The sequence below is a fragment of the Emydura macquarii genome, unplaced genomic scaffold, assembly GCF_026122565.2.
Source record: "Emydura macquarii macquarii isolate MOO-44397 ecotype Brisbane River unplaced genomic scaffold, CSIRO-AGI_Emac_v2 contig_670, whole genome shotgun sequence".
NCBI classification, from domain to species: domain Eukaryota; kingdom Metazoa; phylum Chordata; order Testudines; family Chelidae; genus Emydura; species Emydura macquarii.
In genome coordinates, this window is record NW_027130807.1 from 732,583 (window position 1) to 945,341 (window position 212,759).

The following is a 212,759-nucleotide window of genomic DNA, read 5'->3' on the forward strand; positions in this document are numbered from 1 at the left end:
AGGGAGGGCTGGGCTCAGATGAGGGAGTCTTCAGGGCACTTCTTTCAGATCCCCCCCGCCCCCCCACTTGTGCCTGTCCCTCCTCCTGGCTGCGGCGCTGGGCTGTCATTTCCCACTGCCAGCCTGCCCCATCTCTTGCTGTTCCAGGGCTCTGCCTGCCCTTCCTCTGCCTGCAGGGCCTTGCAGTTCCTGCAGCAGGGAGACTGTGTGGCTGCCGTTTCCTGACCCGAGCGATTTGCCATCGCCCAGCGTGGGTGGACAATAGACTCATCCTCTTCCTTTGCTCCAGGCCCGTTTCCTTCTCAGCGCTAGGAGGAAGATGAAAGGGTCAGACAGTGGGGGGAAAAGGGGATGAGTCAGTAGCGAGAAGGAAGCAGGAGAGGCACAAAGAGCCTAAGGAAGGAGGGGAGTGGGAGAGCAATGGGGAAGCTGCTGCCTCCAGCCCACTCTGGCCTTTCAATGACAGTCGCCTCCGGAGCCCAGGGGAACACAGGGAACTCAGGAGCACAAGGCATTAGGCATGTTGTCTTGCTACCCTGAATGAAAGGTCCTCCTGCCCTTCCCAACGTGTTGCAGGCAGCACTGACTGCAAACCCCCCTGGCCAGCCTGAGGGGGAGCCTTCTCCAAGCTTGACTCAAGCAGCAGCTGGTTCCCATTCCAGGAGTCCCCCCCTTGCCACTCTCCCAGCTATAACAGTCACCCACTGACGCAAATCCTCCCGCCCCCCAGGAGTGAGGAGCCGGATTTAGAATGGCTTTGGTGACGGTGTCAGAAATCAGACGCCCCCAGATGCGGGAGATGGGCTGCTGTCTCACTCCGGCAGTTCCCTCCCCACTCCCTAGTTAACACTGAGGGAGGGTGGCACTCCCGGAGACACAGCCATCCAGGACCCAGTGCTGCAGGGGGCGAATTCCCCCAGCAGGCTGCCAGGGAGGAGACCAGAGCACAAGGGGACAGTGCTCTGTGCTGGGCAGTGCCAGGGGGCTGCTGCCTGGGGCGTGAGACTGCGCCATAAGGCTCCCTAGGGGGCAGCACTGAGGCATTGTAACCCTGCTCTCCTGGGTGCTGCATAGGGCGGTGGAGATCTGTGCCCCGTCCCCTGCGGGTGTGGCCGTGCTGGAGGTCGCTCTGCAGGGCGTAGTGCCGGATTTGGCACTGGCTGGGTTTTTCCTTTCACACTTTTTTTCTTTAATGTGTTTCCCGCAATCCGGGGAGGCCGGTGCTGCAGGAGGCAGGATGGTGTGAGCCAGGGTGAGGTGAGCCCTCGGCCTAAGGTCAGCGTCTTCCTGTAAGAAGGTATCTCGCAGCCCCCTCCTCCCACAGGCCGGCGTTCTAGGATGACGTGCTGCCGGTCTGCACAGCCCAGCAGTCAGAGCAGTCGAGTGATAACAGGTTATTAAAGCTCTCTGAAGTGTCCCATTTCCCATCATTGCTCCAAGTGCAGAGTCATTACCATTTAATCATCACTAATCCCCTCATTACCAGTTATCTCCGCTCACTAGCTACTCAGTGCCAGTGCCCAGAGTTGTGCCCTCCCTCCTGCTGCCCAAGGGCTGCTGGCAAAAAGCTGGCCCATGGCCCATGGAATAACTCCATTTCCCAGGCACAAGATCTCAAGAGCTACGGGACAGGAGAAGAACTAAGCCTCTGCTGCTATCTGCCCAGACTAGGTGCTCCCGCCCCCTCCGCCATTTCCTCCACTTGCTGCTTCCCCCCCCAGTTTGTCTCTGTGCTGCTCTCCAGCTGATGGCCTCACACTTCCAGTTCTGATCACTCCAGCTCCCTTGGCCATTGGCTTCCTTTGTCCCCTGAATATGCTAATCCCCGCTTGGGCATCATCTGCAAATCTGTGTGGGGTTGCATTTCACCTCCCTTGAGTTTGTCAAGGGACATATTAAGAGATGGGGGTTGTGCATCCATCCCTGAGGTCACCCCACCCAGCCCTGCTCCCTTTCAATGGTCTCCCATTAAGGATCACTCCCTGCTCCTCAACCAGTTGCTTATACATGCAACGGCATTTTTATCTGCTTGGTATTGGTCCAATTTGTTAATGTTTATGACGTGGCACTAGAGTGACTGACTGAAATGCACATAGACTCTCTGTCCTGCAGTCCCTTTATCTGCTCCATCAGTGATTCCATTTAAGGAGGCTATTAGCTGGATTGGCACGTCCTCTTTCTCATAAACCCATATTGCTCAGTGGCTATTAGAAACCTTTCTCCCAAATGTTTACATTATTGACTATGCTTTTTTCGCTTGGGCTAGATGTTTGGCTAATTGGGGCCCAGCTAATTTCCTAGTGTGGCCTTCTTCTGGCATGGAGATCACTTTGATCTCTTCCCTCTACTACTCCCACCCCTTTCCATATCTGCTGCTCACATGCTCCCAAGATTTATTGCAGATTATTTTCATTTCCATGCCAGAGGCTGGAGATTTCCTCCACTAAATTCTTTATAATCTCTCAAGTAGACGCTTCCATCCAGGCCTCCAGATTCGCATGTATTATGCTGCATCCAGTTCTTTACTGTCTCTTTGTAACATGCGTTCAGATACCACGGTGATGAGGGCCACACAGGTACCTTGGTGGATGCCATGTGGCAGTGATAGTGTCTGCTAACTGCTGGCAGATAGACAGAATAAGAGATGTATCACCACTGGTAGGTGTTCTCCTTTAGATCTAGCAGTTATGGCTTGTGTTACTGGGGCAGAGTTCTAATCCTGTCTCTGTTTAGGGGGGTCAGTTAGACAGTAAGCAGTCCCGTGTCAGCAGTGCAGGGGTCTCTTCTGCTCTGTCAGTGGACTCTCCACCTTGCCCTGTCTCCCCTCCAAGGTTATCTGAATTCCTGGATTAGCCTTTTGAGCTGAAAAGAGAATCCGCTGTCTAGAATGCTCCCTCCCCACTGAGCCCTCCTCCTCTCTCAACTGCCACCCCCTCCAACTCCCCCAAATTGCCCCCCTGCAGGATGTGTTTATCCAGCTTCCTTTGTTCTCTTTGTCTCATCTCCCCTGCATTGTCTTATTTGCCTCCCCCTGATTTTGTCTGCACCTTTGAATGGCAGCATCTCGCTGTTCCTTCCCATCCCCCACCCCACCCCCGTGCCTGTTTCCTACACAATCTTTGCCTGGGTCTCAGCTCATTCGCTGTGCTTCCTTGTGGGCATGTGGGCTTTTTAATCTCCCTTGTATGTAATTTGTACTTAACCTTTAGGCTTCCTGGATTGTCTTCTCAGAAACATTCCCCTCCTGGCACTTTGGCTTATTTCATGCTGCCTCTGCTTTTCTCCCGGATAACAAAGTTTGTGGAGGCAAACTGGGGGGTGCTGGGCCCGCTCTCTCAGCACCGACTCATGGGAATAGTTCCAAGGAAGTCATTGGAAATGTTATTAATTATTACACTCCCCACCTGGACATACATACACTATCTTGCACCAAAGAGCTTCCAATCCAGATAGACAAGAGAGGCACAGATGTCTGGGGTTTTAGGCCCTCTGACTAATTGCACAGTCTTTGACACACAACCTCCTGGCTGGGCAAACAACAATAATCTGCAGCTCCGGTCCTCTGGGCGGGACAGAGCAAGCAAACAGTCTACAGCTCTCAGCTTCCTGGCTGGGGCAAGCGACAACAGTGTGCTGCAAGCCTTCTTACCAAAGGTGAGTATGCAGCCAGCCCCAGGTGTGGGGTAGTGGCAGAGGGACCCGGGTCCACTCTATTCCACCAGGTCCCATGGCAATCACACCACTGGGTCAGCAGGGAAACATAAGATTGCTGCCTTGCATCCTGGCAGCACCGCTGGACCATCTGATTTCCCTGGGCTACTTCCTACCTGACTGTGCTGGTGTTGTTCCATTGGCGACGGGCTCTGGCTCGCAGTCAGGCGGCGCTTCCTTTGGTATCTCCCCACAGCCTTCTGTCTCCTGGGTCAATAGGGCACCGGTCTGCTTCACGGCAGGTCCTAGGCCTTGCAGAGAGCTCAGTTCTCCGGTGGGGACATCAGCCTCCTTCCCTGGTCTGCCCACAACTGAGCTGCAGGGCCCTACACTGATACTTTCTGCCCTGCACCTGCACTTCCTGCAAGGGGGTCGGAGCAGAGCTCGCTGCGCCACCGGCTTGGGTCTGAAGGGAGGCCACTCTGCCTCACTACACTTACGAAATCAGTTCTCTGCCATTGCAGGGGCCTCAGGCATTGGTGCACTTTGGCCCTTCCTGTTCTCTGCCTGGGGCAGACAATACTATAGTCTAATGCAGGGGTAACTGGGGGGGTGCTGGTGGCCTGTGACATACAGGCGGTCAGACTAGATGATCTGGTGGTGCCTTCTGGCCTTAAACTCTTTGTCTCTGTAATTATCCCTTTCTCTCCATTTTGCCCAAAGTCATAGCAGCAAGATTCACCCTGAAGACAAGGTCCTTGGGTTGCCGGCTGGCCCCACTTGCAGAGGGCACCTAGTGACACAGCCAGGAGCTAGTGGTTGCCATCTGTTGAAGTGGAGTTGGTACATCACTTAGAGGAAGTTCTTGTCATGTACACAGTAGGTTGCAGGGCTTGGACTTGCCCCAGAGCTTCCTTCTCAGAGAGAAACACACCAAATGTGTCTTCCATAAGATCCTTTACTGATCTTCATGGATGAGGTTTAGGATTTCTCCTCACATTTTGTTTGGAATGACTATGCAATCGCCCTTTAATCTTTAGCCCATTTGACTCACTTAATTGTCCATGTACCGCAAAGCAGCATCTTGTCACTTCCTTAGTGTCCTTCAGATGCTCTGTCTGAGAAGAAACCTCCATAGCTAGTCCATATCTGGTACAGAAGCTGGGTCTGGTAGTAGCAGCTCGGCAACCTACCATGTACAAGGTGTATGTGACAGTTCTAGGATTCAGGAGTGAGACAAAGACAAAGTCCGTGTGAGGCAGCTTGGAGGAAGAGCCTGGGGCAGGGGTGAGGTGAGAGGAAGAGTCTACTTGTCACTGAATCCAGGCTCCTTTCAGCTGTAATCCACCCCAGGGGAGAGTGAGACTCACATTAGAGCTGTTTAGCACCACAGCAGAGAAAATCCTGTTACTGAATGGAGCAAAACTCACCAGCTTCCAGTGGTTTGATCAAAACATCCAGCTCAGGTCAGGTTTGTTGAGAATTTGTGACTCTTTGGCAGGAACTCAGGCTGAATTCTGAGTAATGCCCTCCCCACAGCTTCAGCAGGGGGGAGATTTAGAGATCCAGGATCCAAATCTTGCTGAAATTTGTGGGATGGGGGGTGCAACATCCCCTGCCCAATTCAAAACAAACATTTGACGTTCCCCTGCCCTGGTAACCCAAAATTCCCAAGTCTGGCCCAAATCACATGAGTCAACATCCTGAGTCTGAAGCAGGAAATCTTCTGGTTGGAAAACCCCTTCATGGATTCACCTTCCCACAGCTGGTCTTGGCTAAATCCTGGAGAAATGAAAATGAGCACAGATGAAAACAAATGGGGAAAGAGAAATGTGTTACCTAACGTCGGTAAAGTGCATGGAGGTTCCGAATCAGCTCCACATGGGGGGTTTGGCTACATTTTGTTAGTCATGTTTTAACATGTGTGAACTCCATTATAACCTCTAATGTAGACAGACTTGACAGTTTATTCCTCGTCCCATTTAACACTAGACCACAGCAAAATGGGTGTATCTGCTACATTAGAATTTACAATCTGTTTAGTTAATACATCACTAAAATTCAAGTGTAGACAAACTGTTGGGCAAACGTCAGGGCTGGCTCTTGTTTTATCCAAACCAATTGCCCAATTTGAGTCCTAATATGACTCCTCCTTTCTAACACCCTTCCTTGTGACACAAATGGGGTTGAATAGTGGTTACTTGTCCAGTAGATTTCCTCCCACCTTTCACTCTTTTTCAGTTCTTCATATGAACTCCAAGGTCACACTTTTCCTTGTTCTTTCCCCCACTGTTTGCATGAAGACACTATCTGCCACCAGGTCTAAGGGCATGTCTACACTGCATTATAAACCCAAGTTCAGACTCAGGTTTGAACCCAACTCCCTGCTCCCGTCCGGACACAAATCTGTTTGACTGCAGTCAGCAAGCACTCAGGACCTGGGTCCTAGGATGCACCCAGGAATGTGGGTCTGCATCCAAGTCCTGCTGAGACTCATGGTCCAAGCCTTGTCATTTTGCAGTGTGAACACAGAGCAAGCTCCAGACCCAAGTCAGAAGGTCTGCGTAGTGCAGTATGGACACATTAGCATGGCTGAGAAACCTGGGTCCATCAGTTGTAAACCCAGGTTTACAATGCAGTGTAGACGTTCAAGCACAGGCTTGAAAGCACAGTCCACAAGCCCGGGTCCCACAGACCTGGGTTTACAGTACAGTTTAGACACACCCTAAGTTTCTTCAGTCACTAAGTAAGGTTGCCATTTGTATTTTCCAGCAGAACTCTAGCTACAATGATTGAAGTCATCTATTATTGTAACTTCTTTCATTTTTTGACATTCTTGATATTTGCTTCATAACTGCACAAGCGTCCCCTATTCCCTGCTTAGGAATCTGGAATAATAATGTAATATCCCACGCAAAAGCTAAACATCAGTGCGCTGTTGCAGATAAGAAATCAAGTGCCCAAAAGTCAGGAAATGCAAAGTTAAGGTTGAAAGCTCAAGATTAACTCAGGCCCAGCCTTGCTGCTAAATGCCATAAAAACAGATCTGTCTTCATGTCACTGAAAATGATTTGTCATGTAGCACAATACATGATACAAACTTGAATTCCTTAAAGGCAGCAACTTAGAGAAGATACAAGATTCAGATTTAGCTTGATTTTTGTCTCAGCAAGTTTCACAGAATAAGCCAGAGAATATCAGTGTTGTAGCTGTCCTGCAGGACTGACACCCCCTCACACACACACACACACACACACACATACACGCTGTTTCCCTGGCCAAGTTTTCTTCAATCAGTCAGAAAGCTTGTTGGTCTGATTCCATGCTGCACCTCCAGGAGCCAGAGCTCTCCATATCCTGGGCAGCTCCAGGGGCTGAAATGGCCCTCCGCATACGTGAGAGCAGCCCCCCAAATGCTCTGATGTATGCTTGTCCTGGGCTGCAGTGCTATTGAGAATCTCCCTCGTGCCCAGCCCATCTCTGGTCTAGCTTTGTACACACACATTCCAGGGCTTGCGGGGGGAGGTGGGAGGTAACATAGGGCAGCTTACATCGTCTCTATGCTGCATCTACCCCCAGACGAAAGATAGTGCCACTCCCCAGGCTGGCACTGCTGGGGTTGCTGGCGTCCAGCACTGCTGCAAATAGCAGGCAGGCTAATCTGACTCAGGCTGCCCTCTGCCAGCACTTTGCCAGCTCCGTGGGAGGGGAGGTTAATGGCAATTGACAGTCTTCTGACTGGCTGTATTTTGATTGTTTCATCTGTTGTCAGGGCCCATAATAATGATTAAGGACTTTAACATTTAAAATGTGTGTGTGTGTGTGTGCGCGCGTGTGTGTTCCATCCCGCTGTGGGAGAGAAAGATAGGAAAGCTCCTTATGAGTTCAAGTATTAAGTATAATAAAGATTTTTATCTCCACTCCTCTTTTATTCTCTATTAGATTTCCTACATCTCTTAGGCACCCAATAAAATGTTTGCTAAAGCAGCGCCGTCTTCTCTGCTCAGTTGATAAACACAGCGCCCGTGCCGTGCTCCTATTAACCAAACACTGGCTCGGGAGGGAGGGCGGCTTCCAGAGAGGGACCGCCAGGGTCTGAGAGCGCGGGGTATTCCTGGCAGTAGGACAACACTGGTGATCTTGCTGCGGGAGTAGGGGACAGATGAGACGGAGGGAAGGAAGAGGGCTGGGCGTAGTACGCAGGATGTGATGAAGGAAGAATCACTGATGTTAAGGGTCTGAGCATCTGATGCAAACTCCATTAGAGTCTGTGGGAGTTTTTCCATTGAGGCTTTGGAGCTGGCCCTGAGTGAAGCTGGTGGGAGTCAATGCCACACCCCTGGCGAGCAGTTCCTATGGAAGCCAGGACTGCCTCGCGCTGCGGGCCAAGGAGCACTGCATGCCTTGCTATCTCCCTTTGCCTTGGATGCTTCTCATGCTAAATAAAATTCTCTAAGGGTTTTGTTTTTCTTCTCCATCAGCTTCTCATCCTCTTCCTGCAGATCCTTCTCACCCCAAAGTGTATGCTGCTTCTCCAATTTCCACACATCCATGGAAACGTTGGAGCCCTGAGTCCCTCCTCATCTCCTGGTGCAACTTAAGGAAGATCTCATTCTTTAACATCCTCCTTTTCTCTCTCCAGCTGCTCTGTGTCTGTTCTCTGCTGCCCTCCAGAGGCCTCTGCAGAGCAGTGGCAAGTATCTTGGCCTGGTTTTCCCAGTACCTCAGCCTTCTTGTTCTCACTAGCCAACTCGGGTGTGGCTGCCAGACCTGGGAAAGAAAAAAGACATCTGATGGGAAAGTGTTTGTGTGTGCCCCCTGTGTTCCAAACCTCACAAACACACCCTGCTCCCATCGACAATACCTGCAATAAATAGGGGATGCAACAGAACTAACACATCCACCGAGGGTATCTTCTCCCAGGGTAATAGAACTTAGGGGTGGGAGGGAGGAGAAGGAGCAAATAATGCAGCTAGACAAAAAATGGGGGATAATGGAGTCCAGGATTTGTGTGAGCACTATCACAATGTGCCACTGTATGTGCAGGTAAACTGAGGCAACCTGCAGCCTCAACAGAGTCCAGCAGAGGCATCCCCTGCCCCCAGGGACTCCTGTAAATCTACAGCTATCCTGTATTCCCAGGGCTTCTCCCTACCCTCAGTTCAGAATGCTGGCAGAGCGCTGTCTCTTTACAGGCAACTTACCAGCTTCGCAGAGAGTCCACATTCAACCTATGGTTTCAGCTGCTGCTTAAGGTCTGCTCCTGCAGTAGGTCCTGTGAACTTCAGAAAGTCCACAGGGTGCAAAGCTGAGAAGAGGCAGCAGGAATGAAGATGTGGAGCAGGGCAGACGGTGGAACTGTGGGAAGCTGACTCATTGGGTGGAGAAGCCAGGGACCATGTGGGACTCCCAAGCCCCCCAGTTACCTGTTCCTGCGCTTACCTGGTCCCATTAACCTGCAGAATTTAGGGGCAACACATGCCACCTCTTGCTTGCCTACCTTGCTTCTTATGCACACCAAAGGTTTCAAACTATAAAAAAATAAGGAAATTCTCATCCATAAATCTTTGCTGTGCTGGGTTAAACTTGAGAGCACGTATCAGTAACTAAAGAGTAAAAAAATACTTACAATGACGTAATAAAAACCCAGAAAAAAAAAATCCAACATCCCTCAAACAAATGCAGGCAATAGCAATGCAGGAAGTTCAGACTGAAAGTTAAACTTAAAAGAAAGCTTAACATTTAAAGGATAAAAAGGCACAGTTAAAGCATTCAAACAACCTTAATTCTGCCCTTGCCGTATTAACTTGATTAAAGATGAGAACAGAAAGAAATTCTGAGGCACCCTTATCCATCCATAATAAACAGTTTAAAATAATCATTGACTCCAGCCACTGAAATGATTTAGTCTTAATTGTACAGTGGCTCTGCAAAACCCGACTGACTGCCTTTATGTCCACGAAGATAAAAAATGAAAAAAAAAGATGTAGTATACAAAATTCCCACTGAAACGAATAGCATAGTGGAGGTCATCATTCATTAAGACTTCATGTACCACACATTATACAAGCATCAAGAAATTAAGAGCTATTTTTTCCATGTATATTAAACTCCTAGGCCCAAATCACAATAGCTATAGCACTTACAGGAAAAGAGCAAAGGCTAGTGCGGTTACAAAGCACCACACTTACAGCTTGTACTATATGGCAGGTCTGCACAAGGGCAGCATTCTTTTCAAACTCAGTATTATTATTTCTGCAGCCGTCAACCGCAAACTTCTTAACACCCTTAGGGAAAAAGATCACTTAGGACCAGACCCAAAATAAACTGAGATCCATGGATAAGCTTCTAGTGATTTCAACAGGCTTTGGATGAGCTCCAAAGGGAAGACGGAAGGTTGCCAGGGGTGCAGTCACCGGTATATCTACTTTTCCAAACTATGTGCACTCGCAGGTGTAGAACGTCACAGCTCCATTGACTTCAGCTGAGCAACAAGTTGAAGCTCTTAGAAAATGCCATGGATCCAGAAATAACAGTCTTACGTCTACCCAGCCTTATTTGTGTGAGTAATGGTTTGCAGCGTCAGGATATGCCTACACAGCAAAAGAGAACCCACGGCTGGCCTGTGTCTGTTTCATTGCTGTGTAGAATTCTGGGCTTGGGTCTACACAGTAAAAAAACAGCCCCGCAGCCCGAGCCCTGCGAGCCTAGTCGGCTGGCACATGCCAGCTGTGGGTGTTTTGTTGCTGTATAGACACACCCTCATGCTCCTTGTGTGAAAGGGACAAAGACCAAAAGATTGGCAACTGGTGCCACCAAAAGAGCAGAGTTAAGGTTATCTGGGAGCTGTCATTGTGTAGCATCAGACTTCCAGATGTTAGGTGCTCTCTGCTATAACCTCAGCTTTGAATTTCGAATGGGTGGGATATTTTTTTAATATAGCTACGACATTGTTTTAACACACGCGACCTTTTAGTCACTGATGCGAGCTCTAAACCTGAACAAAGAATTATGCCTTACTTAGCAGTTATATAGCACTTTTCATCTATAAGTCTCAAAGGACTTTATGAAGGAAGTCAGTCTCATTAGCTCCATTTTAAAGATGAGGAAACAGAGGCGCTAAGATGAAGTGACTTGCTCAAGATCACCTAGCAGATCAGGACACACACAGGTCTCCTGACTCCCAGTCCAGATCTCTAACTCTTGGACCTCTCTGACCTCATTCCCCCTTCTGGCTCAGTCAATTCTTCAAGGATTTGAATTTCAAGGATTCCAAAGAATCTAAACCACTAAATCTACAACAACATATCCCTCCTCATCATATATCCTTACACTTGTGTCCTGTATTCTAACCTCTCTCTTTTCCCCTTCCATCCCTCTGCCCTTCACTATTTAAATAGATATTGTTATGCTGGGAGGTGTTAATGGTGACCATCAATCCCAGACCTGATAAAAGTGGCTGGGTGTACTAAAAAGTTCCAGAGGGGTAGCCGTATTAGTCTGTATATAACAAAAACAACGAGAGTCCTGTAGCACTTTAAAGACTAACACATTTAATTTCTGTAGGCATTACCTGAGGAGAGAGTCTACATAGCCTGCAGAAATTAAATGTGTTAGTCTTTAAAGTGCTACAGGACTCTCGTCGTTTTTGGGTATATGAAGCATCCTTCATTTCAGGCTAAATGATGGAGCAATTAAGTATACTTTGTTTAGTGATAGCTAAAACCACAGAAGCCACCTTCCAAGTCATGACCAGCCAGGCCTGACCAGGAAGCAAAGCCATTTGGCCTGCGGGGTTTCCCTGGAGACTGATTGCAAATGTAAGGGTTGGGCCATTGGTTTAGTTGCATCTGTCTCTCTGCAGAAGGGACCAGAAAGCAGGGAGAAAGTGAGCAGAGAGGCAGTGCAAGCGTGGACCTAGGAGGAAGCCAAGAGAGATCTTTTGGGGAGAGAACTCACTGAGAAGGCAGGCTTGGATTTCTGAGCCAGGAAAATGCCTCCTCTTTATGTCTAATGTGTTCAGGGGAACAGGACTTTGTGTACATTCATTGCAAATAAACAAGATTTCACCAAGGAAACACCTGACTCATTTCATCCATTTCTCCTCCTAATAGAAAGGCCCCAGAAGGTCTACGAATACTGGCTAACCGCTTGGAATAAAAGGGGTTAACAATGTTTTTAATAACACCAGTGACTTATCACCTCTCTCAGTCTTCTCTAAGAATGCCCTGATTTAATTATACATTGGATCCGTCTCTATCAGCATCCTGGTCATGTGCCTCACCCCACCAGGTCTTTGCAATACCAACTAGATGGTAATTGTCTTCATGCATGAGAAACTTGACTGCCTCTTGCTTATTTCCCTTGATTCTAGCATCAGCATGGTCACATCTCAGCCAGTTTTCACCCCCTTCTTTCTTAATCCTGGCTCAGCATTTCCTTTATTAGTCATAGGGCTGCTCCTCCCCTTTCCTTAGAGACGTAGTTCTATGCATTATATGCTTCCATAATTGCATTCCCTTCTCACTGCTTAGCTTAAAGCCCTTCCCACCAGCCTTGCTAACCCACCCCCCAGGAGGATTGAAAGTGGAGAATCCATCAATACAGTAAAAAAGCCAATGCTGCATGAATCCAAATCCTCCCGCCTCCATGCCAACTCCTAAGACACCATTTTACCAGCAGGATCACCCCTCTTTCTTCTTCACTGGCACTTGTTACAGGTAAGCTTGTTGGCAAGATCACCTGAGAAGTTCTTTTCTTCTGTTACTGCCTAGCCATTATCTTCTACATACTGGACCATGCTACCATGGGATCTTTACTGCACTGCCTTCAGCTTTCCTCCATGACCCTGCCTTGGAAGATCTGAACAGCTGTTGAATGCTCAATGTCATTAGCACATTAGCATCCATTTCAAACAGAACCCAAGCTGCAGAGGAGGGGGATGATGGATCCGTTAAATGCAGTATTTATTTCTTCAGAGCCACAGCTGCAGATCCAAGAGAAAATTAAGCCAGCTCCTCAGCTCACGTCAATCAGCATAACTCCACTGAAGGCAATGAATCCATGCTGATTTACACAAGCCAAGGGTCTCAGATGTGAGAGGCATAGAGTCTAAAACCAGTACACGGCTGGACTGTGGGAGAAAAAAGCTGCTGTGTGGACACAATCCAATGATGTTTAGCTGGGACAGATGACAGCATCATGAATTGTTATCAAAACACAACTGTCCTTATGGTATAGATGGGGCCTGAAGTCAAGCATCCAGCCCAGAACAGCAAGTAGAGATCATTGGCAGGCAGTTGCACAATCATTTTATGCCTTTTCCAGAGCCTTTGTTCTACTTTAACTGTATTCCAACATTTCCTTGTTTTCATGTTCCACGTCCTACTTCCAGGGACAGTACAGGTGGAACTGGGAGGTGAGACGGGAGGACACGGGAAAGGAACATTCCCTATGTCTCTAATTCTGAGTACAGTGGAAGCAACTGCCCTGCTACCTCACAGCTCTAGTGCATGCAGGAAGGTTGTTTCCTGAGGATATTAGCTTTTATGCTGCAGTTATTTGAGGCAGTTTCATGGGGGCAAGCCACAAATGCAGAGAAAGATGATCTGTGAAGCCAAGGCATGGACGTGCAGGGAGATTTGCAAACTATATGTTTCCCTTTTAGGCAGCTGAATAGGAAAGGAAGTTCTGGCGTTCTGGACCCTGATGTTCAGTGGCAAAATTCCTCACCCCAGCGAGTACCCAGCATGAGGATGAATGTCGTGTTAGTGACTGAGTGAAGCAATCATGTGCACAAACCATTAGCCATCTATCTGCTCCATTGCCCATCCAGGATCCCAGTTGCCTGCACTCATCCAGCACTCGAGTCCGAATCAGACACCTGATTGGAATTGTAGGGAAAATGGCACGTACCAATAATCTTCAACTCCTAACTGTCTTAGAGGAGCTTGAGCCTGCTCAGTCAGGCTAGACTGACGCTTGGATAATGCGGCTGCACAAGGGAATAAGAACCTCCTGAGGCCCCTACACAGACTAACTGGATCTTGGGCTCAGCCAGGATCACTGGGGCAAGTGGGACCAACTCATCCACTTGCACCTGGAGCATGTGGGTAGGGCCTTGGCTCCAGGCCCCCTTACATGCTGGACAGAACAGCTGAGACAGCATGCAGGGGTAACAATTTATTGTGATACAGGTGTCCCCAAGCAAGGGGGAAATAGAGGAGGAACTGGTGTCTCCCAGAGGTGTCTCAGCATCACAACACCTCCAGGGCTGCTCCTGGGCCTGGGCAGTTTATGCACCACCCCTTGTTCAAAGCTGTACCCAAAGGCACAACGTAGCCCAATAGCTTTTTTAAGGCACTAGATAAAACCACATGAAGACCTAATCCCATGTGGGGGTGAAGGATGACGAGAGGAGCCTCTAAGGCCAGCATTTTCAAACACAGGTGCCTAAAATAAGGCACCAAAAATCTGTATCTGGGCAACTGAACCAAAGTGGGCTGACCCTCGATTCAGGTGCCCAAATATGGATTTTGGTGCCTTATTTTAGGCACCTGTCTGAAAATGCTGGCCTATGCCTCAGTTTCCCCATCTGTGTAATGAAATCTGCCTCTGAGATTGACAGAGCAGTCTAAAGTGGGCGGGGGGGGGGGGAGTGTGTGAATGAAAGGACGGTGGTCCTGCAGGGGGTACCACGTGAGGGGACAGAAGCGAGTGGAAGGGAGACAGATATTGTTTCACATTTCAATCTCCTTTAGACCTGCTGCTAAGATCTGGGGAAGGCTGCCGTCTGCGGGAAAGCAGAGATCTCAGCAATAAATATTTTTAGCTAAAATTACTCCCAGAGGGACAAGAATGTTTGTTGGCCTGAGAGCAAAGGTGTATAAACACTTAGAACAGGGAGTGAGTGGAAAATGAGGAGAGGAGAAGACAGAGGAGGAGGGTATGGCAGATAAATAAGGCAGAGGGAAAGAGAGATAGGGAGGAAACTGGAAGGATAGGGATGAAATAGACTGAAGGCTCCATCCCAGGAGCTGCTGAGCACCTGAGTGGCATCAATGGGTGTTGAGGGTGCTTAGCTCACAGGATCAGGCCCTGGGGAGAGCCAGTCTCCGTCCATATTCCGGAGCAGAAATTATTTCAGACACCCCACTCACCTCGATGGCAGCAGCTGAGTAGGGCTCACAGTCATCTGCTGACTCCTGCCCTCGGCTAGTGAATATCTGCCTCTGGGCTCATGGGTTTAAGCTTTGCTTGGATGGGATCTTAGACTGGGGCAGAGCTTGAGGCCCAGAGAGAGATGGGGCTCCTAGGCTGGCTAACAAGTGGGCAGGGGAAGTGGCACTGATGGTGCAGACAGGCCGAGAGTGGGAAAATGGCTCTTTGATTGACCATAATTCATCTCTCTGCTTCTGCCCCCCGTCTCCCATTTTCATGTTCCTGGTTGGGTTTCTTATGTTCATTTAATAATATCGGCTGCCTGGGAGAGGAGAAATAATGAATTTTTATGAAACATAGAACCTGGACTGAGTGGGAACCCAGCAGAAAGGCCCTGGAGCTCTTTTTTTAATGCCCCACTCAGCTTGGCTGAGCAGCGGAGAGGCTGGGCTCCTCAGGATACACAAGAGGGGTATTTGTGGGAGGCATATCAACTCCACGGGAGGAATATGAAAATCTTTCCTCTCTAGCTCAGGCCTGTTTGGCTCTGCAGATGGCTTCAGCTTCCAAAGAATCTGAGATGGACTCATCTGGATCCTGGTCTGAGGAACTTTGCTCCCCCACTGCCAAGGAGTGTAAACCTGGGGGGATTCTCCAAGGCCTAAAAGCTTCCTGTAACTGGGTGGCTCCTCTAATTTCAGGAGAAGTCAGGGGAGGCCTCCAAACAGAGTCCCCTCAGATGATACCAGCTGCTGCTCTTGATTTGTGGCTTTTTCTCCTGGTAATTTCTGAGCAGCACACTCTCTACACTACCTTTGGTTCTCCACACTGACCATCACTCCACAGCTTCTGTCCCTTGTCAAGGGACAAAGGAGGGCACTGCTGAATTGGAAGTAGCTGATCCGTCACTGTGGAGTGGACCCAATGCGGGCAATCTACTGTCTGGAGGAGGAGGAGGATGGAGGACATTATTTTTATTGGTGTTCACTGTGAGACCTACGAGAGGCCTCCAACATTCCTCACTCTCAGGTCTCCATCCAACTCCCTCTTCAGAGGGTAAATCGCCCTCAGTGGCTCTCCTCTTGTTTGTTTCCTCAAAGGGCTCTCTTTCTGTTTCTCCTCTTTCTGCTGCTCCTATCTCTGTCTCTACCACTTGTCCCCTTAAGACCAGCTCTTAGAACTGAGAGATGGGTAGCTGAATGCTGAGCTCTGAGTTCAGTGCAGAAGCTGGAGGATGAGGAGGGCAATGGGGATGGTGAAATGCTATCCTGCTGCAATGGAGGTGATTGTCCTATTAGGGATGGCAGAGGGAAGATTATGATGATGCGATTTCTACTGCTCTGATGAAGGTAAAAAAGATGAGGGCACTACTGCTAATAGACATCATTACCAGACTGTGAAGAGTGCAAATCAGACTGTCATGATGAAACTGGTTATAATTATGATGAAGTTGAGAATTAAGATGCCTGTGAATATTACAGAGGACAATATTGTGATTCCATGAGGGCAACCCCATCCTGATTCCTGAGATGAACCACAAGAAAATACTGCTTCAGAAACTCCATCCCAGATTTTACACAGAGCATTGGTCAGACGGGACTCTGGGAGTTTAGTCAGTGCACATGTTAGCTGTGCGTGCAATGCAGACAGGATCAAAGCACTTCTATTTACATACCTCCCTACTGAGTCCTGGTGTCTTGATTTGAGGAACAGCCCAGTAACCTGGATGTGACCCTAAGAACTGCTCAGTGCCATCTGGGATTACAAGAATATCCTGATCCTGGTGTGTACATGCTAGTTGACCAAAGAATATCATGTGAGGTCTTAAATGAAAGCCGGACTCATGCTGGTCATTAATAGCATGGTGAAGTATATGTACAGATAAGTCAGGAGCTATGTACGCATACTGAGAATATGTTCCTAAAGCCTGTATCAAGGCAGAGCTGACAAAAAGATGTGTATTCATCTGTCTCTTTGACAACATGTAACTCAACCATTGTAAGCCAAAACAGTGGAAGCCCTATTTACATACAAATCAACTGAAGGCGGTAAGGGGGAGTGAAATCAATTGAAAGGCAGCACACCAAAGAATAAATCACAGAAGGTTATCCTATCTCTGGATACAAACAGTGAACTTTCAGGAATACATGGAGAAGGCAAGGAAGACACCCTTTATCCTGCACCTAGAAGTGATGGGGCAGTGTGGGATCACAGCCTGCCCTGACTGAAACGTTGCAAAGGACATGTGGGGTGAGAAACTTCTTTAGACAGAAGGTTAGACTGTTCTGTTTAGTCTCTAGAAAATGTGCTGTGATTTTGTTTTATACGTAACTCTCTTGTTCCCATTATCTTTACTCACTATCTCTTGAATCTCTGATAATAAACTTATCATTGTTTCCATGATAAATATATCTCAGTGCTGTGGTATTATACCAGGAGCTGATCCTGAGCTGAATCAAGCTGGTGTGTGCGCTGGTCCCATGGGGACTGCAGAGGTGGTATTACTGTGGGTGTTCGATGAAGAAGGGGCTGGACACTTTAGAGGAACACTTCAAAGGAGTTCGGGGATGGGGGTTCACTGGTTGTTAATCTGCATGGCAAAGTGAGGGCTGGCCTAGCTCAGCGGAGATTGTTTGGGTGGCTAACAGGCTGGCGGTATCAAGGAGCTGATGCTCAGGTAAGCACAAGCAAGGCTACCTCTGGCTGAAAGCAGGGGTGTAACAAGGTGACTCACTTTAGAGGTGAGGGTGAGAGTACAATATCAGCACTTTGATGAAGATGATTGCGATAGGTAGATATATCGGCTCTTGTGGTTCCAGCCTTCACCATCCACTTGTTACATTTTCGAACAAGCACCTTTGTGCTTTCTCCCAAGTTGCTCCTCACGCTTGCGTAGAGCTCCCTGTAACCATCCACAAAGCCACCTCACTGTCCTCGTTCAGATCCCTCCTCACAACTTTCTTTTGCTGGGATACCTACAGAAAACTTGACAACAGTTAGGCTGCTGGTGCGCTGAGACCACTGCCTGTCAGGCTGACCAATTTTGCTTTGTTGTTCCCTTGCGCTCCCTATCTGCCTGTATCCATCTGTTAGTTATCTCTTGTAATAAACTTAGCTGGTAAGCTTTTTGGGGCAGTGACCATCTTCTTGTTCTGTGTTTATACAGCATCTGGCAGAACGGGGTCCTGATCCATAATTGGGGCTCCTTGGTGCTGCTACAATACAGAGAATTAATAATAATTATGCCCTTTCATGAGGATGATTGTGACTGTGGTGATGAAGATGAGGCTCAATGATGGAAATGATGGGAAGCAAACGGCTTATTATGAGGATACCCCTAAGATCAGACTCAACTGCGCCATAGTGCTGATAAATTGGAGCAAGATGCTGAAATCAATTAAAAGAGATGCAGTGAGAACAAACACAACAGGATTTATAGGAGGAGGGCTAATCAAATGCACACATAGAAAAGGGGACTTAGTGGTGAGGCAGCTGGGCCAGCAGAGAAGGGACAGGATGACAAATGGAAAAGTCAACAATCTGATGCTCTTGCATAAGAGGCAAGGGTGTTGGGGTGTCACACAAAAGAGATGCTCATTCCATTCGGTGCTGGGCTGGCTGCTGTCAGGAGCCTGCGTTCAGTTTTTAATTCCACATTTGAGGAACTGGAAGCAGACCAGAGGAGAGTATAAAAAGTCAGAGAAGTGAGTAGGAAAAAGGTCCCCTGGTGCAAGGCTAAGAGAAAGTGGCACATTGAGTGGGCAGGAAATGAGGCAGAGGAGAGACCTGAGAGCTGACTACAGATACATGAAAGGAGTAATTCTCGCCCGCTGAGGGCGGAACAAGAAATAACCAGCTCAAGGTCCAGCAGGGCATGTTTAGGTTAAACAGCAAAAAGAACTTTCTGATTTTGAGATGAGTTCAGTCTGGAAACAATTTATGTGGGGAGCCCCCTCCAGAAGTGGCCCCAGCCTTGCAGTGGCAGGGGAGCAAAGGGAAGGCACGTGGGCAATTGGCTCAGCTCGACCTAGTGTAGAGAGATGCATTCAGCCAGCCGTGTGCGCCTGCATAGGATGCAAGGGACAGTGGTGGGAGCATCTGCAGGACAGTGTGGGGACAAGGCTGGGTAGCTTGGAGGGGCACAGGTGAAACATCCCCCAAACCACTGACATTTATGGAACACAAAAGAGGTGTGACAATCACCCCAGCCAGGTGACAAAACCAGGATCCTATGACAGGGTGAGGGGCAGGGGTGGGTTTTGGCAGGATTCCTGGTGGTGGGCACAAGAAGGCTCAGGGACACGGAAGGGAGAGAGCAAAGGGTGCCCACCCCTGCCAATCCATTCCTCAGCCAAGCAACAGCCCCTCCCTCTGCTCTCAGAATCAAACCAGGAACTGAAACCTCAGCTGAGCCCCAGAGCTCTGCTTGGTCCTCACAAGGGGGAGTAGGAACAAGCCCCTTCTTTCCCCACATTCTGCACCCAATCACACGAGCTAAAGCAGCCCCAGAGCCCAAATGGCTCCCGAGGGGCCATCATGCTGGTTGCACTCCAGCCAGACCCCCTCCGATCCACTAATACTCCTGACATCAGGGGGCTGGAAGGGGGTGGCCAACTCACTGGGGGAATCTTCAGTCACCCCAGGCAGCAGAAAGGGGATTTAATGTTTGGAATTCCTTTCTATAAAGGGTAAAGTGGGAGCAAATAGCATTTACCTGTCTGGTATCTCCACTGCCCCAGTCAGCATGTCCCACATACCTACAAGACTAGCTCCTTTCTCATCTACCTCTCATGTGCTGAGTGCTACTTTATTTCTTGCTCATCTCTGTTCTCTTCCACTCCGCCCTCTCACCTCTCTCCATGAAGGGTAAATCTAGCTCAAGGATTTTTGCCAAGGGGGCCTGGTGCCTAGGGGGAAAGCAGGGTAGCAACATGATAAGGCTAGGAAGATGTGGACCTGGTAGCACAGTCACCCAGCCAGTGATGCCTTCAGGTGGCCATTTTGTTGCAACTTAAAAAATTGGGGTGAATCTGTGTTCTGTAAAACCAACAGGGGCTCTGGGATGGGCCCCACAATCAGGGCCATTGCCAGCTTTCACAGTTATTCAGCCCCCCTACTCACCTTGCACCCAGAGACTGCATCAATTACATAATACCCTGATGCAGGTAATCCCAAGTGTTCAAAAAGCATGAGATGCTTTAAAAATAATACATCTGTGGGATGAAGGGTTGTTTGCATTCTGAGCCTTTAGGATACACTTAGCTTATGTCTGTAGGCTTTTCTCTGCAACCACAAAGGCTAGAAACCACTTTCTACTTTTTCTTTAAAATAAAAGCTCAGATTTCCCCCCCAAAGCCCTCAGACAGAATGACAAGAACAAACAGCCCCCCCAATGGTAGGCCTTATGGTTCTGTCTTAATATGGCTGGAATTGTCCAAAACCACATTCTGATTGGTTGGGTGGACCATTTTGAAGTTGTCACAGCTGCATGCCATCTCCCAATAACATACAGCTGGGACCTCACCAGTGGATGGCTGCACCCACATGTTAAGTGGGGGTGGTAGCAGTGGGAGCTAAAGTGGCTGGAGATAAAGATAATCCAGGCCTCTTGGGGCTTGTTCCAAATTTCACTAGGAACTATTTTTCACAGTGGCAGGGTATATGTGTTGTCTCCTCACCACCACGTTCGCTTGCAGGACCAGGAGTTATAGAGTTCCATCCTGGTCGTGACTTCTGTTCCGCAAGCCTGTTCTAGGCCTGGTTTCCATGGGAACCCTGGCCGATAGCTGGGGAGGGTGCTGAGTTCCTTCCTTCTCTACAGCCTGTGGGGATGCTGGGTTTTAATAGAGAAACTAAGGATGGAGGGGGTAGGGGATCTGTTTCCCTTCACAGGGAGGAGGGTATGAGAGCCTAGCCCTACAGGAGTGGCTGTTCTGCTGCTAAGTCTCAGCCGGAGGGCTGAGGCCACAATCCTACAAGGGGTCTGCATGCACAGATCCTTGTTCCCAATGGGACTCTGTGTGGCAGTATGGCCCCTGTAGGACTGGGGCCACAGTAAGAGACAGGAGTGATCATTCATGTTTCAGTGCTTGAGCCAAGCTGAGGACTTTCACACTTTATGTCCTGTTTCCTATTGAACAGAGGTTCATGGACATTTGTATTGTTCTTATTGTAACAAACCCAAGGGCTTCCTGTTTGTTGCCCTACTGCCCCTTGTGTCTGTTCAGAACTTCACAGTGACAGCAGGGGCAGGACTCAGATCCTTCTGCTCCCAGAACTCCTATCACTTGAGTTAAAGGAGAATCCCTTTTAGGTGTTTAGCAGTATAGTATGTAGGGCATACAGAGGAGCAGTTCTGATTCCATCTAGCAGAAGGCAGTGGTATGCATGCCTGCGCAGGTGTGCATACACACAAATATAGCAGCTGTCTCACTGCGGTATCCTGAAGAAAAGCCATCGCATCCTGTCCCAGCACACGGTCGCATTACAATGCTTACATGCCATGCAAGCTCAGTAGTTTTATGGGTAGGTCAATGAGCTGAATTTGGGATGATCCTGCCAAATTCAAAACAGGTGGCAACCTGCTGGGGAAAGGAGAGAGAATGGATTTTGAGAGCATAAAAGTCAATTGCTGGATAAAATCCTATTGGAGTTGAACTCTGGTATGTTCAGCTGATTTGAGCAGGTTTGCGGAGATAACACTATTCCCAGAACAGATCTGCACAATCCTACCTCAGTTTTTTATTCCACGCTCCAGCCAGAGCACAGGAATAATACAGACACAGGAGTTCCTTGCTCTCCCTGTCCCAGCCTGCCTAGGGGCCCTAGGAAGGCTACAAGCTGAATCTCTCCTGGGGGATAGTTTCTTGGCCTTCGATAGGTTCCTTTAGAAGCCATGCCCTGCAGCCACCCTGACAACAGTACCCCCTAGAGGCTGCAACGTGCATTCCCTCTTAGTGGTGACTGACCTTTCTCGGAGGGCCCCATAGTGTGGGGCACAATAATTCCACAGCCTGATAAACACACGGGGCCTGAGTCTGCTCTCACTCACAGCAGTTTGAGCCTATAGGGCCCTGGGAGGAGAATCAGGCCACTGAGCGAGGAGCGAGAAGGGAGTTCAGAGATGGGCAGCATGGCCCAGTCATCCCCTCTGACACTTGCTCTGCTCCTTACCATCCCAGTTGGCCTGGTACATAATGGCCTGCTTCTGTTGCTCTGTGGCCCCTTTACATGCTGTGTTGGCATAAAGGGGTGGAAATGGCCTCTGGGGAATACCCATATCTAACAGGGCTCCCGTGCCAGCAGTGGTATGAATCTAAGCCAGCCCTGGTATAGAGGCCATGCTTGGGGGTGGCTGCAGTGCATTGCATTCTGGCTATTCCCTGCTTGCCACAGCTCACAGGGGGCCATGGGAAGAAAAGTGTAAGTTGGAGTAGCCCTGGGGCTACACTACTTTATACCAACTGCCAGGAAAACCCTCAGCTGGCCCCAGAATACAAGGGACTAAGGAGGCTTAAAATTACCTTTGTCCTATCCTTCTCCACAGTTCCTGTGCTGAGCATAGGAACAGCTCTGAACAGAGCCACGCCAACGTCCTCCCCCAGTCTGTTTCCTCCAGCTCCTTTCTGGTACTTGTCTCTTTTGGAAAGTTTCCTCTGCGCTAGTTACACCAAGGTTAGACTGGGGCTGGGACCAGGGTGTGGGAGTGGGGAAGTGGCAGGACTCAAAGCTCTGCCCATGATCCCCAGCTATACCTACTGCCTCTGAGCAGCTGGGTGTTTCTGTTAAAATGATCACCAGAGAACTAGCTAGTAACAGTGAGATTTAAATGGTCATCATTAGCCTTCAGAGTCAACATCCCATTGAGAAACAGAGGGCGGTGTACATCTTTGTGGGTCCATAGTTTCAGCATCATTAACAAAGTTCTGTGTCAGTTCAGAACAGAAGGTTTTCTTTGAAACACTAAGGGATAGAAATGTAATTATTTTTAGATACAAACCTATATTCTACAGAAACAGATAGAGGCGCCCCCTAGAGAAGTGGCACTGCTGAACACTGCCATGGACCGGCTCCATCCTAGGTGCTTGCAGGGCCCCCCTTACTGGGGTATTTCAGTACTTTGCAATTTTTAAAATGTATTTATCCCCTGTGAATTACTCTTATCCTTTTTTACAGAGAGGGAACTGAGATACAGAGACTCAATAACTGCCTCAGGAAGGCATGTGACAAAGTAGGGACTTGAACCCTACGCCCCTAAATGCTAAGCTAATACCCTAACCACTGGACCATCCTTCCTCTCTAATCAGCCTCTTGTGCGCTGGCTCCCAACATCCTGCTATGTACTAGCTCAATCCAGGCTGTGGCGTCACAGCATACTGTGAAACACAAGCATCATCCAGCCTCTATATTTATACTGGCCTGTTCTCTGTTCCAGCCATGTTCACAAGGGTGAAGAGACCTGAGAGCAGAATGCCTTGTGCAAACTCTGGCCTGGAAGATGTGATGGGAGCCAACAGCTGAGAGGCTGTCAATATAAATTATTCCCGTCTCCCCAGTAATCTGAGGGAGAGAGAGCAGCCTTGTTGAGCAGTGTGATTGCTGGAGCCTTTCAGTCACTCTGTCAGCCTGGAGCTGGGGCGAACTCGACTGATGTGTTCTTGCCTTTTGGAGACCTACAGTAAGGGGATCGGTCCTACTGCTGGTGACAAGGAAGGGAGAGCTCTTTCAGTTCCAGTGGCAGAGAGAAGCCTTCCCATCGGGGGGATGATGACCTTGAGTTCTGTCCCCCTTGCTGCATATGTGTGGGATGGCTAGGGGTCTCAGTGTCCATATGAGGCCAGGGACTCATTTACTGCAATTAATGTAAAGAAAGGTCAAAGTACAGCTGTGGTGAGCCAGCACAGTAAAACAAACACAGGCCATGTGGCGGGTATTTCCTGGCAGCGAGAAGGCACTATACAGGATGTAATGAAAAGCCCAGGGGCCTGATCCAAAGCCCATTGAAATCACAGAGGGGCTTTTCACAGATTTCAGCTCAGGGCTGAATCAAATGGGTAGCGAGCAATGGAATACCGACCTATCAGAAGCATAGCTTTGTTCTGCGTCTGTACAGTGCTGAGCACGACGGGCTTCAGATCCATAACGGGGGCCCCCAGAAGCTACAATAATATAAATAATAATAGCAGTGTGGGGCTTCCTACCCCAGGGCACAGCTTCAAATGTCCAACCGAGGGCTTCCCTGACACTTCTGTCTGTGGGATCCCCTTGTAAGAGACAGATTTTCTAATGGAGCCGCCACACCTTGCAACACTCCACTCCTTGGTCCTCAAAATCTCCCTAAGGGCTCTATTGTCAGAGGCCGAAGGCCCGGGCAAATGGTCCCATAAATTAAGGCACAGTCTCTCTGTTCAAGGCATGGCTGGCGTAACCGGGCCCCACTCTGTGGCAAAGCTGATGCAGGAGGAAGTGGGGTATCTTATATAAAGGGCTAGGATTATAGCACAAGCCATGCAAAGCAAACAGTCCGTGCAAACACCATAAGCTGGGAGGAAACACTTGAGCCAAACCCAAGCTAAAACTTTACAAACAGGTTCAGGTAAATATAGTGACAGAACAACTGCACCACAAGAGTCGTGCCATGGAAAGCATGATTGATGCCCCCTCTGTAATGAAAATACATGCAAGGCATTCAATCACCACCAGTCCCATTACTCATATGTGGGATGCTGTAGCCAAGGCAAACCCCCTTATTAATGGTTTGGGACTGCAGGATGTTTTCCTTCCATGTTCCTGTCAAGACTTTGGAGCAACAGAGAGCGTGCTGTTCCCCCAGGCTTTATGCTAAGCCCAGTGCATGCTGGGGCAAGATCTGAGGAGGGTGGCCATTGGTTAGCAGACAGCACAGCATCATCTCCCGCTGCCGAGGATTTATTTGCAGCCATAAAGGCTAGATTGTGTATGTGTTCTGCAGATGAAAGCTTAAAATTGCTGGAAGCATTGGGTCCATGTGAGACGAGATAGGCCAGTGTATCGGCTCCAATCTGACCACATTCCCCAATGGTCGGTCCCCTCAGTGACCAGGCCAGACCTCTGCTCTATTAAAGGACAGGCATTATTTTGTCCCCATCACTGTCAAACACTCAGGGAGGTCTGTGCACGGGGCCTGATCCAAAGCTCATAAGAGACAGCAAGTCTATCTACTGACTTTAATGGGCTTTGGGTCAAAGTCTCGGTGCTTATGTGAGTGCCTGTCTCTGCACAAGAGTGCAGCTGTGTGGGTAATTCTTCCAGCATCCCTGTTTGGAAATTGGGGCACTCAGTGGTGTAACCTACTGCCTTCCATATTCCCCCTTCCCCTCCGCCCCCCCCCCGTGTGCACGATCCACACAGGTCAGGAGTCTGTTACAGCTCCTAGCTACGGGTCCTTTAACTCAAGTTGTACAGACTTGCGCCCTTAGAGCTTGAGGAGTCTGGTACACAGCCCCCAGTCACCACCACGCTGGGGGTTATCACATGCAGTGTGCGACAATCAGTATAACTTTGGGTCCTGGTTACTTCAGAGTCTGTCTCTTCATGTGATCCCATGGCATTTGAGATCAGACAATACCCTCCAGCTGACAGACCTTCCAGGAACAGATAGCCATGGACTATTGGCAGGGCCTATTAAGTGCAAAGCCCTGAGCTCTGTAGCTTACTCTTTCTATCTTGGCCTGACAAAGCCAGGAGCTAATGATCTGCAGGGCTCATCTGGGGTATATGTAGAAGCTCTTGCTTGTGGGGCTGTGTGGGTGAGTTTCCAGCTGCCCTTCTTTGTTAGCTAGGTTGCTAGAGGCTGTTTACTGGGACTGTGGCAGTATGTATATGCGATTGAAGTGATGTGGTTTTAATTACACATAAGTTGAGAGACTTGTTGATTGCAGAATTTTATACCCTGAAATAACTAATTGGGTGGATGAGTGTGTTCCCAGGGGTGTAACACACCTGGCCTGTGCATTTCCCTGCACAAGCATGATATATCCTGAGATACACAACCCACATAATATCCAACACAGAATCCCAGCACCATGGGCAGCCTCGGCAGTGCTTTGACCAGCCTCCGTCCGCCCAAAACACACACACACACAGCTGCTCATACAAGTTAAATAATTCTTAATTCCATTTAGCCACTTGACCAGTTCTAACCTCAGCATAAAGTTTACACAGAAAGACAAACAGGAAGCTGTGTGGCCGAGCTACGATTCCACTTCTGTCAGCAGAGGAGAGCTGTCCAGGCAAGCTCTGCGCTCTGCTGTAGGACAGGGCTGCTGCCTTCAGAGTGTGACCTATCTAATCTCACACCATTTACATCCTGGGAAATGTGCCATTACACTGGACAGGTGGTGCACCAAGACATGGCAGGGATTAGTACAGGCAGCTAGGAACTGCCTGAGCGGAACAGCTCATTGGGCCATCAGACCTGGAATCCTGTCTCTAACACAGCTTGTGGGAAAGATGGTCTTGTGGTTAAAGCACTGGTGGAGGCCTTTGGAAATCTGGGTTCAGCCCTGCTATAGACTCCCTGTGTTGATCCTGGACAGGTCACTTAATCTCTCAGTACCCCCTCTGTAGCAGGAGGGGTAATAATGCTCCCTTTGCCTCTTTCCAGTCTAACTCTTCAGGGCAGGAGCTACTATGTGTATGTAGCGCGCCCAGTGTGCTGGGCTCTGATCTTGGGTGGGATCTCTGTGATGCAAGTGGGAATTTTCTGTAATATTTTTCTTGACATAGGATTGCTACCCAGTCAGTATGGAAGGGTTAAGATCCTGTCCTGGGGCAGACCAGGAGACATGAGGGGCTTGTGTCATAGAACTGTCTGTGGTGGTATGAATGGGGTGTTAAATACTGGCTGAAACCGACCGTATCAATGGAGGATCTTGAAAGACAAAGGGAACTTCAAGAACTAAACAACTGACACCTGTCAATGGGAAATTCTGGCAGGTGCAACATGTGAACTCAGCATGGTTCTGGAGGAGGAAGACAATAGAGTGGGAAGTGATAAGAGGCTAGGAGAAGCACTGGCCTTGACAGTGACACAGCCACTCTCACCTGCGACTGACACAGAAAGACAGAGCCAAAATGGATTTGACAGCAGCTTGGCTGGGTGGGGTCCTGATGCTGGCCAGTCTGAACTCTGTCTTCTTAACCTTTGCTTCTCTGTGCTGACCTAAGGACTTCCTGTCTCAGTGCTGGGTTCCAGCTGACACTGTTGCAAAAAGGTGGCCTGATGTGTTGAAGCCCAGAGGCTCAGTCTCCAAGGTGTTGAGGCCATGTGGCCTAACTTGAAGGAAAAGTGGGACCCTTTGGGAGTCTGGCACCCTGAAGCAGGAGCGTCGGAACCTATGTAGGAGTGGAGGGGCCCACCAGTCCTGGAACTGTGGCCCCGCCCACGGCCCATCTTTTTCCCCCTGAAGCCCCTCCCCCTGGCCAGTCCGGAAGCCGGAACCTGGCCAAGGTAAGAGCTACCCAGAGAGCCTGGGCCAGTATGAGGAGCCCCGGACCTTCTACCAGCCCTGGATGGGGGAGCCTGGGACCTGAAAGTAGCCCCTGGACTATGTCTCTGCCCCTTGGGGTGCACCACCCAGGGCAGGTGGTGGATTCGGGACTTCCCACAGTGGCCTAGGCTCCCTGGGCAGCTTTCACCGTGGTCTGGCTCCAGCTTTTGGACTGGCCAGCTCTGACACTGATTCTCTGTCTGCTCTTGGACAAGTCACCTGAGGCTGGATTTCCATAAGAATCCAACTCCTCTTTAGGCATCAAACTATCGGTCAGATTTTCCAAAGTGCTCAGCACCCAGCAGCTCCTGTAGAGACATTCCTGGGCAGATTTCCATCAGAGCTCAGCACCAATCCTGCTGACCTCTCTGGAAAATCTGGCCGCTTTTTTTGGTGCATAAATGGGAGCAGAGCTCTCGGGGTCTCAGTTCTCCATTGGTGAAACAGGTGTACTAATCCTTCCTTTCTGTCTATTTCCTCTATTTACATTGCAAGATGTTCAAGACGGGTTGTCTCTTACTGTGTGCATGCAGAGCTGAGCACACCTGTAGACCCGAATCTCCACCTTGTAGCATCATTGTCACCTGGGCATAGTGAGTGCATGACACTGTTCTGAGTCAGCAGTGTTTTACACCCACTTTGCACCAGTGAAAATGCCTATGCAGGGTGCAAAGCAGTGGAGTGCATTTGTGTGGGAGTTCAGGGTTATGTAGCTAACTGGAGCTTCTTTGCAGGGGGGGAGTGGCATTATATAGCTTGCTGGAGAGCATGTGGGAAGCAAGTTTAGAAAGTGGAATGGAGCAGCGATTTGTTGCCAAGAATTTAATTATAGGCTCTCACAGAAAGGTTCCCCCTCTGTCTTCAATCAACCCCATGTACCAGGGGCGTGTGAGCTCTCAAAGGAGAGGGTGCGGGACTTGTTTGCTTCCAAACCACTATCTCAGAGCCCCAGGAAAGTAGGTACAATCAATTGGCAAACAAACTTCACTGAGTGCACTTGCTGGAAATGTTTATACTTGCGTCATGAAAAATGGCCTGTTTACTGAGACTCCAGCCCAGTGTTTAACTTGTTACCTGAGATAGTGTATACATGTGGATGCAGAGGTGTCTAGAACAGCCCAGTTCCATTGTGCCTTCATATTGTCCTTTTCTGATACAGGAGAGAAAGGGCTCATCATTTAGGCCTGGGACCACTATAACTATTGCAGTTAGTGGAGTGATTTTTTGTTACAGATATTGTTATACCAGTATGGGCAGTTATACTGGTATAAGGGTGTCTTATCCAGGTATAGTTTATTCCCCTTCCATTGTAGGAATAAACTACACTGATATCAGGCTTCTTCGTACAGCTATAGCTGTCCATGCTAGGAGGTTTGTACTGGTATAGCTATACTGGGATGCTTAAAGTAGTACAGCTCTTTTATGGAGACAAGGCCTTGGTGAAGAGCCAGCACAAAGTCAAATCTCTTCAAAAAAATTATTGGTGTACAGCACAAATAAGGAAACAAAACAACAAGGGAATGGGGAGTAGTTTTCTCTACACAGCAGCAGCCCTGTCCATAGGAGACTGCCCTCTTTGTATCTGCTAATGAACACTTTGTCCCACCTCCTTTCTTGGTGGTCCAGAGGGCTCTCCTCCAAGTACCAGCTACTAACCTCCAGGAAGGTGTTGCCTTCTTTTGTCTGAGAAGCAGGGGAATGGAAACCCTTTTGTGTCCTGAAAGTACGCTGTGCATATGACATGCACAGGTGCTTGTACATGTTTGCATACATTCATGTGTATAGATAACACTGCATCCCCAGGTGTGTTGTTGGCAGTGGGGCCGAACGTGGGGCTTCTGGTTCTAAACGTATGAGCCTCCACTACTTGAGCTAAGAGACCCAGCTCAAGTCAAGGCTGGAATAGACTTATCAACCTTGGGACCCAGTCAACACTAGAGAGGGACGGAGTGACATGCTGAGTGGCTGGGATATGTTTGTGGGTGGGTACATGTGTGTTGATATGTGCATGTGCCTGCACCTATGAGCATGTGTGTAGGGCGGCCCTCTTAGGGCACCTTCCCCTGAGAATGTTTTTATGGCACTTGGTGTCATCTCCAATGCATTCCAAAGGCAACAATGAGATTTTCAGAGACACCCACCCAAGCCCCAAGGATGAGGCCTGTCTGGTGGGGGGGCGCAGAGCAGGGGTGAGCTCCAGCAGAGGTAGGCAGCCACCCCCAACCCTCCCATCAGTTTGGGGGCAGAATGTTAGCAAAGGCCACTGAGACCCCTAGCACCCATCATGGGCCTGGGGAGTGGGGTATGAGAGTTGACTATAGTGTGTGTGGAAAGACAAGGGAGGGTCAGTAGAGAACAGGCTTCTACAGTGGGCTGGAGAATGCATTTACACAGGGTGTGTATGTAATACTGATTGACCAAAGGGGGCAACTTCTCTACCTTTGCTCCTGCCCAGACACTCTTGGCTCTCCCTGGCAGGGTCACGGGTTAAGGAGCATGAAAGGCTGGGCTGGGGAGGAAAGGTTAGATCACTTCCTAGGGACAAGGAGTCCCTTGGCACTCTCACCTAGATCCGTGGGAGTGGGGGGTTCTTGGCTCTCAGGGGCTGTTTCCTGTGGCAGTCAGATTAGCCAGCATTGCCAATTTGCCAAACATCTTTCCTTTAATTTGCCATGTTTGTTTTTCCACTGGATGCCTTGAGCAAATGTTAAATATGCAATAAAAGCAGGGGACGTGAATTGTGTTTACCTGCTGCAGGGGAGTGGAAACGATCTGGAGATCGTCCTCTGCTCCCTGGCAGGTGGCACCAGCACTTCCAGCAGGGCACCGAAATCCAGCCCTGGATTTACCTGCGATAGTGGCGACTAAGAAAGTCGGTGCCAGTGTACAAGCCTACAAGAGGATGCCCTCTGTGAATTTACCAGCAGGAAAAAACCTGAACTGGATTTCTGTGCCCCCTGGAATAGATTCCGTGTGCCCTGGTATAGGAGAACCACTTTCACCGGCGATCTGTGCAAGGGGCGTCGGCTCTGGGTGCCTTCATGGGAGAAGACCAGGGTCTGGATTTCCGTGCCTACAGGGTGGGCTCTGGGTGCTCCCACCCCAGGGGGGCTGGAATAATGTGTACAGTGGGGGTGCTGAGAGATGCATATGATGGAAACCACTTCCAGCCAGGGGGGTGCAGCAGCATCTCCCCCTTCCCCCTCCTATGAGCCCAGCCAGGGAGAAGAACCCGGCGCGGGGAGGGCGTGCGCCGACCCGTGCAAGGCGCGTCGGGGGCGTCTGCAATCTCCTCCGCCGCCAGCAGCGAGCAGCAGCGGGCCGGGCCGCGCCGCCCAGCCGCGCGCGCGCTCACACACACACACACACAGAGTCGCGCGCCAAGGGGGTGGGGGGAGCGGCGCGCGCCGGAGCCTGGCATGCCCCAGCGTGTGTGGACGTGAGTCAGTCCGCGGAGGAGTCCCTCGCAGTCGCTGCCACCGGCCAGGCTCCCCTCCACATGCCGGCTCCCGGCCGCTCCGGGGCTCGGCTGCCCCACCTGCCTGACCGGCTCCCCGCCGCCTGCGGCTGCCCCCCGCTGCTCTGAGCCCGCCCGTGTGGACCGTACAAAGCCCGCAGCCCGCGCCGGGAGGAGCCCGCGGCAACCAGGAAGGGACCATGTACGTCGACCCGGAGGCTGCCGGCAAAGGTAGGAGCCAGCTCGGCCACCGGGCGCCCCCGTGGCCTTGCGCGCCTCTCCCTGGGGCCGTGCCTTGGGGCGCTGTACAGCGCCGAGCACCGCGGAGCAGCGCGGGGCGATTCCCTCCCTCCGCGCTCCGGCTGCTGCCGCCGCCGCCGCCCGCGGTTTGGGGCTTTGTGCGGGTGGAGGATGGGGGAAGGCGGCTGCGTCCCCTTCTCCCGGCCGGGGCCGTGCGAGCGGCGGGACTTGGGCGGGGAAAGCCCCCCAGCCCCAATTCGGGCCAGACTTTGGTTGGCAGCTGCTCTTCCTCCCCACCGGGCCCCGCGTTTGCCGAGCGCCCGCGCACCTGCTGCGCCCGACCAGCTGCTGCCAGCTTGGCACTGCTGGTGCTGCCCTTCCGGGGCTGGGGGAGCGAGCGGGCTTGGGCTGGGCTGCTCAGCGAACTTCTCTCTGCCCCGCTCCCACTGCGCTGGGAAATGGGGAGCGGAGAGCAGGGCACAGCCGCCGCGAGCAGCTTCTTCGCTTGCATCATTTCATCTCCTCTCTGCCCCATCCTTCTCCTTCCCCGCTGCTCCCTCTTCTCCTTCCTGTTCCCTCTCCTTCCCCCCTGCCTCATCTCGCCTTCTATCCTCCGTCCCATCTCCTTCCCCTCCATACCTTCCTTCCCTCTTTGCACCTCTCTCTCCTTCCCTCCTCTATCCCATCCCTTCTCTGCCCCATCCATCCTTCTTTTTCTTCCCAATGCTCCTCTCTTTGACTTTCTGCTCCCATTACATCCTTCCTGTTCTCTGCTTACAATTTACTCTACTTGATCTCTGCTGGCATTCTTCTTTTTCCTCATCTCCTTTTTTTTTTTCCCCTCTCCTTATTCTCCTTTTCCACCCACCAAGCTGCCTGCTTCTCCTCTTCTTCTCCATTCCTTCCCCTTCCCCCCCCCCCAAAATCGTGGGCTTTCTGGAGTTTCCCAGGCAGGAGTTACAGTAGTTTGTGGGGGAAAGTCACCGCCACTCATTTCAAATGAGTCACCACCCTGCAGAGCTGCCTGAGCAGTGGCACCTGCTATTCCTGGAAGAAATAAACACAACAAAAACAAAACATTCCTGAGCCACTGAGCTGGTTTGTCAGTCCAGAGTGAGGTGGAGGAGATGCTCACCATCCGGCTGGCTCTGGGGGTCCTGCCTAGGCACATCTTTCTGGCCTCACCTCTTTCCTCCCAGCCTCAGTCTTGCCCTATGAGGACAGAGATTTTGAGAGGTACTTTGGCTGGTGCTCTTTGCTGATCTCATCTTCACAGGGAGCAACTGGCCTACTACCCAGGAATCTGGGACACACTGGTGTTGGGGGATAGGACTTACAGCTCTCAGCAGTAGGATCTGTTGCCAGTGCAACAGGGCGGGAGGGGCTTGTCAAATGCAGTGTGGCTGGCTGGGTCTGGCAGGTCAGGGCTGGCGGGTGTTACCTGCAGAGTCTGGCTGCCAAGGTAGTTAGTAATGATGGACTCCCAGTCCCAGGGGCAGAAAGATGGGTTGTTTTCCTGAAACTTGGGGAGACGCCAGAGAGGGATGGCATTGAGGTGGATTTGTCTTCAGGAGATTCTTAGGAATGTAGGGTCAGATTTTTCAAGTAATCATGATTCCACTTGAAGTGATGCTCAGGCTTAGCTAATCAGGCCTGTAGGGACCGGCGGATTGGATCAGAACACAGGTCCATCTAGCCCAGTGTTCTGTATCTGACCATGGCTAGTACCAGATGATCCCTGAAGTGAGCAATTATTGAATAAACTGTCTTCCCCAAAGAAGTGTCACCCTGGTTACCTTAGGTACTTACTTGACCTCCACTACTATAGTATCTGAGCATCCCACAGTCTTTCATATATATGCGCTCCCAACACCCCTTTGAGGTCGATGTGGAGCTGAGGCACCAAGAGCAAGTGACTTGCCCAGGGTCACACAGGAAGTCTGTGGTAGAGCAGGCAATTGAACACAGGTTTCCCAAACCCTGGGCCAGTGTCCTAACCACTGGACCATTCTTCCTAAAACCCTCAGTTAATCTGACTTTGTCCTGAACAAGAAAGTTTATATCCCTTCCAAACTTCTGATGCTATTTTTAATAATCCCACCTAATGGTCTCATTAGCTGTGCAAACATGCAATTCCTTTGTGAATCCTGCTAATCGCTGGTCATAACGATACCTTGTGGTGAGGCATTCCACTGACTAATCATGCTTTGTGTGAAACAACATTTCCGTGTATCGTTTTAAAATTTGCTGCCCTTCTGTTTTGTTGGTTGGCCCCTAGTTCTTGTCCTGTGCGAGGGTAAATGGGAGTACCTGATCTACCTTCTCTGTGCCAGTCATTATTTTCTATACCTTGATCATCTCTCTTCTTATTCATCTCCTCTCCATAATAAACAGTCCCAGTCTTTTAAATCTCTCTTCATATGAAAGTTTCCTATGTCTCTAATCAATTCGGTCTCTGAACCCCAATGTTTCTGCTCTGTCCCTTTTGGAGGTAGGGTCCCTAGCACAGCACACAATATTCCATATGAGGGTGCCCCATTGTTTTACACGCTGGCCTTACATAGTCTCTGTATAATTCTCCATCACCTTCCTCGTGGACCTGAGCGTACTGTTTGCTTTTTCCACTCCTGCATACTAAGCAGATGTCTCCATTGCACTACCCACAATGATGCCTGTGTGTTTCCCCTAAGCTGATAATTAAAGTTGAGCACAGCAATGTGTATGAGTAGTTCTTGCTGCGGGCAACTCCATTATTGCAGCCCCCTGTTCCATTCTGTTCTCTCCTGGCCCCTTACCAGGAGATTGAGCCCCCAGGTCTATCATATCCAGCGCTTCGCCTACCTCTGCCCCACTGAGGAATCCCACTGCCACGGCTTGCCTATGGATCAGGCAGCTTCAGCCTGAACTGCTCTCATTTTGGCATCTGCCTAGCTGTGTGTGCAGCTCTCTCCCAGCCCCTGCAATGAGTCGCCCTCACCACATTATGTGGCTAACTCTCCTTGGGCCCCTCCCTGCACCACAAAATGCGTGTGACCCTATTCCAGTGCCCCCCAGCTGCACTAATGAGGCTGTAGCAACTTTCCTGTGATCCCTTCCTGTACCCCATGGCATTTGGGTGACCATGCCCTAGCCCTCCATCTGTATGCATGACTCCAGAACACTCCTGCTTTGAGCCCCTCCTCCCATCATGCTGAACAGGCAAAACCCCCTGTGCTCATGCACCTGACACAATCCCACTCTGAGCCCTGCTGTCACCATGATCCTGTCCCACCACCTTCCACTGCATTAATGACCCTGCCCTGACCCCTATTCCCCCCCCCCCCCCCAAATGATTTATGGATGACTGTCCCATGCCTCATAGCTGGGCTAATGACTCTGCCTGAGCCCCATGTCATCCCAGTGCACTCATCCGTACCTGCCTCTCCATGTCATAGGGACAGCCCCACCTGCGTCCTTCTCCCCTCCTATCCTTGGGCTCCCACACGGAGGGTAGAGTTCTAGGATGTAGAGATTCCATGCAGAATGGAATTGAATCGCTGCCTTAGAACTGGGGAAGCCAGGTAAAGGCAATGACAGGGCAGCACAAATTTCCCCTCTCAGGCCCTGGGCAAGTAAGTATGAGTTATTCTGAGTGGGCTTGATCCTGCCTGGAGCAACTCCTGGGGGTTGCTGAGCTTCCATCAAGGTTTCACTGAAGTCCGTGGGAGTTGAGGGCACCCAGCTCCTTGCAGGGTCCAGCTCCATGTGATGCGTCTCTCTATTGTGTGGCCTGAGAGCAGGCGAGACAAATATAGGCACTATGATCGCAGGTGTGACTTCCTCAGATGCAAGTTCAGCCAGAGCGCCAAGAAACCTAGCTCTGCATAGATTGTCAAGACAGGCCTTGCTGTGTGGGGAGACCAGCATGAGGGACGGTGGGTTGGCAGGGGAACTGTTTTAGTTCCTGTTCTGAAATCTCTAGTCCGAAAGCAATCACAAGGAGACACTCTGTGTAGCAGCCTTTGGAGTAGTGTGTCCTGAGGCAAGGACAGTAGCTACAACAGCAGCAGAGAAATAAATACCAATGCATCCACAGGACTGTGGCCTCAGATCTTGTTAGAGCTCACACATTATGCAAGGTGGGACTGGATTGGTATGCAGATAGGTTCCTCCCTGGAGACTGGGTGTGAGTACTTGTATGGGAGATGTCCAGGAAACATAAATGTACTGCAGGAAGTACTGTTGATGACTCAGTAGATGCCACATTTTCCTTGTTGTACTTGTTTCAGTGCCCCAGCATGGTGCTAGGGGCACTTTGCTGCAGGCAGCAGCATCTTTTGGCTGAGGTGTGATTAAACCAAGGCTCTTATCATTTGTGGGCATTAAAGATCCCCTGGCATGACCCCTATATCCTCATCAAATGCCCCCACAGGTGCTTACGTCTTGCCAAAATGAATTCCTATTCTACTTTCAATTGGAAACAATATTACCCTTCATCTTCTGATGTAAATTTGTATAGAGTTGCTGTTTGCTGTTAAACAGTAGTAGCATCTCACTCCAGAGGTGGTTGCATTTCAGTGGTGCAGAAAGCAATCAGCCTTGTGAAAGATTTGTGAAATGTAATTCATTATGACTTGTAAAATGCTTTGGGATCTTTGGCAGAAAGGTGCTTTATAGCTCAAGGTGGTGGTATTAATTATTTAATTGTAAATAATCCACAGTCTGGTTAAACAGTGGGAGGAGTTGGGAGCCATTATTAAGGGAAATAGTCTAGGGTGAAAAGAGACATTAAAGGTGTGATTCAAACTGAGAACAAATTGAAGTGGTTTCCAAAGAGCTTTTCAAGAGGCCGAGAGTGGTAGAGAAAGCTCTTGCTCTGTCTGATTGTGGCAAAGGATTGCAAGGAGGAAGCAGGGAGGAGGTCATGGTTGTGTGAGGTTTGGGGAATAGGTGGTGGGCTCCATGGCCCCTTTGCCACTTATGATACCCCACTGCCCTGGGGAGTTACACTTCCTGTAGCACATCAGAGGGCTTGATCTCTTGGAAAAAGCAGATCAGCCTTAATGTCAAAGATGCTCTCCTCGCCACAGAGTGAGGTTTCTTCCCACAATCCTGAGTCCTCTTCTGTGGAGTGAGATTTTTGCCCCCCACCTCCCCATCTCTTCCTCTCCCCTCTCTTCCCTCCTCATGTAATGAGGCTCTGTCTCTTTCCATCACAGCCCAGCCCGTGGAGTGAGATCCCTCCTGGTGCCTGGCAGCGTGAGAATTTCTGATGCCCCCAGCACTCCTGGGAGGGAAGGTGCGGGAGCAGTTTGATAGTGGCTGTCCCCCCTCATTGTATGAGTAAGCTCTTGGGGGATCAGCACCCCACACTTGTCCCTGCATGGCCTGTGTCCCTGGGGCAGCCCTTTCCACGGCTTCTTTTGTGCCTCTGCTCCTCTGATCACCAGCTGCACTGACAGAGCCAAGCAGCCTAAGTGATGGCCCCTCAGGATGTGGTGAATAAATAACCAAGCGCCTGCTGTTTTCTCAGGGGAGGGAGGAGCTCCTGGATTTGGGATTAAAAGGTCTGAGTATTTGAGCGGCAGGTGTCGGGATGGCAGAGCAGGAGAGTAGAAGGGAAGGTGAGTCCTGAGGGCTCGTGGTGCAGGGACAAAAGCTGGACTGGTTAAAAATAAGATGAAATAACATCAAAAAGATTGTAGCCTGGAGCCCAGGTACAGACAGCACAATGGCCCTGAACATACATGACTAGAACAGCCGGGAGGGGAGGGTGGCGTGTGAGCTGGGGAAAATCACCAGCAGAGAAGCAGACAAAGAGCAAGGAGCTCAACAAGGCCCATGGCAATTTGGCCGCCCAGCACAAGGAGGAGATGGGGAGTGCGGTGCAGGAGAGGCCAAAGAATCATTTCCACGAGCAAGCCACCTTCACTTCCCCCTAGGCCTCCCTGTGCAGCCCTGCTGACGTGCGTCTCAACCCCCTCCATCCTGCCCCACAGCACCCTCTTCATGCCACCCTGAGACCTCCAAAGCGGAGACCACACTGACTGTTGCCAGCTGCCACAGCAGGGGTGTGTAAGTGAATGAAAACAAAACCTGCGGCCTCATTTTTCCTGGGACCAAGGTCACGTTTGAACCCCAATCTGCTGGGCTCAAGGGCTCCTGTGTGAAACTGTTGCATCATGAGCTCCCTCCTTCCTCCTCCCACTGGCCTCCTGCTGGCTTTTCTTTCTCTTCATCCCTCCCTTCCCCGCCTACTAGCTGTAAAATTTCTACTCTCATGCTCCCAGGTGCTTGTGCCTCCCGGAATAGCTCCCATGCCAGGGACGGGGGGAGGTAAAGGGGGGAGAGAGACCCCCCCCACACACACCCCATCTCCACTCACCCACTGGTGACAGGTGAGATCAGGTTACTAAAATTAAATCTGTCTTGGCTGCAGCTGGAGGAAGTGGGGGTGGAGGCAAGGGGACCCTCCCCTGGGAACACGTGCTGGCCAGGCCCAGTTTTGATTCCAATGAAAGATGGGGCAGGGCGGGAGGATGCCCCCTCCCCAGCCAGAAGTAATAAGTGTGGAAGGAGCTTGGGGCTGATTTCCATGGTCTGATCTCTCAGCCTTCAGCCTGCCAGGGAGAGAGAGAAGGAAATGAAGACAGATGTAGATAATATCGCTGCCACCCCAAGCCCCTGGGGGCTCGGCTACAATATGTATTATGGATGAATTCAGCAGGGGAAGGGCTTTCCAAGAGCAGACAGCAGGGCTGGCAATAAGGGACTGTGTTCAAAAGGCAGAGAGCCAGGGAAAACTTAGAGCGGGGTAGCTTGAAAAGCCACCAACTGGCTCTGTAGGGCATGGCCCGTTCCCTAAGAGGCGGGGATTTAAAGGCAGGTGTCTGGATACCTATGGGGCAAACGTAACCCCCTTCTGCCATTGGGAGTGGATGGAGTCTGTGGGACCCTCACTTCCAAACAGTGGGATTCTAACATCCCTTCGACCTCCTCACGGGGTGAGTCCCTGTCCCACCCAGCCTACTCTTGGCTTCATAGATTTTAAGGCCATAGGGGACTATTATGACCACCTAATCTGAGCTCCAGAATCATAGTCAATGAAGTGTCACAGCCAAAGCTATAATCCACATGTCTGGTGCTTAGCCCACCGTCCCCGCAATTAGTCCATGACAGAGGTGGGGCTAGAACCCAGGAGTCTGATTGCTACGCCCCACCTTTACCACTAGAGAACTCTCTCTGCCGGGTCCGTGCTTAGCACCTGAGGGTCCTGGCCTCCAGCTTCACAGTTCACCGGCTTATCTGCCCTGCAGCTGTCCACTGAGTGGGCCTGAGTCTGTGTCATTTGACCATGGGCTGCAAAGCCCTCTGTCTGTGGGAATGCCCTGCTTTGCCCAGCAGGTGGATGAGGCAGGATTCGTTAGAGCATGGGATCCTGTAGTGTTCGGTCACTGCTGTTGGGTGTGGCTGTGTGTAGCTGTTTGTGTGTGTGGCCTTCAACCCCCCACCTCTGCCAAGGGAGCTCTGGGTATGGGCTGAAGACTTGGGGATTAGAAGAGGCCATGTGCTGACAGCAGCAGAGAGGGCCAGTGGGGCAAAGGGGGACAGGGAGAGTATTGACTGGCTCTTTCCTCAAAGTCTCCCGTAATACAAACTCACTCTTCCCTGTTCAGCTCTTCTCATCAATCCATTCTTCCTCTCTCTTCACCCCCATTGCCCAGTTGTCCTTATCCATCTCTCCACCAGCCTCTCATGTCTTTTCTCCTTTTCCCTCTTCCTGTCTTGTCCACTCTTTTCCCCACCTGCAGCTGGTTTTTCACACACCCCCCTTCTGTCTTCCCCTTCCTACCTGTCTCCTTCCCTGGCTATGGATCCTCATACCTCACTCGTCACCATGGTATCCAAGCACCTCTCTCCTATCTCTGATGTCTCTTTCACCCCCTTCCCCCCCCCCCCGCCCCCTATCCCATCTGTCTTGTTTTTCCCGGGACATCTGCGCGATTGGCTCGTTAAGGATAACGTCAGGAAGCCAGACAGACGGGCACCCAGGTGAGATGGCCACTGATGCTGCAGGATAAGAGGGAGCGGAGACAGGAAGGAGCGGGAGGGAGAGGTCACCTTGTATGGAGTTAATGAGGTTTAAAAGGGAAGTGGCAATTTCACAAGAGGAGAGAAAGCAGGGGCTGCTGAAGAGCTGCTGGAGGGGGTAATGGGAGCATGTACGGCCCCCTGCGCTCCCCATGAGTGAGCTGGAGAGTAGCGCTTCCATTTGGAGATGCCCAGGCTGCTCTGATGAGCCGGGTAGCTTGGTACCTCCTGCTGGCGCTATAATAAGCCGAGCATGCCAAGGGCATGTGAGGTGAAGGGCCAGGGAATGGAGCCCTGAGGGAATACTGGGGGAAACCCAGCCTGACCTTCACAAGAGGCCTGGGTCCTTCCCACCCTCTGAGAATTCTGGTATCATCTGGGGGGCTTGTGAAACTGAAACACCTTCATCAGGCGAAGGAGCAAAGTCCCCAGGCAACAGGGAGTCAGGGCATCCTGGATCAACCCCAGCTGCTCACCAGGAGCCCTTCTGTGTGCAGAAGGAGGGTGCTTCCAAGATGCGCCCCCGTCCTTCACTTATCCAGAAAAGGTCCCAGTTGACCACCTGCCCGGGGGCTCTCAGCACAGTCACCTCCTGTCCTGTGTCCGCAAGACTCCTTCAGGGGACAGTTAAAGGGCTGTGGGTTTCCCTGGGGCAGCACGAGGTGTCATCACCCATTCTGACATGTCATCATCACGATGGGATGTTGTACAGACGACGCATGACAGGACCCTGATTTTATGCAGTGGAACAAGGCCCTAGGGTGGTGTTCCTGATACAAGGAGTCAGGGGAGAGATGAGAGTAGGAAGAACTGGTGGCAACCAACTTTTCCATAGCAGAAAGGCAGGCCACTCTACTGGCCTAGGGTAAATGAGAGCCTTTATCTGGGACGGGGCCCATGGGGCAGGGAGTGGGGCTTTCATCCGGGTCAGGGGTGGGTGTCAAGTATTCCAGGAATGGAGGGTGGATGTGGCCAGGGCATTCCTGTGCTGTGGCTGTTCATTAATTGCCCCAAGACCCACTGGGATTTTGGGCAGCTGTGCACAAGTTAAGGCATCCATCAGGCCTTCCCAAATTAGTGCCACAGGCCGAACAGCCCCCTGGCACCCTGGGGATCAAGGGACACAAACCATCCTGCCTCTGCACCAGCTCAGGGATGGATGAATTCAGCCCCATAGCTTTACCTGAGGGTACAGACAAGCTGTGAAGCTGTGGGGAGGTGTAGGGCTAGAGGACTGGGCCCAGCCAGCCCTAGTTACTAAGGAAGGACACCTGAGCAGGGAGCAGCTGGTTCCCTATAAAGAGTAGCAGGAAGCTGCAAAGCGGGATGCACAGGCAGGCTGGAAATGAGTGACCTGATGCGTCTGGGCTCTAGTAGGCTCCAGCAGAGGAAACCACAGGCAGAAAAGGCCTGATGAGGACGAAAATGGAGGAACTTGAGAGCTTTAGTTAGAATATTTGTTAATGTAATAAACTAGAACCTGAGAAGGGCTGTGAATGGACGTAAGGGATTTGTAAGTTATTGAAGAAGCCCCTTGAAGGGGGAAACTGAAGCAGGAGTCACTTGCAAACCCTCAAGCCATGAAGGGGCACACAGGAGGTGGACTATCCAATAACGGGTGGCCCATATAGACAGTAATAAAGGAGAGATGCTGGTAATAGACCATTCTTTATTTTACATGACATGGATCAGTAGCCACTGACTTCAGTACCTACTCCTCCATGGACCAAGACTTCATTGTGGATGAGCTGTGTGTTACTGTGCGTGGCTTTAGCTGGGATTGGGTGCTGGAATGTTTGCCTGGATGTCCCTTTAACCTCCTGCCCAGACGGTGTAGCCAGAAGTTGGTGCCCAAATTCTTTGACCATTGGCAGCAGCTGGTGGGCAAGAATCTAATAACTGGGTTTGGCAGATGTTTTATTCCCATTCCCCTTGTCCATCTTTGCCTTCTCTCTCCTTCTCTGCTAGAGGGGGTTCCTCTTTGGATCATCTGCACGTACCTTGGAGTGTGTGTTTTATTCATGGCACAGTCCTGGTTTACCATGTGGCTGCAGTGTGGGGCTGTCTGGTGGCCTTTCCCTTCCCTGTGTCCTTGTGTCTGTGGGATTTTGGTGATATGCATGACTGAGTGGTGGCGATGTCGGAAGAGTCTCCCTCTTTCAAGTGCACTTTTGCACAGCCATTTCGGTGGCATGTTGTCTTGCAGTGGTGTGGATAGAAAATCACTCCAGAGTGGCTGGTGCTGGGAGGAGTGAATTGGGTGGGGACGGGCAGGTCTGGAGATACCCATGAGGCTGACTCTTTGCAGGGGAAGAAAGCCTTGAGGATGGCAGCAGTTCCTCCCTTTGGACTTCTTTAATAGCTCTTCTGGCTCCCATTGAGAAATACTCCTGGCCAAGGTGGTGCAAGGGTCCCAGATCCCCCAAGCCTATTTTGGAGAAAGCCACTGCTTTTCATGGTTCAGTGGGTGAGCGTCACCTGCGCCTGGGGAGTCACTGAGACCCAGTTGGATGTTGCTGCCAATCCATTTGCTTCTGACTGGGTCCTTGGTGATTCAGAACCTCATGCAGTGTCATCACAACATAGTAGTCACGAGTGAGACGGGCAGCGGAGCAGCGAAGTTTATTTGAGCTTCTGGCCTTGGCCAAGAACAAGCTACACAGTTCTCCTTTAGTTAATCCAACTCCCCAAGAGGCGGTAGCTAGGTCGATGGAAGAATTCTCCCACCTACCTAGCATTTTCTACACCAGGGGTTAGGTTAGCATAGTTACCCTCTCTCAGGTGTGGCATTTGCATGCCCTTGAGAGGCGGAGCTATACCAATGTAAACTCCCAGTGTAGACTAGCCCTTTGGTTATAACACCTCTGGAGAGGTACCATACCTGGGGAGCTTTGCATATGGTGGTTCAGATGGGATTCTCCAAAAACCAACAACCAAAGAAAGGACTTCTGGATAAGTAGCATAAGCTTATCTCACTTGAGACTTCATCCTGGTTCCTGGTCTACAGACTCATACGAACATGTAACCACAGGAAAAGCCCAGCTGTGAGGTTTGAAGGACTGACATGTACCGGTGCCCTGTGTTAGCTTTTTAGTATGTGTGTAGATTCTTTTATGGGTTTTGTGTGCTTTCTCTGCTTTTGCCTTCAGAATAAATGTGCTTGCTTAGAAGGAGCTGTGTGGTAATTTATAACTGCTGGCAATACACTGGCCATAGCCAATGGAGAGGAAGCAAGTGCAGACGCTGGCCTGTTTGGGCAGTCTGGCTTGCTGGGGACATCACAGTGTAGGCAGGGAACTGTGCAGCCTTAATGCTCCTTCTCAGGAGGAGTGCGACATGGGTCTCTGCCCAGGAGAGGTGATGACTGGGAGCCAGAAACCTTTAAGTGCGTTCCCTCAAGGGACCATGGAGGGGCAAAATACAGGTGCAGTTACCCTTAAAAATGGCATGCAGCAGCTCAATTCTCTGCTGTTGTTGCTGCTCTTGGACCCTTGCAGAGGATTGTCATTGGGGATTTCAGTAAGCATCTGCATACCAGCTCAGATGGGCTGGCACGTGCCTTCCTGGAAGCAGTGGATTCTCTGGGCTTTAATCAAGGCTCTAGAAGAACCCCCTTATCTGTAGCCATGAGCTTGTTCCTGTCTGTGGGCGAGCTCTGGATAGTTCAGCTTCTCCGGTCACCCAGTCAGGTGGTCCATCCATTACCTCATCCATGCCAGTGTCGGATCTGTTCCACACCTAAACCAGCAACACATCTAGTCTATGATCTTGGAGACTCCTGAGCCCTACAGGTTTCTGTGGTCCCATTGCTGGTGCTGAGGTATATCTGACCCTCATCCCCTTTATGCTGGAACTGATGGATAGCATTGGGGGTGAGAGGCATTTGACTCCTTGGGTCCTCCCTGTATCTTTATTTCTTGGGCCTGGAAGCTGCTGGGGGTTAACCCCTGCCCTTCTGAAGGTCACCCGTATAAATCATGTGTAGGGCGAATAAAATGCTTTTGAGATGAGAAACTCACTGGTGACCACCTCCTGGCCAAGTCTAAGGGGCTCTCCTCCATATTCAGCACCTTGACCCTCTCCTCCAGGGGTTTCCTGACTTTGTCTTTTCCTGATTCTTCTCTCCCCTCCTTCTCAGTACTGTTTCCCGGGAGTCTGCCATTCATCCAGTATCCTTTTCCTCTCTACACTCACCCCATCCTTTCTTGTCATAGCTGCACGGACCACTCTCAGATCTGTTTCTGGAGCTCTGTACTCTCTCCCTCTGCCTGGACCACATCTCTCTGTCTCTCCCCACGCATCCCCAAGGCTGACCTACTGGTTCTTCCAATGAAACTCTCCCATTTCTTCACCAGCACTGACCATTCTGCCCTCCTGCTCGTTGCTCAAGCCTGCACCCTCGGGAATATCCTTGACTCCTCCCTTTCCTTCTTTCCTTACTTCCAGGCTTTCCCCAAACCCTGCCACTCTCCCTCTAACATCACCCCCTTCCTGTCCCCACTGCTCGCTCCTCCTTTGTTCCCCCCACCTCTAGAGGCAGTTGGCTTGGTGGTGGGGAGCCAGTTAGCAAACACCTTTATTTACACGGTGACAGACTCAGCCACGGCATGTGCCCCTGGTAACTACAGTTCCCTCTTATTAGGGCTCTCGGCGTGGCTCCCTCGGCGCCTGCAGCAGCCTCTTGGTTTTGAGCTATTATGAGTCTCTTACTCCCACTCCATGCTCTTGATATTGGCTGGCTCAGAGTGGTGGATTGATTAGAAGCTGGTACTGTTCGTTTTAAAGAGCTTGCTGGCTCAGGCTCTGGCTGTCCTCCTGACCTGTTCCTCTTGGAGTCTCAGTGACCACCCTGTGCTTTCAGAGATCCTGCCATCTCGTCTTGGATCTGTTGTGGATCGTGCCTTTCCGGGGGGTGGGGTCTTGTGGGGGTATGTCTGCGCTGCATCTGTGGGACCCAGGCTTGTGAGTCTGATGTTTCCAAGCCTGTGCTTGAGTGTCTGCACTGCATTGTAAACCTGGGTTTGCAATTGCTGGACCTGAGTCTCGCAACTGTGCTAACGCATCCATGCTGCACTGTGCAGACCTTCTGACTCGGGTCTGCAGCTTGAGCAGTGTCCAGACTGAAAAATGACAGGACTTGGGCCCGAGTCTTAGTGGGACTCAAGCTCTGACCCTCCCCTATAGCAGGGTCTTAGGATCTGGGTTTTGAGTGCTTGCTGACCCGTTTCAGGATGGATGGATAGAAGGGGGGTTTGGGCTCCAACCTGAGTCACAGGCTGGGTTTAGTGTGCAGTGTAGACATACCCAGGGTATGCAACTTACTACCCTGCCAGGGCTGCAGACTGGGGACTGTGCCTTTCTCTAGGTTGGGGCATGCAGTAGGAGCTAAATTTTTAGCTAGGGTCATGGGGTATGCATGGATCCTATTTCTGGAACAGAGACCTGAGGCACAGACAGAGCAGGGTATCAGAGTGAAAACTAGGCTTTTATCTGGATGGGGATGCGAGGCACAGACCAGGCCTCGATCTGAGTTGGAGCTGGAGTAAGTCCTTCCCACAGATGGGGCTGTGGGGGCACGGAGCAGGCTGGCCATTCGGATTAGGAGAGGATGGAAGTGTGTGGCATTGATGGGTGAGAGATCACTAGTGGGAGGTGCACAGGATGATTTGCTTGGTGTGTGTGAATGAGGCTGGTGGCCATCAAATACATGGGAAACTCCCTATGATCAGAACTCAGCTGTAGTATTGTCACTGTGAAATTTATCGCAGTTTGGGAAACTCCCTGCCAGTTTGGTGAGCAGGACACTTAGCAGGCACTAGAAAAAGAGAGGGACGAGGAGATACAGGAGCCTGGTGAGAGCTCACAGAACTAGCCCCCCTTCACCATGTCCTACCGCGCCGCCTGCTGGGAGAGACTGAGACTAGGATACCTGTGAGCTCCCCACTCGCTCAGCGTCCTGACCCCATATCCTATAGCTCCCCCTGCTGGGAGAGGCTGGCACTGGAGTAGTCCTGGGGTTGGTTTCTCCCCTGGTGTCCTCTCCTGCTTGAGTCTAGAAGCATGTCACTTTCTGTCTTTCTTTCCCTGCCACTCGGTCACCCCAACTGTGTGTGAATAACAAACCTCTTGGGAGCCAGAGTAGAGAAGTGATTTTGGATGATGGTGCAGCTCCCTTCCCTCTCTCTCGGCCTTAAAACAGAAACAGCTCCAGGGAGGGGCTCCTGCTGCTGGAGGGCACCGACTGCCCCTGAAAAAATGCTGAAATGGCAATGCCAACTTGTGAATCCATAACATCAGGTGGCGCAAATATGCTACCCTGCTGCCAGCTGGGGCAGATGGAGGCTGCACCAAATGTTTAGCGGCAGCTTGGGCAAGTCAGCTGGGGAGCTGGGAGAATGGCAGGCGGTGGGAGCAGGGCTCGTGGCATGGGTCACTGATTCCACATGCCTCGCTCACTAGGTCCACACTGGCTCCAGCTCCCCTACCAGGGCCATACATGCAATGCATGCAGGGAACAGAGACAGAACAAGCTTCCCTGCTGGCTTCCAGCCTTGATGCACGCCTGCATGCAGAGACGATAATAGCGCGGCGCCCTGGCAGACCTCAGGGATTCCTCTCCCTTTGTTACGGGGGCATGCCAACCTGGGGAGAGCACCCCTTGCTACTTAGAGAGAGACAAGAGCCCCTGCTGTCAGGCCACTGGAGCTCCTCTCCCCCTGCACTAGTCAGCTGGGTGCAGCACCCCCTTGTTGACTCTAGGGTCTAATTTCCTTGTGCATTTTCAATAGCAGGAACTTCAGGAGTCACGTTGATTAGGTGAGGCTTTACGGCCTCGCTGGATGTAACGCCGCCCCCATGCACACCAAAGCTGGCAGGTGGGCAGGAGAGGAAATGGCAGGGTGGAGGGGTGAGTGGACAGATGTGTGTGAGCGAATCCATTCCAGGTGGAATCCATTTGCGCTGGTTGCTGTTTTCATCCAAGTCCGATCCTCTTTCTGTTTAAGACCAAAGCAACTCTCACCCAGGGCAAGAGGAAAAGTCAACAAAAATGATGCAGCTTCTACACTTTCTATTTGCAGCTTTGCTGCTGGAAGAATCTCAGGCAAAGCACCCAGTACACACCATCTTATTAGCTATGATGAGACCTGGCAGACTGTGACCAGGACTGGGCTAAAGGGTTTTGTATATCTAAGAAAAGGTGAGGAGAGGATTTGAAGTACCTACATGGGGAAGAGGTTTCTGATAGTAGATGGCTCTTTAATTCAGCCAAAAACAGCGTAACATGATCCAGTGGTTGGTAGCCAAAGCTAGACAAATTCATACTAGAAATAAGGCACAGATTTTGAACAGTGAGGGTAATTAACCATTGGAACAGCTTCCCTGGGGGGTTGTTGGATTGTCCATCATTTGAAGTCTTTAAGGCAAGACTGGATGTCTTTCTAAAAGATAAACTCTAGCTCAAACAAATGTTATGGACTTGATGCAGAAATTACTGGGTGAGGGTCCTACCCTCTTGTGTTATGCAGGAGATTGGACCAGATGACCAGAACGGTGCCTTCTGACTTAAACATCTATGAGTCTGTGAATATGTCCATGAATTCCCTCTCCTCACCTAGTCCGGCTAGGGCTCAGGATCAGGAGAACGGTTCAGTGATCCCAAGAGGTGATGGGGCCAGTAACAGGCATGATGGTGAGGAGCACTTTGTTTTTCCTCCTCCTGCAAGCTCCTTCCTGAAACAAGTAGCCAAATGCATCATTGTGGTATTATCCCAAAGTGCTGGCAACGTGGTGCCATCTGAATTACCCGATCAGAACACACCTCTGGTGGTTCCACTTGTGGATGCTTCCTTTTGCTTCAGTGCTGCCTGTTGTGTTGATGACTCTATGTCAGGGGCTCACCAGATCCCTGATCTGCATTCTTTCCATTTCCACACAGTCTTTTCTCTCCAATGTATGCTCTTTAACACAACATGTAGAGAGGTTCCTCAGCACCTTTAGTTACTTTCTGCCAGCTTCAGGCAATCCTGCCCAGGCTACGGGCTTTGACACAGCAGTGGTTTCCAAGCATTAAAACCAGCAGGACAGTTGGGGTCTATCTGGCAAAAGGCAGCTGTGAAAACTTTAGAAGCTCCTGAAAAGTAGGACGAAATGGTGGCCAGGGAATTCTGTGAGAGAAGCAGCAGAATAGCCCTCCACACACATCCACTGCAGACCCTGGCCCAGGGAGTGTGGCAGGGAAAGGGGGGCCATGGCTAGGCTGCTCATTGCATTCTGATTATTCTCACCTTCAAGAATGGCCTCTTGTGGACTGCTGTAGCCAAGTGTCAATTAGAGCAGCCCCAATACTGCTCTAGTTTTTGTGAGGTCTGAAGCAGGCTTGACCTCCCCTGTTCCTGTGCTGAGCGTAACTTAGCTGGAAAGGAAAATCTGGTGCCAAACCAGCATTTGGGGGGGTGGGAGGAGGCAAGAGTCCTAGGCCTACAGGAAGGTAGGAAAGGGCCATAGCTCACAACTCAAAAGGGAAGGTGCCCCTAAAATACTGAAACCATGCAGATGCTGTTACAGGCACTCCAGAGGAGTAGCCGTGTTAGTCCATATACAGCAAAAATGAGAGTTACAGGCACTGTTATGGCTAATAGAAATGTTGGACAGCACACACTTCTTGATGCAAACAGATGGATCGTGCAGCATTGGAAATCAATGCCTGGGCTGTATAGACCTTGCTGGCATGCCAGCTGAAATGAGCTGGCCAGCCTCAGAAGAGCAACGCATCAAGTAGAGAGAATCTCCTACTGTAGCCTGCTGATCCGGATCACCACTGTCTCCTACTGCATGTAATCAGAATTGCTCAGCTGTGTGTCATAGGCCCTTATACTGCTAACAACTATAGGAGAGTCTCCTTTAACTTAAGTGGCAGGGGCTTTGGAGCAGGAGTGGAGCTCTCGCCATGCTGTCTTTGTGTGTACAGTCCTAAGCCGCCATGGCAGCGTAGTGAGAGCTGTGAAATCCTAGCTCGACACAGCTTTATTAAAATAGCTTCTACTGTGTGTGTGTCCCTGGAGCCTGGCCATGTTGTTACAGCCTTTAGTGATAGTGTAACCCATTCAATATAGCACAGACCGTCATGAAGACTGTATGTATGTAGCACAACGAGTGTGTAATAATATTACCTAGCTCTTATCTCGCACATTTCACCGGTAGATCTCAAAGTGCTTTACAAAGGAAGGTCAGGGTCATTGGCCTCATTTTATAGCTGAGACAACTGAAGCATGGGGGGCAGGAAGTGGCTTGCCCAAGGTCACCCAGCTAGCCAGTGGCACAGCTGGGAATGGACCTGGGCTCTCCTGAGTCTGAATCCAGAGCTGTAGGCCACGCTGCGTGTGCTTTATGTCCCAGGTGTATTGCACCAACAACATCAGTCCCAGTGCAGTTATCTAGACCCAGAGACGTTCGGCTCTTATTTAGGTGTTTCAATGGGAGCTGAGTTGTTTGAAACCTTGGCCTCGCTTGCAGGTGCTGAGCCCTTGAAATCTGGCCTTGAGCTCTTTGTGAATCTGGCGCCATTGTCTGCAAAGTCTGTCTGCTTCCAAAACACGCTTATCGCTGTCCTCATGCTCCTGAGTGTGGGGACTGGTGACAATATTACCAGATGATTGCAGTCTGGTACCTTCCTTCCCGCTCCGTTCATGCTGCTGCAACCCCAGGGCTAGTAAGGGATGGGGGGAGAGGAAAGGGCAGCTTGGTCCCTGGGGTATGTGGGCAAAGGTGTGGGGGAGCGACTGCCTGGCAAGGCGCAATGGGGAGGAGACCAGCTGGCCTGGGATCTGTGAGTGAGAGGGCATAGGGAGTTGGCCTGTGATCCAGGGAGGAAGGTGGAGGGCTGTGTGTGGTCAGCAGAGGCTGTTTCCCAGCAGGAGGTGGGCATGGGATGTCTGGGAGTGCAGTGGGGCAGGAGCCCTGCACAGCGCAAGCTCAGCTGCTCGCAGTCAGGCCTACGAATCGGGCTGGGATCCTGGGGGGCCCATGTGCGTGTGGAAGGGAAGGGCTCTGGGCATGCAAGGGGAACGCGTGTCTGGGCAGCATCGCCTCCTCTGGCTGCCCGTTAATGAGCGCAGTGTCGCGGGATCACTGCCTCTCTCCTGCAATCAGTGCTGCTCCTGCCCAGCAGAAGCAGCAGCCACTGCCAGCCCAGCTGGGGGCTTGGCTGCTTGACTGCCCCTGCCGCCAGGCACTCGCTCCCGGACCAGGTTCCTTCCTCATTTTCTCTGCCCCCTGTGCCCAGGTGCTGCTTCACAGGGTGCAGAGTGAGGGCATCGATTCTTGACAGGTGGATGCTGCAGATGGTCGCCTGTGTTGGCTGAGCCCCTCTTCTTGGGAGAGGGGCTGTGACAATCATGAGTCTATGCCAGCCCCCGGCCAGCAGAGCTCTCAATCCCATGATCCCTTTGGGCCAGTGGAAACCAGACAATAGGGCATGGAGCACCCTATCTAACACCAGTGGAGGTTGCGGGGTGAGGACAGCCCCTAGCTGGAGCACAGGAGTGGGCTTCTGCTCCTGCTTTGTCCAGTAAGTCATTGTGTTTCCCCATCCAGTTAAAGAGGGATGCTACCACTGTAATAAAACTCCTATCACCCAGTGCTTCACAGATGTCCCTGTGCTGCACGTTGTGGCCATCCATTGTGTGACTTCCCTGTGCCAGCAGGGATACAACTTGGCTGTTCCAAAAGGCACAGGTGACTGGACCTACCCCATCGAACAAGAATCTCCATTTTCTGGCAGTGGCACGGTGACTTGAACATGTGGGGAGTCTTTCCACTTCCATCCAGAGGGGGCAGTGGTGCCAGCCTTCTTATTACCCCGTTTGCCTATCTCCCAAGGTTGCTGTGTGGCTTAATCCACAATGTGCTCAGAGATCCCTGGTGGGAAGGTGCTATCGGCTAGCAAAGTGTTGCTATGCACTAATAAAGGGGGTGCTGTGTGCCTGTGTTTGGGATCCACCCCCAGTGTGGGGTTGAGGGCAGCTGTTCCCATCTGAAGCCTTGCTACCCTGGAGAATTAATTCTGGACAACACTTTGGCTGTACAATGTAGGGGACAATTCCATGCTGGTCTCTGGAACTAGGTGGGCTCTGCTGGTTCTCTGTGGGCCTCTGTGAAGCCTAGGGTATTGCTGGGGCAGGCTTTCTTGGTCTCTTCCATCTCTCCCCGAAGACCTGGAGCTTTGGCTGTTTCTGACTGAGCGCTTGCAATGGTGCCGTGCACTAAGAACGGCTGCAGGCTGGCGAGGAAAGCACTTTAATAGGGAGAAAACTGGGGGAGCTGGCTGCTTGCTCAGCTGGGGCTGTGAGCGGCGGTCGTGTGGCTCACTTACTGTGTAGTGCCAGCTCCATGCCAGCTGCGGGAGCGGCACTGGGCACTGATTTCTCTGGGCTAAATGCTCCTCACCATTCCTGCTTGATTCCAGTGACATCAAAGCTTCCCTTGGCGCCTCCAAGTGAAGGTCAATAGGTTTGTTTCTCTGACTCAGCCTGGGCTCCCCAATCCCACTACCTGGCGTAGTGGGTCAGGGCTGATCAGAGACTCAGCAGTAACCCCTGAATCGGAACAGCGCTCTGAAAACCCTGCTGTGATTTGTTTAAGTGAAAACTAGAAGGCATCACAAAGCCGAGGTGGGGACTGTTAAGCCTGACGTCAGGCTCTCTCCCAATGGGCGGTGTGGCTGGGTCACAAGGTGTCCTTGTACTGTGACAAATATGCTCTCTGTACCCCAGACGCAGCAAAGGAGCATCATCCACAGCCAAAGCAGCTGGCTTGCATTATTCGAGCATGTCCGTGCAGCACGGCGAGTTTTGCATGGGCCATGGGGGGAAATCACAGGGCTGGCTCAAGGTGTAGGGCTGGCTTGTTAGTATCACTTGAGGCGGGGGGGCTTGCACACACCTGAGGGGCAGAGGAGAGAAATGGGTGTGTATGGAGATGGATAGACAGATGTGTATGGGGTGGATGGATAGGCAGATAGACAGGTTGACAAGTTCTTCAGGGTGACAAAGTAGGACACTTACTGCAGGACAGTGGGGTGCAGAGGGTGAGTGTTCTTGGGAACCTGGTGACAGAGGTGAGCCCCAGAGGTTTTGAGCAGCTGGGTGTAGGAGGCAGACAGAAAGGGTAGCAGCTGTTCCCTCTTCCTCCCCACACCCTCTTTTCTCCCAGCACCCTTGACTGCAATCATGACCCTTCTCTGTGCTCTCCTCTGTGTCTACGCTGGTCCCTCCCTTGTTTTTTTTTTTTCCTCTTCCTTTCAATTTTCAAGCGTGTCCTTCCTCTTCTGCTTGCTCCCCATCATTCAGTCTTCATCTCCTGTCCGTCTAGGATTTGATTCCATCCCCACCCAAGGGAAGGCCCATTCTAGTGCTCCTGCCTTCTCTGGTCCTCTCGATTGTGGGACAAGCGGGAAAGCCCCATCCCATCCCCAGGAGAACACCCCTTCTTGGCAGCCCCTGCAGGGGTCAGTCCTCTTGCAAGCCCCTCAAGCACACGTTTGTTAGTAGGGCACGTGTGTGGCATATCCCTCGTACAGCTGCTGTGTCCCTTCAGCCTTGGAATTGCCTTTGAAATTACCTGAGTGGCAGCAACTGGCCGTTTGAAGGGAGGAAGGGATGTGTGGGAGCTGATACCCGGCTTCCTGTGGGATTGCCAGCTGCCTTGTCAGCCTGCCTCTTTTCCTGTTGCTTCCTCAACAGGCACAGGGACCTGGGGGGACAGGGTGAGGGGGTCGCACATGTTTCCTGCAAAGATCCATGTCAGCAGTCAGTGCCTGCCTTTGGGGTCACTGCCCTGCCTGGAATCAAAGGAGAGTCCTACTGGGACTGGTCTGGGCTGTGCCAGCCTCCTGCAGGGGTCACTGCCTGGCCTGGCCTGGATCACAGCCGTCTACGGAGCCTCTCTTCAGCTCCCTTCAGGTGCATGGCAGCTAGTTAGCAGAATGGCATGTGCTGCAGCTACTAGCAGGAAGATCTGGGAGAAATGGCCCATGGCGTGGGAGGGGACATGTTGTGTCCTGGGTGATGATTGCTCTGGGTGCGGCTGGTTAAAAATGCTCTCCTGATCCCACTTGGTATGTGTGTGTATGTGAGCGTGCGTCAGACCGGGCTATTGCATAGGTGTCTTCCAGTGTACTCAGTGTGCAGGGTGGGGTTAGGTGTGTGTATGTGTTGCTTTGTGTGGGTGTGTATAGAGAGGAGTTGACTCTGCACGGATGTCTGTGTGCTATGCCCAGCTGTGTGCATAGATGAGTGTGGCTTTGAACAGGAGAAGATCAGTGTGGTCTGTGGGGTGAGAGTGGTCATTGTATGGGAGGGGGTGGGTGTTGGTTGGTATAGTCGTATGTGAGTTTGCTTTGTGGGGTATTAGTTGTGTAGCTATATATAAACATGCGCTGCATTGGCGCGTGTATTGCCCAGAGGTGTGTGAGGTTGTGTCAGGTGCATGTAGCTGTTTGAGTACTCAGTGTGTGTCTGTGTATTGTGTGAGGTTGTTTTGGTTTATGGAGGTATGGAATGAGTGCCCTCTGTGAATAGGTGTACTGTAAAGGGGTGTGTGGATTTTGTTAAGTGTCTCTATGTGGGTTGGTTTGTGTAGCTGTATGTGGTGACGAGTGTCTTGTATGGGTGTGTGTGGGGTGGTTGGTGTGCAATGAATCTGCTGTGTGGGGGTGTATTAGTGTCTTGGGTAGTGGGGCGTAGGGTTGTGTAATGAGTGTGCAGTGCATGGGTGTGTCTATTGGGTAGGGGTGCATATAGGCCAGATGTAAGTAAACATGGTGTGGCTGTGATCTCAGCGGAGCTATGGGATCTGCAAACACCGTCCTCTGATTAATTACCGAGACACCCAAAAATAAATTAAAGTCAACAGACAGCGACCTGGGGCTCGGCTCCCATTTCCTGGGCAGGCGGCTGTGTGTGGCAGGCAGGGAATGAAACCTGCTAGCTGCAGCTGTGTGTGTGCAGGGTTTCAATAATCTTTGCAAAACCAGGCACCCTGCCGGAGGGCGAATGTTTGGAAACCACCTGATGGCTGCCTTCTCTCCCTCGCTCTTCCTCCTCCTCTCCGCCCTGGTAACTCTCTGGAGGTGACTCAGCCTGCCACGGGTTATCTCTGGGCAGCGCTCACGTGCTGAGGAGACAGCAAGGCTGGAGGGGCCTCAGGCTCAAGGCATCGTTGGGGTAACAAGGGCAGAAAGGCCTCATCTTGGACATCTGGGCTGCCGGGGCATGTGCTGTTGCAGCCATCTCGGGAGGTTGTGAGGCGATGTGTACTGACAAGGCTGTGAGGAGGATGCTGAGAGACCCCCGGGCTGGCTGCTTCTCACGTCAATCGGGATTCGCTGCACTCAAGTCAGTGGAGCTAAGCGGTGCTGCAGCAGGAGAATCAGGCCCGGTGCTTGTAAGGATACAAAGACTTGGCGATGCACCAATCCTAGCAAGTTGGCTGCTTGCCCTGTGGGTTCTCAGCCGGGGGGGGGGAATCACCAACAGATGGGGGAAGGGACGGTTCCTGTCTCCAGCCGTGGTGAAGGGGATTTGCTTAGTCACTTGTAACCCCATCCCACTTGGAGCCCCATGCCCCATAAGCCACTGCATTGATTCCTAGGGCACCTTCTGCACAGCTCCATGGGGCCTAAAGCTGCCTCTGTCTCTCTGAGATGGCTTTCTGGCTCCTCTCACCATGGTACCTTTTCAGTAGGCCCCGCAGAATTCTGGGGCACACCTGCAGTGGATGGTGGCAGATTATGGGGACCGGGTACTAAGAGCTGGTGCCCGCGAGCTCTGGCGTTCCAATATTTACTCCCTACGGTGCTGCCTTGTTCTTTCAGCCTCGCTGCTGAGAGCTTCACAAAACTGTCCCCCTACCAGTGTCAGGCCGGGGCTCCTCTGTGTGTGTGCTCTCCTTGGGAACGTGTTCCCCTCCGAGCTTTTGGTAAGATTTCTCCTCATCTGCCAGCCTCTCTGCCTGTCAGTCTCTGAGCAGAGCCGAGCTACATTCAGTCCATTTGCAGAACTGCCCACTGGGAGCTCAGAGTTTGGGTGACCTCTATTTCAGCTTGCCAGACACTCACTCACTCACTCGTGCCTGCAGCTGTGTCACCTTGGGCTGTGATCTTGTCATCTCTCATAAGCTAAACAGGGTTAAGACTGGTCAGTGCTTGGATGGGAGAGCCCCGGGGAGAACCCAAGTGCTTGAGGCCGTGGTGTTGCTGGTTCCGTAGGTGGCATTCTTCCCCCAGAGTTGGTGCTGAGCCAGCAGTGCTCAGGGAGTCTTTGCTGCTGTCTTTCCAATGAGATGTAACAATGAGGATTTAACCCTTTGTGGTTCTTAAAGATACCATGCCCTGCTGTACTTTAACTCTGCTGTCCGGGCCAAATTCTGCAGAAGTTTCAGATCTGGAAGCTCTTAGCTCTTCACTCTCTTTCTTAAAGATGGATGCATGCTACTGTGCTCCACCCCAGAGGTGGCCGCATTGCAGTGCTCTGTGAATGACTCCTGGATTCATGGTCTGTGAAATGTTTTGGGTGCTCTCAGGTGGTGATTATTCCCTTCACCTCAGCTACATCCAGCTAGATAAGACAGCGAGGGGGAGATGCTGCCATCTGTGTGATGTTTGGTCTCCTTTCTCTGCAGGGAACTGGGATGTGTGAGTTGGGGTGAGGGAGGGAGAGTGAATTTTTTGCAAGACTTCGTGCATCATTTCCACACACCCACCTCCCAAAGCCAGGCTCTGTTCCTTAGGGTGAATTGCTCATTAGTGACAAGGACCCGGAATTTGACAGGGGCGGCACTGCAGATCATCTCTTTATTGATAGATCTGAGGTGGTGGGAACTAAAAACCCATCTCGGTGGGAGTATGCACTGCACAAGGAATCCTAGGAATGGGATCCCATTGGGGCATCTCTATGCACAGCCAGTCCGAAGAGAACAGAGACTGTCCAGGCTGCAAAGTGGCAAGAGGGGACCTAGGGGTTTGAGGATCTGATGCAGTTCTTGTGGAACTAACTGGAAGAGCCCCCAAAGAAGAGCAGGTCAATCCCCGACTATTGGGATATTAATCTGGGAGACCCATAAGATTTGAATCAGAAGCTCTGGCTTTAAATTCAGTCCCCTGGGAAAGGAATGCAGGGCCCAGGGTTCAGTCCCTAGTAACTGCCCCCATTCACCACAGAACATGGACCAGGGGCCCTGGCTCAGCCCCTGGCTGGGAGAGTCCACAGCCAGGAACTAGTTGTTGAGATGCCTCCCTGGCAGGTAGCCTGCCTCTGTACTCCCAGGGACAGACATCAGGGTGCCTGGGCTCAATCTCTGAATGGTGAATTCATTGGGATCATCACTGTGGGGCAGAGAGTCAATGCCCAGATGGTAAAGTACAGGAACCATCAGTCCTAGTTTCAGTCCCTGACTGGTGAAGTCCCAAGACAGCGAACAGGATACCTGGGTCCAGTCTCCAGCTGGGAACGCTGTCAGCACAGTGATCAGTCCTGGCAGGCAACCCCCGTCTCCCTTACTCTGTGTACTTCTGAACGTGGCAAAGCTCCTGGGGCGCCTGGGTGCAATGCCCAGTGGGGGAGCCCCCAGAATGCAAGCTGCACCGAGGGGATCTCAGCACTCAGCTAACCACTCCTCCTCTGCTCAGCAGATGGAGCCGCTATTTCACTCTGAGGCTGGTAGCAGGAAGGGATCCTGGGAAGGGAGCACGGGGAATAGACAGGGTGCGGGAGCCCAACAGCAACGGAAGGAGAGAGGGCGAAGGGGGCAGTGTGGGAGGCAGGGATAGGAAGCTTGTGTACACCCTAAGGGACTCAGTGTGCTTGGGTTATTAATGGAGAGACATTCTCTCTAAAGAAATTGTGCGTGTGCCTGTGCATGGGTGTGTTTGTCCCAGGGGGCCGATGGGGAGCGGTGGGTGTATAATAGCCCTTGCTGACGCTCGCTGCCTGACATGCAATGGGGGTAGGGCCATCTAGCCCCGAGCACCGAGAGAGCAGAGCAGAAGTACTGAGAGGAGTCGGCCCTGGGCCAGGTGTGCTCAGAGCTCGGGTTTGTTACAAACAGGCCGTGTACAAAGAGCTCTCTGACTTGTGGATGCAAGGCTCAACGCCAGGACTGGGCACTGCCCGAGCGTACAGACACTGAGCACCCGCTGGGTGTGCCAGAGCTGTTAATAAAGTCAGGGGACCTGGGTGTGTGCATGGGACAAGGGGTGCATGTGGAGGGGGCTGTTAATATAGACGGGGGGGTGCCAGGGTGAGGGGGGGTCGTACCGTTATTCGGTGCGGAGAGCACCTAGAGGAGGAGGTATTGTAAGCCAGGCACACTGATGCAGGGAGGTGACACAGGCAGGGGGTGCTCAGGTGGCAGAGATGCATGAAGGGAGCTGGCCTGTTCTGGTCTGGGGATACAGAGGAGAAATGGGGGGGGGGGGAAGAGATTTCCTTGTGCCCCTGAGGAAGGTGGGTGGAGAATCCCAGCTCATGGCAGGGAAGTAGGTTGGGCTGAGAGTCACTGGGGTGGGGGGTTGAGACTCTTGGGCCGTGGAGGGGCAGGAGCGTGAGATGAGTGTGTCTAGTGAAAGCCTTACCTCTGCTGCGCAGCCCCCCTGCGCGATCAGTCCCAGCAGAGGAGCAATAAACGAGCTCTGTCTAATTATCCCACTGGCAAACATGCATCAGTGGAGGGAGCAGGAGTGGGTGGTAGCTCCATTCAGCCCTGGCTCCGCTCGCCCAGCGTTTGACTGAGGCCGTGTAAAACATTCTGGCTCTGTTGCCTTCGGGGCTTTCCATCATCAGACAGGCTGGGGAGGAATGAAGATGTGAGTGAAGCTGCTTTGGCCTGCTCCAGGCTGATCTCTGGAGGGCTTCAGGCCCGAGCCCTCGCTGCTGTACATGGCCTTTCGCTGATGAGCTGACACAAGCCCTGATGTCCCTGTCACTCGAGCGCTCCTCCTGTGCTGTACCTGCTGCCTCCTCTGGGACCTGCTGTGGCTCATTGACCTGTATATAGCTGCCAGCAAACTGGAGAGCCCGTGCAGTGGTCGGAACAGGACAGCTGGCCCTTGTAAATGGATCCTAAATGCTTTGCTCCTTGCAGTCACCTCTCTCCCCTGCCTATTTAGGTGCCTTAGAAAGGCATAAATATATATGGTGGGTGGATATGTAGACCTACAGATGTGTATGGAGGCGGGAGGGAGGGATGGATGGATAGTCATGTCCCCTCTCTGTGCCTCAGTTTCCACTCCTCCCCTTTGTCCATCTGGTCTAGCAAGATTGTAAGTGCGGTAGGGGTCACCTAGCACTGTGTGGCCCTGATCTCAGTTGGAGCCTCTAGACACTAGCATAACAAATATAACTTGCATCAGCACAGCACCGCCTTGGTCTCGTGCAGGTGCACTGCTTCAGACCAGACTCATGCGGAAGAGTGCCCCTTGCAGAATCAAATGCTACCATTGTCTTAAGCCCATGGGTTTTCCTCGGAGGTTTCCCATCCAAGCACTGACCAGGCCAAGCCCTGCTTAGCTTGAGGCATGACAAGCTGATCATAATAATGAATAAATCATAATAACACTTAATGCTTGGTAGCACTTTCCCTTCTCAGCTCTCAGCGCACTATTAAATATTCTTCAGGCTGCATTTTGGTCACAGGCATCATGGATCCTGTGGCTGTTTTTTTAATTAACCCCTCTGTCTTCTGACATGGTGGGATTTATGTGGGCAGATGTGATGGTAAAAGCTGAACCAGTTTCACGAAGGGCTGCCCAGTTAGAGGGTGGGAGCTATTTAGGGCTAGTGCTGGGGAGCTGCAGGGGAAGCTAGGGAGAAGTAAGTGAGGACAAGTGGCTTAGCACCTTGTCATGGGGCAGGGGTGTCATCGATTTGGTGAGCTTTTGCTTTGGGGGATGCATAGATCGGATCTGCACAGCTGGCAGCGTCTGTGTGGCGCTGCTGCACCTGTTAGCTTTGTGGAGGCTGAGGGGGGATAGATAAGAGGCACCAGTGATCTCTCACTTCCTCCTGCGCGCAGTGTTAAATAGGCTTAAATCACCTCAGTTAAATGCTATTACATGGTTTTAAAAGCAGATTTTATTGCCAAATCCAGGGCGTGTGGATTCAAGGGAGGCAGCTCGGGATTCTTGACGTGCTTTGCTCTAGGTTTGTGACTCTCTCTCTCTCTCCTCCATTTACCATAAAAGCCACTAGCCCTAATAAGGGTCTTCCTCTCAAATGGGAAACCTGAGGCACACAGGGGCTACAGCCCACACATTCCTATTCAATGGGCTAAGGCGCCAGGTCCCTGACAAGTGGCCTGGTGTTCAAAGATGCTGAGCTCCCGGTACCTTCCATTCAAACCAGGGCTGCAGGGGTTTCAGCACTTCCCAAAATGAGGTCATTTCTTTAGGAGACTAAATACAGATTTAGGTGCCTGGCTTGAGCTGAAAAATGACACCCGCCGGGACTCGTCCAAGGTCTTCATCACAGGCTGTGACTGACTCAAGTGTTCAGAGGCTCTGGGGAGCTACTCATCACTTCGCAAGTTCCCTGTTCCTAGTTGCAGGGAGACCTGCTAAGGAAACAAATAGGCTGCTGACTACAACTGATCCCATCAGTAACTAGATAGACATGCCTGCATGTACCACCAGGACACGTAGACATGCAATGCACGCACACATGGGTGCATGTCCCTGGAATACACCACAGCCATGCAATTACCTTCAGGAATGTGCGCGCGCACACGCACGCATGTACGAATGCACAAACATATGCACACATTCAAACATAAAGCTACAGGCCCTTGTATATGAGCATCCCGACTCTGTCACAGACTCTCAGATGCACATGGCTATCTAAGTCCTAGCTTCCTGAGCACTTGTCCCCTGGCACCATGATGGCAATTAAGATCAGCCCTCAACTCCCCACCCTTGACCTAAACATCAGCAAAGGGCCTTCGACTTTGAAATCTGCTTCCCGGTTGATCTGACAAAGCTCAGGTCTGTTGACCTTCAAGGCACAGTGTAAAGACCATCTGTTTGTAGAAGCTTTTGCTAGAGGGGTGACGGGCATAGTTGCCTAGAACATGTTGCAGGTGTTGTCTCTGGATTTAGTTTGACGTCAGGCAGCTAATTTTGTATTGTTTTAAGTAATGTCTCTACATACATTAAAAAGTCCATGTAAAGGGTAGAGTTTAATACAACAAAAACAATCACCGGCCCATGCAGACACCCCTATGTACAGTCACACACGCATAGGTATTGTTATTACAGGCAGTCATCCAGGCTCTTAGGCGTGCATTCACACACCCCCATACACACAGTCACACACCTGAACCCACTGTGCCATGTGTACAGATTAGTGTTGTTCTAGTGTCGTTCCAGTCACACTCACATGTGAACCTGGTGCTGGCTGATATAATCGCTTGGTTTCATCATCGCCTCTACCCCACCTTTCTGTATTCCTCCAGCTCTCTAGCCTCATGCACGTTGGGTGAGTAAAGGCCGCTCTCTTGATGAGGAAGAGGAGGGACTCTGGGATGTTGTGGAAGCACTGATGGGTGACGGGTGTCTCTCATTGTCTCTTGAGTCCCCTTTCATGGTTATATCTCTGCCTGTCTGAGCCCAGTGGCCAGGGACTGTCCAGGAGTAGCCCTTCCCCAGTACATGACTAGGTGGAAGGTGAGCTGAGTGGGGTGGCAGTGAGCGGTGGTCCCCTGCTGGGTCCATGTGCAGCAGGGGATGTGTGAGCTGGGACTGTTGGCAGGATTTATTAGTAGAAAAGCTTTTGAAGTGTCTTTTGCACCCATCCAGTGGCTGATTCCTCTGGCACCTGATTTCAGCAGCTCTGACCCCCCTCATTGGCTGTTATGGCTGGGAAGGGAGACCAGGGCTGCCAATCAGAGGGGCCAGCTGGGTCGAGAGGATGGAACATTCCACCATCCCTAGTGTGATCACCATAGAGACCAGCAGGAGAAGACTGTGCTTTTGGTGTAGCAGGTGGTTGACACTTAACATCACAGGCAGTGACCAGAACCATCCGCCCATGCTGTTCAGTCACTGCTAAAGCCTCACCATCCAGGACTTCACCGTGGCCGACAGCTTCCAGCTCTAAGTCCTGGCTAGCCCTGTGCTGCACTGGCTTTCTCCGGTGTGGTGCTAGCTCCAGCAATGCACAAGGGAAAGCTGGAACAGAGGATGGGGTTGGGCTTTTCACACCGGAGTTCAAGTGTAGGAAGCATCCCATTCCAAAAGAGTGCATCAGCCCAGGGCTGAAATTCTTTCAGGGACCCTTAGGTTGTACAGAGAGCCCCAGTCTTCCCTGCAATGCCCACTTGCACTGGTTAAATTGTCCAGCCTTGAGTTACCATCGCATAATCTCTTGCTCTGGGCAAATCCCGTTTCCATGGAGATGGTGGCTCGGTATCTTCTGTGCTCTGACAACTATGGGATTGTCCCAGGTGGCTCCTGGCTTGAGACACAGAAGTGGCGTGACAGGGAGGTCAGCAATGAACTGCAAAGAGTGAAGGTGTAGGGAAGAAACCCATTGCCTGTTTAACAAACCCCAGCAAACAGAGTAAAGGAGAACAAAAAACCGGGACGCACAGCGGAGCTTAGTCCTGCAAAGTAGGTGGCATTAGTGCATGCACCCAGAGACTCGGCCATACTGAGCGCCTTCGCTGAACAGTTTGTTTTATGCTCTGGAGATAGTGCCTGTTATGCCGTACTCTGAAAGAGGCACTTGTTCCTTCTCGGGGCAAGCTCACACTGTCTTTCTCCCTGCAGATTCACTGCAGGTGGAGAGGATGGAATGGAAGCACCCCACACCACGTTTAACAGCCCACGAGGAAGCAGAAGAGTGAATATTGTGATATGGGGTAAACTTAAAGGGATAGGCCCCTATTCCACATTTAATCTGTCAGGGGAGTCACACAAGTGCATCAGATGCTCTGCATTCACTTCCATTAGGTACCATTGAAGGGGCTGAAGATTGTCTATAGAGCTCCTGCATGGCATGCTATAGGACTTAGTTTCTCTCGGAGACACCATGTTGTATCATTACTTCTTACAAAGCATTCTGAGAATGGGGAAGCCACACAGACCCTGCTGGGTTCCAGACACCCACGTTTACAATGATGCACACATCCGGCACCCTAGCTCCGTATGTACCCTGCTGCTCTGCTAGGTTCCGGTGCTTTCTGCAGTAGAAGGCAGGGAGGCCCAATTTATGTAACGGGATACTACCAAGTCCTACACGCTGCTCTGTCCTTGCACATGCTGACCTGTTGTTAGACCCCAAGGTTAACTCCATGGGGACCAGGGCACTCTCGGCAAACCCTAGCTTTCCACAGGGACTGAGAGAGTTCAGGACTGGCCAAGCTTCAGGTACCTTGCAAGGAACATCTCCCTGCTTTTCTGTTCTCCTGAAAGGCAGATGGATGGCCTAGGACTCGTTCTGTCTCTTGAAGCAAACCAGGTGCAGTCTATATTCGAAGGGTCCACGGCCCTGACTGCTCTTTAGTGTCAAGCATGGATGTGCCCCTTCTCTGTGCTAGCTGGAGTTTTGCAGTGCAGGGTGCTCTGTGCAGCAGGCCTTTCTCCTGTGTCTGTCGTGGACAGCGTTAGGAGTTTTCTGTAGTGGGGGGCCCTCTACTCACCCCACCGCTTTCTCTCCTGTGCCTAGGAGATTCTTCTCCTCCTCTGCCCATCCCCCATTGCTGGTTTGCCCCAGAGGGTAGCTTAGAAGGTCCCGGAGCTGTGCGGAGCCCTGAGGCAGCACTTCGTGCATGTCCCAGCCATGGTGGGCAGAATCTGGCTGACACACTCTGTTACTTGTGAGTTTGTACAGGTGTGAAAGCTGCACATTCACAGCTTTTCAACTGCAGCCTAAAAATAACAGCTTGGGGAGATGGCTGGCAAATGAGGAGGAGGAATTAGAGGCCCAGTACCAGGCAAACAGCATCTGTGAACCCTTCTCACTGAGACACAGCCACATCACTGCTGCTATAGCCCAGCACCTGGGAACCTCCTGCACTGAGACATGGCCCCATCTCCTCTGCTACATCCCAGCCCCCGGGAGCGCCCCACTGAGACACGGCCCCATCCCTGCTGCTATTTCCCAGCTCCCCAGGAACCCCCAGTGCTGTGGCATGGCCCTGTCCCCACTGCTATATTACAACTCCTGAGAGCCGCTGCACTGTGTCCTGTGTTACATTAAATCCCATGGAACTGGGGCTGGAGTGGCTGTAGTCTCTTCCATATGCTCTGCTCCTACCCTTTTCCCAGCAGTGCCTCTAGTTTATAGGGGCTGCAAGTGGGATTACTTTGTCCTCCTACATCCCTTGGATTCCTGCTCCATCCCCTACAGTGGCTCCTGCTAGGAGAGGTTGGCTCCTCTATTGAAAGCTGTACTACGCTTTTCCGCATAGTTGCTGTTTGGGTCTCTCTCTGTATATGTGCTTCTGTTTGTATGTGGGGAGGGTGGAGAAGTTGGGGTCTCACGCGAGCCTGCACATACTGGGGGTGGGGTCAGGTCTGAGTGTACACTGCCCTATCCTCGCAGGGGTGTGAATGAGACAGTGACCCACCCGGTCTGTCTCACTGAAGATGGAGCTCATATGCAGTAACATTTTGTACATGCAAAGTGCTCTGATTGACCCCACGTTCCCTGGATCCCAACAAGAGAAGAGGCCTTTGAATGAATGCAGCGAAAGGCTGATCAGCAGTGCCACCTCGGGCTGGGTGGAGCCCCTGGGCCACATGTTCAGGTGATGTAAGTCAACCTATTTCCTCTGACTTCACTAGCAGAGGATCTGACCCCCTCTTGGAGTGACCCAGCAGTTAGTTGTTCCTTGACAGGTGTCAGACTCTTGGCTTCACAGAGATAACTACATCACCTTCCCCTGCAGCAGGTCTCTCTGGTGGTAGCCATCCACATAGACTTTTAATTGCTAGATACTCCTTATGTTGCATTCCTTTGTCAGTAAGCAAGTGTCTGCATTGATGGTCTGGGAGTGAATGGGAACTGTGACACTGGGGCTGGTCATCCCTCCATAGTGCGAAGCAGCAGGGTGCAATGCACTACAATTCAAGTCAATAAACTTTATCCGCAACGTAAAGGATCTGAGAGTCACCAAATTTCTACACAACAGAGTTAAATATCTGCTCAGCATAGAGTCCTGCAGGGCACCTGCATCATATGTCCATGTGGTATCGTTGTCCATTTCTAAGCGGGTGACTGGTTGCCACACGTCAGTCTATTGCTGACGTCTTTGATGTCCCCCAGAATTAGACTCAGTTTTTCATCCTTGCGGCCTCGGGAGAGATTGCGCCCTTTGTCCGGTAATCTTTCCGGTATTTCTTGATCTTCAGAAAAGTAGACTAGGAAGTGCCATGCAGTTTCACTCTTCTCTGACATAGCGATTACATATTTCTTCTTCTCTTGATTTCCAGTGAGTCATGAGTCTCCTTGTTTCTAGTCCCACTTTGGGATTGCTGATTCTATAACCATGGAGGGCCAGCCTTTATTTTGCCCATTTCTTTGTAGAAAGTTAGATGGCATGGAGTGAAGTTTCTGTGTGTAGGTCTCTAGCATTCTAGCTTCGTGAAGGCTTTGATCGCTTCTTTCCCAGAACACACTCTACATGAAGCAATCTGCACATTTATAAATTTCCTCTGGGATTGTTTTTATTCGTGCGTCTTGCAGAGGTATTATTTCAGGTTGAGAGGCAGGCTACGTAGGAGTGGAGTGTATTTGCCTTGAGTTTCTGTGTTTGATTGTCTAGTGCTTTGTGATGGTAGGAGTGTGTGTTACTTGGATTGGGCTGGTAACAGAATACCAATCAGCTGAGGGGGTTGCCCTCATTCTGCTCTGCAGCCTGTGTAGGGAGAGCGCCTGTGTATGCTCAGTACTGGTTGGTGGAACTGCAAAGGGCTGGGTTTCACCGGGTTCTGCCTTGTAGGGAAAGTCTGGACACCAGCCATTGCTCCTGCAGAGCAGAATGAGTTAATTTATACTGCCAAAGAGTTTCCACAGTAGTTTTATCAGTGGGTTGTATTTACCCAGTGTTTTCTTTGCAGTGTAAAGCTTTTCTAGCCAGACTGACGCTCCTTGATGCATTCATTATGAAGCCCAGAAATATATCATTTGGAATGTGCTCAGTTTCCATGGCTCTCAAATTAAACTGTAGCATGGTTGGGGTTTTTCTCTGAACAGTCATGAGCTTGGCCTCTTCATGATTGACCCAGAGAACCCACATGTTCTGGTAGGTTTCTCCAGAGCAAGAGATTCTTTGGGAAGCCATCTGGGAAGGAGGAGAGTTTGACCAGGTCACCGGCACAGAGAAGGCATGTCAGGGCAGAACCACAGCTGGAGGAAATTGATGTCAATGGGGGCGATGGTAAATGAGGGGGGATTTGATGGTAAATGAGGGGGATTTGATAGCAGCCTTTAACTACCTAAAAGGGGGTTCCAGGGAGGATGGAACTAGGCTGTTCTCAGTGGTGGCAGATGACAGAACAAGGAGCAACAGTCTCAAGTTGCAGTGGGGGAGGTCTAGGTTGGACATTAGGAAAAAGCTTTTCACTAGGAGGGTGGTGAAGCACTGGAATGGGTTACCTAGGGAGGTGGTGGAATCTCCATCTTTAGAGGTTTTTAAGCTGCGGCTTGACAAAACCCTGGCTGGGATGATTTAGCTGAGGTTAGTCCTGCTCTGAGCAGGAGGTTGGACTAGATGACCTCATGAGGTCCCTTCCAACTCTGATTCTGTGATGGTGATTTGCCTGCTAAGGATCGGGCCTCTGGATTATTTAGTGGGAATTTGGGGTCTACTCTAGCCTGGTAGATCATTGATGAATATCTTGAGAAAAGGAGGGCTGTGATTCTATCCATTCTTTGCTCCTCTTTATTTCTTGAAGGCCTCTGTCTGTAGGACTAATTGCCCAGGTGTCAACATGCAGGGCAACAGGGAAGTCATCACAGAATTTCTCTATTCTGGTCTGGCAGTGTTTTATGCCCACTCTGCACTCATTCTTTCCCCAGCTCTCAGCGACAACACACGCTGCAGATCGACGGGGAATTAAATGTGGCACTGAATGTCTGTGTTTCCCTTCTGGTGGATGCATTGGTGCACAGGTCGTATGTTCCCTGTCCCCCTCCTCCTCCCCCACCCAGTTCAGTATTGTAGCAATTTACGATTCATTCCTCGGTGCAAGAGTGAACCAAAGGCCCATAAACCTGGCAACACATATCTTTCTGGATTTCTATTTGCTTTCCATGATGGTTAATAAACATCTGCGAGGCAAAGATGAGTTCGGGGGCTCATTTCTCAGGCAGGGCGCCAGTTAGACTCTCATGTGTTAAGCCATCATTGCTCAGACGTTGCATTGTTTTGTTTTTTATTGAGGCAGCTACACAATAACTTGCTGGTAGTACAGATGCTCATTTAGTTGTGGATCTCTGCTGCTGTGTATTTTATTATATGTATTACGGGTAGCACTCAAAGGTCCAACTGAGAAGAGGAACCCATGATGGCCTTCTACAAGCATGGAGTAAGAAGCAGGCACTGTTCTGGAGAGCTCAGCGTATAAACAGATAAAGGAAGGACTGTTATCTCCATGTTACAGATAGGGATCTGAAGCCTAGAAGTGAGGTGTCTGAAGTTACACAAGGAGTCTGTGGCAGAGCCAGGAATTGAGACCACATCTCTCATGTCCTGGTCTAGTGCTTTTAAATACAAGACCATTCTTCCCTCATATCTTAGGGAAATGTCCCAGGGAAGTATTAGGTTAAACAACATGAACAGGGCTTTCTAGGTGTTGGGTTTTAATAGCACACAGAATATATTATGATCACTGTTGCCAATCCCAAAGTTCAACTGTCAGCTCCCCCCAAAGTCATGAGATTTAAATAAAAATAATAAATGTGGGGGCCTTTTTCCTTTGCCTTCTGGGTTCTAAACTTTTAGGTCACACTCAGGTCATATTTTCAAGCTTTTCTCCACAACTACCAAGGCTAGAAACTTACTTACATTTTTAAATGGAAGCGGAGAGTCTCACCTGATCACATGCCTCCAGGAGCTGGGGCTTTAAGAAATGCATCAAAAACTGTGAAACACTCTACAAAATTGTGAGTGCAGGCAATGCTGCGTTATCTAACCCTCCTCTCTCCTTCAACCTGAGTTTCTGAAGGTCCCTGGAGTGTTTTAGGGTGCTCAGGTTTTGAATGACATTACTGTTTTCTCTAAGTATGGTGTTTTGTTCTTGAGTAAGTTTCCCAACCTGGATTCCTCTCCAGAACTGCCCAGGCTGCGTGGCAAGGTTGCCTTCCTTTGCACAGGGGATACAGTCTCACTAGGCCTGCCAGATGGAATTGATGTCTACTGCAATTTGATTTTCTGCTCTGCCCTGTGCCCGTGTGAGAGTTGGTTTGTAGTTCGACAGGGAGTTGAGAGAGGTGTAGAGCATTTGCATGTACCAAAGCACACACCTTACTCATGCACCTTGTGCTTGTGCACATCTCTGCAGAGCACGCTCATGGAAGCATATGTGTTGAGAAGAGCATGCAGATAGATACATACAGGTCTCTGCCAGTATCTTCGGAGGAGCACTGAAATGCTGAGAGAGGGCGTGCAAGGTAGGGGTGAGTACCTGGAGGTGGATATGCAAATTGGTATGAGTGCCCAGCAAGGGGCATGCCAGTGCCTGGAGTGGCACATGCAAGTGTGTGTGAGTACTTAGAGTGGGGTGTGCCAGTCTGCTTTGCGTATACCTGTAGTGATTATGTGCATTTGCATCATGCATCCGCAGAAAAGTATGTGTGCCAGCACTTGTTGATCAGTGCACAATTGTGTGTGCGCGCACGTGTGTGTGCAGACAGCACTCAGTTGTGTTTTGCTCATCAGGAGAATGGGAGCCCCCATTATATGAATGGAGACCCCCGTGCTGTGTGCATGTGCGCGGGGCTATGGAAGGCAGAGTGACTCCGGAAGTGCAGCTGGGTGGCGCCAGCTTGCGGCATGCCTTGCGAAGCTGGCCTTGAGCCTTTGCAGCGCTAACGAGGCAGGTTATCCAGCCATCAATAACAAGCTGTCAAAAAGGAATTATATTCCTTCAAAAAAACAAATCACACTGAATACTGGTGAAAGAGAAATAATGGCAAAGTCTCCCCCTGCTCAGCGCCCTGCCTCTGCCCTCCCTCCTCCATGCCTTCCACTCACTCTTCAGCTCTAGCTCCCTCTCCCGGCTTCTCGGGATGAAAATGGGGGCCTGTTAGGGGAGCTCGAGGAGGCTACTTGGGAGTCTGTGCCACAGGGACCTGTGCATGGAGACGGGGGCCTTGGGAGGAGGCCAGGGCACGAGGGTCTCGGCTGGGAGCAGGGTTCCCAAATCGATTTTAATTCCAGTGGGATGTGAGTGCCTCGTTCCTTTGGCTCCCCCTGGTTGCAGAGGTGAAACCCCAGGTCCTCTTCACTCTGAGCAGTGAGAGACAGCTCCCCCTTCACTCTTACACCACTGGGGCATCTCCTCGGGCCATCCCAAAGAAGAGATCCCGGTTTCCCATCGAAAGGGGCTGGTGTGCTTTGGAACTCAGAGGGGAAGAGAGTGCAGGCTTCTACGGAGCCATAGGGTCAGAAGCCTGGGTGATGGAGCAGGTAACTCAGGCCTTGGGGGAAACCAGGAGCTCTGTGAGCGGGACAGCTACTTCTCCCTGCACCTCTGGGATTTGCTCCTCTCCCACCCTCCTTTCTCCTGGGGCAGAGATGGCAGTGTGAGGAGGAGGTTCGGACAGCATGTAGCGCGAGCATCCCCAGGAGCGACCAGCCACTCAGCCAGCCCATGGGAGGCGACGGAGGCCTCTGCTCCCCCATCCCTGCTGCCCTTGTCATCTGTCAAGGCGGCCGTGGAGCCAGAGAGGGGTTGACATTACAATTCATTTCCCCTGACTGAGCGGACGCAGGGCCCTGTCAGAGCCAACTAACTTAAATTACATCAGACGACCGCTATGGAATCTGGTAGCCAGGCGAGTGGGGTCTCTGCGGGCCACGGGACTCGCCATCTCTCGCACGCGCGCCCAGCTCTGTCTGCACTGGCAGATAAAAGAGATTTATGGGGAGTCGGAGAAGGGAAGGGGCAGGGAGAACAAACAAGCACTGTATATATCATGTGCGCTCGTCTCTGTCCTCGTGCATGCTGCCTCCAGCCAGAAGCAATTACCAGCCGCCAGAAAAAGCCCAGGCTGATGAGAGGAGCAGCTTGGTAAATGAATCATGGCATCCGTCAGAGTCACTACTCCCGCTCTGCTAATAGACATGGCTCTGGCAAGGGAGTCCTGGGATCTTGCAAAGAAAAGGGGCAGCGAGCTGTGGGGGAGCCACTTACACCTGTGCCCAGTGGGAAAGCCACACCGACCTGCCACCCATCCTCCACTCCCACCAGCTTGCCATCCTCCCTCCTCCCCCCCTCAGTTTGATCCGGAGCCAAAGAAATGATTAAGAACTAAAGCTGACCCTGAGCTTCAAGATTCAGATCTGGACGCACAGCCCTGCATAACAAAACAAATAAACTGCGCCAGGTCACTTCAGGGATCTGCAGACATCAACTGGGATTGACATTCACATGTGGACACCACAGTCACCAGTTGGGCTTGAACCCTGGATCTTCGAGCACAGGCCTTTGCCACGTGAGCTAGGGGAGAGCTCTTCAGCCGTGGGGGTGTGGTGGTTGCTGGGCCTGTCGACTAGAGGGAGACACGGTCACATGCGCCATGCTCTGCCCAGGGGCATTGAGGGGCTGAGATGCACAGAGTGCAGCTGGCCATCTGGGCTGCTACCATGGTTGTCAGTGGGGATCAAAATGAGGACCCAGCTCAGACCTGTGCCAAGGGGCGCCAGTCTCAGCTGGGAGACGCAGAAGCTACAGTCGTGTCAGCACTATGCATCTACGTGTGCTCATTGTGGCCCATTCCCAGAGCAGCCTCAGCCGTGTGCTTGTGTAATTCTCACAGGGCCAGGCGTTCCTTTTCCCCATCCTGACTTTAACGTCTCCCTCTCCCAGCGAGGTTGTGCCACAGATGTATCTTGTCTCCCCCTTGCATTCTGTCTTGGACCCCTCACGTCGGCCCTCGTTCTTCCAGATGTTCCCTTCTCTCGGCTAGCACCGCCCCCTCTTGATGGCTTTGATGAGGGAATCAGGGGGCCCCGGCGGCGCTGGGCTCCCCGCGCAGCCTGTTGCTCTATTTATGGCCAGCAGGGGGAGCACTCACCTGGCTGGGGAGCAGGGCGCACTGGCGGCGCGGGGCCCTGCACTGAGCATAGGAAAGACAGGAGCGTCTCCCCGGCGGGGGAGGGGAGGAAGCTCTCTCCTGGGGAAAGTTGCGGGGTGGTCACTGTCATGGGACAGCCCAGCCATAGGGCTGAACTCAGTCCTAGCGTGAAGCGATGCTAACCGCATTGCAGTCGATTGGGCTGTGCCCTGGAGCCTTTCCCAGTCTGTGTGGGTCTCTCCCTTTCTCCTCCCCTGCCATCTGTCCCTCCCTCTGAGCCTGCCCCAGCACTCCCCTGCACCACCCTTTGTCTCTCCATCGCTCATCCCTTCTCTGTGTCTCCTACGCGCCCCCCTTTCTCCATGGCAGCCTGTCCCCTCCCTGCTCCCCACTCTGGCTGATGGCCACGGGCGGGAGGGGCAGCCCCAGATTTGCACTGGGGTGAGCAGTGGGTATTGAGAAGGGTGGGGAGATGCCATAGGGTGATCGCGCCATACCTGACACCATTATCCCCTGTCTCTCTCCCCGCTGAGCCTCCTGCCCTGCCTGGCTCTTCCCCAGGTGGTGAGCGAGGCTCTCAGCGCTGTTGGGCTGGGTTTCTGACGTGCGTTGCCCAGTGGCAGGCTCCGTCTCACTCCAGTTCACTCCTGATTTCCTCCCCACGGGTGCTGGGCCTCCTGTTAGGAGCCGATGGCTGTGTTCTCTTGGGCAGCCCTTGGAAGCGGCGTCTCTGCTGCCGGGTCAGCGGTGACTTGGTCCTGGTCACCTGGCCGGCAGCCGCTCAGCCGTGGTGTGGTCATGGCTGTGTGGCCCTTACATCCCAGCAGCCTGGTGGAGGAGGAAGAGGAGGGCTCTGGCCACCTCCAAGTTGTCCCCAGTTTCCTTGGGGCTCCAGTTACCCCAGGCCGGCTCTAGTCCGGCCCTTGGGCTCCTGTCCGTGCTTAGTGGAATGGTGACACTGCAGCCGCCGTGGACGGAATCTCAACCCAGGCAGCAGACGTGGTAGCAGAAGCCTGAACATCACAGTGCCGCGCAGGTCTGGGAATGTCAGAGTTCAGGCAGGGATGAGCCTATAGGGTTAGCAGCCTTCCTGGGGGCAAGGGCAGGCAGGGTTCTCCAGTGGGATATTGCTGTGCACCCTGTCCTGTTTGCCCATCTATCCCCAATGTGTCTGTTCACCCTCCCCCTGCCCTGTGCCAGGCAGGGCTGAGCCAGCCCCTGTCACTTCCCAGCCCCCTTCCCCCAATCCTGGGATCCCTTCTGTTCCCCCCCCCACACACACACACAGGGCAGTGTGGGGTGCTGGCTGCTGCCTGCCCTATGGGCTCCTCTGTCCTCCATCCCCTCCTTTCTCCCCTGTGCCTTTATTCTGCCTCTCAGGGCTGCTGCTCTACCCTCCATTCATTACCACTGCTGCCCTCAAGGGAACACAGGCCAGGGCATCTCTTCCAAGCTGCATTGGATGTCAGCCCCATATACTGGGCACCAGCAGCTTCTCTGGCTAATTAACAAGTGCTAATTGCCTGGAAAAATTCATTTAAAGAACCAGCCTGAAAAGTGTAACTGAGACCTTGCCTATGTCAAATGCAGTGAACTCGTGAAAGTAGGGCAGTGTCGAATGGGGCTGGGCTCTGGGCAGAGCTGCTGGGCTCAGAAGGGGGGTTAAATATGCCCAGATTGGGGCCAATGGGCAGGATGGCCTAGTGCAGAGGTTCCCAAACTGTGAGGTGCAGCCCCCTAAAGGTTCATGGAGGAATGGTGGGTGGGGGAAGCACCACACAGTTGCGCTATGCCCCTATCTCCCCTCTGGCCCCACCCTCAGCTGCAATTCCAGCCCCGGGGCTGCAGCTCCAGCTGTGGCCCTGGCTCTGGACCCTGGCCCAGGGGTCCCAGGCCCTAGGCTTCCTGGCCCTGGCCACAGCTTGGATCCCGGCTGCTGGCCCTGATTGGGGCCTCCAACCAGATCTGGCTCCTGTCCCAGCTCCTGACTGTGGCTTCTGGGGGGGCAAACCAGGTGAGGGGGGATGTGACTCAAAAAATTTGGGGACCTTTGGCTTAGTTGTGAAGGCAGTTGACTGGCTCCCAGGAAACCTGGGTTCAAATCCCAGGTCAGCCACAGGCTTCCTGTGCGAGTCGCTGCATCTCTCTGTTCCTCATCTGCGAAATGGGGGTACTAGCCCTGTCCGACCCCTCAGGGGTGGCCTTACTGACCTTGGGGTGCTCAGCTACCAGGGTGATAAGGGCCAGAGAAATGCCTGAAACTGGGCTACTCCCATCGGCTTGCCCTGTCTAGCATCCTCCCCCTGGGTGAGTGTGTGGTCTGAGGGCCCTCAGCTGTCCAAGGGAGGTGGGAGCTAGCGGCTGGACTATAGCCCAGTGAGAAGACACTCCTGGGTTTTGTTGCCCATATCTGTGTGGCCTTGGGCCCGAGCCATTTCCCCACCCTGTTCCTCAGTTTCCCCATCTGTGAAAGGGGGATGGTCATACTTTAGCAAACCCATAACTACCGGGGGCTTTGCCTCTATCACTGTAGCCCAGCCCCCTCAGAGCATCACGTGGAGAGAACCCTGCACCTCCAGATCTAAACACATAGGAGAAGGAGAATCCTTGTGAGATGACAGCAGTCTAGAGTCTATGACACAAAGTTGAGCAACTGTGATTGTGCCTACCAGAGGGTGACGATGCTAGCTTGCTTCTTACTCGCCACCCAACATGGCGTGGCTGGTGCCTATAAAGTGCTAAGCAGGGATGTTAGTGGGAGGCTGGCACCTAGGAGAACTCCAGGGAGCAAAATCCACCAATCAAATGCTTAAGCCAGGGCTCTCAACCTGTCTTTCCGGTATTGCTCAATGGGAGGGGTGTCCTGCCTAGATTGAGTGGGATCTTCATATAGAGAAGGCCAGAAATGCCAGCCTTAAGCATTAAGATCTTGGACCTGCTCCTGCGGGAATTCAGCTCTGGATTCCATCAGGAACAAGAGTGGGGCTGGACAGAACCCACATCCCCTCCTCCTCCACTGCAGGCAGTGACCTCTCTCCTGCCCCCTTCGCCCTGATGTCTCCTTGGCCCCATTCAGGTCCCAAGTGGCCCTCAGCAGGGCCCTTCTCGCTTCAGAACCTTTGCGTCCTTCGTGCCCTAGTTGATTTCTCTGCTAACGAGCATCCTGCCACAGCCCTCTGGACCCAGTCTGAAGCTGGCAGTGTGGTCAGGGAGCCAGGGTGCAAAGTGGGAGACGGGTCGGGGTCAATTAGCAGGGCCAGTGAGCAGCCTGCTGCTCCTGCTGGGTGGGAGGGAAAGGTGCATGCTCCCAGCACTAATTATAAGCCTGCTGGAGAGAGGGGTTTCTCAGTTGCCCAAGGTGCACTTTGGGCAGGAAGCACAGAAATCTGCCACATCTCTGTAGACCTCCAGGAAAAATAAGCAGGCTAGAATCCAAGCTAGTGTCTTTTCCCTTCCAAGGTGCCCAGCTGTGGGTATGGCATGGGCAAGTCGCATAATCTCCTTCCGGTGGGGGTGGGGCACCAAGAGGTGATGCTGAAACTCTTCAGTCTGTTGGTCTTTCTCTGAGCAGTATATAGATGGTCATCCTGAATCTCAAAGCGTGGGAACTGTCCCGATGGATAGGGTTTGACGGTCTCCCCATTCACCGCTGCCGCCTGGGCGTGCGCTCAGCTCAACGTGTCATCGTCCTGTGGCTCTTCCACAAAGTTGGAAGGGGAGTCCAAATCTGCAACCTGGGCAGCAGGAAGGGTTCCTCGCCTGGCTGGGAGTGGTCCTGGTCTGGCTGGGTTGGCCCTGAAGACTGGGATGTTCCCTCACCAGGGTCTGCAACCTCCCCCCCCAGCTGCAAGGGTGGCATCTTCAGGCCAACCTATGGCCAGAGATAGGGAGCCCTGGCCATTGGAAAGGGGGTCCCACCTTCTCAGTTAACAATCCCCGAAACAGCTCCACTCTCTGCCTAAAATAACTGGGCAGTCACCTCAGTGCAGAGGTAGGCCCTCATGTCCCCATTCACACACTATAACATGATGGTGCTGAGCTGGCTTTGGGTTAGGAACCACTGCACTTTGTACAAGGGTCTGGGCACACTTCAGATCTGCCACCCCCACCACTTCTCTCCCATTTACCCACACCGCGATGGTCAATTTTGCTGGGTTGCCTTGAAGTGCTTGGGTCCGCAGGGTTCAAAGCTGCATTCCATGTAAGGGCAGTCTCTGGATCAGTGCTCAGAACAGGCACACGTGAAACACCGGTCCTGATCTTGGGTGATGTGGGTGGTTTTCTGTCTGGGCATCCAGGTGGTCTCTTCCCCATGGCTTTCCCCACGTTTTGGGCTGAACAAGGCCCCTTTCTGAACCTCCAGTGGGCCAGTAGTTTCTTGAACTGGGGTGCAAATGAACAGCTCTGGGCCAGGGAACCCCAGGGCCTCTTCATCCTCAGGCCCTCTGGGGCTCTGGTAAGGAGGAAGCATGTTTACACTCCTCAGGGGTCTGGGGTCTGCAGATGATTCTGTCCTTTGGTGGCATGGGGCTCTTGGTCACTGGGGGGGGCATCATCATGAGGGACCTGGCGGCTAGGTAATTCTCAATGAGCCGAGTGGCATCCATCATGGTTTTGAGACAGTGCTACAACACCCACTCTCTTCCCCTCCGCCCCCTCCCAAGCGGGATGGGGGGGATTTAGATGAACTGCTCTAGCAGGACCAGCTTGGCGACATGCGCTCCTATCTTTGCATCTGGCTTGAGCCACCTCTGGCACAAATTCTGCAGTTTCTGGGTGACCAGATGGTGTTGGGCTCCCAGCGGGTACGGCTCTCCCCAGAAGCATTGTCAGAACATCTCCTCAGAGATGTCTAAGGTGTCAAGAATAGCGGCCTTAACCCAGACATATCCCTGGGGAGCAGTGGGGTCTAAAGTGTGATATGTAGTCTGTGTTACCTTGGTTAAGTATGGGGCCAGCTCTGCAGCCCATTGGTCCTGGGGCTACAGTGGTCACCTGCTCAATAGTTTCCAGGAAAGCTTTGGGGTCATAATCAGGCCCAATCTTGGTGAGCCTGATAGGGGCAGGGTTAGTTGACTCCGTTGGAGTGCTGGGTCATAATACTGTGGCCATCTGCTGGACCAGCTGCTGCTGCTACTCGGCCGCTAATTCACGGATTAACTCCTGCTGCAAAGCCATCTGCTGCAGAAGATGCTGCTGTTGCTGTTGCTGCTGGGTGTTTGGCTCGGCCATTCATTTTAGCACCTAGCCCATCTCCATTCAATTTTTTTTTTAATTCCCTTCATCAGGGACTAGTGCGTCTGCCCGCACTCTCCACCACTTGTGATAGGGTCTTCTGTGGCCATGCAACCTAGTGGCTAGATCACTGGTCTTTCAGTCTGTAAGGCGAGGGGGACCCGGGCCTTCTCTCACTACGGGGTCCCAGCCCAGGCCCTTGTGTTGGGCAGCCCCTAAAGAGGGGAGATAGGTATCCCTCCTGGCAGGGGTGACAAGATCTGCTTCCCTGGGCTACTTCCTACAAGTCTCTTTAGTTTGGGGCATGGCCCTGCTAATCCAGTTGCCCCATGGCTGGGGCTTATTTGCAGGCTCCCCTTGGTCAGGGAAGTCCTGACTTGCCTCAAGTGGCTGTGCTGACTGGCAGGTTACTGATCCGTCACATTGGGCAGGCAGACAAATAGCTCTTGCCTCTGTGCCAATCAGCCCCCAACTGAGCCAGGCTCCCTTCTTTTCTCCCCCGTCTAGGCCTGGCACTGGCTGCAGGTCTAGCGGGATGGGGCTAGCTGAACCCAAAGGTTTTCTTTAACCCCTCACTGTGCCAGATGTTAGTTTCTCTGCTCCCTCAGAACACCCCCAGGAATAATTCCCAGGCGTGCTATATACCTTCTCCCTCAGGCATGTGATGCAGGGCCTATGCTCCCCTTATCAGCATGGCCCATATGCATTGTTTTGAAGGCAAGGGGCATCAGTGACTGATTTGAAACGTGTGGCATAGGGGGAACGTTTGTGCTTCTCAGTGTGTGAGTGTGAGCGATCGGGTGTGGGTGCAGGCCATGTTAGCATGAATGAACGTGGGGACAGAGAAGGAATTAATGTGGGGGGAGCATTAAGGGATGTGTGAGGGAGAGAGAGAGAAGATGAATGCATTCCCTTCCTCAGTCACTAGGGTATAAGAGCCACGGAATTAACAAGCCGAGAACAGCAATAATCTGTTCTGTCATGCCAAGCCAATCCCCCCCATGAACTGTCAAACACGGCACGGCAGAGTGAAGGGTCTGCTCTCTGAAATGGCTTGACATAACTCTTCCTGCCTGACAGGTCGTTGTTGGGGGTGCTGTAACGGGGAGATGCATCTCTTTGTTCCAGTCTGTCCCCTCAGCAAGGCAGTGGTGTCGCAGCCGTGCTTTGTGTGCTGTATGCTGGAGATGGCTGAGGAGGGGGTTGGGAGAGGAACTAATTTGCTGCTTTGCTTCTGAACTTAGCGTTTAGGATGTAAGTCACGGTGCTTTGGCCTCTAGGGTCAATTGCTTGAGTGTCACTTGTAAAGTGTTATGTAGCTGTCTTTCCCTCCCCAAGCCCTAGCCCCCCTGGGCTCTGTTTTGCTCCGGGAGCTAGTGACTCATTTCTTGGATCACTACCCTGGATGGCTTCCCCGAGGCTGGGGATAGACAGGTGCTGATACTCCAGTTCTCCAACCCACATCCTGGGGGAATGAATGGCCCCTCGCTTAATGGGGAGAGCTGGTGACACCTAGAGGCCTCACCTGAGATCACGTGTGCTAGGCTGTGTACAGACACAGTGAGACTCAGTTCCTGCCCCCAAGAATTTAGGTCCAAATCCTCACAGGTATTTAGGTGCCTAAATCCCATGGGAGTTAGGCACCTAGATACCTTTGAGAATCTAGGTCTTGTAGTCTAAATAGACAGAGGATGGGCCAAAGGAAATATAATTATCACCCTTTTACAGATGGAGAACAGAGACATGAAATGACTTGCCAAGATCTGAACCCGCAACTGCTGATCCCCAGTGCCTTATTCGGGAGGCCAGCCTTATTCTGTAAGCAGCTAGATTGGCTCACTCCTCGTGCAGGGATAGGGGATAATTCCATTGCCTGGAGCTCATCTGTTGCTGACCCGCTTTGCCTCAGTTTCCCTTTTCATAAAATGGGTGTAAGGATCCCTCCCTTGTAAAGTACTAATCAGAGCTGAAACTGCCTAAGGTTTGGAATGGAAATGTCATGCACTACCCTTCCCCTGTTGGCCAGTGACTGTCCGTCCAGCCATCAAGAGACTGGACTTCATCTATTTCAGCACCACGATCAGGGCTAAGGGCTTGAGCCATCATTGAAGTCAATGGAACCATGCAGACTGAATAGCTATCAGCACCATGGAGAGCTCTTCTGGTGGTGCCTGTATTTATCTATGGCCATACATGTCGGGGCACTTTATGGACATATAATTCGGGGAGGCCCCCGCTTGACGAGCTTGCAGTCGAAGTGTGGTGGGGAGCTGGGCCTGGATTGGGTGAGAGCTACCGTGGGGCAGCAACGAGGGGTGATGAGATGGGCTTCGTGTCACTCCTGCATCTTGTTCCCAGTTGGTTCCCCTGTTGGTGAGCTGCTACACTAGGGTTTGTGACCTGGGTCCGGGGTGGGAGGAGGAGGCTGGAGCTGGACGGCACACAGAGTTCAGGGGGATGGTGGAGGGGTGCCTGGCTTGACAACCCCTGTGGGAGCTGATCCTGCTCCTGGCAGTCAATCGGAGCCTTCCTGCTGACATCAGTTCCTAAGCTGCTGTCAATAAGGCTGTTAGAAAGTTGTGATTTTTTTTGGCGCAAAAGTTGTGGCCACAATGTGTTAAAGTTGCGGTTTGGGCTGCAGGGGCATGTGGGCAGCCGGGGGGCTGCGGGGAGGGGCTGGGGAATGTAGGACCAGAACTCTTGTTTTGTAACTGAGTAGAACGATGTTGAGTCGACAGGAGGGTCTGCTCCCCAACAGGGGCTGGATGGCTTGGCTTATCCACCCCCCATTCCTCTACTCTCCAGGGTGGGGGCACCTCAGTCCCTGCACCCTAGAACCATCTCAGAGACCCCTGGAGGGCCCTGTCGGGGGGCTGACTCCACTAGGGCTCCCCATCTCAGCCCGGCATGAGGTACAAGCCCATCCCCCACACCCCCACTCGCTGGGGCCTCCCCAAACCCATTCCCTGGCATGTTTGGGCAGCTGTGGAAGGCGGAGTCCTCGAGGTTACACAGAAGCAGCAGATGCTCAGCACAGCTGGTCCATGCCACCTGGGCAAAGTGCAAGGCCAGCAGCAGCAGAGCTGAGTGCAGGTGCCAATGCTTGAGGTGGAGCCAGGGCAGCAAGTGGGGAAGCGCTGGCCAGGGAACCCAGCCCTGACCTGCACAGGTCCCTGAAACATCCGGCTCCACCCCCACCCTCACTGGCTCATGACATGAGTTGCGGAGAAGTGGCAGTGGATGTTGGCAATTGTGGTTTCTGTAACACAATTGTGGCCCAGAAATGTTCTTACCACCTTGGGCATTGTGGGCTAAGCAGAGAGCAGGTGACAGACTGGCTTAGTGCATGAGTGCCTGTTCACCGCTCGGGGCTGGTTCTGTTCATCCATAGCTCAAGGAGTCCTTGGCTCAAGAGGCAGGCGCATGCGCATGCGTTTTCATTGCGGAAGGGCCCAAGTTCAATCCCCACCACTGGCTGGGGTGGGTGTGTGTGTATGGTGGAGCTGCTGCTGACTGGCTGCATACGCATGGGTAGCTCTTCTGTTGTTGTTATTTACGGTGAGGTGCCGTGCCTAGAGCATCTGGGGCCTCACTCTGCCAGGCGCTGGACCAGTGTATGGTCTGTTTTTGAAGCCCAGTCCTGCAAATCTAGTTCATACTTGCAGCTATGATGAGAAGGCCCCTTGACTTCAGTGGGGCTCCACATGCGAATAAGAATATGCTTATGTTAGCAAGGGGCTCTGGATCAGGATTTTATAACGTTGTCCTCAAATTTCCTTGTAGCTGAAATGTGTCGCGCTTGGTCTGAGCCTGGAGATCAGTGATTCTGGCAAATTTCAAGGAAATCTGTTCAGACAGCTCTGAGTTAGCAGAGTGCAGAAAACTAGCCCTTCTCAACCACTCCAAATCATCACCCGGGATCTTTTCTGTGCTCAGGCGGTTTGGATTTCAGACATCAAGTGTGGCGTGGCTGTCATTGAGGACGTGTTTTGCCTCCTCGCAGGAAGACATTTGGTTTTCAAATTGAGTCCTGAGCATTTTCATAACGCGCAGAGAGGATGCACGTTCGTTGTCCCTCTTGCTGCGTTAAGCACTAGCCCAAGTGCAACACTCTGAACAGCTGCCGAGGCTGCATTTGAGATCGCAATTCTAGTCCAGCCTTGCAAAACTGGCATGAAAACGGACTGGCCCAGGTGCACACCTACTAGTTAGCCTTTAGGGTAATAGTATGGCCAGCACTGAGTCCAGAAACCTGGGGCCACTCACCGAGGGCTGGCCCGTAACCTTGCAGTGTAGCCCAATTAAGGGGCAGTGCAAAAATCAGACTGAGACTCTGAGCCACAGTCTGGACTTTGTATCCCCTCACTCCAAGGTGGGTGTCCTCTGTGCTTACATCTTCTGCTGGTCCAGCTGACTTTTCTCTCCTGCCCTGATTAGTGGGTTGGTGGTGGGGAAGGGGAAGGCGGCTCCACCCACTCCCCACCCACCTCAGTGGGAAGGAGAGTAGCAGTCTAGTGGTGGCTGTTCTGCCTTCTTAGGCAGACTAAGTGATGCTGTAAGCCCACCCAGGGGAGAAAGTGGATCCTGCAGGGGAATGCGGCGGGGCTCACGATTTAGCTTGAATCCATCTGTGCCTTTGATGTCCCATCTGTGAAAGGGGGGCGATGACCTTTCCCTCCACGCCCACCTTTTCTCTCTCTTGTCTGTTCAGATTGGATGCTCTCGAGGGCAGGGGAAGTAGTCTCACTGTGTGTCTGTCCTGCAGGGCCCTGATCTTGACTGGCACCCCTAGGCCTGCCCTGTCACTATGAGGAGGCAGATGCTTCCTGCCCAAATCATGAGGCTGCGATAAAAATCATGAGATTGAGTCCCAATGAACTCCGTGGTTTGTTTGTTTGTCCCTTGCTTTGGGATCTCACTCCACTCCCTCGAGCCATGAGATTCATAACCAAGCACCCAGGGCCAGACCCAGTTGTGTTGTCCCACAGCATCAGCCCAGCTCGCTGTGATTCGTGGCTCGCATGAATTGTGAGCGGCACAAAAAAAGCCGACTGCAAAATTCCACTCCGCAGCCCAGCTGACTCCTTGCCACAGGAGTGTGGGATTTGCCAGGCTGCTCCGGTCTCGCTGGATAACCAGGAGACCCGGGTGATTTGTCTGTGGCAGGCTTTAAGGCTCAGAAAAGGAATTGCACTGTCAGTATATCTCCTTGTTAAGGAACTAGAACCTTTGATTCCCAAACAAGCCCCACCCAGTGCCCTTTCTCTGCAGCCAGTAACGCTCTGTCATGTGACACCCCCATAGCAGTGGGGGCCATGCAAAAGTTTATGGTACGGCCTGTGGGTAAAACGCTGGGCTGGGAATTAGGAGATCTGAGTTAATGCCCTGCTCCGCCACTGACTACCTGAGTTGCCCTGGGCAAATTGCTTCAGTTCTCTGGACCTCAGTTCCCCATGTGTACAATAGGGATAATGCTTGTCTCATTAGATTGTAAACTTTTTGGGGCAACAGTGGCTGGCACAATGGGACCTGGCTGTGGGTTGGGAGTCTCCCGGTACCCTGGAACGCAACTAGTTATACCGAAGGTCTTGGCATGAAACAGTGGCAGGACTCATAGAAAGTCACAGGTGGTCACCGCCTGTTAGGAGCAAGCAGGGCCCTGGGGCTTGAGACCAGGGCTGAGCTCAGGTAGCTGGTGGGCATGGTCAATGCGCATGGTTGTAGAGCAGCCGGGTCTTGCTGGGAGATCAGGGAGGGATTGTTGCCTGAAGGGCAAACCAGCTGCCGTAGTCCAGGGTGTAGCCAAGTTCAGGTGATGGGATCTCAGTCTGTGGGAGGATGGCAATGGGTGGACAGGCCAGGCACAGGGTCAGTATGGGTAGTGGGCAGACCCAGGGACGGGCTGGGCAGGTTGGAGGACAGGCGTGGGTTTAGGAGTTTGCTCTCAGGGGTCTGGGCAGTAACAGGCTTAAAAGACTAGTTGTTCAGACAAGGGGTGGGGCAGGAACAGGAAGCTCTATACTAAGTGGTGTCCAGTCAGTAGTCTGCTGCAAGTCCCCTGGTCCCGCTGAGTAGGCAGGGGAGCCTCTGGTTGCGGGGTATTAGTGATGGTTCCCTTGTCTGACCTTGTGGGGCAGTGGCACGGAAGGTAAGGGTCTCACTCGGCAACCCCGCAGACCTGCGGTGCCTGAGGCAAGTGAAGAGCCAGTAACTTATTGCTTGAAAGCACGGAGCTGAGCCCGCCCGATCTTAGCTGGCTGGGAGCAGTCAGCATGTCGTGATTGGAGACCTAGGATACTATGTGACTGAAAACCTCAGGGAGGGCGGCTGATTGATTGAGAAGGCCAATACTCCTTCACTTTGGTGGGTAGCCCTAGAGATTTTTGGACGCAAAGGCCCTTGGCTTGATTTCATCCTGGAACGGCTTCTTCCTAAGCAGGAATAATCCTTCATTTGAGCTTTGCTGCTTGGATCCCTTTTCTTATTTTTCCTTTACTCTTGCCAGAATGCACTTAGGGTGAAATGACCCATGCAAGGGCGAGACATCATTTAAATCCTGCTTAAGCCACCATGCACAGTGATCAATGTCACCTTCATTCAATAGCTGGGTTGGGTTTGTATTATTAATTTAATTAAATTAATTAATTTGATTATTATTTTATTGCTATGGCTGTTGGCTGGTCCGGCACTTTGCAAAGGAGATAGGCTCATAAGCAAGCTGACAACTTTTCAAATCATTTTACCTCTCTAACCCGGCTTCTCTCTTCCTCCTTCTCAGTCCCAAGGGGACGTTATTATTTTCCATGTGGAAAAGTTGGAAGGAATACCCAGCCTGACTTTTTAAGGAGGTGACATTCCAGTCAGCGCAGGTCCCTTTTCACACTGGGGTCAGGATATTGCTTGACGCAGGATCTTTGCTCCCGCTCTTGCTCTTGAAATGTAAAGCAGGTCAAATTGATGCAAGCAGTGACATCGCGATGAACAAAGCTGAGATTGCCAGGCAGGAGACGGAGGGACATTGGAGTTAAAGAGAGGAATTTGGGGCCAGATTGCCGGCTGGCGTGAAAAGCTGTCGCTTCAGTGCTGATTTACCCCAGCTGAGGATCTGGCCCGTTGCCTCTCTTGAAATGACATTGGGTCCTTTTGTATTTTTTAATCTCTGAGGGATTCTGTGATGAACGTACTCGATTGATGAGTCAAAAGATAATATTTTCTACCTGTCAGCCCTACGGAGCTCAGCCCGGCATCTGAGCGCCTTTGTGCTTTTAGCATCAGTCGTAAGGACTCTGCAGTCAGAACTTCACTCACAAATGCCTGCTGCTTTGATGCTTGGCAAATGCAAAACAGATTGCAGCATGCTGTTCCATGACCCTGCTGTGGCCCTCAGTCGCACATGTCTTCGCTTGAAGACTATGGGACGATTCCTGTGGCGTGTGCGTAAAGGTTTGTGGGCTCGGTGTCCAAGGGACTACTTCAATGAAGTTTCTCCAGTTCTGTCAGTGGGCTGGGTCAGGCCCTTGCTCGTCGCCAAAGCTCCTTCGTGTCGGTGAAAAGATGTGCCCAGGCGTAAATTCTGCCCTTTCCTACCCTGGCATAAACGAGGAGTCATTCCTCTGAAGGCAGCCGGACACCTTCTGATAATTCACGTGGGTGTGAGTGAGGGCAGGATTCGTTCCCCGGAGAGTAGATGTGGCATGCCGTGAGGCGGGGATTAGCTAGGTTCTGATGGGGTGTGTTCTGTTCTGAAGACTGACTCTCTGTGTCTCAGTGGTTTCTAGCTCTAATGCACTTAATTTGCATGCAAAACTCTGACCTCACTGCCAGCTCCGCAAACTCACCCTGGGCTCTGACTGCTTTGGAACAAAGGTTTGGCTGGACAAATTAGGCCTCCATTGGCACCTGGGCCACCCTGTTGCCTTCTGGCTCTGCCCTCAGTAGATCCTGGGCCGCCTTGTTGTCATTGATGGTCTTGCACAGGAGTGCGTGACTGAGAACGAGGCCCTGCTCCTGCAGTGAGCACCATGTGCACAGAGCCCTGCACCCACGTGATGCCCCTTTGAACATAGTGGATCTCCATGCAGCTGCAGGGATCCGTCCCTGCCAAGCTCACTGCGGAATTGGGGCCTTCATTATCAGTTCTGCTGCTGCTGCGCAAGGCATAATTGAGTCCAGCTCCCTCTGTCTTGGCTGTGCTGGCTCGGCTAGGCTAACAAAGCAGTAAGGACACGTTATTGACCCTGAATCCACTCTGGGAGCACGTCTGCTGAGCGCAAAGGATCCCTGCTGACATAGTCACCTTTCAAAGCAGAACCTCACACTAGCTTCCCAGAGCAACCTCACTTCCTCTTTGTTGGGTGGGGGAGAGGTGCATTGCTGTAGAGTCGACCATCCCATCATCACACAACCATCTTCAGGTCCCTTCCAGCCCTGTGTTTCTATGATTAACCCTGAGCTGAGAAATGTGGCACACAAATATTATACCCTTTCAGATGCAATGATGACTGTATTACTCACCTACCTCTCATACAATGGCCACTCTTCGCCTTAGATCCATCACCCTTTTATTTTGTGCTTGATGTTGGTTTTATTGTACTATATTTGTATGGCAGGCTGAGCCCTGTGGAAGGGGATAGGACAGATGCTATAGAAACTGCATTCTATTGCTCTTATTTGATGTATTTGTTTAGCTTCAAGGGTGCCCAGAATGACAAGGAACACGTGAGCCTGCTCCAAGGAGCTGTCAATCGAAGTAGACAAAGAAAGATCAGACTATACAAACCAGCCACAAAATTCAGCGGGTGGTCAGAGAACAGACTGAATATGGAGTTGGGCAAGTTGCTTCAGGGGGCCGGGGGGATGGGATGGGTTTGAATTTTTTTAAATCTTCCGATTGCATAAATCACAATTAAGTGGTAGGATAGGGTCCTGGTTGAGCCCTGGGCAGCGAGACAGACAATCTGTGCTCAGGTTCTGATTCCATTTGTGACCTTGGGCAAGTTATTTCCTCCCTCTGCTTCAGGGTGTCAGAAAGTGACAATTCTTCAATCCAAGGTGTTAATTGAAACTCATTTAGCGAAGCCAGCACGGACCCCTGTGTAGCTGGGCTGAGTCCAGTCTGAGTGGCTTTATTCACTTGAGATGAAGTCAATTAGGGACAGGTTTAAACTAAACCACAATAAACCACCTTGAAACTGAAATAAAGCATCTCCACCAGTCTAAGTGGGCCTGGCAACTTTCCCATGTAGACAAGGCCTCAGTTCCCCTTTGCACTGGGGGGAGGATGGGACGGGAAGGGGGCGGGTTGATAATCCTTCCTTTCCCCCATCCTTTGTTTTGCCTATTGAGATGGTAAATTCTCAAGGGCAGGGACTGTCTCACCGAGTGTCTGTACACCCTGCACAACGGGGCCTTATCTCAGCTGGGCCGGGGGCTGTCTTTCATTGTGCGCCTGTGCAGCACCTAGCAAAACAGGGCCCTGATCTCCCTTGGGGCAAGGACTGGGCCTCACTATGAGCTTGAAGAGCCCCAAGCACAATGGGCCCTGATCTCCGTTGAAGCGTTTAGGCACTGCACTACCTTAATACAGATATAACTAATGCTTCCCCGGGTGGTGGATGAACTCTATCAGGCTACCTGGGAGAGGGTGTTTGAGGGAGGGATTTAGTAGGGTAGGCAGTTCCCAACCATGCGGTATGGTCAGGACCTGCTCTTTTGGATTCTGCGCTGCTTCCCATGGGGGCTGTGTATATCAGCTGGACTGTGCACTGCTTTTTGGTGCAGCTGCCCCATAGTCTAGCAGGTAGAACACTGGAAAGAGACTCAGGAGAGCTGGGTTCTGTTCCCACCGCTTCCTTAGACCTTGGGCAAGTCCCTTTGCCTCTGTTTTCCACTCCTTGGATCGTGAGCTCTTCGGGGCAGGGGCTGTTTCTCACTCTGGGGCTCTGATCTCAGAGAGGACTATCGGGATTTCCCTCTCTGTGTCAGCACCCATACATCGTGTGATCACGTAATGGAAGGAGGCCATTGAGGTGTTGAATTTCCTGATGTGAATGCAGATAACCTCCTAAACTCAACCCAGTGCTGACACGGGGCCATACGTAGGCAGCGGGGAGAGACAATGACAAATTCAGATTGGAAATAAGGTGTAAATCCTTAACGGTGAGGGTAATTAGCCATTGGAACAATTGCTCAAGGGTCACGGTAGATTCTCCATCACTGGCAATGTTTCAATCAAGGCGGGATGTTTTTCCGAACAGATCTGTTGTAGAAATTACTGTATGGAAGTTCTCTGGCTTATGCTGAGCAGGACGTCAGACTAGATGATCACAATGGCCCCTTGTGGCCTGGGAATCTGAGTCTATTGATCAATTGAGCAGCAAGTTGCTATGCCCAGTGCTGCAGCGCATGGAATCACTCAACACGCCTGATCCTCAGCGTCTGCATCCTGCTCCAAAATCACTCCCGCTCCGTCCAGCTAGCCTCATGCATGCTCCAAATGTGCTGAGTCTGGACCATGACTACAGCTCAGAGCCTGCTGGCTTCCCCGGCGTCCAGAGCTCCGCTCCATCGTACAGCGCACCAAAGGGACCAAGCCTCGGATCAGCACCATGGAGAAAGGCCGCTTTCTTCCCTATGCCCTTGGGCCTTGTTCTCACAGGCTGTGCTGGCAGGGTGAGTTTGCTGAACATCCCTCTCAGCATCTTATCTGGTTTCAGGTTATAAATGTTTGAAATTAAGGGTTGCTCCCAATTCCCTTCTAGGCAACTGTTGCTAAGTGTGTTTTACACAAAGGCTCGTTATTACTGATGCAATCGAGGTTTTTTCTCTCTCTGCTCTTTCTCTGGCACGTGCTAGGAGGGAAGATGCCTCAGAGGTGCACAGACTTGGGTGCATCGTTCTTCTAAAGAACCTGATATCCTATCCTGGGTACAGGGGGTCCCACCGCTGCTTTGAAAATGAAAACCTCTGTCAAGCCGCATCTCCCAGCCAGACCCGTGTTGCCGAGGCAGCTTAATAAATTCTTTGTTTCTCTTCATTGCCCTGCTTCACTATACTCTCCAACAGCTTACTCTCATGCCCTACAGACGATAGCATTTTCTACTTGTTCATTCTGCAGACACGCCCCACCTGCCCGGGGGGCTTGGGGCACGTGTGGCTGTATACCCTGCTCCCCTCCTTCCTTTATCCCAGGGGATGGTTGGCTTTGGGGTGGGTTTTGATTTTCCTTAGGCCCTGCATCTGACTTGTGGGATTGTCAGTGGCCATAAAAAGCACCCACTGATTTCAGCCAGAAGCACCGGCAAACACCTGCTTATTTGGTTTGCTCCACATTGAGCTGCGGCTCACCTCCCTTGCCTGCGCTGAATCTCAACGCTGCTTTTCTATTAGCTATTACTGTGCTTTTCCCCTCCAGCCCTGATGGAGCCGATGGTTTCATTGACAGCCTCTCGTTAGTGCTGTTAAAAATCCTCTTTTTTTTTTTTTTTCTCCCAATGATATGCAGCATATTTTGGCTTCTGATTTATGCCAGGTTCTCAAAGGTGGTCGTTTTCCTGTCCATTGAGGAGTTAGTGATGCAGAAATGAATTATGGGTCTGCGCGGCTGAGAGAGCAGAGTAAAAAGCAGCCATGGAGATTAGCCACCGATATCAGTCAGCCCGAGTCGAAAAGGGAGAGAGGGGCATTATCTGCCAGGCCTAATATAGTTCTCTGGACACAGCACTTAAAAAGCAGAGTCTTGGAATATGGATCTGCTGGGGGAGATTAAAAGACTGCTCCTTGAAGAAAAGCCCCCAAGCTTCTGCTTTCTAGAGCCCAACCAACATGCACAAATCACGGGGCAGCTGGGATGAAGAGCACACGCTCCAGCCAACCCCAACGTCTATGCTGCCTTGTCCCAGAAAGACAGATGCTCCCTGCCAGCAGCGCCACGCTGCCGGGCTCTGTGAAGGCTTCTTTGATTTTGTTCAGAAATAAATCACATTTGTGAAATAAAATACAAGGAAAGAATACTAGATTATAAGGCCGGGAGTGAGGCGAGGGTGCCATCCTGGCAAAGGCTCTGTTGAGCATTGTGAAGCGGAGAGAGACACCCACCTGTTCCCCTCCTCCTGGATCACGCTGGCTTTTCATCTGAAAGATATCAATCCAGAGAGTGGTGCCAAACCAATGGGGCTGAGAACCCAGTGCTCTGCAGTGCCGGGATCTCACCACACTCCGGAGACACTGATGAAGGAAGATGAGCTAAATCTCACTGAGCTCGAGGAGTGTCCTCTCTGAATGGGGAAACTGAAGCACAGAGCAGGGCACAGTGACTCGCTTATGGCCACACAATGACTTAGTGGCAGAGACAGGCCTGAAACAAAGATCGTCTGCTCCCTCGTCCTGTGTCTTCGTCAGCATGTCCTCTTCTTCTCAGGGTTGTTGGCAGTCAGTCTGAAATGGGGAGCTGGTCTCTGGCTGTGCTCGGTCCCAAGGAACTGCTCTCCTGCTTCTTTGGGCCTGCAGGGCTGGTCTGCTGCAGCACTGGGTCCTAAGGAGCACGTCTCTGGCTGTGTCACAGACCCAGCACGGCAGGAGACAAGCTCCAGGCATGGGGAGCTGATCAGAGACTGTCTTGGAGGCCTATCACGACAGGAGACCAAGGACCAGTCTCCAACAGAGTCAGGCCCAGGCAGCTGGTCTCTACTGTGCTGGGCCCTGGGGAATGGGTCTCCCCTCCCCGCAGGCCAGACTCAAGGAGCTGGTCTTTGTTGTTCTGGGCACCTGAGAATGGACCTTCCACAACTTCAGGCCCAGGCATCTGATCCTACCCCCCACAGATGTTCTAGTCAGGAAGCGAGCTGGCTAAACCACAGGGAGAGCATATTTTGTCCATGCTCCCCATTGCCCCGAAGGGATGGCAGGGCAGGACCAGGCTCTCTCTAAGGATCCCACGGATTGCAGCTGGTCAGACAGAGGCTGGTGGCTGGCTGGGGCTCCCAGCTCTGACACTCTCGGCTTGCACAAGTCCCTCCACCTTAGGGCCGGTGGGTAAACCGGAATTCCATTTTGTGAAAAATTTCAGGGTTTCATTCTCCCTCAAAGTGAAACTGGGACCTTTTCGAATTTTTCATGAAAAACGAGAGAGAGAGAGAGAGAGCCAGAGCCAGAATAGCCAAGAGCCCGGTGTTCGGACACTCAGCTGGGATGTGGGAAACCCCGGCTGAAATCTCACCTTCGAATCAGGCAGGGCAGGGGAAACTAGGGCTCCACATCCCTGCTGAGTGCCGAACTGTGGCCTAGGTCTGTTCTGGGATTCCTCTCTCTCATGTGTGTGTTGACCAGAAATTCCATCCTGGACCCGAGAAACCTTCCTGACAAAAGCATCATCAAACATGATTGTTTCTGTGGCAAGTTTGGGTTTAGAGACCATGGATGTTTCATGGGGAAAAATGTTTCATCACAAAATTCCCCACCAGCTCACCTCAACCTCTCTGTGCCTGTCCCCGTCTCCCCACCTGTAAGATAGGGGTGCCCCAGGACACAGGAGGTGTGGAAGCGAGTTGGCCCTTCTTCCTCTAATCTGCAGCCCCCTGGCCATGCACCACTGTCGCCCAGGGTCGCAGAGAGCTCTGTGCGCAGCTCCTGTAGCACGCAGCTCTGCTCCTCCTGGCACGTCCCTCTAGATTGATCTTATTTGCTCTCCTTCCTATTCAGTCGCCCGTGGTGCTGTCAGTGCACGCTCCCTGCGCAGGTTCCCGAGGACAACACGCGTCCTGCTGAATCAGGGGAGGCAGCATTTTCACCTGGAAGCCTCTTTTAAAAAAAACCCCATCCCCCGATCTCCTTCACTTCTTTTTTGTGTGTGTGTCTTTTCAAATGTCACCACGGCCCATGCGATAATGGCAGGGAGGGGAAGACGGCACGGCAGCTGCCAGCGGCATTAGGGGAACAGACGGGAGCCATTGTCTCCATTTTGTACCCATAATCTAAGCCGTGTTTCCAAATGTCACAGACGGGCTTGGCTTTTTCTCTTCTTTCTCCTGGCTCTTTGCTTCCCTTTGTCCTCCCTTCCACACGCAGGCAGAACAGACATCAAGAATCTATTTGGGGACATTCAGCTTTTGCCAAATCGCTCTCCCCCTCAGGCTGCTCTGGGAAGAGGGTGTCAGAACTGGTTCTTTCTGCTGGAGCTCCCACCGCAGGCCGTGGCATCCATCCAGCATGCGGGCTGCAGGCGCCGAGCCTAGGGGTTGTGAGCCACCATGCTTTCTCAACAGCAGTTGGGTACCTGAGAGTCAAATACCATTCTGTCCCCCCAACCTGGGGCATGTGATGGGGTACGATGGGCTGGTGCCAGCAGGTGGCGCTCTTTCCTGTGGAGGCTTGGGTTGCTCTGCCAGCACGGCGGGACAGGGTACTGCAGCAGTGACTAGAGGATGGGAAAACATCCCTCTTGTGCCCGCTGGGGGGCGTGCCACCTGGGTCACGGGGAGAAAGGCGCCTCAGAACTGAGAGGCTGAGGAACAGATCTGCACTAGCAGCAGGCGCTGCTCTCATGGGGTGGAAGCTGGTCTGTGCGGTAGTGCAAAGGGGAGAGGGTTTCTCCAGGACTGAGAGTGGGGATTAATCAATCACGTTTGGTATGGTAGGGCCTACGGGCTGATCAGAAGTGCTAGGGTAGTAGACAGTTCCTGTCCCGAAGAGCTTGATATCTAAATAGACAAGACAAACGCAGGGTGGGGTACAACGCAATGCCTCTCTGGTACCAGCAGGGGGTGCTCTCAGCTGCTTGGGGTTGGGAAGTACAGCTCAGTCCATGGCCGCCAGAGTGGCCAACAGCAGGGATTGAACCGGCAACCTGCAGAGCAAAAGCATGAGCTGCTACCAGTAGAGTTGACCAGCCAGGGCTCCCTAGTTGCAGTTGTAGCAGCTCCGGTACAGTAACACACACAGTGTAACACACACTGTCCACTGGGTTACCCCCTCAATGGCTTGGGGTGAAGTCATCCCTTTCCCTACGTGTTGGGAATGGCAATGTCACCAGCAAGGGGTGCCCTCAGCTGCTTGGAGGTTGGTGGGGAGACAGCGAGGACCCGGAGTCCCTGGGGCAGAACATGCTTTTTCCGTAGCAGGCAGTTTGACATCTGTAGATTAAAAAAATTTATCTTGCCGGGGAGATGCAAGCTGAGAAATCTTTCTTCACAGTACTGCAGCCTCTAATCAAAGCAGTCGAGCATCTGTGTCTCCTTTATCCCCTGGGGCCTGCGCTCATCCCTCCCCCTCACCCCATGGTTCATGAGAACGGGGACAGATCCCTCGTTTGTAGCCTAAACGCAGCCTGTGTTGGAGGAGCTCCTTTTAGCAGTTCAGTGCCTCGTGAGTAGCGCCGTGAATAGCTGGTTGCCTCCTCCTCAGCTTTCATGTCTAGCGCAGGCTTGGGGAGGGGGAATAAAGAACCGCAGCAGCCTCATGTGTGAAGCAGGAGCAGGGAGGGAGGGCTCGGTACAGAATGGTGCTGGCAGCTGTGGGCGAGCCGGGTTGCTGTTGGAGAAGAGATGCAATGTCTAAGTCCCTGCACCCCAGAGAAGGTGTGGTGGCTGCTGCCCTCCAAGATCCAGGAGATCTCAGCCAGAAGCTGTCCTCCTCGTGTGACGAGGCAGGGAGCCAGCCATGAGCTCAGACAGCAGTCCTTGAGGGCAACAGCTCCAGGTGCAAGTGCTTGCCATGGTTTCCTGAAGGCATTAGATCAGGGGGCAGAGATGGTGCCTGAGGCTGGGATGGTCAAAGGAATCTAATGGATCCAGGCATCTGACTCCTTAGGCACCTCTGAGCATCCCAGCTCTGAAAGTAACTCTTTGTGAGCCCTGTGGTAACCTATCCCAGTGGTCCTTTGGATCCAGTGCTGGTTTCCGCATCCAGCCAGCACGGGGCTGATCCTCTCCCACAGTAGTGCGAGCAGGTGGTGGGGCTACAACAGATCCTTCACCAGCCAATCCGTGAGCACAGCTGGTCCAATTCTGCTCGTGCTAGAAAAGGACTCTGCTCCCTTCCAAACTGGAACCAAAGATTGGCTCAAAGCGTTGAAATCGAAAGAGACTTGGGCTTTTGGGGCACCAGAAAGGTAACTGGGGGGTCCCTCTGCTACTCAGTGTGTAGTAAATGGGGGCACGAGCGTGTAAGAATCTCCCTTGTGGTAGGATAATGAACCCACTTTGAAGGCGTTGTCAGGCCTGGAATACTCTCAAGGAGCTCTGGTCGGAGCAAGGGTGCTAACACACTTTGGAGCCCCGCTAGGGAGGGCAGAGCAAGCTGAGAAGCCACTCAGAAATCAGCTGCGAATCCCCAGAGGAGGGGTGAACAGAAGGATAGGAAAGGAAAGTCACTAGGTCTAATTCCTTCTTTTCTTTGCCTGGGAACTAGAGTAGACAGCTTGGAGCTAGGCCTGCTTGGGTTCTATGCCTACCGCTGCCTCCGACTTGTTTGATTCAGTGCAAATCATGGGTCTCTATGCCTCAGTCTCCCCATCTGTCACATAGGGTTAATGATAGTCATGGGGCCAGAGAGACCGTTAAAGCAGCTGCTCTTCTCCACTAGCTACCACGTGGAGACTTAGAGCCCCCAGAAGGGCTGTGCAGGGCAAGGGGTTGTCCCTCCCACGGCTGGAGTTTCAGTGCCACAGGTGAAGTCAAGGACTGAAGGGACGTGCTGCGGCTCTCCCTGTCCCCGCTGTACCCCATTAACGAGCAGCGTCTGCTGGAGCCGTTCCTTGGGCTCCATTCAAGCCATCAGCCTTTGTTACACCGTGTTCCATCAGCTCTGCCAGCGACACGGCTGTGGCATGTGCCAGGGATTTAGGAGCACGCTGCCAACCCCACACAAGGGAGCCCAGATCTCTGCTCCGTGCCAGCAGGCTGAGACTGCTGTAGGGCGGGGCCGGGGGTCACCAGAAACCCCACAGAGCACCCCGTCTCCCAGGGCACAGGGCTGGTGGTGGCTCAGGTGCTCTACTTGGTTGCTTTCTCCTCTGGGATCTGTCCCTTAGAGATGGGCTTGTGCAGCAGGGGCTGGATTTGGAGCCAGGGTGTGAGCTGGGCCCCTGGCAGGATTCCAGGGGAGGCTCAGGGCACATCAAGGAGCTGCAGGATAGGGGAACTCAGCCCTGTGTACAGCCCTCACTAGCTAAGCACGTGCAGCAATGGGGATCCAGGCTCAGGATGGGTGTGGGCTCACGGCACAGCAGGGATCAGGCTCATGGTGAACTGGAGCTAAGGGTGGAGAAGAATTCAGATTCTGAGGACTTCAGGGAGTCAGGCCGCACAGCCTGTCCGAGAGGGAGTCAGGGCACACCTTGATGTCTTGGCACAGGGGAGTTGGGCCTAAGACCCTTCAGAGAGTCTCAGGAGGAGTCGGGGGCCCGGGGGAGTCCAGACCAATCTGGGGTCAGGGCTCCCAGCCTAGTAACCTGTGTGGCCCTGAGAGGGGCAGCCAAGAGGGAGGCAGCTGCAGGTTTCCCCAGGTCACAGTCGCTCTCGCTAAGCAGTGCTGTTCTCCTTTTGAAGTTTCAGCCCTGCTTGCGGGCTACTTATTTATCTCCGTGATTTAATGTTCATTACCAAACCCCATAAAAGATTCAGGCTCCCTGTGTGACAGTGTGACAGAGCTGTTCTCCCACCCCACCCCTTCCACCTTCTGCCTTCCACCGGGCACCAGCACACCCAGGGCCTGTTTCTCCCCACAGCCAGAGGCATAGAGTCTGCCTCCAAGAGGGCAAGAACCAGCATTCAGCCCCGCACACCTTGCCTGAGGCCAGCATGCCCCATCCAGCCCCCCATGCCCTGCTTTAGTGGGTCATGCCTACTTATAACAGAGCTGCAGCTGGCTCCATGCCGAATAAGATGTTTTACCTGACCTCCCCTCTGCCCGCGCCCGGGATGTATGTGAGCATTACTGGATTGGCCTGGGATTGGGAAGAATACGGGATGCTGCTGGAGACTGTCTGCCAAAAGACCTGAGAGAGCTTTGCAAAGGTTAGTGGATCACAGTGGCCGTTTGCTGCCCAGATCGTTGCTAGATCATCTGCAGTTGAGAGGCTGTTGCCCTTTAAGTGGGTATGCCTTCTCCTCCCATCTCCTGCCTCTATCCAGAAGAGAGGAGGGATGAGATTAAATGGGACAGAAGGCAAGAGAAGCACCCAGAATGTGATGGAAGGGGTGTGGGAGGTTGATCTTCTGCAGAGGTTTATTAATAAAAGCTGCGTCTGTGGTCTACGAATAGCTCCTCTGTTGTGGTGACACAGCGACGGAGTCGTTAGTGTAATTCGCTGAGGTCCCGAGAGGCTCTCCCTTCGGGCCAGCGCTGGAGACGAGGTGACACATCGGCTCAGGGAGAACATCGGCACAGACTACAGGAAGCTCCGGGGAGAAAGGCGGACAAGCCGTGGGTAGCTCTCTGTGTGTCACAGACAATCAGCTCTTGGGTCTCGGCACCCCCGGATGGCGTGAGAATGAAATAACATTGGGAGGGCGACAGCCAGCTTCCCAGCAGAAGGATATTTACAAAGAGAAAGATGACAGCATTCAACAGGGAACGTGCTCCTGCCACCCAGCCCATATGGGCCCAGGCCTCTCCAACGCTGGTCCTGCCACTCCACCCGTATGGGTCCAGGCCTCTCCATTACTGCTCCTGCCACCCAATCCTATGGGCTCAGGCCACCCCAGTGCTGTTCCTGCCACTCAACTCCATGGGCCCCTTCCACATGAGGTGTTCCTACAGGGGAATGCAGGCAGGACTGGGAGCTCAGATCCTCCTGCACCTGGGCTGGAATCTGGCATGGGCGATCACGGAAAGTGGGACAGAGACATGCGCTCATTGGCAGCCACGAGTGTCGAGAGCAGAAGATGCATCATTAATCAGGCAAAGAGCAGTAGCCTCCACAGGGGTCCCTGGAGCCTCTGGCAGCTCACGCGTGCCAACAGCAACTAGCCAGGTGGTTAGTGATTCTGCCATGCTGGCGGAGCCTGCCCCACCCAGCATAGCCTCTGGTACATGTAGAATGAGCTCGTCGGGTATCGAGCCGTGTTGCAGGGTGGGTGAGTGGTGAGGCAGTGTCAGTGAATGCTTGGATGTGGAGGGGCCACATGGAGAGTTGGAGATGTTGTCTGTGCCGTGGCAGGGTGCTAGGCAGGTGTCAAGCTGTCCTGTCTTCATAACCGCCTTCCCCGGAGGTGAAGGAGAGCCGATCTCATGCAGGGACACTGTGAGTTCCCCAGGAGCAGCTGTTCATTTCACTGGGGTACTGTCAGCAATTCCACAGCTGCATTAGCTTAGCTTGGTGAGTGCCATACAGGGAGTGGAGTCCTGGAGGGCAGCAGGTGGCAGAACTAGGGCTCTGCTTCCTCCCATCCTCCGCTGGTTGAAGACCAGAAGCACCTCGCCACCCTTTCCCCAGGTCTCCAAGCATGGTGCAGGTGGCAGACATACCTGGAGGCAGACTCGCTGGAGCGGTGCTGGGGGCTGAGGCCAGATGGCCTCTGATGGACCACCTGCTCTGACATCACAGGTGCAAAAGCCTCACGGACAGATGTTGTGTTCATCAAGAGACAGCCACTGAACTGCACTCAGACATTTTCTTAGTGTATCTGCTGCTTCTGCAGGTGCTGGTCTCTAGGACAAAGATGGCTGCCCAAGTGTCTGGGACCCTGGCACAGCTGGAGATTTTTAATTCGCAGGAAATATAGTGATCCAGCCCTCTTTGCTCTGCCAGTCCTATCACCAAAGGGCTGACAGTGCGTGGCCTGTGCTTGGAAATGCCTCGATTTCCTAGAGCTCCAGGTTCAAGTCCTGGCATGGGTAACTCGATCCTCCCCCATGAGGCAGGGCTGTGCAATTCTCACTTTACAGCTGGGAAACTGAGGCACAGAGCAGGACAGTCACATGCCCAGGGCCACATGGGCTGTCTGCAGCAGGGCAAGGAACTGATCCCATGCTTCCCAAAAGAGAGGCTGGGGCTCTAACCACTGGGCCAGCCTTCCTTTCCTGCATGGAGGAGGGTGTATATGCCAGTGATGTTGGTGTCGACTTTAAAAACCATGTGGGTCTGGAGCCACTGGGAGCCTCCAGGGGCTTTGGGCTGGGTCTTTTGTGACGGCTGTGTAGACACGTAAAGCAGAAGAGTGGTGTTTGTCAGTGGCAGTCTCTTCAGTGCCACTCCACAAGACCCAGTCTCAGGCCTCTGCCCCTTGACACTCTGCATCCCGCTCCACAAAGGCCCCACTGATGTGTGGACTAGGCTTCATGAGAAGGAAGGGGGCACATTTCTGGTGGTCACAGTTATGCCCTGGAACACGAGGGCTGATCACCCTTAACTTGTCATTGGGATGCAGGGTGGCCACGGTCACTGTCACAGCTGCTCTGAGCCATAGAAACGGCTGCTCAGCGGGTGAATTTCATTAAACTATTTGCCTCGATAACAAGGGCCGCTGGTGAATGAATGATCAGTTATTATTTAATATTTATATTGCAGTGAAGTCTAGAAACCCAACTCAGGATGGGGGGGGGGGGAGCTAGTTTGCCAGGCATTGTACAAACCCATCATTGTGATTGTGATGCCATGCGGCCCCTACCAAGATGGGGGCCTCGTTGTGCTAGGCGCTGTACAAACACCTAGTGAAAGACAGTCTCTGTCCCTCAGAGCCTACAGTCTACATAGAAATAAAAGGGGGATAGAGAAACTGAAGCACAGTGACTGGTCCATGGTCACACAGCAGGTCAGTGTCAGAGCTGGGAATGGAATTCAGCTCTCCTGGCTCCCAGCTCAGTGACCTATCAGCTAGGTCAGTGTAGCAAATGGCAGATCCAGCCCATGGGACGATTCTATCCAGCCCCCCCCAGCAGACCTGCCCTACAACATGGGGTCCTGCACGTGGTGTGACCTCACACGTATAGGACACCAGTTTGTAGAGCACATATTTCTGCATGTGGCCCGCAGAGGCGCCCCACATGGCTGCATCCAGCCCACGGCAATGAGGAGGTTGGACCCCCCAGCATGCTGCTGCCCATAAGAAGAGCCAGTCCCTGCTCCACAGGTCTGATGTGGACGAGCGAGCTCCACAAGCTGTTTCCAAGTCGTGTAAAGCAGTAGCATTTCCTTCCACCCGATTTACGTTCGTTCCCCTTCAGTTTCGCAGCCTGCCTGTCCAATGGCATGTTGCATGGGACCATAGAATCATAGAAGATCAGGGTTGGAAGGGGCCTCAGGAGGTCATCCAGTTTAACCCCCTGCTCAAAGCAGGACTAACGACCATCCGAGTGACCGTCTCACTGCTGTTGCAGAGCCCTTTCTCTCGCCCCCTCTCCTGCCTCCTCTAAATATGGGAAAGGGTCTTACGCAGGGGGGGGGGACGACAAACAGCCCCCTGAAAATCTGTCCTGCCTGGCTGGGGTGTGAGGGCTTTGCCCCAGCCCCTCTAGCATAGGGGGCATGGCCAGTGTGCAGGGCACCACAGTTGTTCTCTGCTTCCCAGTGGCCATGGCAGGCAGAACATACATTAAAGCAGCCCTGAGGCTGCTGTTATTTACACTGGGAAGGGGCAAGCAGGGCCCTGGTCCAGCCCCAGAATACAGGGAGCCAGATTCTCAGCTGGGATAAATCACCGTAGCTCCATGGACTCCAGTGGAGCTACGCCACTACTGGTGGCAAATATAGTGCCCATCTTCAAAAAAGGAGGATCCAGGGAACCTGCAGACAGACTGGTCAGGCTCACCTCAACCCCTGGAAAAATCATGGAGCAGGTCCTCAAGAAATCTATTTTGAGGCATTTGGAAGTGAGGAAGGTGATCAGGAACAGTCAGCATGGATTCACCAAGGGCAAGTCATGCCTGACCAACCTGATTGCCTTCTATGATGTGATGACTGGCTCTGTGGATGTGGGGAAAGCAGTGGACATGATATATCTTGTCTTTAGCAAAGCTTTTGATACGGTCTCCCACAGTATTCTTGCCAACAAGTTAAAGATGTATGGGTTGGATGAATGGACTATAAGGTGGATAGAAAGCTGGTTTGGTCATTGGGCTGAACAGGTAGTGATCAACGGCTGGATGTTTAGTTGGCAGCCGGAATGTGGAATGCCCCAGCGTTCGGTCCTGGAGCCAGTTTTGTTCAACCTCTTCATTAATGATTTGGAGGATGGGGTAGATTGCACCCTCAGCAAGTTTGCAGATGACACTAAACTAGGTGGGAGTGGTAGATACGCTGGAGGGTAGGGATAGGATACAGAGTAACCTAGACAAATGGCAGGATTGGGTCAAAAGAAACCTGATGCGGTTCAACAAGGACAAGTGCAGAGTCCTGCACTTAGGATGGAAGAATCCCATGCGCAGCTACAGACTGGGGACCGACTGGCTGGGAAGCCGTTCTGCAGAAGAGTACGTGGGGGCTACAGTGGACAACAAGCTGCATATGAGTCAACGGTGTGCCCTTGCTGCCAAGAAGGCTAACGGCATTTCGGGCTGCATAAGTAGGAGCATTGCCAGCAGATCGCGGGAAGTGATTGTTCCCCTCTATTCAGCACTGAGAGGTTGGACTAGGAGGTTGGACTCGATGACCTCCTGAGATCCCTTCCAACCCTAATCTTCTATGATTCTATGATGGAGCCATGCCAATTTATGCCAGCTGAGGATCTTGGCCCAGCACAAAAGAGACTTGCAGCCACATTAAGTCCACCTCAGCCGAGCCCACTGTCTGTTCATGTTGACCCCTTCCTGTGTCTGCACTCTCTGTCACTGCCTTTCTCCTGCACTCCTCTATTCCTGCTCTGCAGTTCAGAGATGAGGTGCCCAGAACCAAAAGTATCACTGAGTGGAGTTGCGCAGCTGCTTATTTAATACCGTTCTTGTATTTTTATATTTTCTCTCTTATTCCCTCGCCTCAGATAAACTCTGCACCTAATACATTATTTGCAACCACCTCTGTGCATTCAGCAGCAGGCTTTACTGAGCTGTCTGCCAGTGACACCTCGGTCTCTGTCCTGAGGAGCTATAACTAATTCAGAACCCATCGGGGTGTGAAGAGTTTAAATCATTCCTTCCAAGGGGCATTACATTGCACTTGTCTAGGACAAATTTGGCCTGCTGTGTTGCTGTCCAATTACATCGTTCTGTTCATTCCCTTTGGACATCTGCACAGCCCTCCAAAGTGCTAACCGAAATCATTCTGTGCCATCAGCAAAATTGGCTGCCTTAACATTCCACTCCCGTTCCAAGTCATTAATAAACGTCCTGAACACCAGTCCTAGTCCTGTTCCATGGGACACCCCGCTTTGAATGCCTGCTCACTGTAATGGTGGTGAGTTGTGGGTGTTATGGTAGCGTAACGCCCTGCCTTAGGTGTGTCGTTAGAGCAGTGGGGATTGTACCTGGGACCTCTGAATCTTAAGGGGTGAGCCTCAACTGCTTGAGCTAAAAGACCTACCCTCAGTCTGCTCAGCTTAGCCAACAGTGGGCGCATCAATCTCTGTCTGTGTCACAGCTACTACCAAAAGAGGACAAAAGTGCCTTGCTGAGTGGGTTACAAAAGAACGTAGAGAAGTGATTCTCAACCTATTTACCAGTGCGGGTTGCATCCAATACTACCTGCATGGCTCTGAGGATGTCACATGGGCCGCAGCCGTCTGCTGATTGGGCCGCAAGCAGCCCGCGGGTTGAGAACCACTGCACTAGAGGCTCCAACCGAGATCGGGACCCCAGCGGGCTGGGTGCTGAACAGACCAAGTGAGAGACAATCCCTCTGCCAGAGAGCTTGTAGTCTGAACAGACAGAGGAATAATGATGATCTCCATTGACCAGATGGAAAGCTGAGGCACAGAAAGATTGAGTGACTTGACCATGGTCCCACAGGGAGTCTGTGGCAGAACTGGGAAGTGAAAGCTGATTTCCTGAACCCTGTCCAAGTCTTAACCACTGGACCAGCCTTCCTTCATAAGAACTGGCCACTTATTTTTCCTCTGGGGCCTGATCCACAGCCAGTCGATGAGTGTCTTCCTGATGATGTCAACAGACTTTGGATGAGGTCCTTATTTCTGACCTCAGCCAGTTTTGAATCCATGGGAGGCCTTTAAACTCTCACCCCTTGGCTCCTGAGCTTCCCAGCCATCTCATGAGTGTGAATATCGCCATCTTCGCCTCCCTCAGTCACAGTCTTAAGCCTTTCACAGGGTACGCCTCCACAAGCAAGGCTGGCTTGTCCCTAGCATACCACATTCAACTAGGTACTTTAGAATAATCAGCAGTACTTACTGTTACCTTGCAGATTGTCCTTAGGCAGCGCAAAATATGTTCCTGACCCCAGGAATTTTACCACAGACATTGATGAAAAGTCTGCAGAACTGGTGCTCTAATAATAGCCTGCCCCTCCCCCAAGTAAAAACATTTCCCTGCCAGCTGAACGCTAGGGGAGGGAGGGTGCTAGGCCTCAGCTACACCTGTGCAGAGGAGGGGACCGATCCGTCCCTAGCAGCTGGAAGCTGAAGCTTGATGGTCAGGTTAGAAATGGGGTGTGGAAAAGACACCCCCCCCCCAATGTGATGCTCCCCAATGCCCAGCTGTGGGATTTCAAGGCCACCTTTGAAAATCAGCCCTGGCCCATCTGTAATAATTTTTCCTCTCTCTTCCTGACACTGATGTGTAGATCTCTGGTCTGTAAATACCAGCATCCCCCTTAACATCTTTTTTTTTTTTTTTTTAGAGAGGGACCCAGGGCTGGCTGCTTTCCAATGCACTGGGAGAATGGTTGTTTTTAATGATAAATTACACCTTTTTGTGAACAGTTCGGTGACTTTGTTCCTCGGCTCCTTCCGAACCTAGCAACAAATGCCATGTGCCCCCCCGTGATTTATGAACGGCACTCTGCTTGCGGCTGTGGAGGTATTTCCCTTTGCAGGCCCCTTTTCTGAATGCCAGGAAGAGTGGTCCCTTTGGGCTGGAGTTTCTGCCGCTGCCCCTAGGCGCAGCTTGATTAAACTCCCTGTGGCTCTTTTAAGAGACCCAAATGTGTGGAGCAAAAGCTGGGGTTGTCGCCAGGGAAGATATTTGTCAGATTTTTTTTTTTCCAAGGCTCGATTGCTCAAAACCCAGCTTTATTTACAACTCCAAGCCTTGCAGGAAGAAGGCAGCTACTGATCTGATTTTCACTAGTGTCAAGCACCCCATAGATCCTATTGGAGTCAACCCAGGTAGATTAATAGCTTTTAAAGCCAGAAAAGACCATCTAGTCTGACTTCCTGTGAGTAACCGACCATAGAATGTCACCGTGATTCCAGCATCTGGCTCATAATTGCTGTTTGAGCTAGAGTCTGTCCTTTGCCCCGTTTTGATTTAAAGACTTTGCGTGATGGAAAATTGCCCACCTCCCCAGAAATCTGGGCCAATAGTTCCTAACACTTAGTCTTAAAAAATACTGCTCCTAATTTCCAGTGTGACTTTAGCCTCTGCTTCCACTGCCTCGAATCTCCAACTAAAGCCCAGAACAAGGAGATCTGGCTGTTACACTGCTGATTGTGTGAGCCAGGACAAGTCACTTCAATCGCTCACGGCCTCTGGTTCTCCATCTGTAAAATGGGGAGAATAATTCTCACCTGTGGGGCTGTGAAGCTTGTGTAGGATCTGTGGGAAGTGTTCTTGGAATGCAACCTCTGTTACTGTGCAACTGTCTGAGGCAACTATCTGTTACTGATGTGTCCTTCAATTAAAAGAGTGTGTAATGCTAAAGCTTCCCCCTGACCTTTGGTATCTCAGAAGAAATGTTTGTTTTGGATGAAAGTTGGGAGCATTTGCAAAGCTGTGCAGCCTGTTGACCCCCTGCTGGGCATGCCTGAGTCTTATCTGTGATCATTCCTGTTTTATTTTGCACTTACACAGCGCCTTTCACTAAGAACATCAGGCAGATGGGGTAAGTAGAATTATAATAGGGGTCACTCGCTCCCGACTGGAATGCAGCCACCTCGGGGGTGGGAAAAGGCAGTTGTTTCACAGCAGTACAATAGCGTGAGACAGGAAGTGGAAAATAATCTTCTATCCTGGGGATCTTCAACCTGCGGGTCTTGACTCCCCAACAGGTTTTAGGGGGGTCACTAATACTACCCTCCTCCCATTTCTTGATGGCTAGATGGGGCAGGGGAAAGCAGTCCTGAAACTTTCTGTTCAAGGGGGTTGTGACAGCAAGGAAAGAGAATTCTCTTCCCTGAGGTTCCTATACCATGCTCATCGTAGCATCTGAGCCACCTTCCAGTAGTGCGTTACCCGTTGTGGCTAATGTGTGTCCCATGTTTGTTCTCTCAGCCTCTCCCCCAGTGGGAGGAGTGTACGTAGGGGGGTGTCTGGTTGTGGTAGGGTTTTTCCAAGTGTAGATTGCTCTGTATTTCTGTTAGAGAAGGCAAAGGCAAAGAGACATACCTGGCACTTGGAGCCAGGTGGGAAAAGGTGCGTGATGGTCCTTGGTTCCTGGGGGAGTTAATTCCACAGGCTGGGACTGGCCCCCAGGAAAGCTCAGTCTCCTACACAGATGAGCCGTACCCTGATTGTGGAGAGTTGGATTGGGTTTGGAATTTGGCCAGGACCTGGTGGCTAACACACATCCTGCTCTTCCGAAACACGCCAGGCAGAGGAGCTTTGGTGACCACAAGAGGCCAGAACACTGACCTTTACTCCTTTGACCAAACCGATTTCACCGTGGGGCAACTCCTTTGAGACATCCCTGTAGTTTGGCCCAGTATCTCCAGAAACACTGGTTCCCCTAGCACCATGCGCTAGCACCATTCTGAATCAACCCCAACACTGCCTCCGGCAGCCCCCTGCTGCTCTGTGGGGCCTGTCTAGCCACACCTGTGGCACCTGATGTCTCCAGTCAAGTGTTGACCCAGCTCATCTCCGCTTTGCCTGGAAGAGCCAACTGGCCCGCTGTGCAAGGTGCCACATTCCCAGGCTGTCTTTTCACCTGGCCATTGGAGATGTGATGCACCCAACAGACACAGGGGAGGCGTCCCCACACCGGAGCGATGTGCGGCTGTGCAGGCGGAGAACACACTGGGATACAGCAGGAGCAGCCTGGCTGCTCTACATCCTCCTTGCAGACCTGCCTGGTGCCCTACCCCAGCTCCTTTCTCTACGAATATGACTATCTCGGGAGTCTGTCATGTCCCTAGGAAGCCTGCAGCATCCCAGCCAAGCCTCCAGCCCTGGGGTCTGACAGTTTGCAGAGGCTGGGAAAGGGGGTTCTGGCTCCGTGTAATAAATCATTCCCCATAGTGTTCTTGCCATTGGATCGGAGGTGACATAAGAGCCAATCTCTCAGGTCCTGTGCTTGGCCTGAGGCTGGCAGGAATCTCTGTCCCCATGCCTGCTGATCGTCCCCGCTCCCCCACCCTTGCCGAGCGCAATAATCGCGGGCTTCACCATCTCGCCACGTCCCAGGCAGACAAATGACACCGGTGGCTCCTGAGCTGCCATTGGCCCAGCTCCCTCTCCGGGCTGAAGCGTGTCGTTTGCAGCACGTGTCTCCAGGTGGGAGGAAGCAACTGGCAGGGAGGGTGACAAGCGGGATCAAGGGCCTGGAGAATGGGGCGCAAGCGAAGGTGGAGCCTCCCACTTTGCGATGTCCCATGTGTGGCCCACCCGCAGAGACACCCTCAGTCAGTGGGAGGCCCATGGTTTCCCTGTATGGAGATGCCCGAGCCAGAGCGCTCCTAGGTGGGTGGGGGTATTGCTAAGACTTAAGGGATAGCACTGAGCAGTGATGTTTGGCTGGACCTCCGGAACTAGCTCTTAAGAGTTGCATGCGTATAGATCCATGAATTATTAATAGACTATTATTGCAGAGGTTAATTATTCATTAGCATTGATTATTATTTATACACCGCCTCAAGTGTGCGTTACTAGACCACAGAATGACCTCCCAGAGAAAGTGCTGTGACCTCTCCCCTCCTCCCTCTATGGCTCAGGGCATCTGAAAACAGGAAAAGGTGTGGGCCAGGGGCTGCAGGAAGCAACCCTCTTGGGGGAGTGTGGGGGGGGAACTGGTGCATCTCCAGCTGTGCTTATGTGCCAAATCCTGCAGCCTATAGTCAACCCAGATGCCCAGCTCTCGTCAACAGGAGCTTTCCTTGTGTCAGCGCTGTGCAAGTTGGCCCTGTGAGTTTGGGACCGTTGATCAGCATCATGGTGGGGGAGTTATACATGTAACATTCTCCGTTTCACACACCCACAGGCACAGAGATCTGTGGTCCCAGCCTAGTCTCTAGCAGGCACCTAACTGGATTTGTTTGCACTGCCATCTGGTTTTCTTGTTGTAGAACGTGGGCTCCCAGGGAGCGTATTGACGCCTGGGGACGCCCACTTCTTTTCCACTCTCCTTCATCAGCATCGATCCCACTGGGCCAAGCTGGGACCCTGCTGGGCCCAGGAAGCCTTTCACCATGATGGGAATGGAAATCATCCAATGTGGGAAGAGGAATCAAAAAGGGCTGGTGTACAGAGCCTTTCACTGTTAAGTCAAAACAAGGAGAGTTCTGTGGCACTTTAAAGACTAACAAATTTAATTATGCCTACAAAAGTTAAATTTGTTAGTCTTTAAAGTGCCACAGAACTCTCGTTGTTTTTGCTATATACAGACTAACACGGCTACCTCTCTGGAACTGTTAAATCACCGGCTCTCACATGCCCCCAACTCTGGGAAGACTGAATGGCTTGGAGGATGCAGCATGTGTTGCAGAGCCTTCCACCCCAGGTCCTTGCTTTCCGTCAGGCCTAGGCTTATCACAGAGGGTCAGTGCAAAGATTCTCACTGAGCATGTCACTAAGGCCTCTGTTGCAACTGGCACCTTTTATTGGCAGAGACAGCCAGGGCCACAGGAGTCAGGGATTCTGCCCTCCCCTTTCCCTCCTGTAGCTGATCCTGCTCCCAAGCAAGGCTCAGTGGCATACCGTGGGTCTCCGGTGCCTGGAAGCCAAGCCTGCATATGCACGCCTCTGCCGCACCGCCCCCCCACGCAGAATAGGAGGGGTTCCAGTACCACCCCCCAGCTGCCCCAGGGAGGGGGGGTCTGTACCTGCAGGGAGGGGTGTGAGGCCTGGGGGGGCACAAATGCAGGCTTGGCTCCACCACCTCCCCACTCCCTGCACTTACCTGCCATGTAACGCCTGCCTCTCCCACTCCAGCCCTGCAGCCCGGTGCTGGCTGGGATGGGGACGGCCTCATCCCCCTGAGTGGGGGCCAGGCCTGCCCTGCCCATTCCATTCCATTCCCCTCACTTCACAATGCACATGGGGGGGGGGGCGCGGAGGAGCAGCCACCCCTCAGTCTCCTGTGCCCCCCACCCATCGTAAAGGGGTGGCCCGGTGCCGGCTCCAATGGGGCAGCCTCAGCCCCCAGCCTGGGGGCGCTGGGTCTGCCCTTCACGACATGCAGAGGGTGGGGGGCGCTGGAAGGGCTGGTGCCCCCCGTCCCCTGCATGTTGTGAAGAGCTAGCCCGGCGCCCCATTTCTCCCCCTCTCCCCCGCAGATTGGCCCCCCCGGCGCCCCCTTGGTACGCCACTGGCAAGGCTTGCTAGTGGGGTAGCAGGGGAGCTTGCATTGCTGTGGCCCATGCTGTACCTTGCCTGGGGGTAGAGAAACGTCTGACTTCGGAGCTGGGCGTCCTTCCAGCATCTCCTCCCAACCCCGCCGCGCAGACGTTTTGTAAAGGGAAAGCAATAAGGGAGATAATGGAAGGATTCAGGAGACAGGGAGAATCCGGCTTTCCGGCTTGAGTAAACAAAGGTGACTCATTCCCTAAAGCCAACCAGCGGGGAGAGCCCAAACAACTCAGCCGAGTAGTTAGGCCCATTTGCAATGAGATTGGAGTGATACAGCACAGATGCTGTAGCAGGCCTCCCCCAGGATGTGTTGTAGTTTAGGGGAATGCACAGTGACCAGCAATGAAATTAGTGGGACCGATCCCTGCCTGGTGCACATCCATCGCACTAAAGGTGACTCACCTAGCAGCACAGAGCCTGCCGTTCCAGACCAGGCCAGCAATCCCTCTAGCCAGCTGTGCTGTGTCCAGCAGTGCTCAGTTCCATGTGCTCCCCCTGAATGGACTGCTGCACATTAACCTGCCCATAGCTGAGGGTTCTTCCTAGCCCCAGGCCAGTAGTGAGGAACCTGGGTCTTGAAACATGAGGGATTCTGTTCCCAGCACTTGTGGGGAGCTGGCTGGTCACATGGCACTGGCTCCTCCTCCTCCTCCTTTGCTAGCTGCTAAGTTGCAATTTAAAAAGCAAAAAAATACATTAAATACTTTCCTAATGGGACTCTTCCATGTGAATAAGGGTGACAGTTGTCTGGTCATCAGTGGGAGGGGGAGGTGGGGCCAGGAGATGGCCAGTGGGTGGGGAGCAGGTTTGCATGATCTTTACTGGGTGGGGAGGTGTCCATGAGAAGTTTTTGTTGATAGAATTTGACACCTCTCACTATACATGTTTATCATAGTTGGTGTAACTGTGGAGATGCTTAATATTCATATACATGTCTAATCCTTTTGGGAGTTCACTAACCTCTTGTCCTTCCTGATATCTTGTGACAAGGAGTTCCACAGATTCATTACGCTTCATGTAGAAAGGTATTTACTTTTATTCGCTTTAGATGTCTTGCCTTTTCACTGAATTGGATTTGTCCTAGTATTATGTGCAAGGCAAGTGAAAGCAATGACTTTATCCTGTCTGTATTAGTCATCATTTTGTAGACCTCTGGCCCGTCCCTTCTTACTCACCTCCTCTCTAAACCAAACAGTCCTAATCCTTGTCATTGCTATTCACATGGAAGTTTTTCTATGCATCTGATCATTTCCATTGGCCTTCTCTGGATCCCTTCTATTTCTGCTATCTCCTTTTTGAGTGGTCTAGATAGATGGCTATGAATGAGGTGAGTAGATAGGTCACCCAGAGCGGCGCACAGTATTCCAGGTGAGGGCATATCACTGATTTACAGAACGGCATTAGAATATCTGCAGTTTTATGCTCTAATTTTGCTTTATCCCTTTCCTGTCTAAACATTTTGTTTGCAATTCTGCCTGCCTGCCACTGTGCACTGAGTAGAGAGGTTCCCTCTGAAACGGCTGCGGTGGCGCCTCAGCCTTTTTCCTGAGTGGTTATGGTTAATTTAGAGCTCATCATGGGGTAGGAGTAGTTCAAAATGTTCCTTGCAACATGCATTATCCTGCACTTATCTCCAATGGATTTCATAACCCATTGCGCTGCCCTAATATCCTAGATTCACTAAACCCTTTCTTACGGCTTTTGCTAGTATTTACTAAATTAAATCGATGCCGTGGCAACTGCACATTTTGCTCCTTCACTTTTCATCCAGGCATCCTACCAATGGCTGGAACATGGAAGCACGACAACGTTAGCCATGTCAGAAAGGGAGCATTTGTGCCTGCCCTTTGCTTTCAGTCTTTCTAATCCAGGGCAGAAGTTTACCTCTCACCCTGTGATGACTTAATTTCTTTACAACATCTCCTGATGCGCTTGATCAGAACTCTTTTGAAAGCCCATCAACCATGCCTCCCTTATATACTAGTTCAGTTGTTCTCAACCCATTCCACCCTCTCCTTCTATCTAGCCAGCGCCCTCCTCCTCTTTAGAAATATAGGAAGGGCAGGTTGACTACAACACCTTGTGTCACCAATTGATGACACACCCCCGCACCTCCCCGGGGGGAGGCGACTGTCAGGCCAAGAATCTCTGCGTTAGTCAATTGACTCCTCCAGAGCATTCTAGTAGATTGGAGAGGCAAGACATTTCAGCTGCCCAGGGATGATCTGCCCCTATTGTATTTTGTCAGCCACATCCCTGGCCCTGCCTGCTGAGCTGCAGAAGGCACATTTTATAAAAACACACAGATCAAATGATGAAGTGCAGTCTCACCATGATGCCTTGTATGCAATGCGCGGTTTCTGGCTTGGAGATGGGCTATCCCACTGCACCATGATATACTCAGTATGCCGAATTCAGGGAGGAGATTCTATGTATCTTGCCACAATGTCATGTGAAAAGTGTGGGTGTGACTCAGTACACTGTGTCCATGTTCAAACAGGGCCCTGGTTTGGCCTAACACCTTACGTCGTCTGTTGTACTGTATTTGGATGTGTGTAACCAAGATGGTAAACTCTCTGGGCTGGGGCTGTTCTCAATAAATGTCTTTAGAGTGCCCAGCACAATTGGAGCCTGATGTGGATTGGAATGCAGGCGCTGCCCTAATGCACTAAGTGTGAGCAGATGGTGCTGATATACAGAATGCACCCTATCTGGGCGAGAATGGGCTAGTTCTCATTGCTGGGTATTCCCCATGGCGCCGTGCCTGGGCAAGGATGGGCGGCTCTCACTGCCGGGCATCCTGCACAGCACCCTGCATCTGGATACATGACTGGGGAGGTGTTTGGTGTCGTACCTTTGAGGCCGCAGTGGGGTGGCCCCAATGGTATCTGTCGCCATCAGGTGTCAGAGTGGAAGGGGCACCCTACTGGAACATAAGCTCAAGTGCTCCAAGGTGCGGGTGGGTCCATGTGCTCTCGTGCGTGGCAGGTGACCTGTCCCATCTCTGTCTGACCAACCACGTGGCTGTTGCCCTCCTCAGAGCTCTGCCCGTGCTGTCTGTCCTTCTGCCCCGAAGGCTGAGCTTTCCCCAGCATCTGTGCCTGGGGATGGTCCTGTAGGGGCTAGGCTGGCGGGGGTCGGCTCAAGACAAAACAGACCAGCAGGAGCTTTGTGTCCCTCTCTCCCCTGCCAACCCTTTTTTGCTGGCTCTCCCACTTGCCAAGAGGCCTGACCTTGTGGTTTCCTCTCACCAGGGGTGCCCTCCCGCGATGTCCTCCTGGTCTCAGCCATCATCACCATCAGCCTTAGCTTCACCATCGTCCTGTGCGGGGTCTGCCAGTGGTGCCAGCGCAAACTGGTAAGTGCCGTGACTCGGTGGGCGGGGGGCCCGGCTGCCCCAGGGTTGTCTCGGATAGGAACAGCTGGTGGGCAAGGCTGCCCCAGGCGGGGGAAGGGTAACCGCGGGAACTTAATTATGCCACTTGGGGTGTGGCATGGGCAACTGGTGCTGCAACAGCGCCGTGCGTGACCCTGAGAAATGAGAGCAGCATGAGCTGCAGGGTGGGGAGACCAGCCCAGATGCGGCAACAGCATCCGAGCCAGGGCAGCAAGGAGAGAGAGGAGCAGCAGTCCAGAACTGCAGCTGAGCCAGAGAGGAACAGGGTCCAGCAAAGCCGCTAGTTTAACAGCAGAGCTTCTCCTGAACGGGGTCCGCCATGCCCCAGAGCGGAGACTCCACAGTCCCTGGCGATTCCCCACCTGTAATGGTAGGACCCGAACTCAGCCCCTCACCAGAGCACAAGGGTGGAGGGACCCTCCCCAGAGACCCCCCTCCACTCATGCTGACCAAAGGGTAATGGTGCCCCCAAGCCCCAACTTCAGCTACTGCAGCATCCTTCACCTCTGAACCAAAGGGTGGCTTTAGAATATAGTACAGCCAGCAGGCTCCTGCTTCCTACAGATCAGGGGGCAGCCCTAAACACACAGTAGCTGACGGCCCCTTGGTCCCCACAGAAAACAGGGCAGCCCAAATGCAGAGCTTCCAGCCCCTGCTCCCCATAGGACACGGTGCCGTCTGTGTCCCTCAGGAGGCAGGCCTTGCACTGGGTTGGCTTTCACAGCCCAGGCTCCTCGTTCGCACCAAGGGAGGGATCTCACTGCTAGAAGCCCGGGTGACAGTGAGGAGCTGTCACTGACATCGGTGGGCTGGCTCCACCGGGTACGACATCCGGCAGTTTCTTTTCTTTACATTTCTCTCTCTCTGTCCCTCTTTCCACCCTGCATCTAGCCATGGGTCTAGCAAGGTCCTTCTCCCAGCTGTACCTGAATTCTTCAGAGGAAGGCCAGTCCTTCTTCCTGGAATGCACGTGGGAGCATGGGGGTGGGAAGAGATGCTTTCCTGACCCCACCTTAGCTGGCACAGACATGTTCCCAGTGCTGTGAGTGAGCATCTTCACATGCACACACCTCTGCAGAGAGGCCAGTGGCAGGGAAACCTACAGTCCCCCTGCCTGAGGGAGGTCGGAAGGGTCAGAGCACTGAGCAGGGACCAGCACTGGCCCCTCTCAGGTCCCACTTTGCCCCACTAGGTTTTCCTTTAAAGGCAGGGAAAGCAGTCGAGATCAAAGGAAATGGCGAAGCCTGAAGGTCAGGCCTTCTCCGAATCCTGCACCACACTCACCCGTCCTTCACAAGGCCAGCATGCATGGGGATGGGGAGTTCCCCACCAGGCACACAAGTGAGCAGGAGAAGACGCTGGCTGGGTGCAACCCAGGCTCCCCAGGGCCCAGCCTAGCCTTATGCTCTAGTGCATAAAGGCTTTGGTCACTATGCATCCCAAAGACTACACCCACCCTCACCCAGAATGGCTGGAGAGGCCCATGTGGTTTCCCCACTTCCTGGAGGGGTCAGAGTTTCCAGCTGCCCCCTGTATTCCAGATCTACCCTACACCCCCCACCCCTCCCATGCTGGTTGTAGATCCCTGGGTACCTCACCCCACCCTCTTCTCCTCTCCCCATAGAGGGGGCACTGGGGCAGGTACTCCTGGCTATGCAGCCTACTCACACCTCATCCAGCACCTGCCTTCCCCTCCACCCCACCCAATCCCTCACATAGATACAGATCACACCCAGCCACCCTCTGAGTCCTGCAAAGTCTGACGTGGCACCGGCAACTGGCCAGCAGCTATGTGTCGCCTTTCTGATGGAGTCAGGGCTCTCACCAGCTCAGAGCTCGCCTGCCCCTATACAGAGCAGTAGGTGAGATTGGGTGTGCTATTCGGATAATCACACAACTGCAGTCTGTCAGGTTGGAATTTTTACCCATGGGACAGCTGCTAAACTCGCTGGTGGAGGATGGACAGGGATCCTGAGGCAGAGTTAAGGTGATTGTTGGAAACTTAATCATGTACTTCCCCTAATGTTATTTTAAAGGACACTCCATTCTTAGCCTTAATTCTGTTTTAACAAAGTTTAATCTCAGGGAATAAGATGTTTCATTAGGACACGCACTAACGCTGCTCTTTATGTCACTTGAAACTGGAAACCATCAAGCCCTGATTTTCCGCCTCCTGGGTCCCATTTCTAGAACGCACTTGCCTGTCTACGAAATAGCAGCTCTTCCATTTTTCTCTTTTATTGGGGTAGCAATTGTTTTATTTATTTGGAGCCTCAGCAAGATCCTTTATTTATTAATTCAGTGAGATTGTTAATTAAACAGCAGAGTGACAAAATGTAACTTTCCTACTCGGAGCTCTCGCATTCCCCAACAGAAAGAAAGAGGAGTTGCTTGTTATGAAAATCAATCGCAGCCAAATAAATCTAATTGAGCTTATGGGATGTCGGGGATCAGAAACAAATCAGGTATGAGGGCAGGGGATAAGATGCTCCCTCTTGTGTGTAAACAAAACTGCAGGAGATTTGAATAAAGGGGGAAATACTGAGGACACAGCATGAGGCGTAAGGAGGAATTAGGGGTAGTGGGCAGAGGAGTTTAATTAGGGATGCACAATGAGATGTCGAGAGAGAGACACTGGGGTATGCAGTCAGAGGCATAAAGGCGGTAACATGGGGTGCACAGTGGGAGATGTAAAGGGAGCCACTTGGGGTGTCAGTAACAGAGGGAAGGGCGGACATTTGGAGTGTACAGGGGTGTTCAGTAGAGGTCCGCCCCTTGGCATGTGGACAAGCTGGTGTCTGGGGTCCTAGGAGTCTCATCCCACAGTGATGTAGTGCAGCCAGGAGAGGCGTTTGCTGAGTGAGGCTCTGTGGTGGCGGCTGCAGCTTTTATTTTGCTCCTTCGAAGATGTGATAATTAAATGTTTGGGTGAAAATGTTTGTGCAGCATAAAGGGAAGTTTTCAAAATAAATATATATATGGGTGATGCGTGGTGATGAGCTGGCCCCTCTCCTGCTCTGCTGTCGCTCTGCGTTGGCATGAGTAGCACAGGGGGAGGCAGGCTGCACAGCACAGCTGCTGTATCCCCTAGTAATGTTAATGAATGGACCTGTGCCCCCACACTGCCCTGGGGCCCCTGCCTGCAGGTTCCCTGCAGCCTCTGCCCACCTTGGTTCCCCACAACACCCTACAGCCCCTGCCCATCTACCATGCCTTATGACCCCTGCCTGCCCAGATTTCCCCCTGTGCCCTGCAGCCCCTACCCTCCCAGATTTCCCACCATGCCCTGCGGCCCCTGCCCGCACCAATTCCCCACGGTGCTCCCCTGTCCAGGATTCAGTAGCACTTTCTGTTTTGTTTCCTTCCTGAATGAAGCCTCTCTGTGCACGGCTGAGAGCAGAAAGTGGGTCAGGTGCTCAGAAGGCAGCTATTTTTGATTTTTCATTCTCCAAGCAGCAAACACCATGCTAGAAATAACGTCCCCTCCCCTTTCCATCTTCCCGGGCCCGAGAGGGAGAAGCAGAGCACCAGTAACAATTAAAAGGCCAGAGCACGTTTTTTTAAAACTGGTGTTAAAAAGAGACAGCATCCGCATTTCAAGAGGAACCTTCATAGGAGCCTCTCCCTGGTTACTGTGCCTTCACACGCACAGGCAGCTCTCTTGCCTCACCCATCCTGTATGTATCAGCCTGGCTCCATCTTATTTTATATCTGCTGACTATCTCGCTCCTTCAAAGGAAGTGAGACCCCACTGCCTGGATCTAATCTGTTTGGCTTCCTGTGATTTGTAGCTAGGGGAAGCTAGCATGTGGCATGTCAAGGAGGGCCGAGGATGTTTACATTGACAAACAAGGGAGTTAAGCTGTGATGTTGCCACATTAATAAGTAAAGCCCTGCGGCCAGGAGCCAAATTAATAAACCAGGCAGCCTGGGAGGAAGTGAGATGAATTGAAGAGCTCCCTGTTCAGAAGTAACTGGGGCTGAGGCCAAGCTCAAAAACACTTCAGCCAGCCACACAAGAGAAACAAGGGCTTGCTGTGAGGGGAAGGACGGCCCTGTCCACTGCTGAGGGCCACTTCTCCTTGCTGCCTGAGGGTAGCGGGTAGGGCAGGGGTAGCTAGTTGGCTGGCTCATGGGGGTTCGAGAACCATGGGGTGAAGGATGGCTTCCTCATCCCTGAAGATGTTGCTGTTCCCCTCCAAACACCCTCCCTCCCTCAGAAGCGTCCAGTGACCAATACCCAGGTGAGAGCCCTCAAAGGTGATCGAGTTCTGCCCAGGTAAGCACTGCTGGTCCAGTTAAGTGCCCCACCAGTGCCAATCCAGAGTCACTGGGGTGGGCGCTGAGAACGGAGGGAGGAATCCTCTCCCAAGGTCCCAAGGTCACAGAGCCCGCTGTAGGCCGAAGATCCATGCCGTGGTGAGCCCCCTTGCCCTCCCAAGACATCTCTTCAGCTGCCCACGTATCTACTTCTCTCTCCGGAACCATAGTTACCCCCTGTCCGGCAGCCAGCCTACTAACTGCCCTCCCTCACCCCCCTGTGCCCAGAGAGCATATCCTGGCTGGCAGCGAACAAGGCAGCGCCACCCCTCTGTCTATTCTAATGGAGATGCAGGAGGAGCTGTGCCGGCTCAGGGATATCTCTGTATTATAGCAGCAGCAGCACCTGACCTTGCCTCCCTTCCCTTGCCTCACCTACTCCCAAGTCCTGTCTGGCTAAAGGGAAAAAGCCCTGGCAGGTCCACCAGCGTCTCCGGGGCTAATGAGAGAGTTAATGCAGCCGCTGCGGCCATGTGCCACCTGTCGGCTGACGAGGAGGGAAGTTGGCAGCCGCCACAGTCGGTCGGCATGCGTGCGCCAGGGGAGCACAGGCAGCACAGAATGCTAACGAACAAGTCCGTTCTTCCGGCGGGCTAAATTTAGAAGCAAAAGCAAGAAGGTGAAGCCCTCTCCCCTCCTCGCCACACACAGCTGAAATACACCCAGCCTGGTTGCAGCCAGCTGCTGGCTCGCTCACGCCTGTAGTGCTGGCTTGTCAGCGAGGCTGGGACCAGAGGCGCTGTGAGGGCCTCACAGCCATTGGCTGACTGGCTACTCTAACCACAGGCCAGTGGATCCTCCTCCTGTTTTGTGGCACAGCCCATATTTTCATCCCAAGATTGTCTCAAGGACAGCTGCCCTCCCAGAGGCAGCGCCAGCATTCCCACCCCAGGGCCGTGACCCCAGGAACTGTATTGAATGTACTTCTAGTTTCATTTAAGGCAATTGAATAAGGAAGATGAGGAGCCGGCAGCATTACCCAATGGCCCGTGCACAAATGCTTCCCAGCCTGACATCTGGTCTCACTCCTGTTCCATTTCCTGCGGTGCCCTCAGCTGGGAGAGGCGGACACTGGAGTAGCTGGGAGCTCCCACACAGCCAGAGCTCCTGCCCTGCTCCCGACAGCACCCTCTGCTGGGAGAGGATGGGCCTAAAGCACTCAGGAGCTCTCCCAACAGCCAGCGCCCCAGGGTTGCTGTATCTTCCAATGACTTGGGCCAGGTCTCCCTGTGCTCGCTGTGGCTGATTTTGCCTGCTCTGAGTCATGCTGGCCTGGCGGTAGCCTGCAGCTGGACGACTGACCCAGTCAGAGAGTGCCTGGCAGACACCCCTCGGGGTAGAGTAGCTGCCGTGGTTGTCCTGATTCAGCACACTTTCAGGCTGCTCCATGCCCCAAAAGTGAGATCACAGCCCCCCACCCACTGCCTGAGAGCAGGAGACAGGTTGTCATTTCTCTGCCTCCTGAAAGAGGGGCCGGGTGTGGAAAGGACTGGGCTGAGCTGCAGGCGCTGAGGAAAGGGCTGGGAGTAATGGGAGGAAGGAGGCTCGGGGAGGGGGAGCCCTTCTCCTGTCCTGCTGGCCGAGTCTGGGAAATCCAGTTCCCATTTTGCCCTGTGACTTTGGTGAGCCCTGGGGCAGGTGCCAGGGAGCGGCGGGCAGACTCGGCAGTCACAGGAGGGCTCCGTTGCAATCCTTGGCAAAGATCCCGCCACCTCACTGCCATCTGCATCACGCTGGCGACTCCTCCTGTCCGGCTCGCAGCAGCTGGGCAGAAGGGTTTGCGTAGCCTGCCTATGTGGTGGTCAGCAGGCCGGGCCAGAAGCCTGTGGAGACGCTAGCTGGCCCATGCTCTGACGAGCCAGAGAGAATCCCAGGGCCTGTCTCCTTCCAGCAGCCTGCACAAAGAGTCCCCTTTCAATCTACTGCAGCCAGTCCCGCCTGTCCTCTAGGGAGAGAGACGCTGCACGCTGCAGTAGAGCATGCCTTTTAGGAAAGCCTGAACTGGGAGCACTGCCTGCCCCGCTGGCCAGCAAAGGGAAGCCCCTTGTCTGCTGTAGTAATGGGAGCCATTGCGCAAGGCTGCCCTGAGGGGAGGCGTGAGGATGGCTGAGCCAATATCCGCATTCCTGGGGATCCAGGGCTCCTGCCCTCAGAGATGTTCACCCCACCCCAGGAACCTGTCAGCCTGCCACTGCCCAGCTGCCCCCAGACCTTGGCAGGCAGAGCAGTCACCCCTTTGGCAGAAGGGCACCAGGGATTGGCGAGATGGGCACCACGCCCCCATAACACACTGGGCCAGAGCCCCATCTGGTGCATGGCCTTGTAGTGCCCCTGGAGTCGTTGGATCTGCACACATTCATGCCAGCTGAGGGTGTGGCCCAGTATCCCTGACACAGGGAGCAGGCTTGCCCAGCTAGAGTTTCCCAACAGAGCCAGCTGTGTGCTCCCCAGCACTGACTGGTGAGCACCTGCCCAACTCCTGCCAGGGACCAGCTGGTGCTGTTGCACCAACTAGGCTGTGCAGAATCATTGGAGGAGTGAGCTGCTCCCCCACTTCTCCCAGCACAGGGCTGATGTGACTACCAGGCAGCTCCCTGCTACCAGCTGTCTGATGTGACAGGCTTGGTGCTCTCATCTTCTCCTCCCTCGCCATCTGTGCGAGCCGCACCCTGCCATGGCTGGCCTGATGCTGCTGGCCTGGGAGAGGCAGAGGGGACTCTTCCATCACTCCAGCAGGGCAGGAAAGGCTCAGAGAACAGAGAGGGTTCGAAGAATGCAGGAGGAGGGCGGAGAGGAGCGACACAGCTTCATCTCCAGCATAGGGATACAGATCCATTTTCATAGCCCGGTACGTGGCCTGAAATAATCAAGGACTGAGGAGGAGGAGGATGTGGAACAAAGGGGCAGGGAATTGGACAAAGGGGAGACCCTCATAGTCCGGGGGAAGGGTAGGCCCAGCAGAGCGATACAGGCTCTGAGATTTGTTACTATCTCTGTGCTAGTAGCTCTTAGAGCTGCCCACCAAGCTTGCTGGCCCATTGTGCCAGGCCCTGCATGGACACAGAGTCAGCCCCTGGCCTGAAGAGCTTACAGTCTGAATTAACCAGGCAGACCTAGCGAGTGCCATGACCCCTGTTTACAGATGGGGCACCAAGGCCAGACCCTCAGCTATTTAGGATCATAACTCCTATGGGAGATGAAGTGACCTGCTGCCATGGTCACACAGGCGGTCTATGGAAGAGTAAAGAATTGAATCCAGACCTTCTGTGTCCCCATCCTGAGCCCTGAGCACAAGATCCAGCCATCTGGAGTCAGAACTGGTGAGCAGCCACCTTCTGTGGGCCAGTAGGGGGTGCTGTGACTGTAGATACTGATAGCAGGCCAGCAGTTCAGGTTCATCTCATCCCCCCGCTGGGCTGCACCAGCGCCCTGCTTGTCAGTGTCTGTGGAGGGAAGTCACAGCCTTTTTTGCCCTTGACCAGGCACCATGGCCATGCCATTATCCCACCCAGACTCACTCTCCCCTTATCCTTTCCTCTGAGGTGCTCACCAGTGACTGTCTCCAGCTGAACAGTTGCCTTACCCAGTCCCCACTGTCTTATCTAAAAGCAGATGCGATGGGCAAAGGGCGGAGCAGGGAGAGGAAAGTGTTAAGGGCAAAGTGAGTTAAGATAGAAAGGGGGCTAGTTTTGTACTGAGAAAAGGGAAGCCAGCCCACGATGTGAGATAACCGAGCTCACAGAGCAAGAATCTCTCAGCTGGCCTATCGGCAGCAATGCAGTGTGTCTTGCTCAGCTCAGGAAGAGTGCATGTCTGTCCTAGATTGGCATGTGGGCCAGATTCAGCTGGCAGCAGCTCCAGCTCCCATCGAATTCAGTGAAAGTTATGCTGAGAGAGGGTATGCATCTTCTTTGACCTTCCCCCAAAGACCCATCCCTTTGTAACCAAGGCAACCAATTATCCACTGTACCATCCGCCCCAAATCTCTTTCCTCTGACTCATGCTTCACCCCAGCTCTCAAGTGTGAACAACAGCCAGTAAATTGCCTCTTGAAGTCCCCACTTCTAATCCTTCTGGGATGGGCATTACGCTCATTGATGGCTAATGTCTGGCTATGTTAGCCAGGGGCCACGGAGGAATCTCTGTTCCTCTTTGCACCATCCCAGGGGCACAAACCGGGATCTACCCCCTAGTCTGCTATCGTTCTAGATGTGGTGTCAAGTTGGCACAGCACGTGTTATTCAGCATAGCACTGGACAGAACTACTCCACTGGCTGAGCTTGAAACCTCCTTGGATGGGAATATTTTGACCAATGGAGTTCACTGGAAGGCATTCTGGCAGAGCCCTTATCCCCTTCAGACCTGAGCAATTCTGCTAATGGAGCCTGCAGACACTGCAGCCTGCTCTGGAAGAATCTGTGCCCTTCTGGAACCTGCATGGTTTTAACAACGGAGCTCCCAAGTTCATGGAACGCAAGAAGTTCAGAGGACAGTTTCTGTGCACTGCAGGTTGCTCCAGCAGTGTCCGTAACCTCCTCTAACCTGGAATGCTCCCAGGAGCGTTTGCAGCCTTGTTGAACTGCAGCGGCTGGGCTGACGGAGTGTGGCAGACTTGTGAGCTGCTTAAACCCAAGCGGGTTGGCTGATGAAAGTGACAAAGTCCGCAGAGAGTGCTTCTAGCAAAGATGGGAGCTCACTTGCTGGACCTCACACTCTGTCAGCAGCCATAGAGCAGGGGAAATGCTGAAGTCGGACTGACGTTGACAAAGGTTATCAGTTCAGTTGGGTTCTGGCAAAGTTCTCCAAAGTTCAGACATTTGTGGTGACTGGCTCCAAAGTTAACTACGTGACCTTCTAGGGAATGTTCTGCTTGGTTCAAGGACATGTGTTCTTGTGGAGGGCGCTTGGAGTTTCTGGCCCAAGCCATTTCTGAGGAGGTGCCTTCCCAAAGCAAGTCAGGAGAAAAACTTATCCATTTCCACCCTTTGCGTCTGTCTGAGTGACCTCCAGAAATTGTTCCTCCGCCAGGTGACCACACAGGAGAAGGCAAAAGCAGAAAGAGGTGTTCCTAAGGGGCTCAAAGGGAGATCAGGACTGAGGCTTAGGATACAAAGCAAACCACAGCCTAGCTATGGAGCTGCTGCACTGCCTTGATTCCATAATGAGTCCCTTTCCCCTGTGGGCAGCATTTCTCATGGTAATTAACAGACTACTTGTGATTCTCCTCAGGCCTTTTCTTAATTTGTGGGCAGATTACCCACATCTAACGGCACAGCAGCTGATGTTAGTGAGCAATGTTTGTGTGTGGCTGCCCTGAGCGCTCGCAGGGACATTGTGGAGAAGGGTGGTCAGTATAAATCCATATTTCACACTGCTAGCTACCCCTCCCAGTCCAGGGAATCCCACCCCACTCTGATTAGACTTGTCATTCTTCAACTCTCTCGTCTCCTCAAGCCAGACCTTCTTTCCAGATCCAAATTGCTGTCTGACACCCCTGCACACAAACACACCAGCATTATCCTGCCCTGTTACCCCCACCCTTGGTCCAGACCCAAATTCCCTCAGACACACACACACCAGCTGCTATGCCCTCTCTATCATCCCGCCCTGATTCACATCCGAATTCTCTTCTGCTGTTCGCCCCCCCTTGACCTAGATACAAATTCCCTCCAGCCCCTCATATGCCCCTGCCTTATCCTGCTCTATCTGTGTCCCTCAAGCCAGCTCCCTTCCTCCCCTCACTCACACACCCCCTGCTGCTATCCTGTTTTCTCCCATCCTTCCCAATCCACCCCTCCATCCAGAGCACCTGTTGGATGCAGAGCACCCAGTATGTTTGCTGCTCTCTTTTGTCCCCCTGGCACATTTCATGCAGCTGAAACTCACTGGGTTAAAGGTGCCCCTGGCGACCTCTCACTTTGCTCAGTTGGGTTCCCCCCAAGAGCTGTGAGGAAGGGCCCTTTCCCTGCACCTGTGTGGGATGGCATCATCCACTAATTGTTTGCTAATCAACATTAATTGTGCTCTTGTCTGCCCTGGAATCATGCAGCACATTGAACCTGCCATCGGAAATCACTACCAAGTGGCCTTATTATCAAGCCCCAATTAGGAACAAATGCACACTTCATTATCTTGTGACATGGGTATTTTTTTTTTATTGTGAGCTTAATTAATTAAAGTTCAATTAATCCTAAAATTGCCTGTTCCTCCCCTGCTGTGGATGTGATGGGGCAGCAGGGAGGAAGGCAGTGCTTGGAGACTGGCTTTGTCTTGCATTCTTTAAGCAGAAGCGGTGGTATGGGGGCACAGATCACCAGACTGGCTCCTTGGAAGGGCTCTGGTGTGATGGCCAAACAAGGAGCATTCTGGGATATGCCTTTCCCATGATGCTTTCTGACTGTTTCTGATGTCTAGGGAAACACATCAGAAACGTTGAGAATTTGACCAATTTCAGATTTTTTTCCAAGCAAAACCAGAAGGAGGTCAGCTTCAATGAATAACAAACTGGAAGCCACAAAAGAGCAAAAACTAGGTCAGCCCAAAATGTCCCTGACAATCCAGGACATGAGACTTAATCATGGCCTCATACAACAAGCATCCCCCAAAATCCAGCAGTTGCACCCATTCCCTTCACCCTGCAGACACTGGGCTGATATAGATGGCACCAGGAAAAGCCCTGGTTGATTCAAGAATTAATTAGTCATATTAAATAGCCATGATTCGGGCAGATTGGTCACTTAAGTCACATGGTCTTGTTTCTTCCCCCAATTAGATGAAAGTTTTAAAATAGGAGTCTCCAAGTGGGGAAGAGGATCACCTTCTGTTTGAGGCACTGCGTTCAATTCTTGGTTCTACCACAGATTCCCTGTGGGACCTTGGGAAAGTCACTTGGCCAACATCATGTTAGCCAGGAAAGTGTTTATATCATAATCACAATTGGAGCTGGATGGATAGAGAGAAAACTGATCTGCAGCTAATAAAAACTCTGGGTTTGATTACCTCTGATACCTGGGGGTCATGGTGGCCACACAGGCCTTGAAAAAAATGAACAAATCCAGATGATTCACAGGTTTTAGCACAAGCGAGCGTGTGTCCAGAAATTCAGTCCGAAAGTTCTTTGCTCCTCACTCTGCATATGACAGCAGTATCGAGAGGCCCCAGCCTGAGACACCACCAACAGGGTTGCTATTCAGAGGGCAGATACTCTGCATTGCTGAAAATCAGAGCCTTTCACGGTGTCTCAGAATGTGTGCCCAAAACGCAGGAGCTAAGGGGAGAATAAGTGTTGCTTGGTATTGTCCTGGTATTCCTCTCATGGGTTTTTGCTACTGATCATGCCTGTGAAGCAGGATCTTCCCTACCTGACCTGTTTAAACCGTGTGCCGTGTCACTTCTTCCATATGCAGGACAGCCTTGGCTGGGAGGCGCAAAAAGTGGGATTTCCCAGAATGCTCAGCACTGGCCTCACTCTGTTCCCACTGACCCTACCATTGGTGACCTGCATGTAGAGGGCAGGTTTCTGAAGCCCCCTGTGGGGCTGTATGTGTGCCCCTGGGCAGGGATGGGCAGTGTCATGGTAGTGAAGTCATCAGGCAGCCCAGGGTATCTTCTGCTGTCATGCTCGCCTCAGGCGGAGCCTGCCCCCACTTCTCCTGATGTATCTTCCCTCTTTTCCCATAGGGTAAACGTTATAAAAATTCCCTGGAGGCGGTGGGGACCCCGGATTCCAGCCGAGGGCGCAGCGAAAAGAAAACCATCAAGTAGGTGCCATGGGACAGCGTGGGAAGAGATGAAAGTCTGAGGCGTGGTTTCTGCTCCAGGCAGCTTCCGAGAAGCTGGGAACTCCTGAGCCCCAAACACCCGCACATCCCCACACACAGCGCCCACACACCCTGCTCCCACACAGCCATGACAGTCCACCAACACCCGCACATCCACACACACAGCGCCCACACACCCTGCTCCCACACAGCCATGACAGTCCACCAACACCCGCACATCCACACACACTGCGCCCCACACACCCTGCTCCCACACAGCCATGACAGTCCACCAACACCCGCACATCCCACACACTGCACCCTGTACACCCCACCCTCACACAGCCTTAAAACCCCAGCAACACCCACACATCCCATGCCCCCTCGACCACCACAAACACATCCATAGACCCAGCAACTCTGAACATCCCTACACCATGATGCTCTCAAGCATCCCCCTGCCTCTGCACCCCAACACTCTCCCCAGACCATTGCCCACACTCCTGTGTCCCCAAATTCCCCCATCCCACCTCCCCCCACACTTGTGCACCCTTAGATACTCCCACGCCCAGAGACTCTGCACACCTCTGCACTCCAAAATACGTCTGATAGCCCCACTCCCAAACAATCCCACAAACCAGCCCACCACTGCATCCCCAAACTTTATCACCCATCTCCTCATGCAGACACATCACCCTCAGCACATATACCTCCCCAAAGACACACAGCTGCCTCCTCCCCTCACTCAGACACCTCCCTAACACACACAGCCCCCCCACACCAATCAGACACCAACTCCAGACTATCCCACTGCCTCGTGTGCACCCACCTATGATCTACAAACAGCTTTCCCCTGCCTCTCCCACTCGATACCCAGTCTAAACATCTCAGTGCTGCCCCCGCTCGCCAGCCCTGTGGAGAAACAGAGCCTGCCAAAGCCAGATCCAGGCTTCATGTCTCCTTGCCCCACCCCAGGCAGCAGGCAGCTACCTCCCGGGAGCCCACGGGACATCCCCAGGGCTGCGAGCACTCGGAACTTTTCTCCTCAGGGCAGGCAAACCCAGGGCCTCGGCTCCCCAATGCCAGGCTCGTTGCCATGGTGCCAGGGCGTGGAGAGGCCATTAGGCCATAATGCAGGCAGCTCATTGCCAGCCGGGGTCTGCTATAAAAGCCCCAGGTCCTGCTGCAGCTAGTTCCCCTGGCTCTTCCTTCTTCCTGCATGGCCCACACTCTCCAAAGGGCGGCCAGGGCCTGTGGGGTGGCAGGGATCCTAGCTGCTCCACACAATGGCGCCCACTGGGGAAACCAATGGACTCTGAACTCCCATGCCCACCCCACCTGCCTCACTGGGCACCTCCTTCTGCAGAAGCCTGCTTGGCTTGGGCCAACCACAATGAGACTTATCCTTCTCTATTCACATCTGAGCACCCAAAAGTGCCCTCTGCTCCATAAAGGGAGGAGAGACATTTCAGGGTCCCCTCTGCCCCATAGAGGGAGGGGGAGACGTCTCAGGGTCCTTTATGTCCCGTAGAGGGAGGGGGAGATGCCTCGGAGTCCCCTCTGCCCCATAGGGGGAGGAGGAGACATCTCAGGGTCCCCTGTGCCCCACAGAGTGAGGAGGACACCTCAGATTCTCTCTGTCTCACACCAAGAGGGGGGCACTGCAGTTCACTCGGCTGTGCCCATGATGTCTCTCCCCACTCCCATCCCGAGTGCTGTAACCCCATGGTGCGCTCTGGGCAGAGGCTGTGGGGGGGATATGGGCCAAAGGCAGGAGCCAAGGGCCTTTCTCAGAGCCGAGCCTGACTGGGCTGCTCACCGGCTTCTCTTTGTTCAGAGGACAATGCAGCATCAGAAGACAGAGGCACCCGCCTTCCTATGTGGCAGTCCCCACACCCACTGTACAGAGGACATGGGGCCGAGGGCCATAAGGTGTGACTGGGCTGCACAGTCAGGAAGGCTCCTAGGACATATGTACTTGGGTGGAGAAATGGTGTGAAGGGCTAGAGATGGGACTGGGATGCTGCAGTGTCATGCAATGCCCACCGGTGCAGTAAGATGAACCCTCAGGGGAACTGGGCCCCATGATTGTGACTGGGCCTCAGGTGGCTCATACCCACCCGCGCCAGGCCAGTGATATCGGTCAGCACTCTGCCTGTTCCCCCACTGCCCTGGAAACCTGGCGTCCCCGTCTCTGTGGCCTTTGCTGCTCACCAGGGAGGGGGCAGTCCTCGGAGGAGGGATGGGTAAATGATTGAGGCACTTCAGCCTGGCGAGGGCCATTGTCACTTCTGTTGGCCTTCCAGGATGAGTCTCTGTCGGCTTCCACTGCCTTCCTGAGGAGCGGCCACTGCAGGTGGGCCTGTGGCTGCTTCCTCCTCCCCCCAAGCCTATGTGGTGCCTTATGGAGATTACATCTTGCCAGGCTTTCCCCATCTGCCGTGCGGCTGCCCCTCCATGGGCCGGCTAGTGGTGCTGTTATTGTGGCACTCTGGCTGGTGGATCAAGTGTGTGTGCACAGGGTCCCTGGGTGCATGGGGTCTTTCCTAGCATAAGCCCAAAGGTGGCAGCACCTGTCCTCATGTGGGCCAGGATACCCTGAGCAACATGCCCCCTTCACACAGTGCCCCTGTGGTGGCCCCTTTGCGTGCTCCAGGCCTGGTTGCTGTCACTGCTCCCAATGATGACTGAAGTTATGACAGATGAGGTCCGTGGTGAGTCACAGAGGAGTGGTGTCCGGGCTGTCCTCCGAAGAGAGGAGTCACTCAGGGGACAAAGAGCTTCAGCTAGCCTGGGACACTCCATCCTCCACCCCAGACACTCGCCCTGTCCACCCTTTTTCTCTGGGAGGCTCTGCCCACCCCCAAGGGGTGCTCCACCCGCTCAAGACTCTCTCCTCGAGACTCGAAAGCTGCCACTTCCCAGAAGCCTCCCAAGTCTCTCGGCACCAGTGACAAGAGAGACCTCTCCAGACAGCTCGGCCTCCGATGCCCAAACAGCTGGCCCATGCTGAGGGCGAGAGCTGCAAATCAGAGAGGCTTTGTCTCTCCCTCTCTCCTCCACCCTCTCTTCTCTCTTTCTTTCCCCATCTCCCTCTTTTCCCTTCCTTCCCTCCCCTCCTCTTTCTCTCTCCCCCTCCCCCTTATCTCTGCCAGGTTGTGAGTGAGCCTTGCTCTCTGAGGTGAAAGGCAGTGGCTCATGGGGCATGCGCGGCCCCCTCTCTTAGGCCTTTCATCTCACTCTGTGTGTTTGGAGAGGCCGTTTCGTGCCAGAACCGCAGGAGGACTGGAGGAATTAATGAGGGGAGCTGGGGCTGAGTGCAGGCTGCCGGGGGGCCTTTGAAGTCTCTGACGAATTTGCCGCAGTACCACTTGACTTCAAAGGTGCAGCTTGTCGGATCTCATGTGCTCCAGGTCGAGCACCAGGAAGCCATTGGCGGCTCTCTGAAGTCAGGAGGCGATGGTTAGATGCAGTTTTTATCTGATCTGTCCGTGGTATGAAGTGACCTATTTAGAGTCTGAGGAGATGTACAGCCAGGCAGTTGCAGTGCCTGCCTGGCCTGTGCTGAATCACGCTCCCTTGCTCCCTCTGCACAGCCAAGTGGGGACAGACCATGTCCCGCAGGCTGGGACCAATTGATCAGTGCAAGAAGATTACCCGTGGTATAGGTTTTCTAGGAGAGGAGGGTCTCAAATCTGGAGCAGGGTGTCAGTAGCTCTGGATCCTTCAGGGAGGGGTCTCACATCTGGAGAAGGGTGTCATCCGTCCTGGATCCTTCAGGGAGGAGCTACACATCTGGAGCAGGATTTCAGTAGCTCCGGATACTGGTTGCATATCTGAAGCAAGGTGTCAGTAGCTCTGGATTCTTCAGGGAAGGGGTTTGCACATCTGGATAGGTTGTCAGTAGCTCTTGATCAGGGAGGAGCCCCACATCTGGAGCAGAATTTTATTAATTCTGGTTCTCCACCTCTGCTGTATTAAGATGAGTCCTGGTGATGGAAAATGCCTATCTAGCTGGAAGACGGGGAATAAAAACCCTCTGCAGGAATCATCTGCCATCCCTCTCAGGTTTTTAATGTCTGATTACAAATATTATTCCTGTGTGTCTCTCAAGTTGCTCCCCAGGTCCCTTTGCTGTCTGCCCTCTCCAGCTGGGATATCTAGCAAATCTCAAGGTGATGGCTGAGCCAGTCTAAAGATAGTCCTGGCCCAGTATCCCACAGAGGCCAACGTGGGAGATCCTGGTAGACCATCACCCTAGCTTGACTCCCAGCATTATCAAATGTTCTTAGAATCTTTCCATCCCCCATATCCCATGTCCTCCCATGCCTCGGGATCGGGGTGTTGAGTCCTGCCAGCTCATTTCCCCCTAGGGAACATAAACGTTACCCAACAACATGCTGACCTCCAGTGTCTCAGAAGAAGTCAGTTGTTCCCCAAGACTGCAGTGGATTCTGCCACTATCTCAGTGCTGGCGGGGCTACGTTTTCCACTGCCCTGTTGCCAGCTCTCGTGATTATATTGTGAGTCTTGAGCTGCTGTGTTGTTTTTCTGACAACCTCAGTTCTTGGGCTCATGAGTCTGTGAGAATCTCAGCTTCCTTTTTCATACATAAAGTACGTTTCCAGCCCTCACAATTGCCAAGAAAGCTTGAAAATGTGATCCCTTAACGTTCCCAAATCGCATCATTTTTAGGTCAGTCTCATGGTTTGGGGGGGCCTGATTTCTCCCGATTTCTGAATGCTTGGAGCCAGCAGTTCTTCCATCATCCAGGGGCAGGGTATCTGGGAGGCGGCAAGTGCAGGAACTGGCTTGAAGCTGTTCCCCAGGAACAGAGCAGGGAGCCTGGAGAGATAAACCAGGTCGCCATGTCCAGCCGACTCTCCTTTAACCTGCACTCCATCTCTCTCTCTCTCCTACCAGCTTCTGGAGGTGCCTGCTCCCGTCTTTCTGCAGCTCTTCCTCCCTTTGTCCCCTGTCCATCCTCCCCATGTGTGTGCGTGGGTGTGTATGTGTGTGTGGCAGGCAGATGCCGCTATAGCCGTTGCTTTTCTTTTGTAGGAGGAGACATCGCCGCGCTCCCTTCTAACCTGGCTTCTTTCTGGTTTTTTTGTGGGGGGTTGATTTTTTTTTCTCCTTCCTCCCTTCGCAGGAATTCAGATTCTCTCTCTTGTATTTCCCTTTTCTTTCTCCCCTCTTCTCCTGCCGATGTAGTGATCTAGACAGAGACTTTTGGAATAACAATGACAACACAGTGCAGCAGAAATGGAGCTCCTACCCTCCCAAGGAGTTTATACTAAACATTTCACCTTACGCCCCATACGGTGATCCACGACTTTCCCTCAAGTGAGTCTCTCGTTACCTGGTTTGATCATGTGTAGTGAGTATATGCGCAACCCACCACCCACCCACCCACCCTCTCCTACTCTTCCTGCTCCTCCCCTTCACCCTCCTCCTCTTCCTCTTTGTTCACCTCTTCTCCCCACACACTCCACCCCCATGGACAGACGGCCATGGAGACGAGCAACCCCTCCTGCCTTCCCCCCCCCGCCTTTATCGCAGTGGTTCCCAACCACTGCCATGGGCGCCAGTATTGGCACACCAGGCCAGGTCCCTGGGCACACCCTCTCTCTCCCTTAGGCTCAAATCCAAGTCAGAGGGAGTGTTGCCAGTGACTTCAATGGCACCAGAATCAGGCCCTTCACCAGGCACCACTGCGTCGGGCCCTGTTGCTCCACTGCTGGCTGCCCCCCTTTGGGGTTGGGCCCGAGCTCCAGGACGGGTCAGAGCGCAGCCCACCGAATGGGAAGCCGTGTTGGGCACCGGCTGGCACAGCCGTGGCCTTGGGACCTGATCCAAAGCTCACGTCGGCCAATGGGAAGCTTGCCATTGAATTGGCCGAGGTTCGGCCCAGGATCTTAGCCTGCTAGATTGGTATGGCTGCCCAAATGGGTTGGGAACTACTGCTTAAGTGACTCGCTGAGAGAGGCTAGCGCCCCCATCCTGCCGCCCCAGGTCCCCTCAGCTCTCCCTCCCCCACCCCGTGTCCCCCTTCTCTGCAGCACAGGATGGGGTTGCGCGTTTGGGTCCCCCCTCAGCGTGTACTCTGCATTTGCACTGTGTGGTGGTGAATCTGGTGCTGGTAAGCTCTCACTAACATGGCTTTTCTCTCCCTCTGCCTGTACTGGTGCCTCTCCTAACAGTTTTCTCCATTGTTTAACCCCTCGTTGTCTATGGGATAACGTAACTTTGCTGCCATCACACACTCACAACCGAGCCGGGGCCGCCTGTTGTTTTTTCTCTCCTCTCCCTGTTGCCGAAGGCTCCCCCTCAGCCCTTTCTTTTGCAGTGCTGATGTCTCTCTTTCTCTCTCTGTCTGTCTGTCTATTGTCTGTCCGTCTCTCTCTTTCTCTCTCTCTCTCTCTCTTTCTCCCCCCACGTGTGGCCTCCTCCCCGCCACCCCCGCTTCGCGCCCATCCTGGGGGATCTGGCCCACCCCAGTGGCTCTCTGCTGTCGGGCGCTAAATTGGCCGCCTCTTCTGCTTCGGGGTTGGCGGGGGAGCGAGAAGGACGCCTGGGGGAGAAGCAGCAGCTCCGAGAGGACGGCATGAAGAGCAGCGTGTCTGCCCACAGCGAGCCCAGCAATGGGAAGGCGGGGAGAGGCCGATGGCACACGGTGCAGAGCCACCTAGCAGCAGGGAAGCTCAGCCTATCCAAGTGAGTGAGAGCGCTTCACAGGCCCGGCCTGGCCCCACGAGGCACTGCAGCACGGGGCCCAGCAAAGCACAGGGTTGGGTGAATATCCTGCTGTTTAAGGGACTTATCCCCCACATTGGGATCAGGCAGGGGGTCCAGGAGAGCGTGGGGGGCGTGTGAGGGGATGACCCCACCCCAGTGGGATCGGAGAGGGCAGTCTGGAATGTCTGAGGTGGCAGGAAACAGTTTGCCACCCGATGGGGATTTAACCATCAGGTGTGATGAGATTCCCCTTGATCCTTGGCTAAGCCTAGCATCTGGGGGACCCGAATCATAACCCAGGTGCCCACTGTGGAATCCCTGTCACTGGAGAACAGGTTTGACAGCCGCCTGTCGGGATGGTCTAGGTATACTTGGTCCGGCCTCAGCTAAAGGTGATGGACTAGATGACCTCTCAAGGTCCCTTCCAGCCCTATATTTCTGTGATTGTGCTAGGCACTGACAAACAGCAAAAGACAGTCTCTGCCTCTAAGAGCTTACAGTCAAAGTATAATTCTACAGACAACTGGTGGATATAGACAGGAGAGTTTGAAGGAGGCCAATGAGGTGGATTTGTGGATGTTTACAGGGAGCTTCTTCCCCGTGTGAGGGGCAGCCTGGGAGAGAGCACGGAGGGGCTCGTTTGAACATTTAACAAGTGAATGATGGAGGCAGGCATCACTGGCAAAGCAGAGGGGGAGCCTACGTCTTGGCATCATTTGAGAGATGTTGGGTAGGATGGGCCTACGCTGGATAGGGCCTTGAAAGTGATGAGTTGTTTGTGTTTGATGTGGTGGAGGAGGAGCCAGCAGAGCAATGGAAGGAGAGGGGTCAAAACTACACACTTGGAAAATGATCTTTGTGACGGTGTTTTGAGTGGCTCATAAGCAGGGCCAGACTGCAGTTGTCAAGGCCAGAGAGGAGGAGGTTGGTCAAGATGGGGTGGGCCTGGATGAGAATATTAGCTGTGTGGATGGAAAAGGAAGGCCGGCTCTTAGAGATGGTGTGCAGGAAGACATTTGGACACAGCCTGGACGAGAGGCTCTAGAGAAAGGGTCAAGTCAAAGATGACACCTAGATTACAGACCTGTGTGACAGGAATGATGGTGGACTTGTCCATGGCGACTGAAAGAGAAGGATGAGGGGAGAGCTTAGGGAGCGAGGGTTGGGGGGGGAGATGAATTAATCTCATCTCCAAAGACCAGGTGCCCGTCCCCATGTCACTACTGCTGGTTGGCTTGTTCCCCCAGCTGGCAGAGCTGCACCCTCTGCAGTGGGGCAGCACCCCCCGAGCAGCCCTGTGGATGTGCTTTAGTAAATTAATCCTGGGGATATTGCCTGCTAAGGAGCCTGAACTGCAGACTGCCTGCCCAATGCTCAGTCTCTTGGAATTGAGGCTCTCTTGGGGCTCAAAGCCAGAAGTGGGGGCTACTTACAGCTATCAGACAGGCTAGGGGTTATGTCTGCGTTTTTGCAAGTATCTGGGGGAGTGGGAGGGGAGAGTGAGCGAGAGAGGTTATCAGTGACAGGAAAAGCTCCTCAGTCATGTTGGGGGCTGCTCAGTTGACTCTCTACCCCTTCCATCGTTAGCACCAAGCTGGGGGGTGGGAGGTAAACTTACTAGTGGATTGCGCCAATGGGTGAACACTCAAGTATGGATTCATTGATTTGTGCAGTGGAACAGCTGGTAGATTGCCCCACACTTCGGCCATCCCATTCCTACCCTTGGGGGCAAGACCATTCTTAGCCCTGCCCCCAACGGCAATAGTGACTCCTTAGAGTCCATTCTGTATCTGATTTGGCATAACTTTTGCAATAAACTAAACTTTTGGGCCCCAAAATTTTGCTTCCTTAGTCTGACGTCAGAGAGGATTTGGGAAAAAGTTGGACGTTTATCAGAGTTAGAAAAAACAAGAGTTTCTTTAGGATGCTCATAACTTAGTTTGGCTTACAGATTTTGGACCAGATTCTACACTGATTTGCACCAGAATGAGGATCTGGCCTTAAATTTCTAATCTCTGTTGGTTAAACTGCCTGAGATCAAGGAAGATACAGACTCCAATAGTGCAGTATTTAACTTAAATACTATGGTGTGTTGTAATTCATTGAATAACATGTGTAATTCTACACCCTAACTAGAAATACAGCAAAATAGACTTTCAGAAGAACATATATAGATGTACTGTGAGTTTTCACATATCATTGTGTTGAAATACATACATAAAAAAACTAAGGAAATTCCCAGATAAAATGCTTTGTTAAGATACCAGTAAGGTTTACGTTATTTAAAATTTTGTTAGAGCCTTATTGCTATAAAGAATCATTTGAACGCTGGGAAATTGTAAATTAAGGTTCAATTTAGAAAAAAAAAGGAGAAGAAGAAAGTGTGGAAATTCAGAGTTAAGGTTCCTTAAACAATGTTAATTCTGTCCATGAACAACTTTCTGTATCCCTGAGACATCTTTCCGATATGAGCTACATGCCCCTACTACAGAGACCCCTTTCTATCTTACGATATGCAAACTGCATTCTCGCTGCATTGGAAAAACATACCCAGCTACAATCCCTCCTCAGATCCATGCTCCTGTACTATATCAGGCACAGTACCTGCCTCCTACCTATTTGTTAGAGAGTGAAGACCTCTCCTTCCCACCCACAAATGCCCACTAGAGCAAGACAGAACAACACCCACATCACCACTTTCTAAATGTGGTTCCCAGACACATAACCTGTTCCACAGAGGGCTTGCTTATAGATTCACATACCATGGTGGTGGGAGTAGTGATGGATGGACAGATAGATGGAAGGATAGATATATGCATCTGAGGTGGGATGGATGGATGAGTGTGCATGAGGATAGATAGATAGATTGATTGATTGATTGATTGATTGGCATAGGCCCCAATCTGTGATGTGTGGTTAGTGCATTTTAGAGTGAAGAATGGGGCAGAGTTAGGGTGTTTGACAAAATTTAGCTCTGAATTTCTAGACTTTCTTGTCTTCACATTTTCATAAATTTCCTCTTGTCTTTGTCTTTACCACTTTTTTAAATACAATGTCACTGTTTTAAGAAGGTTTCTAGCAGAGGGAATTGATCTGCCTTACAGACCTGGTTGTATCTTAATGAAGTTCCTTTTGTTTGGGAGTAACATAGCTGATGGGCTCTTCATTGCATTGTGTGTCTGGAGGAGGTAGACCTTTACTCGCTTGTGCCATAGGAATGGCAGTATCCCGGGGGCGGGAGTAGGTCCTAGCAGATGCCAGAATGCCAGGTGTGCTTGCTGCCAGGTTCGTACAGTCCCTCCGCATCAGGAGCAGCTCCTGTGCGTCAGTTACCGCTGATAGAAAATTTATATATTCCGCTGGCTCAGGGCCTAGATCAGCCAATTTTAGTTTCCTGTGACTGAGAGGTTGTAAATTGGACTAATTTAGGATTTGATAGAAAACTGAAATGAGGTCGCCAAGCACGGAAGAGAAGGCAGCGGCTGGGAAAGGCCCATCTCTGCTTCACGCCAGGCAGCATGGGGGCTGTGCTTGCGGACTCGTCACCCAGATGCCGTTGCTCCTTCCGAATCACGTTTGCCAAGGAACCCAAAAACATATGCCAAGCCAGAGCCAGTGCCAGCTGGGTAACATACCTCTCCAGGGCACCTGGGTCTTTGAGGTGGGCTCTCTGCTTATTCAGGACTTCACTTTTTCTCCCTCTCTTTTGCTCTTTCTTGATCTCACTCTTTCGCGATCTCTCTTTTTTTTTTTCTTTCTCTCCCTCTCTCCTTTCTCCTCACTGCGTGATGCACGAAGGCACAGCTTCACCATTGTGTTTCAGCCATAATTACAGCCCAAACCCAAATGGAAATTAGACAAGGTTTTCCTGCTGCTGCTGCCACTGTGAAAGCAATTCCCCCAGTGTCCGGGTGGCATGTACTGCAGAGGCGGCCTCCGCTGCCACCGTGGCTGGGCTTTTCTGCTTCCTTTGTATAATTGGGAACCAAGCAGGGTCTTAGGTTTGAAATGACAATCAGGGTGGATGGTGAATATCTTGGCCTCAGCCCAGCTGGCTGCTACAGGGATGTCTCAGCCGAAGGCATGACCTCATGGCAGCAGCAGAGCTGAGGGAGAGGCAGAGCTGGGGGACAAAGAGGTTAGTTGGGTGCCTGGCCACATGTTCCTCTCTTCAGCCACATGTTTAGCTGCCTGCTTCATTGACCGTCCAGCTGAGTGTCTAACTGGATGCTCTGTATGTGTGCACAGCCATGTACTCTGCCCTGTGCCCAGCCGTGTGCACCAGACGTGCGCTCTCATGTGACAGCCGTGTGCTCCATGACATGCTTTGTCAAATATCCAGGCCTGTGCTCACTCACATGCCCAGCTGCTTGCTCAGCGGTGGGCTCCATCATGTCTTCTGCCAGGTGCTCCGTTGCATTCCCAGCTGGGGCTCTAGCCATGTGTTCCCAGCTGTATGCTGTTTTGCATGCTCTGTTTTGTCTGGCTGTGTGTTAATCTGGGTGCTCTGCCATGTCTCTGACTGTGTGCTTAACCGTGTGTCCTGTTATGTGTCTGGCTACATGTTTAGTCATGTGCTGCCGTGTGCCTGGGTTGCATATTGAGATCGCTCGTGTGTCCAGCTGGATGGCTAGCTAGTGGTATCATTGCATTGTCTAGCCCTGTGCTCTGTCCTGGGTCAGCCCATATCTCAAGCCCAGATGAGCCCCCGTCCCCGGGGCTCAGTCACGTTCATAGCCAAGTAGGCAGCTTGCTGTATCTTTCAGCTCTTCTACCAACCCTTTCCACCAGGGTTCAAACATTGCACAGGTCAGATCGCGAATTGGCTGTCGTCCCTTTTGAGTCAGTGGTGCAGCCCTGATTTACCCCAGCTGAGGATCTGGCCCTTAAATGCAGAGCCATTCAGAAAGCAAAAAAAAAAATCATAGAGGCAAGAAACAAACGGATGACTTCCCCTTCTCTGCAGGGCAAAGGAAAGCTCGAGTCCAGGGGTTTTCCCCTCACGGCAGGGTTTTGGGCACTGCGCCGTTGCCAGAATGTTCAGGGTGGGGGCGGAGGAAGGGGCAGGCAATCCGGAGAGAGAATATGGGGAAGTCATTGCTCCATACATGCACCAGGCCTGGCATTGCTGCTGTGCCCCATGGCCTGAGCTCAGTCCACTTGCTTGAGGGGCCTCCAAGGTGCTTGAACTCAGAACTCGAGTGGCCGGGAATGTGCCTTTTCATGAGTGCTGCTTCAGCCCTGCCAGCTTGGCCTGAGTTTTGCCCAGTCCCGGGACTTAGGAGAGCCCCCAGCTTCACAGCTCCCTTCAGGGAAATGCGGCCAATCTGCCGGGGTGACCGAGTGGTTGCCCAGCTGCAGCCAATGGGGAGAGGGGTGTTTCCCGTGTGACAGGAAGCAGCACGAACACGGGGGGGGGGGGGGGGGGGGCAGTTTGCCTTCACGCAGAAGCCTAATTAGCTCAGAAAGGAGGTCGGACAGCATGCTGAGAAGGTGCAGGCTCCCCGCAAGCCGAGTGGGAAAGGAACGGGGACAGCAGGATCCCCAGCGCCAGCTCACGGGCACTGACACACCAAACCTTCGAGGATCGGACAGAGTCTGGGGTGGATGGGCAGGAGAGATGGCCATGGAGCAGGGAGCTTGCACCTCTGGAAAGGCAGAGCTGGGGCCAAGACCTAGAGGGACGGTTTGCTGCTTCCGAAGGCCCCCAGCGAAGAGTGCGTTGCGCTGGGGCATCTTCTCTTTAACTCTTTTCTTTTGCTTCCTCCAATTTTGCCCCTTCACCTTCTTCTCCTTTCTTTCCTCTCCTTTGCCCTCCCCCTCCCTAAGTTTTGAGGACTCCACCATGTCCACAGCCACTACCCTTGAGTATATCCCCACCTCAGCAGGAGATCCGAAATGCCAGCGGCCCCGTACGCTGATGCGCCAGCAAAGCCTCCAGCAGCCACTTAGCCAGCACCAGAAAAGCAACCACAGCCAGCCCACCACCAGCCAGAGCCTGGGGCACCTACAGTCTCACACCGGCTCCTCTTCCAGCGGCGGCAACCCGCACGGCTCCCGGAGCGGCCAGTCGCGGCAAGGGGTCTCAGCTGGCTCCAAGCACAGGACGGCTGGCGGCCGGAGCCGCTCAAACCCCGGGAGCTGGGACCACATGGTGGGACAGATTCGGAACCGAGGCTTGGACATGAAGTCCTTCCTGTAAGTTCTCTCTCTCTTCTCCCCCTCTCTCGTTTGTTTCACCTGCTCCTTCTTTGCTAGCCAGTGGCAGGTGCCCAAAACCATGATGGGCAATGAATTTTCCTCTTTTGTGGGCAGCGCCGCCCGCTCTTTCACTGCTCTGGTCCTTATTTGCAAGTGGCAGAGGCAGCTGTTTCCCTGCATGGCTCTCCACCCCCACCCCAGACATTGAGGAGGAAGGTGGTTCTCTCTCTCTCTCCCCTCCCCCATGTGTATCCAGGGAAAGTTCTCTCCCTCCCTCTCTGCGCCCATCAAATCCAGTTGCTTCAGTTTCCTGCCATGGCTTTGCCATGAATGTGCAGTAAATTCTCAGACTAAAACATCCTGTGAATTTGGCAACCATGGCTCGAGGGGAACTCAGGGCCCAGCCCTCCTGCCTCAGGGAACCAGTAAATCCCATCCCCTTCAGTGGGAATCCTGGAGGTCTCCTGAAGCAGGAGAAGAAGCCCGTCTCAGCAGGGCTGCTGAATCCCCATTCCAAACCCCTGCAAACTCTTGGAGAACTTCAGATCAGGCTCCTCACTCCACAGCTGCCTCACTATAGAATAAGCTGAACCAAAATCCTAGATCAGACCTGTGAGTAAGTGCCCGTGTGGTCCTGGATGCTGGATCCACCTCTAGGTACAGCTGCAGATAGCACATGGTCTTGCCTTTGGGAGAGGAGAGAGCCTGTCTGTTCAGGGACAGGAATTCTCTTCCCTCCAGGGGATGGGCTCTCTTTCTACCACTGTGAAACTGACATTCCCTCTGTGAAGAAGGCGATTATCTGTGCTCCCTCCTGAAGGGGGTTGCAGTCTGTGTATCCTTGATAGCCCTGCCTGTCAGCCCTCAGATCCTCCGTTGCTGTGATCCCCAAATGCTGCTGTGTCAGAGCAGTTGGAAGCTTGTGATCTTCAATCGGTTGTGAATGTGTCTCCTATCAGCGTTGACTTTTACATTCCAAATGCCAAGGACGCAGCCAAGTCCCTTGCTGTCGTTATATCTCTGCTTATGACAATGTCACTTATTTTCTGAGGCTGTGTCCCTCCCCTGCCAACACTCTCACAAGCCACCGTGCTCTTCAATTCAGTCTTTAGCCAGCTGGCCCATCTACAATGGGAACCACATTTTAATTCCCATAGAATGTATTACACGTAGGGCCAGATCCTAGCTGATGTAACTCCACTGGAGTGAATGGGCCAGAACCCCATTTCATGTAAGTCTCATTGACTCACTGGTAGGTGGGAAGGATGGTCTGGTGACTAGTACTCTAGACTGTGATTCCTAAAACCTGGATTCAGTTCCTAGTTCAGCCACAGACTCCTTGCATGACTATGGGCTGCTCATTTAATCTGCCCTGTGCCTCAGTTCCCCATCTGCGAAATGGGATATTTTCTGACTTCAGCAGTGTTCTGAGGCTAAACTCCATTAGTGATTGGGAAGTGTTCAGGATGCCATGTAAGTACTTAGCTAGGTAAGGAACTATGTTGAGGCACTGACTCATGGCAGGGAATCTGTCCTGCCTAATGGAGGGCATGGAGTACTAGTTTTAATTCAACCATGTGAAGTTGCTTGAGATTCTTGGCTGAAAGATGCAAACTTGCTACACCAATGATGGTGATCAACATCCTTGTGGTTAATTTGTTATTAATTCCACCAATTTCATGGCTGTTCACGCCCCCCTCAGCACCAAGCCCTTTCTGCCTCCTGGCCTTAGCCTTAAAGATTTTCATAGCAGGCTCCATTTGCCTGCTTCCTAATTTATAGATGAATCTCATTAGCCCTCCAGAGGATTATAGACCTCACTGTTTACATAGCTTCATTTGCTTATTCCAGCCTTAATTGGTTGAAAAAAGTACCCACAGAAAGGGAATAAGCTGAGCAGCTCTATTGCTTTTGCCCTTCAAGGAGCCATGGCCATTTAGTTCCATTACTTCCAAAAACCATTAACTTTGTTTTTCATCTTGTTTACCATCAAACTCCCACTCCTCGGCATTTTAATGCACATGCATTTATTAACTTCTGGAGGCCCATGGGAGGCTACACTAATGAGACTGCCTCATCCGCACAAAGCATCATGAGATCTGGGACGTAATTTCATGTGGGTGAAAACGCTTGTTCTTCTAGAGAGGGAACCAAGCCTTTAAATAGCAAGGAGTGCATGCCAGTACCCACTCACACACGCAGTAGGCTGGAGCTGAGTGGGTTATTCCATAGACATACAGAGCACAGAAATATCTGCCTAGTATTGCTTTTCTATGCAAGCAGTTGCAGTGGTTGACATGGGGATGAGTTGTCCTTGATGGGAGTTGGTAGGTGTGTTCAGGGATGGAAGGGGATGGAAGCTTGGTAAATCCCTAGGAAGATGTGGTCCAGACTATGAGAGCCCCGGCTTTATACTTTCAGGAAGGGATGATCCACAACTGCTTCCCAATGGGAAGCACCCCAGCGCTTGCTTCTATCCTAGAAAGGCTCAGGATAACAGATTTTAAATCTGTGGCATGTTCAGATACATGAGTGCTAGTTTGGGTTCTTTAGAGGGTTTTTATGGTTCTCTCTGAGCCCTAAACAGTTGGGCTCATGACAGCTAAAGCACTTGGCTTTGTGAGCGGAGGGGTACAAAACAGAGCTCCAGTAAAACAGTTTTAAAAAATCTCTCAAGGTTTTCCTGTCACGTGTACAGTATCTGTAGGAGACACAACAGCGCGGTGTGCTGGGATGGCTCAGCTGGAACTTGGTTGGGATGACATGCGTGTCTCACCATGTGCAGTGCAACCATCCCAGGCTCACCGACAATATCTACATTCCACACCGGGCTAGGCAGCATTCCCTGTCTCTTGATGCAGAGATGAGTGCCTGCCCTCGTTTGTATCTGGTGAAGGTCTCTCTCACTCCATTTTGGCCTGGGAGATCCTCACTCTCTCTCCTCTTCTTTCCTCTCTCTGCACATGTATGTCTGGAGCCGATTTTGCGCGCGCACGCTCTCTCTCTCTCTCATCCTTTCTCCTGTCAATTACCGTGAATTTCTGAGATACAAATCATGTAGTAGAAGAAGCCCATCCAGACATTGTGACTGCATGCATCACGTGACCTTCCCTAGCTCCTACCACTCTGTCTGAGCTTTGTCTCATCCCTTGTGACCATTCTGGCCCCGTGTGACCTTCTATAGCCCTTCCCATTCTGTCTGAGCACTGCCTGACCCCATGTGACCTCTCCTTGCCCCTCCCACTCTTCGGGTCACTGTCTTACCCTAGGTGACATTTCTCAGTCCTCTCCCCCATCTGAGCTGTCTCCCATTCACTTAAGGAAACCTTTTAAGTTCCATTAAGAAACTAAAAGCCGCAGTGACACACAGGGAGTGGAGCAAGACAACAGGACAGGAGCCAGCGGTATTTTTGCCACCGTTTCCTGCACTTGGTGTCTCCTAATCCTCCCATGACAGACAAGCACCTTTGCAGGACCCCACTTCCCAGAGGAGGCTGTGAAGCTGCTGCCATGCTGTTGGCTGGTCCTGACTTCCAAGAAGCGCTTTACCTGGGAGTGGTGTCAGATGGCACCAGGCCTGTGCCAGCACAAACCCACCCACACTTCTGATGACAGCCGCTACAGCGGGATCAGGCACCATTCACTCTCTCTTGTCCTCATTGCTTTGGCTGGTGCAGGCTCCCCAGTTAGTCACAGCAGCTCAGGGGGCCACCCTTTGCATACATGGCTAGACGTTAAGTCCAGAAGGCTCCATTCTAATAATCTAACCTGATCTCCTGCATAAAGCAGGGTGGAGAACCTCACCCAGTAATTCCTACATCCAGCCCATAACTTGTAATGGAGCTAGAGCCCAATCCGACTGTGTGGGACTCAGTCCTGTAAGGTGCTGATGACTTTAAGAGGAGTGGAAGCCACCTAGCACATCCCCTCAGCCCCTGGCAGGACTGGGACCATAGGGTAACAGCTGTAGTCCCAGGGCCATGGTCCCTCCCTGGACTGGAAGTTCAGCTGCCCCAGAGTTTCAAAATGTCCCCCTTAAAGAGTCCTGCCTGGGCTAGATCCCAGCAGATTGCGTCAGACTGAACCTGGGGGCAGAGGGCAGATTACAGCATGGAAAGGGAGATGTTGTTCTAAATGGAGATGGAGAAGTATCTGGGCTCATTTCAGTCCAAACTAGTTGACACTGCCCTGGGGACCAAATGGACATTGTCCCAGCCCTCGGGAGGTTCCTGCATAGACCCTCTCTTCTGCCTATTGCACCAAGGAAAGGTGTGCTCCCAGGACATTAATAACAGTAACTCCACGCACTTTGTTAGCATCTTCCAACCTACGTTCTCAAAGTGCTGTACAGACACCAGACCTCCACCGGTCCAACAGGAGCCCGTTGGCATCAATCAGTGAGCGAGCACAGTCTAGTGATTAAAAAGAGTCAGGTGGACTGGGTTCCAACCCCAGCTTTGCTACTGACTCACCCTGGGTACGTCTATATGTTGGACTGAGGTGGCAGCTCCTGCTTGAGGAGACATGTCTGTGCTAGCTCTGATCCAGCTAGTGCACTTAAAAATGGAAGTGTAGCCACAGGCGGCGGGAGGAGTTAGCTGCCCCAAGTATGAGCCCATGCGCGACGCTAGGCACACACTTGGATGGCTAGCCCCTCCCGCCATGGCTACACTCTATTTTTAGCACGCTTGCTAGATCAAGGCTAATGCAGATGGGTCTCCGGGAGTCGGCCTTTGCACCTCCAGTTCCAGCGTAGACATACCCAGTGTGACCTTGGGCATATGACTGCCTTGTTCTGTGCTTCGACGTCCCGCTCCGCAAAGCACGATGAAAATGTCTTTCTGTCGTGCTCTTTGACCTGCCACCATCCCTGACATCTCCTGCTCCCAGGGCCAGCCTTCCCTGCCTCACGCAATGATCATCTCATCTCAGACACAAGCAGCGCAGCAGCTTCAAATCCAATTACACAGTGCCCCTGCCCAGAGTGCCCCAGAATCTTTTGAAGACAGCCGGGTGCGGTGACCCCTTGTGAGTTTAGAGGTGCAAAAGCTTTCGTGAGACGCTCTCGTCAGCCGTAATAAGTAATGGCACGTGCGTGTCGGAGGGGCTGCATCACATTTCAGTGGCAAAGACACAGCGCTTGAACTGGGGTCACAGCGTTGTTTGTTGTTTCTACAAGACATCACAGCCCGGGGCCTGCAGAACCTCTGCCTGCCAACAAAGGTCAGAAAGTCCTACTCACTCAGAATTGTCTCCCCAGCAGGGGCGAGGTTTAAATTGGAGCTGACACTCGTTCCTAAGGTCCATGCTTCTGAGTGACCGGCAGTAATCTGTGGAGAATGTTTCCATTCATTTAGCCTGAGCGGCTAGAGCTATGGACACAACAGACCAATCCGTCCCTGGGAAATTCTTCTGACCACAGCGGAGTTAAAGCAGGGATGGCTGGCCAGTATGTTAAACTAGGCCCTTTCCCCTCACAGCAAAACTGCCCTTAACTCCAGCTCCCCAGAGATTCCCCCATTTGGTACCAACCTGCCTTCAATTCTAGCTCCCAATACTCAGTGCCACCCATGGCAATCTGCGTACTACTAAGACCTTCCAGTACTCCCACCCACTGACCCAACCTACCCATGCTTCCAGGCCAATTTCTGTCCCACGCATCTGTATCAGTTTGCATCATAGTTAATCTCCATACCCACCCAGATTGAACAGCAGCCTCCTATAATTGTTCTCAAGTACCAGCTCCCCAACGTCCCCTTATTCCAACTCCATCCATCTCCAGTACCAGCCTGGATGTCCAGCTACTGTAAAGCCAGCCTGCCTTCACTAATCAACATTTCTCTGACCTCCTCTGCTAGAACCAACATCCCTATATCCAACCACCCTGCCCCACTGTCCCCAGTGGCAGCTCCCCAGTGTTAGAACCCATTCCTCACTACCATCTCTTCCATACACACTTGCCTCAGATAGATAGATTAGATCAGGTTTTGATTATGGTCATTTCAAATACAGACAAGGGGAATTTTCCCAAACTTTTCATTAAATAAATCTCCTTTGGGCTGAGAAGTGAGAGAGAAATGTCATCCCAGGATGGGGGTAATTTTACAGAAAGTTATCACCTGAAAGAATGTGCCTTAGAAACCATATGACCATAGGCTTTACCATCCTGGATCAGACCATTGGGCTGTCTAGCAGGGTATCCTGCCTCTGATGCAGCCAATATGTGATGCTTTGGAAGAAGGTCCAAATCCAGGTGAAACTCCTCCTGAAGTCAATGGGAGATTTTCCGGAGTTGGCCCAGGATTCATTTTGGCAAGTTGTGCAGTTGTTGCTAGTGCAACACTAAAATACCAACTCACCTTCATCCATATACCAGTTGAGCTGTGGTCACCAACAAACCCCAGCTATCAAACCACCAAGTATCATTCTCAGCCGTACACCATTGCTTCTCTCTTTCAGAACCAGCACACCTCTCATAGCCATGGCAATTCACATTTAATGCCCATCCTTCCCATGTTATGCAGTCTCTCTTGCCTCCCACACCAACCTTCAGCCCCTGTTCACCTGCCTTCGCTTCCATCTTGTCTTCTCTGCTAACCTTCATTCTCTGCACAGTCACAATTCCATGCATCCATGAGTCAAAGGAGAGATCACCAATAAGAGGGGAACTGCCCCTAAGGCAGCCTCTCTGTTAAGATGCAATCTACACTAGAAAGATGTCTGAGACGCCCTGCATTAGACTGACAGTCTTTTGTGGAGCTAATTCTCAATTGCCCATGGGTGATGGATTGCCCATAGATACCACAAGCTCCTCTTCCCTACTGAAAAGTGGCACCGTGGCTGGTTGACTTTAGCCCTGGTCTCTAGGGCCAGAGGGAGGTGCCAAGTGCATATGCCACCCTATGGAGATTCTCTAGCAAACAATCTACTCTGTACTCCATGTTCTCTCCAACTGGGGAGCCTGTGCTTTGCAATGTGGGTATCTATCCAAAGCTTGAGTGGCCTCGTACTCTGTCTTTGTTGTGGTTCTAAGGTGCTGTTTGCCTCTGGGTTTTATTTCTTATGCTTTGTTCTCCTCTCTCTCTTTCCCTTCTGCTTCCTGCTCTCCTCCTTTCCGTGGCCGGCTCCCGTCTGGGCAGGGAAGGCCGGATGGTGGTGCTATCTTTGGTTCTGGGACTCTCGGAACAGGACGACTTTGCCAATATACCCGATCTGCAGCAGCAGAACCAGCAGACCCAGAACTCTCAGGGGGACAAGAGGTATGAGTAGGGGGGAGGGTGCTTCAGAAGCAGGAGGAGAAGAGAGGGCTCCACCGAGGGTCGGAGGAGGCTGGTTGCAGTTCCCACTGCCAGGGAGAGTGGAAGGTTGGCACAGTGGGGGCGGAGGGACGCCATGCAGCCCAGGTGCTGGGCACCATGCTGTTTCAAAACAGTCTGGCAGGCTCTCTCCCTTTTCCCTAGCACCGAGTCCTGGTATCCGTGTCCCTGCTGTGGGGGAGCGCTGGGGCTTGGGAGTCACTCCTTCCTCAAGCGGAAATGAATTGTCCTCATCCTCCTTCCTCCCTTTCCCTTCTGCCATCTCCCCTGCCCCATTCACCTCCATGTCTCATCTCCTTCCCTCTCTTCTTACATGTGTTGGAGGTGGCCCCGCGGATTCCTGCCTTTGAGCGTCCTCAGCCTGCTTAGCTCAGGGCGATGGGAAGCGAAAACGTGAACAGAGAGGAGAAGAGTGATGGGGGAGGGAGGGAGGGGAGTAGAAAAGATCCAGGGGGGAGCAGAGAACAAGACAGATAGAATGGAGAGGGTCAAGAGGAAGGACCTCAGGGCAATTTGTGGTCCACTGGGCTCATTAGCCAAGGCCATGGCAAGTCCCCGAGTCTCAGTTCATTATCAGGCCGTGTTTGTTGCGGTCACTCAGAGGTCCCGTGTGCCTCAGCAGAGAGCTGGAGAATGACCTCCTGCCAGGAAGTTTCTGGCTTAATTCAGTCCCCCGTACACCACATTCTGGAAAACCAAGCCCTCCATGACTGGAATCCCAGCCCCGTAAGTCAAGGGGAGCTTTGCCACTGATTTCAGTGGGCCCAAGATTCCACCCCATGCATTTCACTTAACTCCACAGCGTTGCCTGGCATGGGGTGGGGAAGAGTCAGTGGAGAGGGAATATATTGCTCTCATGCTATTCTTGCGGGAGAGCCAATGCAATCACTGGTATTTGCACATTAGACCCAGGAGGGTGACATCCACCCTGTTGTTCGTTGCCAAATACACCTCCTATGGTGGCATATGCTCCTGGGCCACCGCGCTGGGTCCTGAGACATGATCTTAGAAATCCCTTGTGTTTCCCAGGGTCCCAGGGTTTCTTTCTGCTTCAGATATTTCCTAGCAGCTCTGGGGCTAAGGTTTCTGTTCCTCTCACTGCCAGCAGCATGGCCCACTGGCAGGCCATGGGCTCCCAGCTGGCTCCTGGCCAGTATGCAGCCTCCAGGGAGGAGGGGGCTGGGGCTGCAATGGGACAAAATGGAGGGCAGATGTGGGGGGAGCCACCCCAGGTTCCCACTTCCTCATCACCCCCTTCCTCAGGCTGCACCAAGCCCTCTCCTTTCCTCAGTAACGGTCCAGGATCTCTCCCCACAGCCCCAACAACCTCCCTCACTCCAACCCCCTCCAGGTGACCCCTGCCTCCCTCCTGGTTTCCCCTCCCACCAACCCCTCTGCTTCTGAGGTGGTGGGGCAGAGCCCCAGCTCCCCTCCAATTTGCTCCCTCTTCTGGGGGGCAGGGAAGGGGGAATCAGTGCAAGAAGCATCCCAGGTGTGCAGATGTGCAAACACCTTGTCAGTCTGATTCAGTGTCAGGGTACTGGGTGTTTAAGGGGAGTGAGCACCAGGGGGCTGAGTCTCTTCTCACTCTTAACCAGTGCAGCCCTTGGGCTGTTCCAGAGTTACTCCAGATTCACCCTGATGAAGGCTGGGAAACAGGCCCTGGCCTCCGCGAGAGGGGAGCTATCATACCGTAGCTGTGTTTACATCATCCTCAGGATCTGATTCTAGCTTGTATCGACATAATGGCGCTAGCTCTGATCTAGCCAGCTTGGTGCTGATAGCAGGGAAGCAGCACAGGCTAGCCACCTGAGCATGTGCCCTGGCTCCCTGATAGGCTTGTCTTCAGGTGGCCAGGCCATGCTGCTGCCACTTCACTGCTCTTGGTAGCCCAGCTGGCTAGATCACAGCTAACTCCTCTGGGTCTATACGTGCTGCCATCCTCCTGCAAGCGTAGATGTACCCTGTGAGCGCTACGGCTCATGCCTGCACTGTGGGGGCATCCACACAGCCTGCCCGAGCTCCGCGAGTCCTGCCCTGGGAAGCACTAGGCTCAGCAGTGAATCTGGGATGGAGTCACGCTTGTTTGGTTATTCCAAAGTCCTGCTCAGGAAACTGGGGGGAGATGCCCTCCAGAGCGTTCTACCATGATCTTTCCTTTCCCTAAGCCACGTGGCCAGCAAATCTGCCAGTGTCCCTTTGGCCTTCTGCTGCTCCCCTTGCTATCTGCATGCAGGTCTGTGACGGTCCTCACAGGGGGGGCAGTGATGTGACAGCCACCAGCCCTGTTTCCTATGTGGTTTTGTGCCATCTCGTTCCCCTGCTGGGATCAGACAGGAGGGGAGGGGGCCTGGCTGGCTCAAGGCAGAGGCCTTGAGCAGCTCCAAGTGCGTGTTAAATTCCATCGCTAGCTGCGAGGAGGTGTGAAGAAGCAAGCAGCCGGTTCCACGTGATCAGTGTGTTAATTAGCTGGCATCGTTCTCACCCGCACACTATTTATATCTCGCTGTGGTTATATTTCGCTACATATTTTAGCGCCTCCAGTTTGATCATCTAATTGCACAGTCTGTCCCTATCTGACGCTCTAAGCGGGGGCGGGCTGAGCACATCCCATTGAGATCGTCGCAGCCCAGAGAGAGCGTCCCCTGCTGGCACGTATCCATTCTGGGCACGCTGACCTAGGAGCAGATCTCCCACTGGGCCCTCGGTGGGCTCCAGTCTGGAGAGAGAGCACCCCCCTGCTGATGTCATTCTGGACCGTCCACCTTGGTTCTAGGAGAATTGCCTGCCTCTGCACTCTCATCCTGACTTGGTGAGAGCACTCCTAGGGTTGCTAGGGAGGCAAGTCCCTTCTCTGCAACCTGGGGACTCGTGAAGCCCTTCACTGCTTAATTTAAGCAAAGGTCTCCAAAGATATCTCGTCTTCCCCAGCAGACAGTTAGAGATGGGCCAGTTGGGAGGCATACATGGGAGAAACGTGTGTGTGTGTAACCCCAGAGACAATCCCCCTCTTGCCCCTGAAGGATCCATTGGGGGGAGGGGGTGTGTAAACCCCACCTCTTTTTCTGACCAGTTAGATTCTGCTCAGCAGTGTAGCAGACCCTGCTCCTGGCCTTAAACTATTTCCTTTAATGGAAGACTTTTGTTGGACTTGACTTCCACTTGGTGCACGACAGCTTGGTCTTTGGGATGGTGTTTGCAGTCATCCAGCCTGAGACAAGAGCGGTGGAGAGCGGCAGCTCCAGCGGAGGCCCCCTGCCCATTATTCAAAGCAAGGATTTGCCCTGATCATAAGAAGCCTACCCTGCAAGCTCAACATCTCATCACAGACGATGAGGCCCATTCAGTGCCAATCTCTATTGTCCAGATCATCCCCACAGACCAGTTCTCAGTGCTTTTAAGCAGAGAGGGCCAGTGAATTTGGGGTGCCCACACCTAGAAAAGGGGGCTCAGTTCTGAGACACTCCCCCCGACTGCATCCCACTGGCCCTGGACCTTTGTTGTAGGCTTCTCGACCCACGTACAGTTGCCCTTGGCTTTGCAATGGGAGTTAGCAAGCAGGATTCAGGAGGCATGCTCCTGGCACTGTGTGCAAGAGGAAAAGCAGTGCTGTCAGCTGGAGTAGGGCACTGGAAGAATCATCCTGATCCTAACAGAGACCCTGTCACTCATGAAAACAGAGTTGCAAGAGGGGGCTTTGGGGAGAGGTGGATGGGCCCTGTCTAGCCAGCCTGGAACCCTGATCAGACGAGGCCAGTCTCACCTCCCCTATGCAGTGGGGGGATGGGATGGAGGTCCTTCAGGAGCTGGATTTTTTGGGGAGGTGATCATTTGTCCACGTCCTGCAACCTCTTTCTCTGCAGCAAGTGAGCTTATCACCCACTCCTTGCCTTCCCCCCACTGCCTCCCCATATCCCCCCTTTGATAGGCCCAGGCACCGCCTGCCATTCTCAGCCTCTCGGACCCCAATCTCTCAGCCTGTTTCACCCACATCTTCCTAGTGACCCCATTTCACCCACCTCCCAGGCCCCTCCCCCCTTCATACCCTATCCATCTGACATCGATCCAGGGCAACAAATGGAGCAGGTGATACAGGACTAGATTAATAAAGAACTAAAGGATAATATAATTAATGCCAATCAACACGGGTTAGTGGAAAATAGAGCCTAACTGGATATCTTGTTTTGATGAGATTACAAGTTTGGTTGATAAAGGTAATAGTGTTGATGTAATGTACTTAGAGTTCTGTAAGGCATTTGACTTGGTACCACATGACAGTTTGATTAAAAAACTAGAACAATATAAAATTGACATGGCATATATTACATGGATTAAAAGCTGGCTAACTGATAGGCCTCAAAATGTAACTGTGAACAGGGAATCATCTTTGAACGGCTGTGTTTCTAGCAGGGTCCCACAGGGATCGATTCTTGGCCCTACACTATTTAACATTTTTATTAATGACCTGGAGGAAAACAAAATCATCTTTGATAAAGTTTGCAGATGACACAAAGGCTGGGGGTGTGGTAGATAATGAAGAGGACAGGTCACTGATACAGAGCAATCTGGATCACTTGGTAAGCTGAGGGCAAGCAAACCATATGCATTTTACTATGGCTAAATGTAAATGTTATAGATCTAGGAACAAAGGGCGTAGACCATACTTTCAGGATGCGGGACTCTACCCTGGGAAGCAGTGACTCTGAAAAAGATTTGGGGTCATGGTGGATAATCAGCTGAACAGGAGCTCCCAGTTTGATGCTGTGGCCAGAAGGGCTTATGCAATCTTTGGATGCATAAACGGGAATCTTGAGTAGGAGTAGAGAGGTTATTTTAATCTGTCTATCTTTGACACTGGAGTGACTGCTGCTGGAATAGTGTGTGCAGTGCTAGTGCCCACAATTCAAGAAAAATGCTATAAATGGGGTTCAGAGAAGAGCTGCAAGAACAATTAAAGGGTTAGAAAACCTGCCTTATAGTGATACACTCAAGGAGCTCAATCTATTCAGCTTAACAAAGAGAGGATTAAGGGGTGATTTGATTATAGACTGTAAGTACCTGCATAGGAAACAAATATTATAATGGGCTCTTCAAACTAGCAGAGAAAGGTAGAACACAATCCAGCAGCTAGAAGTTGAAGCTAGACAAATTGAGACTGGAAACAAGGCATAGATTTTTAAGTGATGGTAATTAACCATTGGAACAATTCTCCAAGGGTCATGGTGGAGTCCCCACTACTGACCATTTTTAAAGCAAGATGGGATGTTTTTCTAAAAGATCTGCTCTAGGAATTATTTGGGGGAGTTCTATGATCACAGTGGTCCCATCTGGCCTTGGAATTGATGAATATGAATTGCTCTATCTTCCCCCACTTCCTTCCAGACCCCATCTCCTACTCCCTCATAGCCTCGCCTCTCTCCCTGTTCCCCCTCACACTCCATCTCCCTCCCTTTTCCTTCTCATCCTCCCAGCCCATCTACTGCTCCCCCCCAGGAGTTCCCTGCCCCTCCAGTCTCTGAGACATGAGTGGGTTTAGCCTGTGGAAGCTGGCGTGGTGGAAGGGGGTGAAAAGGGCTCCTGAGGCTTGTGGGTCAACTGAAGGCCCCATCTTTCTCTCTGTCTCACGTTACCCCCATCCCAGCACTCCAGTTCCCAGTGGCCATGTGGTGTATCGCATTGTAATGTCTCCTACTTTCCCTTTTCTCTGCTTCTTCCTTCCAGCCCTGCTGCTGCTGCTGCTGCTCAGCCCTGTCCCCCCCTGTCAGCCCTGGTGGCACCAGTCCAGTGCCTAGTCCTGTCGGTGTGGTGGCTGCTTCTCGTTTACTAATCTGTCTCTGCCTCCTTCTCTCCCCTCACGCTTTCTCTCCATTTTCCCTTCCTTCAGGAGACAGGCCAGACTCTGTGGTGGAAGATGCTCCTCTTCCCCTGTCTGTCTCACACTCTCGCTGTCCTGTGAGCTCCGCCGGTGCTAACCATTTCCCAGACTGCTTTGCAGCTGCGTCGATGTGCTGGGGTTGACAAAATGCCTCTGAATTGTTCACACCTCCAGCTATCAATCACACACACTCTCTCTCTTTGTTTTTAACCTGACTTTACCTCTCCAGCTATTTCAGTCTCTCTCTTTATGTCTGCGAGTGTATTTGTGTGTCTGGATCTCTGTGTGTGTCACTCTGCCGGTGTGTGGATCAGTGTGTCTAGATCTGCGCGTCTTGCTCTGTCTGCGAGCGTACCCATGCATCTGGATCTTTGTGTGTATCACTCAGTGTGTCTAGGGCTATGTGTGTATGTTTATTACTGTCTGTCTCTCTGTGTGTCAGTGTGTCTACATATGTTTGTGTGCGTCACTGTCTGTGTCACTCTGTCTACATCTGTGTGTCTGTCTGTAAGTGTATCAGTGTGCATGGAACTATGTGTGTGAGAGACGGTGTGGATGTCACTGTCTAGATGTATGGGTCTGTCGCTCTGTCTGTGAGCGTGTCAGTGTGTCTGGATTTCTGGGTCTGTCAGTAGGTATCTGTATCTGATCTTTTGTGTGTCTGTGTGTTTCTTTGCGGGTTTTGTGTGCTTTTGTTTTGTGTCTCTACGTATTGGTCTTTGTATATGTGTGTACTCCATGTGTCTCTGTGTGTATTTCCCTGCATGTCGGTGTCTCTGCCTGTATGCCTGTGTGTGTATCTACATGTGTCTCCCTGTGTGTCTGTCTGTCTCTCCATTGCTGTTCCATTTCCTTGTACACTCAGCAGCATGTGGGCATGTGTCTCTCCTCTCTGCCTTTTCCAGTGTTCTGCTCCCTTTCAGCTCCTGCGCCCTCTCCCCTTGGATCTTCCCTTCCCCCCAGTCCCATGTGCATCATCTCCTCTTGCAGCATCTGAGCTGCAGCTGCTGCAGCCAACCTCCCCCCACCCCCCACCCCCCACCCGCCCAGCACTGCTGTTAGCTGCACCTAGCGCCCCAGCTGCTGTCATAGGGAGGCCATTCAATCGCTAGGCCAGGACAAGCATAGCTGGGGCCTCCCGTGTGTATGTGAATGAACGCTATGCCATGGGGGCCCTGGATGTCCAGGGCTAGAGACACAGCACCATCACCGCGATCAGGACAATGGGGGATCCACTGAAGGCCTCTCCTTAGTGTCTTTATGGGATGGGTTCATCCCTGCTATGGTAAATCAGGGGTAGATCGGGCTTCCTGGATGTCTGGGGAGATGTCCTGGCTGATCCGGTCCTGCTCCCTGTGCTATAGGGTCCCATACCCAGTTCACAATAAGCACAAGAAGGGCCAGTGGACCCACAGCCTGGACTCTACTCCCAGGAGGGAGGAACAAGGCTCCAGCTTGTGTGCTTTGTCCAGCTTCTCGGGGCAGGAGGAAGAGCTGGGAATGGGGGCGGCCAGCAGGAGATGGAAGGTGGGGGAGATATTGGCCGTGCAGCACACCAACACCTTTACAGTCAGGCCTCCTGGAGTCAGCACCTGCTGGGATCAGACCCTTCATGGGCCTGGGTGGGAGAGCCATGGACAGGAGGGTGAGGCCTGGCCGGCAGATGGGCACTGAGAGAGGCCTGTCCACATGTGGGAGACTCTCAGTCACTCTCCTAGTGGGGTGGTGGGTCATGGCCATGCTGCTGCAGCTCAGATGGCAGGGTGCTGAGCAAAGGAGGCATAGTGGGGCAGCCTCCTCCAGCAGGATAAATGAGAGCTGCCAGCGCACCAGGAAATGCAATGGGATGTCATGCTGGGGGGTGGAGGGAGGTGCTGCCATGGCCTGGCTGGTGGGATACAAGCCATAGTGGGGCTGCCAGGACCTGGCTGGTGTGGAGTCACAGCTGCAGCAGGGCTGCCCTGTTGCTGACCTGCCAGCCCCGGGCATGTGGGCATGTGTCTCTCCTCTCTGCCTTTTCCAGTGTTCTACTCCCTGTCAGCTCCTGCGTCCTCTCCCCTTGGATCCCACCGCCGCTGGCCTGCGGAGCTGACATCCTGTAGCACCTGGCACTCGGGTTCCCCCAGGTGCCCAGCGTGTGCTGGGGCTAGCAGACAATTCATCTGTCAGGCCAGCACCTGCCTGGCAGAGAAAGCAAACAATAGCAGCTGCCTCTTTGTGAGAGGGAGCCTGTGTGTTCACAGAGGTTAATGGCTCTGAGAGGCAGGGCAGGCCGTCAGCAGAAAGAAGCAGAAGCAATAGCTAAAGCTTTGCCTCCGTTCCCTATCTCTCCCAGTCCGAGTCAGGGGGGCCTGAAGGGCCAGCGGGTGATGCTCAGGCCTCCACTGAAGGGGTGAGAAGTACCAGAGGCTGGGGAGAAGGGTGAAACACGGGGGCCTCCATCTGTAAGGCCAGAGCAAGACAGAGGCCAGGTCAAAGAGGATCCGCACCAAGCTGAGGCCCAGAGTGAGCGAGGTGGACAGGGGCCCTTCTGAGGCGACATGCCTGGATCCATGGCCAATGAGTCCAATGGGTGAGAGGTATGAGGGGAACTCTCTCAGGGCCAGGGGGTGAGGAGTCACCTGATGATGTGAGGGATTCACAGGGATGTCACTGGGGGTGCTGAGGGGGATTTCTTCTTGGCATCAGGATATATCCGTGATGGGGAGCAGTTGGGGCTGCATTGGCAAAACCTGACTCGTGGCTCAGAGGTGGCCCCCTGCCCCCTTCCCTTACATCCATCTCCTCTCTCCCCAGGTTGCCGTCTGGAGGCAAGATGGTGAACACGGCCCCTGTGCCTGGGCAGACCCAGCATGACGAGTCTGACCGCAAAACGGAGCCTCGCTCATCTGTCTCGGACCTGGTGAATTCCCTGACCAGCGAGATGCTAATGGTGAGTGCAGGCCGGAGCCCCCGTGCCTCTTACTTGGAGATACCCCTGATCCTGTCTGAATTGCTCCATGCCCAACACCCCTGCTCCGCTCCCTACAGTGTCCCCTTCTGGGAGAGGCTGGGACTGGAGTAGCAGGGAGCTCCCCCACAACCAACGCTCCCAACCCATTTCCTGCAACCTAGCTACATCTCCACTGAAAACCAACCACAGTTGCATCCTTGGCTGCAGGGTGACACTGCAGAGAGCACTCTGGGAAGGTTTGCAGGGTCAGTCTAGGCCCATGTTTCAGAGGCTGTTGCCAAGACGTTGAAGGATACCAAACCCTGCAGGGGTGATGGGCAGGCTAGTCCAGACTCCTGCTTCATTCAGGGCTCATGGAGGTATTCTAGACTCGCGTTTACTTTGGGGCCGATGGGCGGGTCATTCCAGGCTCATGCTTCATCTAGGGGCCGTTGCTGAGACACTCTAAGCTCCCGATTCCTTCGGGGGTGATGGGCAGGTTGTTTGGGGGAATCTCCATCGGGACGTGCCCATCTGACATTCCCTTCAGGGCCTGTGCTGGGACACGGCTGAGAGGAGATTCAGAAAACAGGCAGCCCAGTGGTGGCAGGGGAGCCTGAGACAGGGTTGATCAGGCTCATTCACCTTGCGGAGAGCTCTCTGTTCCTTTGTGTGGGCTGAGCAAACCCCAGCTGGCCTCCAGGAACACCCCCTTGTCACAGAGCTGGCCAGCGTGTTGGATCAGGAACTGTGACGCTGTTTCCTGAAGTCTGCAAACCCCAGCTCTCACTCTGCTCCTTACTGACGGGAGGCCAGGATGCGGCTGACATGGCTGAGTGTGTTCTGGCACCTGTCCAGTGCAGATGAAATGAGTAAAAAAACTTCTCTGGAGCTCTGTACTGAATCCTAAGCAAGGCAGGATGGGGGAGAGAGAGACACCAAGCCCAGGGTTCCCAAAACATCTCAGGGAGGCTGCGGGAGCTCTGCAGTAGAGCTGGCAGGGAAAGGAGAGGGTGCCCAGCCGAGAGGGTAGGCACCACTGTGGACGGAGGGTGATATATCTATTTATTGGGGTAGCATTACTTTTGGGAGAAGTTTTATTTGCTGTCACTATTGATGGAGTTAGGCAATACACTAATGACATGCTGAGAACACTCTATGTCAGGATTGCCCACCCCATGCATTCAAAAATCACAAGTCATCCTATGCATTCAAAAATCATGCCCCCCAAATCATGAGATTGGCTAAAGAAATCACAAATTTTTTAAAATAATGTATTTGGGTTTTTTTTCATTTCTTGTCTGGCTTTGGAGCATTCAGGGGCTCACGTTTTTCTGTGCCACCACAGGAGGGCAGGAAACTTGCTTTGTTTTTTAAAGGAAAGCCAAGAGTCTAATAAAAGAACCTGACTCCAGGAGCTGGGGCTTTGAGAAATACACCAAGAGACTTGCCAAAGTTTGTAACCCTGAGATTGGGGGAGTTGCAAGCAACCCATGAGGATGGAGAAGTGAGACAAAGGAGATGATGTTAGAAATATGGGCAGGAATTAACGCCTCTTGGGAAGATACCAACCGTATGCAGGAGGGTGGAGTGGGGAGAATCTGGAGCAGGGATGTTCAGTGAGGAACCTTGGGAGAGGCTGGGGATGGGTGAGACAGGACACCTGATTTATGAGCTTTCAATGCCAATTAGATATCGGGCATTCATGTCTTTGAACTGCCTGTGGCTAGAGTGCTGGGTGCCGCACAGGGAACCTCAGTACCGAGGCAGCGCAGAGCAGAGAGGAGTAGTGGGAATTGTTGTGCAAAGAGAGAACAGGGCTTGATCTAAAAGCCACGGAAGTCACTCATAGACTCAATGGACTTTGGATCTGGCGCTAAGGGAGCTAAGGCCAGCGTTTCTCAATACTGGCCCCTGATTTTGTGTGCCCCATTGGAGACCTTAAGGTATCTTGAGCTGGGCAGTTAAAACCTGAAGGCATCTAAAATCAATGGCCACTTGTGAGAAACGGTGCCTAAATGATATAGCTTGGATGAGAGATGACTGGGGGAGCGAGGCTATGAATAGTCCAGAGCAGGAGAGCGAGCGTAACAAGTGAAAGGCAGGCTCGGGGTTGAGACACTGGACCGGGACTCCAGAGATCTGGGTTGAGTTCCTAGGTCTGCCAGTGACCTAGGTAACTCCTTCAGTCTCTCTGGGCCTCGGTTCACCATCTGTAAAAAAGGGAGAGTGATCCTTCCTTCGTCTATCAGGGCGATTTAGATTGTAAACAGTTTGGAGCAGGGGTGTATATACAGCGTCAGGCATAACAGGGCTGTTTCCTGACAGTGGGAGCGGGGGGGCCGGAGGCAGAGCCGTCGCTCACGCTGTGTATGGCCAGCCAGGCTAGTGCATGGAAACCAGACTTCAGGGAAGAGCCCTGCCCTGTGGAGATGGGACCCAGTGGAGCTTTTCCGCCTGTGTTTAAGGGGGGAAAGGATCAGACAGAGGGGTCAATAAGGGGGCATCCGGCCCACACTGCCCTGCTCAGGTGAGAATTTGCACACAGCTGGCTCTGTCCCCCTGTGTGACCTTGGACTGAGTGACCGTGTTGCCAGGTGCTAAAGAGAGATGGGCCCAGACCCAGACACCTGGATCCCAGCATGGACCTGCCCTTGGGAGTGATCTATATGGGGGTAGCAGCCCTGCCCGCACTGATTCTGCACAGTTCAAGCCAGTAGGAACTTTGCCACAGGCATCTGTGGTCTCGGGATCAGGGCTGTGGTGATCGCATTGGCCCAGCAGGGCAGAGTCATTACCCCCACCACCTCCCGGCGCTATCCCAAACCCACAAAAGGTCTTGTCTCAGTGCGGGATCCGGCGTTAGAAGAATGGCCTCCGCTTCTTTTGAGGGGCAATGTGGCATCGTGTGGCGCCCCCTTGTGGCATAGCTAGGAAGAGCAGTGCCAGTGGTCAAGCACCCTCTCCTTGAACCGGGGTGCACGGAGAGATCAGACGGGTGAGCCAGAAAGCAATCCCTCCTCCCCCCTTCCCACCCCTCTGCACTGAAGCATGAAAGCAACATGCACCCTGCAGGCTGGGACACCCCATCCAGGGGATACGGGACGAGCACACCCCTGCAGATAGAGGGAAGGACAGACTGGCTGCTCTCTGCCCCCGGCTGCATGGCTGGGTCTTGGGCCTGGGCCAGGCAGTGGGAAGGGAGGAGCTGTGAGCATCCCCCAACCTGGATGGGGCTGAGCAGACCCTGCCCCTTCCCTCGGTCCCATGTGTATGTGGAGGGAGGCCAGAGTTGCCCAGCTCAGACACAGGGTCCGATCCAGTGCCCTTGTCTAGGCTACATTTGCCCTTTAAAACATCCCTGCTGAGATGTACAAAGGTGCTCTACAGAGTCACAGAGCTGGGGCCACCGTGGGGAATGGGATGTCGCCCCCTACTGCCAGGGGAGAGGCTGCAGCCAGCAGCCAAAGGCCTGGAGCTCACCTCCCCCAGACATGGAAGGGAGGGTGCCTCCCGCAAGCCAGCGCCATCTCCGGGGCTCTTGGTCCCATGCTCTAGTCCTGCCACCTGCCCCAAGCTCCGGGACAGCTTCCATGGCAGGCTTGGGGGGGGGGGGTGGAGCCTGGCTGCAGGGCAGGGAAGAGTCCCCTAAAGACTAGGGATCCTGGGGCAGTGACCGAACCTCACAGAGGTGTGAGGGGCACAACCTCCACACACAGCGGAGACAAGCAAACAGCTATCTAGCGACACACACACACAGCACAGAGCCGTGCTCCAGCCATACAGCTCCCCTGCAGAGCCAGGTTAACGTCCATTAGGGTGCACATACATCCAGGGCAGGGACATTTGCACCCAGAGCCCCCTGGCCTGGACACATGCCTACAGGGTCACCAGTGTCATAGGCCTGCACCCGCCCCACACACTCCCGCACACTCTGGTGGCCCATGGCCCAGCCTGCTCAGTCTTGGGGAAGGCCCCTGAGCCCAGCAAAGAGCCCCTCCTTGGTCCCGTAGTATCACCCTGCGCTGTAAGTGGGCCCACTCACATTAAACACACTGGCAGAGCAGAGGCAGGAGCTAATGAATGGCTGGGCCACCGCCAAGGGCATCTGCCCTGTGGGAAGACATGCAGACAGGACACCCCTCGCCACTGAGCCACCCAAACCACACAGGTCATGGCAGGGCCGGAGTGGCTGCCTGCCTCTCCCACCCCCTACCCTGGCCCCATGCTCAAGCCAGGCCCTGGAGCATGGCATGGGGCAGGGCCCACTGCCCAGGCACAGGGACACATTGGACAGTGTGACCTGCTTTAGCAACCTGTGGCCTCTCTCCCTCCGTGCTCCCCATGCCCTGCCCCACTTCCACTGCAAGCGCCCTACTCCTCCTGTGCCCCCCTCCTCCTCTGCCCCCTGCCCCTCCCTTCCCCTCCTACCCTCTGCCTCCCCCTCCCTCTCAGGACCCCATTCCTGCCTTTCCCCCAGCAGGCAGCTCACTGACCCCTCTGACCCTCCCACCCTGGCTCCTGTTCTGCCAGCCCCTCTCCCTTCCATTCGCTGCTCCACAGCCCTCAGCCTGCCTCTCTGGCCCGAGGGGAGAGGAATCCAGCTGGGTAGCTGAGCCTGCCAGCCCTGCGAGAGGAAGGGAAGCTGCTCTGTATAGGGCTCTAGGATGGTGGCACCCTGCTCCCTCAGCTCCCCGGCACCCTTCCTCAGACTGTTCCCCAGGGAGCCTGGCCCAGAGGTCACTCAGCTGCATTGCCTGCCTAAAACACAGGCACTCAGCAGAGCCGGACCTGGCCCTCCCCACCCAGAGTGGAGGGCAGTGTAGCCCTTTGCCCCGAGTGTTATGCCTCCCCCAGTGCCCAACCCACACAGCGTAGGAGTTTGTTCCAGCCCTTAGCTGTGGGACGCAGCTCTTTAGCTTCAGCCGTGGAGACTCAGACCCTTGGCTTTGGAGGTGCCTATTTCCATTCCAGGTCATGAGCAAGACATTGTTCCTCTGGCACCAGTACTTGGACTTCCAGACACACAACCATCAGCAGATTCCCATAGGCCTTGCTATGCTGAGCAAGAGCCACGTCTGAGCCATCACTGATGAAGGCACTGTTCTGAGGAAGCTCACATGGCTGGAATCCATGCTGGCATAGACAGGGCACTGCTGAGGGGAAGCTCACGGCGCTGGAGACAGCTTTGTAGAAATGAGAGATGAACATGACTGGTGGGGACCTGGCTGGGATACACCCCCTCCCCCTGGAGTGTGTTCTCCAGGGATCTGTCCAGTCCACTTTTAACTGACCCAGCAAAGCGGCTTCCACCACAGTCTTTCGGGAGACTCTTCCACAGCCTAACCCTTCACCATTGGGAGACTATTGCGGCTCGTCTGTGTCTCTCCATTGCTCCTACCTAGCCCCCCTTAAACACTCTCCTCCCCCACTCAAAATTCACATTCCTCATGTTCTCCTAGACAGTTGTGCCCTGGCGCCACCATCAGGGACATGTGTGGGGGAGGCGAGGGAGGCAAAATGGAATTACCTTGGCTGGAATTTGGCCAGGACGCTGGCACTAGCAATACAGTACAGCGTCTCATACAAGCTGTATCCTTCCCCAGACACATTACCCAGCTACATAACATGATTGCAGAGAGGGAGAACAGCAGAAGGATGGGGAAACAAAATTGTTTTGCCACTTAACACTCTCATTTGTCCCAAGGACGCAGGAGACCATGGGCCAGATTCTCAGCTGGCATCCATCAGCGTTGATATGCACCAGCTGAGAATTTGGCTCAATAGCTTTTAAACTCAGGGTCAGTTCTTCCATATAGGCAGGGCAGCAAAAACCTCAAAGGCAATGCTGCCAGGGTTTTCCCCTTCTCCCTGCTGCTGCTAGAGGTATGCATGTCTGTGCCCTCCTCAGTGATTGGATTGAGGATGGGTAGAATTAGAAGGGCCCTGTGGATGTGAGTCAGGGAGATCAGGGTAGCTGCTGCTGGGACCCCAGAATGCATTGTACTAGATTCCTTACTCTGTGCAGCTGGCTTCCAAGGCTGTTGGTGGAACGGAAGCTAATGACATAACACAGTGTCCTCCGAATGACCCAGGGAGGTGTCCCAAGTGACCCGGCAAGCTGCCTTCTGAGCGACCCAGGGAGGGACCTACACGATGACCCGACCAGGTGCACCAAGGGATCTGATGATGTGTCCTCAGAGGTGTATTTTGAGTGTGCTCATGGGGGACACCCAAAAGAACTGAGGAACTGTCTAGAGCCCCCTCACTTGCTGCCTGCCTGCCCAATTCCCTCTGGCTCCTGGAAGAGGGTGATGCTCAGGTGGATGATGAGAAATGGGGACATGTCCCACGTTCTTTGCTTCTGAGCAGAGCTGGCTGGGGAAAGGAATTTCTGCTTCACAGGCAATCTCGAGATTTCCCTTCCTCCCACCTTGGAGCAGCAAGTCAGAAGGGCAGCATTCACCACAGAACGAAGAGTCAGAAATCTTCCGTGTGAGAAACCATGAGAGAACCTTATGGAAACTGTTCCCCTGGGACTTCACTGTTACAATGTAACAGTGGAAATGATAACATCAAAGTGAAATGCTTTGATACTCTCCCCTTGTAAATTTCAGTGTAACAGATGTGTTCCTCAGAATGGTTTGATTTCATTGGATCAGTGTTTTCCGAGGGAAAGCTGTTCCGCAGGCCATGTCTTGACCAGCTCTACTTCTGAGGGTTATGTCTACACTTGATTGCAGCCCATGGAGACATCACCCAGGTAGCGGTGATCTAGTTAGTTCGAGAGCTGGAGCAGTGAAGCAGCAGTAGCAAGGGGTTCACCGTGGACATTACAAGCCTGCCTAGATGCCTGGGTAATTACTCCCGGAGCTAGCCCAGCCTGAAGCACATGCTGCTGCAGCTTCATTGCTCCGGTACCCAGCTAGCTAGATGAAACCTTGCTCAGGTATGTCTGCTTGAGCTGCAGTCGCACTCTGTGATTGCAATGTAGAGGTACCCTTGTATCTCTAATGCACTAGTGTGTGTGGTGGTGGGGAGGGGCGTCCAATGGGTCTCTAATGCATTGGGGTGGATGTGGCCTTCCAGTGGGTCTCTAATGCACTAGTGTTTTGGGCCAGCATCCAGTGGGTCTCTAATGCACTGGTGTGGGGGGGGGGTTGGGGGGGAGATGGCCTTCCAGTAGATCTCTAGTGTACTTGTGTGTGGATGTGTGTCCATCCATCCAACAGCTCTCTAATGCCCTGGTGCGTGGGGTACGGGGCACCCAATGGAGGAGATGGATGGACAGCTTCCTAAGGCAGCATCAGTCTCTGGCAAATCTGAACCGGCTGGCTCCTTGATATCTCCTGTGCTGCCCCAAGACCCTGCTGGAACGCAGTGCCATTGGTCTCCAGCACTGAACCCCAGCCCCGGCCAGTGACACCACAGGAGCAGCAGCAGCAGAATGCAGCAGTGCGGGGGTTGAGAGCCAGGGCTAGAGGGTGAGTGTCTGGGGGGGCAGAGTACGCCCGCCTGGACTGACACGACAAAGTGGAGCTGAGTCCGCTGAGTGAACGGGGGTGTCAAGGGTCGTGTGGCAAATTCTGCATTGAAAGGGCCTGGTGTGTGCCAGGAGGTCTCACGTTTGGAGCATGCGGCGACAGACCGTGGAGTGTAGGAGACCTGCCCCTTCCATCTTCTCTCAGCAGTTCTTCCACTAAAGGAACTGCACTAACGTCAGCCATTGTCATCTCCCACCACCCCAATCGTTTGGGCTTGACCCCTTATTTAGGGATGTCAAAGAGCCTAATTCCCATCTTGGTTTTCAGCTTTGAGGTATCTCTTCCCACCTCCGATAGACAGGACCATGTGGAAATCCCTCCCCATAGATATTTGGGTATGTTATTCCTCTCTCTCCCCACTCAACCCTCTTCTCTTCCACCTAATGCTCTCAGACCATACGCCCTCGCCATTAGCCGCTGTGCGTGTGAGGGTCCCATCCTCTGCCAGGTCCCAGTGCCTCCACTGTGTTGGGTTGTGGATGCCAAGCTGTCCCGGGGCTGCCCGTGATGAGACGCAGCCTGGGCCGTCAGACTGGTTCTGGGGAGATGGCTGCAGTGATGTGACAGGCAGGCTGTCAGGAAGGATTTGGCTAATTGGAGCTCTGGACCCTACTGAAGCAAGCGCGTGGAGCGGAGCCAGGAGCCGTCTGAGGAGATGCCGGTGACAGAGAGAGAGGCTGATCCCCTCTGACAGCTGCCTGGACAGCAAAGGAGCCACAGGCCCGGCATCCAAAATATATTCTCTATTTGTCTAAACATCGGGGGAAGAGTTCAGCTCCCAGTGCCCTGCAGAGGCATCTCTGCTGGGGACAGAGAGGGGAGCATCAGAGAGCCCTACAAACAAGGCGGGGCTACGGACATTGGGGGAAAGGGAGGAGACCAGCTAGGCGTTGGCAGGACACCGAGGAGATTGCTCCCCGAGACTCTCCAGACCCACAGCCCACTACCACCAGCCCCAGGGGAATATCCCCTTCATCTTGTGGCTGAGACCTTTCTGTGTTTGGGCATCTGCTTCCACGCAGCCACCTGTGTATCCAGGAGAGTCAGCCAGGAGTGAATAGCCAGCCCCAAGCGCCCCTCGAAGGCTCTAGGATGAAGGGATTTGTTCTCTGAGCTCTGGGAGCCTGTAGCTGCGACTAGACATGGATTCCCTCCACCCCACCCCATCCATCTAGCCAGACACCCTGTCACAGGGCCACACACACACCAACAGAGATCTGAGGGCCACATGCAGAGGAGGGAGCTCAGCATCAGCACGTAAGGAGACAAGGCCTGGGATCTCCAGGTGTGGTGATGTGCTGATGAATTAACCAGAGCTGCCCCTGAACCTTGCTTCAGTCAGAACCATGGCCTGAGATTTTCCCAGCGCTCCCCACACTGGCAACTCCTCTCCCTTCCGATGCGGTGGCTGGCTGAGCTGAGAGCTGTGGAGGAAGGAGAGCGGCCTGCCTCAAAGGGGCCTGCAGTGCCTGTTTCCGGTGGCAGTGCCCGAGCTGCGCTCCACGTTTTCCCTTGCTGGCAAGATGCTGGGAAAATTTCTCCTTGGTGCGTTCAGGGGGACAGTATGGCACACACAGCACGCACATCTGCTCCGCTACATGCCCGCACAGTCCTCCCTCTGCCCAGTCCCTGGGGACTTCCCGGGCAAGCCCTCCACATCCACTTTGGGCCTATGGTCCCAGCTTCCTCCAGGCTGCGCTCGTACTGCTAGGGGGGCTTGTGCTGCCCTCCTCGTGTGTCTGCAGCGCTTTTATCTCTTCCCCATTCCTCAAGAGGAGCCATGGCCAGCCTTCCCAACAGTTCCTGGGCCGTAGGTCCCAGACCCCAGTCGTCTGCTTGGTCTCAGTGCCTCAGACTCCCAATGGATCCGGGGGAGAGAAGGGGCTTTCATCATTAATGGGGGAGAAGTGCAGAGCCGCCAGCACCCGCAAAGCCTTGCAGTTCATCCAGTCCAGCCAGGGCGGGGACCAGAGAAACCTGGACAGGGCTAACACAACCCGCTGGCTCATCCCGCCCCCTGTCCCTTCCCCCCCCTCCCTGTCTAATGACGTCTCCATCCTGAATCCGCACAGCCATGGTGCCGCCACCTCCTCCGTGGTCAGCCACTTGGTCGCTCATACTTCTAACCATGGGGCCTGTCTGTTGGAAGATCCACGGGCCCTGAGCCCGGGCCCTCAGACCGCTGCCACATCCACAATGCCACTCAGTGGCTCTGCTGGTGACGGGAGAACTGGGAGCATGAAAAGCTTATGCGCCACTAAAGGTATCGCCCACAGGGATCTGACTGGAGTTGTTCTGGAGTCCCTAGTCGGGCCGCATGCACTATTTTAAGCCAGAAAGAGACACAGGACGTTGTCTGTGCAAAAAAGGGCTCCTGGCTTGTTGCTGCTACAGATCCTGCCGTCTGCTACCTGACTCCCAGCCTCATCCTAGATTCCAGACTTTGACCCTGTCCTGTTCCTGGATCCAGCCCTCAGCCTCCTTCCAGTCCCTGGACCGCATCACCCTGGTTTCTGACTGCTCTACTTCCAACCCATTAAGCAAGGGGTTGTATATCAGCTGTGCCAGCTCTGGAGTAGCTCCAGGGGCATCATAATTCAGAGACATCCCCCTGTTAAAGTTCCTCCCCTGCTTCCCCCTTGCTCTGCAGGATAATAATTAAACTGCAGGCCTAGGTCAGCAGCAAATTACTACACCCCGTGTACTGGCTGGGCTGCTCTGGCCAGTGAATAGAGGGGAGACTCAGTCCATGTACACAGCAACTGCTCACTCCTGCATTCCCAGACCCCAGCTCTGGGTAACGGGCCGGGAAGCAAGGAGAGTCACGCCCCTGCACAGACCCGTAAGCCAAACCACAGTCTAGGCCACCGAGGATCAAAGATGTTCACAGCCTGTGCTTGCATGTATATTATAGTCCTCAGCAAAATCCGCCTGGCAGGTACAGCGTATGCCTTGGGTGGGGAGGGAAGGGTCGGGGTAAAGGCTGTTTTGTCGACTGTTGACATTTTCAACCTTTCCTGTGCTTGTTTGGCTTTTGATTTTCCTGGCATTCTAGTGATTTGTTTGGTTTAGTTTAAACCACAACCTCCTTTTAAGACCATTTCCCTGGAAATGACTGATGCGTATTTTCAACCTTAACTCCAACTTAAGGGAGCTTGTCATCATGGAATAGAGAGAGATCTAGGGAGCAACACAGTATTGTGTGAATGCAGCGTGGTGAGAATTCCTCTGCGCACCACCAGGGGGAAGCCTTGGTGCAAATGAGATATTCATCATTAATCGCTGATTTGTTATTATGAGCACTAAAACAGGGAGAGCACATAAGGGAGCCTGGGAGCTGAGAGAGTTGGAAGGCCTCCCATCGACGAGACCATCAGAGGAGTTATGCCTGTGTGCCTTGAACCAATGCAGGGAGCAGGGTAGCATAGACCTCTGTGCTATCAGTAGAGCGGAGATAACAGAAAGGAAGCCGGGAATGATTGGAGTTCAGCCAAGAATGTCATACAAGAAGCAAGGGCCCTGAGCATGGGAAGAGCACATTTAGATGAGGCGACTGCTGACACTCCGACAATGGAGCAAGGTCGGAGAGGTCCCATCAGTGGAAATGTTCACAAAGGGCCCAGATGAGACAGGCAGAGCAAGTGGAGGCAGCTGAGCTGGGGTGCCCAGGACTTCCGTTCCTGCTAGGGATTGGGACTGGAGAACAAGGGCAATTTGGAGAGGCACGTGAGAAGCAGGCATTGCTGATTGCCAGGGAGGGCGAGCCAGGGCCTGAGGCTAAGCCGGGTGAATTGCTTGCTAGAGGGTTAGCACCACCCATGGCTGATGAGAAGCAGAGTAACTGAGCAGTCAGGAGTACATTTGTCTTCAGTCGCCCAGCCTCACTTCCTTCCCTCATGGCAGGAGCCTTCCCTCCCGCTCTCCATTTCCCTCCCTGGCAGACTAAGACCCCTTTCATGCCAGCTTCATGATGATAGCAGGGGAGATGGGCTATGCTGCTAGTGGGATGTAGGAAGCTCCTTCTCTGCAAGCAGCACGAGGGGGCCTGTGCCTAGTGCGCCAAGGGCTCCCATGCAGGGCACCTCTAGGCTTGGCAGTTCATAGCCCTGGCACCTCTGGGCTTGCCGCGTCTGCTATGAAAGTAAAAAAAAAAAAAATGCCTGAGCCCCGGCACCTCTTTCATTAAATTAAGCAGTGCTGCCATGCCAGCTGGGGCTGGCCTCACATTCCGGCAGGTGTGGTCTGCCATTTCCAGGCCCCGCCTCCCAGCGGTCTAGCACACATGCTGGGGAGGCTGGCAAAATCCAGAGACTCCTTCTGCAGGCTTGCCCTGAGCCGTCTCAGCCGGCTCTTGTGCCTGGCAGTGCTCCTTTATTCCCTGCCCTCTCTCAGGCCAGAGTGGGATTTTGGCCATCGTTTGCGGAGCGCACTGGGCTCTTTGGGGGGGGGGGGTTAAAACCTCTGCTGGCCATTGGTGTGAAATGCTAGCCCAGCCCAGCAGAGCTTTTCAAACCAACAGAGGGTTCCAGAAGAAACCCTCCCCCATTTGTGACCATAGACACTTTCTCTGCTCCCAGGCCACACCCTGGCCCCACGGAAGCCCAGGGAGCTTTGCTGATTATCAGGCAGCATATTCAGCAGCAACCGCAACAGAGCCTTCCCGCCCACTGCACCTCCCACCCTCCCCCGGCTGGCTCAGCAGCTGATTGAACCCAGGGCTTCAGGATCTAAAAGCGGGAGCGGCTAGTGCTTGAGCTAAAGGACCAGCTTCTCCAGCTGGAAACCGCAGCTGCCGTCTCATAAAGCGCTTCATGGGGAGCCCCCGGCCTGTGCCCTGTCTGTGCACTATGTGCACATCAGGTCTGCAGGCTCGGGCCCTGGTCATTTAAGCAGCATTGTCCCGTTCCTCAGAGGCATCTCCCGCCCCTCCCCAGTGATTGAGCTTCCCAACCCATCGCCAGCAGCCTCCAACCCCCTTCCTCACTGCGGAACGTCGCTCTGCCCCTGACTAGAGATGTCTCTCGGGTTTGCAGAGTCCCAAGCTGCCTGATGGGGAGAAATCAGCCCACTAGGCGTCTCCTCCACTGGTCCCGTCTTGGGGAGGGAGAAGGAGAGAGGGCCAGGGTGAAGGGCAGCTGCAGGAGAGGTGCCCAAAGTAAGACCGAACATAAACCATAGATACCCTGGCGCTGTGACAGACAGGCAGGCAGTCCCCGGGTCTCTCCCGCAAAAGAATGGCTGCCTGGCGATGGTGCTCACCCCATGCCGAACCCTCCAGGCTGACTCTCCATTCTCTGCCCTGCCCCCCCTCCCCAGCTCTCCCCAGGCTCTGAGGATGACGAGGGACACGACAGCTCCAGCAGGGAGAACCTAGGCCGAATCCAGTTCAGCGTCGGGTACAACTTCCAGGAATCCACCCTGACTGTCAAGATCATGAAGGCTCAGGAGCTGCCAGCCAAGGACTTCAGCGGCACCAGTGACCCTTTCGTCAAGATCTACCTGCTGCCTGATAAAAAGCACAAGCTGGAGACCAAAGTGAAGAGGAAGAACTTGAACCCACACTGGAACGAGACCTTCCTCTTCGAAGGTAGGTGGGAGGGTCCTGCAGGCAGGGCACAGCGCCGGGAGCCTGTCCCAGCTCAGCCACTGACCCCCTGTGTAACCTTGTGAAGTCACTGCATGTATGCCTCCGGTCCCTGTCTCTACAATGGGGTTAACACTTCATGCCTCCCGGGTGCTCAGACATTATGGTGACACGGGCCACATGAGCACCTAGAGAGATAGAAAGTGAGTCTGAGTCCCTATAGGAAGCAGGGTTTGCCAAACTGGAGCAGAAAGTAAGCCGTCTAGTCCAGCGTCCCTGCTCCTGCTATGCTGATCCCTCCACACTGCAACGTGCCCCACCCTACTGGATCTCACCAATGGTCATTCAGCACCAGTATGCCCTTTCCCACTTCCCCACATCGAATCACTGGCCAATCTAACCAAACGTCCAGCCTCCTGGTCCCTCCAATATGGTGTTCTGCGACCTACCCTCCTCAGCCACTCCAATGGGTAATCAGCTCCTTTATCCCCTCTCCTGCCTCCCCCTACTAAACCACTGCTCAAACTAGTCCAGTATCCCACCTCTTCGTGTGCCAGATCTCTGGCCTTTCTATTCCACTATCTTGGCTTCTGCTAAACCAATGGTTCCCAAGCTCTGGTACGCGTACCACCAGTGGTACGCTGGCCACCTCCCAATGGTACGCATCCACTGACTAATTAAGGCCTGGTCTACACATACCATGAAATTCAGCAGCAGTCGACGGGAAATACGCAAGCTACGTGGAGTAGCTTGCATCTTTCCTGTCGACTTCCTAAATTCTAATGAGCGTGGCATCCCCACTACACTGCGCTGATGGGAAATGCCCTCCCAACACTTAGGTTTTAAGATGGTTTTCATACATAGTCTGTTTATAAAAAAATGGCAGTGGTACAACAGGTGGTGGCATTTTATGTTGGTGACGAGCAGCGTGGTAGAGTTTGGGAACCATTGTGCTAAACCATATCAGACCGTCCTGCCTCCTGCCCTATCAGATCAAACCCTTGGCCCATCAGCTGTGGTATCTGAGCTGCCATAGCAGATCACACCATTGATCAATGTCCAGCAGCTGGCGAACAGTCAATACCTGATGACTCACAGAAAGATACAAAGTCCTTCACAGACAATTGCGATGCACCCAGCCAATTGTGCAAGGATGTTCGTGAAGGGTGGTATTCCTTCCTGACCCCGGCAGCAGCAGCCGGTGTCCTGAAGCATGAGGGTTGATTACGCGTATTGTAACCATAAATATTAGTAGAGGCCATAAAATTACCGAGAAGCATGTCTCCCTCCATCCATGCTGCCCTTTCTCCACTGACTGTTTGATCCCAGCAACATACACCAGCCAGAATAGGCAAGAGAGATATATGCCAGCGATGGTCTCTTTTGCATGAATACCACCTGGTTTTCAGTAGGCGTATGGATCTGGAATGGCTTGGCCAGACTTTGCCATGCTGCCAAGTTCCTGGGTAGTCACCTCCCACTCTGGTCTCCTTGGCAGGTTTCCCGTATGAGAAGGTGGTGCAGCGGGTGCTATATCTCCAGGTTCTGGACTATGATCGCTTCAGTCGTAATGACCCCATCGGGGAGGTGTCTATTCCACTCAACAAGGTGGACCTGACCCAGATGCAGACGTTCTGGAAGGAGCTGAAGCCCTGCAGCGACGGGAGTGTAAGGCTTTTGCTTTGTGTTCAGAGAGAAGCTCAGCCAGAGTGTAACACGCTGGCTTAGTGCACGTGGCTATTAGCCAGCCTCAGTGACTATAACAGCCTTCTGCTAGTGGTCCTAGGGGACCTCCTGGAGCTACTGCAGCAAGAGTCCTAGAGAGGACATCCCAGAACCGCGCCCTCCTCCCCCCCCTCCCCGTGATATACCCAGGGGGAATCTAGCACTGTCCCAGCAACACTCCTGGAGGCTGGGATGAGAACCATGTCTCTGGCCTGTGCTATTCTGGAAGTCAGACTAGATGATCAGAGTGGTCCCTTCTGGCCTTAAAATTGTTGACTCTAGGATGGCCCCATGAATCTGGTACCGGGAAAAGTGCAGTATTGACAGCCCTGTGGGCTGCATCCTCTCTTTATCCAGAATCCAAATGCCCAGGTATCTTACCTGCTGTCAGCAGAGAAGGGGTTTGAGGCCCTATAGGCCTTGTGCACCCTATAGGAGACATCATGCTAGCAGAAAGCAGTTCTCAGCCATGGTTTAGAGCCAACTGCAAACATGTGGCTGGCACCAGCTGTGGGATACTTTCCCTGATCCATGTGAATGTGAATTTGTTTCCAATAATGGTGCTAGCTGTAGCCATGCTATAGATCCCTTCCCACCATTAGGCAGCCAGCTGCTTCATATGTGATGGAAGCAAAGCATGTTACAGCCACAAATATATTTGAAGATGGTTTCTGTGGGGACAGGGCCGACGGGGTGCACCGGTTGAGCTAGGCTAACTGGTGTCCTGGGGAGTTCTGCCGGTCTCTAATAACCTCTCCTCTCTGCAGGGAAGTCGGGGAGAACTCCTCCTGTCCCTTTGTTACAACCCTTCCGGTAACTCCATCGTTGTGAATATCATCAAAGCACGGAACCTGAAAGCCATGGACATCGGGGGGACATCAGGTATTGGAGATCAGGGCCTTTCCTCTGTACATAGCTAAGGGTCCTGGCAGGGAGCATTCACCCCAGCGTAGTGAGGTGCAGGGTTACTGCAGTCTTCCTCACATTGGGCCCCCTCTGCCACTCCTCAGGGAGGAACTTGTCCAGGGTCTCTGTGTCCCACACCAGGGAGAGAGTCCTCCTTTGTCTTCCGCAGGGAAAGGTCGGCTCTGAGTCTCCTCTGTTCCACACTGGGAGGAACTCAGCAATCCCACTGTCCTATCCCAGCTCCACCAGACTCCTCAGTACATCCTGCAGCCAGAGGGGGAGCTGCCACACAGACCCCTGTCTCTGGCACTGAGTAGGAGACTGCAGGCCACCAGCTGAAAGAGACACCAGCAAGGAGTGAGGTTCCCTTTCCCACCCCAGGGCCCTGGAGTGAGAGGCAGGAAACCCGAGGACAGGTGGAGTTAAAGCGCCAAAGTGGGAGGAGCCCTGCCCTGGCCTAAGACGCTATACCCTTTCCTCTCCGTGGCAGACCCCTACGTGAAGGTGTGGCTGATGTACAAGGACAAAAGGGTGGAGAAGAAGAAGACAGTGGTTATGAAGCGATGCCTGAACCCCGTCTTCAACGAGTCCTTCATCTTTGACATCCCCACCGAGAAGCTGCGAGAGACGACCATCATCATCACCGTTATGGACAAGGACAGGCTGAGCCGGAACGACGTCATTGGCAAGGTGAGTCCCCCGCCGGACAGCCCCAGCGCCCCATCCACAGCTCTCCTGGCCCTGCACGATGGGGGAGTAGGTCACAGGGACAGAGGGGAAGTAAGTGGGTTCTGTCAGCACAGCAGGAGGGAGGGAAGAGGCTACGGGAGGGTATGGCTGGACCTTCACTAGTCTCCCAGCGCAATGCTCAGAGGGTGATGGACCGGCTGGATTGTGTTAGCAGAAAGAGCCAGGACAAACAAGCCACGACGTTATTTCCTCCCTATCTTTAATGACCTATAATCCCGATACACCTAATTCCAGACCAGCACTGACTCATCTCACAATGGGGCCGCCCTGCAAGCTCACACTTGGTGCTGCTTTTCCCTGGGCACCCCCAGCCTCGTTGCTCTGTAGATAGCTGGCCCCTTCCCCCATTTGTCTCTGCGCCACTTCTTCCTCTGCCAAGGTGGATGGCTTCACGTTGCTGTACTAAACTTCAGGCACTCGCAACACTGATCTCTCCCGCTCCCTTTGTCGGTGACTTCCCTCTCCCCTGCGTTTGCTACTGCTGATTTGGGCATTATAGGCAAATCTGGTGAATTTCACCTTCCCCCAGCCTGTCAAAGATCATATTAAGTGATGGGAGTCCTTGTGCTGATGCCTGAGGTTCCTCCCTTGATACTGCTCACCACTCGGAGGCCTTCCCTCTAACAGTTACTGTGTCCTTCCCGCTGTCTTCCTTGCGCTGGAACAGCCACGGAACATGAATACTAGTCATTCATTGCATACAGGTGGGCGAAGCCACGCAAAAACTTACTCCATATACAGCCAATCCTAGAACAAACCCCAAGTCCAAAAAGCCACCTGAATCCTGGGGGAGTTTGGATCTGGCAATAAATTCTGCAACCAGCCCAGCCACTGTCTCAGCTCCTCATATGAGCTTCCAGTTCTCTCTTCGAGTGATTGCTCATATCCATTCCCATTTAGGTGTGTGTGCGCTCCGTGCAGTTTCTCGGAACTTTTTTGCCCTTAGCAGTCCCGGTAGGGTCGGCTTAGGCGCCCCCTGGAGTCCCGCGCCCATGTCGCCGTACATAGGGCACTGCCGACCCCACTGGCCCCCAGTTCCTTCTTTCCGCCCGTTGACGGTTGTTGGAACTTTGCCTCTTGCTTGCAAGTCGCAAACCCTTAGCTCTTTGTTCTACAAATCGTTATCCAGTTAGTTAGATAGTTTGGAAAACCCTCAGGGGTTCTCTCTGCGTTGGGCCATGCCTGGCTCAACAGGTTTCAAGCCTTGCACCGAATGTGCTAAGCCGGTCCCTGTGAGTGACCCTCACTCACGCTGCCTCCAATGCCTCCGGGAGCAGCACCGCAGGGACAGATGTAAAATCTGCAGGGCCTTCAAGCCGCGGACCCAGAAGGAGAGAGAAGCGCGGCTGAAGGCAATTTTGATGGAGTCTGCTCTACGTCGGGACCCCGAGCCAGCGCGGTCGTCTGCGGCACCGAGCGTCTCCTCGGTGCGGAGCGCTCTGCCGGCACCGACATCATCATCCAAGGGGCCGGCACCGAAGCGCCGCAGGGAGACAGCGCTCTGGGACTCCTCCGCACCGCCGACCCGGCACCGGGGGAGTCCAGAGATGCCCCAGCCACGTGCCGTCGAGACTTCTCCGGCTCCGGCATCTCCATGCAAGAAGCCCTCCCCAACTCCCCAGATTGGGGCAGAGCCCTTGCAGGGGCCGTCGACGCCGGAGGCGTTCGCCACGCTACATGCCCTCATGGGCCTGCCCAAGCCTCCGTCCCACCCTCGGCCGAGGATGGGACCTGCGTCTCGGGGTAAGCCCACAATGGGTGGACCCGGTGGGTGGCGGAGACAGGAGTCGAAGTCTCCCCCCAGACGGCCAAGGAGGGTTGAGAGTGTGGGCTCCCCTCCCAGCTCCGGCACCGAGTCTAGCTTCTCGACACCATGGGACCGTGGTCGGTCGAGGAGCTCTCGAGGGACAACAACACCATCATCCCTCGTCAGCCCAGCTCGGCACCGCAGCGCCCGGCGCCGGTCCAGATCACCGGCACCCAGTCCAGTGTAGATCCCGGTGCCTTCGAAGATGGCACAGCCTGAGCCACCGGCACCGCCGCCGCTACAGACCCCGCCATCGCCGTCTGCGGCAAAGCCAGCTGTACTGTTGCCGACCATGGCACCGCTATTCGCGGCACCGGCGTCATCGGCACCACTGCCCCCGGCACCGGCGCTCTCGGCACCGACTTGCCGTGCACCAACGCGCAGTCCATCCCGCGCTCAGTCCGGTTCTGCAGCTCGGCACCGATCCAGATCCCGGTCCCGATCTTCTCGCCGGCACCGACGGCACCGTTCCCGGTCACCTAAAGGGGGCAAACGCCATCGGAAATCCTCAAGAGGAAGGAAACGCTCGGGCTCGAGCAGCTCCTCCTCCCGCCGGCACCACTCACGACGGCACCGACATTCGCCGTCGTCCTCTAGTTCCCAGAGCTGCTCCCCCAAGTCCAGGAGCAAGCGCCGCTCCAGTGGATCCGGGTCTAGATCACGGCACCGGGTGACCCACACGGCACCGATGCCGACTCCACAATGGCCCCAGGGACCTTGGCAGTGGCCTTATTGGGGCCCCTGGGGTACACAGGTGTGACAGGCGACGGTTTCCCTCAAATCATCTGGGGCACCACCGCCACCGCCTCCAGCATCCCACAGGGAAAGGGATCACCCCTCAGACGAGGGATCCGATCCAGAGGAAGGCCCCTCCACAGGGCCCCTTCCTCAGTCCTCCTCCTCATCCCCCGATGACGTCACCTTCCAGGGTCGCAAAGGTCCATGGCAGGACTTTCGAGCTCACCAGGACATGCTAAAACGAGTCACTGGCAACCTGGGACTAGATCTCAAAGAGCTCTCCGAGGAGGAGGACCTCCTATTTGGAGCCTCGGGGATGGTAGGTCCATCTAGGGTAGCCCTCCCGATTCACGAGAGGGTGCTCAAGGTGGCCAAGTCCATTTGGCAGACTCCAGCCTCGGTTCCTCCCACGGCCAAGGGAGCCGAGAAGAAATACTCCATCCCTGTGGAGGGGGTGGAGTACTTATACACCCATCCGGCACCGTGCTCTCTGGTTGTTGATGCTGTCAACCAGAGAGAGAGACAAGGGGGTCAAGCCAACACCCCAAAAAATAAGGAGGCTAAGAAACTGGACCTCTTTGGCCGCAAGGCCTATACAACAGCGTCTCTGCAGCTGAGGATCGCCAATCACCAGGCACTCCTAGGGAGGTATAACCTCAATCTATGGTCCTCGCTGCAGAGGCTTGCTGAGGTCCTTCCACAGGTCCTGCCCCAGGACAAGACTGCGGACTTCATGGCGGTAATAGAGGAAGGGACCGCGGTGGCAGGAGCGGCCCTGAACTCTTCCAGCGACGTGGCGGACGCCGCTAGTCGGGCCATAGCATCGGCCATCGCCATGAGGAGGGCCTCGTGGCTTCAGTCGTCAGGTCTGTCCCAGGAAGCCCAGCGCACCATCCAGGATCTTCCTTTCGATGGAACTGGGCTTTTCGCGGACACCACTGATGACAAGTTACACGCCCTCAAAGACTCGAGGGCCACGCTACGCTCCCTGGGGATTTACACCCCTCAGGCTGCGAGGTGTCAAAACCGCCCTCAGGGCCAACGGCAGCCTCAACAACCACCGAGGCAACCCCCTAGACCTGCTCAACCCAGAAGGAGTCGGGAGAGGTTTAGAGGCCCTAACCGCCGTAATCGTTGGGGATCTTCGGCGGGGACCCGTGGCTCAAATAAGGGCCAGAATAATAAAAAGTCCTTTTGATGGTGCGCAAGGGGGTGGTACTCTTACTTACCCCCTGCCTCTCGACCGACCCTTTGCCCACAGATTACGGCCGTACTACGCCCACTGGCAAAGTGTCACGTCGGACCAATGGGTCCTTGGTATAGTCCACAGGGGCTATGCTCTACAGCTCACAGCCTTCCCCCCGGACTCCCCTCCGGTCCAATCTCCCTTCAGGGACCCACTTCACGAGCAACTCCTCACTCAGGAAGTCTGCTCCGTCCTCCGGCTGGGGGCGGTGGAGGAGGTCCCACCAAGGGAAAGGGGACAAGGGTTTTACTCCCGATACTTCTTGATCCCCAAGGCCAAAGGGGGACTGAGGCCCATTCTGGACCTCCGCCGTCTGAACAAGTTTATCAGACGCCTAAAATTCCAGATGGTCTCCCTGCCCTCTATCATTCCTACCCTAGACCCAGGGGACTGGTATACGGCCCTCAATCTCAAGGATGCATATTTTCACATTTCTATCCTCCCAGGACACAGAAGGTTCCTAAGATTTATGGTAGCAGGTGCCCACTACCAATTTACAGCCCTGCCATTTGGTCTTTTGTCTGCCCCCAGAGTTTTTACGAAGTGTATGGCAGTGGTGGCAGCGCACCTGCGCCGCAGAGGGGTCCAGATATTCCCCTACCTGGACGACTGGCTGATCCAGGGCAAGTCCAGGGCCCATGTCAGGAACAGCCTGGAACTCACGTGCACAGCTTGCACCGACCTGGGTCTGCTCATCAACGAGCAGAAATCCATACTTATCCTGGTACAACGCATAGAGTTCATTGGGGCCATGCTAGACGCCACCGAGGCCAGAGCCTTCCTTCCGAGACCTCGCTTCGAGGCGATGGCGACCTTGATAGACGACCTTCACAGGTCCCCCACAACAACAGCCAGGCGGTGCCTGCAGCTGTTGGGACACATGGCAGCCTGCACATACGTGGTGCGGTTAGCTCGCCTCAGACTCAGACCCCTTCAAAGGTGGCTATCCTCTGTGTACACCCCAACCAGACATCCTCTCAACAGGATAGTCACCTTACCCACCCCACTACTGACTTCCCTACTCTGGTGGAAGGACCCGAGGGAGGTGTTGAAGGGAGTTCCCTTCAGGGAGATGGTGCCGTTGGTAACCTTGATCACCGACGCCTCCGATGTGGGGTGGGGAGCACACATCACGGGCAACCTCAGTACCCAAGGGCGCTGGTCACCAAGCGAGATCTCCCTGCACATCAACATCAGGGAACTCAGGGCAGTCCGCCTTGCTTGCAAGGTGTTCCTCCGGTTCCTCCGGGGCAGGGTAGTACAAGTCCTAACGGGCAACACGGCAGCCATGTTCTATATGAACAGGCAGGGGGGAGCACACTCCTCGGCCCTGTGCCAGGAAGCCATGTTGCTCTGGGACCTGGCGGTGAGGCACGACTTCCACATAGCTGCCTCTCACCTCCCGGGGGTCAGGAACGACGAGGCGGACCGCCTCAGCAGATCGTTCCTCCCCCGGCACGATTGGTCACTACACCAGGAGGTGGTAAATTCCATCTTCCACAGGTGGGGGGTTCCCCATCTGGACCTGTTCGCATCGGCCTGGAACAGGAAATGCCCGAGGTTCTGCTCACTCCGAGGGCGCGAACCGGGCTCCGTTTCCGATGCGTTCCTGATAGAATGGACGGGGACCCTCATGTATGCTTTTCCCCCCCGTCCCCTTGCTATCCAGAGTCCTCTTGAAAATCAAGAGAGACAAGGCAGACATCATACTGATCGCCCCAGCCTGGCCGAGACAGCATTGGTTCAGTATATTGCTGGACCTATTCATAGCCACGCCCCTGCCGCTCCCAAAGCGTCACGACCTGCTCTCCCAGGACCAGGGTCGCCTGCTCCACCCGGACCTGGACTCCCTCCACCTGACAGCGTGGAGACTCTGTGGCTAACAGAGGGAGAGAGAACCTGCTCCCTACAGGTGCAGCAGGTCTTACTTAACAGCAGGAAACCTTCCACCCAGTTGGTGTACAGGGCCAAGTGGAAGCGGTTTACCCTATACGGTCTTTTACAAAGATAAGGTCCGACTGAGACCCGACCCGGCCTTCCTGCCGAAGGTGGTGTCCCAGTTTCATTATAACCAGGATATCTTCCTCCCTGTGTTTTTTCCCAAACCACACGCTTCGGAGGAGGAGCAGAGATGGCACTCCCTGGATGTCAGACGAGCCTTGGCCTTCTACCTCGAGCGGACCAAGCCCTTCCGGAAGTCGACGCAGCTGTTCATGGCAGTGGCGGACCGGATGAAAGGCTCACCAGTCTCCACCCAGTGCATCTCCACCTGGATCACCACCTGCATCAAGACCTGTTATGAGCAGGCAAAGGTACCGCTTCCAGGGGCTGTAACGGCACACTTGACCAGGGCCCAGGCCTCATCTGTGGCCTTCCTGGGGAGAGTGCCCCTGCAGGACATCCGCAGAGCAGCGACCTGGTCGACGGTGCATACCTTTACGTCCCACTATGCCATAGTGCAACAGGCGAGAGAGGACGCCGGGTTTGGCAGAGCCGTCCTGGCCAGGGCGGCGCAACGCTAACTCCTACCCACCTCCAGGTATGGCTATCTAGTCACCTAAATGGGAATGGATATGAGCAATCACTCGAAGATAGAAAACAGGGTTACTTACCAGTAACTGTTGTTCTTCGAGATGTGTTGCTCATATCCATTCCGCACCCACCCTCCGTCCCCACTGTCGGAGTCGGCAGAAAGAAGGGACTGGGGGCCGGTGGGGTCGGTAGTGCCCTATGTACCGCGACATGGGCGCGGGACTCCAGGGGGCGCCTGAGCCGACCCTACCGGGACTGCTAAGGGCAAAAAAGTTCCGAGAAACTGTACATGGAGCGCACACACACCTAAATGGAAATGGATATGAGCAACACATCTCGAAGAACAACAGTTACTGGTAAGTAACCCTGTTTTTCATGTGATCCAAGAGTTGCTAATCCAGCCAACAACTCGATACCAAGGAAATGAGCCATCCACTGTGTCTGATCGCTCTCTCTCTGCCTAAGCTTCTCTGCTACACGCGTCACTCCACTGTACAGCAGAACCTGCTTTAGGGTGAACTGGTATCTAATCAAACTCTATTTATAGGGAGATAAAATGAAAGAGTCAGAGCTCTGCAGTGGCAGGTAGGGTGTAATCTCCAGCTACAGTGAAGCTGCCCTATGGGGGAAAAATACGATCCTGTGCTATAAAGAATGAGCCTGTGACCTTTACTCAGGTGAGTAGTTCCACTGGCTTTAATGGGGCTGCTCATGTGAGTAATGGAGGCAAGATTAGGCCCAGTAATAGGGTTCCACTTTGGATATAGCGCCTTCTGATCTTACATCAAACACGCACAGCATGTGTATTCCAAGACCGAATCACCCACAGTCTTACCCAAAGAACTGGTTAACAGCCCTGAGTTAGACCATCCATAAATCAGCCTTGTTCCATTGACGTCAGTGAAGCTACGGCCGATTTACACCAGCTGGGGAAGGATCTGGCCCATTGACTCCAATGGCAATACAACCAATTTACATCAGTTGGGGAGCTGGCCCCTTATTTGTAGAGATAAAATTAGACACGGCACTTACAAAAAATAAATCTGTTGTAAATCTGATTTACATTAAGTATCTATAACTCTCCTCCATTAGTGTAATGATGATAAATTGATGTGGTAATCTCATTATTATTACTGCATGGTGCAGGGAGTCAATTATTCCATAATGCTGGGCTGTAATAAAACAAACAACATGTATATTAAATTAAAAGCGTAACATGAAGGCGGCATTAAGAAGCTGAGAGTTTAAGCAAAGTCAGGTCACGAAGTGAGAGGACAGCTGGTTATCTTGGCTTGGGCCTCTGCAGCTGAATGCTCAATTCTTGACTCTGATGTAGGCCCCCTGTGTGACCATGGACTGGTCACCTCACCTGTCTGGCCCTTAGTTCTCCATGTGCACAAGAGGGATAATGACCCTTCCCTTCTCCCACCCTTTGTCTATTTAATGTGTAAGCTCTTTGGGGCAGGGGCTGTCTCTCACTAAGTGTGTGTACAGCACCTACCACAGTGGGCCCTGAGCTTGATTGTACCTGCTAGGTGCTACCGTAATAGCAATGCAAGTAGACTCTCAATTTGAGAGCCCAAATTCTGTACCCTTTTATACCAATGCAACCCCGTTACCATCAGCGAGGATACACGTGTGTAACTGAGGGTGGATTCTAGTCCAAGGCTTACAGCAATGTTAATGCTGCAAATACAGCATCATTATGGGTAGAATTTTCCAAATCTCCTGTGTGACTTAGGAGCCATTTGACCAACTAGCCTCCAAACACCCAAGTCCCGCCTAGCCCCCTGTGGGGCTGCTGCACGTCTGGGGTCTGTCTACACTTCGAGCTGGAGCATAATTCCCAGCTCAAGTAAATATACCCACACTAGCTCTGATGGAGCTAGTGGGCTAAAAATAGATCGTAGGCAGGGCAGCGCAAGCTGTGGGTGGGACTAGCCACAGCAAGTATATACCTAGCATCTCAGACTGGGACAGCTAGCCCCGCCCACCACTCACGTTCCTGTGGCTGCATTTCTATTTTTAGCGTGCTGGCTCGATCAGCACTAACGTGGCTATGACTCCTTGGGCTGGGAAGTATACTTTCCAGCTTCAGTGTAGACACTCTTTTATGGAAGAGGTGCCTCTTTCCTATAAAATCAGCCAGGATCAAATTTGCTTATGAGACTCAAACCGGAAGCCCCAGGAGGTCAGAACAAGAGTGGGATGGAAATTTTTCAATGAATTGGTTTTTCATCACAAAAATGCCCATTTGTCAAAACTGAAGCTGTTTGCAAAGCAGAGTTGGGGCCAGCACATTTCCCAACTGGAAAAAATGTCAAAGGAAAAAGTTTTGAAATTGTCAAAATGTTTCATGTCAACATTTTCGAAACAAAAAAGTCCAGAGTTGTGGTGTGAAACGACTTTTGAAATGGAAGCTAATTAGACTGAAAGAAAGCTTTTTTAAAAAGGCGAGGGAAAGGTCAAAATGGAAACCTGATGTTTTTTGGGTTCACAAATATTTACAAGATTTTCACTTTTTATCCTGATTTGATCTGGAAAAATATTCGGAAAACTTGAAAAATATTCGTGCCAAACCCAATTGTAAACTGACCAGGAGAAATGAGAGCAGTGGAGGCCACAGGCTGTGTGAGGAGACTGCGTGCTGAGAAAACCTGGAGATCATAACCTGTTAGCATCCTCGTGTCTCATTCACACTGTCCTCATGGGGCAGAGGAGATATCCGTGGGACAGTCTCTGTCTTTTGGAAGTGCCTGGCAATAGGAAGAAGTGACCGCAGTAAAATCCACTGGCCTACCTAATTTAACTGCAGGGCTCAGCTGTGTTTCTCTCAGAGCTGTGCCGTGAGACCAGCTAGGAAAACAGCATTTCCTCCCCCATTTAACTACATCGCTTCTCTTGCTCTATATTGTGTCTCCTGGTGAGAAGGTTCAAACTCCTCCAGTTCTCTACAAGCTGTGCACATTACATTGACACTGCAGGTCTCTCTATTGAGTCTTAAGGATTCTGCAGCCAACTTGCTCAGCTCATGGGTCAGAAGCTGATTTTTCTTGCTGCCAGCAGTGTTGTAAGTGCCTCCAATATCATTGCCACAAAGACTGGCTGGGAACAGAGGGATCATTTAGCCCATGTGGGAGGCAGAATGGAATCCAGCTCGCTTTCCTGTAGCTGGGAAGGCTCTCTAGGGCCTGGGGGAGCAAAGTCTGTTGAGTCCAAACAAGCCATTTTCAGTCATTTTTCTAAACATCACCAGATTTGAGAGACAGGGGGCCAGATCCCCAGCTGGTGGAAATCAGCGTAGCCTTGATGAGCTCAGTGCAGAGACACTGATGCACACCAGCTGAGCGTCTGACCCAGAAGGGGGAAAGGGGGCTTTGTCTCCTCTCTTCTAATTCAAAAATAGATGAACTGATTGTGCCCAAACCTTTCAGAAAAGCTTCCTAGACTTTGCTACAGTGACAGGCATGCTGAATAGATAGATAGATAGATATAGATCACACACAGTAGGTAGGTTGTGTGACACTTTTGGTCATTACCCCACGTGTCCAAGGTGAATCACTACCACCTGCATGCAGCATAAGAGAGGCATTTCTGTGCCCACCAGGGGAAAGTCTCCCACCACTACTGGTAACACCAGTGCTCCATTCCAGGCTCCGTAAGCCCTACTCTTCCCTCTGCAGGATAGCAGTTAGCACACCCCCATCTGCTGGGTATAGTATGCGGGTCCTGGGGGGGGCCTGGGGAATGCAGGAGGTCAGACTGAATGCCCTGACGGACCCTTCTAGGCTTCAATTCTACAACTCTATGACTTTGTTACACCACTCGCTGGTCTTCCAGACACCTGCACTGTACACCAATCCACTGCCTGTGTGGAAGCAGTGCGCCTGTTTTCTCTAACTGGGCATTCCTAAGGCTCTCTCTCCTCCCTTATGCTATCCACTGTGACTTAAGAGGTGACTGCACTCTGCCTTGCAGCAAACTCCTCCTGGCCTTGGTTATGCTGAGGGCCGACTCCTCGTCTTCCTCACCTGTCAGTAATTGCTGCTCTCCCTTCAGCTGCCTTCCCCTCTGCAGAGCGTATGTCTGGGAACCCGGGGACATACCCCCCTTGCTGCAGGTCACAATATTACCAGTCCTGGGCAGTGAAATAGTGTCATTCCCCACCAGCGCAGCCGCAACTATATCATGGAGAACCCCTGCCTCAAAGTACCTTTTAAACCTTCCCCCACAAGCTCAATGTGAGCCAAAGACCCCATGGTTCTGGATTCCCCCAGGGCACTCAGCAATCATATCCTTCTTGGCAAACAAGATGGGGGCCCCTGTGTTCCTCCAGCCTCTGCACATTCTGCCATCTACCTTGGCATCTTTGTCCACCTCCAGAAGGTCAAACTGGACAAAATGAACCAGGACCTTTGCATGGAACTTTGGCGGTTCGGGACCGGGGGCAGCCATCCTAACTCAGACAGTTCAGGGTTGGCATCTGGATTCCATGTACGACACACATTGCTTCTTCATGCATTCAGTGGACTCACACAGGAAACACCTTCTGGGACCATCCGGCTGAGCAGGGGACCTGTTATTGGGGGTTGCCAGGAGGGGACCATTTCCGGGGTGGTATGAACTTAGACCCACCCTCTCCCGCTTTCTTCCCAGGGACAAATCAGGGATACCTCTTTATGCCCGGATGTTGCCCATCCCTCTGTGGCGTGCGCTCCACAAATGCCTAGCTTGCACACACAGGTCAGCTCCGTTTTACAGTCACTGAGGTTTTATCCCACACTGTAGCCCTTACTTTATCAGTGCTGCAGGCATCAAAGAACTGCTCTTTGGCAAACAGGTCGACCAGCATCTCAAAATCCTCTGCCCCTTCACCTCTCATCCACTTGCTTAAATAATCACACGTTTTACAAACACAGTCCTCGTGACTCATCTAATCAAGTTTGCTGAGTTTTTTAGATTGTAGGCGATACACCTCGGGGATTTGAAACATTTTCTATACAGCTTCCTTGGACTGATCAGAAGTCATAGCCTCCCCCAGATCCACATCATTAAACACATGTAAGGCTTTAGCAGGCAGTTTGAGAAGCAGGGCAGTCATTTCTGTGCATCAGGAATCTGGTGTTCTCAGCATATCCTCTCAAAGGTAGTCAGATATTCCTCTGTGCATTTCCTGTCCCTGCCGCCTGGGCATCGTTCATCATAGCCGGATGAGCTATGGAGAGTACAACCCCTAGACTGAGGGTTCTTATTTTGTAATTTCAGAACTCTGAGCTTGTGCTCCCTGTCTGCACGCTTTCGGTCTTCCAGCTCCATCAGTCTTCGACGGGTGGCTTCCAGGACAGCCTTCTCTCTCTTGCTGGTTTTCTCCTCCATCCACCTCTGCCATTTTCATTCCTTTTCCAATTTCACCAACTCCAATCTGGCCATCTCCAGCCATAAGGCTGCTTCACTGAGGGGTCTGCCTGGCTGGGCGTCTCACCCAAATGCATTCCCCACATTTTCTTTCATTCATTCCCGAGGCATCTAGTCGCTCTCTGTACAACTTACCTTGTTCCGTGAGCTTAAACCTCATTTCTGCCACATTTCCCCTGGCAGTGGCTAATCCATGTTCGGTGCACAGCAGCTCAAACTGAATGTGTTTCGTGCCCACTTTGCACTGTCTTTTGTCCTGTTGCCCTCTCCCGAAATAAACAGAAAACAACAAACTGCCGCCTTTTTCTCTCCTGGTTCTAACCATATTACCTTCAAGCCTTTAGGGTGGATGTGTCAGTATACGTTGTAAGCGCCTTGAGCCTGAATTTCTGCTGGCTCACAAACAGGTTGTGGATCCTGCTGACTACGTCACTGTGCCACTTTTGGAGGTTAGCTGACAGGTCTGGAGTGAAACGCTACCACCTGCTTACAGCGTGAGAGAGCCTTTCTGTGCCCACTGGGGAGATCTTCCCAGCTCCACCAGCCACCGACAGCACAAGCGCTCTACTCCAGGTTCTGTGAGCCCTGTTCTTTCCCACTGCAGGCTAACAATTTACACACCCCACTTTGTTACACTCGAGTGCCCAGTCCCTTATCTTCTGGACAGCTGCAGTGTACTCTGATCCGCTGCTTCCATGGCAGCAGGGCCCCCCAGTTTACTGGCTTCTCCTCAGTTCAGCCTTCTCCTTAGCACAAAGCACTTAGACGGATCTGTAGTAAAACCACGCAGAACTTTTATTTAGCAGAGCTCGAGGTAAAGATTCAAATAAAATCAGCTAAAGGGATTTGGAAACATAAGGTTACAGGAAAAAGAAAAACATAAAATGCAATCTATAGCCTGTACTTATTAACAAGTTCCTTTCCTGCCTGATAAGGTATTTCTCCTCCAGTGATCAGTTCTTACAATGCTTGTCCAGTCCAGAGAGCTAGGATCCACTTCTCATGAGACACTCACACCAGCAGAGTATCTCCTCCGTAATGGACAACAGTTGTGTCCTTTTTCCTTCTCTTATAGTCACAGACTTTTGTTGAGTTCATAATCAGGGTGTTTCATTAACTTCAGCTCAGTCCTGAGGGTCCCCTAGTCACAGCCTTTCCTTGGAGTTCTTTTGTCTTTGTCAGTGCTCAAGCCTGCATCTGCTGCAGACTACAAACACAGAGCTGGGCTGGGTCAAGGGATGTCCGTTGTTCTTAGTGTCGGTTGAGTCAGCTCTTGAGACCCATCCTGTCTCAAGTGACAAGTTTCACCTCCAGCCTTTTGAAACTGAATATTCCACAAGTTACGTAACTCTAAAAATGTTTCCTGTACAAATAGGAGGCCAGGTGTCCAGTTTTGAAGCCGACACTCCTCTTTTTGGGTGATTTGTCCCCTGTCTGGTACTGAGACAAAACATAGTTTTGTCTGTTATCAGATGGAGGACGCCATTTTGAAGAATGCACCATTCCACCCCTGCTGGTGTGACTCACACGCATCCTCCCGCCGGCAGGTATGGGGTCATACCTGCGGGGTCATGCCCCTGCCATTCTCAGGAGCAGCAGAAAGACTGGTATTCAGGAAGTGCACGAGTGGGCACCCTGTGTACAAATATCCTACAGTAACTATGATAACTAGCTCATGCTTAGCTTTTAGCCTCAACAGGACTCCTTGGTTGAAATATCCGGAGCATGGTTAGACACAGATGTAATAGACCTGCTTGGGCATGTCTGTGTCGAAAGGTAGGTAGGTAGATCAAGTGTGATGCAGTAGGTAGGTTGAGAGAGAGAGACTGCATCACTAAAGGACATTTGTTGAGAAAGTTACAAGCAACAGAGCAAAGAACTTGAAAGAAATTTGCAAAGGAAAATTGTCAAGTATATTCCAGGCAACTGCAGCCTGAAGTTGAGAATAGATTGCCCTCCATAACCTCAACCACAGCTCTGCTGCTGGCAACATGATAATAACTTCTGATTCAATAATTACCAGTATTGTGCAACCTTAAGTCAAGCTATGAAATCCTGTTACTTTGAGTGACAATCACAAGGCTCCATTAGTGCGTCCGTAACACATGTCTTGGCTGTCAGCATGCAGGAGGGTTGACATGCACATTTGCCACGTGGCTGTATAGAAAATGGAAAGATAAAAATAACCCAGCCCATGCGGAGGGGTTTTCACTTGCTTGCGTTGCCTTGTAGCTAATTCTGACGCCTCCATCAAATTTGCTTGGCAGAGGAGGGATGCAGGGTATCAGCCCATGTTGTCACAAGAGGCCCATGGAACGAGGCTGTGCTCTTGGTTTGGATGGAAGGCCCAAAGGCGTGAGGATGAGATTTAGTGGCCAGAGGTGCATGCCCCAAAGAGGAGCCTGGTGCCTAAATTGCAAAGCTTCTCTTCTCTGTGCCTGATTGCCTGAAATGGGTGGCTGGTCTGTGCTTTTCTCTGAAGGGTGTTGCCAGGGGTTGGGAACATAGAGGGGGTGTCATGTTAATGACACAGCCTCGTGTCCCGCTGAATGTCTGCCTTCTTCAGAGCGTGGGTCACCTCCAGATAGCCAAAGCATCTCCAGGGCACCTCCCCTGCCCCTGCAGTTCCATGAGCCACCTCCCCTCCCCTTCACCAATGGCAGACCACCGGCCTAGCCAGCTGATCTTCTTCTGCCCCTGCTCCAGCAAGGGCAGGGGGCTTGCTGGGAGGACAAGAATTGGGAGACAGGTCCAAGCATGGGGGCCTTAGGACGTAAGGTGCAAAGACGGAGGACAGCAAAGGAATAGGAAGGCACATGCAGGGAGCAAGACAATGAGATGAGAGATACAGGCTTAGGCAGAGCCACAACAATGAGGAGGAGGAGGAGCCGGAGCAGGACGTTACTCGAGTAAATGGTGGATTCTCTGTAACTTGAAGGCTTTAATCAAGATTTGAGAAGGACTTCAGTAACTCAGCCAGAGACTGGGGGCCTATTGCAGGAGCAGGCGGGTGAGGTTCTATGGCCTGCGTTGTGCAGGTGATCAGACCAGATGAGCATTATGGCCCCTTCTGGCCTTAAAGTCTCTGAGCAGGAATCCAGAGGAGGAGGCCGATGGGGTCAGCGCAGCAGGGAGGAAGCCGACCCTAGCCGCAGCTTTGGCTGGGAGTGGCACAGAAGAGCTGAGCTGAGCTGTGGCCTAGGCACAGAGTAGGGTGAGTGAGTGACCTCTCGGGTTCTCTCCTTGTAGATTTACCTGTCCTGGAAGAGTGGGCCCGGGGAGGTGAAGCACTGGAAGGATATGATCGCCCACCCCCGGCAGGCCGTGGCACAGTGGCACCAGCTGAAGGCCTGAGCGGCAGCGGCTGAGACTTCTCTCTGGGTTTCACCACTCCAAGTCAACGTTTATTGGCCATGCTCTCACTACTTTATGCACAACAGAGGCACCCGGGAATCCCCCTAGGGGAAGAGCTCGGGGCTGATGAGGAGCTGAGGGACTGAAGTTGGCGACGTTTCCAAACTCTGGGAAGCAGCGTTGGCACCCGCTGTATCCAATGGGCGGCCGGCACCAACGGGAGCACCTTTAGTGCCCAACTTCCTGCGTTAGCCTCTCCTTCTGACTCGTTATGCCAAGAGAGAGATGCCAGCCCTCTAGGTGGGAAGGAGCCTTGGCGCTGGTTTGTTTTGGCCCTGGGAGGAGCGGGGAAGTGGTGTTGGCGCGACTGGCTCCGTGAGGTGGTGAGAGGAGGAGACACCTCTGCCACACAAGACTTCCTAAGAGTTCTTCCAGCCCAAGGCCCGTTGGGAGCGCTCCCCCGAGGAAGCCAGCACCTCCTAGGGGGGGCGCAGGCCTAGGAGGGGGGCCGGCGAGGGGGACGCACCCTCCGTCTCCTTGAGGTCGTTTATTTTTAATTCAATAAAACTTGTAAGAGTAATAAGAATAATATAAGTAATAGTGGCGAGAATCCCGTCCCAGCCAGGGGTGGGGGAAGCTGTGCCACTCTAACAGCCTCCTGTGCGTTTGCCGTGTGTGTGTATAAGCGTGTTGTAAGTGTCACATGTTTGCGTGTGGGCTGCTCAGTCTCACTCGCTCGCTCTCTCTCTCTGCCCCACCTGGGAAGCGACCCCGGATCCCATAGGACGGCGGTTGTTCCAGTGCGGGAGGTGGGGTTTTTTTTTTGATTGGCTGGCGAACGGGGTTTAACGGAACTGATGCCACATGGGAAGTGGGGACGGAGCCAGTCTCTGCTGCCAATCAGTGCTTGATAGGGAGGGAGATGGAGGGAGCTGCCCACCAGGCAGGGTCTCCCCTCATGGCCACTCTGTGGCACATGGGATTGGAAGCCATAACACATGGATCGGTAGCCAAACTGGGCTTGTTTTTAGGGCTAATGAGAATTTAACTGTAGTCACCTCCCTCTGGTTGGAGCCCACCCCTCCACACCCCAACCTGACCCCTCTCTCCTCAAGCACCCCCACACCCTCACCATACACAACCCCGAGTACCTCAGATACACACAACCCCACACAACCCACTCAGCATCCATAACCCACCCAGCTCCCAAATCCACCTTCACGCAGCCCTGCCACAACGTGGCTGCCCCTCCACAGCCCCACCTGCCCATCCCTTTCCAATTCACGCCCCGCCCTGCTGCTGAACCCTCCACCTGACCTAGGACTCAGAGGTGCTGCCTGTGACGGTCTCCCCCTTGCAATCTGTCTCTCCCTAGTAGTGGGTCTAGTGGTGGCCCCCCTTCCCCTCGAGCTGGTAGTGACACTGTCCCATGATGGGGTCTCCTAGTGGCTGGAAGCTGCCTGGGGGGGCTGAGGTGGCGGAGTGTAGCGGGCGTCCATTTGGAGATGGCCCATTTGAGCCCGTTCCGGGTGCCTCCCTGGGCCGCTTCCGCCACAGTGGCTCACTGGGCGCTTGGGGTTTGCTCAGCCCCACCCCCTGCCCTGCCATTCTGGGCATTGCCGCCCATTGCCTGGCAGCACGACCCTGGGGCAAAGGGCTGCGCATCTCCCACGAATGGGCACGAAATAGCTCGTGACGCCCAGAAGCCCTTCTGAGCCTGCTAGGTAGAACGGGCCTGGGAACGCTACCCCCCCCCACGCCCCAAGGCTGCCTCCCAACTGCTCCCCACAAGCAGGGGGTGAGACTGGCCTGGCTGTGAGTGCACCACTGCTGCTGCCGCACCACCTGCAGCGCCTCCTGCTGGGTGAGGCTGGCACTAGTGTAGCTAGGAGACCCCGCCGGCTCTGCCTGCTGCCCAGCCTGTCACTCAGCCCCAGGGCGCTGAGCCACCCAGGCCCTGCACCTGCCCCTGAGAAGGGCTTGCTATACTACATACTGCCAGGGCTGAGGCAGAGGTATTAAGCACCTGCCTCGCTCAGCCAGCCGGGGACCATGCTAAAGAGCTAGCTGGAAATGGCTTCTGTGGTCTGAAAGCCAGGGCTGGCGTTGAGCCGGGGCACTTGGTGCCACCGACCAGCCAGGGACACTCGGGCAAAGCCACGGACCCTGCATTGTATTCCTGCGGCCCTTTTAATTGGTGCAGGGGGTGGAGCCAGAGCTGGGGGACATAAGGCATGCAAGCTGCAAAGCACCCACCAGGTGGCACTGGAGGCCCATAGGCTGAGCGGTGCTGGGGCTCTGGTGCCGTCTGAGCGCCCTGGGAGTTATGCTGCCCAGCCAGCCTGGCAAGGGGGGAGCCCCTCAGAGACGAGGCACCTGCAGAGTTCACACCCCGCCCCGGCCCCCATCTGTGCATGGGGGCTTCCTACATCACTCGCTGGCAGAAAGTGCGCTCAGGCCCTGACAGAGACTAAAGGCAGGTGGCGGGTCCAGCCCAGCCAGCACTGATCTCTCCCTGGGCTGGTACAGTGGAGCCGCTTACCACACATGATCCTCTGTGACCCTCGGGTTGTGGCACCATCGGAGGCTTGGGCCCCCCTCAGCCCTGGTTGACGTCAGCAGCCATTGTTTTCCTTGTGCTATTTTAGAACCCGCAGGGCTGGAGGGAGATGAGGGTGGGGGGGGGGCATGGGGAACACTAAGTCCATTGCTGGGTGAGCTCATTCAGGCCGACCTCCAAGGCCAGCTGCATCTCATTACGGCCAGCGTTAGCTCTGTGCTCACGATGTCCTCTTTTGACACTCTCAGTCTCGCTGGTCTCTCTCGTCTACCCTTTTTTGGATGAGCTGACGGAAGCGATGGTGGGAGGACAACGTGGGTGTCTTCTAGAGTCCCCAGAGTCCCCTGGTTCCTTTCAGTTTGTGGCATGGAGGATGCACTAGCTTTGTTGCCTGCTGAGCTCCTGGTGAGGGACAAAGGTCAGGTATCCACCATCTTACTTGTAGCTCTGCCAGGAGCCTTTGGATGGGAGGGTTGGTTTACTCTGCTGCAGGGCATAGCTAGATGAGCTAGCTCTTGCCTCAGTCTACTCGGGGCAGGGGATGTAGGGCAATTGCTTTACTGACCCAAGAGCATTTTTCTGCGTGGCACTGCAAAGTTCCATTAGATCCTGTTCAATTTGTGTGTGAGGCCACCCGAGGGGGGTGAAGGAGGAGAGGAGAGGGCAACGGCGACATTACAGGCCCCAGCAGTGTCATCATGTCAGTGGCAGGTCACTCTCTGTCTCCATTTACTGGCAAGATGATGCTGGTAGGTTGGGTATCAGCTAGAGTGTATGGCAAGGGGTTACTGAAAGGTTGTGCCCATTCTTTATCAGGGAGGGTCCAGTGTGGAGGTGCTTTCAGACTTCCAGCCTCCCCTGCAATTGCAGGCCTTACTCGCAGCTTTGATTCGTCTGCCTGTAGTAAGATAATTGTGACCATCTCACTTGGACCTTGACAGTTATTCAGGCTTTTATGGGCTCCAGACTGGATTACTGCAGTACACTCTACATGGGCAGTCCCTTGGAGATCATCTGGGTTGTAGCCCTGGTCAGAAACCTGGTAATTAGCTGTGTCAGACACAGTGAAAATGTTACACCTATTCTTCCAGAGTCTACAGTAGATTCCCATGAGCATCCAGCTGTGATTCAAGGTGTTGATACTAAGCTATAAACCCCAGCATGGTTTAGGTCTTGGGTGCCACCTTGATAACTGATGTCACTCTCAGTCTTAGGTCATTCATGGGTGCCATCTTTGGGTGCTGATAACTGACGTCACTCAGTTTTAGGTCATTTATGATCTTAAACCACATCATGGCATTCTCTGGGAAGGATCTCAACTCTAGTATTCACTTCTGCTTCCATCCATCCATCCACCAGAGCCCAAGTCTATTAACCTGGCAGGCGTGATGCAAGGACCACTTACTCTCTCAGGCCTTCACTGTGGGAGGTGACTGATAGGCTCTGTACAATAATTAGACTACTTTTTAGGGTTTAAATGTCTTTTATTTTGTTGACTTAGTTGCTGTGTTATGGTGTTTTTTCTACATGATGTGCAGGTGCCTAGTGACATTTGTGATAGGCACATTTTTATAAATGTAAATCGTGAAGGGTTGGGTGGACTTTCGGTTTGTTCTTGTCCTCCCATTTTGTGGCATCACATCTCAGCTGAGCCATTTCTTCAAAGCCCAGAGGAAGTTGTGATAGATTTATTTATTGCTCTGTGGAGGGAGGGACCTTGGGGAAGGAAAGACCACTTAAAAATGCAGAGAGAGAAAGAGACGGTGAGATGCCATTTAGTGATCTGCACTCATTAGGTGAAATAGTTACCGATTTACTAAAGAAATAAAAACCAAAATCGTATTGATGTGGGAGGGGCGACAGCGTCTTTTTATTTTTGTGCCCCACCCATGCAGCTCTCAGCCAATCAGATGCAAGGAAACATTCCAGAATGATTCTTTTTGCAAAGGGGGACTTTCACACCAAAGCAACTTGAAAATACACAGCTTTCCATTTCAGTATTTGATCAGAGCTGTGCTGAAGGGAGAAGTTTCTCGCCTACAGCCCTTTCTCTGCCTCTTCCTGAGCTTGCAGCAAAGTCAGAGCTAGAGCTAGTCCAACTACGGTATGAATGATTGTGACCCAGAGCCCCATTCCTTCTGATATACAATATTTATTATTCGGAAGAATTCGCCATAGCCCGGGTGATAGCGACGGTTCACAACCTGAAGCAACTCCTCGCTGTTATTCAGTGTGTGTAACTGGTCACCTAAATCACAAGATGTTGTTGCTGCTCCACTGATTGGATGACAGAACCATTCGCAACAGGAGAAAAAAAATTAACAGCCTTTCTGGTATGAACTTCTGCACCAACCTGTGCTAAAATTGTGACTATTATCATGGATCGCTGGCCATTGACCAAATGCTACCAAATTACAAGTAAGCCAACCCTCAGGCAGCAGAAGGAACAGAATTGGGCTCGTTTTGTCACAAAAACATTCAGGACTCAAGGGGCCAGCAGTGTTTTACTATTCCATCCACCCCTGTCAGACCACTGCCGCTGTGACATCACAGGCTGTAGCCATGGTTACAATTGCAATGTCTCAACTTTGGCATCGCTGGACAGTGGAAGAAGCAGAGGGGCGACCTGTGCAGCCCCAGCCCATTTCCCTTGGGAAAGAGAGTAAACTCGTCATCTGTGGAGGAGTTAAGGATGAGGCCAGCCCCGTGGTCCTTTGTGTCTGCGAAGCAGAGCTGCCCTCTGAATTCCTGCTCCCCTGGCAGCTTTCCATCCCCACAGGCTCGCAAAATTCTCAATGAAAATGATTCAGGTTTGACCATCCTACCGGTCAACTCACCCCGTACAGCCAGGACTAGGAGTCAGGACTCCTAAGTTCTCTTCCCGGCTCCACCAAACTCCCTGTGTGACTTCAGGCAAACTGCTGCACCTAAACCGGATTCTGTTCCTTCTTCGGTACAACAGGGATAGTACTACTTCCAGGTCAGGCTGAATTCATGAAGTACTGGGAGATCTGTGCTAGCAAAGGGGGTAGCTAACATCCCAGAAGTCAAGGTGCCCATTCCTGTCTTGTCAACCAGGTGTGACAAATGTAAGCAGCTAATGAAATATGGAGCCGTAAAGCCACAAAGGGAACATGCTTATGCATCAAACTAAAGTTTTGCTTGCAATGAAAGTCCCTCTTTAAAGTGCTGGACAATCTTGACAGAAATAATAATAATAATTTTAAGAATATTTGTATTTTTTTCATATTCTCTTTTTTTTTAATAAAAGAAAGAGATTATTATAGCTGGCAGAGGAGGGGAAGATGAGTTTCATGTTGCCAGCCAACAGCTATGGTGGCACTGACTAGCTGATAACAAGCGAGGTGGTGGTGTGGAGGGGCAATATTCGCCATTCAACTGATTGGGAGGCAGCATGTCTAATGGTTAGAGCAGTGGGGACATGAAGCCAGGACTCCTGGGTTCTATTCCTGACTTTGCCACTGACTCACTGTGTGACTGTGAGCGAGTCACTGAACATCGCTGTGCCTCAGTTTCCTCACTTGTAAAATGGGGCTAATAATACCTCCCTGCCTCGGAGGGGGGAAGGCTGTGAGGCCTAATCAACCAGAACCAGCTTCGGACCCCATACTCCCATGGAGTTGCCCTCACTGCCGCAAGAAGCCCCATTAACTTCAGTGGCATTTTTCGTGGAGCAAGGTACTACTTAATACGCGTAAGAGGAGACAGATCCGGCCTCTGGATAAAGCACTTTGAGATCCTTCAATGAAAGGTGCTATAGACATGCAAAGTCCTATTTTCATTACTGACCAAACAGCCTCTACACCCGTGTTCCCTCTGCATTATCAGCTGGGGATAACCATCCCCCCTTCCCTTCCCCAGAAGTGGTTTCCTTTGTATGGTTGGATTTCCGGGAGTTGCGTGTTCCTTTTTAACTCTAGAGCTCGTTGCTGTATCTTGTTCAGGTAGCTCTTCTTCATGTGCTGATAACCATCTAACTGGTATGTAAAATACAGGAAAAAAAATAATGACTAAACTGTAGACTTCTTTACTAGCAGCAACAGCAGCAGTCTGGCTCGACGCCGCTGCCGCCTCATTTCTATCGTGTGTGGTTTGAAGAGATGTTAAGCTCATGGCGCTGCCGTAATTTTATAATAGAAACAAACAGAGAAAACACACCAAAAAAATTATATATATATATATAAAGGGAGGGAAAATAACCCTACTACTAACTACTAAGCCAGCGTAATTTCATCATCTCAGATGTTTACGAGGTAGGAGCGTTTTCTTTGAAGAACCATATTTTTGGAGACTCGGCCCCTTGTTTTGTGGAGGTGGCCTCTCTTCTGAATAATAAAGGATAGCAAATAACTCAGATTTCGGCATTGTCTCTGGCTCCCTTGCAGTACGGCCGCCAGGGATGTGGGAGGGAAGAGGGGCACCGGCTCAGCGGGGGCATGATTCACACACAGCCGCACAAGGGGACATGAAGTGGGAGAAGGGAATGTAAGGTGTGTTCTCAGGGAGTTGAGGATTCCATCTATGGCTCAATGGATCCTCTCCCTGCCTCCATCCTCTTGGGGCATTCTCATCTTCTCTGTGGTTTTAGCTTCCCAAACAGCCTGCTAAGACACAATCTGGATGCCCCTGAGGGGCAGGGCAGGCTGGGATGTAAGGAGACCCAGAATGCTGTGCATAACGCACTTCCTACCCCCCCAACGGGTGTGGGCTAAGGAAACTGGCCTGTTACAGGGCTACAGCCTATGGTAGATGGTGACAATCTCAAAAGGCCGGGGAACCCTGGCCTGCCCCATGTTTATAACGAGTTTGGATTGTTCCCTCCTCACTGGAGCCCCAAGAGACCCAGCCCCTAGTGGTGGTCTGGCTGGCTCCCCTTTACTCCCACTGTTCTGCCTGGCCTCCTGAACACCAGTGCTTCCCCTGGCCCCCAGCCGCCTCTGCCGGTCACCCTGCAGCTGGGAGCATGACCTCCGCTCCCTGCCTGCTGCCTGCACACCCGCTTGCCAAGGGGCCTCTAGCACCTCAACCCTGGCAGAACAGGTCTTCGTCAGGAGTCCAAGCCATGGAGAGAAGTAGTCAGGGCTCTGGAGCCAGAGGAACAGCACTGGAAGATGTGTCAGAAACCCTGGGGAGAGGAGCAGGAGGTTTTTGGAGCACGGGAGAGGTGATTGGGGGTGTAAGGACTGTAGTGTGCCCAGATGTCCCAATTTTATAGGGACAGTCCCGATATTCGGGGCTTTGTCTTATACAGATGCCTATTACCCCCCCACTCCCTGTCCTGATTTTTCACACTTGCTATCTGCTCACCCTAAAGGACGGGGGGGGCGGGGTGTGTGTGTGTGTGCGTGCGTGCGTGCGTGCTGGGGGTGGATCGTACGTGTCTGCAAAGGACCCAGAGTGCTGCTGGTGCTATATCCAGCGGCACTGGCTTGGCAAGGAAAAGAAACTGAGGAGCCGAGTGTGGAGCAAGAGGCTCCAAGAAATCCCAGCAGGAGAAGGGCAAAGGCACAAAGGAGATGAACTGGACTCCGAGCGGGCTTACAACTGGGGAAAGGGGTAGTGGGGGACTGGGGGAGCACTGGCAGGAGACGCCAAAGGAGAAACACAGGTTTTCCCCCCCACCTGGCCCTTCACTGTAACAAGCCCTGCGTTAGATGAAAAGAAGACATGGGACTGACCAGGATGGGTAAAGACAAGTGTGCCCCCACCTCCGCTCCCCTGCCCCAGCTTTTCACTTTAATAATTTGGGGCACCTATCCATAATGCTCTGCAAAGCTCACGCCCTGACCCGGTCAGCAAAGGGTTTACCTGCTATAAGGAGAAACATCACTGTCTGTCCCACAAGGCACTGCGAAGCCCACTTCCTGCCCCCAACTGTGTGACAGAAAGGCCTCCTCTCGGCCGCACAGCAATTATCGACTGTGTTCACATTTAGGCTCCCGCTCGACAACCTTCTGTTTGCAAGGAACAGATGGAAATGACAGGACGCCGCTAACAACTGTGCCCTTTCTTAGTACACTTCAAACAGGCCCTTGCGTCAACACTAACCAGTTCAATGGCAATCAACACCACAAGGGATTTGACCTACAATGGGCTGGAAAGCTGGGAGCTGCCCAGAAGTGGGACAAAGATTCAGACACCTTGCGGAGCAGATGTTTTCTGGGTCCCACAGACCAGACTGTGAAGGAGAAAAGTGCTGGGACTGTAGGGCTGGTGAAAAAGACATGGCGAGGATGTCACGGTAAGAAGGGTTTATTGTGGTTAATAGGAAAAATATGTGAGGCCCAAAGCAAACCTATTTTTGGTAGATTCCGTGCAGATGAACAAGGCGTCGCAGAGGCCTCTGAGTGGCATGGAAGTGAATTAAAGGGGTTAAGGACTGAGGCTGCATAGACAGTGATGAAATGGCGCTGCTACAGAAAGCCAAGGCTTTCTCCAGATCTGCGGAAGTAACAAAAGCCCAGCTAAAAACAACGGCAGCTGGAATGGAAGGTGATTGAACGCAAGCACATTCAGGCAAGGAAGAGCTGTGCAAAAACACAAGCCAGGCCCCGCTGCAGAAGGGACTCAAGCAAGCCACGGAGTCTTCACCACCCGCCTTCCCCCTCCTCCCCACCCCCCACGCCCATGGGCACAGAAATTGTCAGGAAGGAAACCTGCTAATGCCAGAATTATGCAAAGTGTAATAAAAGCAGTTGCTTTGCACAGGCCTGCAGCTCTGACCCACACAGATCCAGGCAAGGCATTAAACCACAGGTGACAGGGAACAGCTTTTCTGACTGCAATGAGCTTTGATTGATAGTCGGCACTAACAATGCCTGAGAAACAAATAAGTCCTGTTCAAGCCAGACACCTACTGATCTCTCATTAAGCACAGATATGCATTAGACTGACACTCCTGCCCTGCAAATTTCAAACCCCAGCGTCCCTGTACCAACAACCGACTGCCAGACTGTGTAAGTGACAGGCCCAGGACAAATCACTGGGGAGCTTGTGTCTGCTATTAAGCCTTTCCGATGGATACAGAAGCTCCGAAAGGGCTTTTTCTGCTTGTTTTTACACTAGAAATTCAGGACTTAAGCCTGGAAAACTCCCCAGGGATTATAAATCTAGTCAAATGGTGGACATCACAGGAGCCCAGAGAGTGAAAGCTGAGCAAGTGCCTTAACCAAAGACCATTGATATTGTTCCACTGACCTCAAAGGGGCCTTGGGTCAGGCCCCAAGGGAAAAGGTGAAGGAGGGGTTTTGAGTTAGACTGTTTCAAATTCTTTAGGATTGGTTTGATTTTTATTAACTCATTAACACTACAGAGAGGACGACTTTGTTAAAGACTGAGCACCTTCTCCCTTGAATTAAGATACACGAACGAGGCTTTCAGCATAAGTACACATCCTCTAAATCCCCAACAAGACCAGAGTTGGCGTTCCTGATATTTTATTTATCCACCATGAAGAAGCAGAAAAGGGCGTCGGCCCAATTTCCTGAAACTGCTTTGCAAGGCCATTAAAGCGCAATGGTACAGGAGAGCTACAAAGCAGATTGGAAAATGCCACACATAAGCCTGCTGTAAACACTCAGATACATCCCATTATGGGCCTGGAAGTTTGTCTGGAGCTGAGCACAGATTCTCTGGCAGCTGCTCAGCACGTGGAGGTATTGGGGAGTTGGTTACTGGCTCCCTGATTTTCAGAGTTCATCTGTACCACCCTTAGCCCTGGGGCGGGCTGCTCTAACCTACCACAGCTGAGCATAGCTGAACTGCAGCATGTCCTGGCCATTGCCCCTCCCAACTCCGAACAGCCCTTACACTGGGGCTGAATGGTGGAGCAGGAGGTGTGTTACCCCATGCTGGAGAGATTCCCAGCTGACTAGATATTGCTGCTTTCCAGTCCCTTGAATGCATTGCATTGCATTGGGGTTCTTTGTAGATCCAGTTTAGATTACAAACTCGGCTGTTCTTACAGAGCATGCTGATGTTTTCAAGAACTGAATATTCTTTCAGGTAAATATTCCTTTCATCTTGATCCAGCAGCCACTCCTTGGCACACCAAGAAAAATACCACTTACAAACTGCAATCGCCTCCGGCGGGAATTAGACCACACAGTAAAAGCAGAGATTGTCACTCGAATAAAAGGAGTTACGAACAGTCATTCACACACTGTAATTTACCACTTACAGAAAAGCCCCAAACAGGCAAACTCAGCCTGTCTGGACACTCAGCATCGTAGGTGAGCAACACAATGTCCAAATTATGCCAAATTTTGAAGACAGGAGGACAGATCCTCAGCTGGTGTAGATCAGCATGGGTCTGCTGAGCATCTGGCACATTACACCTACTCTAACTGGTGCTCGTTACTTCAGAGCGCGGGACGTGAAGCCAGGGCATTAAGCAATTCAACTGTCTGAAGTCATCATGACTATTTTTGACTGATTTTGACCAGCACAAATTCCTTTGTCCACCTTTTGGCATCATTTCAGCATAAGAGAAATTCCAGTACCAGACGGATGAGACACATGAAAGACTCAACAGAGCTGCAGTCACTGTTGACGTCATCCGAATATTTGGGGGAGGTTCCAGAAATCACATGCCAAAGGGGCACATCTTAGGCCAGTGAAAAGGGCAATCTGCATTCTAGATGTGGCCCTACCGCAGTGGGATCAAACCAACTTCGTTACGATCAAGAACAAGGAACCACCACAGGACTGTTGTTCAGAGCTAGAGATAATATATTTGGTCTGTTTAATCTAACCCTCCCACTTTTGTCTCAAACTTATCTGAAATCAGCACACCACCATGACGGCTGCTGGCATGAGGTATTCCATTCATGTAAGCTAAGCAACATAGGTTACATCTACACTGCAGCTGGGAATGAGTTTTACTTTCCAGGGTAAAAAGGTCTCTGAAAACAGAAGAAACTCATGCTCAAAGATATCAGAAAAGAACTAGGTCCAGTGGTTATCTACTTTGATCCAAAAGAACAGCTGATGCATTAAAAATTAACTTATTCTGCTCTTCTAGAATAGCCCCCTTCTATTATGCAACAAATTCATTCACCCCAACAGGGGAACATTATGCACAAATAGCAAAGGAACTACAGGCAATCGTATTTCGCTACAAGCGCTTTCATCACTATATGTATTGATCCCTCCGTTAGAGTTAAATCCAGCCATGAATTTTTTCGATCAATCCTGAAATAACCATTCACTGCAGGATTCTCCAATGGCAGATTCGACAGCCACGCTGTGTATCATCCATGGAGAGAAAGGCCTGTTGATAAGCTGTTAAAAAAATAAAAATCCATCACTGAAAACACCAGTGAAAGAATGAACATGCAGGACCACATGGGAAATTCTAAAGTGCCGAGAAGTGATCAGAAAGTGACACAGGCAACTAAAGGGGAACAACAAAATAAAACATTGGAATTAGCACTAGACTGCTGGATATTAAAAAAGGAATGTCCATGCTTCATTGCCAAATAATGGAAACATACAGATGAATTCTCATTTTTGAATGGCGTAATCTTTAAAAGCAAGAAAAAATACAAACTTTTCTTTGCAATTTTTGCTGTCTGAAGATGTGGGGGCAAATCCTCAGCTGGTGTAAGGTGGCATAGCTTCACTAAAATCAATGGAACTATGCTGATTTGCACCAGCTGGGCATATGGCCCATAGCTCTTAGTGGATTACTGATCTTGTGTCCAGCATAAGACCAGGAGGGAACTCTGCTAGCTGTGATATTCTGAACAGTTATGTACCCATAAGGGATGTCTCATGCCATGCACCCATTTCCCCTTCACTCAGTGACTAGGTGCCTTTCCCAGTTCCCTGGCCAGTTCCTTTCAAAGTAAGAGGCAAAAACAATCTCAACAGCCAATTAGTAAAGCCAATAGGTAGAAACTCCAGACCCTCAAATCTGTGGGAAGGAGCAGTAATCCACTGAGAGAACAAAAATTACAGTCAAGTGATTTCCTGTTCTCCAAAGATACCATCTCATTTGATTCTCTTCTTGAATACTAAAGCAAACTGTACTAAATACTGCAATGGGAAGTAATAATAGAGTAAAACAAGGGATATATGTGCCTTGAAAGGTAATAGATTTTTAACATGGAAGAATAAGATATCTCCTGAAAATGCAACAGGTGGACAATTTCAAGAGACATCCTGATTAAATAAAACTTCAGGTGGCAGGAGCTTGATGGTCCACCCGATCTTGGAAAGTGGTTTAAACACCAAAAAGCCAAACCTGGATTGTTGCCAAGAAGCCAAGCCTAAGCAGTGCTGCTCGGTTAATGTATGCAGAGGAAACCATGTGGCTGTGTTGCAAATCTGAATAGAGATAGATTTGACAATGATTGCTCAGACTGCTCTTCTGTGAACGGAAGGAGTCTTGACAGGTCATGGCAGCAAATCCAAAGAGCCAGTTAGCTATAGTTCTCTTGGGAACAGCAGAACCTATTGTATTGATGTCAAAGCCAGCCTCTCCCTGGAAGCGGTAGAAACGGTGTCCTGGGATGTGACCATTGTTGCATTCTAGTGGCTACTTGGAGCCACAGGTGAGAGTTGGGTGTGAAGTGAGGACCAGTGAAAAAGAACCATGCCAAGAATGCAACTGTCTTGACTTTCAGAGATACTACATCTCTTCTACACCCCATATAGCCCTGGAAGGGAGCCATGAGGGGAAATGCCTATCGCCAGCATACTAAGTCTTCTTTGGGGGACCAGACGCAGGAGACCTCTTGGTCCAACAGCTGGAAGGCATTACACCAGCGTATTGTGGAATTTGTAAGGCCTGGCCAAGACCAAAAGACATCAACAATGGCTACCAGCTACAGCTAATGAAGTTCCCAGTCGTCACAACCTTCTGTGCCCTGGTCTTTGACTTCAGCAGCCAAGAGAATGAGACTGTCCCCAGGCGACAGTCTTCTCTCTTAGAAAACCTCACACCGGGGCATTAAGAGCACACAGCCACCAGCGAACTCACAAGAAGCCGTGGCGTCATGGTCGGATACAACGGCCAGTCAGATGCATACTGGTGTCAGGGGTAAACGCCAGAGGAGAGGGAACTCAAAGGCACAGAGTGCAAGCGCATTCACAGGGCATTGTACTGCAGGACTAGCCTCAGGGCCAGGTAGCTGTAATCAGTTCAGAGAAGTGTCTCATTGCTGCACCCACAGGAGGATGCTCTGTAGCAGGGTGGAGATAGGCCCAAAGCCCTGAAGGCACCAGCGATGCAGGCAGCCAGTCAGTCTTTGCCTAGGCACTCTGGAAGGCGCGGTAGCCCAGGGATCAAGGCTCTGATAGCACCAACACCAATGGTCATGGCCTCGGTGACCACCCAGTTTCAAAAGAAAAAGAAAGGAAGGAGACTACTCAAGAGAGCAGTAAAAGACACAGGGCTAAAGTAGCACAATGCTGACACCAAAACCCAGGACAAACACTGCCAGAGCTGGCAAGTCCCCCGGCGGTCCCTTCACCGAAGGCAGTCTGAAAAGAATTGGCCATGGAACACAGAGGTGCAGACCACGTGCTGCAGGAGGGGACAGCATGAGCTGGCCATACCTCGGTGCTTTGGAGCTCAGGCGGTTCTGGTTTTGTCTCATGCCGGCATCACAAGCCCCAGGCTGGCACTGCACTGGGATGGGTTGTTTGGCTGGAATAGGTGTTCCATGTGCTCTGAGAAGCTCTCCAACTGGGTTCATAGACTCATACACTTTAAGGCCAGAAGGGATCATCATGATTATGTAATCCGACCACGTGCACATTGCAGGCCACAGAACCTCACCCGGCCACGCCTGTAACAGACCATAACCTCTGGCTGATGGGCATGCAGAAAGTCAAGCAAAGAAACTGTGACCTATTCCTTTGGTTGGGTACATGTCAGCAAGTTGACCAGCTTGTCCAATGTGCCTTAAGATATATGAAAAATACAAATGAGCCAATGATATTTCCTGGAATGCCAACAAGATCATGGCAGATCATTGACAGTTGTTTGTTTGCTTGTGTGGAACAAGACTCTCCGTGAATGTTGTGCATTATTACACTGGCCTCTTGGAACTGGAAATCCTGACCATCACTCAAAGGACAACAAACTGAGGGCCATACTGGCTAGACATGGAATCTCCGAAAAGATTATTTTAGATAATGACCTTCATTATTCCTCAGAGGAACCTGCAAACTTTGCCAGTGCATGAGATTGTAAACGTAGCACAGTTAATCTGTGTTATCCACAAAGCAACCAGAGGAACCAGTCCAAAGGACAGAATGTATACCGGTCAAAGCCAAGGCGGATGGCAAAGGCCTCTTCTGCAACCTCTGTCAGAATTCACTTACTGACTCTGAAGTGGGATTCTACTCTCCTATAGAAATGGCACCTGTCACCTCTCCGTGATTCCAGAGCAAATGTGCTCAGTATACCAGTAAAAAGAAGCCCCACCCTGAAAACTCAGCCTGGCCTCTGAAAATGAATTCTTTCCTTCTTATACATCATCACCAGATATAGAGGTTCTGCAGGCCAACTTAGACCCTTGTTGACCTCTCTGCAGCCCCCTATCTTCAGATTAAGTCCTCAGTGTCCTTCACCTTCAGTGGGGTTGCATATGTGTAAATGACTGGAACTGAGGGCATGTCTACACTGCAATCAGGAGGTGTGATTATAGCATGTGGAGACAGACCTGAGTGAGCTTTGATCTAGCTAGATCAAAGCTACCTCGTGTAACAAGAGCAGTAAGGCTACGGCAGCACAGGCAGCTCCACACCTGCGCAGCAGCCTGGGTACCTACTCGAGCAGTTGCTCTCCATTCTCCCACAGCTTCCCTGCTATTGTTACTCAAACTAGCTTTCATCTAGCTCAGTTAAAGCTAGTTTGGTATGTCTAGTTCCACCCCTGATTGCCATGCAGACAGACCCTGCGTACACAATTCTGCTGCTGGTGTGCAAAAAGAACAGAATCCAGCTCACTCTCTGGGAGCTGTGCTAGCACCGCAGGCCTAAGAGGTGTGAAAACCAGCGAACATGTATTTTTCTCAATAAAGCAATCAGATATGAATTATTTTCAAGTGCCCCAAAATGTGCTGAGACTCTGAAAACACACAGGGAGTAGATTTGCTGAGTAACCCCCGGCCAGTTTTACAGAGTCACTTTTCAGAGCAGACTCACGCTTCAGATCACCAGTCCTTATTGAAATGGCTGAAAGGTCAGCCCTCCGTACCTGCTGCTAAGATCCCTACTCTACATGAACATACCAGAAGCTGATAAAAGGCCCTGGGCCAGTGTTTCCAAACCTTGCATCTCCTACTGCAAACACAATTTGTGAATCGCTATGGCAACACGTACTGTGCCAACCACACCAATATCAGCTACTGGGAAGCCATAGTACCAAATATGGCCAATGATTGAAACCCAAGAAAGTTAGGGCTTTGTATGATGCCTCCTGTGACCACTGGGTGCAGGTGGATCATTACATCAATACATCTCAAGTACATGTTGCAAGCCAGAACCTCAGCTGGTGTAAATCGGTCTAGTTCCATTGATTTCAATGGAAACTAGGCCAATTTATACCTTCTGAGGATCGGGTCTTGTGTATGCTTGGATTGTTTCAGTGTAAAGAGCTCAATAGTCATATGAAACCACTTGCCACAGGCAATGTGACTGATTCATATTTCTCTTCCAGATGATTGTTACAACAGACATTGTACATATGAGAAGGATTCTCTGAAAGGAGAGGTAACAAAATGTGCTATTCCCTTTTGCAGTGAAGCCGCTAGTTTTGTTTACCCTCAAGCCTTTCCGAATCATGCCCTTCTAAAGAGAGTCTTCCTTTCTGCTAGGGTGCCTTATGTTTGCAGTCAGCAGGAGCAGATGGAAAGAGAAGCATGCTCCTGACAACTGTGACTGAAACAAGACACAAAACACTGCTCGCTGGATATCAGAGAATATGCCACTTACATATATACAAACCCTATGCTATATTCTGTGACCCAAAGATGCACACATGCCAAAGCTATTTGCATGTAGTGGTAGGGCTGTAAAATCTCACTTGAATTACTGCAGAGTCAGATCAGCTCACGAGCAGCCTTGCAAATGCTCTCCTGGAAGCCAAACCCTGTGCAGATGGAATTGTGCCTAGAATCGGCCACCCAGATCGGGTCCCATTCTTTTGTGGACTCTCTCTCCATTCCCTCCAGCTCATACCCTCCAAGGAAGTAAAAAATAGGCAGACTAATGCCACAAGAGAAGGAGGCACAGTGTAGGCAGCCCGGATGGAGGGAGTCAGACTCATGGGGGCAGCATGGGGAAGTCAAGCAGAAGTAGTAGCCCCAATAAAAGGGCAGGGCAAGAAGGAGAGGAACCTGTTATTTCAGCATCCAAATGCCTTTCCATGGGATTGCAACAAAAATGTGGCCATCTAGGAGCTTTGTATTTATCATTATGTTGCACACTGGGGCCAATCAGATCTTCAAAGTGATAATGGGAATAGAACTCAGATCTCCTGCTTCAAAAAGCACAGGTGCCTACTCCTTAAGCTAAAGAAGAAGCTCCCTTAGCTAGCAGCAGTAGAGTGCCTATGCCACACAGCAGAGCATTTCCAGTTTTATTCAACAGAAAGCAGCGGTGTGCATACATGCTACTCTCTACACATGCAGTTTGTCCCATTCGTACACAGAGGTGTGAATGACAGTATCTTGTATTACTATCGTGTCTTTCATCCCAAAGCACTTCAGACACTATATACCATTCAGACAGCACCACTGAACAGAGCCCATTTCTGTGGTGAAAGGTGGGATCCAGGCAGAACACACAGCACAGGAGAGCAGGGGCAAAATCCTAATCTTATAAAATGCCTGCAAGCCGTAATTTCCATGCAACGCAGACAGGACAACTCAGATTAATGCCTGGTGCTCAGTTTATCTCTCTCAGAAAAAAGGCTAAGTCAACGCAGCTGCAATGTGAACTTGTGATACCGGGCAGCATAGCTGTGTCATGCCTGATACTTAGACAACAAAGCCACCCCTGGATGAAACCCTAGACAATGGCCTCCCAGAGCTTGATGCAATTATGGAATTTCACAGCTCAGAAACCTTCCCTATCCCACAGTGCACTTGACTCTAGTTCATTTGCATGCTGCAGTTTTATTGGTTACAATTAGACCTAGCTGAAACTCAGACTTTTTATTCTGCAGGAAATTCCAACATTTCCAAATTTGATTTTGCTCCACACCAAAATGAAAACAAAAATTGAAATGTCCTGTGAAATGAAATTTACGAAAAAATTTAGTTTCAGGTCAAACAAAACATTTTGCTTAGATTTGGGCTTTTTTTTAAGTTTATATTTTGCGATATAATATAAAATAAATTTCTAAATGAAAAGTCATTTCAAAATGTAAAATCAAAATGTTCCATTTCAGTAAAGTCAAAATGTTCCACTTCAATCTCATTGAAACACTTCACTGCAACTTTTATTTCTAAACGACATTTTATCAAATCCAGTATGCTCCCACAGAAAGTTTTGGTTTTGACAAAACGGTATTCTGACAGAAAAATGTCCCATCTGAAAAAATTTTGACCACCTCCTGTTTAAAATGTCTTGCAACTCTGACTATTTTTAAAATCCAAAATGTAAACCTTTGGTCTGAAGTCTTTGGACTGTTCCCCAGAAATATGTTGTTCCAGCAAGTGATTTGTGAAACTCACTGCTGCAGGATGTTATGGGGAAAAAGAGCTAAGTGAGATCCACAGGCTCTTATACTTCAGTGAAAGCTGATCAGTGACCTGGGATCAGGCAACATGATCACCCCTATCCCTTTGCTATGGTATTGCACAATTACATGTATCATATAGTAGGGAGCATATGGGCTGCTGCCAGAAGCAGGCTACTAGACTAGACAGACCATGGGTCTATTACACTATAACAAAGAGCTGGGATATTGGCCCAGTTAATCACTGATCTATTCTGATGCCTCAAGGAGGTGAAATATCAGATGAGATGGACTCACTGCTCTGATCCAGTCTTTGGAAGATTAAGAAACCTTCCCTCATCCTGACAGTAGAAATTCACTGCACCTTTGCAAACGGGCAGGAGGATTTAGACTTCATGCTCAGTGAGACTGAGGATGAAGATGATCAGGGCCAGCCTTCAGCACAAGCAATGTTCCTGCGGATAGCTGCATTCTTGCTAAACATACACCAATTCCTGGGCTGACTCAGCAACTCACAGGCCAGTCCAATGTCCCCCTCGCCACTTCTCAATCCTCTCCCCTGACCTGGCAGCCTCTTGCTGACTCTGGATGTTACTATAAGAAACTGGCAAAGGAAATAATTTGAAACTGTTCTTTTAAGAAGCCTAATAAAACCACTTGAAGCTGAACAAGAGAAGGAGAGCAGAGAAATGACTCCAAACAGGAGGAGGAGAGAAATGAATTAACTACTCCTTTCAAGCAACCTTTCTGATCCCAGTCGACAGAACACCTCTACAAGATACAGGAATCCCCATCACCAATTTCCCTGGAGTCTGGACAATCAACAATAAAAAGCCCCGCACAGGCAGCAGTGTAGCCTCGGTGTACCCAGATTAATAAACCCATGTGTGTGCTACACATCAGGCAGGCATGTCCCTGTGCACAGAGCTAGCCAGGGCAGGCAGCAGCAGTGGGCTCAGAGAGGAGATCACTGCGGAGTGCCTATGGGGATAACAATACACCTCTAACTCACAGGGGAGGTGGGGAGAAGGGACAGGAGAGCTCTGGTGCTCAGAGCAGTACAGTACTTTGAAATCCAAAGGCCTAGGGAAGCACCAAGGGCTGTAACTGTCAGGAGTCATTCTCTCCCCCTCCACTAGCCTTCATTTTCATAGCACAATTAGAATCTGTTTTTCCAATTGCAGCTTCAGTCAGACTCTCTTGCCTCCCTTGTATCTGACCCTGGCTTGAACTTCCAGCCACTCTGTCCATGACTGCGTGGCCCATCGCATGGGTACGCAGCTGGGCTAACACATCCTCAGGTGCCATAAGGGCTTTTTAAAGGAAGTGAGAGTGAGAGAGAGAGAACATGGCCGAGAGAGAGAACACAGCTGAAACAGAGACGGAGCACAGCTCAGAGAGAGAGAGAGAACCCCCAGCTCAGAAGGAACAAAAAGAGAGTAAGGATGTGGTTCTCAGGTGCAGATGGGCCAGCTCAGGGACCAAGACCATGCAGCTGGGCCTCCCCTATTCACACAGAGTGAGGGACTGAGCCATTCTGAGAGACACGGAGTCATACTATTCCTGTTATCAGTATTGGACAGATTGACCCCCACCCAAGGCACTTAAACCTGCTACAGAGACGCCTGCTACTGTAGCTCACAGACCCTGCCAGCTCAGCCTAGAAAAGACTAAAAATCACGGGCTTAAAGCCCTAAAGCAAATTAAATTGTTACTATGCAGACACCTGCAGAACCCACCTGAACAATCCACACCTTGGCTTTACAGTCATGCAGCAGGAAGGTTCAAGCTGGCTACGGAAAGTGCTACAGACCTTTAAAATTCTCTGGTGACCTTCAGCCCATGGATAAAGCTGCTAGATCTTTATGGGTGGTGAGTCTGGAGTTCAGCAATTGGACACAGGCTGCATTGAATGGGATACAACCACAGCTAAAATCACCCCCCACTCTTACACAGGCAGCATCGTCCCACCTTCTTTCAGACACTGCATGAAGCCGTAAAAAGACAAGTATACTGACTACTGGGAAGAGAACATCAACAACCCAAGCAGCTAGATTGCTCTAGATCCCTCCGCACCAGCAGACCCCCTATCTACAAGGCGATGCATAAAACAGAGCTACGCTCTCACCAAGTATTGAACCAGTGATCCCAAAGCAAAAACAGAAACCAGGACACATTCCACTAGAAACCCAAGGATGGGCGATTTTGTAACCCGCTGTGACAGGAGAGACTGAAACTGACAGGCACTTTTTATTCTGCTGCATGAGATCCAAAGGAAGAGAAGTAGACTTCTTCAAGTGATCAGAAATAGCTAGACTCATTGCAGCAAAGCAAAGAAGAAAAATGACATAACTCTGAGTGAAAAGAAAGAGACAGTGGAAATGTCTTAATGATACATGGCCACCGGCCAGCAGACCCGCAATAGATCATAATAAAAAGTGAGCATATGGTATAAAACCCCCTTACTCCTCTAAAACCCCATCCAAGGCAAAGAGATTTGATGAAGTGTATTAACTTTGGCAACGCCTGTATACTTTGCCATGCCAATAAAGTTACTGAGATTGAAGCTGGGCTGAGAGTGAACACAGATCAGAGAGTGAACACAGCCAACAGAGAGGTATGGAGGAGCTGAAGAGAGGAGGAGAGAGAGAGCTATGGAGGGGAGGGTGAACGTAGCTCAGAGAGAGGTATGGAAAAGAGGGAAGGACAATCGAGCTCGTTCAGAGTGAGGGAGGAGTAGCAGAGGGAGTCAAAGATGGTAGTGGTAGGGGGAGGGATGGAGGAAGAGTGTAGAGAAGACAGTACAGTTCAGAGACGGGCAGAGAGAAGAAACAAGATTCCCCAAAATGTTAAAAATAACACAGATGCCTGAGAACCCAGTTCCCTTTCACCAGGACGTATCATTCTGTTTACAAAACTCTTTCAAAATAAACCACCCTGGCAGCACTGGTTTCCTCCTCCCGGAGCAGCCTCCCTGAGAATCAGCCTGGGAGCCTCTTTCTCTCACACTGGATTTTCTCAGTTTTCTGCTTTTTATTGCTTAGATTTGGTACAAATCTAGCCCGTGGGGGAGTGGGAGACCGAGCCTGCCACCCCCATGAGGAAAGGGAGAGTCGGAGAGAGTCCTGCTGCTGTCACCCCACTGCCCCAGACGCACACAGTCCTGGTGGCCCAGTTCATACCAGCTTTTGCTTCTGTGCCCATTTAAGGGAATGGAAAGTCCAGGCAGCCTGCAAAGCAGCGCACGGAGCTCCTTTTCCCACCATACAAAGTGCGGAGGCAAAAACCCTTTCCAGGACAGAGAGGGAGCTCTGCGCACAAACAAGACTTTCCTATCAGCTTCTTTTCAAAGCTGACAGCTGGAAGGAGCAGCCTGGGGGACGTTTCTCTCTGAGTCTAATTCCAGTAGCAGAATGGGAATCTCTCGGATGAGAGAAGCTTTTATGTTCATACTCGAACCCTGTAGCCCTCCAGGGCATGGAGTCCAAAGAGATAAAAAAAACCTCACCAAATCAAACAGCATGGCTTTTTCCTATCTTGCATCTGAGTCCCGTGGCAATGGGCCTGATGGCTAGGAGCAAGGATCACTCAGATACCTAACCAAACAGCCACAGATTGTCACATTAAAGTCCTTTCAATTCCAGGCTTCCACCACAGGCTGGCTGTTCTGAGAAGGCCAACTCTTATCAATACCCCATCTTAAACAGGGACCATCATCCCACAGAGCTAGTCCAATGGGATTATCCAACACAGCAGCATTGTGGTTTCCCCTGGCAAACCCCATGTCCTGGGGCTATGAAGGATGCCGAGGGGTGCAGTGATTGCTCAGAACTCCCGCAGATAAATGATGATCCCCTTTGCTGTCTGTGGTCCCAGCAAGGAGACGGTGACCCCTTTGATTCATGGTTTTCCTGTCTCTTGCAAGAAGATAGCGACTCCTTGGATGGGTAGGTGCCCATGGCCCTAGTTGGGAGACTGCGGCCCCCCATGGCCAGAGATGGTCCATGCAAACTCTCACCCCTTGCAGCGCAGAAGCGGATCTGCCAGCCCACCAACATCCACCAGATTTTCTGAGCAGCAACCGTGTTGTTGTAGTGCCCATGCTCATGTCTCTTCTGGGGAGCATTCCAGGGCAGAAAAACTGCCCTCGGTATCCTCTAGCAGGGAGGAGTCGTTCCTCAGAGTGCCCTGCATGGCTTCTGACCCATTCTCCTCCTGTTCATCCTGCTCCTCCTGCTCCCGGAGAGTCTGGAGACGTTCCTCCCTGGCCTCCATCAGCTCCTGGGCCCCATCACCCACAAGGGTGACAGTGTCAGCCACACTGGGTGGTGCTTTAACTGGATTATGGTCGTAAGAGAAGAGCCGTAACCCTTTCAGATGGACCAGGTCTGGGAAGTCGACAATCTTGTTGCGGTCAAGGTCAAGGATATGGAGCTGGGACATGCGGAGCAGGGGCTGTGGGAACTCCTCAAAGCGATTCCCATAAAGCCAGAGCCCTCGGAGGCCAGTCATACGCGGCAGGCTGCCTGGCAGTGCCCGGAGTCGGTTGTCACCCATCTGCAAGGACTGCAGTGCAGGCATCTGAAGCAAGGCCCGAGGGAAATGGTACAGGTAATTGTTTTCGATCCACAAGCAGCGCAGAGTCTGGAGCTGGGCAAATTCTGCAGGGAGGCCAAAGAGGCGGTTGCTGCCCAGATAGAGGCGGGTGAGACGGGGCAGGCGGCATAGTGCTTCGGGCACCTCCTCCAGCTTGTTGAAGTCCAGTGCCAGGATGCGCAGCTCCCGCAGTCCCTCGATCTCCTCGGGCAGCTCCCGCAACCCCGTGCCACTGATGTAGAGCTTCTGCAGGCTGCCCAGGGCACACACGGGGCCTGGCAGCCGCTTCAGGTGCCGCCCGGTCAGCTCCAGCGTCTGATCCCCCCCACTCAGTTGCTCCTCCGCACCCGATGGCAGCCGCTCCTCCCTGCCTGAGGACCCTGCGCTGCCCATTCTCATAGCCAAGGGCTGCTGGGACAACGAGAGCCACCGCCTCCAGCGGGGTAGCCCACAGGGGACATGACAACCAGCTATCCTGGTGCCCCCCGGATTGGCCTCCTGGGACTGAGACCAGAGCCCCCTCGGGGTCCTCCTTGTTAGGGCTGGGACTGACCAGCCTCCCGGAGCTGGGACCGGTGCCCCCTTGCACTCCTCCTGCCAGGGCTGGGATTGGGCTCTCTGGATCGCCCTCCTGGGGCTAGGACACGTGCTCCCCTTGGCTCCCCGCTTCCAGGGCTGGGACCGGGGCCCCCGGATCAGCCTCCCGGGACCAGGACCAAAGCCCGCCGGGTTCCCACTGCCAGGGCCGGGCTGGTGCCCCCTGGATCGCCCTCCCGGCGCTAACACCCTGCCCCTACCCGGGATCGGCCTCCTCCCCCCTCCCCGCCCGCGTGCTGCCGGCCCCGGCGCTGTGCGGCCCCGCTGCCTCCCGGCCCCGCGCTCCGGGGCTCCCGGCTCGGTCTGAGCTCGGCTCCCACACACCCGGCGCCTAGCGACTCGTCGCCATGGAAACCCCCACGCGGGACAGCCCGCCTATGGCGGAGCCGCTCGGGCCGGCGGGGGCGGCCTGTCCTCAGGCCCCGCCCCTAGGACACGCCCACTGCCGCGGCTGCTGCAGGCCCGGCCGCCGGCCCCTGGCGCGGGCTTCGCTCCCCTTCCCGCCAAACTCCGGGTCCCCGGCAAGGCCGAGGCTACAGGTGGCGCGGACTCGCACGGCAGGGCTGCGGCCCCCGCCACAGGGTCACCCGCGCCCCTTCCCCACTACAGCCACCCGCCGCACAGCCCCAGCCCGGCTACAGCCACTGCACAGCCCCAGCCCGGCTCCTCTGAGAGACTCCCCTCTCCTCCCCTTCCCCAGCTGCCGTCATCACCCGCCCTTCCTACAGCCACCGCACAACGCCAGCCCAGCTACACTGAGAGGCTCCCCCCTGCTACACCCACCAGAGGCCTTTCTGCATACACAGAACCTGCCTCTACTCCATGCCATGCACACACCTGCCTAGTTCCTACAGCTCCCTCAGAGACACACACCCCTGCGCAACAGAGTCAGAGGGAAAAGACTATATCCCTGGCTACTCTTGTTATTTGTGTACCCAGGAGTACGGATGAGCACCCCAAGACTTGTCACTGCCTTGACTGCTTGGCAAGTACTGCTGCAGATGCCACTGCCACAGAAAGTTTTCCTTTTTCACTGTGATACCATCTTCCCTAGGTTAAACTGAAGCCAGCTTCCTTTTGTCCAGGTTCCATCAGACACACCAGTGCCATCCCCTACGTTGGGGACACTGGAGATGTAGAGCTGGGTGTCATCAGCCTATTAATGGCATTCGATCTCATGGGATCTCAGCCTCCTCTAAAATTCTCAGATCAGTCCTTTCTCCTTCATATGGCAACCCACTGGGCACGCCTCAGACTGCACCAACATCCCTGCTCACGCAGCCAGCCATACAAAACAGGACCCATCAATCCTTATCCTCCACACCCTCGACCAATCAGCACATACACACAGCACCACACCACTCCTGTCTTCTTCCATTTAATCCACCCCACACACTCATGTTCAACCAACAACCTCCAGGATGCCAGCATACTCAACCAGCTTTCCTGGAAACACACAGAATCACTCTTCCTCACAAACCCAACTAAGGTCCTCCCACAAAACCCCAACCATCTCTCATACACTCAACCACCCTTCTATATGTGGACTGGCACATAGACAGGCCCCCCCCCCAGGCAGCTCCCAGGCTTTGGATTAGACTGCACTTAGATAAGCAAGGTCTCCCAAGCAGATTGCATAGCTTGGATTGGGCTGGTACACTGGGAAGTTCCTTTGACCAGGAGAGTTATTCCTTTATCGTTTATCCTATGGCGCTTTGGCACCAGGATACCCCACTCAGGGGTGGAACTGTCTTCATAGCTGGATCTTGTACAGTGGTGAGCACATCGCTGGCAATCAGCAAATAAATACTAAACCCTGTTTGCCATCCTCCCTGTAAGAATTACTTGATCCCAAAGAAAGATCAGGCCTGTGTCCCAGCTCTTGGGAGAGGGAGGAGAGGTATTTTTGTTTGTTACCCATAGGCCTGGTAGTTTTGTTGTGAGCTCCTGTGAGAGGCCGGAATGGATTGCGCTGACAAGAGTTTATTGATCTCCCAGCAGAATGAAGCCCATTAGCCCAGAGGTTACCAGAGGTCACAACAGCTGCCTTTACTTTCCCCTCTTCCCTCCTCATCTCACCTCATCCATTTTCAACCAAATCACATTGAAAACAAAATTCCCCCATGTGATGTGCAGTCTGTATCTTTTCTGCATCCTCTCCCTCCCACTTAATGCAACATACATGAGCTCAAGCATCCTGCAACAAAATCATGAGGCACATACACCAACATACTGATCTCAGGCCCATTCTTACACACAGACACTTGCTGTATGTGCATAAACCTGCAGATCTGTACACCCAACTGAACTCACCTCTATGTACTTGGGCATATGCACACACAAGCACAGTATTTGTACACAAATGTGTCAACAGAAAGAATATACATACACATTAAAATTACATGCAGACACAAAACACTGAATTTGCACCCATGCACGCTCTATGCCATACACAAATACTGAGATCACCTACATGCCCAAACATACATGCATACACACACAGAAAACTCAAGCGCATTCGTACACAACCACATGTGCCTAAATACACACAGCAAACAAATACAAACATACATGCATTTCTATTCTGTTCTACGTAGGTTCATATGCCATGCCACTGCTGCGGTATCTAAAGGCTTACACACACCAAACATTCGTGCACACACAAACATACATGCACACATAAACTACAGCAGCACCCAGACTGGTTTCTTTCAGAGACTCAGTCGTGCTTATCCCTTTTGAGATACTGGGTTTTGACTGCCCTGCACTGACCTTTGTGTCCACTGCATTCTGAGAATACAGCAAAGGTCTGCATCACTACCTATCTCTAGAGCTGGTGGTCCTGCTGGAGATGATGGGCTAGATCCTTGGATGGTGGGAATGGATATAGTAAAAGGAATTATGCTGATGTAAACCAGCTGAGCTTCTGGCCTTTCCCTCAGCTTACTCCTCGCCATCCTCAATTCTCTTTTGCCCCTAGGTACCTGCTCTTTTTACACAATGTTCCCAAACATTGTCCACTAGTTGCCTCACTCATATTCAGTGTCAGTGAGTTTTAAAGTATCAAGTCCTGTCTCCTCTCCTTTATCCAGGTTCGGTTCATGGAAACGCTTGCATCTCTTCATCTGTTGACATTCCTAAATTTCCTATCCTCCAGAAATAGCTAACAAAGCCACCATTTCTCTTCCTCAGCATAGTCTGGCTACTTTGGTTCAATGTGAGAGCATCTTCTCTCCTTCCCTTTTTCTACCCTTCTCCCTGCGGCTGTCAGTGAGCTCCCCCTTCTACAGGAGAAGACAGCCACCCTCTCCAGATCCACTCACCCCACTCTCAGCAACCCCTGCCTCATTCACAGGTTAGAGAAACAGCTTAACAACCCCAGAGCGCTCTGAAGTACCAAGTGGAGACTCAGTGTAATAGAAGAAGATCATGGGCAGAGCCAAGATCCTGATCTGGGACCACAGATCCCAACCCCTACCCCCATTTTTGCATGTCTCATCCCATCAAAACAAAAGATGGGTTGGGCTAAAGTTATCAATCAGCAGCTGTGTATCTCTTATTGCCTCATACATCCCTTCATATGTATTTTGTACCCAGCCACTTTCCTGCCTTAGTTCCCTCTTCAAATCAGCTGTGTCATCCAGAAGACCTTCCCTGGGAAAAATTATACTCAGACAGCCCTCCAGTGGCAGATGTCCAAATGACAATCTCCCACAGATTGCATATGGGATACCTTTACCTAGGCAAAATTCCCACCAATTTCAACAGGAGTTTGCCAGAATAAAAATGGAGGCTATACAAAATAAGGACCCCAGTCATTAGGAGTTTTGTAGTAAGGAGAGTGTACATGTGGCCTCATGGTTCATTGCACAATAACTCAGTGCTAACAGTGGGGTAAGAATATGATTAGAATATCTTAGATTAGCTAAAATAGATAGTCTGAGGTTCATTTCTACCACCACCCCCACTAGCATTGGAACATACCTAAGAGATGAGAAGCCACTCTTCAGGTATGGGGGGGAGCTGTTTCTTATAGTAAAATATAAGCTCGACCAGGCAGCCACTCAACCCCCTCTCACAACCTTGGCTCAGGCGGCCCCTCACACCTTCTAACTCTCCTGGGTCAGGCAGCTTCTCACCCCACCTTATTCCCCTGGGTCAGATGGCCCCTCATCCCCCTGGATCGGCCCAACATTCCACTCCACCCTCACTAATGGGGCATCACACAGACTGTGCTGCCACCTGTTTGATCAGCTAGAGGGAAGGGGTGTCTCCACCCAGGTGTTACCCTGTTGCACACAGACTGACCAGAGGCAAGACCTGCTGCTATACAAGAAGTGCTGTTACTCACACATCTGCGCAGACTCTAAACAATCTGTAACAAAACTGGGAGCCCCAGAATCTCAGAACCATTCATTAATTTTGGGTGTCCAACCTGAGTTCCTGATTTTCATAGGCTCTGAGCTCTAGCATCATAATTTGTGTTACAGTGGCAGCTAGAGGTACCAACCAAGATGAGGTCTTTAGTGCAAGGTGCGGCACAGATGCGCTGTGAGAGATCATCTCTGCTGCAGTTGAGATCAGGGCCTATTGTGCCAGGAGTTATAGACACAGTGAGAGACAGGCCCTGCTCTGCAGAACTCCCAATCTACATAGACAAAGGAAGGATCATTATCCCCATTTTACACATGGGGAAATGAGGCCCAGCGAGATGCAGTGATTTGTCCAAGGTCCCACACATCTGGGGCAGATCTAGGAACTGAACCCAGGTCTTCCAATGCCTCTCTTAGCCCACCTTCCCTTTCATGTGCCAAGTCCCATTGCTTTCCTTGGGGGCTGGGGGTGCTCAGTGCCTCTGTAACTCTGACCCCGATTGTCTCAGGCCATGATCAGTTTTAATTTTAAACACAGAAACGGAAGCCAAAGAAGGAGAAACAGCAGCCTCGCCAACTCGCCAGCCAGCATACTAGCACCCCTCTGCAGGATTCATTACACAAGCCCAAGTGCAGGCTAGAACAGTAATTGCAAGAGTGCACAATCTTCTCCCTGTTTCCAGGCCTGCTCACGTGAGCCCCTGCTTCCCCCTGAGGGCATGTGTGTGGGGGGGGAGAGAGAGGAGGGGGGGAATTAACCCTGTACTTACTGGAGAGAAATATCAAGCGGCACTCGTGCACAGCTGCTGTCACACACAAGCACTGAATCATACGCAGGCAAGTATGAGGGCATGTCATAAAGGCACCCATATGTGAATGCACAGCCACAACTCACACACACCTCCTGAACCTGTGCTGTGGTGGACGCTGCTCTCTCAGGCCCTGATCCAACCACACTGAAGTGGACGGTTGTCTATTGACGTCTGTGGAGCAGGCCCTCACTCCAGGCAATGGCTGTGACTCACTAGCGGGGTGAGCCATCAGCTGATCGGCCTTCTCTGTACACCCCTTAAACAGTGTACCTTGGTTCAGTCCCTCCCTGCCAGTTTTCCCCTTATCCCCAGTCACTTCTTGGCTGTGTCCCCAGGCTAGCTATTTTGGTACCAACTCCTCTTCAGTCCTTTATATATCCGTTGTCATGAGTAACGCTCGCTCTGAATGAGTCTCACTCCAGATGGTTGTAAAGGTAACAGGGAATTTTTTTTTCAGTGCTATGTACAGCTCTGTCTGTCTTCTGAGATTAAATCAACAACCAGCATACGTTTCAGCTCCACACCCATATGCTCTCTTCCTGCTAGGGCATCGCTGGTGCTCTGAACATGCATGAAACAGTGGTCCATTACCTAAAGCATCATCATTGTTGGGATCACCTACCATGTACAGGCATACACACAAACATGCACATGTGCACGGGATCCATGCGCGCATGCACATAGAGTCAGATCCAGAACCACCACTCACTCACTGCTCACCGCTCACAAATGCAAGCCGCACAGGGAGAGGCAATCTTGGGAAAGTGCAGCTAATCCATCTGGAGAAATACACCCCATAGATGGATACTCAGTAGGAATGAGACTCCCAGGAGGCAGTAAGACTAAGGCAGAGATCCGGAGTTTTAAGGGACAGCACATTAAATGTGCTAGGACAGCAAAAATAAAAAAGTCAGTGTGCTTCTGTGCTATGTAGGCAAAGGTAGTGGATAGGGCACTGAATTGGAACTAAGGAGACCTTGGTTCTATTCCCAGTTCTGCCACTAGTCTGGCTGAATGGTCTTGGGCAAGTCACATCACCTGTCCATGCCTCAGCTTCCCCATCTGTAAAATGTGAATAATGCTACTGACCTCCTATTATCATGATACTCATAAGGGCAGGGAGGTCCCCCTATCTGGCTCTGCTGACTGGCCACCTGAAGTCAGTTTGGGGGCCCACAGCACCAGAGAGGCTTTGACAAACTGACGTGCGGTCAGAGAAGCATAACAAAAAGAACCAGCTGGGCCAGAGGGGCTGATTTACAAGGAGAGAGTAACGGAGTGAATTCTGTCCTGCCTGGTTAAGTCAGGGGGGCAGTGGGGGCAGCCCCCACAGCATGTCACACTGATGAGGACGGAAGGATTCTTGGGGGGGGAGAGGATGTGGGCGGGTGGGTGGGAAGAAGGGAGGGGAAGAAGAAATAATGGGGTGAGGGAAAATTTCAGCTGCCTACCAGGAAAATGTTCCCACTGTGGGAACCAGGCCCCTTGGGACATGAAAACTGGACTCAGTTTCCCCCGGGGGAGAATCCAGGTTAGGTGTGTGCAGGAGGAGCTATGGCCAATGGAACCAGTGAAACTTACTCATCTCTAAATACGCCTGCACACACTACAGACATGATGCACACACATGCACACACACACACACACACACCAACCAGTTCTTTGCCTCTCTCAAAATTTCCCCCCTCTCCCTCCACTTGCAGTTTCCTTTACTATCAAGAGTTACATGTGTTAATCCAAGGCTCCGGGCGAGCTGTGGCCAGAGAAGCCCTGGGCTGTGTAGCAGGATTGCGGGGCAAAGCCAGCCTCTCCTCTGCAGTGTGTCTGGGGGAGATCAGGTGTTGGCAGGCTCAGGTATGCTGGGAAACTGAGGCTGGCTTCTTTGGTTTCGCTGATGGCACTTGGCGTTGTCAAGGCAAGAGGGCCCCATACCAGCTCATGAAACATGCACTAGGAAAGGAAACTACACCCCAGAGAGAAACATGAGAGCTGGAAAGCAGGAGAGATCATGTTTTGGGGTGGAAACTGAGACCGAGGGCAGGCGTGAAGCAGGTGTGCATTACAGCCTTAGGGGCCAAAGGTCAATACTACACCGAACGGGGAAAAGGCCTATGTCTTGTATCACACATGCAGGGAGATCCCACTGAGCCTATATGCATCACACCATCCTGGGCGCCTGAAGACCCTACTGTGTGTGTGCATGCATCACACCATGCTGGGACTGTGGAGGGAGTGTGTATGTGTGTGTGTGTACCTCACACTATGCTGGGAGTCTGGAGACCCTACTCTGTGTATGCGTGTGTGAGTGCACAGGCACACAACACCTTGCTGGGAGTATAGACACCCTACTTTGTGTGTGTCTGTTGATGTACACCACACCATTCTGGGAGTGTGCAAACCCAACTGTGTGTATGTGCATAACATCACACCATGCTGGCAGTGTGGAGACCTTACTCTCTCTGTGTGTGTATCAGACCATGCTAGGAATGTGGAGATCCTACTCTGTGTGTGTGTGCACGGGTGCGTGCGCGCATGCACACCTCACCATGCTGGGAATAGCGAGATCCTACTGTGCATGTGTGTAACATACGAGGCAGGGAACGTGGCGTGTGTGTGTACATAACACCACGCTGGGTGTGTGGAGACCCTGCTTTGTGTGTAACATCACACCATGCTGAGACCGTGGCAACTCTACTGTGTGTGTGCACATCACGCCGTACAGCAGATTATGGGGCATGGGAAAGGATCCTATTACCTGTACATCACCCTATACCGTGAAGTGCTGGTGAATTTGGGACATGCTGCGGGTGTGGGAATTAAGCTGCCTGCTCTTTGGTTCAGGGAGGGGAGCAATTGCTTGGTAGGACGAGTCATTAAATGCAGCGTGTGTAGCTGACCAGTGTGACAGAACCAGGAGAAACGCAGTGGTGTGTCAGACTGTATATTAACATGCACCAGCTGGCAGATGAAGAGACAATTCCAGCCCATCGCTCTGCTATTACACCTCTCCCCTCTGGGTATGGACACAGTGCAGCTGGGGCTTTCAGCACACAAGGGAAAGCTCACCGGTCGGTTCATAAGCACGTGCATGAGCTGGATGGCATTACCGCCGTGCTGGGGCACCTGAGCCAGGCAGCAGCAGGCAGTGTCAACAGCACAGCTGCCTCCACAATCCCAAAGCAGCACTGCGATGGAGCTGTGAAAGAGAAACAGCCAGGCAGCGTGCGATCCCACCAGGCAAACCCAGCATGACGCAGCTGGAGTCAATGCAGTGCCCTGGATTTAGATCGGGGCACTGGAGAGCAGACGATGAGTGAAGACTTCTCTGAGCAGGTGGGAGCCAGGGGGATATCACAGTGTGACCTAGCCACCCTGGTTCTGAGCGTACCTCTGCGTGGCAGGTTCATTTCCCTGTCTCCAGAGCTCAGCAGCCTCTGCTGGGCCTCGGGTGTCTTGAGTAACAGGGCTACATTTGACGAACAAGTCACCAGATCCTCAGCTGGAGTCAATGAGTCTTGTTCCACTGACGTCAACAGAGCTATGAAAGCTTAGCCCAGCCGAAGATCTAGTCCAAATGATGTAACGGGCTAAAAGGAGGCAACCCTGCCACCGAATTCAGTGAGGACATAAAGAACGGTGAAAGCTACAAGCTAGGGGCACATGGGCCAGAAGACATGTGAACATGGGTGTATTTGGGTGAGAAAATGGGTGTCTTAGGGT

At 52.4% G+C, this 212,759-nt stretch overlaps 2 protein-coding genes across 2 annotated transcripts; one reads left to right on the plus strand and one right to left on the minus strand.

Annotated features, from left to right (window-relative positions):
- The first annotated feature begins 30,710 nt into the window (after window positions 1–30,710).
- On the plus strand, window positions 30,711–181,899 carry SYT7 (synaptotagmin 7). Its single transcript, XM_067541465.1, has 13 exons — window positions 30,711–31,029; window positions 107,498–107,601; window positions 119,641–119,720; window positions 124,935–125,066; window positions 126,222–126,437; window positions 132,288–132,656; window positions 139,799–139,918; window positions 148,647–148,782; window positions 161,643–161,913; window positions 163,409–163,578; window positions 164,403–164,517; window positions 165,032–165,231; window positions 180,279–181,899. Exons 1-13 carry the CDS (start codon window positions 30,999–31,001, stop codon window positions 180,381–180,383), a joined length of 2,049 nt encoding a protein of 682 aa, XP_067397566.1. The 5' UTR covers window positions 30,711–30,998; the 3' UTR covers window positions 180,384–181,899.
- Window positions 181,900–200,977: 19,078 nt separating this feature from the next.
- LRRC10B (leucine rich repeat containing 10B) lies at window positions 200,978–204,248 on the minus strand. Its single transcript, XM_067541466.1, has one exon. It carries the CDS (start codon window positions 203,654–203,656, stop codon window positions 202,766–202,768), a length of 891 nt encoding a protein of 296 aa, XP_067397567.1. The 5' UTR covers window positions 203,657–204,248; the 3' UTR covers window positions 200,978–202,765.
- Between the last annotated feature and the right edge of the window lie 8,511 nt (window positions 204,249–212,759).

Bases quoted from the DNA above. Each gene is read 5' to 3' on its own strand.
- SYT7 (XM_067541465.1), top strand. From the start codon at position 30,999: ATGTACGTCGACCCGGAGGCTGCCGGCAAAG. The intron at 31,030-107,497 runs GTAGGAGCCAGC...TCCTCTCACCAG, and splicing joins CCCGGAGGCTGCCGGCAAAG to GGGTGCCCTCCCGCGATGTC. The intron at 132,657-139,798 runs GTAAGTTCTCTC...CCGTCTGGGCAG, and splicing joins TTGGACATGAAGTCCTTCCT to GGAAGGCCGGATGGTGGTGC.
- LRRC10B (XM_067541466.1), bottom strand. From the start codon at position 203,656: ATGAGAATGGGCAGCGCAGGGTCCTCAGGCAGGGAGGAGCGGCTGCCA.